Source organism: Heloderma suspectum, chromosome 5 (assembly GCF_057233095.1).
Source record: "Heloderma suspectum isolate Gila_16-S chromosome 5, 16-S_ref, whole genome shotgun sequence".
In the NCBI taxonomy this organism is placed as follows: Eukaryota; Metazoa; Chordata; class Lepidosauria; order Squamata; family Helodermatidae; genus Heloderma; species Heloderma suspectum.
Genome location: NC_139462.1, coordinates 94,711,124 through 94,964,751, shown reverse-complemented (window position 1 = coordinate 94,964,751; position 253,628 = coordinate 94,711,124). Strand labels below are relative to the sequence as shown.

Sequence of the window (253,628 nt, the reverse complement as noted above, 5' to 3'; positions counted from 1 at the left end):
TGGAGTTCAAGGTGGCCCCTGAATGGATCAACCATATTGTTTACCCTCTTTAAAATTAAACATGAAACTCAATGACAGACAGCCTGCAGCTAGAAAGAAGTTGTAGTTGTACTTGGAATGAACCTTTTTCACTCTTTCTAGCTATGTGTGCCAGTCTACCCAGGAGCATATATCAGTGTGCATGTCTCTAGCTGGTTCTGAAACTGCACACATGCAAATGTGCTCTGATTATTGTTCCTGTCATTGTGAAGCCCAAATCCCTGCAATGCACCCCTCCCCAGTTCTCCTGTAAATGGACTGATATGGAAGTGGTTCCCTGTGGGTAGGAAGTTTACACTGAACAGATAGGTTTAATTAATGAGAGGAACTGTTTTAGCCTTGGAACTCTGCCTGGACTTTAGCTGGTTGGAAATGGGTCAAAATGTATTCAGAGTTTCAGTAGTGATTTCATTTTGGTTGCTGACTACACCAGATTTCTTCCCGAGATATCCCACTTCTGCTATTTCTCTTATGTTCCCCATGTACTCCTAAGGCTAGCCATAATATGACTGCTAATATGAAGAGGCACTACCAGGTTCTATGACCCCAGAGAAATGTCACACCTATGTAATGAAAGCAAAATTGGCAAATATATTATCTTCTGCCCTAAATGCTAACAAGCTGCAGAAAAGCTAAGTATTTTACACAATGCTCATCCTTCATGAGAACGCCTCACTGCTACTGCTAGGAATATGGACAGTTGCACAGCTTAAGCTGTTTGTTAAAACATCAGAACATTATTGATACTCTGCAGTTGGTAAGAAAATTAGGTGTGTGTACAGCGGGGGGGCGGGCTTAGGTTTTTCTTTAGTGATATCTTTACAATAGACATGGGCTAGTCCGTGTATACATGCCTGTTCTTTATTTTACATTTTTGTTGTCAGTGTCACACCATAAGCCAGTGAACAGCCAGCTAGCTCCAGAAAGGTCACAAAAGCAAGAGCCTTCCAAATAATCTGGTATTCAGAAGTAATTTTCCTCTGAAGTTCCATTTAACTATCATGGCTGATAGCCATTGATGGCTATATTGTCCATTAATTTGTCTACTCATTTTGATAGCTTGCATAATCTACTTACGCTGAATCTTACCTGCCATTTTGTAACACATTCATGCAGTTTAGAGAGACAGTTTTTGAGCTCTTTAGTCTGCTTCAAAATTCTTGCAAACTAAATTTCTGATAGTTGTGTAGATCATGGGGGCTGAGACCTGTGAGACTGAAGTAGACACAAGGTATACTGGTGGAACCAGGGGCATTGTGGAGTCCAGTGGGTTTTGGCAAGTATAGGGACATGGATCTGGTGGTGGGGCCCACTGTAACCACTGATTGCCTAAAGTGTATATGGGTGGGGACTAGCTTTTGTGTCAGTTGCCTCAAATGGAGTGTCCCTGTAGTCCAGCAATTTGATCATTGTGGCTGTGAATTGGCACAGAAAATAATCTGAGAATTTAGGAAGGATGTACAGACAACAAAATTGGTGAACTTTGTGTTGTCCCCTGGCCCTGAACAATGAAAGTCAACTTGCAACCTTACAGCTTGCAAGTATGTTTTGGTTCAGCTCTGCTAGTTCTCACCAAACTGGGCTGTACCTCTTCAGATTACAGGTGGGGCCCACATGACAAAACTCTTTACTAAAAATTCCCGTCATGTGAGATCTTGGAGAAGAGCTACCTAGGCTGTCATTCTACTTTTCTATGTGCAGGGATTTGTTTCTCTTAATATGGAGGAACATTGTAATGTGAGCCCCCACCTTCAATCTGAAGTGATAAGAGTCTGCACACAGGACTGTCAGTAAGAAGACAGCCATAGTGAGTTCAGCAACATCCACTGTAATGAAAATCTGCACGACATGATTATGTACTGTTGTTCAGTCGTTAAGTCATGTCCGACTCTTTGTGACCCCATGGACCATAGCATGCCAGGCCTTCCTGTCCTCCGCTCTCTCCCAGAGCGTGCTCAAGTTCATATTCATTGCATCGGTGATGCTATCTAGCCATCTCATCCTCTGCCGTTCCCTTCTCCTTTTGCCTTCAGTCTTTCCCAGCATCAGGGTCTTTTCCAGGGAGTTTTCGCATTAGGCGGCCAAATTATTGGAGCTTCAGCTTCAGTATCTGTCCTTCCAATGAGCACTCAGGGTTGATTTCCTTTAGGATGGACTGATTTGACCTCCTTGCGGTCCAGGGGACTCGTAAGAGTCTTCTCCAGCACCACAGTTCGAAAGCATCAATTCTTCGGCGCTCAGCTTTCCTTATAGTCCAGCTCTCACAGCCATACATTACTACTGGGAAAACCATAGCTTTGATTGTGCAGACCTTTGTCAGCAAGGTGATGTCTCTGCTTACTATGCTGTCTAGGTGTGCCATAGCTTTCCTCCCAAGGAGCAAGCGTCTTTTAATTTCATGGCTACAGTCACCGTCTGCGGTGATCTTGGAGCCCAAGAAAATAAAGTCTGTCACTGCTTCCATTTCTTCCCCTTCTATATGCCAGGAAGTGATGGGGCCAGATGCCATGATCTTAGTTTTTTTAATGTTGAGCTTCAAACCAGCTTTTGCACTCTCCTCTTTCACCCTCAACAAGAGGCTCTTTAGATCCTCTTCGCTTTCTGCCATTAGGGTGGTATCATCTGCATATCTGAGGTTGTTGATAATTCTCCCACAATCTTAATTCCAACCTGTGATTCATCCAACCCGGCGTTTCTCATGATGTACTCTGCATATACGTTAAATAAGCAGGGCGACAATATGCAGCCTTGTCGTACTCCTTTCCCAATTTTGAACCACTCGGTTGTTCCATGTCCGGTTCTTACTGTTGCTTCTTGACCCTCGTACAGGTTTCTCAGGAGACAGGTAAGGTGGTCTGGTACTCCCATCTCTTTCAGAATTTGCCAGAGTTTGTTGTGATCCACACAATCAAAGGCTTTAGCGTAGTCAATGAAGCAGAAATAGACGTTTTTCTGGAATTCTCTTGCTTTCTCCATGATCCAGCGAATGTTGGCGATTTGATCTCTAGTTCCTCTGCCTCTTCGAAACCCAGCTTGTACTTCCAGTAGTTCTCGGTTCACATGCTGCTGAAGCCTAGCTTGTAGGATTTTGAGCATCACCTTGCTGGCATGTGAAATGAGCGCAATTGTACGGTAGTTTGAACACTCTTTGGCATTGCCCTTCTTTGGAATTGGAATGTAAACTGACCTTTTCCAGTCTTGTGGCCACTTGAGTGTTCCAAATTTGTCGGCATATTGAGTGCAGCACTTTAACAGCATCATCTTTTAGGATTTTAAATAGCTCAGCTGGAATACTGTCATCTCCGCTAGCTTTGTTGTTAGGAATGCTTCCTAAGGCCCACTTGACTTCACTCTCTAGGATGTCCGGCTCAAGTTCAATGAGCACACTATCATGGCTATCAGGGACATTCAGATCTTTCCCGTATAGTTCTTCTGTGTATTCTTTCCACCTCTTAATCTCATCTGCTTCTGTTAGGTCCCTGCCTTTGTCCTTGATCATGCCCGTCTTTGTACAAAATGTTCCCTTGAGATCTCCGATTTTCTTGAAAAGCTCTCTAGTCTTTCCGATTCTATTGTTTTCCTCGATTTCTTTGCATTGCTCATTTAAGAAGGCCCTCTTGTCTCTCCTTGCTATTCTCTGGAACTCTGCATTCAGTTGGATAGATCTTCCCCTTTCTCCCTTGCTTTTCGCTTCCCTTCTTTCCTCAGCTACTTGTGAAGCCTCATCAGACAGCCACTTTGCTTTCTTGCATTTCTTTTTCTTTGGGATGGATTGAGTTGCTGCCTCCTGAACAATGTTATGAACCTCCGTCCATAGTTCCTCAGGTACTCTGTCTATCAGGTCTAATCCCTGAAATCTATTCCTCACCTCCACTGTATATTCATCAGGGATATGATTTAGGGCATACCTGAATGGTTTAGTCCCTACGTTCTTCAATTTAAGCCGAAATTTTGCAAGAAGCAGCTCATGATCTGAGCCACAGTCAGCTCCAAGTCTTGTTTTGACTGACTGTATAGAGCTTCTCCATCTTTGGCTGCAAAGGACATAATCAATCTGATTTCAATATTGACCATCTGGTGATGCCCATGTGTAGAGTCGCCTCTTGTGCTGTTGGAAAAGAGTGTTTGCTATGATCAGCGTGTTCTCTTGGCAAAACTCGATTAGCCTTTGTCCTGCTTCATTCTGTACACCAAGGCCATGCTTGCCTGTTATCCCGGTGATTTCTTGACTTCCTACTTTAGCATTCCAATCCCCTATGATGAAGAGGACATCTTTTTGGGGTATTAGTACTAGAAGGTGTTGTAGGTCTTCATAGAACCAATCAACCTCAGCTCCTTTGGCCTCAGTGGTTGGGGCATAGACTTGAATTACTGTGATGTTGAATGGTTTGCCTTGGATTTGTACTGAGATCATTCTGTCGTTTTTGAGATTGTACCCCAGTACTGCTTTTCCCACCCTTTTGTTGACTGTGAGTGCTACTCCATTTCTTCGAAGGGATTCTTGCCCACAATAGTAGATATGATGGTCACCTGAATTAAATTCGCCCATGCCTGTCCATTTTAGTTCGCTGATTCCCAAGATGTCGATGTTCAATCTTGCCATCTCATGTTTGACCACCTCCAGCTTACCTTGATTCATTGATCTGACATTCCAGGTTCCTAAACAATATTGTTCTTTACAGCATCGGATTTTCTTTTCACCACCAGACCCATCCACAGCTGAGTGTCCTTTCGGCTTTGGCCCAGCCGCTTCACTCTTTCTGGCGCTACTTGGAAATACCCTCTGCTCTTCCCCAGTAGTATATTGGACACCTTCCGACCTGAGGGGCTCATCTTCCGGCGTCATCTCTTTTAGCCTTGTGATACGTTCCATGGGGTTTTCTTGGCAAAAATACTGGAGTGGGTTGCCATTTCCTTCTCCAGTGGACCACATTTTGTCAGAACTCTCCGCCATGACCTGTCCGTCTTGGGTGGCCCTGCACGGCAGAGCTTATGGCTTCCCCGAGTTACGCAAGCCCCTTCGCCACAACAAGGCAGTGATCCATTATTATGTCCTGTCCCACCCACATTTTGGTATAATCTTTCTGTGGCACTCACATATATAGCAAATGTTTGTGTTTACAGAGCAATAGTCTGATAGCAGATGGCAATTTTTCCCCAGGCATTTCTATTTACAATGCAAGGTTTCCATCTACTCCATCCAAACCAATGATGCTCAAGCTGGCTTGCTGTTACTACAAAAAAGCTTGTTTCTGGCAAGTAGTAACTCATGGTATGGATTGTAATTACGCAGTTGGTTAGTAGTTTTCTTTCATCTTGAATTCCGTTTCTAGTGACTATCTCAAAGAGACAGAGACAAGTAGTTTTTTTTTTTTATTGCATTTATATCCCACCTTTTTTCCTCTTGCGAGAAATCCAAGGTGGCACACACAATCCTCCTCCTCTCCATTTTCCCCCACAACAACAACCCTGCGAGATAGGTTGGGCTGAGAGTGACTGGCCCAAAGTCACCCAGTGAGCTTCCATGGCCAAGTGGGGACTAGAACCCAGATCTCCTGGCTACGAGTCCAACATTCAAACCACTACACCACACTGACTATTCTGTATTTTTCCCCCAACCCTCCCTCTGCATAGCTGCATTGCTTTTTCTAACCTCTAAAGCCATTTATTACAAGACTTAGTCACCATATTTTAATGAGTTGTGCAGTTGGGTGATAGTCATGATTGAAAGACAACGTATAGTTTTCTGTAGGCTTTTATCTCCCACTGCTAGCGCCACTCCAAATATGAATCAACAAAAATCTAAGGTTGTTACATGGATCGATTGCACTAAGATGTCTGGTGCGTAACAATTTCCAAAGTTAAAAAAATTAGGCGACACGTGTCAAGTTAAAACTGAATTCAGCAGAATTCGGATACTACTTTTTGATAGTGTGGTTGGTTTTGACGATCCGTATCACTCAGTTGCAGTTGGGTAGCTAGTCTGCAGGTCGACTTAGGGTTGTGCCCAGTGTTAGCCCGACTTAGAGTAGACCCATTGAAATGAATGGGAGTGGATGCTTATTTTGAGGCAGTATCATTTGGGGGGTCGGGAATGTGGGGGAGAACCAGATCCGTAACAATTTAACGATGTCCTTTATTTCACAAGACCCCTACTACCTCTGAGCTCCTTAGAAGAGGCTTTGTGGTTCCACAATAACCTCTTACACAAGCCAATCTAACAACGCTGAAGTAGCCCTCTTTCCTGTAGGATCTGCTCGGCGAGGCTTAAGGGAGGGGTTGGGGAGGATCCTGTTTGTTTTTTTTAACCCGGCAGGCTACGATCAAATTGTGCCTGGACGCAAACCGAGGCTGCTCCCTCCCTTGTCAACTTGAGGTTGTCGGGTTGCAGGGAAAGAGCGAGCATGTGATCGCCTGAATTGAATTCGCTCGCTCTTCGCTTTGCCATGGTGTGGCAGCAGCTCGGAGAGCAATGGAGGCTGCTTGAGAGACGGGGCTGGGCGGCTGCTGTTGCTTGCCGGATCCAACGCAAAAGGAAAAGCCCAGCCAAATTTCCCGTCTCCAAATCAAGGATCGGAACAAGGTAGGACCGTCGCGTTCCGAGATTTTCTTTTGTCTTTCTTCGTGGTGTTTAAAAAAAGCATCGATCAAGAGCAGAAGTTTGGGTTGCAGTCCCTCCCTTGTGTTCTGACCTTGTCAGTTTCGGGCGTTAGCACCTTCGTGCTATTTAACCCCCTGGAATACTTGTCTTGCCTTTCACGGAGGGCTCCGTTCACGTCTATTGTTATCCTGAAGGCTGGTGTCTCTTTGGGCGCTGCGTTTGCATGAAAGGCTGCCTGTGCTCACTGTCAGTCAACCTAGGGGATGTGTCAGTTTTCTGAAAAGATGGTATTTCTTGAGCAGCGAAAGGCAGCTGCTGTGATGAAGACCGGGGGTGGGGGCGGGGGGCGGTGAGCTACAGTCACATTGGCAGCTCTCCTAAAAGGATTAAATAAAACCAGCACTGTGGATGTTGGCAGTATTTCCCTGCCATATAGACTTCCAGCGTGTGTGTGCGCCAATGTATATTTTTTCTTTTTTTTTTTTCATTTGTAGCATTTTCTTTGAATCTTGCATTCATTTTCCTAGAGGCAGAGAAAGAGATGACTTTTGTTGCTTCCTATACCCCTCTCTCCACCCACCCTCCCCACCTCCAGAACTGCACTGCTTTGTCTAACCTTCTCTGAAGCCATTTATCATAGAACCCGGTCACCATATTTTAATGAGCTCTGAAATCTGCTAGTTGTCATGGTTGAAAGATAGATGGTCATGGTATAGTTTTCTGTGCACTTCCCCCTGCTTACCCCTCCCGCTTACCCCCCCCCAAGTGCACTAAAGGTTGCACTGCCAAGAATGGGAAACCAGTTTCCATCTCGGCTTGTCATTCATGATTTTAAAAAATCTACCATAGGTGGGCTTGTCATTCTTGTTTTTTAAAAACAAGTTAATTTCTTATTTTCCCCTTCCAATACTGGGATGTCTGAATGGCACAAATGGTACTGTTTCAAAAAGCAGGTTAAAAAGAGGCATGAATTCATGGAAGAGTTTTGCAAACATTCTTTGGAATTTAGAAAAGGTCCTGCTTTAGGTGATCATCTGCAACGGGTTAAAAGAAAAGTAGAAACCACAACCATACATGTTGAAATTTTAATATGGTTAACAATACTGCTGCTGAAATTGAGCTGCCAGGGGAGGGGAAGAGGTTAGTAGAGAGAAGGGAAAGTGCCCATGACAACTACAACAATGAATACTTTAAAGTATTTAAATACTTTAAATTGAATACAATTCTTAACTGGGGTTTCCCCCATGCCCTTCCTAAAAGAGGTACCTGCGTGATATCAGTAGGGGTGTATTTTAGGGATTCAGTACTAGAATTCCTAAATCAATTTCATTTAGGAAAAAAAATCTTAAGAGCAATTTTAGAACCAGCTAAAATGCTCACTATTTTATTTATTTACAGTTATTTATATTCTGCCCCTCCTTTGAGGATACATATCATTCAAGCACACAAGTAAGATTAACAAATACATTAAAAACAACACACACACACACACACACACACACACACCAGTGTGTATAACAAGTCATCAGAATTTCCCAGAGGCAGGCCAGCTGAGGTAGGCTCTGAGGTGGCCTTTGCCTTGCCTGCCTGCCTGCTTGCTTCTTTCTCCTCCCACCTCAGAGCCTGCTCCAGCTGGACTGTCCCCCTGTCTCCCATAGGGCCATTTATTACCAAATGCCCTGTGGGAAGGACTCCAGGAGAGAGAATGCAGTTGGTCCTAATGAAAAATAGTACCTCAGTGTGACAATAAAGAATGTTCATGTTACTCTTGCCAATATCAGAAAATGATGAGATATTCACTATTTGGGGGTGGGGGAGTAATCAAAACAAAGAAAATCATTATGGAATTAAGAAGCATTATATCTTTTATGTGAATCCATCTCTCCTAACATTCTGTCTGACTAGATTTGATCAGTGAGAAAGCGGGCAAGAATCTGCAGATGCAGAATTCAACCAAAACATAGAGCGGCTGAAAAATATTTCCTCTACATTAATTGCTAAGGTCAAGACACTGGAATAACATCGTGGTGGTTCCAGAAAACATGTAGGATGGGATCCAAGTAACATTTAGGTGTGCCCAATGGGATTTTTACACTTTATTTTATTTATTTATTATTAAATTTATTAATCGCCCATCTGGCTGGTCACCCAGCCACTCTGGGCGATGTACAACATACAATAAAACAGTTTAAAACAATAAAATTCAACAATAAAAACATTTTCTAAAATACCCTAACCCACCCCAAATGCCTGCCTGAACAACCACGTTTTTAATGCACGACAGAAGCTCATAAAAGAGGGGGCATGACGGAGTTCCCTAGGGAGGGAGTTCCACAGAGTGGGGGCCACCACAGAGAAGGCCCTCTCCCTCGTCCCCACCAGTCTAGCTGTCCTGGCTGATGGGACAGACAGAAGGCCATCCAAGGCTGATCTTGTTAAGCGGCCTGTCTGGTGCTGCTGGAGGCGCTCCTTAAGATAGGCTGGGCCGGAACCATATAGGGTTTTAAAGGTCAAAACCAACACCTTGAATTTGGCCCGGAAAACAACTGGTAACCAGTGCAACTCCTTCAGCACTGGAGTGATGTGATCTCGCCGGCGGCTGCCTTTAATCAGGCGAGCCGCCGCGTTCTGTACCAGTTGCAGTTTCCGAACCATCTTCAAGGGTAACCCTACGTAGAGCGCATTACAGTAGTCTAAACGAGAGGAGACCAGGGCATGTACTACCGATGGGAGCAGATGGTCGGGAAGGAAGGGGCGCAGCCGCCATATCAGATGGAGTTGATACAGCGCTGTCCGGCTCACAGCTGACACCTGAGCCTCCATGGACAGCTGGGAGTCCAAAATGACCCCCAGGCTGCAGACCTGGTCTTTCAAGGGTAGCCATACCCCATTCAACACCAGGTCAACATCCCCCAGCCTCCTCTTGTCTCCCACCAAAAGTACCTCGGTCTTGTCAGGGTTCAGCTTCAGCTTATTCCTCCCCATCCAGCCACTCACCGTCTCCAGACATTTGGACAGGGATTCTACGGCCAACCTTGGTGAAGATTTGAATGAGAGGTAGAGCTGCGTGTCATCCGCATATTGATGACACTGCACCCCAAACCTCCTGATGATAGCCCCCAGCGGCTTCACATAGATGTTAAATAGCATTGGGGAGAGGATGGAACCCTGTGGCACCCCACAAGTAAGTGGCCATGGGTCCGAAACCTCCTCTCCCAGTGCTACCCTCTGGTACCTGCCAGAGAGGAAGGACCGGAACCACCGCAATACGGTGTCCCCAGTGCCCAACCCCTCCAGGCGGTCCAGGAGGATACCATGGTCAACGGTATCAAAAGCCGCTGAGAGGTCGAGGAGAACAAGGAAGGAGCATTCACCCCTATCCAGAGCCCTCCTCATATCATCTACCAAGGCGACCAAGGCCGTTTCTGTCCCATGCCCAGGCCTGAAGCCCGACTGAAATGGGTCTAGATAATCAGTTTCTTCCAAGTGTGCCTTCAACTGCACCGTCACCACCCGCTCAATCACCTTGCCCAAAAATGGCAGATTTGAGACTGGGCGAAAGTTGTTCAGAACTTGTGGATCCAAGGAGGGCTTCTTTCAGAGCGGTCTTATCACTGCCTCCTTGAGGGCTGATGGCATCACTTCCTCCTCAAGGGAGGCGTTCACCACCGCCTTGATCCCCTCACCCAGTCTCTCTCTGCAGCCCATAATGAGCCAAGATGGGCAAGGATCAAGTAAGCAGGTGGTCGGCCTTACAGATGAAAGCACCTTGTCCACTTCATCAGGAGGAAGAAGCTGGAACCGATCCCACAAAACCGGTTTGCCACAGGCCGCCTCTTGCTCACTAACTGTATCCACAGCGTGCTGAGTAACACACCTAATCTGATCAATTTTATCTGCAAAGTGCCTTGCCAAGGCCTCACAGGAGGCCTTAGAATGCTCCAGTGGTTCCGGAGCCACAGGACCGACCAGGCTCCGGACCACTTGGAACAGCCTCCTGGGACAGCACTCTGCAGACGCGATGGAGGGAGCATAATATTCCTTTTTTGCTGCCTTCACCGCCACGTGATAGGCTGAAGATACAGCTCTAGCCCATCTCTGATGGTCTTTGGAGCGAGACTTCCGCCACCGGCGCTCTAGCCGTCTCATCTCCTGTTTCAGAGCTTGTAACCGCAGATTGAACCATGGTGCAGTCCGAGCCCTGTTCAGGGGGAGAGGGCATTTCGGAGCCACCTGATCTAATGCCCCAGTGATTGCGGCATTCCAACCACCCACCAGGGTCTCGACCGAGTGGCCGTTGGCATACCCCAGAGAATCCCCAAGCGCGTTCAGGAATCCATTTGGATCCATAAGACGCCTGGGGCGGACCATTTTAATGGGTCCTCCACCCCTGCGGAGGGGTTGTGGAACCGAGAAGTCCAACGTCACCAGATAGTGATCTGACCATGACAAGGGGGTGGTGGATATACCCCCGACTTCCAGATTACTCCCCGCTTCTCCAGAAACAAACACAAGGTCTAGTGCATGACCGGCTACATGGGTGGGCCCAGTTAGAATATGGTGCAGCTCCCAGGAGGCCATGGTCTCCATGAAGTCCCGAGGTGCTCCTGTGAGGATGGCCTCTGAATGTACGTTGAAGTCCCCCAACACCAATAAGTTAGGGGACTGCACACGCACATCAGAGACCACCTCAAGCACCTCGGCCAGGGAGTCAGTCGTGCAGCGGGGTGGACGGTACACGAGCAGAATCCCCAGACTGCCCTTCGGGCCCAACCTCCAGTACATGCACTCAGCAACCTTGGTCTCCCGGAGAGGGGGTCTGGTGAAGACCAAGGACTCTCGGTAGATAACAGCCACTCCCCCTCCCCGATCCCCAGCCCTCGGCTGCTGTGCACACGAAAATCCGGCTGGACACATGGCTACAAGGGTTGGAGCAGCAGCCTCGGCCAGCCAGGTCTCCGTAATACATGCCAGGTCTGCACCCTCATCCAGGATCATGTCATGGATGAGGGAGGTTTTCTGGGTAACAGACCTGGCATTGCAGAGCAGCAAACGAAGGCCAGAAGATGGGGTCATGCCTCCCCCAGCCATCCTTTGGCTCTGGACAGGCCTGGAGCAGGGGACAGATATTACACAACTCTCCCTTGTTCCCCTTACCTGGCATGGCCTGCCCCTAGCGCTTTGCCAGCGCCTGCCGCCCAGCCTCGGTATCTTCTGGCCCCCAACACTCCCCCCACTGCCTCCATCAGGTGGACACATGCCCCCTCGCTCCCGCCTATCAGGCAGGCTACCCACCCCTAAAAACACAACAAAATCCCCCAGAAACACACACACAAACCAAAAAAACAATTAAAATCCCCTTAAAAGTAATGCCAGGCCGGAGTCCACAGGGAAGGCCTGGTGGTGGTGGCGGTGGCGGCGGCGGCAGCAGCAGCAGGCCCAGCAGCAGCAGGCGCACCTCTTCCCTGGTGGTGGTGGTGGCTGCAGGCCCTGGCTCTCCCAGGCCACCTCAGCCAGCCAGCTTACGTAGCCCCTCCAGGGAGGGGCAGGTAGAGCAGCACAGCTGGCTCGGTACCTGGGGGCCTGGTCCTGCAGGGACTGGCAGTCTGCCAGGCAGAAGTCCACAGGGAAGGCCTGGTGGTGGTGGTGGTGGTGGCAGCAGCACTTCTTTCCCTTTTGAATAACAACTCATTATGCTATCTCATAAACTCCTCTTGAAATGCCCATAGAGCTGCCAGTGGCAGCTGGTGCCCACTGTCACTGGTGGGGCACAAGGCAGGTTCATCAAAGACGGAGCCATTTTTTAAAATTCCCAGCAGTCAATAACACAGAAAACTGAAGCACATGAGCTTTAAGATCATGAATACAAAGCATAGGAGGATCAACACAGCTACACAAAAGCATTCCTTTAGACTCACATTCTCCTTTTCCCAGCAACTACTGTCATTGTGTAGTGAATCAAGTGGCCTTAAGATCATGAGTGAAAAATAGTGGGTGGGGGGAGGAATCCACACAAAATAATTATTAAAAGTTATAATCCATTGCAAAAAGGAATACAGAGAGCATGCCTGCAAAACTGTGTGTGTAGAGGATGGGATGATGATAATGATAATATCCTCACAGCCAAACAGAAAAGCAATCTTGGAACCCAGCAGCAAATTCTGAGAGCATCCACAATCCACTGCTTTGCATGTCCACCACAAAGCATCCTCCAAATTACCCCGCTGCATATTTACTCAGAAGTAACAGTGAGAAGCAGCACAGTATGAAGATGCAGCTTGAGCATGTCTACTTAGAAGTAAGAAGGAATGGATTACTTAGGAGTAAGCACAAGATAACATACCTGCAAAGTTGAGTATGTGTGGGGAGGGTGGGATAATAATAAAGGGTTCTGAGACAGATTTAACAGAGAAAATTGCCAAAACATAAAAGAGATTTTTTTTAATGCAAAACCAAACCAAACCCCCCAAAACCAGTTTATAAAACTTTAATGTAACCCCCAAAATAATAAAAAATATTCAGAACCCTACTTTTCTCTAGTACCTAGTCTGGATTCAGTTAGCTGACCTCACACAGCCCATTCACACACCACTCACACACCCAACCAGCCCCACACGCAGAAAACACTCTCACAAACATACACACCATCACAGAAGAGCTCCCTGAATGCTGCTCTCGCCTTCCCCCATTACTTCTTCTGACATCTTCTCCTCTCTGTGCTTCCATGCTGCTACTCTCTGAGAGACACTGACTGGAGCAACACTAGGGGTGAGTCTTCTGGATTGCCTGAGGGCACCTCAGCAGCTGTGCTCCTCATAAATGAAATGTTGGGTCCTGGACGGGTACAGGAGACCCAAAACATAATGACATATGGGAAGCAAGGAGTGTGTTCCTTACCAACATTTGCCCCCTCTGCCCCCTCTGTTGCTCTCTAACTGGCTCGGCTGCACTGGGGAAACATTTTGAGCAAGCACAGCCGCTGCACCTGCTTAGTATTCCCCCAGCCAGCAGTGGAGCATGCAGTGGGGAAGCAGAAGCGGAGGAAGAAAGTGTAGTGCACTAGTGCCATGCTTTTAAAAATTTCTAATTTAGTCATCACATTAAGGTTTGGGGAGGCAAGAGGGAAGTGGGTTGTCACCCTCCTCACCCCTCATTCTGGGCTGCTTCTGAAGACTGCAATCCTATACACCAAGGGTGGGTGGTGGGTTGATGGGCTGCAACTTCCATCCTCTAGCTAAAATAGTGAATGTTGAGGGATGATGGGAACTGCAGTCCAACAACATCTGAAGGGCCACACATTGCCCACTCCTGCTATACACACTTACCTATAAGTAAATCCCATGGGGCTTCCTTCTGCACAGATGTCTATAGGATTGCATTGTTACTTTCAAAAGTGGCTGTCATGTGCATGGGAGGCTGCTATTTAAGAAACTTTATTGGAAGCATGAAATGAGTGTTGTTTTGTGTCTTCCCAGACACAACCTGGTTCCATCACTCTTCAGATCAGAAATTCCTTAGCATTTTTACTCCAGAATTTTAGCCTCTTTATCGCTAAGAAATATGACTCAGTCCTCTGGTGCACCAAGAATAGTGGCAACTAGAGACAGCTTGTTGAATTTGTGCCCAAATACTTCTCTTAGAACGATTTGATTGATGGGTTTGTCCATGCCCCTTGATTATCATATTTGGATTTAGGGAGAATAAACTGACTAGTAGTTGGCCCAGGACATGTGCTTAATTCAGTCTGTCCTATAGAAATCTATGGATCTAATGGGAATATAAGACAAGCTCTCTTGGATGACACCAAAGATCCATTTGGTTCACCAACCATGGAAACAACCTCCCTCACTGTTTGCTAAGGATCGATATTATTACTCCTAAACCAAAAGGGTAATTCCCCCCACATTCCACCACCCTATTTATGGGAAAAGAAATGGGAAGCATTTTACAGCAGTGGGGTCAAACTTACCCTACTTTCACCATGATGTAGCACTTGGAGGGGCGTTATGGGTAAAGAAATTGGGAGCCCCAGCCATTTTGGAGTGCCCATAATGCCCCTCCAAATGATCTACATCATGCAGCTCTACAACAGCCTTTTTGAGATGGAGTGACTAGAACTGTACACCGTGTTCCAAATGCAGCCATACCTTAGGTTTATAGAAAGACATTAATTTATTAGCACATCTATTTTCAGTCCATTTCTTAATAATATCTAGCATGGAATTTGCCTTTTTCACTACTGCCACCCATCAAATTGGTATTTTCACTGCAGTATTTATCCACCATAACCTCAAGATTTCTTTCCTGGTTAGTTAGTGCCAGTTTAGACACCTTGAGTATATGTGAAATTGAGGAGGGGAGAGGTTATCTCTTTACATTTATGTACCTTGAATCTCATGTGCTGTTCAGCTACTGATTCACCCAATTTGAAGAGATCTTTTTGGAGCTCTTCACAGTCTGAGTTTTAACCATTCTGAAAAATTATTCAGTATGGTGAAAAACTAAATAGCCTGCAAAGAGCTCCCTCACTGCTCCCTTGGTGGTCTTACTACCTGATTTGGGTACAATACTGCTTTCCTGACTTCAGATAATTTAAGTACCATGTCCCAATGTAGATCCCTGGAAGATCCCGCTGCTGTTCCCTTCACTGTGAGAACTATCCATTTACTCCTACCCCCTGTGTCCTATTCTTTAGCCAGTGTTCAACTGAGTCTTGACTGCATACATTTACCTTAGTATTTTAAATATTCAAGTGTATATATTGGAAAAGATTGTACTATAGTCAATGCTTCTGAATGCAGGTCTAAGGTACATTTTTCTGCTGATTTATGAAATTGAGAGGGCTATTATTCAAACGTGTCACTGCAGCACTTTAAGGTTATCTCAGCTGAGACAGAAAAGGGCACAGCAATATTTATGAAAGTAAGGTAGTTCCTATTATTTCCCATGTAGCCTGTTTTTATTTCATTTCATGTATTCTCATACTTTATGGTGTAGATCTTTCTTATTCTCACTTTATGGAAGGCAAATGAGGCTGGCAGATAAGTGATGACTTGCCCAAGCCATCCAGTGAGGTTATGGCTGAACAAGGATTTAAAGCCTTATATCCAAAGTCAACAGTAATCCCCTGGAGGATAAATAAACGAAGCTTTGAACATTGCAGAAATAGTTCTGACCAATTCACCAATTATCTCCTTCCGGGCTAAATCCCATTGTCTTTCTATATTTTTTTCTAATCTTTCCTCTGCCTTTGACACTGTTGATCACCCTTTCTTCCTCTCTTAGAGTTGGGCTTCGGGGGTTAAAACCCTTATTTAATTCATCTGTCCAATCACTCTTTTTGGAATTCCCTCATGGAATTCTTTCCTCTTCTCATCCCATGTCTGCCAGTGTTTCCCAATAATCTATTCTTGGTCACCTGCTGTTAGAATCATAGAATAGTAGGGTTGGAAGGGGCCTACAAGGCCATCGAGTCCAACCCCCTGCTCAATGCAGGAATCCAAGTCAGAGCATCCCTGACAAATGGCTGTCCAGCCTAGTCTTGAAGGTCTCCAGTGAGGGAGAGCCTACCACCTCCCCAGGTAATTGGTTCCATTGCTGTATTGCTCTTAACAGTCAGGAAGTTTTTCCTGATGTTCAGCTGGAATCTGGCTTCCTGTAACTTGAGCCCATTATTCCGTGTCCTGCAGTCTGGGATGATCAAGAAGAGATCCTGGCCTTCTTCTCTGTGACAACCTTTCAAGTACTTGAAGAGTGCTTTCATACTCCACTCAGTCTTCTCTTCTCAAGGCTAAACATGCCCAGTTCTTTCAGTCTCTCTTCATAGGGCTTTGTTTCCAGTCCCCTGATCATCTTTGTTGCCCTCCTCTGAACCCTCTCCAGTTTGTCTGCATCCTTCTTAAAGTGTGGTGCCCAGAACTGGGCACAGTACTCAAGATGAGGCCTAGCAAGTGCTGAGTAGAGGGGAACTAGTGCTTCACATGATTTGGAAGCTATGCTTCTATTAATGCAGCCCAAAATAGCATTGGCCTTTTTTGCAGCCACATCACATTGTTGGCTCATATTCAGCTTGTAATCGACAACAATTCCAAGATGCTTCTCGCTTGTAGTGTTGTTGAGCCACGTATCCTTCATCTTGTAACTGCGCATTTGGTTTCTTTTTCCTAGGTGCAGAACTTGGCATTTATCCCTATTAAATGTCATTCTGTTGTTTTCTGCCCAGCGCTCCAGTCTATCCAGATCACTTTGAATTTTGTTTCTGTCTTCCAAAGTATTAGCTATCCCGCCCAATTTTGTGTCATCTGCAAATTTGATCAGCATTCCCTGCACCTCCTCCTCCAAGTCATTAATACAAATGTTGAAGAGCACTGGGCCCAGGACTGAGCCCTGCGGTACCCCACTCGTTACCTCTCCCCAGTTTGAGAAGGTCCCATTGATAAGCACTCTTTGGGTCCGATTCTGTAGCCAACTGTGGATCCACTGGATCGTTGTTTCATCTAGCCCACTTTGAGCTAGTTTGCTCATCAGGATATCATGGGGCACTTTGTCGAAAGCTTTGCTGAAGTCGAGGTATATGATGTCTACAGCATTCCCACGGTCTACAAGGGAGGTGGCTTGATCAAAAAATGAGATCGGATTTGTCTGGCAGGACTTGTTTTTGACAAATCCATGTTGGCTTCGAGTAATCATGGCATTGTTTTCAAGGTGCTTCCTGATGGATTCCTTTATCATCTGCTCCAGAATTTTCCCAGGGATTGATGTCAGACTGACTGGTCTGTAGTTCCCAGGTTCCTCCTTTTTACCCTTTTTGAAGATAGGGACAACATTAGCCCTCCTCCAGTCATCTGGCACTTCCCCCATCCTCCATGATTTCTCAAAGAGAATAGACAGTGGTTCTGAGAGTTCTTCTGCCAGTTCCTTTATTACTCTAGGATGCAGTTCATCTGGCCCTGGAGATTTGAACTCATTCAAAGTAATTAGGTGTTCCTTGACCATATGCCTATCAATCTCAAGCTGCAATCCTGCCCCTTCAGCCTGTACTTTGCCTTTGCCAGGGGGCTCATAGACCCTCTTTTGCGAGAAGACTGAGCCAAAGTAGGAATTGAGCACCTCTGCCTTTTCTTTGTCATCTGTTATCGTTTTGCCATCCTTATTTAATAGCTGAACCGCCATTTCTTTCCTCTGCCTTTTACTATGCACGTATCTGAAGAAAGCCTTTTTGTTGCTTTTAGCATCCCTTGCTAACCTCAGCTCACTCTCAGCCCTTCCTGACGCCATCCCTGCAATTCTGTGCTATCTGCCTGTACTCTTCCTTTGTTGCTTGGCCTTCTTTCCACTTCCTATATGTGTCCTTTTTTGTTTTCAGGTCATCCCTAAGCTTTTTGTGAAGCCACATTGGCTTCTTCTGTTGTCTTCCACCCTTTCTTCTTGTTGGAATTGCTTGTAATTGTGCCTTCAGAATTTCCTTTTTTAAAAGCTCCCACCCATCTTGGACTCCTTTTCTCCTTAGACTCGCTTGCCATGGGACCTTACTGATCATTGTTCTGAGTTTATTAAAATCAGCTTTCCTAAAATCCAGGGTACGTGTTTGACTACACTCGGCTTTTGCTTCCCTTAGAACCAAGAACTCAAGTACAACATGGTCGCTTTCCTCCAGAGTTCCTGTAACTGCTACTTTATCCACTAAGTCATCTCTGTTGGTTAGGATCAAGTCAAGGATAGCCGATCCTCTAGTTCCTTCCTCTACTTTCTGTAGGAGGAAGTTATCCGCCTACAGAATCTGCCTATATTGTTCTCTATATTCTTCCTCTTGGTCCTCTTACAGCATCCTTTAGCTTCTCCTTTCACTTCTATTTTATTTATTTAGGTATTTTAAGATTTATATACCACTGGTATATAAGGCAGCTTCCAAAGCAGCTTACAAAATTTGAAAGAATATACAGGCTCAATAAAGATATCTACAGTACAAAGAACCTCTCACCAGAAGAACATTTGTTAAAAGCCAGATAAAGCTGAAATTTATAGGTTTATCTCTCTGATTCCCCTTCCACCTGTCTGTACTTGCTAAAATATTCAGTTGTCTTTTCTGATACCACAACCTGGATATTTTTTCAAACTGAATCTCAAGAAAACCACTTTCCTTCTCTTTTCTTTTATTTGCCTTTCAATATTCTTCCTTCCGCATAACCTGGGGGTGGGTGGAGTGTTAATTTTAAATATCCTTTGATTTTGACAGATTCAAGCTGTCATTAGAATTTTCCATATTCAGCTACATAACTTCAGCTAATTTTTGTGAACCGCCCAGACAGCTTCAACTATGAGGTGGTGTCAGGATTCTACTTATGACCTGGACCCCCTGAGCAACTCCTTAAGGTTCTCTTGCCTCCTTAAGAGTTGCACCTTCCTTCTTTTAATCCTCTCTTTCCCAGTAACATGGTAGACATGGGGTGATTGACATACCAGACACAGGATTTAACCATAACAGTTTATTGATCAATTTAAAGCTAGCAAATCACAGCTAAAGGTATTCACATGATAGAACTGAGTGAAACAAAAGGCATTAAAAGAAAATAAAAGTTGCAAAATGCAAGTTCCTTTACTCTAGCTGTCCTTAGACTTTTCTAGATGGCTTTGTCCAGCTCATTCTTCAGGCTCTGTTCTCACTTCAGGCTCTGGCTGCCTCTACCTTGCTATTGCTCTGGCTGCTGGCTGGTCTTTCTTCTCTTACTGGCACTCTCGCTCTTTATATACCTTCTACCCTCAAAGCCGAAAGTACTGCTTCAAACCTGAAGAAATGAAACCTATGTGGAGAAATGAAACTGACACTTAACCAGAGAAAGGAAACTACTCCTGTCAGGGTTACCCCCTCCAAACAGAAAACTCCAGGCCTCTAACTCCGACTGTTTTCCCCTTTGCCTCTGTAGGCCTCAAACCTTCACAAGTGGTAAAGAAATATAATACATGAAATGACATAACATCCAAATATCTGTGTGCTTTTTTCTCTTTTCCACTGCCATCATTGGGCAGTATCCAGTACTGCTGCTGTGCTCCTCTTGTTCCTGTTGCACCTGTGACACCCACCGCTAACGCACCGAGGAGCTAGCGCTTCCTTGAGCAACCCCAGAAATGAGCAGAAATGCCTATTCGAGAATGAGACAGGTCATCGGAGCTCCCTTCTGCAAGCTGTGCTGACCTGCCCCAGTCTGGAAACAAGTGTTTCTATTTGCTTCAGGATCTGCTAACTTCCGGTTGTGCTAGCGATGGGTCCCTTTAGTACACGGGCAGCACTGGACACTGCCCATTCTTAGTATGCCTTTTTGCCTTGTTAGTTATCTTGATTTGCAAGGATTCCTCGCACTCCATTTTGTCTGGACTGGGCTGGAACTTTTACTTATGGAATCAAACGTGTCTTTTCTTTATGTCTCCTGTCCTTTAGACTGTGAGCATGGATTGTCTTTTCTGCATCTCTGTAAAGTACCTAACTGTTTTTCAGTGCTTGAATATTGACTTCATGGACAAGTTATCTTGGACTAACAGCTCCTAAACTCACAGTGATTTGGTAATCTCCATATTAGACTAGGGCAATTCATTGTTCATGTGGTTGCTTTTGAAGACTTCTCTGAAACTTCAGTTAGTACAAAATGCAGGTGCTCAGTTACTAACTGGGGCCCAATGTAGCCATCATATCATTCTTAAAGAGCTACATTGGTTGCTAGTCTATTTCTGGGCACAAAGTGCTGATGATTACCTTTAAAGTCCTGGATGGCTGGAAATTTGGGTACCTGAAGGATTACTTTCTACTACATGAGCCTGCCCAAACTCTGCGGTCATCATCCGAGGACTTCTCCCATGTCACTCCACTACCTGAAATTAAGTGGGTGGTGACTGGGGAGAGGGCCGTTTTAGTGCCCTGTCTATCAAATGTCCTCTCCAAAGAGGCTCAGTTGGTGCCAACTTTGATATCACAGCTCTTGATATTTGGCACCAAATACCTTTTTATTTGTCTAGGCATTTCAGCATGGAATGTAAGTTAGGCTTTAAATGGTTTTATCCATTCTGCTGGATTTGGAGGAAGGGTTGTTTTCATTGCTACTTCTGCTGTCTTGTTTTTGCAGTCTTTTATGTGTTTATGTATTATATGCCACCCTTAGAGTTTTTACTGAAGGGTGACATAGAAATTTTATAAATGAATAAGATTACCAAAAGGAGGTAGTACGAGTGTGTGACCAAAATAGAGAATTCCTAATTAGGGTTCTTACAGAAGATAATCTCTAAGACAGATAATAACTGAAGTTCTATTGCAACATTTTTCTCTCTCATTTTGTTTTATTTATATCAGGGGTGGGGAATGCATGGCCCTCCAGATAGTTGGTGGACTGCAACCCCTATCAGGCCTAGCCAGCATAGCCAATAGCAAGGGATGATTTAAGTTGCAGTCCAACATCTAGAGGGCCATGTTCCCCATCCCTGATCTATGTAAACCAACTTTCCCCAACTTGGTAGCCTCCAGATGTGTTGGTCTACAACTCCCATTCTCCTCTGAACTACAGCTCTCAACATCCCTGGCCATGGTGTTTGGAGGAGGATGGGAGTTGTAGCCGAACATATCCGGAGGGCACAGTGTTGTGGGGGAGGCTGACATAAACCATTGACATTAATATCATTTCTATATCTCTTTTCCCCCAGAAGAACACACACTTCCTTTTAGTTTGATGGGAGGGGGTTGTTCCTTGATAAAATAGGCATGCTCATTTCACTTTCAATTACTTTCTGCATGTCAGCAGGTTGCTGTGTTGGTAATACTGCACCAAACAAACCTCTGTGTTGCCAGGTAGGTGTATTGTTGCAGAGCAAGGCAAAGAGAAACAATGCGGGTGAGTTTAGGGATGCTTACGCTGGACAAGACAGAGTCAAGAAGCTCTAGTTATCTCCCAGCCTGTCAACAGCTTCTTCCTGCTCCTTGTTATGGGGTCTGTTGGGAGGCTGGAGCCAATGTGAGCACGTAAATGTAAGGGATGTGAGGTGAATCTGCATTCCAAGCAGTGGCGGTTGGTGGCCAATCTGACTGCTGAGGTGGAAAACGGGTCAAGCAGAGGCAGGGCTAAGGGGTCACCGGAGCTGGGGACAAACATGAAATCTGACCACCCATGAAGCATAGAAGTTATCTAAAGTAAGGGAAATTAAAAGCAATGGCATAGGAACCGTTAAAAACATGAAATTTGGCCAGACATGCAGCATAGCAGTTCTTTAAGGTAAAAAGGAAATGAGAAACAGCAGTAGAGCAGCTGTTAAACATGACATTTGGGCACCTATCAAGCATAGCAGTTCTCAGGCATCAAGCAACAGGGAAACAATGTCATAGGAGATGTTAAAACCATGAAATATGGCCACTGAGGCACACACTTCTTAAAGACATACAATTTGGAAAGCCACAGCCAATATATTTTTTAAAAAGTTAAACCAAAAGAGCAACAAAATAATTGTGCAAGCTTTTGAGATCTCCAGATCTTTCATCAGGGAACATGTGATAAAAGGCGGAGGGGGTGGGGGAGGAAAAAAAAGACTAGATGGCGAAGCAGGGATGGCTGGCCTTTTGGGGCAGGAGATACCGAACAGCTAGTCCTCTGGCCCCCTCTGTGACCCAAACCCCCTCCAACACCACCCTCCTTCCATGTTGTTGCTTAACTTGCTCAACACCACTGCATTTCCTGGCAATATTGTCACTTGTTTCTGTTGATTTCTGTGTGGAAAAGCCTGGCAGTGGCTTCATTTTCCAAACTCAGCATGTGCTCAAATCATTCCCCTGCTTCAGAAGGCAATAGAGACTTCTGGTTGGGGGTACCTGTGTCTTCTGGTCAGGCAGGGCATTTGGAGGAAGCGATGCCCCATAGAAAGTAAAGAGGGAGGCTCTCTCCTGGCTTTGTGAAGCTGGAAGGAGGAGGTGCTGAGTCCCCATGCTATTTCTTTTGTCTGTGGGCAGCAGGCTGGGCACTTTAGAGACAATGGTAGGGGCAATGATCTCTACAAAAACACACACCTGTAAGTGACATCAAGAAGACCATCCTTTTTTTAAAACTCCCCATTTTGCGGGCCTGTTTGACTCACTCCCAGCAGAAGAGCAGGAGTGAGAGCGACTAAGCAGTGGCACCATACGAAAAACAATGGAAAAAATTAACATTCTTTGAGAAACTGAAGAGAGAGGAAGGAAGGAAGAGAGAGAATGGTGTGTGCATGTGTGTGTTTGAATTTCTTCAAAGGCACGTTTCCTTCCATTTTTTCCTGAGGAGCCACAGGCTGGTGGAAAACTGTATGTAATCTCCCCCCCCCTTACACACACACACACACACACACACACATTTTTTAAGGGGGTGGGGGCTTACTTGCTGTTAGCACCTGCATGACCTGTTTTTAAAAGTAATTATTGCTCAGGGCCCATTTCTGGAGCTTGGATCAGGTAGGGGCATTTTAATTTATTTTTAACTAAATTCCTGGGGTTGGAGTAGTTGCTATTATTTTTTTAACCAGGATCCTGGGACTTGGGGCATCTCATCTTTTTTCAACATTCAAAAATCAATATTGGTGTAATACCTATATTAACCCAACTAAAAGATCTGAAAAAAATGTGCAAGTTTTCAAGATCTACAGATCTCTTAATCAGATCTACAGATCTCTTAATCAGTCACTTTGTTTACAAGTTGAGACAAGTTCAGTCTACAAGTCTGGGGACTTTATATTCCCCCAGATGGAGGATCAAATATTCTTCCCTTCCTTCTTCCATATGTAACCTGGGGCAGCAGAACCCTCCGGTAAGCAAACCTGCTGAGTTCAGCCCACCTTGAATGCTTGCCAGCTCCTCCTCCCACACCTTACTTTGGGACTAGTCTGAACTTGTAGACTATGTGACTTCAGACAGATCAGGGATGAAGAACAGTTCCTGGCTAGCAGCCATCAACTAGGGTAGAGTCTCCAATGCAGGCAGGGATATCTCAGGATAAAAACCCTGACAGGATAGTTTAGGAATCTTAATCATTTAAATTAAGCACTCAGTCAGCATTTGGAGTAGGGGAGATAAAAACTGAAATTCTGAACTTCAACTGTATCCCTTGAGTTAATTATATCTTGCTGTTCATACCTTTTTCTAGGTGCTTGACAGAGTCATGTTTCTGTCTCTTGTGTTTCGAGATCTTAACACATCTTGTTGTACAAACAGCCTCATACCTGTATAAAACTGCTTTACTGTAAAGAAGGAAACAAAGCATGGATGTTGCTATGGGCTATTTGAGCAGTCTGAGATGTGTGTTGATTCTACTGACAATGTGGATTTTAAAGATAGCCTCAGTCCTGAATTTTTTATATTTTTTTACCTCAAACATGTTTAATAAATCCCTCTTGGTTCTTCCTTTAAAAGCCCGGTCTTCCATATTTCATCCTAAAATAACATTAGCCCACAAATGTGTGAAGGTGTACAGGCAGTTTTGTTACAATGATTTCATAGAAGTCATTTGAAGACATTGAAAGGCAGAAATACTGTGCTTTGTTGTTGTTGTTTAGTTGTTAAGTTGTGTCTGACTCTTCGTGACCCCATGGACCATAGCACGCCAGGCCTTCCTGTCCTGCGCTCTCTCCCAGAGTGTGCTCAAGTTCATATTCATTGCATCAGTAATGCTATCTAGCCATCTCATCCTCTGCCGTCCCCTTCTCCTTTTGCCTTCAATCTTTCCCAGCATCAGGGTCTTTTCCAGGGAGTTTTCTCTTCGCATTAGGTGGCCAAAATATTTGAGCTTCCCAAACTTAAAACAGAAAACTTGGTGCCCCAAGAATTCTTTTATAATCACTCTCTAATTGTGTTTGATAATCCAGGTAATTATCTGTTTGACCTACATGTAGAACATTAGAATCGAAGCCACATGAATAGTGAATATAACATCTCCTGAATTACATCTTGGGTTGAAGAAATAACTGCAGAGGGCATACATTCCAGCTCTTATTTTCAGTCAGTTATTTTAGCCATTCTCCAATTCCTTTCATAATTCTACTCTAGTTTGTTAGCCCTTTTCAAAAACAACAAAGAGATTTGTGACACCTTAAAGACTAACACATTTATTATGGCATAAGTTTCAGTAGACCAGATTCGACTTCATCTTTTGCATGACGCGTTATCCTAAATTGGCAGATATATACAGACATGGTTGGGGGGGGAGGGAAGAACAACATACATAGTTGTATACACATGGCTGTAGAAGGGACAGTGGTAAGCAGTGAAGTCAGGGGGAAAGGAAATGCCAGAACTACAGACTGTGACAATTATGTTAAAGCTTAAATGCATGTAAAATAGTTACAGGGACCATTCAAAAAGCAGTGCTGATGATAACACAAACATCCCAGCATTGGTAAGATAATTAACAGGCCTGTTACGTTTTTCTCCCCTTCTCATTATGCTAGAACCTGGGATCATCCAATGAATCTATAAAGCAACTGGTGGCTCTCTAGATGTTTGGGCCTACAACTCCCATGAACCTTCACCATTGGCTATGCTGGCTAGGCCTGATAGGCCAAAACATCTGGAGTACTGCAAGTTGCCTACCTCTGCTATAGCAAGATGTAATGGTGCCCACCAACTTGGGTGGGTTTAAAGGAGGAATATATCTATATCTATCTATCTATCTATATATATATCCTCCAGTATCAGAGGCTGTGTGCCTCTGCAGAACAATTGCTGGGATCACAAGAGGGAGGGTTCTATTGCACTTGTGTCCTGCTTATGGGCTTCCTATAGGGATATAGTTAGCTGTTGTCAGAATGAAATGCTGGACTAGACAGAACTTTGGTCTGATCCAACAGGACTCTTCTTATTGTTAATACTTTAGTGCAGCCTTCCCCAACCTGGTGCCCTCCAGATGTGTTTGACTACATCTTCATCATTCTCAGCCAGCATGACCAGATATGTATAGTTAAACACATCCAGAGGCACCAGGTTAGAGAAGGCTGCTTTAGTGAGAGAACATTCTCTTGAATTCAGGGCACAGATGATAGAACTGATCTTCTTTATGATGATGTTCAGCAAAATTTCCCTTTGAAGTTCAAAAATGGCCACCTTAAGGTTAGTAGTACTGTGCTGGAAGATTGAAATGTTCTCCTACTCTTTTCTGAATATTATCATTTCTGATTGTCCATTTATTCTTTTGCATAGAGACTGGCCTGTTCATCCAATGTAAAATGCAAAGGATATTGCTGGTAGATGATATCATATATTACATTGGAAGATGAGCAAGTGAATGAACCCCTGTGTGGCTGATGTTAAGTCCTGTGATAGCATTGCCAAGGTGCATGTGGGGACAGAGTTAGCATCTAGGTTTGTGACTCTTATGTGGCCTGTTGTTGCTGGTGAGTAGCTATTTTAGGTTAAAGGACTATCTGCAAGAAGGGGCAGACCTATCACCCAAGGCCTGTGTGATAAGCTGCTAACAATAATGCCTCTCAGAGATGTTTTGTTTCAGTTCTTCAAGAAAGCTACATATTTTTCCAGCTAGGCACTACACAAGAGATAGCTGGCTCATCATAGAGGCTAAGGTTTTCTCAAAGATATTTCCCATCTCAATAGCTGTCCCCAACAAAAAAACTTTTTTGTATGTTGTCTGGCTTCACACCCAGGACTCTCCAGTATCTCCTCCTCCCCTCCTAGGTCTTTCCTCTGTTCTTATATCTCTTGCCTGTTGTTGCTTTGGCTCATTAGCTGCACCTGGCAGCCAGCTCCCACGTCCTTTGGGAGTGCTGTAATTGTGTTCAGGTGGGGTGAGGAGGCCAGCCAAACATTCACCCCTAAATGGCTTCTCACAGCCTGTAAGAGGAAAGTCTAAGATGGGCTGTGGATTGTTGATGGTATCTTGGAATGGTTTTAGCTGACAGCTATAAGTGCAGTAAGTAGTGTTCTATCACTTTCTCTTCTGGGTCTGTTCTCTAGTGGATTATTCCTGGGTAACAGATTGCCTTGTTGATCTGCTTTTTCACTTCATTGGGTAAGTGTTGTAGTCTAATAAATCCTTAAATTGCTAGTCTCTTTCTAATGATTTGGAACAGATGTTGTTGTGTCATAGGTTTTGGCTGTGGACAATGGATTTTGTAGCATGTTCTGGGTGAAAGCTAGATGTATGGTCATATGTATAGTGGTCACTAGGTTTCTGATGCTTATGTCGATTGTGTACTTGCACAGAAGCATCCAGAACATTAACCTGATATGCAGACTAGTCTAGACTTAGGTTGATGATGGGATGGAAGCTGTCAAAGCCCTGATGGAATTTCCCATGAGTCTTCTTGCCTATGGGTCCAGATGACAAAAATGTCATCAGTATACTTGGGTAGAGGAGAGGTTTTTGGGGGAAGGAGCTGAAAGAGAGTTGTTTGATGAAACCATGAAAAGGCTGGCATACTGTGGAGCCATGCCTGTGGCAGTACTGATGGCAGTGCCATTGATCTGAAGATGTTTTACTCAGATCTCAAGTAACTGTGAGTAAATACAAAGTAGCAGTGATAAAGGGATATTGGGGTAAAGAACCTCAGCATCCACGGTAGCAAGCATGAAAGAGTGTTAATGGATTGTAGTATTCTAAGGAAGTCAGTGGTGTCCCACAAGTACTTTGGAATATACTCAGTCTGAGAATGGAGACCATATAACTAAGCACTCCTACTGTGCCAGTGCCTGAAACTATGGGCACCTGGGAATGCCTGGTTTGTTCTGGGTGGCAGATAAAAGGCCAAGGCCCCTGTTGCTGCAAATCTGTAGGAAATTCCTTGATCTGGTTATGTAGTTCCTTCTGGCATTTTCCAGTGGGATCTGAGGATAGGAGCCTGTAAAATGTGGTGCTGGAGAATTGCCTCTCTGCTTGGAGGCTAAGAATATGAGAATATGTAGTCCAGCTTGTCAATGACAATGACAGCTATTCCTGTATCAGTCTCTTTGATTATGATGTCAGGATTGTTTCCAAGGGCGTGGATGGCATCACATGCTGCACAACTGAGAGTGAAACTGTTTGCAGGTTACTTCAGCTTGGGTGTGGCAGCAGAAGCACTCAAAGTAAAAAGAAATTCCAAACCGGTGTTTCCACTATCTGGAGGGGACCATGGAGAATTCTTTTTTGCGGAGCATGGAGAAGATGTCTGCTATGTGTCACTGCGCTGTTAAGTGGTGTGCTGATAAAATGATAGCCCTGGGCTGGTGCAGTGGTGAGTGTTGTGCTGGAAGAGTCCTAGACAGTAGGGAAAAAAGCCTCTAGGTCACCACAGAACTGTATCCTATGCAGGCTTCAGCAATACCACTTGCCACGGTGAGCACAGTGCTTCTGTCTCGCTTGGCATGGTGAGTGTAGTGCTGCTCTCTGGCAAGTGTGATGAGCAGCCAGCCTTCCTCCCAGTGTGAAAGCTGCAGAGGTGGGCAGAGATTAACCTCACAGTTGTGCAGTGATCCCCATCACCTCCCAAGCACCAAAGTTGAGAGGACAGTGCTGGTGGTTTGGCAGCTATGTGGCCAAGGAGTCTTGGCTGTGCAGGGCCAAACTGGCAATGCACCACCCACTGCCAGTCTTTCCTGATCCAAAACAGGAAAGATGGGTGGGGAGGACTCCACTGCCTGAAGGCACCTTCAGCTAGCCACTCTCCATACCCACCCTTCCCGTGGGAGATGGGTAACTGTTGGACACTGCTGCCTTAAAGCACTCGGAGTGTCTTCAATCAGCGGTGCCCAACCAGCTGCTCCCCCACTGATCCTGCCCTCAGAAAAGGCCATGGGAGAGGGAGGGCTGGATGCTGCTGCTTGAAGCTGCTTTGAGCAGCAGTGCACAACCAGCTACTCTCCCCACTGGCCCTTCCCTCAGAAAAGGCTGAGAAGCTTGCTCAGGACTATAGAAGCATGCTCAGCTGGTGATTACAGTTTTTGGCTTGGCTAGTAAGGTCAGCCAAAAATTGTATTATTTATTTCTTTAGAATATTTATTGCCCACCTTTCAGGGCAGAAGCCCTCCCAAGATGGCTTACAACACATAACCATTAAGATATTAAAAGTGATAAAAACATAAACGCAGTAAAAACCAACAATAATAACAACCATAAAAAACAATGATAAAAACCAGCAACAGTAGCAATCATATCAGGAGAAGGCCAAGGTAAAATAATATGTTTTCAAGGCCTTCTTAAAAGCCTGCAATGATGGAGCATGGTGGACCTATGATGGCGACTTGTTCCAAAGGTCTAGGGCCACTGCAGAGAAGGCCCTCTCATGTGTGGTCCACCCAGCCTAACTGCTCTCACAGGTGGGCAGATGAGAAGGGCCTCTCTTTCTATCTTAAAGTGTGGGCAGGATGATATAGGTGAACATGGTCCTTCAAGTAATTTGGTCCCAAACCATTTAGGCTTTAAAGGTCAAAACCAGCACTTTAAATTGGGCTCAGAAACACACCAGTAACCAACGCAGCTGGAGCAGTAAAGGAATTATATGATCAAATCACCTTGCCTCCATCAACACTCAGGCGGCCGCATTCTGCACCAGCTGAAGGTTCTGACTGTCTTCAAAGGCAGCCCCACGTGAAATGCATTACAGTAGCGCAGCCTGGACATCACTGGATAAATGAGGCAAAGCCATCTTCTCCAGACAGGGCCGCTGGTAAAAAGCTGGTAGAAGACACTCCTGGACACTGCAGCCACCTGGGCTTCTCCAGTTAGTGCAGAGTCCAAGAGGACACCCAGACTGCGCACTTGGTCTTTTAGGGGGAGCGCAACCCAATCTAAGACTAGCTGTAAACCTCCAGTAGTTGGTTTCCCAACCCACAGTACCTCTGTCTTGTCTGGATTAAGTTTCAGTTGGTTTATGCTCATCCATGCCAAAACAGCCTTGTAGACCCCAATCATTCTTATAGATTTGGTGGGGCAAGAGAGGCCCTGTGAAAGAACTGACTCTTCTGTCTGGTTCTTCAGTTTGTGACTGGATAGATTAACAATATTGTTGGGCGAATTCACCGTGTCCCTGTTGTGATGCAGGGAGGCATGCAGTAGGCTAGATACATTGGTAGCTTTCCTTTTCTTCTGAAAAGCAAAATATGTATTACAGGTTACTTACCTTTTTTTTGGAGAAGTTTTTCTAGGTGAACAGCTTTTTGAAAGGTTGGTTCTTTACATGAGATTCCACATCAGTTCATTCTTGATCTTTTCCTGTTTGCTATGTAGGAAGTTATTGATCATATGTATCTTGGAAAGAATATAGCACAATTTTCCCCACAGTCCATGTAGTAAGTAAACTATAGTGGATTTTGCCTTGCTACCTTAGGAATGATGTCTTGCTTTTTGTATTTAGGTAGAAATCTGTCTGTGTCTGAGTGGGTTTCTTCATGAGACTGGCTTCAGGTTTGATTATGGCTGTGTGTGTGTGTGTGTGTGTGTATGTGTGACTAATATACACAGACAAAAAAGGGGAGGATTAGAATACGAGCTGATTGCCATAGCGCCATTCACAGGGGCATTTTGTCCCAGGAATGTAGTGTAGCTTGGGTGGGTTGGGTGGAGGGGGGGGGGGTTACAAAAAAAGAGAGAGAGAGAGAGAATCACCACTACCACCACTTTTGGTTACCTCATATTTAAACTTAAGACTCCCCTGAAAATTGGTATACTTCACCCACCAATTCCTGAAAGTCGCCAAATATCCTCCCCACACACACACACACCTCTCATGGGGGATGAACAATCCCACAAAAGGGTGGGGTAGATATTCGGCATAACTTTAGTCTGGGGGTAGGCAATATGTGCCCCCTGGCCTTTTTGCAGCCTTCAGTTGCCCCACCACTATGACACTGCCAAAATTCAATGGCATAGCAGTGTGGGGGGGGGAGAAACCCCTATTAAAAGGAAAATCAGAAGTTTGCCAGCAGCTAAAAGCTGTTGTAAAGCAAAATAGCCCCTTTGTGTTGCCCCTGCTGCCACTATACCACTAAACCGCTGATTTTTCTTTTAGAGGAGGGGACTTTCTCCCTCTGCTGCTGTGCCACCAAATATCAGTGACACAGCGGTGGCAGGGCAAGTGGTGGCTGGGTTTTGCCCCCCTGAGGTCTTGGAGGACAACATTGGCCACCAGCCCCTAGACATTGCCCACCCCTACTTTAGTTTATTTAACACGATGTATAGCTAAACCAAATCAACAGAGGGTAGGAAAATGACCCTGCCCTACGCATTTTTGGCAACTAGCCTGAAAAGCAAAACTTCTGGTTAGCTGGCAACTCTGGTGACATGGTAATTGGGACACTTTTCATATAAGGGTGATTTTAAACACCACAGTGTGAAAATCAAAAAGTAACGTATAATGACATTGCTGCACTGGAAATGTTTCCAATTTTTGTCTCTCTCTACCTCTCTTTCCCTCTTTCTTTGCACGTACATGCAAAAGGGTTACAGAAAATTATACAAAATGTACAAGAACGCAGAGGGAAAACAGCCAGTGGCATGCTGGGAGTGAATGTGCCTGCTTAACCAGGGGGAAAAATGGTTGTAGTACTGTTTGATTTGAGATGTCAGTACAAAGGGCCAACGTATCCTTCCTGTATAGGAAGCACTTTTTTGTCTCTGCAGATGGGGATACCATGCTTGCCATCTGCTTTGGTAATTCAATTGTGTTGGTGGCAGTTTTGGATATAACTGCTGCCGTCATGTCTTTCCAGTAACCTTGTTGTGTGTTTTTTCTCATCAGCTTTCTGAATCTCTAAAGGCTGCTTTGTCAGTCTTGTGCCTGGCAATCTTCTGTATTTCCGTAGTGCAATATAGAAGCAGCTTAATGTTGCCTCTGCACCCATTACCTCAGAACAGCACCTAAGCAGGAACAGTGGATCCACACAGCTTCGTTAATGGCATTTCTGGAATAGAAGTAGCCATCTATCTTGCAAACAAGATCTTTTGTCTGTCCATTTTGCTCACAGTCATTTCTTGTCAACCTTGCCTCACCCATTCTTCCCTTTCCTTTGTCACCATGTAGTGGCAAGCTCCTCAGGGCAGGAGCTTCCTTTTTGGTTTTGGTTTTGCTTCTGTTACCTGGTAAACTAGCTATATAAATAACAACACCCCAGCATATGGAACTGAGCATGCAACAAAATGCACATCCCGCACTATTTCACTTCAGTGTAATAATTTGTTTCCCCTTGGGGTGCAGATTTTCAGATATCTTTTCATTCTTCTTTTCCTCCTCCTCCTCCCCGCCCTCTCTAAAATAAAAAGGAATAGAATAGAGGAAAAGGAAATTGGTAGTCAGATTTGTGAAGGGGGGCTTGCCCTGTGTTAGGAAATTCGAAATCAAAGTGGATGAAATGAAGCTACAACATGTCATGTTATATATTCCCATTAAAAACAACCCTTTTCTTCATTTGTAGAAGCTCCAGCAGTTGGAGATAATTTTGATTTAGAGAGTACTGTAATACTCTTGATAATACTTCATGATGATTTTGCTGACTTGGGGCAATTGCCTCCAAGAAATGAAGACTTCTCATTTTGTGGCATACAAGCTACAAATTACTATGCCTGGTGGGTTTTAATTTTTGAAATTCTTGTTCAGTTGAGAAACAATGATTAATTCCCACACACTGACAGTGGTAATTAACGTTTCTATACCATTGCATAGAGATGTCATCGTTCTTTGATTTTATAACTGGATTTTTTTAACCCCTTCAGTACCAGTTCATATAAGCCCTAACTCCTTTTGGAAAATGAAAAATTGTGAGAAAATATAATATGCATTTCAAAAACAGACCCCACCAGCAGAAAGTCTCCTACATAGGCCCATGTGTTGTTTATGGCATTTCAGCATTTAGGATGGATTTTTAAAGGCTCTGCTGAGTTTATTTTTGTTGTTGTTCAGTTGTGTCCGACTCTTCGTGACCCCATGGACCATAGCACGCCAGGCCTTCCTGTCCTGCGCTCTCTCCCGGAGCGTCCTAAACAATATTGTTCTTTACAGCATCGGATTTTCTTTTCACCACCAGACACATCCACAGCTGAGTGTCCTTTCGGCTTTGGCCCAGCCGCTTCACTCTTTCTGGCGCTACTTGGAAATTCCCTCTGCTCTTCCCCAGTAGTATATTGGACACCTTCCGACCTGAGGGGCTCATCTTCCGGCATCATATCTTTTAGCCTTGTGATACGTTCCATGGGGTTTTCTTGGCAAAAATACTGGAGTGGGTTGCCATTTCCTTCTCCAGTGGACCACATTTTGTCAGAACTCTCCGCCATGACCTGTCCATCTTGGGTGACCCTGCACGGCATAGCTTATGGCTTTACTGAGTTACGCAAGCCCCTTCGCCACAACAAGGCAGTGAGTTTATTTAGCACATTTTAAAGCTGCAGAGAGTGAGGTGAGCCAAAGGACAGGGAAAAAATAAATATAAAGAGAGGGAAGGAAAGAACAACAAATGCTGTTGTAATGCAGCTGATAGTCAAATCCTGTCAACATGCAACCTGGTAATGGAAACTAGCTGTATTCTTCTAGGTTATTTTGATTCTTGATGTTCCTCAAGTTTGGGGGGGGTGCATGTGTGTGGAGAGAGAGAGAGAGACTCTATTTTTTTTTCATAGTTTTACATATGGGATTCAATAAGAAGGTAGATAACAGCCTGTCTGGTCCCTGAGGTCATCAGAGGTTTTGCTCCTGGTGGTTCCACACGGACCTATGGCCCGATTGGAGTCCACCAGGAGAAGAGCCTTCAGTGTGGTGGCCCCCTTTCTTCGGAATTTCCTGCCCCTGGAGGTCAGGCAGGTGCCAACACTGTGTTCTTTCCAGTGCCTTCTGAAAACAGCACTGTTCCAGGAGGCATTCCTTAATTGACCAGCCATGGTTTCTATTGGCATTGTTTGTTTGTTTTAAGCATAATTTTAATATGGTTTTAATCTTTTTATTCTTTTACTGTTTTATCTTTTGTGTTCACTGCTCCAAAATCTGTTTTAGGTATGGAGTGGTATACAAATATTGTAAATAAATAAATAAATAAATAAATAAATAAATAACAGCAAAGAATAATCTTACCAATGACAAATACTCCTAAAATGTGCAGTATCTCACCCAACAGAGTATCAGAAACCATGTGCCATGTAATCTTGAATCAAATGCCCTTTGCAGGGTTGATCCATAGCAGGCTATAGCAAATAATTGATTCCAGAAGCTACCATGGAAAAGGCTTTTTTCTGAGCACTGGTGGAGAGGTAGTGGACCCTTACATCCTGCAAAACATACATCTTGCCTAACCCCCTCCCCATTTTAGCCCCTCCTACTGGTCCTCATAAGCCCCAGCCCCGTTCCTACAGTTTGCTGTACATTTATCTAGAATACATTTCATTATGAGAAAATGGAGGCATTTCACAAAACATTGGTTTGGATCCAGACTAAGTTAGGTTCCATTGAAATCAATGGGAGAAGTTCATTATGACTAAACATTAATCCCATTGACTTCAATTGGAACTAAATTAAGCTGAGTCTAGGGGCTTCTTCACACAGAGCTTTTATCCTGCTATTGAGATTGATCACTCACGGAAGTTTGCGGGTCCTTTAGATGATGATGTCATCCTCCAGGACATCTCCCACATGTCTCCTGCACTTATTCCATTTTTTAAAAGATTGGAGATAATGAGCTATCAAATTAAAGCGCTTGAGTTCGACTTCAGTTCCCTGTGAAAAGAGGAAAAGCTGCAATAAGAGGAGTTAGGCCATGGCGCCATCTAGCGGCTGTATAATGAGACATATGGAAGACTCAGATAAGGGGGGAAAGGAGGGGGGAAAGGAAGCACATGTAAAAGGAGTACGTTGTGATCCTGCATTTAAAACAGAAGCAGAAAGCCCCATTTTAAATGTGGGATTTTAGGCTGGTGTAGAGATGCTCTAGATCTAGCCCCTTAACTTTATTTTTACAATATGAGGCAAAGCTCTGATTTTAAACAAGGGCACATTTTCAGCACTGACGTGTAATCTTATGAATGGGAGAACCAACTCTGTTTTCATGAACATTATGTTTGGTGCTTGTTACAAACACCTGCAGCAGTAACCCCTTTATCTTCATTCTCACAATGCTTATGAGAGGTTAGATCCATCAAGGCAAATACCTCCCCAATATTGGGCTCGCCCAACAGAGAATCCCCCAGGAAAGGGCATTAACTGGGATGTAGCTGGATGGCAGATTTTTAGCTGATAAGTAAGAACAGAATTGTAACATCACTTTATAGAACCTGCCAAATTTATTAAATCAGGACAGCCTTGCAGAATACATGAATTCAGGTGCAGGTGGGTAAAATGGGCCTTCCTTAATGCATGAGAGAAGGGTGTGGAATCTGCAAGGTATAATCTTTGGTGTGAGAATCAGGGTTTAGGAGTATAAAAAGGATGCAGTTATTTCCATCTGTGAAGTGCTGGAGGGCATGCTACTTATAATTCTTCTGACATGAGATTTCTCAGTCTGTGTGCAAATGATCCTGTTTCCTTCAGTTACTCCAGGGGTGGGGGGTGGGGATGATTGGCTGTCCCTTTCATTTCTCATTTTCTGCCTAGTCAACACTACATTAATTCATGCAAAGCTTCTTTCCTGGATGACAAACAGGTGAAAATCAACTTGACCACATGGCTTTAAAGTACAGAACTGTTAATTTTTGATAACAGATTTTCTCAGTCAGCCATTTAAAAACTCTCTCCTGGATAACTTGGGTTTCGTGAGAAATTATCAGGGATTCCTCACTTTGGGGCGAATCCATACTCTCTTTTTTTACCCTCCACCTTTTGCAGCTAGATACAAACTGTTAACTTTAAATTTTATGCAGCATTTTGTTTTATATTTCTTACTATTGCATTTATATCCCAAATTTCTTCCAAGGAGCTCAACATGGCACTCATGACATGATTCTCCCCCTTCTTCATTTTATCCTCACAACAATCCTGCAAGGTAAGTTAGGCTGAGAAAGAGTGACTGACCCTTGGCTACCCTTTAAGCTTCATGGCTCAATGGGGAATTGAACCTGGGTCTGCCCAGTCCTAGGCCAGCACTCTAACCACTACACCATGCTGGCTCTATCAAATTATAATGAGTTTCTTTTTTAAGCATTCAAGTATAGCAGTACTGATGCAAAATACTGATACAAAAAGCTAGGAAAACTTGCTTGGTCCATCTGTTTCTGTCCCAAGGATTTTGAACTTTTTCTCTTCTTTGAAGTAGGTGTTTGGTGATCTCTTAGGAAATTGACCCTGAACCTGTTTTTTTAAAGGTAGATTTTCCCCACTGTTCAGCTTAATGTGTCTACTCCAAGGGGCGTTTCCAGAGGTTCTCATTCCCAGGGAGCTCAGTATTGTCCAAGCTGGGGTCCTCTTAGATCCAGATGGAAGAGTGTTAGAATCTCTCAAGGCTGTCTGTGCACATTACATGGGTTGTGTTGTCTTGTATGATGATGATATGAAATGGGAACACCCATCTATATGGAATGCCAGCACCTCTCGATTGTTCTGTACAGTGTTTAAATGCCATTCTCTTTGTAACATATTCTGGAAAGAGATCCGGGGTAGGGAATTCTCCCGCATATTTAAGGTTTCCAAGTTGCCTTGCATTGCATAGTACATCTTCCTCTAGTGAAGGAAGTTTGGGGGTCAGTGGTCCTGTGGGATCTTTCAATGTCTCCAGGTCCCATTTTCAGTAGAGGAAAGATGCTTGTGAGCCAGTTTAATAGAAAGGGTTTCAACTTTTGCCCTTCTTTCAATTCTTTGACCCCAAGAATTCGCAGATGTTTGATTCCTGGTTCAAGTACTTCATCAGCCATTTTTGAGATATTGGCTAATTTTCCTGACATTTCAGAGATCGATGTCTCAAGGGGGTTGATTGTTGGTATTCATTGTTAAATCTTCCCTGAGGTGGTTGATTTGTCTGGAGATGTCTGCCATTATCTCCTAGCCTTCTTTCACTATTCTTGGGTGTTTGAGTGCCATTAGAAGGCCTTCCTCGTCATCTGACTGCCCAATACTTCTTTGGCTCTCTTGAGCACCAAAATATGTTTTCAAGCTCCATTCTCTGGGTGGTGCAGAGCTCTGTAGCATGGCCCTTCAGGAGCTTCGTAATTTATAGGTTTTTGTTGACTTTGGTGTGCTGCTTTTCATCATAATCGCTGAATCCTGCATTGGGATCAGGTGGAGCTCAGAATTAAAAGAAAGAAGCTGGCAGGGAAAGATATACAAAGTGGTTAAAGGGAGGGAGGGAGGAGAGTTGAAAGGAGAGCGTGGGGATAGGAGGTAGGTAGGCAAACATATTTGCAAAGTAGGTGAAAAGAGGGAGAAAGGGAGAAAGACTGGTTGGTGAGAGAGAGAGAAGCTGGCAGGGAAAGATATACAACATGGTTAAAAGAAGGAAGGAAGGAAGGAAGGATGGATTATTGGAAAGAGAAATTGAGGACCATCATGTAATAGACAGATATGGATACATTTCAATAATTACAACTGAATCTTAAACTCTTGAAGAACTTCTGTGGATAAATATAAGGTTATTAATATACTGAAACTCCTATGATCCCAGTTGACTGTAATTGGATTTCCTATGTAATGTTTGTGTTTTGTCAGAATGTTTTTAAAAAATAAAATAAAGTTACACACACACACACACGCGCACACTTTTCGGCAGTGATGTCGCCCCCCCTGGCTGATTGCCTGTTGCTTTTCCTCCCCTGGGTATTCCAATCCCTGCTGCTGTGCACCGTGACTTTTGGTCCTAATGTGTGTGTTCAGGTATATGTGTGTGATTAGATATGTAGAGATGAAGTCACAATATTAGAGTAGCTTCAGGTTTGGAGCTCCTTCTGACATTTTACATGGTAAAGGAACACTTTTTATTCTAATAGGCTCTTATCTAGCAATGTGGTTGCCATCAAAGAACATTTTTGGTGGAAGCCAACAGTGCTTGAACTTGCGCAGCAGGACCTTTTCCCTCTCTCTTCCACCCTGCAGTCCATTGCACCTCCTGAAAACCTGCTCTGGAGGGTCCCCCAATCCTACTGAGTAAATTTTGAGGCTGTTCAGGGGGCTGCAGCAGGGAGGAGGAAATCATCCCCCCCCCCCGGTTCTGCTGACAGAAGCTATTCCATCAGCAGAAAAACTGCAGTGAATTCACATCTAGGCTAAGTATCCCCATTGTCCAATATTTAGCAAAAATAGCTTTTTTATTGGGATGGGATTTGCTTGAGAACATAGATGGAAGGCATTTAAGTGGCAGTAGATGTGAAGTCCAACATAAAATTTGTCAAGCTAAATAATATAGAATTGGCCTCTTCTAGCAACTGGTCTGAAGCCAACACACTGGCTGGCTTACACACACACACACACACACACACACACACATGCCAGTTGGTTGGTTGGCAGATCAAGAGCTAGAGCACGTTTTCAGTTCACACAAGATGACTGGTGAAGCCCAGTGTGAACTTAGTGGGGATTGTAGAACATCCTCTGGCTCCTCAATGTGCAGGAGTCCTCCCGGCAACAAATATGGGAATCATCCCCAAAGATGGAAAGTGTGAAAACCACGACTCTCAGTGGCTGCTGGCCAACCTTTTTGGTGCATGTGCTGCAACAAGTGATGCTCAGAGTTCGTGCTGGTTTTGTATTCTGAACAACTGCACAGGCCTAAACACCGCTGTGTCGGCTGAGGAGGTGGCTTTGCCAAACCTGGCGCCAGCCCTGACTGTATGATACAACGAGGATATAGACAGGTAGATTATTAGCAAGGTAAGCTTGTGGAGTTTCAGGTAACAGCAGCTAAACTCCAAAGTCCGGGTACTGAGTAGAAGCAAAAGAAGTAAAACTGTGTGTTAGTTTTGGTGCTGAAAGGAAAGATGAGCCTTAGGGCACAATCCTATGCATGTTTACACAGGAAAAAAAACTCCCTCAACTCTCAGCAGTCCCCAGCCAGCACCCCTTTTTTCCTGTCTAAACATGTATAGGATTGCACCCTTATTTGATGTAGTCCCAGTGCTCTGGTAGATTTCAAGGTCTGAATTGCATTTGTCCTCCTCTTGGTCCTCTGGTTGTCAGCACTGCAGCTGTTGCATGAGTCTTGTGAGTAGGAGAGGTCAGTGCTTTCACTGATCTTCTCCAGATGGTGCAGCCAGGAAGATAGAATCATTTGCAAGGACACTTCCCTGCTTCTTCTTGGCTGGCTTCTTGCAGGCTGAATGGGGAGAAGAGGACTTTTGCCACAATAACAGACATGAAATAAGTTTTTAAAGTTATGGCAATGTGGAGAGAATAGACAGTGAGTGTGTGTGTGTGTGTGTGTGTGTGTGTGTTTCTCTCGCCCTTCTCATAAGAACAGGATTTGATTTTGCTATAAATTTGGGACAAACAATCGATCTATTTAATCATTAAATATATGGAATACTCTTACACTACCACATAATGTGGTGATGTCCACCAACAAATATGAATTTTTAAAAAGTATTAGACCTATCATCTAGGAAACTATCAATGGATATCACTTATAAATGCTAAATGGAATCTCCTGTTCAGAGGCAGTGTGAACAAGCCACAGTAAGTGCCAGTTGCTGGGGACAAAAACACTGGGGGTGGATATCGCCTTCATGTTCTCCCTGTGAACTCCCTAGAACATCTGGCAGGCCACTGTCAGAAATGGAACATTAAAGTGGGCCCAGTTTCAGGGGATAGCACTGTCAGATAGTTGTTGATGGCCTGAGCCCTCAGTAGAGCCACTGTCTACCCAGCTGCTGACCCAAAATGCAGCCATCTAGGTCCAACATTCTTCTCGGCACTGGAGCCCAGGTAACTCTGGTGGGCCCCTGCTGTTTTGATTTTCCCATAACGACTCTGGGGCCCTGACACAGTGTTGTTGTGGGGGATGTTTGTCAGTGGCAATGCTTGACAGCAAGACTGGCTGTTTTGTTTGTTTTTGGCTGCAGCTGCACCCACCAAGGTAAGGGGATGGGGGCTGTTGATGCTACCAAGGGGCCCACCTTGAGGAGGATGCCACCTAGGCCCCCCCGCCAAACCTAACCCCAGCCCGTGATGAAGTGAAGACAGATGTAACACAAGTTAGACCTGTAATGAAATATTGCAGTGTATCCTCAGGGTGCTTCCAGGCAGAGGGCATCTAGCCCTACCAATGAGAAGGAGTTGTGCAGCTATTCCTTCTTCACTTTCTTAGTGGAATATCTGTGGCAAGAGAAAAGAGGGAAGAAGTTGTGGGAAAATATGGGAGTTGAAAATGGCATTGTCTGGCCTCCACGTAGAATTCCTTCAATGAGGCAAGGTGAAAGTGCCATACAAGCCTCATCTGGAAGCACCCTCAGCCCCTGACAGGAATTCAGGACTCCAACCAGCCTGGAACATGATCTTTGTAGTCCCATTCAGGCCTTGAGGAGGGGAGCTTTAGGAGGGAGAAGGGGAAAACGACACCTAATTTCTTCCCCGCCCTCCTGAGGCCTTCTGCTACTGTGCTAAGAGGATCAGATGGGTGACGTGAAAGACCTGAGACTCCCGAAGCCCACTGCCAGACAAAATAGGCAGTACTGGACTGAATAACCTGAACTGGAATTTCCCAGGGACAGATGGGTTAGAGTTGTCTTTCAATGTTGATTTTCAGTTTTAAGCAAAACTGTATAATAACATTTTGACTTTGTTGTGGATTTCATTGGCAGGTCGCATACCTTGCATTCAGAAGCTCCCAGATTCAATCCTAGGCATCTCCAATTAAAAAGATCTCAAGTAGCAGGCTGGAAAGGGTCCTTGCCTCAGATCTTGGAGAACTGCTGCCCATCAGAGTAGATCAGCCTTCCCCAACCTGGTGCCCTCCAGATGTATTGGATGATACCTCCCGTAATTCCCAGCCAACAGAGCCATGGGGATTAGGGGAGTGGTACATCTGGTGGGCACCAGGTTGGGGAAGGCTGGAGTAGATAGCAGTAAGCTAGCTGGACCTCTGGTCTGACCAATATAAGGCTGATGGATTCATCCTCTTGTCTTTCCTTGCATGAGGGGGTGCTGGCAAATAGGTGATGCGATTAACTATCCGTGGTGAATGACACTTCCTAGGCTTTGTAGAACTGAAACAGAAGTCAATTATCACCCCAAAGCAGTGCAAGTTCCCAGTCTTGAAACAAAGATAAATACTTTGTTTGAGATGTGATGGCTGTACAGATTACGGAGCTGGTTCCCTGTGCGCTCAAAGGCTCCCATCGCCGCAGCCATTCCACTGGAAAAAATAAGCTCCCCTCATCATGCCGTGGATTTTGCACTAGTCTGACAACCTGCCCCGGCAGAAAGCCAGAAGCTTTGCTCTGTCCAAGTATTGTAGAATCCTTTGGCTTGATACTTTATAATGTGAAAAATAACGTAAAAGAACAACACAAGCATATTTTAGCTTAGGGCTTTTCTGCATGAGGCTTTTTACCCATCACTTTACCAAGGCTTCTGCTTCCAGATTCTTTGTGAGATTAAAATTGGCTTCTTTAGGCGTGTTCTTTTTTTTTCCGGGGTGGGTGTTGGGTGGGTCTTTCTCTGCCTTTCTATATGTTCTATTACACAACCACTACGTGGCGCTGTGGAATAGCAGAATTCCCCAAATACACCAGGGTTTCATGCTGCCATTCACAGAAATACCAGACTTTCCTTCTTAGAAAAAAACCCACCCTGCTGTAATAATTGCAAAGCATGGCTGAGGCCCTGGAGGCAGATGATGTCATGTGAAGCACCTGCAAACTACTGTGAGTGAAGAATCAGGAGTGCACAATAAATGCCTTGTGTAGTACGGCTTTCACTGCCAGTAACTAAGTTTTAGGGGAGGCATTTCAACCTTTTAGAATGGGCAAAAAACTGTACAAAAGCAGTGTGCAACCCCCCCCCCCAAACCCCTGCACAAAAAACAGGGGAAGGGGATGAGGCCTTCTGGGGAGCCTTTGAGCATCAGATTGGGACCCCAGGAGGGTCAGATTTGACCACCAGGCCTGAGGTTCTGGACCCCTGTTTTAGAAGGGCTATTTTATCAGTCATAAACTGAGCAAAGCAAGGTTGGCAAACCAGCTATGCCAGACTGGCCATCTGGCCAATTTCAACTTGGTGGCCAGGAAGTTGGACTATTCCTTATTTATACATTTCTGCCTGGCCTTGTGAACACAACAGACCCCCAAGTTGGCTCCTATTGTCCACTATTACCACCTCCAGATTTTCAACTGCAAGTGGGTAAAGACAGGGCAAGACTATACCTGACTCTACTCGGAGCATCCCTGCTTTGTCACAAAGAAATGTAGGCTGTATTCTCGACTCATAGAGGAAGTAAGAGCCTGAATTTACATGCTCCTTCCACAGTGGTGAGGTCTCCTAAGCGTAAGCTGTCACTGGCAGTGCAAATGGGAAAGTCCTTCTATGGCTGGCTGGGGGATGCTGGGAGTTATAGGTCACCAGGTTGGGGAAGGATGGTATACAGAAAGTTGGTCATTTTAGAATTGACATTTTTTGTTGTAGTAATAATTTTATGACAAAAAGAGAAGGAACGTTCAGAGCTGAGCAACAAATCTTGCTTTCCTTTTCCTGGCCACCACCACAAATAAGGAAGAACACAAGGTAACATAGTTTTCATTATCAGAGAACAGAAGGTGCACACATTCACTAGGTATAATGAAATTCTTCCTGAGCCTAAACTCACATATTTTTTGCACAGATCCTTATAAAAAGGACATTGGGTAATATAATGGACAATATCCTCAGCAACCGTTTTACAATGGAATGTTCATTCTAATCAATGTGACCTTTTCTTTTCTCTTTTGTTGGTATAAATTCTGTTCTTTGTCTCTCTTACGGAAATGTCCTTCGCTTCCCTCAGTGCTTTCGTCATTTGCAGGAAGCCCTCTTGAGCCTGGTGTGGCCCCTCTTCAGTGGGAGCACCACACCTGGCTGGCTACCCAGCTAATTTGACAGAATGGGACAAATGCTTTATAGCCATGTAGGAATGGTAATCATGCCAAATGCAGAGTTTCCCACCCCAGGGTTAGTGAGTAGTTGACTGCATTTTTTTTTTGCAAAGCCAGTCAGCCTTAATATTGCCCAAACCAGTACAAATGCCAGCTAGAGGATGCAGTAGCTACAAGCTGCTGAAATTCACTGTAGTATTGAACAAGTACAATCTCTGAATTAATACCCTCTATGTTCCTCAATTTGTAGACAAGCCCCAAAACAGAAGCCACTGCCGGAACCCACTGTGGTTTGTTGTATACAGCTCACCAAAATGATACATATATGAAAAAATACAGAGTAAAAATTGATCCCTGCTTTGAACTTTTCACCATTTTTTAAATCGAAGGTCGTGCAAGTAAAAACTAAACTAAGTGACAACAAAAGGAATGTCAGTTAAGAAGTCTGGGAGGAACTTTAGAGTCCCATATACTCCCAGCCCTTTGCCATTATTCCCTTTCTTTCCCCACTCTCCCCTCCCTCTCTTATCCTCCCCTTGACCAGTCCTTTCCCTATCAAGCCTGAAGTACAGGGCCAGTCCCTTTTCTCACACCACCCCAGACTGGCTCTTTCTATCCTCAGGGGTAGGCAATCTGGTACCATGTGGTTTTGGACTACAATCCTGACCGCGGGCCATGCTGGCCGGCGATGATGGGAGTGTAGTCAGAAACAGCTGGAGGGCACCAGGTTGTCTTCTCCTGCATTCAATAAACCATCCTCGCTCCTTCCAAGGCACATAAGCAGTTGGGAAGCTAGCTATCTGCGTTGTCTTCCAAGTAGCAAGGATCACTTTATCACACAATCACACCCAGTTAAATATCCAGCAAGCAGGGTAACGATACAGTTCTTCTCCCATACCAATCTGCCTGCCCTTTAAGATCTTCTGCTGATGCCCTTCTCCTTTGGAGATGAGCCAGATGTCAACTAGGGACAGGGTTTTTTCAGGTGTGGTGATTATGGAACGCTCTTCCCAAGAATGCTTATTTGCTTGGTACCTGTCTTCTAAGCACAAGGCAAAACCCTTTATATTTGCCGAGGCTTTGTAAGTATGCTATATCTGTAAGCATTTATCTGCTGTTTTTATCTCTGCATTTTATGGTGTTACTGGGTTGTATTTTTAATTGTATTATTGTGAACTGCCCTGGAATCAATATGTAATGATTGATGGGCTTCTGTTAATAACTAAAATAAAATATGTGGCAGGATGATACAACCGGCTTACCAAGTAGCTATATGCATGCTGTGGTAAATTTCTGCCTAGGAAATAGTTATTTGTATTTAGTTACCTAGAGAAACATAGTGCCATAGAAACAATAGTTCCTATCTGAGGAGCATCCCTAGTAATATCATGGGGTGACACTTCATTTGTTGACTTTGGATGCTTCTAGATGGATCGGTCATGGTGCCACCAATCAAAAGACATTGTACAGCTATTTCCTCTTTCCCTCCCTAATGGCTTTTCTGTGGTTAAAAAAGAAAAGAAAAAGACAGAAGAAGCAGTGGGAAAACCACAAGATGGAAAGATGACATCTGGAACCCCTGTAAAATTCTATGTTGCAGGCAGGGCAATTGCACAATAAAAGCCTAATTTGAAAACACTTGTGGTCTGCTTTTCCAGTTTCTTTCTAATTTGGGGGGGGGGAGGGTTCAGTCATTTTGTGCACTGGCATTTATTTGACCTTTCTTTGCTATGATATAACAAAGTTCTTCCATGCAGTCACAGCTTGCAAAGAAGTCCCGTCATTGTTTTTACAAGCTGGTATTTTGAGCACAAAGGGCAGTAGATAGCTGTAATTTCATGGTTCTCAAAGTGTCATGATGGGGGAGGGGGGATTTCTCACTATTAGATGGTTGTGTAAAACCAGCAGATCTGATAGAAAGTCACAGACTAGCCTTGCTTCCTGCCTATGCCTCTTCTATTTGTTGCATTTGGATCATGCTCTTCAGTGTGACATAAATAGGTTTATGTTAGTTTAGCTTTATAGAGACCCCATGCATGAGTCGAAGTGAGGGACTTCTCTTGTACAAGGGATAAGAACACGAGCCCTGCTGGTTCAGAACAAAGGTTCATCAAATCCAGCATCCTATTCCCCAGAGTAGCCAGCCAAATACTTTCTGGAAGCCCACAAGCTAGGCATGGCGGCAATCTCTCTCTCCCTTTGTTGCCCCCCAGACCTGTGCTGGGAACTGGTATTCAATAGCATTTTGCTTCTGACTATGGAGGCTCCATTTACCGATCCATTTAACTAATGTAGCTGTTGATGGACCTATTTCCATTAATTTGGCTATTCCTCGTTTGTAGCCATCTAAGCTAGAAGTCAGGGCCGGCTCAACCATTAGGCAGAGTGAGGCAGCTGCCTCAGGTGGCAGATGCTGGGGTGGTGGTGTTGAGGTGTTGGAGGACAGAGATATGTGGGCCATGCCCCCTAAAGTTTGCCTGTTTCCCTCACCAGTGTCAAAATAAGATTCAGTTGTCAGCCCAATCAGCTTCTGTACATGGAAAGGGGGAGCCATCTTGTCCTCAGGCACGAAAATCTCTTGGGCCAAACTTGCTAAGAGTCATGACCACATCAATTTAATTCCATATATTGATTCTGCATTTGGTGAAGGAGGAGTTTCTTTTGGCTGCAGTGAATCTACTACCTATTAACTCCACTGGCTGACCCAGTGATAAAAGTTCTCTCCACCTCACATCAGCTTTTCCCCACAAGCTTCTATGTGTACAGCACCCACATTGAAGACAAAGGCGGATTTCACATCATGTCTACTTTGTGCTGAGCTATGACACTCACACACCAGTGAGTAGCCACAATGGGATAGTGCAACAGGGAGCCTCCAATGTCTGACTTGGACTGGAGGCTTTTCTATACATGGAAGCAACTACTGGTGAAGAAAAATCATTGCGTACCTTGCGGCTCATGTTCTTTATAGCCAATCAACAGATTGAAATTGTAGATGAAAGCCAACATTTCCTTGTTCTCCATACAATCCAAATAATAGGAGTATCTTAGATCACCACAGGATCGCTTTGTTCTTTTCTGAAAGAGCGACTTCTGTTGCCAGTGTATTGGCTCCCACTCAGCAAGGAATCCATCCCTTTTAATGTTATGTTCCTTGAGAAAATGCCCAGTTGTGTTTACTGCAACCCGCATGATCTTTTGCAAAAACTTCTGACTGGGGGAGAAAGCAAAGCTTAAATCAATTTGCTGGAGCAAAAGATAAGACCTTTATTTTTGCATCTCTCCATACCTGCGCAAACTGGAGCTCTCAATCTATATTCTAGCCTTTCCTCAGATTTGTGGTGTTCACCTTCACCCCATAAGCAGAGCCATCTAGGGCTTGAATTGGTCTTTCCTTTACAAAGTTTTAATTGTGGTAAGTTGAAATTCTCAGAGCAGCACATTGAGTCAAATATAAGCTTTTGGTTGGGGAACCTTCACATAAGTCAGCCTTCTCCAACCCGGCACCCTCCGTATGTGCCGGACTCCAACTCCCATCATCCCTGGCCAGACTGACTCAGGATTATGGGAGTTGTAGTCTAACACATGTGGAGGGTGCTGGGTTGAGGAAGGCTGGCTTAGTCTTATGAAAGGCAACTCTGAGTGCTTCAAAGGGGAAATTGGGGAAGAAGAAAGGGGAAATTATGTGGTTTAGTGGACAGTGTGCTGACGTTGGACTTTGGAGACTTGGATTCAAAACCATAAAACTTACTGGGTGGCCTTGGCAAGTCACTATCTCTTAGTAAAACCTACCTTGCAGGGTTATTAGGACAAACTGGGATATTTTCCTGAGCTCCCAGGGAAAAGGGCTGAATACAAATGTAAGAAATGCATACAATCAAATTTCAGCATTAAGTTTTTCTTCCAATGACTTGCCTTTTCTAATCGCTGCATATTTTTCCTATGCAAACTTAATACTTTGAAAGAAAAACCATCTAACAATAAAAACCCATCATATTTATATAGTGCTCTAAATATTCAAAATGTTTCATAAGCATTAGATCTGTAATCCATGCAACTATCCTGTTGCATGGATCCTGTAACAAAATGTTGCAGAATGTGACAGGGCCATGCCCTCCTCACCGATACTTCTTCCCATTTCCTTTCCCAGTCAGTCACCATTCCATGCCCACTGAGCATGCTTAGTGTTCACTGAGCTGTTTTGGGGGTTCCTCCCTTAGGGGTTTTGTTCCTTTCTTTTGGTATCTTTGCAGACCTTGGGGTTTCTCTGTGTGTCTGCTCATAGCTTCCATGTGCGCACACCATTTTGACTACGTAAGCCACAACACACACAGCCTGAATATCAGAAATAGAAGGAATAGTTATTCTTCCTAGATTAGATTAGCCAGTGTCTTGCCTAAAGCCACCAACAAGTTCATAGTTCAGGCAAGACTTAAACAAGGGACCTTCTGATTAACAGTGTGAAGCCCAATCCTATGCATATTTACTCAGCAGCAAGTCCCCTCCAGTTCGATAGGACTTACTCTTTTAGGTTGCAATCCTATGCTCACTTACTTGGGAATAAGGCCCACTGAACTCAGTGAGACTTACCTCTGAGTAGACATGTCTAGGATTGCACTGTCCATCTTTTAAGGCCAAACTAGATGTTATAAAAGACACATGGCTGCTGCACTCCGTGTCTCTCCCCTCTTCTTGTCCTTCTGATGCCTAATACACTCATGACATTACATTATTCCATTGTGCATCTCATCACCACCGCCTCACGTCATTTGCTCTCAGTAAGCAAGTTACATTTCATATGTACATCGTTATGTAGGACATGCAGTGCTCACATAATGAGGCAGCATCCTTGCCCCCGTGCAAATAGTGCCCTTTCTGTAGCCTTCCAAAAAAAGTAGCTAAAGGGCTATCACAAAGTACAGCTGTGACACACACACCCCTCCCGTTGGTTTAGCCTTGTAGGGATGGAGTCACTTAGTGGAGAGCTAGAAGTAGAGAACGGAAGCTTGTTTTGCTGGGAAGTTGAGTAATGTTTCCAAGGCCCCATCTACAGGGAGGCCATTTCTGAGGCGATTCTGTTTACCTTTGAATTTTCATGAAAAGAAATCACGTTTGCTCCTCCCAAGGCAAATGGTATCCAGTAACGCACTATGTACATTTAAAAATAACCCACTTGCATAAAGCAAATGGCACCTGAAACTGCCTTAGTTTGGGTTGGGTGGGCAGAGTCCTGTGAGTAGAACTGAATGTCATCAACCCTCTAGGTGCAGGGCAGCAAATAAGCGAAGGCTTGCTCCTGCCCCTCTTCTCACTCGTGTGCTAAACAAAGTGCAATGGAGGAGGAGGAGTCACCTCCAAGTAGACCTGTTCAGCCAGCAGCCTCCCCTTGTGTTCACCCTTTCTCAGCAGGAAGAAGGATCCTTTGGGGGCAATCAGCTGTTAAAATTGTTGCAGTCCTTTGTACCTTCACTCTTTCGTAAGAGCAGAGGTTTAAAACAACCAGCTTGCTCCCCACCCCATTCCTCAACTTGCATGCCCAGTGACGTACAATGGCGGAGAAGGAGTTACTTCCAGGTAGACATGTTTACCCAATATTCCCCTTGTGTCCACCCTTTCTCGACAGGAAAAAGGCTCCTTTGGGGGCGATCGCCCTTTAAACTCATTGAACTAATGCGCACAACCACTGGTCCAGACATTTCAAGAAGAGCAGGCAAAGGGATTCTCCCAACCCCTCTTTCCACTCGAGGAAATGAGTTACTTCTGAGTAGACATGTTTTGCTCACTCCTCCAGTCCACACTTTCATGACGCCACTTCCCCTTCCTCCAATCAGCATTGCTCCCCCTAGCCTGCAGCAAAGGCTGTTCAGGCTACACAGACTCCCAAACCACGCTGGAGCCACCATGACGGGAAAATCCTTCAGAAAACCAGAAAAAAAAACAACACACGGGTTTTACAGCATGAAAAGTTGGGCTTGCTACGGAGAGGAGCATATGTCACGTTCAATTATTGTCTTGGGCATGCAGTAGGACTGGAGTAAATGCCTCATGTAGATGGGTCCTGCGTTTTTGATAAGGGAACGACTGAACAACAACAAAAATGTCCTTCAAGCTGAAATTTATAAGTTTGCCATTTCTCAGGGATGTCCTGTCACTTTGGGAATAATGCTGTTTGCAGAGAAGGAAGCAACTCTGCAGTGTCCAGTTTGGTGAATGAGAAAAATGTTTGGACCACAACATTTGCAAGCAAGAATTGGCTAATTTTCTCTTTGGACTCTTAGTGACTAGTGTCTCTTATTCAAACAGATTACTTACGCATTTACTTCTCTATGGACAAGTGCTGTATTATTCTGTATCACTGTGGTTCAAAGTAAAGAAGTCTTGCTCACTTTACATGTTTGCTTGTTTTAACTGCAACCAAGCCCCTTAGGACCCACACAGGCAGAGGTTATAAGACAGGTCTGGTGCCCAACTAGCATGGGGGCTTGAAAGTACATTTGCAAACATAGATTGGTGCAATGAATGTATGTAGAAGGTTGAAGTTACGCAGAGCGAGAGTTTATTTCTCTACAATTATATGGCTTGGGCAGACAATACATACTGCAGCTGCTCAACTAAAATTTTATATACATTCCTATGCGGAAAGAATAGGGAGAAAAAAAGTCACACATGAAGCAGCTCAAAGGCAATGGTGCAGTCTCAGCAATGAGTTAGAGTTTTGGATGGGTATAGCAAATAGCCTGTTATTTATCTCTAAATAAATATTAAAGGCTAAGAAGCCACTTGACCTGCTAATGGTTCTGCTTATTGATGATTTGGTTTGTATGTTGCTGAGTTTTATTTGTTTATTTTAATGCTTGATGTTGTTGAATAATATTTGTTATGAGCTGCTCTGAGGCCTCTATGTGGGTAAAAGATGCATGGTACACGTACGTTTTTATAAATAAAACCCTTGTCTCCCTATTAGGCAGCTGTGAAGTAAGGGTTTAAAAATGGGAACCTAGTTCTATTGCTGTCTCAGCCCACCTCAGTAACCAGCATTGGAACACATCCCTGGCCATTATAGCACCCATAGCAAGATTTCTCCTTTTTATAAACATGCTCCAGCCCTGCCATCTGACTGTACCAAAACCCCGTCCACATGAGACTTCTGTCGGTCAGTTGACTGAGGCATGTGAGGCTCCTATAGGTCAGCTATAGGTCAGCTCCAGGAGGTCTGTAGGTGCTTCTAGATGGAAGGCTCCTAGCAGTAGCAATCCGAAGACATTGTACAGTAGTTCTTTCTTTTTCTCCTTAACAGATTTTCTGTATTAAGGGGGAAAGATGGAATAAGCTGTAAGAAAACACAGGAGGGTCACAAGTAGAAGATGACAACGGGCTTCTTCACACGGAGGCTTTATCCTGCTATTGAGATTGATCACTCATGGAAGTTTGTGGGTCCTTTAGATGACGTTGTCAACCTCCAGGGCATCTCCTGCACTAAATTACCTTTATTGCATTTTTTAAAAGATAGGAGATAATGTGCTATCAAATTACAGCATGAGTTCCACTTGAGTTCCCTCATGAAAAGAGGAAAACCCATAATAAGAGGTGCTAGACGATGGCGCCATCTAATGGCTGTATAATAAAACATATCAAAGACTCAGATGAGGGTGGACGGGGGTGGAAAGGAAGCATGTGTAAAGGGAATCCATCATGATCCTGCATTTAAAATGGAAGCAGAAAGCCCCGTTTTAAATGGGGGATTTTAAGCTGGTATAGAGATGTTCAATATATGGAACCCATAAACAACACCAGCAAAATTAGCCTCTCCCCTAGTGTCACCTTTTTTTCACTCTTTGCAACCAGTGAATGTATTATGGTCCACCCCAGCCAGTCCTTTCTCAAACTCTGCCCCCCTCTTCCTTAGGGGATGCCTACAATTCAGCAGAAACTTGTAGGTGTGATGCCAGCTGTTGCTGATTGTTGCGCAACGATATAAATTGATCCTTTCTTCCCTTTTGTTTCCTGTTTCTCTCCTACTTTCCCCCCAAATTTTCTTCTTTCCTGTTTTTTTTAAAAGTTGCTGTCAATATTATTTTTAATTCTATGTAGTTGTACACATTGTAAGAGCGCTTCAAGCAACTGTGCCTACTTCTAGGGAATCTGAAGAAACAAAAGCGCCCAAACTGTGTTTGCAATTATTCTAGCTGAAAACATTCCTTCTGGCTCAGAATTTCATGGGTCTCTCTGATGGGCAAGTGTACATTTGTGTAACTAAGGACTGCTCCATCCATTTCAGTATCGGTGGAAGCTCTTCTGTCCTGCATGTGCACAGAGCTCTTACTACTGGCGTGAGTGGATATAATGGCGCTCCGTGTGCATTTCGGAGCTCCCACATGTGCTGAATCAGGATTATTGCACATATTTCTGAGATTACGCAGGGTGGATATACATTCTTGTACAGGTCCCTTAATTTCAGAACCTGGTTGGAATGTGCTTTTTGTTTAGTAGCTTTGTACAGTAGAGCCTGGTGGCTGAATCAGGTGGCTGAATCAGGATTATTGCACATATTTCTGAGATTACGCAGGGTGGAATACACATTCTTGTAAAGGTCCCTTAATTTCAGAACCTTGTTGCTTTTTGTTTAGTAGCTTTGCACAGTAGAGCCTGGTGGCTCCGAATTTGGTGGGGCTGCAATTCCATTCTGGGTTTTAGTCAGCACCAGCCAGTACTCTAAAGGGGCTATTGAAGGTGCTGAACCCTATCCCCCAAATGGGTTCAGCACCTTGGATAGCTCCTTTAAACTTCTGGCTGATTCTGACTGAAACCCAAAATGGAATTACAGGGCCACCAAAATCAGAGCTACCAGCCACTACTGGCCTTTGTACTAGGAAGAAGCAGGTGTCCGCTATATTTCCCCCACCCCCACTACAGAATTAGTAAAGGCACAGAGTTAGGACTTGCCAAGTGTATGTTGAACATCCTTGTATAGTTTCTGGAATTGTCTTCTCCCCAGGAAGGCTTTTTTGCTCAAGCCTGCCTCCCAACCTGTTTGGAACTTTTAGAACCACCTTCTGTAAGAGAGGCTGGCAGGGCAACTCTATGTATTTCTACTCAGAAGTGAGCCCCATGGAGTTCTATGGGGCTTACTCCCAGGTTTGGGGTTTGTTTTTAATCATCTAAGTCCTCCATGGAAACATAATACTACAAGATACCCCTGTCATCTCCCACCCCCAACCCATCTTTATCAGCAGTTTCATGTGCTACTCCATGGGATTTGTGTGCATTCCCTCATCTGTAGTCCTTTCAACAGGCACTCAGATGTGACAGTAAAGCTGTACTGGTTGATTAGCCCTTCACATCACCCCACAGGGGATAAAAGAACTCCTGTTGGTTTGTGCATTTGATACAAAACAGGAGCTAGCTGCCTGACTCAGCACAGATGGACAACTTCATTGTTACGTTTTTCACCCAGTCTCATGCAAGATAGGAAAATTAATACCCTCTTCTTGTCTCCTCTTGCTTTCTAGTTGCAAATATTTATTTAAGTCTTCAGTGTAATTCTGTAATCAGAAATCAACTTTGAAGAGATATAAGAAAAGATGGCAATTTTAGCCAGGTCTCCTCCTGTGGTTCACCTTTTTGTTGGTCATTTTGTCCAGGTACAGCTATGTTTGATCTGAGCTATCAGATGCTATTCTTAAGTGTATTGTGTCATTATTATAATTTTTTAAATCATCACTACACTGGAGAGAATATACACACACATTCAGATGATGGCTTAAGTTTTACTGAACAAAAGTGGTACCATCAGAATACGTAGTCAAATCAGGATCTTGTATGTTGAGGCAAATGAAAGGAATGCAGTAGATAAGGCATATAGCAATCATAAGGACTAGAAACTTAACCCTTTAAAAATGAAGCAGAGAATCTCAGGAAGTTGAACTCTGCACCCCATACCATTTTCTGTTCTTTTTATGTGCTTGCATGGAACCATGGCATACACACCTGCTATAATCCAGTTGAAACTTCCTAACCAAGAATATAAAATATTACTTAGTCATGAAGATATCTGAGCTTACTGATTTGTTCTCTATCCCCCACCCCCAAATCTTTCTCACTACCTGGGCTAAGAATAGAATCTGCCTTTATGATTCCCTCTAATGAATCCAGAGGGCTGAGACCTCTCTTTGTAATGAGCTTGTTCTTATGACATACCCTTCATTTTGGCTGTCGGGAAAGCTCTTTGACAAGTGCTGACAGGGGTAATCTGATAACTTGCAAATAATGATTTATATATATAGCTGCAGTCACTGGGTGTTTGAAGAAAAGGCTTTTGGTTATAATTCACCTTGTTTGATTTAATAGATAATACATCAATCCTTATGCATAACAATAAGAACTTCAGTGTTTATATTGGATCCACTATAAAATAACATTCTCATGGGAAACTTGTTCATACACAGTACGTTATTCCAATGAAGCATGCATAGGAAGGGTGTGTGTGTATGTGTCTTATGGATGCATTTGATTAATGACTGTGATGCTCACAAGAGCATAGAATACTCATGAATACTCATGAACCACTTAAAAACAACAACACAGCAGCAGCCTTCAAAGTGCACACAGAGAGATCTATTCCTTACAACCTAATCTCCAGCCCACAGACTGAATAACACCTTTGTATTTAAGTCAATAACACAAAATAAGCTTAAATCTTAGTATGACAGGATGGAACCTTATCTTAGCAAACATGTGGCCCTGAACCTGCATTTTCTGAGTTAATTGGTGGGCAGGAGAGAGGATACTGAATCTCTCCCATGGCCTCTGATTCTCCTCTTCAAATGCTCCCAGGCCATTTCCCCCCCAGTCAGCCTTGCTTCTGGCTTTGGAGGAGGCTGCGGTGGCTTAGTGGTTAAGACGCTGAACTGCAGACCGGAAGGTCGGTAGGACAGCAGTTTGAGACCCAAGTGCCGCATGACAGAGTGAGCTCCCGTCTTCAGTCCCAGCTCCTGCCAACCTAGCAGTTCGAAAGCAAGAAATTGCAAGTAGATAAATAGGTACCACTTCGGCGGGAAAGGTAACAGCGTTCCATGCACCTTGGTGTTCAGTCATGCCGGCCGCATGACCACGGAAGCGTCTTCGGACAGCGCTGGCTCTTCGGCTTAGAAATGGAGATGAGCACCACACCCTAGAGTCAGACACGACTGGTTGGGGACACCTTTACCTTTAAGGGTAAAAACGATGAAAGTGACTGCATGGATTTTTGGTGATAGACACTGAGCAAAAGGGGGCAGTGAAGCAGGTCTCCAACCCTTGCATTCATATTATAAAAAAACCCCAAGGTTGGAAACTCATGTTTCCCTCATAATGTTTAGGTTCACCAGTTCTTTTGTTGATCAGGCTGAGAATAATGAAGGCAATGGTCATTTTGTATCATGTGTATGTGTTTACATACGTATTATTATGGCTTTATTATTATACTTTTTACTATTTGAGGGTGCTTCTCTGGCAGAAAAGCAATTTATATAGATTGGAAAAAAAATAAAGCAGTTGCAGAATAATTTTCAGTGGGGAAAATGGTGAGAAGAATGGATTAAGGAGCCCCTCGCTACACAAGTCTCTCCCTTCAAATTGCAGTCTCAGTGGTTTTATTTTGTAAAAAACAACAACAGCTGCAACCAGAATCTCAGAGCTACAGATATGCATGTGTAGTTCTGCCCTAAGCTATGTCCCTTTCTCTAGAGCAGTAGGCAGTCAACAGAACATTCAGCAGAGTTTTCACTCTAGTTCCTTGGAGATCTGGAGGCAATAACAACAACTAAAAACTTTGCTACAGGCATGGACAGCTCAGCAGTAGAATTCCCATTTGGTGTCCCTTTTTTATTTTTTCTTGGAAGGAAGACATGGCCTAAGTCAAACAGCAGCCGCAATTTGCTCATATTGTTGTGAAACCTTTGAATGACTTTTAAAAAATCTTTCAATGAGATCTCTGCAAAATTGAACAGAACCAAATATTGTTTTTCAGAAAAACAAGAACACGTTCAAATATTTAACATATGGTAGGGCGGTCACGTGTCCTCTTTTACAGAGGGCAGACTTCTATTAAAGTGCTGCTAGAGGGCCATCCTCTATTTGAAGGTGTCCTCTATTTGAAGGGCTGTCCTGTCCAATTGCAGCTTACGAATAAAGAACAATAAGAACTGTTGCCCTTGACCAGTTTGCACTTGGACAGTAGACTGAACAAGCAGGCACACAGGTCACCTGATCACAGTCTTCCAAAAAATGAAGAGATGTACTATACTTCTATTTAAATTAGAATAATCATTTCTAAATTTGCATCTAAATAAATTAGCATATGCACACTTAATGCAAACATGTATGCTCTTTTCTGGCAATTCATAAGTGGCCACCTTAACGTTGCCAGTGCATTCCTCCCACCCACCCACTGTGATCATCTGGAAGATATAGATGCTGAGGATCTGTTAATCAAAAAGGATATATTCGGGGAGGGGTGTGTTAAACTTTCTGCCTGGATTGCTCTAAAATTCAGCTTATGGCATTGAAGTGCCTTCACAAAGGGGTGCCATTTCAGTGGGTTGGCCAAAGTTATTTTAGGAACAGTGGCAAAATTCACAGCAAGGTTCAAAGGCATTTCTCTTGGATATTTCCAAGATTAAATGACAAAAAACAATGCATTTTAAGAGACTTTGTTTTGGCTCATTTTTATACCTTGTAATAATTAATGACATAGGTGCTCATGCTATTACTTCTCAGGAGTAATCTGGAATACAAGAGTTTTGTTTTTGTTCACCAAATACCCCCCTCCCCCATCTCTCCTTAAATGGCACTTTTGCTTTGCTTGCTTTTTCCACCCCATCAGCTGGAGACAATGACCATCAGTCTTCAAGGGCAGAAAAAGGTTCTGCAAGGCTTTTTTCAGACTCCATGATGTCATATAACTGATATAATACCATTGGAAGCTGTAGGGACTCCCTTGGGGATGGGCAGGGTAAAAACAGAACAAAGTAGTTTCCCCTATATTCCCCTTTTCCCACTGTCGCGCCACTAAATCTATGCTGTTTACAGATTTTATAGACCCAAAGACAACAGAAAGAAACATCAGATATATGAGGAGGAAGCTAATCCATATCCAAGGCAGGAGGTTCCCCTTCAGGACTGATATAATATTACATAAAGGAATTATACTCCTTATTCATGGCACATTTATTAGAGTTGATAATGCACTTAGAACCATTCTGCATGGGTGGCAGCTAGTAAGCGAAGAAAATCTTTATGGTTGTGTTGTTTAAATAGCCGTCCTTATTCTGTAGGCTCAGGATGAATTGCATTCTTTGCCCAGAATTTGCCATCGGTCCTCAGCTGCCAGGATGTTAGCAAGTGCAGGTCGCTTGGGGCATGTCATTTTGATTTTAAAACAACTTCGTAACATTCTTTGTATTACCAGAAATGTTAGATCACCACTCTTGCATCTTATCATTTACCTAGGCTGCCACCTGTCATAAGGTGAGGGTACTTAAAGGATAACAAATGGGATTTACCAGCCAAACTGTGTGTAAGACTGTGATGGTTCTTTTTCAGTGGCATTACATTACAGATCAATTATTCATAAATATGGCAACCTTCAAATTTAGGTTCATGGCATTGTATAAAAACAAAAATCAATGAAATCCCATCAAAATGAAAATTATATGCAGTAACCTGAGCACTAAATGTATCTTTATACAATTGTATGAGAGGCTGCAAGCACTTAATTTTGATCCATAAAAGCCAATGGTGCATAGCACACCATAGGCTCGTAATACAAACAGAAATAGTGGTAAAAATGTATGCATGGTGCAAGAAATAATACATATATTTTTTTAAATCCACTCACAGGTATTAAACTTTTATTCTGCTACTCAGTGAAAGCCAGTCACCAAAATGCCCTTTTTACTTCCTCTTGATCAATTATACTTTGAAATCATAGTCTAAATATAGCACTCAATGGGGCAGGGGGAATCATCACTGAAAATCTAGGTAGCATTGTGTGGGGCAGAGTTAAAATAATGATGTAAAATCTCTAGGTGGCAACAACATGAGCTGAAGGGGGCGCCAAGCTGATCTCAGTGGCTGCGGTTTTTTTAATGTACTGTCTACAGCGAGCTAGGGTGGCAAAAAGCAAGTGTCTGCAACCTTTCCTTCAAGGTTCTACAGGTTGGTTCTATATTAACTACAAAAATCATCTTTCTTCAAGGAGCTTTAAGGTATGTTTCTTTTTCATTTTCCTCTTCAGTGTCATTTGCGCTAGGTAAAGATCTGAGGAAAGCAGCTTTACTTTGAGGTGATGTTATCAAGCACTTTGCACTTCGAATACTGTAAACACTACAAGCACTATATAAATAATAATAATAAAATAAAGCCATAAGCTGTATGAGGTCAGCTGGATACCTTTCCCATACACTTTCCTTGTATGTTTCCTTTCCTAGTACACTCCCTTCCCTTTGACAGTGGAAACATACAAGGACATTGACAAGGCAAAGCTATATATTTTTGACAGCCATAAGCGTGCACTTCATACCGCCGCAAGACTGACCCCCCCCCATAAATTACAAACACATTTGCGCAAATTCCCAGGGCAAAAAAATTTTTTAAAAATGGGGTTGGCGAACAAGTGACAGCCCCTGAAAAGTGCCGTTTTGGCATTGTTGGAGGGGCAGTCACTGGCAATGGAGGCTTGAGGCGGCATGGGCGGGTGCAGTCGGGAAGAGTGGCAGGAGTTTTTGCCACCCTTGTCGAGTGGCTCTGTACCCAATTACCACAACCCATGATGGGTTGGCTCAGCCAGGTTTCGGATGACACACCAACCTATTGTGGGTAGAACAACCCCTAGAACAAACCATGGGTTGTCAGGGTGGCTTGTTGCCCCCAATTAAGCCACCCTGAAGGAAGTGGTCTGGGTTTGGACAACACGACAACCCATCATAGCTTGTTACCCACAATGGGTAGTTGTGTCATGCAAACCCAGTCAATGGGACCTCTCCCTGGACATGATGAAGTAAAGATTTTACATAGTTGTATGAAACAGAATAGATGCTAACTTGAGGCTTAAGCTGACTGTAAAATGTATCCTTGGGAGGCTGGAAGGGAGGGGCCAGCTTATTAGCTAGGCCTTCAACCCAGCTGTAAGGCAGTCTTCATGGTAGGGTAAAATCATTCTTTATGTCTGGGCAGCAATAGAAATAGGGATGGCGGAAAAATCCGCTATGGACTCCAATGAGGCCAGATTCTTTAGAATCCAGCCCCCCGGAGTCCGTGGCGGAATGGACTGCCCCCCCGCCACCCCATGAACTAAGGTTGGGACGGACCCTACCTGGCACTGGCCGGTCCGGGTCTGTCCTCTTCGTTCCGCAGCCGTCCGCTGCCGGGCTACGGACGCAAATGGCATCTAGCGTAGCAAACGCCATTTGCGTCCCTGCCCTTTGCCGTGATTGGCTACGTAAATATTTACGTAGCCAATCACAAAAAGAGCAGGGACGCAAATGGCATCCACTACGCCATTCGCATCCCTGCTCTTTGCTGTGATAGCTATGTAAATATTTACGTAGCCAATCACAGCAAAGGGCAGGGATGCAAATGGCGTCCCCTACACCGGACGCCATTTGAGGCTGCGGCCCAGCAGCAGACGGAAGTCCAGCTGTGGACAGCCCCAGCCAGTGGCTCCGTGGACTTGCTGCGGAGCAGAGCTGGCCAGGGAAGATTCTGGGGGGAGGGAGGGATCATCTCCCCCCCCCAGCGGTCTCCAGAGCGGACTGTAAGTGGGGTTCATACACCCCTAAATAGAGATAAGATTGGTCAGGCAGGCTTATGACTAGCCCAGGCCAAGTAGCCCCAGGTACAGACTTGGCTGTAAGGAGAGAAGGAACAGGGAAGGCTTTAAGGAGACTCTGTGGCAGAGCAGGTGGCCTGTTCTTGTCACAAAAGAACTCCAGGCCCACCAGGGAAAGAGTGCAAGGAGTGAGTGAGTGAATGCCACCTAAGATTTCCAGGCAAGGTGCCACTGGAGAGTAATTTTCTGTGGCAGTTACCACAGGGAAAGGCACAGCAGTGGTTTGAGGCCAGGCCTTAAGGGAGGAATCCTTCCTGAGTGAGGAGTGGAGAAGGTCAGCAGCAGGCCACAAGCAGAAGGCCTGTGAGACTGAGCCCAGGAAGCAGAAAGAAGCTCTGTCAGAATTTGGAGGAGATGCTCAGGAGAAGCACAACCCGATCCCTATTCCTCTATCCCCATGTAAGAAAAAATGAAGCACATCTGTCATTCTGCTTGATCCCATGGCAAGGAGGAGCTGCAGGCAAGAGTTCTCAGATGTAGTCCATGCATGCAAGAATTCTCACATGTGTTCCCCAGCTTTGTATGTGTTCCCCAGCATCACACTTGCCCCAGGCCCCATAAACCATCTGAATGGCCCTGCAAAGCTGACCGGGAGGGGGGGCACCAAAGGCACTCCCTGCCCCGGGCACTATTTATCTTAGGGCTGGCCCCACCTAAAACCCTGTCCTAAAATCTGACCCTTAATTTAGACTTATTCTCATTGTCTTTGTCTGAGTCATTCTTGAGATTCTACAGATGACCCACCAGGTTTTGCTTTGGCTCCAACACCTGGCCCAACATAGGTGTTGGTATTTTAAAAATCAAGTGATTGCAACCCTAATGCCATTGCTAGTTGTCTTAATACCTACCAAAACAGCTTCTAACACTCCCCAGTTTGTCCCAATGTGTCTCTTGAACTGTTCAGGGGCCACTGCATCAGATTTTCCTATCCACTTTTAATACTTGTATTTATGTCTAAGAACCACATTACCTGGAAAACACTCTATAAAGTGTTTTTTAACACCAGTGTATTGATTAATAAGCCAGTGGTTGTCAAATAACAATCCCCAAGTAACAAATGCATTCATTTATTTGGAGGACATTAAGATTTCAAACCATGTGAAACATGTCCAGTTCATATCCACTAAATCATCTGAGTCACAGGTGCCGTTAATGAGTTCCTCATATAATTAAAATGAAAAATCACTTGCTTTACAAGATGGTAAAAAAAAAAATTAAATGGCCTTTTACTCCCTCCCTCTCTCTCTGTGGCATAACGGATGGCTCCTGAGGAAAGTGGATATGCAAATTGAAAAACGAAGCATGGCAGAGATGTTTATCATCTGCTTGGCTTTGTCTGCATCCAGAGCTATTAGATGAAGGGAGTTACAACACTGAATAACAAAAAGATGCATATTTTTGCTAGCTGGATCATAGGGTAAGGTTACAGATATCTCTAACAAGCCTGGGATACTTCCAACAGTTTGCAAAGATGTTTGGGAGCAAAGATGAGCAGTTGCAACAACTCACAGCCAGGATCATGCCTTCTTCCCATGAGTGGCTGCAAAGTCAGTGATGCTCATCACAGAGGAGCTGGAATGCAAGGCTTGCTGGATACAGGTGTGGCGCCATTGCCCAAGGGGTGTGATTATGCCTGATTATAGGGATGTACGAAACTCACTTACCTTTTCACGGAATTTTTCGTGGTGGGGGGGAGGCGCTCCGTCCCTCCCCCCGGAATCCTCGACGGTGGGGAGGCGATCCGGTCCTCCCCCCCGGAATCCTGCCCGGCCGGCTCCGCTCCGCGGCAGCATAAAAAGCTTTATGATTTCCTACCACACTGAATACAGCTCCCAAACCATGTGTCTACAAGACACTTCACAGGCAAGGAGGAAAAACAGGAGGTTTATTTCATGCTGGGGCACCATACATGACTGGTTGACTACATCAATCAATCAGATTTATATACTGCCCAACTGACAAATGTCCTTGGGTGGTTTACAATAATAAAAATGCCATTCAGCATGGTGGTTTAGAAATTGTTTTGTAATTTGTAAAGAAATTAACAGCATCATCCTGCACATGATTGATTTCAATGGGGCCTACTCCCAGGTAAATGGCAAATACATCGGGAAGATTAAACGGCAAATGCATAGAGCAAGAATTTCAGGTAATTGATATCCAAATAGTGGCTTCTTAAAAATCCAGGTCCCTTTAACCATATAATATTATTTTATTGCCTGTTTATGAATACATTAGATCTGCACAACTTGTGACCCAAGAAGTGCAATGCAGCTCACTATGCATGTATGGAAGCCCACCGAGGATTCAGTAACCTTCCTGTTTTTGATACATACACAGATAGGGGGCTTCCCAATCAGTCGTCAAGTGGCAAGCCACAGTACCTGGCTAGTGGGGTGTGTTTGTCTTGGTGGGTCCCAAGCTGAGCAACCCTGTTCTAAATTCAGTGAAACAGAATAAATGCTTCTTTTTATTTTCAGAAGACTGGTTAATCACAGACTGGTTAATTACTTTCAAGGCCGCATGCTTAGTGTGGCAGCCCAAGTCCTGTTATCTTAAAAAGGAAAATAATAAATGAATAAAAGTCAAATATTTTATTCACAACAAATAGTGTCCTGCCCCATCTTTCTCATAGCCAGGATTCATACCTCCTTAAGGGTGCAATCAGTGGTGGCTGTTGACTCCAGTTCCGGAGGGGCTCGAATTCCATTCAGAGTTTTAGTCACCACCAGCCAAAACTCTAACTGTGCTACCCAAGGTGCTGAAAGGTGCTAACCAAGGTGGAGGATAGGGTTCAGCAGTTTGGACAACACATTTCAGCACCTTGGATAGCACCCTTAGAGTTTTGGCGGATGGTAACTAAAGCATGAATGGAATTATAGCCCCTCTGGAACTGGAGTCACCAGCCACCATTGGGTGCATTCCTATGCATGTTTAGACAAAAAGATGGTCTACGACTCCCAGCATTCCCCAGTGAGCCCATGTGGAGTTGTAGGACTTTTTTTTCCGATTAAACATGCATAGGATTGTGCCCTAAGTCATTCTTCAACCATTCTTCAACCTCCAAAATAGAACTTCTGTGCATATGTAATATTTGCAATCTCTTGACCATGGTTGGGAGATTGGATGTGTGTCATGGGCTTATGCACACTACCTTTGCCTCTCTCTTTTCCTCTCCTACATTAATTCCTCTGGTAGGTAGCATTATGCCCACATCAGTACAAAACAGGATTTGTGTCCATATAAGCAGTGTTTAAAGGATTTGTTATGTGTTTGCAAATCTTGGCTCTGAGGAAATATGGTTGGCATTAGCCATGACTAGTGCTGAAATAAACACAAAACTACACCATGGTTACAGGAAATGATGGAAGACAGGGAAAATTCACACAGGTGTGGGGAGAGAACCCATTCCCCCATGGCATGCTCACATTCACCTAACCATAGTTAGGAGATGAAGAACATTATGTATGGTTTATTGATCTTAGCTGTATCGTATGTAGTACAAGAGGTTCTCTAGACTTACATAAATTTTTCATTGGGAAAAAACTTGGTCCAGGAAAAGGGAGTTTAAAAAGATTTAAAAATACTAACTCAGAATAAAATTTATTTTCCATGTGTATCTTCCTGAGGCCAGCTATGACAAACATCTGCCAAATCTCACCTGCTTATTATTAGAAGATGGATGTACTTTTGAGCAAAAGAGAAGACCATATCTACCCAGTGGGCTATTGCCTGAGCACTGATACTTTAATACAGGGAAAGGAAGGCAAATATGAATCATAGTGTGATGGCAAACAAAAGCATCTATCAAGGTGTTGTAGCTGGTCTGCCAGTTACAATCCATCAGTCATTTTGGAGAACTGCCCAACTTATGTTTACATAAAATATATGCTTTGATAGTTAGCACTGATCCAGTGTCTGATTCAGTTGGGTCATCACACTCATATCCAGCCTGTGGGTAAGAACACATGCAAGAAGCATGATCCAGCCAAATTAAGCACTAAACATGTGCTTAAGTCTCTCTCTTTGAAGTCAATAGGACATTAAAAGTGCTTAACATTAGTTGGAGTGTACCCCATAAGTCTTGTTTCAGCTCATTCATTTCCAACATGGATGTCATTTCAGTGTAGGAAAAAGCATGTAGGCTATGTATAAACCTTCTAGTGTGACAACAGAGACGTGTCTGTTATGACTTTTTCTCCACAGTAGTGATAACCATGTAGAAAAATTACCATATATAGAACTGGGTTAATTCAAATGGTTTTTAAAGGGTCAGGGGTGGGGGAGAATTCCTTCTCTAGGGGCAGTATCCAACGGTGTCATTCTGCAAACTCAAATACCACTAGCAGAACTCTGCTGAATCCATTGTACAGGTGGTTGCCCATTGCACTTGTGTAACTGGCTGGGTAAAGCAGTTGTGGAAGCAGTTGCACGACTGCTTACATAAGCAGAAAGCGCAACCAGTTGCACAACCGTGTTTGCACAAACATAACTTTAGTTGGATTCTTCTCTTACACATAGTGCAGAATCTGCCGCAACGTCATTTGCAGTAATGGAATGACACAGTTGGATACTGTCCAGTATGTCATTGGTACTGTTTCTACCTTTTCCTCTTGATATCATCCCCATGTTTCACAGCAGATGTAAATCCCTTTTATAACCCTGAAGCGTTTATTAATGGGCCAGGAGCCAAAGAAATGTGCAATTAGTTTCATGTCCCCAAGCTGGTTTTTGCAACCCCGCCCCCCAACAGCAGTCACCTATGCCACAAGGTAAACTTCTTTTGAAATTAAGGGAAGATTCAAGAGCAGTGTTTGATCTGGCATGCATATTTCAAAGAAAATATATCAAAAATTACACTGGGCTAGTGCAAGCTCCTAGTGTGAGTTTAAGCTGCTCATTAGATTCTGATTATTTTTTCCTGCTTAATCTTTGCTCCACACTTCTTACAGTTTTTATATGAACCTGTATTCTTTAAACTATAGCAGAGGTGCACAACCTATGGCCCAGGGGCCACTTTCAGCCCCCAAAGCCTTTCTCCAATGGTACTCTGACCCCCCACCATCACTAAATTCCCCACTGCCTGTACTCTCCACTCCCTCCCCCAGAGATCCTCATACAGATAACTTGTGTGTGTGTGTGTGTGCATGTGCGTGTACACACGCATGTGCCCACGCCTCCCCAAGCCAGCATCACATTTAGCCCTTGGGGCTAAAAAGGTTGTGCACTCCTAATCTATATGACAAGGAGGGGGGGATGTAAAATGGGATCCTACTTTTGGATAAGAATGCATGCATTACTGCAGTGCAGACCTCATTAGCAATCAATAAGAAAGCTTTGCAGAACTGTCCTGGACATAAGCCTGACTATGTCATAATATAACTCATTCACCTTTCTGACAATGATAGTGACAAAATGAACCCTTTACTCCCTCCATCCCCATCTCCTGCTTAATCGAATTATTGTTACTAGGTGAGTAGGTTTATTGCAATTCCTATTGAAGGTCAGATCAGGCAAATGTCATGCAATTTTTAATTACTGTATTAGGGGATCATAGTTTGTCCTCTGGAGAGTCCCCCATCCTTGCCAGCCGCAACACAGCAGAGGACTTTAGCAGCTCTCTGCTTTAATAGATCAGGAGCTGACAAGACTGAAATTAGATGTGTGTCATAAAGTATCTTCCATCTGTCTAACATAAGGGCGTGTGAGTGCGTGTGCAGGCTACGGACCATTGGTGCAGAGCACTGTCTACCAAAAGAGCGTTCTCTTCGAGTTACTCTGTGGAGAGAGTATTTCTTTCATGCTTCTCTGGTTATAAAAGGAAAGAATGAGGTCACTTGCCTGCCTCTCTTTAATGATTTATGTTAAACTACCACTTTTGTGTTCATAAGGCTCACATAGTTCCTTGCAAACTGATTTGCAAACACGTACGATAGTAAAGGTACAAATTGTTTGCCACTGATATGGAATACTGGGATGTCAACATGAGAAGTTCTGCTTTTACCTTTGCCTCTGCCATGTGCAGATGTGCTAAGTAGGCTTAGAGTCAGATGGTCACCTAAGAGAGGAGGTAGATGATAGTTTTTAAGAGAATTGAAAGTTATTTGATAAAGCCATAATTTCCCATGGTGCGCACACTCATTTCTCTATTCGATGAATGTGCTTGGTTATTTATAGCACTTAAGCAATGGAGAGACAGCATAAACTATGATAATGTTAATGCTTAAGGATAGGGCTGGTCCTACCATTAGGCAGGGTGAAGCAGTTGCCTCAAGCGGCAGATGTTGGGAAGTGGCTGCAAAATGTTGGAGGAGAGAGCTGCGTGCCTCACGGCCTGCCCTATACTCCCTAATATTGCCTGCTGCCAGGCTCAATGGAGGATGTTGTTCCATCATCAGTGTTGAAGAAACAGTCTAGTCAGCTTTTGTACATGAAATGGGAGAGGGTGCCATCTTGTTTTTCACCTCAGGCAGCAAAAAGCCTTGGGCCAGCCCTGCTTAAAGGTAGAGTATAAATCTTTTCATGAAAATCAATAAACGTGTGTGTCTGCCAAGGACAACAATGCCACTACCATAGTACCTTTAACTCTCTTGAGAAAAAAAGTGAATGTGCTACAAATATCTCTTTTTCATATTGTGTGCACTTGCCCTAATTAATCTCTTACTGGAACTCACTTGACAGCTGTACAGATAATTTTACAGACTTTCATCAAGTTTAGACTTGATTTACCTGGGAAATCTCAATGCACCACATCTTCTCTGAGAAGCACAGCTCAGATGGAATGGGAGCCAGGCTTAAAAAAACAAGGTGTCCTGCCCCTACTCCCATGTTTCCACATATCTTCTATGGCACTACTTGGTGCTCAGGATCCTGCTGTGGTAGAGATTCAGAAATTTTCTCTGGCTTCCACTCAAAATAGACACAGTGGCATAGGAATTAATTTAAACTATTTATTTGAGCATAAAACACAGTGGAGACTATGGCTGAATCTACACATAGCAGTTATACCATTATCATACCATTATCATGCCATAACTATTGGTGCCCATTGGTGTCATGTGTACCAAGAGTTATGATAACGGTATAACTACTATGTGTAGATTCAGCCTAGGGCCTCTAACTATAATCAGCCATCTTAATAGGAACAGCCAGCAACAACAAGGGGTTCCTCTTTCCCCACACCGCCTCTAGGTGCCAGATGGCCACTCCCACACATATTCACCCGAGTCTGTGTCATGCACTTTACCACAGATCCTTACAACTATCAGATCCCTGTTCAGGCATTCTCTCTCCAGGTTTAGCTAACATATGAAGAAAGGGAGTGCTCTCGTCCCGCCCTTCTCCATCGCATTCCTCATCCTCTACTTGTGAAGGATGACTGTCTGAAGAAAGGAGCCTCCTGTATTCCTGGAGGCTCTCCATGTGTCAAGTGTCCAGCCTTGGGTCTCTTTTGTGATCCATCAGAGAAGTCAAAGTGTGAAACAACTGCTTTTATTATGCAAACTACAGTTTGATCAGCAGTGCCTCAGGTTACAGCCGAAATCCACAAACAGCCACCACATACTAGGTCTCTAGCCAGCTTTGCATAATATAGGACCACTTAAGTCTACAAGCAGCTCTTTGGTTAATGCACCATGTTAGATAGTTGCAACAAAAACTGGCACAAGCTATTTCCTCAACAACCTGAGTGGCTGGTTAAGCCCCTTCCTTAGGGTGGGTCTTTCCAGAGGGACCTTCCCTGTGCAGCCAGCCTTTTGGAATGGCTTACAAGCTGACCTTGCTCCTCTCGCCTAGCCCGACGTCTCACCCTGGGATCTTGTATTTCTATCTCCTCCTCCTGCTCTGGCATTCCCACGGGTGAAGAGGGCCCAGGCTGGCTACTCTCCAACTGATTAGCTTGCACCTGGACAGCCTCCCCTCTGGGGCTGCCAGTCTCCCTCAACCTTGGTGCCTCAGCAAACCCCTCCCCCTCCTCCCCCTCAGACTCCAAATCACCCACGTCTATTGGGGGTGCCTCTGCAGAAGTGCTGGGCCCAGTCCCTAAACCACTCAACAGTGGGTGGCTGTGACTGAAATGAGAGAATGAAATGCTGGTTAATGCAGTGAGTTTTGACAGGTTCCTTGTGAGATGCACAAGCAAGGCCTCTTTTCCCCCCGTTTCCAGGTGCTTTCTTCCTTTCATGAGGCTTACAACAAACACCATTCTTATTGTTTTTCAGGTAAATCTATACACCCCCTTAGACTTTAACAACAAACTATACGTGATACTGTTCATGTCATTAGCAATTGGTTGAATGACTTTTTCAAACGTTTTCAGGCGTGGAGCCAGAATCCAAATCAGGCCCCAGTCCAGATCACGGGGGTAGCAGGGCTTGAACTTTTTGCCCTTTTGTTGGGTCCCATGCCATGCCCCTCCTATACCTGCAATTTGCAATAGACTAAAAGCTCCCGCATTGCAATTGGAGTGACTTCTTTGTGGTTCATAAGTGTGTGGCTCCCTGGTTCAAAAGTGGTGTCGCCCTTTCCCCCCATTTTACAAGCATGTCCCTGTCTTCATCTTTGAAATGTTGGAGGCTATGGTTTAGAGCATCTCTACACCAGCCTAAAATCCTACATTTAAAAGGGGGCTTTCTGCTTCTGTTTTAAATGCAGGATCACAACGACTCCCTTTTTCATGTGCTTCCTTTCTCCACCCCCTTCCCCCTCCTTCCACCCGTATCTGAGTCTTCCATATGTTTCATTATATAGCTGGCGCTGTGGTCTAGCTTGTCTTATTGCGCCTTTTCCTCTTTTCTTGGAGGGAATCAAGCGCAACTCAAGCTCTAATTTGATACCTCATTATCTCCGATCTTTTAAAGAAACGGAATAAAGGTAATTTACTGCAGGAGACAACCTGGGGGTTAACGACATCATCTAAAGGACCTGCAAACCTCTGTGAGTAACCAATCTCAACAACAGGATAAAAGCTCCGGTGAAGAAGCCTTTAGTAACCTCACTTACTCCAGTTGAATATGGGATTTAGGAGTCTTGCAGCAGAGTAATTGGCTGTAATGGGTTTATTTTAAAGCAATACATTCAAAACCATATTACCCCTACTTCTCAACAAGAAAACATTACATACTATGGTCTTTAACCCCTCCCTTCCAAATTCCATTTTTTGGTGGTGTGTTTTTTCCCCTTCTCTTTTTCTCTGGTCCTTCACACGCATGAGCCATGCCGTTCTACATTTTGTTTCATTTCATTTAGTTCTATGCTGCTCTTCATGTTGTCAACTGGATGGCCTATTTTCAGGGGATGATCCCCCTAATCCTTGAGGTCTTCAAGTATAACACCATCTAGATGGAAGAAAAAGATGGATAATTAAGTATACCAGCTGATTAAGGTAGGGGTAACTGTAGATCTCACATTCAAAATGGCATTTTTGGAGTGTTTTAGTTTTAGTCACTTATTACTGGGATCAATAAAATGGGTAGATTAACCTAATTCAGGGGATCTCCCTTCCCCAAATTGGAGGATTTAGGGAATTGCGGTCAAAAAGTACTGAATTGTTCTGGGGCAGTTAATGATATGTTTTTGCCACCCCACCCCCACCTCTCACCCCATTTTCTTTGGACCTCATGTAGCATGGGGAAGAGCTTTCTTCATGTTTCTCCTCTCCTGGCCGTGATGAGAGAGAGAGAGAGAGAGAGAGAGAGAGAGAGAGAGAGAGATTTACTAGCTACCCACTGAGCCAGAAAGGGCACTAATTTAGGGTGTAGTTTTGCCACTAAGAACACTAGTGGTCCATGCTGAGAAATCCAAAACTAAGTGATTAAAAGCAAAGTCATTCCCAAGAAAGAGGTTAAAATCCCAGTCAATAGATGAGGTTCTCGGAAAACATGGGCCCTCGTTCCACCTGGCTTGTGTACAAATCCAGGGTGCCCACCAGGAATTTGGCAGGGTTACTTTTGCTGGGAAAGAGGACTATCAAAGCTTCAGGGACCTCTTTGCACCTCTGAAGGATGAGGATCTTGAATTTCACTATCTTTGTTTCTTTGTGTTTTCCACCTAGGTAGACAATCAGACTGCATAGAGAGAACCTCTGAAGAGGAGTGGGTGTGGGCTTTTCTGCTAAAGGGTCAGCTGTCCTTTACATCCCCCAGCACCTTCACTCTTCATGGCACAGGGATAGGACCTGCGTCAAATGCTGCCATCTTCGCAGGCTCAGCCATTTCCCCTCTTGCAAAGCTAATTTAGCAGCTCACTCACCTCTTTTCGCAACACTAGACCAGATTTCCCAAGCATGACATAGACTAAGAGGATCCCAGTTGCACTTATCCTCAGCTGGGATCCATGTGCAGTGAGCAAAGCCTTGCTTGGCAGCAAAGCCAATTCCTTGAAAATATCTGGGTAAGCCTCCCTTCGCTTTGCCTTCCATTGTCATGAAGACAGGGCCCGCGTCACTGAGCCACACAGGGCTGGTGGGACACTTAGGCACTTGGAGGTGAGGTTTGTTGGATGCCAAGCCAAGTGGCCACGCATCCCCAAATCTCCCTCTAAGCTTGACTGCTAGAGAGTTTGTGGCGAGCAGCGCAGAGCAGCTGAGATGATCCTCAGCCGCCTTTGCAGCTTCAGCATTGGGAGGGAGGCTGCTAGGTATGCCCAGTGGGCTGTGTTACTCTTTTTCTTTTGAACAGCAGATGCGCCATCCCCCAATGCCATATTACGAACTGCTTTTGAACTCCCCTCAGTTTCAAAAGCATTTATCCAGTTCATACGGCATAGGGAACTGCTGTTGTAGGAGCACTTTGAACCCCCCCCCCCGAACTAGTTATATGGTTCTTTTGATACTAGCCTAATAATGACTAAACATAATTGAAGGCGTCGTTGCATATTGGAAGCACAATTGCTCCTAGGACTAGGTGTTAACTATTAGGTGAGTTAATAATTGCTCCCAAGGTACACAATATATGTGCATCTGCTTATTTTTTTTCTCCTGGGACTGGATATTGCAATGATGCATTAATTCGGATAGTTCATTTTGAAAGTTCTGGCTGTGCTTTCGAAAGTGACATTTGATGCCTTCTAGCTGATGGAATAGCATTATCAATGGGGCACTTTTCACCGCAGGAGGAACTAGAAACTATTAGATGTGTGAAGAGCTTTTGTTTCTTTACCTGCTAAGAAGAGGTCTCATGGGCGCTAGCAAGCAGTGATTAATTTACAAGCTTCCCTTTGTCTCTGCAGGGGCAGTTAAGGTTCACTCCACATTCAAGGATCCTTTTAGCTATTCCTGTATATATAACACATACTCGCCCTTCATAAATAAAGCTTGCAGTTGCCAAGGATAAATGCATACTTTCTTGGATGCTACTGTAAATTCCCACCCAATTCAAGGCTAAATCAATGTGTGAATAGGTAATGGCACTCCCTCAGCTGAATATTCTAGCCAGTGTGTACTTTTACTATATGAGGTAAATTTCAAGTCCTGCATTTTGACCGGTTTAGATGTAAAAATGTTTTCCTTTCAGACATTCAGTAATTAGAGTATCTGGACTCATGTGCCCTGTGTTTCAGCTTTCTGAGTACTGTGGATGCCTTAACTATTTTGGAATATATTCATTTTGCGGTATACACCCTGTTGAGGGAGAAATGCACAAATCTGAATGAGATTTTTCAGGGTGTCCTGAACTGTGCAGGTACGAAGTTCCACTTCCTGTAGACCAGGGGTTCTCAGACTTTCTACCTCCAGGGCCTGCTTGAGACAGCTGAAAATGACAAAGGCCCACAATCACAAAATGGTGACCGATGGAGGTGGAGTTTGGCATAATCAGCTGGCAATTGCTGATCATCATTTTATATTGATATCTAATCCTTCTTTGTTAAATTCTTTGCCACTGCTCTTTCCTTGCAGCATATCATTCCATAATTCAGTTTCCCTCAAGTGACGTATAGACATTGGCTCTGGAGGCATCATTACTCAGGTTCCCCTTTGGGAGAACAATTTCCTGATCCAGAAGCTCTAAGTCTCAGTTTCCAACATGATGCTCACGTGGGCACAATGTGGGCTCCCTGCCTTTCCTGATTTCAATTTTATTTCTTAAGATTATTTTAAATTATTATGTTTTTAACTGGGAGACTGCCATGCTGCAAAGCAAATTGTTACCCTTTATTTGAGTTCAACATCATTATTTGGGTTCAAAAGAGTAGTTTTATATTTTGGATCTCAGGGCAGTATCCAGCTGTGCCATTCAGTTAGTGCAAATGATCCTGCGCTAGCAGAAACTAGGTTCTGAACTATGTGTAAAAGAAGAATCCAACTAAAGTTACGTTTGTGCAAGGGGTTGTGCATTATTGTCAGTTGCTTGCGTAACTCTTGTGCAACCAATTGCGCAACTAGTTGCACATTCCATTTGGGCTACCTGTTGTGCAACCAGTTGCACAATTGCTTGCACAACTGGTTGCACAAGCATAATGGGCAACCGCTTGCACAATGGAGAGATTCAGCAGAGCTCCGCTAGCACTATTTGAGTTTGCAGAATGACACCATTGGATACTGCCCTGAGATCCAAAATACAAAAGTACCCCAGCTCTGCTTGTCCTTAGGTTCTTGGGCTAGTTACTTTTCTGTTAGTCTCAGCAGTTTGCCTTCTGGGAAATGAGTGTTTTGTGACTGGCTATGTCCACTGTGGCAGCCATTTTGTGAGAGTGCCCATGACACTTTCTCAAAATTCCAAATGTGCCCACCAACCCCAACAAGGTTAGGGACCCCTGCCTAAAGTAGGAAAAACAGTTTATGTTATATTGTTTTCTCCTCTCCCAACATGTTTCTCAAAGTGGGTGGTCTAGAAATATACTAAATGAATGCATGAATGAATTGTTTTCTTACTTATTTCCTGCCATTTCTTCTCCCCTTCCTTCATACTTAGCTTGTATCCTGTCCGCACCTGCCAGTTACTTTCATCCCTCCTTCCTGCTGCTTTTACCTTCACTTCTTCCTATAATAGCTTCCCTCTCTTATCCACTTCCCCTTTATTGCTAGTTTTTTTTTAATTATTATTAAAAAATATTAGCCTTGCTCTCTCTCTAAGCAATTCCCACTGCCACACTGGCCTATGCAGTGACCATAATGCGGTCATGGAACAGGGCTGTCAAGCAAAGAAGTCCTGGGCAGTCTGCAGCACTGACACCTGCAGTTTGGCTGAGACCCACTGGTGGGTCCTGACCCACAGTTTGAGAAACACTGTTATAGGCCCAACTACACATTAATTTAATAGCATGTTTAGATAATGCTCTTAGGACTGGGCATGTCTTGTTCTGAAGAAAAAAGAGCTGCAGAGGTGTCTCAATCTGAGCTGACACTGTGTCGTGGTGGGAAAGGATTTAATTTTTCCTGCTGAAAATCATACCACCACCACCCCTTGCAAGCTGCTACCTGCCCCTGAAACAGTGGAGGCTGGTGGCTCTGATTTCAGTGGGGCTGTGAATCCATTCCGGGGTTCAGTCAGAACCAGCCAGAATGCCAAAGGAGCTATCCGAGGTGCTGGACCTATTGGGGTGGGGTTCAGCACCTTGGATAGCTCCTTTTGGGCTGGTTCTGACTGAAACCCAGAATGGATTCACAGCCCCACTGAAATCAGAGCCACCAGCCTCCACTGGCCTGAAGGTGCTATTTGCTCCAATTGCCTACAAGGGCAATTTTTGGTGGAAAAATGGCACGGGCGGGTGGGTGGGTGGGGGAGTTAACAATCCAGCCCCAATTCAAACAGGTGAAAAGTGCACAGCTGCTTTTTGTAAAGGAAGTGTATTGCCAACTTAAGCATGCTATTTAAACATGCTACCAACATATAGCTTATATAGTTTGACCCTGAGTAATGTATAAATTGCAACCCTTGCAATTTTGACATGCACACACACCAGTGAGTGAGTGAGTGAGTGAGGCCCAAGAATCGTACATTGTTGTTGTTTTATAGTTTTAAAGATACTTTTAAAATTAGTTTTCTTGTTCACGTTCGTAGTATTACTTGTGGTATTTCTGGTATTTATAAAGTTAATGAACTGGCACCATGTTATTATGAAATCATCACTGTTTTTAATTTGCAGTCAACTCATTGAGAAGTCACACCGCTGCGCTGCACGCACTTCAGACTTAAAGGAATAGAAAGAAACATGATAGCCATGTGATGATGACAGCCTCCAAAAGGGTTACTTTCTCTAGAGGGAGGCATGTGAAATAATTGAATTGTCGTCTCTCAGTTATAGCAGGTTCTTTGTTGCCAGAGTGCTGCACTTTTGACACCTCTGTCAGAAATGATAGAATAGCACTAGTGCAGTTGGTGTAAGGGAAAGAGATGTTGAAAACAAACCAGGTTACTGTCCCAATACTGTTTGACTGCGGCTTGACTTTTCAGCCTCACTTTTTAGCACTGTCATTTTAGCAAGGGAAAGCAGTAGTGTTTTAAGTAACTGCATACTTGAAATGACTGCTGTCCATGTGTCGTCCAGCAGTCAACTGTATGGCTCTCTTCACATACTTGGGGCATGTTTATGCTACCCAAGCCCTATTCATGTGTTTGCCTGAACCTGTGAGGGGTTAAAGTGGGTAGCAGGTCAGGGCCAAGGTCTGAAAGGGCATTCTACTCCCTCTCTGCTTGCTTGAACACAAGTAGAGCTTGCTGCATGATCGTGGACCCTGCCTTATCAGGGTTCCCGATCTCACTATGATAAGATGTACTGTATTTATATTTAAATTATAATTGTTTCTAAATCTGCATCTGTACTTATAAGTACAAATGCAAAAGTGTGTCCCCTTTTGCCCTCTTTTTTGGTGATGCATTTCCTCTGTTTTTGGCAATTCATAAGTGGCCACCCTGGATCGGTAACAAAACATTGCAGTGTAGAGTGCTCCTGTTCAGGGTTCCAGCCAGCCATGGTCTTTTCCAGGACACTCCATGACATTCCCCCTCCCAACTGGTTACCTGGTGTGTGTGTTTTTGCCCCCAACAGTTATTCAGCATTCCATGTCAAGGGGCTTCTTCACACGGAGCTTTTATCCTGTTATTGAGATTGGTGACTCCTGGAAGTTTGCGGGTCCTTTATGATCCATTGTCAACCTCCAGGATGTCTCCTGCACTAAATGACCCTTATTCTGTTTTTTAAAAGAGCAGAGATAATGAGGTATCAAATTTCCGCGCTTGAGTTCCTCTTGAGTTCCCTCTGTGAAAAGAGGAAAAGCTGCAATAAGAGGCGCTAGACCACAGCACCATCTAGCAGCTGTATAATGAAACATATGGAAGACTCAGATAAGGGGGGAAAGGAGGGGGGAAAGAAGCGCGTGTAAAGGGAGTCGGTTGTGATCCTGCATTTAAAATGGAAGCAGAAAGCCCCCTTTTAAATGCAGGATTTTAGGCTGGTGTAGAGATGCTCTAGGACTTCAATGGACTGTTTTTAGGGGTTCCCCCCATTAGAGTACTTTCCTAAAGGTTTTTAGTACTTCTGCAAACCTTTGTGATCCCCTGAACCTGGTCTTGTGCATGGATGGTGCTGCTTTAGTTACATAAGGTGTAGCCAAAAAACCTTTTACTTTTGAACTAAACATGGGTCTCCATTATGTCTGAACTTAGGTAACTGCAGTTTGTTCTAACTACTTAAAACAAACTAGGATCAAACTGTGGCTTGCTGTCCTGGTTTGTTAACTCATTGCACTTAGAATAAACCACGGTTCTCCGAGCTTGGACTTAATGGGCAACTGTAGTTAGTTGAACAGTGGAAGCTGTTGATCTCTCTCTTCTGTGTATGGATGAGGAGGAGACAGGAGAATCCTTGAGCCAGAGAACATGGGTTTATGTTACATCTGAACTGGGTCAGTAAGGGCGCAATCCTATGGCTGATAGACAGTGCGTAGATGGCCATAGGATTTTTCAGTTTCTGGGAACCTCACTTCCCCTCCCCTCTCCCACTGCCTCGCAGGCAGTGTGGTTTGTCCCCAGCTCTGCGCTTGTAAGAGCAGTGCAGAGCAGGCGAAAGGGGGATGTTCTCGATGGCGGGGAGGGGAGGAGACTGCAGAAGCATTGCTACAACGCTTCCCCTGTGCCATCCAGCCTCCCCCTCCCCACTGTGATGTGCCCCAGCTAGACAGTTGAAATTGGCTGTCTAGCTGCAAATGCAGGGCAGCCGAAGCACGGAGGAGAGGATCCCCTCCGTACTCCACTCACTCTGCATTAGATAGTCGGCCACCTCCGACTATCCCCACAGGATTGTGCCCACAGTCTTTAATGTGCTACAGCAAGTAGTTCACTGTGACACTGAATTCCATATGCCAAAAGAAACCAGTTATTTTAAATTGCTGTCTGCTACAAGCTAACGTGGTTACTTTTTTGACATAATTATTTTATGTTTAAATGTATTATTTAAACATAAACTAATGTTTAGATTATTTTTTAGCTTTTAAAAAAAATAAACATTATATTCAGTGTACTTAAGAACAATTCAATTACTTTTCTTCGGCCATTAAATGCTCAGCAATTTTAAAATACAGTTTGCCCAACAAAAGATGAGTAACCACGGAGCGGAGGCCTTCACTTTGATTGCTGAGATTGGGTATGAGAGTGTGCCAAAACTGCACAGTCTCGACCATTTCTGTATACCACAATTTGTTTTTGAATGGCTGGTATTGAATTAGTAATTCATTTCCTGGCAGGTCTCTCTGTATCAGCTCTTTATCCTTCCAAGGTCGTTCCAATTAGTACAGGTTTATACAGAGGTAGGGAATTCCAGACAAGATAAAAGAAAATAAAAATGTTTGCTTGTATTTCATATTAGGGCAGATGGGGTTGGGAGGAACATTTGACCAGCTTGTTATGGTTTCAGAATATTATGCACTTGCTTTATCAACCTTTCCCAATCTGGTACCTTCCAGATGTTTTGAAGCATAAGGCCTAGCATTGGCCATACTGGCTGGGGCTGATGGGAAATGAAATCCAAAGCATTTGAAGAGCACCTGGCTGGGGAAGGCTGAATGTCAATTGATGGGCATCCTGAGGTAGGCATACCGTATGTGCCATGAAGGACAGGTAGTGGAAATGTATGGCACACCTTGAGAAAAGCAGGAAGGCCCAGTGCCCGGCTGTGACATGAAGGCCTACATTCCTGTCAGCCTCTCCAGGATTCCTCCCTGGCTCAGTAGACTAGAGGCAAAGCCGCTTCAAAGGCAGAGAATCTGCCAGCGTATTGTAGTGCACACTGGAGAGCTTCGGCTATTGGGCGGTATAGAAATGGAATGAATGAATAAATAAATAAAATAGAGTCTCATTGGCTTGTGGCATAATCACCAAAAACTTTGGCCACTACTGTTCTGTGTCAACTTTGTCACCAATATAGGCACTGGGTATTGTGATTGAATTATATATATGTTTCTCTAAAAAGTGTGTCAGTTACATTTAAGCATTCATGTCCGCCCCTGCTCGCCACATGCAGCAAGTTGCTGGGCCGTCCATGAGCACCCGGCAAGCAGAGCGCGGCCACCTGATCCCTCGCCAAGCTGCCATGTTGGGTAAAAACCGCGGCTCGGCGTTTTTCGTAAAGACTGATTTTATGCAAATGGTGGTTGTAAAGCAGCCATTTATGAAAGATTACAGGTGTAAATAGCCATTTACGCCTGTAATCTCGTGTAAATGGTCATTTTACGGCTGCCATTTGCGTAAAATCAGCCTTTACGAAAAAGGCTGAGGTGCCATTTTGCAGCTCAGCGAGGGATCGGGGCTCCCTGTACTTACCTGACTCAGGGAGTCAGTACGTAAGTACGGCGAGTTGGGCAAGTGCAGGGACCTGCGGACTGATGTCCAGGGAGCCGAGCTGATGATTTCTCACTGGGCCTTGAGCCCCAGCTGGATGCCCGCAACGTCCCTATAGGTGTTGTGTCTCTGGACCAAACTAGATGTGATGGCAGCAGTTATAGTTTAAACTCACATGTCTGCCATGCTCACTATACAGTGTGTGTGTGTGTTTTGTATAAAACCCTCCCCTCTTGCTACCTTATCTTCCTCTCACTACCTTACCATCCTATCCCACTTCTGAGACTGGAAGAGGCCTGGGCTGAGGAAACATGCCTAAAGCATCAGAGCAAGGGGAGGTAAGGTGTGGGAGGGGGAAGGCCTAGCTCTCATCACCTGCACGTTCCAGTTCCCTTGCTTTAGCTATAAGCAGGGCAGGGGTGAGGGAAAAGACATGACTGCTGCCATCACAAGTAGTTTGGCTGTGTGTTGGCCTTCTATTCAAGTCTGGTATCTGACGGTACATGCAATAATCAAAATGGGTTGATTCTTTCCAGAACTCTCATAATTGTATTACCTTAGGGCTGAAAGAATCTTTACAGTGCGATTTAGAGGGCCTCCTCTGTGGTGGCCCCCACTCTGTGGAACTCCCTCCCTAGGGAACTCTGCCATGCCCCCTCTTTAATGAGCTTCCGCCACACATTCAAAACTTGGTTGTTCAGGCAGGCATTCAGAGTGGGTTAGGGTATTTTTAGACAATGTTTTAATGTGTAACTTTACCGTTTTAAATTGTATTGTTGTACATTGCCCAGAGTGGCCGGGTGACCAGCCAGATGGGCGATTAAGAAATGAAATAAGTAAGTAAGTAAGTAAGTAAGTAAATAAATAAATAAATTTAGGGTGCAACCCTGTGGGGATGGCCATAAGCCTCCGAACTCGGAGGTTTATGGCCATTCAAAGTAGAGTGGGAGATCTTCGCCTCCATGCTCCTCCCGCTTTGGTATTTTTGCTAGATGGGCATTTTTGCCCATCTAGCTGAGGCATCAGGGAGGTGGAGAGAAGGAGGCTGGGGACGTCTGGGGATATAGTGTAAGCCGTCCCTTCCCCTCCCTGCCCATCGGCACACCTCCTTTCCCTTCCCTCCGAGTTCACCATTGCAACCTTGGAGAGGCAGCTGGCATAGTTCACTCTGAGCTGGCTGCAAAGGGGAGGGGCTGGGGAGCTCAGCCTCCTGAGTCCATGATCCAAGCACTGTCTCCGACCTCGGATTCAGGTATCTGAACTATCCTATGCCACCCCCCGACTCTGTCTAGGGGCCATAGGATTGCTACTGTATTGTATTGTATTGTATTGTACTGTATGTATGCACGTACTGTATGTAAGTATGTATTTATTGCTTTTCTATACTGCCCAATAGTCAAAGCTTTCTGGGCAGTTCACAGCAATTAAAATTACAACATTCAGCACAAAATGCATGATAAAAATTTAAAAGTTTAAAACTACAGTATAAAATAAAAATAAAAACCAAAATAAAACCTAGCAGCAGTGCAGAGATTTAAAATACAACAATAGATTTAAAAGAATGGAACTAAAAGACTAACATGGCTGAGAAAATAAAAAGGTCTTCATCTGGTGCCAGAAAGAGCACAATGTAGGCACCAGGTGAGCCTCTCTGGGAAGCTTATTCCACAACTGGGTTGCCACAGCAGAAAAGGCTCTCTTCCTGGTAGCCACCCATCGATTATATACTTATCTGCTCTGAAGTAACCCCCATTGAGTTCAATGAGGCTTACTCCTAGGTAAGTGGGCATAGGATTGCAGCATCAGTAACAGAACTTGTCCATCCATTTAGAATTAACCAGGATCCATTAAACTGTACCTATCTCTTAAAGATCCTTCTCTAATAATATTTTAGGAATTTCAGATGATGCAGCTCAGTCTTTCTTTGTATTTTATTTCATTTCCCATTTATTCCCATTATTTGGAAATACTCCCTGATACTGAACAGAAACACGTTCCCTTTCAGTGTACATCACTACATCATGTCCTATTCAGGGAATCCATGGAAATTATATATAGCTTGTTTAGCAAGATTTCAACAAAGTGGGAAAACTGACTGTGGATCTAGAGCTTTTCTACACGTGGCATTTATTGATTATCATTCCCTACTAACAGTTGTTTATGGGTTCTTTAGACAACATTGTGATCCTCCAGTTTTGCTTCTGTTTTTAAACAGCACTTTCTGTGAGTTTTTTTAGAGCAGGGAAAATGTATTATTTAAAGAAAACACTATTTCCCCTTGTGCATTCACACTATTCCACTATACCACAGTGCCACCTAGGGTTATGTAGCAAAAAAGCAAGAAAGGAAACACTTTTCATGTAGTGCTCGGATCTCAATTCTGCGACAAAATTGAAAATAGATACAGTGGATTAACAGCCTCGTGTAGAGAAGCTCCGAGTCTGTAAACATTCTTTAGGAGCTCAATCCTATGCATGTTTAGACAGAAAAGGGTCCTACAACTCCCAGCATCCCCCAGCCAGCTGTACTGAGAGTTGGACTTTTTTTAATCTCTAAACATGAATAGGATTTCGCTCGAAGTCATGCTAGAATTGACAACATATTTCAGTATTTTGCATCTATGATAAAGGCAAGTTCTTTTCTCCTCGTCTCTGAAGATGTGGTCATAAAATCTGAGTGCTCAGCTTTCTCTTCATAAGGCCAAGCTACATCCAGCACCTGACAGCCTCAGGCATGATGTTTTGCTCACATTCTAGTAAAAGAAGATTGCTCTCTGAGTAGTTTTACAATTAACACCAGATACAGAAGGGGCAATAGAGGGGGAGCAAGCGAGGTAGCAGTTTATATGGCTGAATCCCAATCCTAATATTTTGGTGCTTCTTAGGCCTCACACGAAGATATGAAAAGAAGATTTCATTTGTTGAATTAAACACTCATCACATTTTAATCGAGTAGCACCAGCTTTATGTTTGTTATTTATTTATTTAAAATATTTCCTGGCCACCTTTCAGGGCAGGAGCCCTCCCAAGGCAGCGCACAACAATAAAACTCACATAATAAAAACTGATACAGTAATAAAAGCAGTAAAAATAGCAACAGCAGCAAACATCCTAAAAAATCATAGAATAGTAGGGTTGGAAGGGGCCTACAAGGCCATCGAGTCCAACCCCCTGCTCAATGCAGGAATCCAGGTCAGAGCATCCCTGACAGATGGCTGTCCAGCCTCGTCTTGAATGCCTCCAGTGTGGGAGAGCCCACCACCTTCCTAGGGAATTGGTTCCATTGTCATATTTCTCTAACAGTCAGGAAGTTTTTCCTGATGTTAAGCCAGAATCTGGCTTCCTGTAACTTGAGCCCATTATTCCATGTCCTGCACTCTGGGATGATCAAGAAGAGATGCTGGCCTTCCTCTCTGGGACAACCTTTCAAGTACTTGAAGAGTTCTATCATATCTCCCCTCAGTCTTCTCTTCTCAAGGCTAAACATGCCCAGTTCTTTCAGTCTCTCTTCATAGGGCTTTTTTTCCAGTCCCCTGATCATCTTTGTTGCCCTCCTCTGAACCCTCTCCAGTTTGTCTGCATCCTTCTTAAAATGTGGTGCCCAGAACTGGAAACAGTACTCCAGATGAGGCCTAACCAGTGCTGAGTATTGGGGAACTAGTACTTCCTGGGATTTGGAAGTTATGCTTCTATTAATGCAGCCTTTTTTGCAGCCACATCACATTGTTGGCTCATATTCAGCCTGTGATCTACAACAGTTCCAAGATCCTTCTTGCTTGTCGTGTTGTTGAGCCATGGATCCCCCATCTTTTAACTGTGCATTTGGTTTCTTTTTCCTAGGTGCAGAACTTGGCATTTATCCCTATTAAATGACATTCTGTTGTTTTCTGCCCAGCGCTCCAGTCTATCAAGATCACTTTGAATTTTGTTTCTGTCTTCCAAAGTATTAGCTATCCTGCCCAATTTTGTGCCATCTGCAAATCTGATTAGCATTCCCTGCACCTCATCCTCCAAGTCACTAATAAAAATGTTGAAGAGCACTGGGCCCAGGACTGAGCCCTGCGGTACCCTACTCGTTACCTCTCCCCCATTTGAGAAGGTCCCATTGAGAAGCACTCTTTGAGTCCGATTCTGTAGCCAACTGTGGATCCACTGGATCGTTGTTTCATCTAGCCCACTTTGAGCTAGTTTGCTCATCAGGATATCAGGATATATATAAGGCCAGAGTAAAGTAGTAGGTTTACAGGGCCTTCCTAAAAGCCTGCATTGATGGGGGACTTATCATTGCCAGGGCCAGCCGACGATGTTTTGCTGCCTGTGAGCAGTGAAGCCTGGTGGCTCCAGTGTCAGTGGGGCAGCGCATCTACTCCAGCTTTCAGTCAGAACCAGTCAGAACTCCAAAGGAGCTACCCACTAGGCTCCAAAGATTAAAAACTGTAGCGTGAGACTGGGGATCTGCATGTATTTGAAGGAATGCAGAAAAGCCAACACAGCTTGTATCTCTCTATTAACGGTGTTTAGGATTACAGCCATATACTATTTGTGGGGAATATATATCCTCCATACTTACAAGTTATTTCCTTCCAGAGCCTGGTGCATTATATATGTTTTGGACTTTAACTCCCATGAAGCCTTCACTGCCCATGAGAAGTGTACATATCAGAGGAAAGACTTGGTCTAGACTTCTCTCTCACATGATTAATTTTTAATCTCAAGGCACTTTTTTAAAACGGACAAGCCCTCTGACATGGGAGGATATTTAGTCACCACAAATGGTATATGGCTGTAATCCTAAACACTGTTAATAGAGAGAAGTCCTACTGAACTCTGTGGGACTTACTTCTGAGTAAACATGCCTAAGATTGCACTGCATACATATACATACAAAATAACTGACAGAATATCACTTTTGGTCCGTTATGTTCTAAAGTAAATGAAATTACTTTGGTCTTCTCTAAAAGTTACATGAATCCACTCCAAGCCAGGGAAACCATTCCTGCATTCATTCACACTACCATCTCAGTGCAATCATCTCAATGCAATAGCAAACGTAAGATCTTGTATTTTTGTCCTGATGTATATAGCAATGTTGGAGAATTCCGCCATGGACTCCAGAATTCCGCCTGGAGTCCATGGCGGAACGGCTTCCCCACCCGCCACCCCCCGAAATCCTCCCCGGAACAGACCTACCTGGCAGCAGATGCAGCGGTGGATGCAGCGGTGGCTCCAGCTCCGGCTCATCTTCTGGCCACTGCTGGGCTGCTGCGGCAGCAAATGGCAGCCGTTGTAGCGGCTGCCATTTGTGTGCCTGCATTAGGCCATGATAGGCTACGTAAATACTTACGTAGCCTATCACAGCAAAGAGCCGTGATAGTATTTACCTAGCCGATCATGGCAAAAGGCAGGGACACAAATGGCGGCCGCTACGCCATTTGTGTCCCTGCCTTTTGACATGATAGGCTACATAAAAACTTAGGTAGCCTATTACGGCAAAGAGAATGCCGTAATAGGCTACCTAAGTGTTTATGTAGCCTATCATGTCAAAAGGCAGGGACACAAATGGCGTAGCGGCCGCCATTTGTGTCCCTGCCTTTTGCCATGATAGGCTAGGTAAATACTATCATGGCCTAATGCAAGGACGCAAATGGCAGCCGCTACGCCGGCAGCCATTTGTGGCCGCAGCAGCCCGGCAGCAGCCAGAAGTCCGGCTGTGGCCGGCCCTGGCCGGTGGCTCTGCGGCCTTGCCATGGAGCGGAGCCAGCTGGGGAGGATTCTGGGGGGAGGGACCGATCACCTCCCCCGCACCGCCGAAGCCCTGGATCGGAACCAGGTAAGGGATTCGTACATCCCTAGATATTTGCTGTAGGTGAGCCTTCCTCAACCTGGAACTGGACTGCAAATCTCAGCATTCCTGACCAGTAGTCATACTGGCTGGGCTGATGGGAGTTGAAGTCCAAAACATTTGTAACATACCAGTCTCTGGAAGGAAATAACTTCTAAGTATGGAGGATTTATAGTCCCCACAAATAGTATATGGCTGTAATCCTAAACACCATTAATAGAGAGATATGAGCTGTGTTGACTTTTCTGCATTCCTTCAAATACATGCAGATCCCCAGTCTTAACACTACAGTTTTTAATCTTTGGAGCCTAGTGGATAAACAAAACCTGCTTAGTCCATAGGAATACAAGCACTTTACTACCATACTTCTTTCATGTGAATTTTTTTTACAAAATCTGTTGTTCACTGCAATATGAAACACACCACTGAAAGATTTTGTTCTAAACAAGGGGATATTTTGCAGCTCTCTATTTACTCATTGAATGTTATGCTGCTGAAATTCATTGATGCCATTAATTTTTTCTTTCTTTCAGCTGGAGGATTTGTTTTTTGATGTTCTATTTACTGCTGTTCTCTCTCTTAAGTTATATCTGTGTTCTTTATTCTACTCTGGTCTCTCAAACTTGCTATTCTGTTTCTTCTTTTTTCTTTGCAGCTAGTTTTAAGGTGCATGTGATAGGGATGTTGGAGAATTCCACCACGGACTCCAGTGAGGCTGGATTCTTTAGAATCCGCCCCCCCCCCCGGAGTCCGTGGCGGAACGGACAACCCACCCCCCATGGAATCCCCCCGGGACAGAGCCTACCTGGTGGTGGATGGGGCGGCAGCGGCAGATGTGGTGGCAGCGGCTCGTCTTCTGGCTGCTGCCCGCAAATGGCGGCCGTTGTAGAGGCCGCCATTTGCGTGGCTGCCTTTTGCCGTGATAGGCTACATAAATACTTACGTAGCCTATCACAGCTTGGCAAGGACGCAAATGGCACCTGGCATAGCAGCCCCCATTTGCGGCCACAGCAGCCTAGCAGCAGCCGGAAGTCCGGCTGCGGCCGGCCCTGGCCGGTGGCTCCGTGGAGTCACCGCGGAGCGGAGCCGGCTGGGGAAGATTCCGGGGGGAGGGACGGAGTGCCTCCCCCCCACCGCGGATGCCCCTGAACGGAGCCAGGTAAGGGATTCGTACATCCCTATGTGTAGACAGAAAAAAGTCCTACAACTTCTAGCATTCCCCAGCCAGCTGGAAGTTGTAGGAGTTTTTTTCTGTCTGCACATGTATAGGACTGCACCCTTAGGCTGCTTTTTATTATAGCTCCATTTTTTTTCTTCCAGACATACTTGCTGATTATTATTATTATTGTTGTAGTTTTGTTGTTATTTCTTCATCTGGTGTAGAATATGAAACGCCTTCATTTCCTTCCACTCTATTAAAGTGATCAATTTTCTTTGCTCTTTCATAGCTTTTTCTCCATTAATGTCCTTTCCTCCTCCTCACATTTGTCCAAGGAGGAAAAAGAAACAGAAAGAAGAAAAGGAAGGAGGTCTGATGCATAGTGTAAATGCATTGCATTTTTTCCTCCTATATTTTTAGGACCTATTTTATTGATCATACTCTTTGTGGTCTTTTTGTTGCCTATTAGTTGTCAATGGTTTGTTTGTTTGTTTAACTTTTGCATACAAAAACTGGAGATCAGGGCATTCTTTACATGAGCGTATGTTGGTATCTCAGATAATAGGTCAAGGAATTTCACAACATTGCAGATCAATTCCTTTGGGTCATCTCCAGGCCACTGTGTTTCATTGTAGCCCTGCACACTCTTCTCCTAACAACCCTACTTTTAATTTACATGATCATTTGTCAGAACAACAAGGACTCTGGAGCTTGAATAAACTTCATAGCCTGAAGTTGGGACTTGGTCTGATGGCGTACTGTTCACTGGGTGAGTTTACCCTCAGAGCTCTCTCCAGGTGCAAAAGAGGATGGAGCATGCAACCTTTGTCCCTCCAATTAGCAGGCTTTATGAAGCCTCTGGATTGGCCAGGCCTAGTATAAATACTAGACCCTTGCTTTTGCCTACTCCACAGAGCAGTACCTCCTGTCTGCTGCACTTCAGACTCCAACTCCCAGCTTTAAGCCCACAACTCTTGCCACTAACTTCAGGGACCATGAGCAAGAGAACGCTCCATATCTTTCATGTTGTTTCTCTCCTGGTCCATTTGCTTCCCTTTCTCCTCTCTGCTAACTCCTTCATTTTTACCATCCTTGTCTTGCTCCTTTATCTGAAGTCCTTTCCGCTTTCTCATTGCGCCCAGATGCTCACACTTCCTTCCTTTCTTTTTGCAATAACAATTACCATCCCCATGCCCTCTTTCTTATTAATTCATTATGCTCTCTGTCTCCTGGCTCTGGTGTACTCTTCTCCTCTTGTGTCTTTATGTCTTGTCCCTACCATATTTCCTCTTCTCAATCCAATCACCTTCTCATCCCTGTTTCTTTTCATTCCCTTGCTCTTTTACCCCTCTCTTCTAGTGCTCTAATTTTTATCTTACTCATTCTCGCCAACCTTTACCTGGTTCAAAAGGGTTGCCCTCTTCCTTACTTGTTTTCTCCAAAAGTATGGTTTCCTACCTATGCTAATTTGGGGGATTTTCTTTTTTAGTGTAAAGATCTCAGAACATCTTAGGACTTCTCCACACCAGGCTTTTTATCCGGCAACTTACTGCGGCTTCCGCTTCCAGATTCTTTGCGGGATTAAAATCGGCTCCTTATACGGGCTGACACACGCTTTTTTCCCTGGGACTTCATTTGTCTGCAAGTTCTACATGTTTCATTATACAGCCACTAGATGGTGCTGTGTTATAGCAGAACTGCACAATTTCACATGACCATTAAAGGAGATTTACATATAAATACTGCATTATCTCCAATCTTTTAAGAAGTGGAAATAAGGTCAAAAACCATGGGAGACACCCTGGAGGTTGACAACATTGTGTAAGGGACCCGCAAATGTCTGTGAGTGACCAATTTTGAGTGCACAATAAAAGCTTAGTGTAGAAATGCTCCTAGCCTTCTTAGAGCAATATTGTTTGCTCTCCTCACTTTCCCTTGGCTTCTGGGCAGGTGAGCAACTGGTACAAACTAGTTGTTGTAAAGAAAAGCAATTATGCAATTCAACCCCATCGTTCCCAAGCTCTTTGCTTGATGGTGGTGTAAACTAGAGAAACAGCAACTTTTGTCATTGTTTATGAAAGGTAATCACAATGCTCATGTTGTGAAAATAATAATAATAATAATAATAATAATAATAATAATAATAATAATAAAAAATAGGCTGGAGCCTTTGTCTTTTGCACATTGTGTTTCTCAAAACAGCACCAAGACACGGTTCACTCCATTGTTAAGCAGACAATGCTGAAATGAGAGTGCAGTCTAATCGCAATGAACCTGAATTCCATGATTTGTCTGTGTAAACCTCTTGTGCTGTACATTTTGTTTCAGTAATATTTAGCAAAACCATGGCTACAGATGAAAGAGAGACAGAACACAATGTTCAGTCTGAGGGACTGGGTGGCGATGCTGCAGGTACTGAAGAAACTCAACTTGTGCTTTTGGGTGCAAATTAAAGAGACAGAATTTATGTCAGTATTTAAAAAAAATCAGTTATACAGTATATATTTCTTATTGCAAATGGTTTGGGAGAATAGTGTAAGTGTAGTGTAGTGTACAGATACTGTAAGTGATGTGGCTAGACTAGTAGGTTCACAGCCTACAGCTGCAAATGTAGTCTGCAACCAGTGGTTGAATTGCTCTAATCTAATGTTGCCATAGGCAGCACAGAGCACTTGCTTTGCATGCAAAAGGTCCCATCTTCAATCCCTGGCATCTCCAGGTAGGGCTGGGAAAGACTCCTGTCTGAAACTCTGGAGAGCCACTGCCAGTCACAGTTTGGACTACCCAAACTGATGGAAGTTGATGTCCATTACATCTGGAGGGCACCAGGTCAGGGAAAGCTGGTATGGTCAATACTGAGCTAAGTGGACCAATGGTCAGTTCACCTTCAACTCTTTGGAACAGTGATGGTCTGTGTCCAACCATAGTTCTAAAATAAATAATTTTAACAGAGTTTGCCATATTCCAGACATTCAGTAAGGGCCGTAGCTTGGGATACAGCACATGTTTTGCATACAGAGAGTCCCAGGTTCTGTCCTGGGCACCTCCAGGTAGGCCAGCCTGGAAAGCCGCTACCAGTTAGTGTCAACAATACTGAGCTAGATGGACCAATGGTCTGGCCAGAGGCGGCTGGTGGATCCGATTTTGGTGGGGTGGAAATTCCATCCCAGTTTTTAGTTACAATCAGCCAGAAGTCTAAAGGAGCTATCCAAGGTGCTGAGCCCTATCCTGAAAATGTGTCCAGCACCTTGGTTAGCTCCTTTAGACTTCTGGCTGGTTGTAACGAAAACCCAGAATGGAATCTCCACCCCACCGAAGTCAGATCCACCAGCCTCCCCTGGGTCTGACTCAACATAAGGCAGCTTTTTATGTTCCAATGACCCGAGAAGGCAGACGTGTCACAGCCTGAAGGCTGCCACTAGCTTACCTGAGTGCAAAGGGCCACCCAGGAGAATGTTAGAATTGAAATTAGAAGGGCAATGACCCATTTTTGTTACATAAACACATACAGGTATTGCTTGCATGTAATGTGCATTGAATCAAAGTTACACATTAGTTGAGCAGCTGCAGACAGACAACACTTCCTGTTTATGCTAGGTGATGACATCATGGTGACTTCCAACCAGGAATGCTTAGGCTGTTTCCAGGCAAGGTTTTTATCTTGCCATCACCTGTCTCAGTCACAGAGTTTTATGGGTGGTCCAGATGTCAGTGTCCTCCATCCGTAGACCTCCTGTGTTTTCCTACTGCTTCTTCCATCTTTTTTTTCCAACTGTGGAAAATTCATTAAGGAAAAAAAAGATGGAATTGCTGCACAGTGCCTTCTGACTGCTAGCGCTAGGTGCCCTCTATCCAGAAGCACCCTTAGTATAGGCAGTTATTGCCATGTCGATCCCAAAATATAAGCTACAGTGGCGGCTGGTGACTTCTGGGGGAGTGGTGATTCCATTCTGGGTTTAAGTTACCACCAGCCAAAATGCTAAAAGTGCTATCCAAGGTGCTGAATATCATCCCCCAAAGGGTCTCAGCACCTTGGATAGCACCTTTAGGGTTTTGGCTGGTGGTAACTAAAACCCTGAATGGCATCACAGCCCATCCGGAACTGGAGTCACAAGCTACCACTGATAAGCTATAAAATAATTACACAAGCAATGCAGTGGCATGAAAGCTTTGAGGTTGCTACATAGTAAATTAAGAATTCCATGTAATTCAAAAGCTTGCACACTCCTCCATCAGTACCGTCTTGGTACCATTTTAGTGAAGCTTCTATCTTCTGTGTCTTCGCATCAAGCATGGAAGTGCTCCCATTGACATCATCCAACAAGCATGTTTGAAATAGAAATATGCTTCAGTATTTTTCTGGATTCATCTATCTAATTCATAATACTGAAATTGATAGACTGGACATTTCAGAACTTGCCACACTATTCAGCTTGCATTGAGACCTGAAAACAGTTGAAAGGGGCAGGGGTAAGAAAAGATGTATTATTTCAGCTTGTCCTCCTCTGGCCTAAAGGAGAACACAACCTCTCCAAAGAAATCAACCTCACTACCTAGGAACGTGGAGACAGGAAGCACACTTAGAAAGAGAGACGTTACTATTGCTGATGTGTAAGTAAGGCACTCCCCTTCATGGATCAGTGCCTCGTTGTGGCGAAGGGGCTTGTGTAACTCAGTGAAGCCATAAGCTATGCCATGCAGGGCCACCCAAGATGGACAGGTCATGGCAGAGAGTTCTGACAAAATGTGGTCCACTGGAGAAGGAAATGGCAACCCACTCCAGTATTCCTGCCAAGAAAACCCCATGGAATGTATCACAAGGCTAAAAGATATGACGCCAGAAGATGAGCCCCTCAGGTCGGAAGGTGTCCAGTATACTACTGGGGAAGAGCAGAGGGAATTTCCAAGTAGTGCCAGAAAGAGTGAAGCGGCTGGGCCAAAGCCGAAAGGACACTCAGCTGTGGATGTGTCTGGTGGTGAAAAGAAAATCCGATGCTATAAAGAACAATATTGTTTAGGAACCTGGAATGTCAGATCAATGAATCAAGGTAAGCTGGAGGTGGTCAAACATGAGATGGCAAGATTGAACATCGACATCTTGGGAATCAGTGAACTAAAATGGACAAGCATGGGCAAATTTAATTCAGGTGGCCATCATATCTACTACTGTGGGCAAGAATCCCTCAGAAGAAATGGAGTAGCACTCATAGTCAACAAAAGGGTGGGAAAAGCAGTACTGGGGTACAATCTCCAAAATGATAGAATGATCTCAGTATGAATCCAAGGCAAACCATTCAACATCACAGTAATTCAAGTCTATGCCCCAACCACTGAGGCCGAAGAAGCTGAGACTGATCAGTTCTTTGAAGACCTACAACACCTTCTAGTACTAACACCCAAAAAAGATGTCCTCTTCATCATAGGGGATTGGAATGCCAAAGTAGGAAGTCAAGAAATCACCGGGATAACAGGCAAGCATGGCCTTGGTGTACAAAAGGAAGCAGGACAAAGGCTAATAGAGTTTTGCCAAGAGAACACGCTGATAATAGCAAACACTCTTTTCCAACAGCACAAGAGGCGACTCTACACATGGACATCACCAGATGGTCAATATCGAAATCAGATTGATTATGTCCTTTGCAGCCAAAGATGGAGAAGCTCTATACAGTCAGTAAAAATAAGACCTGGAGCTGACTGTGGCTCAGATCATGAGCTGCTTCTTGCAAAATTTCGGCTTAAATTGAAGAACATAGGGACTAAACCATTCAGGTATGACCTAAATCATATCCCTGATGAATATACAGTGGAGGTGAGAAATAGATTTCAGGGATTAGACCTGATAGACAGAGTGCCTGAGGAACTATGGACGGAGGTTCATAACATTGTTCAGGAGGCAGCAACTCAATCCATCCCAAAGAAAAAGAAATGCAAGAAAGCAAAGTGGCTGTCTGATGAGGCTTCACAAGTAGCTGAGGAAAGAAGGGAAGCGAAAAGCAAGGGAGAAAGGGGAAGATCTATCCAACTGAATGCAGAGTTCCAGAGAATAGCAAGGAGAGATAAGAAGGCTTTCTTAAATGAACAATGCAAAGAAATCGAGGAAAACAATAGAATGGGAAAGACTAGAGATCTTTTCAAGAAAATTGGTGATCTCAAGGGAACGTTTTGTGCAAAGACGGGCATGATAAAGGACAAAGAAGGCAGGGACCTAACAGGAGCAGATGAGATTAAGAAGATGTGGAAAGAATACACAGAACTATACAGGAAAGATCATAATGTCCCTGATAGCCATGATAGTGTGGTCACTGAACTTGAGCCGGACATCCTCGAGAGTGAAGTCAGGTGGGCCTTAGGAAGCATTACTAACAACAAAGCTAGCGGAGATGACACTATTCCAGCTGAGCTATTTAAAATCCTAAAAGATGATGCTGTTAAAGTGCTGCACTCAATATGCCAGCCAATTTGGAATACTCAACAATGGCCACAAGACTGGAAAAGGTCAGTTTACATTCCAATTCCAAAGAAGAGCAGTGCCAAAGAGTGTTCAAACTACCGTACAATTGCGCTCATTTCACATGCCAGCAAGGTGATGCTCAAAATCCTACAAGCTAGGCTTTAGCAGCATGTGAACTGAGAACTACTGAAAGTACAAGTGGGGTTTCAAAAAGGCAGAGGAACTAGAGATCAAATTGCCAACATTCGCTGGATCATGGAGAAAGCAAGAGAATTCCATAAAAACCTCTATTTCTGCTTCATTGCTTTCGCTAAAGTTTTTGATTGTGTGGATCACAACAAACTCTGGCAAATTCTTAAAGAGATGGGAGTACCAGACCACCTTACCTGTCTCCTGAGAAACCTGTATGAGAGTCAAGAAGCAACAGTAAGAACCAGACATGGAACAACCGATTGGTTCAAAATTGGGAAAGGAGTACGACAAGGCTGCATATTGTCGCCCTGCTTATTTAATTTATATGCAGAGTACATCATGAGAAACGCTGGGTTGGATGAATCAGAGGTCGGAATTAAGATTGCTGGGAGAATTATCAACAACCTCAGATACACAGACGATACCACCCTAATGGCAGAAAGCGAAGAGGATCTAAAGAGCCTTTTGTTGAGGGTGAAAGAGGAGAGTGCAAAAGCTGGTTTGAAACTCAATATTAAAAAAACTAAGATTATGGCATCTGGCCCCATCACTTCCTGGCATATAGAAGGGGAAGAAATGCAAGCAGTGACAGATTTTATTTTCTTGGGCTCCAAGAGCACCGCAGACAGTGACTGTAGCCATGAAATTAAAAGACGCTTGCTCCTTGGGAGGAAAGCTATGGCACACCTAGACAGCATAGTAAGAAGCAGAGACATCACCTTGCCGACAAAGGTCTGTATAATCAAAGCTATGGTTTTCCCAGTGGTAATGTATGGCTGTGAGAGCTGGACTATAAGGAAGGCTGAGCACCAAAGAATTGATGCTTTCGAACTGTGGTGCTGGAGAAGACTCTTACGAGTCCCCTGGACTGCAAGGAGGTCAAATCAGTCAATCCTAAAGGAAATCAACCCTGACTGCTCATTGGAAGGACAGATACTGAAACTGAAGCTCAAATATTTTGGCTACCTAATGCAAAAAGAAAACTCTCTTGAAAAGACCCTGATGCTGGGAAAGACTGAAGGCAAAAGGAGAAGGGGATGGCAGAGGAGGAGATGGCTAGACAGCATCACCAATGCAATGAATATGAACTTGAGCACGCTTCGGGAGAGAGCAGAGGACAGGAAGGCCTGGCGTGCTATGGTCCATGGGGTCACAAAGAGTCGGACACAACTTCATGACTGAACAACAACAAAGTAAGGCACTAGTTGTGAATTATTAATATCCTGCTTACTCCTTGCTTCATGCAAGGAGTCGGGAGAAAAGATGCAGCCTCGTATAAGATTTGTGCCAGGTCAACAACCAGTGGTATAGCCCAAAGGCAAAGGATGGGAATTCTACTGGTGCAGGTGGGGTGGGGGAGCATAAAACCCCATACTTGATCAATAACTGAAAAATGCAAAACATTTGTTGTTATGGTCAGAAATAGTTCCAATTTGGTCAGAAGCATTTTGTTTTCTCATATTGGCTTCTTAAATGGATGAGAATACAAGAAGAGCCCTTTGCCAGAACAGACCAAAAGTCCATCTAGACCAGTCTTCCCCAACCTGATGCCCATTATCCCCAGCCAGCATGGCCATGTTGCTGGGATGATGGGAGTTGTAGTCCAACACACCTGGAGGGTGCCAGACTGATGTAGTCCAGCATCCTGCTTCCCACAGTGGTCCAGCAAATGCTTCTATGAAGCCCATAAGCAGGGTTTGAAGGCAATAGACCTCTCCTGCGGCTGCTCCCCAACAACTCACATTCAGTGGGTTATGGTGTCCGAACATGAAAGTTCCAGATAGGCGTCATGATCAATAGCCATGGACAGACTGTTCTCCATACATTTGTCTAACGTCTTTTTGAAGCTGTCAAAGCCAATGCCTGTCATCACATCTTGTGGCAGAGAATTCCATAAATTAAGCGTGTAAAGAAGGACTTTATATTGCCTGTCCTGAATCTATTGACAATTTCAGTAGATGATTCTGAATTCTAGTATTATGCAGGAGGGTGGGGACAAAACCTCAGTTTTCTCCATTCCATGCATAATGGACAGTTCTTCCTACCCACCCCACAAACACAACTAACAACACCCAAATACTTTAGCTTTTTTCCCATTAGAAAAGGGATTGCATGAATGCCTACATGCAAAAACACTCTGTGGGGGGTTGTCGACATAACTTCTCCAGAGATGAACCCATAGCTGGCAGCAGAGATTAGGTTCTGGCTACTTTCAGTGCCCTTAATCATCATCTGCTTTCCCATTCCATTGGAGAGTCCTAGGACAGCCACAGTAAGCAGGGGTACCCAGTACTTGGCAGCTGGGCATTGCATCACAACCAGTGCAGATGTCCCACTGGTTCAATAGGTGGGCTGGTGCTGGAGACAGTAGAAGGCTAAAGAGAACCAACGGATCCAGCAGTAGGAGACACCATTGTGCTAGTTCTGTCTCTTTATAATTGAAAATGGTGTGGATTTTGTTTGTTTGTTTTGCTGTGATGATTGCTGCAGTGTTCTGACTTGAAATTATTCAAGTGAAGAGAATAATTTCATAGTGTGTTGAAGTGTGACGTGACCTCACTGTGCCTTTCCCTCCACCGTTTATACTTTCAATTTGCAGTTGTTATCACTCTGCTTGTATATGAAGGTTTTCATAAATGCCAAAATCATGAGACGCAACAATGGAATTTACCTGTTGGCAATCTGGCAGATATGAGAAGAGCAATAACGGAAGGACATGAAAGGATCACCTCCTTTAATTACACATGAAGAACGGCGAGGTGCCAGGCGAGGTCTTGTTTGAATAAGATATCAATATTAAGAGTTCTGTCAGTGCCAAAACACAAGGATGCACATTAAAAACAGAGACTGCTCTCTCCACTAGCAAGCTTGGACAACCACCTTCGAGTATCACTCTGTCTGATAGTTTCCATTACTACATGGGGGCTACTTTTCTGTGAGCTGAGATACTGTTTAAATGACTCACTCACATGAATGGGTACTGAGACAGAGGCCTGGTAGGGAGGTGCTGATCCTGTAGGAAAGACCTCTGTGATCATCCCCCCACCGATGTGATTCAGTCATTTTAACTATTACAAGGCTGGGCGAAAACTTTGCCTTAGACTGTGGAGAGCTGCTATCATTTATTTATTTATTTATTTATTACACTTCTACTCCACCTTTCTTCCATTGTGGAACTCAAGGTGGCTACATGTGGTTCCCAGGTGGTCTCCCCTCCAAGCACTGACCAGACCCAGACCTGCTTAGCTTCAGCTGGGTGGCTTCCTCATGTGCCTTCAGACTAAGCCCTGGAACTTAGAGGTAACAATGCCCGGCGAGTTGTGCCAGTGATCTGATTCAGTATAAAGCTGCTTCCTATGTTAGCACCTAGAAACCCTGAAATTGCACCCAGTTGAGTCATCTGGAATGATCTGTTCTAGAAAGTCCTTTGGTATGGTGTCTTTTGTTTGGTTATGTTTTTGATTAGGTTAATCCACAGCAGATTGGTGTATGGGGAAGTTTACCTATGGGGATGCCTCTATAGGAGATTCTTGTTTTGCCAGATTGATGCTTCAGAACTAATTAAGAAATGTGAACAGCAGTATCTGCAAAACTGAAAAATCATGTTGCATGTTGATTTATACAACATCCTCATGTGGTCTGTACCATCTGCACTGACCCTGCAGTTTCCCCCATCTGCTGTGTAGATTAATTGTGGGCCTTAGACATTTGTGTACCTGCAGCAAAAAATCAAAATGACACTTCTGTTTTTTAAAAGAATGAGATATAGATTGGAGGAAAACAGCACCCAGAATATGCTACCTGAAGCTTCTGCTTCAAATGTTTCATGATAAGACCGGACTTGGTGAGGCAGAAGTGAATAGTATGGGGATCTGCACTATGGCTGATTTTTCCTTTTCATTGTAATGTCTGTGTCCTGCTTTTCCTTCCAGAAAGAAGCCCAAAGCAGCTAGTAAGAACGTACCAAAACAAACAAAATAAAATCAGAACCAGCAGACCAAACAATATGAAAACTTACGTAACAACAAAAATGCTACGATCATACATCAATAAAATTTCAATTCAATAGCTAAGGAAAACATAGCCAATTACTAAAAATAAAACAAAACATCATAAATGTTAAGCCAGTATCTTCCTACACTACAAACATTTAACTAATTAACAAGGATGTAATAAATACATGCTTAGTCAGAATTATATATCCCCATTCCAGAAGTCAATATACCCCTAATGCATCCCAAAATATTGGGGTGCACCATTAAGGGTGCAGTACTATCAATTGCACCCTTGATCAACAGAAGGCCCCAAACCTGAGGGCTTCCAATCATCCAGTGCAAGGTGGGAGGAGCAGCGGAGGCGACCTTTGCCTCCCTGTCCCCCCATCCTGAATATTTCACTAGACAGGCTTTTTAGAGACAATGTTTCAGAGGAGGAGGGAGAAGGCTGGCAGAGGCTCAGGATAGCTACTATCCTGGCCTTTCCAGTCTCCTGCCCACCAGCATACCACCTTTTCCCTCTCTCAGAGGTCAATTTTCCAAACTCAGAGGGCAGCTGGCACAGTTCTTTCCGTGCCCGCAGCGAGGGGGCGGGGGGCAGATCTGCAACTCCCCCTTCTGAGGTTGGAGTGCTGTCTCCGCCCTCAAAGGGGGGAATCCTCACTATCCGATGGCCTCTCAGACAATGTCTAGGGGCTGTAGGATTGCTCCCTCCAGCATACAAATCTGCACTAAAGTCAGCAGGAGCTAAAAAAAAAGGGCCAGGATCACATAGAAGTGCAGGATACTGAGATCTACCAAACCCTTAAAAATCTTTATGTCAAAACTGCCCTTTCAGCCCAGATTAAAACAGAGGAAGAAGAATGGAGACATGCAGCCCTCCCTATTCCCCCAAGCAGGAACCCAAAGGGGAGACCCCCTTTGGAGACACCCCTGTGGGGATTGTCTCCAGTAGTGTCTATGACTTTATAGGCCTACCTGGAGTGGACTCAGAATGCCCTACTTACACACACTTCTGGGCACAACAGTCTCAGCAACTGACCAGGCTTGATGCCCCAGGTAGATTTACTAGAGAGTCAGGTCTTGTCCTCTAGGACAAGTCCTTGGACTTGGACTCTAGGAAGGAAACGAGGGGAGATGGCACATTTCCATACGCCACTTCTTTGCTACTGCTATTACACACAGGGGAGAATTCTCTTCTGTTGTGTTCTCTGGTGTATTTTCATATGTTTGAGTATATTGAACGTCTGCACCTATGTGTTATCCAGACCTCACGGAAGTACACAAGATAATTCAAAGCTAATTGGAATGAAAGTCATCTTTCAAGTACTACATTTATGAGGCTGAGGTAAAAATTGAGAACAGATCTCAAGCAGTGATTCAAACAGCTGAGCTGATCCATTTGAAGCTATTAGCAAGAAAATGTTCTTTTAGAGAAGTGGCCTATGATTTATTTATTTTGAAGTGGAAAGGGTCAGAAAATCTATAAGGCATACCTTCTTAGACCATTTGTGAAATATGAGCCTGTGGAGATGGGGTGGAGGTATATCATGTGAATTTGTGCAAGATCAAAGACAATGGCCATTAGGTCCTGTGTACCATTTATAAGCTTGCATATATTCCTTAGTGTCTTAGGCCCAAACGAAATTGTGCATAGCACAGCTCTGTGTGATTGGATTATTTACTGCAGTTTATGTACACATGACCTTGATTTGGATCAGGACCATGATCCAAACAAGATAATGAGGCTGGCTGCTGCATTTTGCGCTAGCTGAAGTTTCTAAAACCAGCTTCAGAGGCAGCCCCATGTAGAATGCATTACAGTAGTCTAATCTAGAAATCACCGAAGCACGAATGACAGTGTTCAGGCCTCTCTTTCTGTTCTATTTCACGAAAACTCTTCATTAATTTCTATGGCCAAAGCTAGCATGAGGCAAGGTTGGTCACCTACTTGGGCCCACAGATGTTTGAATGCGGGTGCCCAAACCAAACTCTGAGTGCAGTGCAATCCCTAAACCACCCTACTACTCTCCCAGAACTTGGGAAAGCTGTGAGCAAGGTAGATTAAAGATTGCAGATTAAAGAAGGTATGAAAGATGGCAGGAGTAAGTGAGGGGCAAGCTGGAACCAGCTCTTTTCATTCCAGATGGTGTTCCTTGCATAGACAACACAGTCAGTTACACTTCATGCTACTGCTGGGCATCCTGATGCTTTATGTGTTTCTAATGGAGTTAATTTTTTGCAGTCTTTTGCTAATTTTAGTTGGTTTATGTTTTGCTAACATTCATCTGCACTAAGAATGATCTGGAGCTAAGCTGGTCAGCTGTTTCTTTTCTGTTCGTTAAATGGTGTGCGCTTGCTGAACAGGCATGCTGTCTTGCGTTCAAGGTGTAACAATGATGTAGGTTCAAACTTCCTTAGTGGTCCTCAGTGCCTTCAGCCTGAATGTGATGCACATTTGAAAGAGAGTAGCACACCAGTTATTCTGCCCTGATAAAGCTACAATGAAAGATTTATATCTAGATTTCCGTTCAAGAAGCTTTTAGCGGTCCCAGAGGCTATTACTCACCTTGAATTCAAATTTGAGACGGTATGAAAAAAAAATGAAGCCAGCTTAAGCTATTGAAAGACCTTATAGAAAATGTCACATTTGTGTCAGACTCTTCCCAAGGGTCACTCTAAGAGCTACTTGCACCGTTACTTTCCCTTACTCATGTCGTAAAGGCAAGAATGGAGGGGGAAACTACCACTAATACACATTGTCATATTACCCTAACTGTCAGTATGATGTGGGACGGGGTGAGCAACCATTTTGGTCTGCAGGCCAAATTGGGATGCCAGCTGCCACATGCCAAGAATAGGCAGGGCCACTGTCCAGAGTGAGTGGAGCCACTGCTGGCAGGCACCCATGTTTTCACATACACATGCACGTATACTCCATTCTCTCTCTCTCTCTCTCCCCACACTCCCCCTTCCCAGTCCCGCCTCCTCAGCTGATCCATAGAGATCAGCTGAGTGCTGGGGCAGAGAAAAGGGCTTATCTCTAATCAGCTGTTGATTGGAGGTAAGACATTTTGCCTGAGTAGAAGGGAGGGTCCTGGGCAACAAGTTGGTGGGCCAGATAGGGAACCCCCATGGGCCAGAGGTTCCACATGCTTGATATAGGGCATCTTCTGTTGTGAAGAGGTAACCACATCCCTCTAGGCTTTTGTACAGCTTACTAGCCAATGAGGCTTGCTTAATGAGCATTGATGGGCAGTTGATATTTCTGTAACCTGCCATTTCACATCCATGTGAAGCAGCCACATAAGATTTTCCAGAGATTTTGAGTAAGGTGTCATCAATATGCTGATGACACCCAGCTCTATTTCTCTGTTCCATCAAACAGGTGAAGTTCTGGAAGTGCTGAATCATATGCAATTGATAATGGACTGGATGAGGGTGAGCAAGCTGAAGCTAAGTCAAGATAAAACGGAGGTGTTGTGGGCAGGTGAGTCATCTGACCTGGGAGGTTATGTTCTGCCTGTTCTGGTGCTCCCCTGAAAGATCAAGTTCAGAGTTTGGAAGTGCTATTGGAGCTAGCCATATCTTTGAAAGCCCCAGTGGCCTCTGGCTTAAAGCACTTTTTACTAGGGGAGGTCGCTTTGCTGTCTGCAGGGCCGGCCTGTCAAGGGCTCCTTGGAGGCCTCTCTCAGTCTAATCCAGTAGCCAAGTCCAGACACAGACAAAGGGATTCCTTTCAAAGCTTTATTCTTCTTTTACAACTTAACAACTCTACCGTTTGCAACTAGATCTGAGCAGCACAGTACCTATGCCCTAAGTTGGAACAGTTGGTCCCCGTTTGAAAGGGAATTACTGGCAGACCCCTGAACTTAAGGACTAGGGAGAGTCCCGCCCCTTTTCCCTTGGATCCTCTGGGCGCAGCCGTTGTTTGCATGCCAACCGGGCACTACGCCTCCTTTCTGCGCCCTCCATTTGGCGCCGCTCTCTGTGTTGGCGTCGCACGTCCACCAAGTCTGCTATCTGCGCTCTGTCACTCCCTGGACTGCTATCTAAGCTAGGAATGCTGGTGGGAGGAATCTCCGTCAGCTGTTGGCCCTGGGAAAGAGGAGCACGCTCCTCTCCCAGGGGCAACTGCTCTTCTTCAGAATCAGAACTACTCTGGGATTCTATGGGCTCAGTGTCCACCCTGACACAGCCTTACCATTAGACAGAGTGAAGCAATTGCCTCAGGCAGCACATGCTGGGAAATGACAGCAAGGTGTTGGAGGAGGGACCTGTGTGCAGTGGGATCTGCTCTGCACCTCCTAAGTTAGCCTGCTGCCTTCAGGTATAGCGGAGGATGCTGTCTTATCACCAGTGTTAAGACAGAGGGCCGATCTACACTTACGGGTTTTTTCGCTTCCAATGAGGTATCACCGTCCGTCTTTCACACTACGCAGTACCCACCTCGAACTGGAACTGGAATTTCCCACTTCCATGCTCCCGCTTTCAATACCCTGATATCCCGGTATTTCCCCTTAATGTGCCCTGATTTTCTGCCTTCACTACCGTATCTGGTCGTAATCCCCTCCCCTGCCTGTCCATATATGGTGGTGTTTGTATTTTCCTCCTGTCCAATCACATCTCTCGACAGCCCCATGTCGTCTTCCGGCTACTGATTGCATAGCTTCCTCAGCACTCAATGTTTCCTTGGCAACAAGCAAAGGGCTGGATGTGCATGTGCTTGTCTGAACTCGGAAGCTGAGCAGGGTCGGCCCTGGTCAGTAGTTGGATGGGCGACCGCCTGGGAATCAGGCTTCCTGCATTGAGCAGGGGGTTGTTCTATCCCTTCAAATGAGACTAAGTTTTAACCCCTTCAGCTTAAAAAAAAAGCCGTTATCTTTGAAGAATCATGCCTTCTCTGCGATTTTTTTTTTTCTAATTCAGGCATGATCTTCGAAGATTCAGATCTTAGATTTGAAGCTCCAAATATTCAAATTTTCGAATCTTTGAAGATTCAAATCGTCGAAGATCATGCCTGAATTAGGGAAAAAAAATAGTGGAGAAGGCATGATTCTTCGAAGATAACGCCTTACTTTAAAAAAAAAAAAGCTGAAGGGGGTAAAACTTAGTCTCATTTGAAGGGATAGAACAATCCCCCGCTCAGTGCAGGAAGCCTAATTCCCAGGCGGTCGCCCATCCAACTACTGACGGGGGCCAACCCTGCTTAGCTTCCAAGATCAGACAAGTGCGCGCACATCCAGCCCTTTGTTTGTTGCTGAGGAAACACTGAGTGCTGAGGAAGCTATGCGCTCGGTAGCCGGAAGATGACATGGGGCCGTCGAGAGCTGTGAGCATGGTGGGTGTGGAATCAGCAGAAACAGGAAGAGTTTCTGATCCTCCAATGAGAGCCTCCACCTTTAAGAGCAGGAAAACAGCACAGCACTCGAGTGTAAACCAAGCTCACACATTCGATGAAGCACCGCAACGGGGAAAATGGATGAGTGTGTATAATCACGTTTTAATGCGAGAGGATTAACAGGACACCGAATTCATTGCGATGATGGGCGCAATGTAGATCGGCCCAGAATCATCTGCCAGTCCAGTCAGCTTTTGTACATGGAATGGATGGGATGCCTTCTTGTCCTTTGTCTCAGGCAGCAAAATGTCTTGGGCTGGCCCTGGCTGTCTGCAATCCCTCCTGGGTAAAGACAGCCTGGCCACGGTCACCAGAACTCTGGAAGCACCTCATCAAGACTATTGCATACACTATAGGTGGCTCTGTCTATGAAGACTGCTAGGAAACAGCAGGTAGTACAAATTACAGCTGCATGACTTTTGACTGGGACTGGCCATGTGCAGTATATTATGCCCGTTTTCAAACTACTGCCCTGGCTACTAGTCCATTTCCAAGCACAATTCAAAGTGCTGCTTTTAACCTATAAAGCCCTGAATGGCTTGCAACCAGAGTACTTAAAGGACCACCTGTTCCTGCATAAATATGCCTGGCCGCTAAGATTGGCCTCAGAGGGCTAGCTTGATGTCCCACCCTCCGCTCCACCATCTGAAATTAGGTGAGTGGTAGGGCGGCTATGTAGCGTACTTGACAGAAGACAGTCCTCTATTAGAAAGTGTCCTCTATTTATCTGAAAGGCTGTCCAATCCAAGTCCAGTTTAAAAGATAAAGGGCCTGTTCAAATGTCACGCTAAGCCACCGTGGTCTGCATTTTTGAGCGAACCACGGTGGCCTAGCATGTCATGTGAGGGGTCAATATCCCAACCACGATGGCTAGGTGACCACCCCAGCTAACCACCTCTCTGCAGTAGGTTTAAGGGGACCCGGGGTGGCTCATTGTGTCGTGTGGCAGGATCTCCATTGTTAAAAATGGCTGATCCACATGAAAACGCAGCGGCCATAGAGATGGCAGCCTACAGTGTCTAGGCAGTGTGGCTGGACTCTATGGTCACTGTCACATAGTGACGGACGGAGCAGCTGGCATGCACCATTTCTCAGCATGATGGCTGCTGGGATAACCAGTGGCGGTAGGAGGACAATATGGTAACCACGGAGCGGGGATGGGTAAGTCAACCATGGTGCTCTGCACGGTTCCCAGTCGTGTGACAGGAGCATGCATTGTGGTTAGCCTAAACCTCCCTGCTCCATAGTTACCCCAACCACCCCTCCCCCTTTCGCATCTGAACAGGGCCAAAGAGACCTAAGAAGGGAGAGCTGGGCCTTGAATTTTCCCACCAACAGTTAGCACCTGAACAGCAGATGGAGCAGGCACACCGGTCAAGTGGTCACAGTCTTTAGACCCCCACTATGGTGAGATGTATTGTATTTCTAATTAAATTATAGCAATTATTTTAACATTTGCATCTAGTCATATACATTAGCATATGCGAATCCCTGTCCTGCTTTGGCCTTCCTTTTGGTGATGCAGTTCATCTTTTTTGGTGATGCAAAAATGGCCCCCTTAGTAGTGATGGGAAACAGGGCCTTCTCAGCTGGGGGCACCTCAATTGTAAAACTCTCCTCCCAAAGAGGCCCACCTGGTGCTGTCTTTATTCTCTTTTCAGCAACAGGTGGAAACTTTTTATTTTATTAATATTGGACTGTTAGGCACTGCTGTAATTCAGGGATGGGGAAGCTTTTTTTATATGAAGAGCTGGTAAGCCACAGGAAAAGTCAACTGGGGGCTGCAAATATTGGTGGGCAGCGCTGGAGCAATGAACTGTATTCATGAGCTGCATGCAGGGGACCCAATCCCCATTAAAATTTGCTGTTGTCATCTTATGGTATTTATTGTTTTTGATGTACACCACTGTAGGAGCCAAGGCTGAAGAGTCGTGAATACATTTTTAATAAATTAAGTTGACTGGGAAGGACCTGAAACCTGGTAGTGTTTGTGCTGGGCGGTGGGGGGGTGGGGCAAAGAGTTCTGCTTCAAATCTCAGAAAGAGAAGCAATTTGAAGTTTTGAAGCTGGCTAGCAGTAAGCAATCTTGGAGAGCCACATGACCTGTCTCAAGACGAGCATTGCTCGTCTCTGTGCCTTCCTCCTTCTCCCCACTCAGCAAGCATATTGTGAAATAAACAGGTATTACAAATACGGCAAGTCTCAAGTACTTTCACCTGCCATGGATACCGAGCCTATGAAAGGCAACCCCTAGAACTTCCAGCAACTTATGGAAGGAAGAGGTGCTAAACTCAAGTGTGATTTTGTTTCCTAGAAGAAAAACTGTGAGCTGGTGTGTGGCTGAGCCTGGATGGAGGGGACAGTTGCACTTCTAACAGAAACAGAGACTGAGAGGGAGGATCACAGATTTGGGAAGAGTGTTTTCACCTGGTGTTTGACAGTGGCCCAGTTAGCATGACATGCTGGGCTCATAGGAGGGTTATTTAACCCATGATGAGCCACGGGGCCTTGTTCAGATGCGCACGGGGCGAGGGCGGTTAGGGTAACTATGGGGGGGTAGCATAACTATGACACACGTGCCCATCACATGACTGGGAATCATGTGGCGCCACAGGGTTCCCATAACCACCACCCCACCGTAGTTATCATAACCACCCTCCCACTGCCACCACTGGTGATCCCAGTGGCACTTGTGCCATGAAAATGGATGTGCTGGCCACTCCATCCATTGTGATGCTCCGGAAACCATAGAGAAAGTTTGCACTGGCTACAGCATTGCTGGAAGTAGTGGACTCTCTAGGCCACCATCTCTATGGTCATGGCCTAGAAACCACCCAAAGCCTGTATTAACCACCAGAGAGCACAACAGAAGTAACCGTAAGCCACCCCAGTGCCCCTTAACCCTGCTGCAGGGGCATGGTTGCCCAGGGCGGTTCCAGAAATGCAGTTAGTTGTTTTTTCTCCCCCCACATGACATGCTAAGCCACTGTGGTTCGTGCAAATTCCCTGACCATCATGGCTTAGCATGACATCTGAACAGGCCCATGGTGTGTGCTGGGCAACATTTTTAATATGCAGTTCCCGACTGGGGGGTTGCCATGTTGTGCGAACCTAACCACCATGGATTATTTGAGGGCTAAATGACTCATGCATAACCCTACTACACACTGAGGGTTATGCGAAGGTTGTTTAACCCTCAAATAACCCACAGTAGCCAGGTTGGCATTACACGGCAAGCATCCAATTGGGGGTTGCATATTCAAAATGTTTCCTGGCATGCACCATGGCTCACCATGGTTTAGCAACCCCCCGTGAGACCAGTGTGTTGTGTGAACTAGGTCAGTGTGTTTGTTCTGTTGGTCCTTCACCTCCCAAGAAACATACTTAAGTCTGGTAGCTTGCTGGAGCACAAGCCGAAATGCCAGAGCATATGGGTTCCTTGCCTGTGGCTCTCAGCCAGGGATGAACTACCTTTCCATGGCAGAGACTGGGGAGATAAAAGCTGGCACAGTGCCCAAATCTGGTTCCAGAACATTAAGCCCTGTACCAGGAGACATCTGCAGGGCTGTCCAGGGGGTTTTATAGTCCAAGTCTTATGTATACAGCATGTTCTCAGGAATTTGGCTGGGGGGAGAGTTACTGTGGATTCTAGGAGCTGACTGGGGCCTACAGTGTGTTCCAGAGGTAACAAACGTGAGGCCGCAATAAGTACAGTGCATGGCAAAGGGTGTTTTGGAGGTGGGAGGCAACATGATGGGAGGCAACACCATTGGGGAAGGTGATAGAGACATCTATGTGCTGTTTCTCCTTCTGACTTGCCTCCCAGCTTCAGTAATGTTGGGGGTTTGCCTGTAGTCCCCTCGAGTCTGTGGGTGGTGCTCATTATCCTAGGGAAAATTAAGGGCAGAACTAAATTTTTAGAGACATGAGGCTACCACCAATATGGCAGCCTTGTGTCATCTTTCCCCATTGTCCTCAGAGGCATATACTACAATATACCTTGGATTTTGTTGAATGTTTTTCTGTCCCTCTGACATAGCATTGGCTACTACTGACAGAAATGGGGAAATGAGAAGTGTAGTGATGTTGGGATATGAGGTAGGTTGTATAACACATTGAGCCAGTTTACATGATTAAAATAAGCCACTCTTCAACATTCCGTGGGTTATTGGAGGGTTGTTTCCCCCTCCAACAAGCCATGCCATCTCGGTTGAGATGACATGACAAATGACGCCCAGGCGGTGATTATCATGCCCAGCATGAACCGCAATTTAAATAAACAATCATGGCTTAAATATGTTGGGTTAAATAAATCATGGTGGCTTATTTTGATTGTGCAAACCAGGTCAGGAAGAGGTACCTCGACATTGGGCTGCCATTCAGCTGCAACCCTGTGTTTCCTATGCAGTATCTAAGCCATCGGCCCATGTTTAACAAGGGACATATGTTTTCAGTTTGATCTGGTGAGGTTAAGGAGCTAGTCTAAATTCATCAAGCCAGTGCATGGTTAAGCCAGTGCATGGCAGACATTTTAAGAGATTCTAGGTGGCTGTGCCCCTCAATCTCATCATTAATATCAGAAATCTTACTTCAGTGCTTAAATTATGGGTGGAGGCAAAGCATCCCCAGCTGCCTTAATTTTTGTAACAGCCCCCTTAGTTACTGTTTTTAGAAGGCTATCGAGGCTCGAGGGGTGATGCTTTGACTAAACTGGGAGGCACGAGTGAGATGTTGGGACTTGTGTATTTCATGAAGGGTTCCCTATTTGCTCCTAGCCCATAATTCAAACACTCTCTTACTGACTTTTACTGAGTAGGAACAATTCCTGCTAGAGGCTTCTTTACTTTCTAAAGACGTTTGTGGGTGTTCCTTTTTTTTCTGAATCCAAATATAGTCCATGTATTTTCAGCTTGATCCACCAGGCTGTGCCCACACAAACTTCATTTGCTTTAAAATATTCCTTTAAGCAATTTTGGGGCAAAATTTTCCATCAGTGATCTCATAGATCCAGTTATTTCTTTGAAGAGGATCAAAGGAAGAAAGTCTGTCTCCCTGTTTTGTCTGCAGTCATTCAGAATGATCAATTTGCTTAAGAAACCTTGTAAGTAAAATGCCTCATTCTGTGAATTATGGAGCATACAGTGTTCTCTAATTCAAAAGTGTGTTGCTAATATTGGTGATTTGTGGCTTTGTTTTGATTTCTCTTGCAAGATGATTGATGAAGGTATAATATACTGTGTTTCATATGTGCAATCTGAGCTGCTGTTGATTTTTGCTCCGTGTTCACTAGGTTCTTTCATAAGTATACGTGCAAATCAGACTCAGATACAACAGTAATAGGATCAATTTGACTTCCATTATTCTGCTGATCGTTTTTGCTGGTAACTTCCATTATAATCAGTGGGAGTTATTTGCACACAGATAGGAAGATAGACACTTTCTTTTATTGGCTTTCAGGTTTACAACTGATATATGGCTACTATTTTTATTTCCTTTTTAATTGCTATGTTGTTGATCCCAACTGCTGTAGAACTGAGAAATGAATCTAAAATTTAACAGTATACCTGATTTACTTGGCACTGCCCTGTGGCTCATTTTCAGTAACTGCAGGTCCTATTATTGAAATGATTGCATCTGTATATTTTTTACATATGCCAGTTGTGGATTAAATGAACCTCTCTTAACTATGCTGATATTAAATTATAAGCGTGGCAACTGGAGTCTTCCAGGAATGAATTGAGAAGTGTTAATATTCCTTTGACTTCTGTAAGTACCCATGTGGCATTAAATAGACCCAAATGTTTGTATATAAGTATTGGACACCAGCATTTTGTAACAGTAAAAGTCTGGGACTAATAATCTTGATACATCTACTCAAAAGTAAGCCCCAATGAATTCAACAAACCCTACTCCCAGGTAAGTGAGTGTAGGATTGCAGCCTCAGGGTCATCGTAAATGAAGACAACATTTCTTAACAGATGTGGATGTGAGCAAGCACAGCAACACCTCTTAGCATTTATTGCATTAATTGTAACATGGGTCTATGCTTGGAAATTCACTAGCATTGACTTAATTCAGATCCCACCATTTGAAACCAAGCAGTATCTCCCACAGTGGCTGTTGGGTCAAGCTTTTCATCAGGGAAGTAAAGAAAAAAAATAAGGGAATACACTGAAATGTTGAGCACTATTTGTGTAATTTTAACCTGTTTTAATAGCATATTTTGAGGACAATAAAAATACTGTAGACTTAAGAAAGACGTTTGTGGGGGTTTTATTTTATTTGCTATGGGAATCAAAGCAGACAGAGAAATTGCTAGTCTGAAACTGGATTGACAACTGTGTTCTGTGGACTTTGGGGATGCCAAAGGGCACACAACTACTAATAAATCACAACTATATCACAGACCTGGGTTTTTTCTCTCCCTGCCACCCTTTTTCTTTCAACATAGGACAACCTCTCAGAGTAGCTTTAGATGTTACTTGAAGTATTCCCAGAAATGACATATGTATTTGACTTATGCTTTTTTATCCTAATATGTCAGTTTATCTTTGTGCTCAGATGTGACAAATTCCCCGTGATTGTGAGGAAAGAAGTGAAAATTCTTCTTGCTACACATTACAAGAAATGCTACCAACCAAATGTGGACATGGGTGTGCATTTGCAGTTGTCTTATAACGAGTCAGATCACTGGTCTAGCTAGCTCACTGTGACAATTCAAGGGCTCCCTAAGGTTTCAAACGGAGGTCTTTGTACTGTTGCCATTGTAATCTTTAAAAAAAACAACCCTGTCAGGGGGTGGAACCAGGGGAGGACTTCTGTAAGTCAGGAGTTGGAACCTGATAGTTCTTGGTGAATCAGGATCCAGGGCTGGGTGGATGAGGGTGTAAGGTCAAGAGAAACACCTGATTTATTCACAAAATACCTGATATTAAACACAAAGCAAAAACACCAAAACGAATTAACTGATCTGCCTACTAGAAAATTCGGTGCTGTGTTAGCACCTGAGTCACAGTCTGGCTTCAGTCCATATTCTAAGTGAATGTGTTTGGAGGCCTGCTGGATTCCATGACACATTTGAAACAAGTCAGAAATATGTGTAGAGCCTTTGGCTTTGACAGCCCAATGGATCAGGTGCCCATTATTATCTGGACACTGTGCCCACAATCTTCAGGAATGCTGCCAAGTTAGTGACTAAAAAAATGACATCCAAATGATTTGGAATACTTAACTACTCTCTTCTTCAGAACTGCAAATTAAATGATCATTTGTCTTCTTGCACTATAGCCCTGAATTATAAAGAAGCTTTTGCTTTGTGTATGTGTGGGAGTACAGCATGTTAGTAGAATACAAAGGAAAGGATTCACATTTGTCAAGCTGGTGAACTTTTTAAAGCTCTTGAGGTGTGTGGGGGGTGTACTGTAGTTAAGGAAATGCAGTTTTATGCACCATGGGAAGCAACACTGATTTTCCTCTTTTTTGCTTTTAAAATGTACACGATACATTACAATATTGGTGACTGCTAGAGAAGAATCCCAAATTTTCCAAACTTAAGCAGAGATGGAATAATTACAAGATTTGATTTATGCCCGGCTACTTTCAATATATCCACTCATATAGGGTGCTTCCTGTTGAGGCTTCTGTTGTAAAATTGCCCTTCCTCGTTCCTGGAATTTTTACAGGGGGTCCAGATGACATTATCTGCTGTTTGTAGCCCTCCTGCGTTTTCCCACCACTTCTTTCGTATTTTTATCAGAAAAAAAGGACATTAAAGACATAATCCTATACATGATTAGACAGAAAATGCATAGGTTTGCACCCTGAAGAGGGGAAAAATGGAATAGTTGCACAATGCCTTTTGATTCATAGTACTTGGAACCCTCCATCTGAAAGCACCCATAATGTCGTTTATTTCTTCATCTTTGTCACAGATATGGTATATCACTGTGTCACATTTCTCCAAAATTCAGCTATGTAACCAAACTCAGACTCAAATGTTTATGTAAGTATTCCCCCTTGTGATTCACTTACCAAACCCCCAATAATTTCCAGCATTCTTCTCCTAGGTTCCTCTAGTTGAGACGGAAACTGTTGTGTTTGCACTCTGAAGTGTTTTTAATTAGATAGGTGCTAAGACTAAAATTCATTGATAAAAGCTCGAGAGAAGTTGATATATCAGTTCAGTGTATACCATGGCCAGAGTGAGTTTATATAGTTAGGGCACAATCCTATGGGGATAGTTGGCTGCCTCTGAACTCGGAGGTGACTGACCATCCAATGCAGGGTGGGCAGAGTGCAGAGGGGATCTTCTCCATGCTCTGGCCGCCCTGCATTTGCAGCTAGACAGCCGATTTTGGCTGTGTAGCCAGGGCACCTCGGAGCATGGGCAGGGGGGAGAGGCCCGACGGTGCATTGGAAGCATCACAATGGCACTTCCGCCATCCCCTCCCCACCCCCAGGAATGCCCCCTTTTCAGCCACCCTGTGCTGCTCTTATGAGTGTGGAGCCAGGGACGAACCACACTGTGTAGGAGGTGGAGGGGAGGTGGCAGGGAGTCAGTTTTCTGGGAACCGACCTCAGAGCGCTGGCTCCGAGCTCAGTTCCCAGAAAATGAAAAATCCTATGGCCATCTAGACTCTGTCTAGTGGCCATAGGATTGTGCCCTTAATGTGGTTTTGCATCTGTGATTAATAACTTATGAATCCCACCTGCCCTCTTCCTACCTTTCCACCCACTTCAGTTGGGGTTCTAATTGAGGGCATGCCAAAATGGGCCCCCCTCTGTGAAACACTTCTCTTGCTTTTGCAATTTGGGGGGAGGGGCTGTTGAATGAAGTTAATATGTTTGCCCATTCAGGGTTTAAGCAGATAGCGTTGCCATCACTCATATTTGGCTTCATGATATCATCACGTAGCCAAATTGGATTGGCTGTGTGATTATATGTCATCATGTTGTGAAAGTATGTAATTCCTGATTAACTTATTCTCATGGAAATCCCAGCTAATGTGAGGGCGAGGGGGGCAGAGAATACTGCCAAAGCTGTAGAGTGTAGAAAGTACTTATAAACAGGCAATAAACCTCATGTGAAAAAGCTATGTGGGCATTCATGAAACTTTTCATACTCTCCAACTGTTCCTCTAACCCAGTTCTAAAATGTATCAGTTTGCACAATAAAGCAGGCCATGGATTATTGAGGGTTGTTTCCCCCTTAAACAAGCCCTGCCACCCGGGTTTGGACAACATGATAAGCCACACCCAGGCAGGTAATTAGGCTAATAGAGCCTGGCACATGCCACCAATTTAAACAATGGCTAGGGTGTGCCATTAAATACAATTTTGTTCAATAAGCCATGGTGGCTTGTTTTGCTCAAGCGAACTGGATCAACTCCCTTGTACAGCATTGTATTGTTTCACTAGGTGCCACTACAGTATATCAAGACAGATCTGTTGCGTTTAAGGATGTATGAGAGAACTTTGTTTCAGTTTGTTAAGCATCAGAACTTACCTGTTCGCACCCACAAATGAGAAGGCGAGCACATTTTTCAGGCAGAGCTTGCATATTCCCGATCTTGTACTCGTGTTCACAAAATGTGTTCACTGGAAAAATGAGCACTTTTAAAATGCGCATTTTGAAAAAAATATGCATTTTCATGCTTTAGTCAATGGGGGAAGTAAGCACCTGGGTGTGCATTTTTTCAAATGTGCACCCAAATGCGCACATTTCCCATTTGAACAGCAAACAACAAAAGCTCCCATTCAGGAATGAGATGGACCAAGCTTCAAGATGAAATCTGGAGAGCTGTGACAAGCTCAAGCCTTGCTAATTCTCCCCTCCTTAGTTGTTTTACAATCTATAGAACGAATCAGAAGGCAGAAGCATGGTTCCAGTGACCTTTGTTCTCAGCACTATTTCCCCCTCTGCCATTTTGGAACATTTTAGAGCAAGTGTGTACCTGCGAGAAAATTTCATGGAGGGAGAAAAGGGCGGAACGAATGGAAATAAATATGTCCTTCTTTTAACTTTTCTTCACTATCCCCCATACACATTTTTCATCTCCATGAATCTGGGTCTGGGTACATGACATCTGCTGCATTCCCTCTTGAGTGGCAGATGCAATTTGGGTTGCAGTTCCCCAAAAGCCAGATCAGCAAATATTGGGCCAAATGAAAACTGTGGTGAAAAAAAGTTCTTCTGGGTTATGAGGAAGGTTCGAACTGGAAAAGATGTTTTAAAAATTTGGGTTTGTAAAGGGGTTTTGTAAACCTGTGGTGTACTATTGACTGCCAATACTGTTAGTAGTGAGGTTAAGAAAAGTGAGTAATATGTCTGATATGAAAATAGATAAAATATTCACCCTCTATGCTTCTCTCTTACAAAAAAAAATGGAAAGAACAGGTTCTGGGTTAGGCATCTGTATGCATGATTAGTAACAAATAAAATTAAACAGCATTTGGCAGGGTCACTTTGACCTCTAGCAACTTTGGGTGCATGGAATTTCAATTATTTCAGTCATTCCTATTGGGGTATAATTGACCTCCAAAGCCATAAGAATAAAAACATTGATTTTGCACTAAATTAAGGCCCCGAAATCCCACATAGCTGTTCACATCTTGTTGCAGTTGAGAACTACCCTTTTCAGGGCTGTTAGGTTGTGTTTGACCCCCACCTGACGGTGGAGGGTTAAAGATGCATAAAATAAAATCCATGTCACCCCATCACACGTTAATATGCAGCTCTTACAAAGTTATTCCAAACTATGTTCCAGAGAGATTAATCCAACTGGCAAATTGCAGACTTCCTAGATGGTATAATGTTGCCTCATCTCTCATAAAACGAAGGGGACTTTTTCTCACATCCCCTGCAATTAGAAGAAATACGAACAGTAGTTAAAAATAGGTGCAGTGCCAGATCACTGAGACCCGATAGGTTTCCCGTGGGATGATAAAACCAGCCTTTCCCAAAATCATGCCCTCCAGATGTTGTAGACTACAACTCCCAGCATTCTTGTCCATAAGTTATGCCAGTTGGGTCTGATGGGAGCTGAAGCCCAAAACATATGGAGGGTACCAGGTTGGGGAAGCCCGATATAAACAGTACTCTGAGATTTCAGCCCCTATACTATGGGAGTCATGAGGTGGCACTGGAAACTGCAAACCTCGCTTAGTATATCACCAATATGTCACACTTCTCAAATCCAATAAAGATCCCTTGCTCTGTTCCGGCTATAAACCAATATCCTTCATAAATGTTGACATCAGTCCTGGCAAACAGATTGCAGAGGGTAATTTGCACTCTAATCCACTCAGACGAAGTGGGGTTCATCAATAAGCAATAAGGAGCAGACAGTATACGTGTGTGTGTGTGTGTGTGAGAGAGAGAGAGAGAGAGAGAGAGCGCTACATAAATGGGGGTGTAAGTGTGAATGGGGTTGAGAGAGAAGGAATGGGAAATGAACAGAGGAGGGTTATTTGTTTATTTTACAAAAAGAAAATACACCTTTGAGTTTTCACAGCTCTCTCCTTTAATTTCTGTAGTTCATTGGCCCAGTTAGATAGCAAGGAATATAGAAGATAAATATGCCTGTAGTAATGGCATATATATATTATGGTCAGACTTATCACAGTATGAAAATGTATGAATGCCCACCATATATACTATAAAAACATGTGCTAGAACTCAACTCATATTCTCCTCAACAAACTTTTATACATATTAGGAGCAATGCAGCCCATGTGTTGATACACTCTGGGGAATGTTTTCTTCCTTCATACCAAGACTACAGTATTCAGTAAACTGGGAGAAGAGAAGGAAATATTATATTTCTCTGAAGCAATATTTAGAATCCTCAATGTGTCTACAACCCCCCCCCCCCGCCCCCCAAGGAGGGTATGTCACAAGCAGCAGCAGGGAATATTCTAGACCAGGGTGGACAACCTGTGGTCCTCCAGATGTTTCGGCCAGAACTCCCATCAGCCCTAGCAAGCCTAGCCAGCAGTGAGGGATCATGTTGCCCACCCCTGAGATGCCCAAGCATAAGTCCTTTGGGACCAATTCAAACTTGTAACATGGGACCCTTTCCTCCTCCCCACTTGCAGGAAAGATCTGTTAAAAAACAACAACTGGAGGATTGATTGGTGTACTTCGCTTCTTTAGGTCCCTTCCTTACATTTCTGGCTGCCTTATTTGTATTTATAGCCAGATGTCACTGTATAGTATTTGTTTATTTATAAGATTGATGAGTTTCCTGGTGACAAGTGTTCTCTAAGCAACAAACAATAGAATGAACAATAGAATTTAGTTAAAGCCTAAAATTAAAAAATACAGTGAAGTAAACACTAGAATCCAACAATCAGAAAACCAGCACAAACAACTATAATCCTGTCAACTAATACAAAAAGGACAAGAGCAATTGCATAGGGCTAAAAATACATCCCAAGTGATATTTTACATTTTATCAATGATGTGAACTGAATTAAAATGTTAGAAACATTAAAACAATAATGGGTTATTTATTTTGGGAGAATAAAAAAAGCATTTGACTGGCACAAAAAAGATACCAATGTGGACCCAGACAGGCCGCTCGGAAAAGAGTGTTCTACAGCTGGAGGGCAACTACAGAACAGGCCCTGTCTTGTGTAGGGACCTTCCAAGCTTCAGATTGAAGTTGCACTCAGAGAAAGGCCTCCGTTGATGATCTCAAGGTGTCGGTAAGTACATATGGGAAGGGTATGTATGTACATTAATTATACGTGAGTGACAAATGCCTTTAGACCCTGCTCCTTGTTTCTGGAACCTTGCTCTTTTATGCACTCTGAAGACCAGAGACCTAACTCATTTACTCACATACATTCTGAGCGTGTACGTCCTCCTGATGGCAGCACTGGCTTCCACTGTTCCTGAGATCTCAGTGTCTCTGATCGTTACCGTGTTTCTCTCACCCTCTTATCATCGGTTGGATACTACTGCCTGTTGGCTCATCCTGTTCATGCACTAGAAATGCGAGCAGGAACCAAGGAACTCTGGGATGTAGTTCTTGAGACAGCATGTCACATAGGGGGCATACAGCTCTCTGACACTCAAGTTTTCCTGTACAAGTGTGCATGCGTGCAAGTATTACACACACACACATGCACTCTGTTCTCAAGGAGGGCCTGTGGTTGGCTGGCAGCTCCCTGATAATAATCTTGCATGTTGTGTTCTACTACTGCTCCTGATTTGGCTCCAGCTATTTTCACAAGATCTTGCAAGACCTGAAACGCCATCATAGATGCAGGGAAATATGTCTGCATATGATCTACAGCAATTCAGTCTCATTTTTCCCCCTCATGGTAATGGGCTTGCAGCCCAGAAGGGGCCCCAATGGACCTCTGGGCTCAGGTGAAGTTTCTCTCTTCCTCTGCCCATACTTAAGGGCCTGATCTTGGACAGATTTTCCCAAACAATTCTGCCTTTAAAATGCGCTTCAGATTCATTGCCTGAGGAGTCAGGCCCCAGATTCAGGTGGGGTGTGATTCTCTCTAGCTGTGAAATTACAGTTACCGAACAGATCACTAGAAAAATGTTTCACTCTGCTTTCTCTTCCCCTCCTCCCACCCCCATGCCAATGTGTATTTGCCTGACGAGACTGCCTTCCTGTGCTCACACTTCACCGTGACACGAAGAAATAGAACCCAGGTCGGGGCTATGTCAATACTGGCTGATGGGTTTCAGTAGCTCCCAATATGTTCAGTGGGACAAAGTAGATAGATTGCAGTCTGGGGCATAGCTGGGGAGGGCACCTGTCCTCTCTAGATCAGAGGTGGGCAGGAGGTAGCTCTCCAGATGTTTTTGGACTTCAACTCCCAGAAGCCCCTGCCAACAGGACCAATGGTCTAGAACGCTGGGAGTTGACCTTGAAAACATCTAGAGATCTACTTTCTGCCCATCCCTGCTCTAGATCACCAGGTAGGGATTAAGGGTATCCCGAAGCGCACCCCTTTGTGTACTCATATAAGTGAATGGCTGCTACTCCCTCCTATGGTGGAAAATAAAGCACTCTGCATATGGACATGTTGCAGTGAGGACAAAACGTAGCTGCCACCAACAGCTGCACACACACCAGGGGCTCTGCAATATACCTGTCCTCCCTCCACATATGGCTCCGACATTATTTATTATGCACATTTTTCCAGGTTTTTATAAGCAGAAATATTATAGGAATTAAGAGCACCAGTTTTCTATTTTTAATTAATATGTTATAGTTAGCTATAAGTATTCTAGTAATTCTGGCTTTTAATAACTGATAGCACAAACCTATTTCTAAATTAAATAGTACATCACCTGCTATTGCTTACATGGCTTCTTGACTATTTTTTAAAGCTTTTCTGTACAAAGTGTTATCAGGAAAAATGCAGCCATTCAGAACACAAAGGGATTTTCCCAGCATGCCTTAGAAAATCTGACAAGCTTTTTGACAGTAATCTGATGTTGTTTGATAACTACAAAAACAAAGGCATTTCAAATTGTAATTTTATTCCATACAGAATTTTGCTTTGAAAAAAGCTAACACTCTCTCTTTCCAGAAATGATAATCAAGATAGCTGTTGGTACTTGCAAAATTACATCCGTCTCTGTGATTCGTTGGTATTCAAAACTGGCATATCAGACATTTTGGTATAAACAAATGATTGTAACTGGATACATTTGAAAACTGGATCAATCATTTATCATGGACCAACCTGGCACATACTGCAGGAAATATCTCAGCCTGTGCCAACTCCCAGCTGTATTTTCCACTGAACTTTTCCAGATATGAGAAGGGGAAATTGAACTGGTTTATTAATAAGGTTTTACACAGCTTTCTGGCCAGCATAAAGACTGCTGGGTGAAGTTAATCAGGAAGCTGGATCATACTTAAGCAGATAATGTGTGTTTAGTCTGCTGTGCATGTAGAGTGGCCATTTGTGCATTGCCAAAAAAGAGGAAATGCATCACCTCAAAAGATGGTGTAGAGTTACATAAATTTGCATATGCTACTGTGTAGGCACACATTTAGGAAGGATTACTATAATTTAAAAAGAAATACAATGCTTCTCTGCCATAGAGGAGAAGAGAATGACCAGATGGCCTGTGTGCCTGCCTGCTCAGTTTACTGTCCAGGTGCTAACTTGTTGTTGTTCAGCCATTAAGTCTTGTCCGACTCTTCGTGACCCCATGGACCATAGCACGCCAGGCCTTCCTGTCCTCCGCTGTCTCCTGGAGTGTGCTCATGTTCATATTCATTGCATTGGTGATGCTATCCAGCCATCTCATCCTCTGCCGCCCCCTTCTCCTTTTGCCTTCAATCTTTCCCAGCATCAGGGTCTTTTCCAGTGACTTTTCTCTTCACATTAGACGGCCAAAATATTTGAGCTTCAGCTTCAGGATCTGTCCTTCCAATGAGCACTCAGGGTTGATTTCCTTTAGGATTGACTGATTTGACCTCCTTGCAGTCCAGGGGACTCGTAAGAGTCTTCTCCAGCACCACAGTTCGAACGCATCAATTCTTCGGCGCTCAGCCTTCCTTATAGTCCAGCTCTCACAGCCATACATTACTACTGGGAAAACCATAGCTTTGATTATACGAACCTTTGTCGGCAAGGTGTTGTCTCTGCTTCTTACTGCGCTGTCTAGGTTTGCCATAGCTTTCCTCCCAAGGAGCAGGTGTCTTTTAATTTCATGGCTACAGTCACTGTCTGCGGTGCTCTTGGAGCCCAAGAAAATAAAATCTGTCACTGCGTCCATTTCTTCCCCTTCTATATGCCAGGAAGTGATGGGGCCAGATGCCATGATCTTGGTTTTTTTAATGTTGAGTTTCAAACCAGCTTTTGCACTCTCCACTTTCACCCTCAACAAGAGGCTCTTTAGATCCTTTTCGCTTTCTGCCATTAAGGTGCTAACTTGTTGATGGGTAAATTCAAGGCCTCTGCTCTCCCTTGTTATGGTTCGTTATCTTTAAACTGGACTTAGACTGGCAGCCCTTCAAATAGAGAACTGTTCTCTGACAGCCCTTCAAAGAGAGGCCTGACTTCTGTAAAGCAGGACACATGGCCACCCTATTTGCATGAGAGTAATACACCAGCCATCTCAAGTGCTGGTGAGCTGACTGCCTAATACTACTGCCATGTGTCTATACTAGCCTGGATCATCTCGCGGCATGCCGCTCCACACACTTGCTGTTATCTTTGCCATCCACACACTGAACTATTTTTTTCACTTAACGTGAAACAAGCAGACATGTTTTCACTCGATAGAATGATGAAATACATTCCTTTTCATTGCAAAAATTGGTAACCAATGGTCCTGCAAAAAGCCCCCCGCCCCCACCAGCCATTGGTAGCTGGCTACACTATGCCTATGATTATGTTTCATTGGTATCCAGGCTTGTACAGATCAAATGCTACAAGGAAATGATGGTTTCACAAGCACGCCTGATCAGTCTTTAGACTTTGCTTTGAACTGTTGCTTTGAAATGGGATTGTCATTGCACCAACCAACCCATCGTGACCCCTTTGCTGGCCTCCATGAATGTAGTATCTTGTTCAAATGATGGCTCAATGCATCATTAGTAAAATGGCTTTTCATCACCTGCATTACTTTCTATAATAGTTAAAAGTATGCAGCTTTTTAAAGTGTTTTCAAATGTTTATATCTTGTTTTGCAATTTTTTTTAATCTTTTACTTAAACCCAGTCATCACAAGGCAAAAATAGTTTGGCATTTTTAAAAAATGGCTCGATCTACAGATGAGGGTGAAGGGTATGTTACATGCAATTATTTCAATCTCACCTCCGCATTTCTTCTTATTTCTTTCAACCCCTTTGGCAACAACAGCACAAGGGTGGACATGAAATATGGCTAGGAAAGGTAACAAGAGAGGAGGGGATTGTAATGGGTGGGAAAGGCTTTCATACTGAAAATGTAAAATCTTTGAAAATTTTAAATAATAAAAAAAAGTTTTTTTTTCTCCCAGAAGATCTTTCAAGTATTTCTTCAGGCTGACATTGCGAAAACATAATATTTCCTATTAAGCGATGCATACAATACTAAAAACAGATGCCCAGTAGTTATAAATAGGCCAGATTAGGGATGTATGAAAGTCACTTACCTTTTTGCAGATTCTGTTCATGGGGGGGGAGGCGTTCCGTCCCTCCCCCCGGAATCCTCGATGGGGGGGGAGGCGAGCCGGTCCTCCCCCACCCCGGAATCCTCGACGGCCGGCTGTGCTCCGCAGTGGCTCTGGGGAGCAGCCGGCCAGGCCCAGGCCAGGGCCGTCCGCAGCCGGATTTCTGGCTGCGGAGGGCTCTGGGTAAAAAACAAAAACAACCCGTACACAAATGGCGGCGGCTATGGCCGCCGCCATTTGTGTTCCTTATTTTTTGCCATCTTAGTCTACGTAAATATTTACGTAGACTAAGACGAAGAAAAGAAAGGGGAACGCAAATAGTGTACTGGGCACTATTTGCGTTCCCCTTTCTTGTCTTCATCTTAGTCTACGTAAATATTTACGTAGACTAAGATGGCAAAAAATAAGGAACGCAAATGGCGGCAGCTGTAGCCGCCACCATTTGAGTACTTTTTTTTTTTTTACCCAGACATGATAGGCTACGTAAGTCTTTACATAGCCTATCATGTCTGGGGGGGGGGACACAGACTGCAAATGGCGGCGGCGGCGGCCAGTCGGAAGACCAGCCGCCGCCGCTGGAGCCGCCACCGTCCGAAATATCTGCCCCAGGTAAGTCTCGTCCCGGGGGGGATCTGCGGGGGACGGGGGGTGGCAGGCCATTCCGCGATGGATTTTGAGGGGCCGAATGCACTGGCATTTGGCCTCACTGAGATCTGTCGCGGAATTCTCTGACATCCCTAGGCCAGATGTCTTGTCAAACAAATGCAAGCTAGAATGTATCAAGGTGGGGTTCTTAGAGCCATGGAATTTGCTTTTCAATGCCTTTTTGAATTTGTTGTAAATAATTTTTGCATCTTGTTTTGCAGTGACTGAACACAGCCATACTTAATCCTCAGCATTTATTCACTTAGCTCTAAAGTGGAAAACACTTAATGAAAATGATATAGATCATATATTGTTTCTGGTTAGTCAGTTTTAATCTTGGTGAAGCACTTATTTTCCTATTATGCTGGCATACGTAGTATTCATTGGTCTTAGTTTTATCAGAACAAATGCAGAGGGCCCCACGTGATTTTCAAAAGTGATATTCTATTCTATTCTATTCTATTCTATGATATCTTATGCAAAGGTGAGAAGATTAACCGCTGGTGTACTCTTCTGTTCACTTAAAGGATAACACAGATGTATTTGTGTGTGGCAGCACATAGCTAGCTGCTTTACAGCAGGGCAGGGAGGTGGAGAAACAAATTCAGATATAGACTTGGATGGGTTAAATAACTGGCCACAACTTTATTGATTCAGCTTGTAACAGAGTTGGCGGGGGCATATGGCATGGATCTGTTAATCGGACTACCCACCTGCAGTCCAATCCTGTTAACCTGGCCCGCCTGCCAGGTACCTCATTTGAGGGGAGGGGAGGAGTCAGATCACACCCCATGGTGCAGACCATTGAAGTAAGCCTCTTTCTGCCTCCCTGGAGTGTGGCCCACATTGCAGCCCCACGCTGAGTTGAGTCTTAATGCCACACACCCCACAGTCCCTTAAGAGGACCACCTCTTTAGGGGGAAAATCCCGTTCCCCTTATCAATGGATCTAGCCCAATGCCTTCCACACCTACGAAGTTGTGACTTAGGACTGAAAGTTTTATAACTAACCTTATAAACTAACATGTACATTTATACATGTCAAGCCAAAGAAATCCAAATATCACCTAGTTAATATTCTTGCAATGGGGAAGGAGGAAAACCTGCACCATGGTGCCAATCAGTGTGCGGGTAAAATTCCTTCCCAGCCCCATTACCCAGTGACTAACCGTAATCCATGGCAAGCAATCAGTTACCCTGGAGTGGGTGGGTGGGAAAGTTGGCAACAGCAATTCGGAAGCCATGTGGGAGGCCCACCTCTTAACGGCCTCTGGCAGACTGGAGGGAGGGATGTTTTTCCTCCAGTCCACCAACAAAGCCCTCTTCCCGCTGAGCCAATTTAGCCCTGACTGGCTCCCTGCCTCCCACATGAGTGCACACTTGGCGCTGCTGCCACAGCGCAGCTGCCCCCTCCCCATTGGGACCACGCGCCACCACAGCGTTGCTCCCCAGGTAAGCCAGGAGCTGCATTTCTACCTGCCCCCTGTGATATTCTCCCGATGGCAACTACCTGGGATCACCTAGACAACTTTGGACCACTTTGGACTTTAGCAGTGTAGAACTGCTGCACTTTGCATCCTTATTGCACCCCGCTGGAAATAGACATTCCAGGGCTTGTGGGAGAAGCCCCTTCCTGTGCCAGTTTTATGTAAACTCCCAAAGCTGGCAGATGAGGAACCTATATCACCTGCAACTCCCATGTGACTTGGAACCTTTCATCTCTTACTAATTAGGCTGGATTTTTAAAAATGTTATTTGGGAGCAGTGGCATCTGGAAGAAGTCAAGTCACATCCATTCTTTCCTACAATGCTATAATTTTGTAGATTAAGGCATATTGCTTAAAACAAGCATTATTTGGTGGGGAAAACAGAAGACTGATTCCCATGCACACCACTTGATTTCTCATCACTGCATTACTCATCCTTTGAAGACCCACAGCTGAATGTGTGACCTTCACACGTTACCTTTTAGGTAATACTCAAGTTATCTCGGTGACCTTTAATCCCTGATGGCTTGTTCACACAAGCTGCTCATGGAAATGCATGTGTGAACCAGCCCTTATTCGAAGGGCTCAGGTGCTTTATTCCTCCGACCTCTCTTGCCCCTGAAAGGTCCCTAGGCAGCTGTAATGTCAGGTAACATTAGGGCAAGTAATCCCTAAAGGCAAGTACCTTTAGGGCATCTCTCTCTTTGGGGGCATGCTATGGGGATGGCAGACTGCTGCGGGTGGGTTGGGACAAGAGACTACTGTGTGGTCTTCATCGAGTCCCAATTCTTCTGCAGCTGGAACATAGGCTGTTGCATTATCTTTGATAAATATAGATGACCATTTACCAGGTATTTACTGTTATCTGAATGTACCTATAGACTGCCCAAAGATGATGTGATTGTCTACAATCACATAAAAATTGGGATTCAGTAAAGATGACTAAAGTGTGATAAGGTGAACAACACAAGTGGTGAACAAAGATTCTCAGGAAGGTTTTAATGCTCAGGAGCTCTTAGATAGACTACAGATTAAACTGGGGTGGGGCGGGGGGCAGAATATTTTAAGAATATTCGTTGCAGTTACTTTTTAGACCTCAATAATCAGAGCTATAGATGCTTCTGAGGAACAATCACATATAGTTTGAAACATGTAAGGGGGCAATTCCCCTCCTCCCTTCCCTAAATGGTACCGTTGAGAGGAAATACTTTAAAATGTAAGCTACCTTAAGCAGGATTTAATAAATAACGCTCGTCTCTTCGTAAGCTCATCTTGCTTGTTTTTTTGTTCTCTGTCTGGCAATCTTTTTCATGTGTCTGCAAAAATGTTATATCAACATTTCAGTGTTATGGAATTAACTATTATTTATATGGATCCCTAAAACTGTACCTTCTAAATCCATCTCCTGTGAAAAATGAATGTATGTATACTTTTAAAATATTTCCCACCCAGTCATTTTGAATGGAAATGTGCTTTTAACTGCAGTGTCCTCATTAATTCATTCCGGATGTTTGAGTAATGCAGTATCAAAGGCACATGTATTGCAATCTGTTGTGGAACTAGACAATATATATTGCAATTTGGCTTTAGTGATGGGATTATAGGTCAGAAAGAGTAAGGGGAAATGCTATATCTAATTTCTTGCTATTTCCATTTCTAGCTTGAATTTCATTAAGTAAAGGTATTCTTATGTGACAGCATGGTAAATAATATTTGTTCTCCACCCACTCCGCACCTTTTAAATGAAACATATATCCGTGTATTTGTTTCTGCTTAATTTGATCTTTTCAAAACAAGAAAGATTTTCAGTATTCAATCCCAGTTTCAAAAAATGAAATATTGGCTGTTACACTGTTTGTTTATTTTATAATATTTGTATACCACTTTTCATCCATACTGGTTCTCAAAGCAGCGCACAAGAATAAAAACAGATTTATAAGCAGGTGATATTGCCCACACAGTGACAAGGTGTCCACATGTCCTCTTTTACAGAGGACAGTCCTCTATTTGAAGGGCTACCAGAGGACCATCCCCTATTTGATGAGCTGCCTAACTCCTGTTTAAAGAACCATAAGATCTGTTGCCTTTTACCAATTAGCTCCTGGGCAGCAGACTGAACAGGCAGGCACACAGGCTCACAGGTCTTTAGTGCTATTTAAAACATAATAATAATTTCTAGATTTGCATACACACATGCGCGCGCACACACACATGCATATGCAAATTTTATGCAAATGCATGTCCTCTTTTTTGTTGGTACGTTTCCTCTTTTTTGGTGATTCATAAGTGGCCACCTTAGATCCAGAATATCACATGTTGTCAATGATAACATTGTTTGATATCACATGGTTCCTGGCTTTGGTGTTCTGATGGTAAAGGAGAGGGGTGTACTGGGAAACAGATGTTCCTGCTCCCACTACCGCTGCCCTCTTGATAGACAGCCTATGTGTAAATTCAGATGACCATTTATCAAGTGCTACCGCACTAAGGCTGTAATCCTATACACACTTACTTGGCGTTAAGCCCCATTGAAGTAAATGGGACTTACTTCTCAGAGGGATTGCACGGCAAAGTCTTCAATGTCCTGCCAAGTGAAGAGGGCTTTACTACACATCTGCACCTGATCAGAAATTTGGCAATGCAGGAGAATATTCTCTTTCGCTCCCATTTCGCAGTTCATTAGGGACAACTAGCTTAAACTAGTGGTTAGGGATGTATGGATTTTGTAAAATCTATTCCATCTGCGTTTTGAGGATTGTCAGGCGCTTTTCATTCCATCTTCTGCTCATTGATGAAATCAGTTTTTCCCCCCATTTCTCAGATTTGCACAAATTCACACTTCTTAAACTTGCACTTGCTCAAATTCACACTTGCAAAAATGCGCAACCCCCCAAAATGTTCATTTTCATGCTTTAGCCTATAGGGGAAATGTGCATTTTTGGCCAGGGGTTTTAAATTTTATGTATTCTTCTATGACTAAATTTGCATAACATTCCATAAAGTAAAAAAACCCAGTCCACAAGTCTGCAGAATCCGTGCAACTCCGGAAAAGGTTGGATTCATAGAAATCCAAACTCATTTGGTTCCGTTGCAGATTTCCCTGACTCGTGGTACATGCACACTGTGGAAAATTACCACTCGGTCAATAGGGATGTTGGAGAAATCTGTCACGGACTCCAGTGAGGCCAGATTCTTTGGAATCCATCCCCCCCGGAGTCCGTGATGGAATGGACTACCCCCCCATTGCCACCCTCCGAAATCCCCCTGGGACGGACCCTAACTGGCAGCAGATGCTCCTTCCACAACTGGCCTGTGGAATGAAATGGTGGCCGTCGTAGCAGCTGCCATTTGAGTCCGGAGCACGGCAGCAGCAGCTGGAAGTCTGGCTGCGGCCGGAGCTGGCTTGCGGCTCTGCAGCTTTGCCGCAGGGCGGAGCTGGCCAGGGAGGATTCCTGAGGGGAGGGATGGATCGCCTCCCCCCCCCAGCGGATGCCCTGACCAGAACCAGGTAAGGGATTCGTACATCCCTACTCGGTAAACAGTCATCTCTATCAAAACAGGGAATGCTTACAATTATTGGTGTGAGATGAAGTCTTGTATTGATAGGGTTATTCTTGTTTTTTCAGGATGACAAAGCTAAAATAGCATGTATTAACAAGAATAATCGCAACAAGACCCACGCTCACTCATACAGAGCAGAAATCATAGCCTCTCTCTCTCTCTCTCACTCACGTTCGCATACAGAGGCAGGGGACCTGGGCCTGCCTCCTCTTCTGCAGGAGGCGGACCAGTCATGAGCCCGAATGATAAAACAGCAATCACCTTTGATCCTGGCAAGGAGGAGGTTTCGAGATGGTCTGATGATGCTTCTAATCCTCAGCTCTCTCTCTCACTAAAGTGGGGTGTGCGTGACTGAGTGAGCCACCGCCAGCCAGCCAGTCGCTCTTTGTGATGTGCTGGGCACGCGGGAATCCCCGCCACCTGAAAGCCTCCTCTGTGTCAGTATTGGTGGTTAATTTTCACTCAGGATAGCTCCAAAGAGTTTCCACAGGCATCCGGCCAGCCTAGTACAACACAGCATGCAGGCACTGTGCATATAAATGTATTTATTTCAAAATATTATTTTATTATTACATTTGTATCCCACCTTTTTTCCTCTTGCAAGGAACCCAGCGTAGCCAGCCAAAGAATGTTTTTAAAAGGAAAATACTTTTTACAAAATTATGGGGCAAGGCAGGGGAAAAAGGAAGGAATTTGGCAGCAATCCCGACTCCAAGTGTAGCATGGCAGTCCTGCCCCCATCGGCCATTTGGGCACGTGCTCCAGTGCCAGATAGGCCTACCTTCTACTGAAAGCTACAGGTCACTGCTCTCTTCAGCCAAAGGAGGTTTCCTAGTAGCTCCCTTTTACATATGCTGGGCAGAGGGAAGCCAAGAAAGTATATAAAGCCTGCATAGATACAGTGCATAGTGAGATAACAGTTGCTTTGGGATATGAGGCAATCACCTAGGTGCTCATAACCTGAGACATGGTATTGACACAAGAACGTAAACCCTGAATTAACGTCTATGGCAGGCCCTTTATCCTTTGCTCCACCCGTCATGTAACTAAGCCATTTGTGTGATATAAAGGATTACACACACTGACCAATAGCGCTATTTAGATAATAAGCTAACTGCAGTTTGTGCTGTCCGAATTGTGATGGCTAGCATCTGTTGCAGATGCCATACCTTCAGCAATGCTGACAAAGGAGTGTGTTGAACAAAAACCTACCTATATTAATTCCACTATCAGATTCATAACAGCATTCTGGCTGTTGCAAAGAGCACTCTTCCTTTTAAAATATGACTCTGCTCCGAAACTAGAGTGTGGATCTTTAAAACTACAGGGCAGATGTTTTAATGATTTCAATTTCGCATTTGCAATATAGGTCCTTCCTCGACAGCATGTGGCAGACACATTTAAATTCAAAGCACAGCGTTTACTTGGACTTGTGACTGCTCTCTGGCCTCATTCTTCCTTGGCAAGTGCTTAACTGAGTTGCTATTCACCAGTGTTCTCAGAGGTGCAATGTTGATAAGCTCTTGTGTGTATTTGTCTTGTTATCTGCAGACAAGAAGAAGGCAAGCAAATTTCAGCCTTTTAAGAAGTTTTTTGGTAGGAGAAAAAAACAGGAGACCACACCAGACCCTGAAGACACCAAGTTGAAGTCAAGCAGTTCCTTTGGAAATGTCTGTAATGGTGCACTGTCTTCTGATGAAGAGACGAACAATGGTCTGAGGTAATGAAATTTGCGCCTTTCCCTGTTGCTGTACCTTTTATCCTGGGCCCGCCCAGAAGAATAATTGTAGATGCAGTGAGTGTTCGTATTTGAATCAAGTACAACTTTTAGCATTTCATCACATGACTGTAAACTGGAGATTATGTGTTGTAGAGACACTTCTCATAAACATATAAATCATTAATTGAGAGGAGTTCTTTTGAAGGAAGCAGTTCCATAATTTGACCGTCAAAGTTGGTGATTTCAGGACTGCAGCTTCTGCATCCCTCTTTATTAACAACCTTGGGCCATCAGGCTAAACACTTAATTTTGTAAGGTGTTTAACAATAACATCATCACCATCATCTCAAGCACCTACAGCTACCAAGCTGCTTTACAAAAGACAGAATAGGAGGTAATCACTCTCATGGCTTCTTTCATGCAGAGATGATTGTTTAGAACATGCATAAGGAAAGATAAAATAGGTAATGACGGATGAGTTCCCCCGCCTACCTCTCGATGTGAAACGGGCTTAGGTAAAACAATGTCTTCCCCTCCCCACACAGTTGAAAAATACATTAGTGTATTTTCAAGGCCATACTGAAGTTTAGAACCATTTCCAGTGTCAGGTGCATGGCAGAATGGGCTGGTTCTGTTGCCAACCCTCTCCACCACAGGCCGCTTCTCTGTTCCATCCACACTTATTTCTCAGTGGTGGCAGTGACAATGGGCAGAACTGGTGATAGGGCATCCACTGCATCAGCCTTCCCCCATCCTGGTGCCCTCCAGAAGTTTTGGTGGGAAACTCCCATCAGCCCCAGCCAGGATGGCCAATGATCAGGGATGATGAGAGTTAAAGTCCAAAACATCTGGAGGGCACCAGGTTGGCAAAGACTGCACTAAACTCTAGCATCATTTAGGTACTAGGAACCTGAGCAAATGTAATTTACAAGGCTTCTGACATCCCTGATAAGGCTTTAAAAGCCCTGGGTGCCTGGGACATTCTAGGGCCTAACAGAGGATATTACTATACATGTAGGTTTAATATTAAACCTAATATTATAGGTCAGCCTGCCCCAACCTGGTGCCCTCCAGATGTATTGGCCATGCTGGCTGAGAATATGGGAGTTGCAGTCCAACACATCTGGGAGGCACCCGGTTGGTTGAGGAAGTCTGTTGTAGATGCCATGTGTCTAGAGTAACATGTTTCCCTTTTCTTGTCTTTTTTCTTCTCCTTGGGTCTAAACCCACAGCTGTAGCTGTTATATTATTTTACATTTTTATTTATCACATTTTGGATCCTGCCCTTTCCCCAAAGAATTCAGGATGGCATCAGCACAGTTAGACAGAGTTCAGGGATCTTCTTCTTCTTCTTCTTAAGAGTGGCTTGAGAAAAGTCACCAAGTGGGACTCAACAGCTGAATGGGGATTTGAATTCAGATCTTCCCAATCCAGATCTAACATTTGAACTGCTATACCATACAGGTTTTGGATCTCTGCCATACTCCAGGAACAGGCAAACTCCAATCCTGCATCTGAGAATGCAAAACAGATTAACCAATAGAAAAGCCTTGTATCTTTAGGCAAGAACCTTCCTCATTTTGTCAAAGCTGGCATTTCTGGAAGGTGCAGGTGTAGTGTATCAATCTGTGTATATATCATTTATGCCCCCTTCTCCAAAAGTCATGGCCTTTTTATATTATGACATAACATTCTGCTTACAGAATATTTCCAGCTGTGCAACTGTGATACATAAGCTATTCCTCATGCCGTAGTATGTTTGTAAAGGCAAAAACTGTAATAAATACTCTGCTGCTGCTTGTCCTGATTGCTGATGATTTTGTTTTAGCTATGGTGGAAAATAATTCACCAGTTAGACAAAGGCAGTCAGTTAAGAAACCAGCAGTTATAGTGGTAAATATGAAACTCAAATCCTGCAAGCCTAGAAATCAGAAAAATGAGAGGTGGCTGCTTTCAGAGATCAAATCCTAGTTTAATAAACCAGGATATGCACAAATATGTTCTATGATTTTTGTGGCTCGCAGCATTTCTAATCCTGTGTGTTACATAAAATGAGACTGACAGATATTGCCAGCCTTCATATCCAGTTTAGTTTTCTATGGGCACAATCCTATGAAGAGAGTTGGCAGCCTCCAAACTTGGAGGCCGCCAAGTATCCAATGCAGGGTGGCTGGCGTGCAGAGGCAATCTTCGTCTCCGCTCTCCAGCTGTCCTGCATTTCTGCTAGAAGGGCAGTTTCGCCCATCTGGCAGCAGCACTTTGGAGCAGGAGGGAAGGAGGCTGGGGCGGCCATAGGAAATGCCCCAGTCTCCTCCACTCCCTGCCCCTGGGAACGCCCCCCTTTCTTGTCTCCACACTCCGTTTCCAAGTGCAGAGATGTAGCCAGAACTATGCTAGCTTTGAGGGGGCAGGGAGTGTGGTTTCTGGGCTCCAAAGTTGGAGCCCTGTTTCCGACCTCAGAGCCCAGAAACCAAACAATCCTATGTCTCCTCAGACAGTGTCTAGGGGATGTATGATTGCTCCCTAAAATGCTCACCTTTCCCCCTTTAGCATCTTGTGTTGGCTCTTGTGGTGGTGAAGCCTCTTGCATCTAGTGCATGTGATAGTGCAAGAGAGAGATGAAAACTTAATCAGAGCCCAATCGTATGCATTTCTTTTTTTACCCTTCACCCTTCTTCCTCGCACACTTTTCTGGGACGAAAAACAGAAGAGGCCACCAGTTTGCCATGCCACAGTTGTGGTTATCTTTGAAAAGAAGTTGTTGTTTGTTAGTATGAATAGTTTCTCTTTCTTTTCCATCCTGAAGAGAGCACAAGGAGGAGGATAGGGCCTCTGGAAGCATTTGAGACTTGTAAAGTGCCTGTCCATAGTGATCCTTAGTGGAACCATGATGTTAAAAGAAGTCCATGCATCTTTCCTAAGTATCCTGTCCCAATGGCAACCCAGTGACTTTAATACAGTAGTAGAAACTAACTGATCTCTAATGTAATATGCAAACGTCAGTGTGCATTTATAAAGACAATGTTACCTTAATTTTGCGTTAATTGTCATCTAGGGAGCAGCCTATATGCACCTTCAGGTCTTCCAATACTTACAATCATATCATTCAGCAAATCCAATGCAGCGGTTTGTTCTCAGAATTCATCTCACAGTGCGATCCTATATTTGAGTTACTGTTACACCCAGTGAGCAGGATAGGATTGCTCCTAAACTCCCATGTGCTGGGGAGAAAAATGCTGGAGGGGAAAAATCATACCAGATTAGCAATACCCATAAGCTAGCAGAACTCTTCCAGCACAAAAGAGAAATCTGGGCAGAATTGGCAATAGGGTGGGGACGAGCAGAGTTTAGTCACAACTGTGATGATTTGAGAATTGGTCCCACTGAGGTCAGTATACTGTTATGTCTACAAAAGAGGTGATGTGATGTTAAACACTCCAAGTGAAAACAATGGAGGGCTGAAGATGACCGCAACCACCTCCTTCACTTCTGCCTCCACAGCCATAATGGAGGATAGGATTCCACATAACTTTACAAGTATCACAGCATGCCATCGGGGGTATCTAAAATCCATGACTTCTGGTTGGAGCCAGCGTTGCCCTTGCAGCATCCCGCGGAGTCTCCGCAGGATGCTATCTCAAACATCTTTTTAAAAGGTTGAAAAACCTTTTTATCTCTCCCCTGGAATGAAAAGGGGAGGCGGGAGCAGCTCTGGATGAAGTTTTGGAAAAACAACTCTCTCGGCGTAGTAGCAGGGGGGCTGAACTCTGGGGCTAGTCTGCCAGAGCTTAATCAACACTCAAAGTTGTTTGAATGTCCTAATTAATTAGGAGAAAATAGATCTGACGTGCTCCATTGTAGTTTATGGATTAAGAAATGCCAACAACATTTGACGAACGGATTAAGAAATATCAATAATATTTGAGGACCTGCAAGATTTGTTTGAAGAGAAGGATGACTACACCAAGGCGAAAAAAAGGATCTCCACTTCCCCCCGCCCCACACCTCCCTTGGCAAAGGCCCCAAGAAGCAAAAATACAGAGGAGTTACTTGCTCTGATAAAAACTTTGTCCTTGCAATTTGCGGAACAGGCTAAGAGGCTGGATACCATCCAAAATTCCATCACTGCCCTGCAAGGGGCTGTGGATTTAATTAACACTTCTTGGCAAAAAATGGAGGCAAAGGTTAATGAGCTGCAAGATCAGATGGCAGGGAATGAAACTACGTTACAAGCTTTTTTCAACAATTTTTCTGTCAGAATTTCTCAACTGGAGGTGTTAGCGCGCAGGGCAAATGTACGTATCACTGGTATTAAATATTTACCTACTGATGTAAATCTGTCTACTTTTGTAGATAAGTTCCTGCATGAGATACTCCCTGTGCCATCTGATTATTCATTTGATATCGAGCAGGCATTCCGTGTGTCAAATGCCAAAGGGACTGGTTATACGATTATAGTCCAATTTGCAAGAATCTCCACAAAAAAATTATATCCTGCATTTGGCAAGAGAGGCTGGAAACCTTTTTGGAAACAAGATAAAGTTATGCTATTTCCGGATTACATCAAAGAAATTGCTGATAAAAGAAGGCAATTTACCAAGGCGAAAAATATGGCAAAACAAATGAACTTAGAATATCACTTAAAATATCCTGCTACATTTTGCATTTTTTCTGAAGGCTAGATGAAGACGTTCCTAAATCATGAAATGGAGGCATGGCTAAATGGAAAATTGCATGAGATTTCTGTTCCAGCACCTTGAACTGGAATCTACAAACATGTTTTGCTAACTGGCTATGTTTAGTCTGGAAGATTCAGGCTAGGCCAGAGATATTTCTCTCTCTCTCTCTCTCTCTCTCTCTCTCTCTTTTTTCCCTTCTTCTCTTACTTTTACTCTCTTTTTCTCTTTTCTTTAAATCCTTTCTTTTTAAAATGGATATGATATACTGTACTTAAATTTACTGTCTGAAGGTGTATAGAAATGTGTACACTCATTTATATATCTAGTACAAAATATATTAGTGATTGTTGTGAGGTTGATTTTAAGCTTTATTATTATACAACATTATAAAATTTATTAGTGATTTGTTGTTGTTGTTGTTATTATTATTATTATGTATCCTTTTAAATCTCATTATTGTTATCACTGCTGGTTAGTAAGATTTTTGGCTGGTTAAATTGTTAAGCTTTATTATTATATGTTAGCTGAAGGGCAATATATGGTTACTGGAAATGAATTGTAGGCCTGCTTCCTTGCTATAAGACTGATGATATGATATTGAAATGTTAGGTTGATTATTTATGCTGTATTGAATTGTAATATTGCCAATGTTATAGGTATAATTTTTAAGCAGAATGGGATTTGAAGTTTCTGTGTAATGGAGTTTAAATTTAATTCCTTTAAATAATTCTTTATATTTTTTCATGCTTTTTTCTTCCTTCTCCTTCTCCTTCTTCTGTTTTCTTTTTCTTTTCCGTTATTGCTGTGTCCTCCTAAGAATACTGTATTGTTGGGAAATTGTAGTTATTGAGTAGGTGTTGGTATTGTTTATTTCATTTATAAAGTTAAAAAATAGAATAAAAAGTATTTTAAAAAGAAAAAGAAAAAGAAAATAGGAGGTATCTAAAATCTACCAAGGCCATGTTCTATATCAAGACATAGGGTTCCCTCATTTTGTCCCCATGACTAGAGTATTAGGAGCACATAAGTGGGGATATGAAAGTGATGGTGCATTTTGTACAAAGAGATTACTGTGCACAAACAGCACATGCACTACAGCCAGGGAGGACCAAAAGAAATGAAGGGGAGACGTCTTCCTAGGCTCTTATAGCTGCACCTCGGACTCCAGACACCAACATGCAGCAGGAATCTCTACTCCTGCAATGGGGGCTGCAAGGACAAGGAGACCCACACAAGTAAGCAAGGGAGAGGGGCTCACTAGAGAGGGAGGGAGAACATGCCTTAAAGCAGGATCACTGCACCTTTTCCATCCATCCCCCCAAGCAGTCCAAGAAAAGAGATGGGTGTGAAGCACCCAGGTACACAGAAAATCCCCCCTGCCCGAAAATTTAATCCTCCCTCTAATTGCTTACCCCAAGAGAAACTGTGTGTAGGCCTGTGTTAGGAGCCCTGCCAGGGAATTATGCATAACCTTGTTAATAAATCAGTTAAACTACCAAGACCTGTACTGAGCCTGAATTCAATAGTCAAGATTCAACAGACAACACAGGGATCTAGGCCAAGAGATGTGCAGAATGGAAGAACACTTCCATAATCTTAGTCACTCAAATATCTCCAGTGAGCAGTAGCTGTTGTAGCTGCTACCCACTATGCATCACCATCCCAGTGTTTCTCTTGTCTGCCCACAGGTAACCAAGGGGGGATCTCCACAACAACAGGAGGAGGAGTGAATGGAGGATTACCCAGATTTTTCTGGGAATCGGCTTTGGTCCATGCAGGGCTCCACAAACGAGTGCACCATACTATTCTAAGTCACTTCACAGTAACATACTTCCAGGTGGGGTGGGGGGCTTGGAATGAACGTCATCAAACCGGCAGGGGTTGATCAACCAATGCGAGCGGTTTCCCCCACCCTTCAATGCGAGAGGCTTCCCCCCGCACCCGGTACTTCCTTACAGCTAAGCAAACGTTAGAGAAACACAGCTGCAGCCGTCTCCCTCCCCTGAAGCTCCCAATGCTGTGAAGGCGCGAAGCTGCAAATTAATTACTTCCAAGAAGCAAGGAAGCAGACATCAAAGACACACAGCTTCGACATAGCTTTAAGACTCCTGAATGCGTTATTTCGATCCATGGGAATCTCAGTAACTTTGGGAATACGCATTTTGGGAGCAAGTCTCATTGACCACAATGAGAGTTACTTCTGAGTAGACACATATATGATTGTGCTGGGAAAGGCAGGAACAGCAAACACAGGGACAGGAAATACCCTTTGACTGGGGTCATGGTGAAAGGCACACCCCTGGGCAGGGCTAGCATACCCAAAGTAAATGTGGGGGTTGGGGCACACAGCAACTATAGTGTGGAGAACCCGACTTAAGGAAAAGAATCAAACTTTAAGCAGTGTCAGGAAATCCTTTTTTTCCGCAAAAAGCTCCGGGGTGGCTGCGGGATGGCAGCCTGGATCTGTCCCAAATGACCTCCAAACGCAGCCAGCTCGCACCAAATCGCCCATGGAGAAACCCTCCTGGTGGCCGTTTAACATGCACCAAGACAAAGATGTTTCCTACCCCAGTGCCAAGCAGACCACAAGTGAGACTATGTCAGCTGCAGTGACTACTGAAAACCAGCAGTTCCTGCATTGCGCTACTACCATTTCTTTCTAGCAGGTCTCCTGCGCCTTTCCAGAGCACATGATGGACAATTATGGAACACATGCAGCATTACCTGGGATGGGATGCAGAGCTGAGGACAGCTGCACTCTGTCTCTCTTGCCACTTTCAAAGGCAAGGAGCCCTGAGTAAACACATGGATTGGCAAGCTATTCATTTGTTTTGCTATCAGAACTTACTCTGCAACTGATGCTGTTCAATAAAAGCTGTGACCGTTTTAGTTTTGTCTTTTGTGTCTCATAATGGTTAGCAGACAGAGAACACCCCCTCCCAAGATATGTGTAAAACAGTCATCACAGGTTATTTTACACATTCAGCTGTGAGTCATCCCATCAAGACAAATCAAATGACAAAAAATCAAGTGATGAATAAGTGTGAGTGATTTGGACCAAAGTGTGTGCAAATTACCTTCAAGAAGTATGTACTGGTGTGTAGATTCTCATGAAATTAGTAGACATTGCTTCTCATGAGAAAATGCGATAATCCAGCCTTCCCCAACCTGGTGCCCTCCAGATGTGTTGGACTACAACTCCCATCACCCCCAGCCAGTAGGGCTGATGGAAGTCCAACACATAGACCAACATATCTGGAATGCACTAGATTAAGGAAGGTTGCCTATAAGCAATGGTTTCCATTGAAGTGTACGAAAGCATTTTGTCCTGAACCATCTGCATGGACACTGTCCTACAGGTTGCTGCAGGATATTTAGAAGTATGGTAGCAATTGTTTTGTAAAAATATAGAATTATCATTAGAAGGTCTTGTAAAGCCAGATCTTATGGGAGGTGTATTCCACCACAATAATTCCCATGTTAAAGTCTAATAAAATACTACTGTGGATGCAGCAATCATAATGATCTGAGGAATCACTCATATGTATCATGGCAACCGTTGTCATAGTATTACCATGCCATTTAAGTAGATGGGTTGTTAAGTACACAGCGGGAGCTTGCTCCAGGCATACACTTGCTTCCACATGCTTTGTCAATTTTCAGTTTACAACCCCCCCCCCCAAATAAACAAACAAACCCCCAAAACAGAGTACCTCAAAGATTATCTTGTTTTGGAGTGGTTGTCTCCAGAAAGGGCATACATAATAAAAAATATGGGTTTAGGAGAGTTCCATACCCAGGACATTGCCAAATGTTACTCATATTATTTTACATTTTCTTGTTTCTATTTGTGAATGCCTCACTATGGGAGTGGGAGGCAGCTTGCTACACTTCTATAAATAAGTGACAACATGAGCTTTCTGAATGATAATAACGCTCTTAGAATCATGCACGAACACAGCAAGGGCATAATACAGATCAATCACTCAATTTGGAAATCTCTTGTGTCAATGTGGATGAATAGAATAGGGCCCATGTGGCCAGAATAAAAAAGGGACAAAACCCACCGAGATATATAGCAGAGGTGGCCATAAAGAGTCCTAAACAGGAAGGATGTGGATTGAAGAAATCTGGTTTGATTTCCAATATCCATTGGCTCATTTATGTTCTATATAATTTAAGGCAGAGACTGATTGGGTTCAGACAACATTATAACCCACAATCAAGGGTTGAGTGTGGGTTGTTGTTGAACCATGGCTTGTTGTTGAACTGTGGGTTATAGTGTTGCCTAAACTCAGCCTCGCTAACAAACCATGGCTTGTTAACCACAAATAACCCACAGTTCACAACCCAACAACAAACCATAGGTTCTCTTCTGAAGATCAAGGTGTTAGGGTTTCTGGAAGTTAGTCAGTTAAGGCAGTTGTCTTCTTTACAAAATAGAGGAAGTGCCTCTATCAAGTCTATGACTGGACTTGACTGTGATCCAGAGAAGCCACATGCATGGAAATGTACACGCAGCTAGAGTATTCATTGACATCTTTGGGCATCTCTACACCAGCCTAAAATCTTGCATTTAAAACGGGGCTTTCTGCTTCTGTTTTCAATGCAGGATCACAACGACTCCCTTTTTCATGCGCTTCCTTCTCCCCCACCCCTTCGCCCCTCCTTTTCCACCGTAACTGAGACTTCCATTATCTTTCATTGATCTCGCTCCTCTTCTTGCCACTTTTCCTCTTTTCATGGAGGAAACCGAAGTGGGACATAATGGGGTAATTTGATAGTTCATTATCTGTGATCTATTTAAAAATGGAACAAAGCGCATTTAGTGCAGGAGACCCCTGGCCCCTGGGATGATCATGGCATCATGTAAAGAGCCTGCAAACTTCCGTGAAGGAGCAATCTCAATCGCAGGATAAAAGCCTGGTGTTTGCTGCTGCAACAACTCAGCCAAAGAGGCAAGCCACATTTTAAAGTGGATGGTGAGTGTGACTTGACTGTTCAGCTTTTTAAGTAACTATGATGAAAATGTCAAAGAAAGCTCCAGCTCACTCAGGCTAGTCACCTCCCTAACTTTTTGGATTACCAGTATAATATATATTAACAATCAACTTATATATAAATTACTGTCATATCCATTTCAAATTCAGATTATTTAAGTGTTGCTAAGAGTTCTAAAGCCCTTGTCTTTGCTGCCATATATCTTAGTTGAGAAACAGTGTGATCCCATTCCAAATGACCACATGTTCCCGTGCTACCTCATCACATTTCTCCTCTGTTACCTTTTTCCTAAGCACCACTAAGAAGTGCTTAATGTGGTCAGGCTTAACCTTCGTGATCAGCTATCCTTCCTGTTGATCATACAGTATGCTCACAGAATTAATTCATGACAATTAGTTCATTTCAGTACCAGTGTTATTTTTGTAAGGCACTCAGTATTTTATTTTCTTGGCATGCCTTGAACTTTTCAACAACTTCAGATTCTTCTGAACATTGGGTGAGATCAACAGATACCTTCCCACTCACAGAAAGCTTCTTCCAGTAACAGAAAAGTGTTTCTGACTTAGCAAAAGATTGTTGCATTAGAAAAATGACCTCAGATGCAGAGGGGTTCTTCCAATTGCTTTTGTGTAAGATTTTTCACAAGCTCATTCTTAAGATCTTGTATGGGCAACTAGAGTTCGAGCATCTCTACACCAGCCTAAAATCCCACATTTAAAATGAGGTTTTCTGCTTCTGTTTTAAATACAGAATCACAGTGGACTCCATTTTCATGTGCTTCCTTTCCCCCCTCCTTCTCCCACTTATCTGAGCCTTCCATATGTTTCTTTGATCTAGCTCCTCTTTTTGCGGCTTTTCCTTTTTCACAGAGGGAACTCAAGAGGAACACAAGTGCGGTAATTTGATAGCTCATTATCTCCAATCTATTTAAAAAGAGAATAAAGGTCATTTAGTGCAGGAGACGCTGCCCTGGAGGTTCACAACGTCATCTAAAGGGCCCACAAACTTCTGTGAGTGAGCAATCTCAATAGCAGGATAAAAGCTCTGTGTGAAGAAGCCATTCATGCTTGACAGCCTGCATCTTCCTTATTCACCAGTTCTTATACTGCAATAAACTGTGACGCTGCACTGGGAAGAGTCCTCTGCTACTTCTTGCTCAAGAGTTCACAGAGCGGCACTAAGGCGTTTTCTTCTGCTGCTCATGTTCTTTTGATGTAAGCCAGTGGGCACAATCCAGCTGGCATTAAGCACTTTAAAGACCCATTGATTTTAGGAGAATTAAGCATATGATTTACTCTCTTCTACTGAAATCAGTGAGACTTGAAAATATTTAACATGGATTGGATTGTGCTTAGGAATTGGGAGTTTCCAATAGCAGATGAATACAGCAGAAACTGCAAGCAGAATATGTGGGTGTCCAGTTCTTATTGAAGCTCCCTAAAATTATGGCAATAGCCTACAGACTATACTAAATCATTTCAAAGCTTATTAGCTAAATCCAACATACCTGTGTGCTTAAGCCTGTTGAAATTAGTCTCTATCTGGTGCAATTAGCTGTTTAACTTTCATTTTAAATGAAGCATAATGTCTTGCTTCTGTTATGATTTATATTTAGAGAAAAATGATCCATTAAATGCAGATTTGTTTCCAAGGCTCTTATTAACTGTTTACTAAGTTTTTATAGACGCAAGTCATTCAGATTGCCTTTATATAACATCAAGAAGCAATATTTATCTCTCATCTAACTAGAAATTAGAAAGCCTAGGAAAACTATTCATGCTACACATGACTGCTCATCTCATTTGCTTTATAATTTTATGTTAAGGAAACTGAATATTCAAATACATTTGTAAATAACAGTTCCTTGTGTATTTTTGTGCCATTATTTGGATGCAAGATATCTCTTGCGCTATTGGACTTTTCCATAGTCACCAAATGGTTCTTGCGGCAAACAAACAAGTTGTAAAGCGAATATGATTTAAATATATTACCACCCACCTTGAGCCTTCAAAACAGAATAGAAAACAGATGCATACATATGAGGGAAAGCAATGTATAAAACAGGCAAGGAGAAATGGCGTAGTGAGCCAGAGGGAGAATACTGTAGTAGTCTGTCGCATTTGAGACGGGAGACACTTATGAACTGAAATCCTATCTATACAACTTGCCTTTCAGGTCTTCCAGCTGCAGTATGGGAACACGGGCCTTTTCCCATGAAAGTATATTTATACCTGATGGGCGAGCAGAAAGTGAAGAGTCAATTCAAGCGATGTCACAAGACAACATCCTAGGCAAAGTCAAAACTCTTCAGGTAAAACTCAGCAAGCAAAGTGACCCTAGTGGTGTAACAATTCAAATGTTTATGTTTTCTTGTTTTACCGCCAACACCACCAATGGTTTCTGCTGTGCATATCGCTGTGCTAGGTGTCACGTTGTTCAGAAAGTGTGTTAATTCTAAGAGTGTGTACTTGCAGCCCATAGTGCAGCTATTCCCTATCACCCCACTAACAGCATAGAGACCATCACTGAAATTAAGTGAAGCACTGTGTTCAAATGCCATCATCCAGCTCTGAAGCATGTGCCAAATGAGGCCTGCACAGCCCACCAAGCTGAATGCAAGCCACCCAGCCATGTACAGTTAAATCTTCATTCAATCAGTTTTGGAAAACTAAAAGTTAACTGAAGCCAAGACAAAGAAAGAAACATAAAAACCCAAGACAGATTTGAAATCCACATCTTATTTCCATGGAGCATGAAGCGTGAGTTAGCGATCTGGTTCACACATGCTATGCCATGGTGTGGTTTGTTGAAATCTGGCTTGTCATTCTGTCTGAAACTATCCCTGCAAACAAACTATGGTTTCTTCATTGGCCTCAGACCACAAATAGAATCCATGCTTTTGTTGTTGGCTTATGAAGTCTGGCTTGTTTGAACTATGGCTTGTTGTGATGTCTGAACCCAGAACCATGGCTTATCCCTGGCTTGTTTGTGCTGCTGTCTACCCTGAAACAGAGGCGACCAGCAAGAGCAGCTCAAAAAATCACCTGTGTTATGCTGCCTACCTAGTTCCATTCAGTTTGGTGGGTCACAAGTTGTGCAGATTGGTGTTACTCTGAGATGGACAGAAGGAGTTTGTGGCTGCCTCATCACCATTTGTTCTTCCTGTCAGCTGACTTGGAGCCAGTTCATACAAAGGGCATAATCAAATGGAAAATCCTCTCCTGGCTGTACCACTTCATGTTCTGTATTTGTTTGCATATTTGAGTGTGCCTCCATGGGCTCCCTGACTTGCTATTTTTTATGAGGCTTTCTCTTTTTTAATGTGGAACCATTCAAACATGCAGTTCCCCACCTGCACCCTGAAGGGGTACATTTCAGGGAAAGCTTACCATTTGTATAAAATGGGCAGACGTTGCTAGGTTGGCTGAAGAAACTGAATAATATTATGCATGTGAGTACAATTATACCTTACCCCAGTTGATACCTTGTAGTGCTATATAAAGAACTCTGTGGAATAAAGAAGCAAAACAGGTCCACCAACAGACATGGTTTCTGCACATACAGGGGAACCCTAAGGTATTCAGAAGCACATTTATTTCCAAAGTATGCTCTGCCTGAGGGGGGAAATCCGCCTCCCCAAATGGCTAGGTGGGGGCTGCATATGCGTGTCACAGCTTCACTGCTTCAGCTCTATGATGGCTTGCATTCCATCTGCTCTCTGGGACATTGCACAGGGGAGGATGGTGCGTGCTGGTTTGTTTTTTTAGCCTTAAACTGCCAGTCCAACCCAGCATGCACACACAACAAGGGAAGGGGTTACCATTCACCCACCCACTTTCTCGGCATGGGTGCTTTGGTGAGGCCCCTCCAGACTGAGGGTTTGGAAAGTTGGAGGCACTAGCTCCCCTCTGCCAAAGTGGGATTTCAGTTTTCTACAGCAGAGGTGCCAAAGGGAGATTGGGCGATTAAGGGGGAGGAGGGTAATCTGGTATCAATGCCCTGATTTTGACCCATGGTCAACTAAGGATACACATAGTACAAGGACGATGTTTGTCAGGGAGTGTGTTTGGAGGTGAGTGAGGGAGTGAATGAAAGGGAGAAGGAAGGAGGGAAACAGAACCGCAACTGGAGAGTGTTGTTATCGTTCAGTCGTTCAGTCGTGTCCGACTCTTCGTGACCCCATGGACCATAGCACGCCAGGCCTTCCTGTCCTGCGCTCTCTCCCGGAGCGTGCTCAAGTTCATATTCATTGCATCCGTGATGCTATCTAGCCTTCTCATCCTCTGCCGTCCCCTTCTCCTTTTGCCTTCAGTCTTTCCCAGCATCAGGGTCTTTTCCAGAGAGTTTTCTCTTCGCATTAGGTGGCCAAAATATTTGAGCTTCAGCTTCAGCATCTGTCCTTCCAATGCACAGTCAGGGTTGATTTCCTTTAGGATGGACTGATTTGACCTCCTTGCAGTCCAGGGGACTCGTAAGAGTCTTCTCCAGCACCACAGTTCGAAAGCATCAATTCTTCGGCGCTCAGCCTTCCTTATAGTCCAGCTCTCACAGCCATACATTACTACTGGGAAAACCATAGCTTTGATTAGACGGACTTTTGTCGGCAAGGTGTTGTCTCTGCTTCTTACTATGCTATCTAGGTTTGCCATAGCTTTCCTCCCAAGGAGCAAGCGTCTTTTAATTTCATGGCTACAGTCACCATCTGCGGTGATCTTGGAGCCCAAGAAAGTAAAATCTGTCACTGCTTCCATTTCTTCCCCTTCTATATGCCAGGAAGTGATGGGGCCAGATGCCATGATCTTGGTTTTTTTAATGTTGAGTTTCAAACCAGCTTTTGCACTCTCCACTTTCACCCTCAACAAGAGGCTCTTTAGATCCTCTTCGCTTTCTGCCATTAGGGTGGTATCCTCTGCATATCGGAGGTTGTTGATAATTCTCCCAGCAATCTTAATTCCGACCTGTGATTCATCCAACCCAGCGTTTCTCATGATGTACTCTGCATATAAGTTAAATAAGCAGGGTGACAATATGCAGCCTTGTCGTACTCCTTTCCCAATTTTGAACCACTCGGTTGTTCCATGTCTAGTTCTTACTGTTGCTTCTTGACCGTCGTACAGGTTTCTCAGGAGACAGGTAAGGTGGTCTGGTACTCCCATCACTCTAAGAATTTGCCACAGTTTGTTGTGATCCACACAATCAAAGGCTTTAGCATAGTCAATGAAGCAGAAATAGACGTTTTTCTGGAATTCTCTTGCTTTCTCCATGATCCAGCGAACGTTGGCGATTTGATCTCTAGTTCCTCTGCCTCTTCGAAACCCAGCTTGTACTTCCGGTAGTTCTCGGTTCGCATACTCCTGAAGCCTAGCTTGTAGGATTTTGAGCATCACCTTGCTGGCATGTGAAATGAGCGCAATTGTGCGGTAGTTTGAACACTCTTTGGCGTTGCCCTTCTTTGGAATTGGAATGTAAACTGACCTTTTCCAGTCTTGCGGCCATTGTTGAGTGTTCCAGATTTGTTGGCATATTGAATGCAGCACTTTAACAGCATCATCTTTTAGGATTTTAAATAGCTCAGCTGGAATACTGTCATCTCCGCTAGCTTTGTTGTTACTAATGCTTCCGAAGGCCCACTTGACTTCACTCTCGAGGATGTCCGGCTAAAGTTCAGTGACCACACTATCATGGCTATCAGGGACATTCAGATCTTTCCTGTATAGTTCTTCTGTGTATTCTTGCCACCTCTTCTTAATCTCATCTGCTTCTGTTAGGTCCCTGCCTTCTTTGTCCTTTATCATGCCCGTCTTTGCACAAAACGTTCCCTTGAGATCTCCGATTTTCTTGAAGAGATCTTTAGTCTTTCCCATTCTGTTGTTTTTCTCGATTTCTTTGCATTGCTCATTTAAGAAGGCCTTCTTGTCTCTCCTTGCTATTCTCTGGAACTCTGCATTCAGTTGGATATATCTTCCCCTTTCTCCCTTGCTTTTCACTTCCCTTCTTTCCTCAGCTACTTGTAAAGCCTCATCAGACAGCCACTTGGCTTTCTTGCATTTCTTTTTCTTTGGGATGGATTGAGTTGCTGCCCCCTGAACAATGTTACGGACCTCCGTCCATAGTTCCTCAGGCACTCTGTCTATCAGGTCTAATCCCTGAAATCTATTCCTCACCTCCACTGTATATTCATAAGGGATATGATTGAGGTCATACCGGAATGGTTGAGTGGTTTTCCCTACGTTCTTCAATTTCAGCCGAAATTTTGCAACAAGAAGCTCATGATCTGAGCCACAGTCAGCTCCAGGTCTTGTTTTGACTGACTGTATAGAGCTTCTCCATCTTTGGCTGCAAAGGACATAATCAATCTGATTTCGATATTGACCATCTGGTGATGTCCATGTGTAGAGTCGCCTCTTGTGCTGTTGGAAACTGGAGAGTGACTGAGGAGCAAATGGATACACACACCCCGCCGCCCCCATGTGCATGAGCACACACACAGTGGGGTGGCTGGGCAGGCAACTGGGGAGTGAGCAAGTGGATGCAAAGGGAAGAGAGGGGAAAGAATTAAAAACCTGAACCCAGGAACACATGGTGATGTGTGTGTGCACGTGTACACATGTGGAGTGGGGATGTGGCTTGGGGAGCTTCCTGTGGAGAGCGGGGTGGAATGCTACACTCCAGAGGGCGTTTCAAAGGCAAACTCTACACGGGGACTCTACTGCAACATTTTGTTAGCATTACTTTTCACTAATTTGGGGAAAAGCTAAGGTGCCCTTCTGGGGAGGTATAAACCAAGCAAAACTGCCAACCACATGGAAGATGATTCTTTAATCATCATGGTAGCTTGCTTTATAAGGAAAGTTTCCTCTTCTTGAATATATTCTTAAACGTTTCCTTCCCTGTTGATAGAAACATTTATTCCTATTGCGGTCTGCAAGTTATCTAAATGGCAGTGGTTTCTCTCTTTGAAAATTAGAATCGGCAGTAATCAAAACACATGTCTACTCTTGTCACAAGAGACTCCAGTGAAGACAAATCTTCATTAGATCAGGTTTGAATAATTAACAGCTAAATGAAGCTAAACCAGAAAAACACCCTGAAACCTCAAAATAGCCTTGAAAAATGCATCCTATTTCCATGGAGCATGAAGAAACATAAAACCATACACATTACTGATTGATCTTTATTTTATCTATTTACTTTATAAGTATATTGCTTTGGGAAAATAAATGTATATTGGTTGAAGGAGTGGAAACTGAAGATGGAATATGCAGCCACAAGTCCTTAAAGCAGAATACAAGAAGGTTAAATACATAGAATATATACAAATATTATATATTAGAATATTGATATAATATACATATAAAAAGATTAAATACATTTAATAAAATAATATAATAAAATACATACATATAACAGAATTACAAAGCAATATGAATTACATTACCAAAATAATTTAGTAAAATTATAAAACAAATCAAAAGACTGCAGTCAGCTCAACAACCATAATCTAAAAACACAGGAAGTCATGACTAAGGCTTAAATAAAAAAACAGCAGCCAAGATAGAAGCAAAATACTCAGGGCTTCTCCACACAGAGGCTTTTTATCCCACAATTTTACTAGGGCTTCTGCTTCTGGATTCTTTGCAGGATTAAGATGGCCCTTTACATATGCTTCTCTCCACCCCTCCCCCACTCCTTTATTTGCAAGTTCTATATGTTTTGTTAGATGGCAATGTGGTATATTATTGCACGGTTTCTTCTTTTTACGGAGAAATTCAACGCGCTGTATTTTAATGGCTCATTATCTACGATCTTTTAAAAAATGGGATAAAGGTCAGAAGACACAGGAGAGGCCCTGGAGGCTGACGATGTCTTATAAAGGACCCACAAACTTCCATGAGTAACCAGTCTCAATCATAGGATAAAAGGCCCCTGTGGAGAAGTCCAAAGATTACTTACTGCAGAGCAAAGCTCTGAAAAGCCAATAGAAAAGGAGAACTGAGGTATGCTGTGTCAGGTAAGGTTTTCAGAGAAGGTGATTCAAAGTGAATCTGCAGGTTAAGCTCAAAATGGGGCTGCTGCCAAAAAATAGCATTGCTGTGTTGAGTTCTCCATGTAATCTGTGTGTTCACTATTTTGGGCTACAACTCAACATTCCTGACCACTGGCCATGTTGGCTGGGGCTAATGGGAGTTGAAGTCCAAAACAGCTGGAGGGCACCAGATTAGGAAAGGCTACTCTGTCATGATGCCATGACATTGTGAGTTCCCCTGGACCCACTTCACATCAATAGCTGTGCTGATGGGGGTGGAAAAATACATAATATTATGACATCATAACATGGAGGAGGTGATCTTCAGGGAGATGGGGAGAACTTCACATGGAGATGCCATCTTTGGAGGTGGTCCTAACATGACCGCTTATGTGCATGCCAGGAGATATTTCACTTTACTCCCATTTTGCTGGACTTGCAGGTGTTAAAGATACAAGTGTCTACTTCCAACTCTGATCGCAAGCAAAGGACTGGTTCACTTCCAAATGGGAACAAAACAATCACTTTACTTGCTCATATACATTGTTCACCAACAACTTTACTTGCTCATATAACATGTTCACCTAGCACAGTGGCTGATCTTTTAAATCAAAGCATAAAGCAGTGGAAGTATAAAGTGTGATCTAGGAATAGATTTACATATGCATGGTGGGAAGGAATCTTTTAGTTAGTGTTCATAAGCTAGATCTTCAGGAAAGTGTAAAATCTGAACAAGGTAAAGAGATTAAGAGAGCAATCCTGTGGTCCGTGGGCTAGTGTCCCAGGGACCACAGGATAGGTCAGATTCCCCCCTCCAAGGTTGGAGACAGAGCTCTGATCTTGGAAGGGGGAATCAGAGATTCAACCCCTGACCCCTCACAGCTGGTGCAGAGAGAACCTCGCTGTCTGCCTTTCTGAGGTTGGAAATGTGATGTCAGAGAGGGGGAAAGGGAGACATTCTGGTGGGCGGGGGGGGGGTACAAGTTATCCTGAGCCTCTGCCAGCCTCCTTCCCTCCCTGTTGAGTGAAAATCAAGAAAGATGGAAGACTGGGAGGCGAAGATTGGATCCGCCACTCCTTCCGCCTTGCACTGGATGATCAGATGCTTCTGAGTTCGGAGGTTTCCAATCACTAAGGGCTCAGTCGATAGGATTGTGCACCAAGGGTACAATCCTATGCATGTTTAGAAAGAAAAAAGTCCTACAATTCTGGCTGGGGCATGCTGGGAGTTGTACGACTTTTTTTCTGTCTAAACATGCATCGGATTGTACCTAAGTCTTTGTTGTTGGTAGCTGAAAGCTCCAGGCTTAATTGCACGTATCTAAATTTGAGTATACCAAATGTTGTACTTGGGACAGCAGAATCATGCCTATTGGGAAGGCAGAATCATGCTCATTTCCATCCTGACCTCTGGGTGGACCTCTCTTCCAAGTGTTGATCTATATACACATTCATTATGTGCACTGGATAAGAGCAATTTCCTGGCTCCACTCCATATTTTATGGTGCAAGGGATCAGATGTTTACTCACATTGGAATGACTGCGCATATGTAACATTTACACAGTATTTCAGTAGGTAGAGATGGGATGTGCCCGAATACTGACCTGTGAGCAGACAGGTACAATTTTACCGCCCTATTACGCATTGCTATACATACATTGATAAATGTGTCAATAGGGTGTGTGTCTTTTGGTGCACACAATCTGAAAATATTTTTTAGAATGAGCACAGACTACAAATAAACCCAATCAGGAATGTCATTGCTATTCAAAGTGAACATGAATAGACTATTGTTTTGCATTGCTATTTAGAGTGTGCTCTTGCTATTAAAGGGAAATGACATCACAAACTAATACTGGAACAAAATGACAAGGTATTAACGACTTGCTTGGAACATTGACATTTAATGCTTGGTTGGGCTTTCAGAACTATCGAAAGAAAACTGACAGTCGGGGCCAAACTAAAGCTGTGGGAAATCACGCATAGTAGAGCTATGCGTGATAGTTTTTTTACCTATGAGTAAGTGTGCACAGGCCCAGTTTGGACCATGGTGCTTGGGGTAGGGATTAACCTTCCCCCCACCCATTTTTGAAATTCCACCTACCCATCATGGGGGGGGGGGGGTTAAAAGGAAAAAACTCTTTGGAGTCAATGGATGCTTTTTTTCTTCTTTTAACCTCCTGGCGGGAGAGCATTTTGCAGGGAAAACAAGTGGGGGGATGGGTTTTGTTGCTTTATGGTTTTCAAACAGTTCCAGTTTACAATAAATTTCTTCAATGCAGATGAATGCATTCAACAGATTCCTTTGGACAGTACATACCATTCTCCACAATAGCTTCATTCATAGGCTGTTTTCAGTATTCAGAGCAGCTTATGCATGGGAAACACCATAATGTTCATGGAATAAGAAGCACACATTTATTTACATGTGTAGGTCAGCCTGCCTGAAAAGACTTAAGGTGGTAAAATAGCATTACAGTCCTAAAAAGTGACAAATGGATCCCCCATCCTGACGGCTCATAGTCTAAAGCAGCCTTCCCCAACCTGATGCCCTCCAGATGTTTTGGATTACTACTCCCAGCATTTCCCTCAATTGGCCTTGCTGGTTGGAGCTTATGGGAGTTGAAGTCCAAAACATCTGGAGGGCACCAGGTTGGGGAAGGATGGTCTAAAGTGTATGAAGGGACACTGGGAAGGGAACAGTTCTTGTAAAATATTGTAGATACAATAATTATTTATTGAATGTACTTTGAATTACCCCTCCACTCAATTAGTGTTCAAGGTGATTTACAATAAAACCATAGAAAGAACAAAATACAACAATTTCAAAAAACTAAAAACAAAACAGATAAAATACAGACATTATAATGAAACAGGGGAATCCTTTAATATTAAGGAGTGGCATTAATCACTCAAAGCTGGATTTTTCCAGCCATGTAAAGGCCAGTAATGATGGAGTCAATCTATCCTCACTGGGGAGAGGTTTCTACAGCTAGAACGCTGCTACACAAAAGGCCCTGTCTCCCATCCCCACCAACCTCACCTCTCTAGGAGCTACGACACTGAACAGCACCTCAGATGATAAATGCTCCTCCTCCAGGAGGAGGTGGACTTTCAGATACCTGTCCCCAAGTCATAATATTACAAATACAGCAGTTATAGGGCTTCTTCACATGGAGCTTTTCTCCTGCTATTGAGATTGGTCACTCATGGAAGTTTGCAGGTCCTTTAGATGATGTCGTCAACCTCCAGGGCATTTAAAGCCCCGTTTTAAATGTGGGATTTTAGGCTGGTGTAGAGATCGATGCTCCTAATGATGAAGGAATGGTAAGAGGCATGGAGCTTAAGGGGCAGCCCAGTTGTGAGAGAGAACAAAGGCATTGTCGATGGGTTGATAGATAGACAGATGTGGAGCTTTCAGAGCTTCAAAGTGCAATCATGAGGCAGGAAGATAATAGTCCTTCAGGAACACTTTTAAGGTGATGTCCATTTGAACCATAATGCCTGGCCTGCATCATGTGAAATAAGTTAGAGAAATGTCCTGTGAAATCCTCAGTAGCAATCTGTTGCAGAGTAAGTTTTGTCTGACCATACTTGAGACAGAACACAACTGCAAGCTTTAAAAAGGATCTTTACTTAATATTAGCAAACTTCTTCTTACAACCAATCAGGCAAAGTAAGTAGGCAAAAGTGAAACTGAAACCAGTGCCCCAGCTCCCTACGTGGATTAACCATTTAGGGAGCCATCCTATGGTCACTAGACACTATCTAGAGGGCCATAGGATTTTTTGGTTTCTGGGAACCAAGGTCAGAGCCAAGGCTCCAAACATGTTTCCCAGAAACTGCACTCCCCTCCCTCTTGTGGCCGGCACGGTTCCCTCTGCACTGGCTACATCTCCACAATTGGAAACCGAGCACAGAGATAGGGAAAAGGGGATGATCCTGTGGGTGGGGAGGGGAGGAGACCACAGAAGCCACATTATGCAGCTTCCTACGCACCACGCGGCCTCCTTCCCTCCTCTTCCTTGAAGCTGCAGTGTCAGGGTTGGATTGGAGCCCAGAGAGCCCCACAGCAGTTCTGATTCTGAGGAAGAGATAGAAACCACAAGAGAGGAACCCGCGCGCTGTTCAGAGGCACAGCTGGGGGGAGAGCCCCTCCTGGTACACATTCCTGAGAGTGATAGTGACCCTGGCAGGGAGAGGGAGGCGCAACAGCAGTTTCTGGATGCTAGGCACCAGCAGGAGATGGCGGGAGATGGCGGGTGCTGAGAGGAGGTGCTCAGCCCGTTTGGCGCAATGGCAACAGCGGCGCCCCGATGCTCCACGGGAAAAGGGTGGACTCTCTCCTCCTAGCCCATAAGTACAGAGGTTTCCTGCCTTCCCCTCGAAATGGAGATCAACTGATTCCTAAGGTTAGAACCCCTGAGTAGGCAGCTCTCTTAAGTCTCACTCGTGGGATCAAGCAATTAGCATCTGTAAGCGTCATTAGGTTGAATGGGAATAAAGCCTTGGAAAAGAGCCCTATTGTCTGCATGTTGATTCTGGCTACCTGAGGATTTCAGAAGGCAGCAGAGGTGACCTCCTGACATGCGGCTAGACAGCCAAAATCGCTGTCTAGCCAAAAATGCAGGGTGGCCAGAGCACGGAGGCGAGGATCGCCCCTGTGCTATGGCCACCGTGCATTAGATACTCAGCAGTCTCCGACTTTGGAGGCTGGCAACTATCTCAATAGGATTGCACCCTTGGTGGCTTTTGTTTTCAACCAGTTATTTTCCACTTCATACGGTGGGTTTTAACTTATGGCTGTTGCTTATCCAGCACAATCAACAGCAGCAAAAGGTCTGGGCCCTCTGGCAAGACCCTTCTTCTGCTGTCCAAGATTTCCTCCTACAGAGAGTCAGCTTGAATTTGAGGAATGGGAAAATGGAGGTTAGAATTCTCTGCGCTGCTAGCAGTGAGTCAGCTCCTATAATGGTGACTTTCCCACCCCTTAGACAAATTGTTTAGTACAAATTGTGTGAGGTAGGAGGACTATTGGGGATTGAATTTCCCTGACATTGGATCACAGCAATGACGTTCACTGGAGGTGAGCAAAGAAACTCACTTTGAGTTATATCCAATGTTAGTCCTACTTAGAGTAGGCCCATTGAAGTGAATGGAACTTCAGTCAGACAAATATTGGATACGACTATGTGTATTTTACTCTGACTTAACTGTGGGTGGAAAATTCACCAGCGGGCTGCAAATCCCCATGTTAAATGTAATATATAGACCAGCTCTAGCAGCCAGTCCTTTTCTGCATGGAATCAACTTCGATGTGAACAACTTCTAGCTGTGTGAATTGGTTATAGCAAAAACCACTAACAGAGCAATCCTATGCATATCTATTCAGAAGTAAATCCCACTGCATTTGGTGGGACTTCTCCTAGAAAAGTATATATACTAGGGTTGCAGTCTAAGAGTCTTGTGCCATCTTAAAAATACAGTGCAGTATCCAACGGTGTCATTCCTCAAACTCAAATAGCGTTAGTGGAGCGCCACTGAATTTTTCCATTGTGCAAAGCAGTTGCACATTACACTTGCCCAACCACTTGCACAAGTATAATGTGCAACCGCTTGCACAATGGGTTGCACAAGCTTAGAATCATAGAATAGTAGGGTTGGAAGGGGCCTACAAGGCCATTGAGTCCAACCCCCTGCTTAATCTGCAGCTGCTTGTACAACAGGTTGCACAAGTGTAATGTGTATGCGCTTGCACAAAAGGTTGTGCAACCCTGCATGCACAAATGTAACTTTAGTTGTATTCTCCTCTTGTGCATAGTACGGAGCCGAGTTTCCGATAGGATAACATCATTTGCGCTAGCAGAATGACAGATGGATACTGCCCTAAGGGTGCAATCCTATGCATGTTTAGACAGAAAGAAGACCTACAGCTCCCGGAATTCCCCATCCAGCCAGATTTATTGTGGCATAAGCTTCCATGGACTGAAGCTCACTTCATCAGATGTATTTCGTTATTCCCAGTTGGCTGGCAGACAGACAGACAGACAGAAACACACACACACATACACGCGCACGTGTGCACACGCACACATGTATAGAGAAATAATTTATAAACAGTGGAGCCAACCATAGTTGTATTTGTTTTTGTGTCTTGCACTTTGTCAGGGTGAACACTGAGCCCATAGAATCCCAGAGTAGTTCTGATTCTGAAGAAGAACAGTCGCTCCTGGGAGAGGAGCGCGCTCCTCTTTCCCAGGGCCCACAGCTGACGGAGATTCCTCCCACCAGCATTCCTAGTTTAGTTAGCAGTCCAGGGAGTGACCAAGCATAGATAGCAGACTTGGTGGATGCGCGACGCAGACGCAGAGAGCGGCGCCAGATGGAGGGCGCGGAAAGGAGGCGAAGTGCCAGGTTGGCGCGCAAACAACGGCTGCGCCCAGAGGCTCTAAGGGAAAAGGGGAGGGACTCTCCCTAGTCCTTAAGTTCAGAGGTCTGCCAGTAATTCCCTTTCAAACGGGGACCAACTGTTCCAACTTAGGGCATAGGTACTGTGCTGCTCAGATCTAGTTGCAATCGGTATAGTTGTTAAGTTGTAAAAGAAGAATAAAGCTTTGAAAGGAATTCCTTTGTCTGTGTCTGGACTTGGCTACTGGTTTAGACAGAGAGAGACCTCCAAGGAGCCCTTGACACACTTATAGCACCTCACTTCTTTATCTGAAAAACCTTTTTGAAAAGATTGAGCCTTATTTTCTGCTTGTAATATAATTTTGGAGGTTCATTTGTGTCTACCAAGAGACAATATGAAACCTTGACCTAAGCTACACTAGGGATGAGTCAGAGTCCTGTTCTAATTTCTTATAATTTTTCCATAATATACTTTATCTTTCCCCTGACTGGAAAAAAAATCTCTATATCGAAAATATCTCTGTGGATCTGACAATCTCATGTTTATAAAATATTAAGCACCTATACTTTTTTTTCAGCATTCATTTTCTGTAGCTTTTCACACATTTGATGACAGGCAGAGAGATGAGACCTTGTCGAAAATTTCCCTGTGATTTACAAAATAAAAATAATTAACAGCCTCTTCTCTCTTAGCTATGATTCATCTAGCTATTTCAAGAAAAGGGAAACTAAAATTTCCACTTGCTTGTTCAATATACTTTAAGCAAGTCTAATTCTCATATGAAATATATGTCCAATTATTCAGCCCATTTGGGCCAATCATAAGAGGTGTTATTTTTGTTGGGATCTGATTCACGTAAGTAAGTTTCATTGATGTCTTCAGCTATCTTTTTTTTTTAGCAATGTGTGAAGGCTATGAATGATCGCTTACATAACAGTGAGATGCTGAGCCCCTTCAGGAATCACCTGGACCTCACAGAAAGTGAACCTCCCCCTCTGGCCCCCACATCATAGCAAAAATGGGGAAATAAGAAATGCATGCCACTCACACGCCATCTTTCTTTGGTTCTGTGGAATCTTATAAATCAGTTCTCAGGAGCTCGAGGGACCTTTCTAGGTAGCCAGAAGCAGGGGAAGAATTACGTGGAACACCCATAGAGTCTATAAAAGCAGTAGGGAGAGAAGGAAAAGATGACCTCAGGGAGAGCAGCATATTGGCTGAGAGATTGATTGAGGGATGAGTCCTCCTTGTAATATTCCTGGAGAATATCAAGCAAAATGTTAATTCACCATGTATTCTTTGAACTGCACTTGATTCTTTTTATTCCAGCTTCTCATGGTGCTTTTATTTTAACCCTGAACTTGATGGTGCATTCTTGACCTAATAGCCACTGATATACTACTTGAGTTTGGGCCCCATCTACATCTGACTTTTACTCCAGGGTGCATGCGAGTCAAGGTCCCTCGTGACAAATGACGCATTGCCGCTTTGCAGCCATCCATGGTGCTTGCCCGGAAAATGCAGATTTCCAAGGAGTTGTTTTGCTGCGATGTTTTTCGTTTGCTACGGGTTTCCCTGCACTTCTGAGCCGTCTGTCCCTTCCCCAAGCCGACTTCGCATTTTGCAGTGGGCACGTTGTAGGCGTGCATAGTGCTTGCATCACTCTGTGATGCCCCTTTACTCCCCCCATCCCTTTGTAGCTGCGCAGTTACAGAGGCACAGAGGGGTGTTTTCATCTATTTAATCACACTTCTGCACATTTTTGCAGCTTTGTATCTTCGCAATGGTTGCTTTTGGATTCAGTGCCCAAGGGGCGAGGGGGCGGTCTTGGGGGAGGAACAACATTGCTTCAGCCACCATTTCGGAGTGATGGGTAGGCACATACTGCTCACGCTTGTGAGTGCGAACTATCGCAAGAGTCTCCGTCGGGGGAAATGACAAACTGATGGTGCGGAAATGAAGGAGCCCCAAACACCCAATTTTTACCTAAAAAGGGACGGAAAGACACAGCAGAGCCCCTCAAATACAAAACAGCCACTGAAGTGTTGCACCCCCACAGTCACGGGACTGCACAGCTGCGCATTTTAGTATAATGGCAAAAGAAAAGAGCACGGCGAGTCTGTAAGGGAAGCGCAGTACATCGCGAGTGTATCGCAGGGCGTGCTGGTTCGAAGCCGCATTGCTGCGCAGTTTAGGGATGTCAGAGAATTCTGCCATAGATCTCGGTAAGGCCGAATGCCAGTGCATTCGGCCCCCCGAAATCTGTGGTGGAACGGTCTGCCCCCCTGCCCACCCACGGATCCCCCCCGGGACGAGACTTATCTGGGGTGGATCTTCCAGGCGGCGGCGGCTCCGGCGGCGGCAGTGGCAGCGGGCGGTCTTCCGACCGGCTGCCGCCGCTGCCATTTCCAGGCTTGTGGGGAAAAAAAAAAGACATGATAAGCTATGTAAAGATTTACGTAGCCTATCATGGCTAGGTTTTAAAAAAAAGGAAAAAAAGACATGATATCATGGTTGGGGGTGGGTTAAAAAAAACAAACACGCGTACGCAAATGGTGGTGGCTACGGCCGCCGCCATTTGTGTTCCTTGTTTTTACCGACTTAATCTACATAAATATTTACGTAGACTATGACAGCGAAAATCAAGGGGAACGCAAATAGCGTAGCGGGTGCTATTTGCATCCCCTTTTGATTCGCCGTTTTAGCTTATGTAAAGATTTACATAGACTAAAACGGTGAATGAAAAAGGGACGCAAATAGCGTCCGCTACGCTATTTGCATTCCCCTTGATTTTCGCCGTCATAGTCTACGTAAATATTTATGTAGATTAAGACAGCCAAAAAGAAGGAATGCAAATGGCGGCTGTAGCCGCCGCCATTTGCGTACGTGGTTGTTTTTTTGTTTTTTGTTTTACCCAGAGCCCTCCGCAGCCGGAAATCTGGCTGCAGACGGCTTTGGCCTGGCCGGGCCGGGCCTGGCTGGCTGCTCCATGGAGCTGCCACGGAGCACAGCCGGCTGTTCGAGGATTCCAGGGGGAGGAACGGAGCGCCTCCCCCTCGGCCAGGATTCTGGGGGGAGGGACGGAACACCTCCACCCCATCAACATAATCCACAAAAGGTAAGTCACTTTCATACATCCCTAGCGCAGTCGTGACGGGTTGGGGGGTGAAAGTGGTGCCATGTAGATAGGGCCTTGGTTAGTCCTTTCAAACTGCTTTATTTTGAAGCTTTATTTTGCTTTCTGTGGAAAAATATTTTCAGCGCAGTCCAATACAGGCGTACTTGTGTGTTCGATGGGGCTTATTTCCACATGTGTGTGTAGGATTGCAGCCTATATATACTTACTTGAGAGTAAGCTCCATTGAATGTAATGGGGATAATTTCTGAGTAGACACGCATAAAATTGTTCTGTTAGGTTCTTAAAACCAGTTGAATGCTAATTTAATAAGGTACTTCCTAGATAAATTATTATGTTCCTTATTAGCTGTTTCTCAAGCATTAATGATTTTTATAGCTTTACATTTTTTGTCATCTTTATCCTTGATGGAACTCTTTCTGTTCATGAGAGATATTTTATTGTCATAGGGTATTTTCCCCTCTCTTGTCAGGCAAGGATTTGGTATAGCTGCACTTGTGCTATAAAAGCCCTAATGGCTATGAAGGAATCCTTAAATGATAGAGCTTTTAAAATGGAAATTACCTACTAAAATGAAAATAAATATATGAAGCAGAAAGAGTAATAAAAAGAAAATATGGAAGATGGTTGTATCCAGTGTTAGTCTAATTTAAGTCCCATTCATTTTGATGGGTCTATTCTAAGTAGGACTAACATTGGATACAACCCAATAGATATTGGTTGCCTTTGCATTAAAGAAAAATCCTGCAGTCCTCCCGTTGTGGAGCCTTTCCACGTTTACAGTGGGCTTCCAGACAGTGATGATGTGATTGCTGAGAGGGGAAGTTTTAATTTTCAAGGTTCCATAGAGATCAATGAAACAGCGCCATCTAGTGGCTGTTTTAATAACATAGCCATCTGACTTAAATAGTTCATTATTTCCAGATCTTTTTGAGATGCAATAACCAGGAAATACCTCTGGATGTGCCCTGGAGGTTGACGACATCATGAAAAGGACCCACCAGCTTCCATGAATGAGCAATCTCAATAGCAGGAGAAAAGCTCCATGTGAAGAAGCTCATTATATACTCTAGTTCCAGTATGCACCAGTAGCTTGTTGTTTTGGGACAAGCGTGTGTTATCACACAAGGCTGACAAAGACATTTTGGTGCCTAAGGAGGACAATGCAAATGGATCTTCTTTTTGCTAATCAATCCATGAGGACGTCCTCTTGCACGAGTTTCACTGATACGTATGGGAGCTACAAAAGAGCATTACCCATGGATTCGAGTTCATAGGTCAGATCTGTCTACTAGAGTTGTGCAAAACCTACTGAAAAATTTTGCTAGTCTTACATTTCTCAGATGTTTCTCTATGGAGAAACCACCAAATTTGCTTTGAATTTTGCTTTAGGCAAAATCCAGTGACTATCCCTAGGACCCCTCCCCCTGAGAATGTCCCCTAGTCTTAACAAAAGATATGACTATGCTCTCCATGCATCAAATGTTTCACATGAGAAGGAACCCTCTCAATCCACTTTGAATGGAGAACCTTTGAATGGAGAGCTTCAGCTATTGGGCGGTATAGAAATGAAATAAATGCATAAATAAATAATAAACCTGTGTCCCGCCAGATGTTGTTGAACTGCAGCTCCCAACATCCCTGACCATTGGCCATGGTGGCCTAGGCTTATGGGAGTTGTCATCTGGAGGGTGACCGATTCTCCAGCCCTGGCTTAGAGCATGGATTGAGAATATAGTTTGCCAATAGGTTATGTGGGTCTGTGACCTAAGCTGGATTGCTAGTGATCAAGAAGCATTGGATAAGATTTCTTCAGAATAATTCCCCCATGAAGCTTACTCATTTTTGAAGCTGAGAAGTAGGGGGCATTTGGATTTCCTGGAGGCTTCTGAAAACATTGACTTTTGGCAACAGGAGCCGCTTCTATTGGGAAGTGGGCTATCCTTTTAAGAGAGCGAGTCTAGGGTTAAAAGGAAAGAACTGGTTTCAGCCAGTGTGAACCAGCTGAGGTAGGAGATGGAGCCTTAGCATGGACTAGGTGAGCTAAGGGAAGCCTGTGATCTGCTTGTTCTAATAATATATCTAGTTGAGTTAACTGCCTTTTCTTTCATCTGCTAATGTTGAATATATATGGATCTTCACTGTTGGGCTGGCATAATCTGTATATAAGTGGGTATAAGCAGTGCTGCTTTTTCTTTCTCTCTAAGATACAGTTTTGTCTTGTTTTTCAGCAACGGTTGGTCAAGAACATTAAATTTGGCCAACCCCCACAAATGACAGTTTCAGTGAAGACAACCGGGGAGGCAAATGCTAGTTTGGAAGCAGATGTGTTACTGAGTAGCCCCATGGAGACTGAGGCTCAGCAGGACATGGCTATTCCAGAGAGCCATAATAAAGTAAGCATTTAAATCAAACATATTCACAATGTAACTGGAATGCTTGAGCTCACTGAAGCGAAGCCGTTGTGTCTACTGAAACATTAGCAAAGCTCACGGAAGCTTTTTATAGGCAGATAGAGTCAATGGCCCGTGATATCTTGCTGTCTAATGCAATTTATATGTGCTGGGGAACTTGGAAAAAATGCCTGTGTAAGTGGGAGTGTGTGCGTGGGAGTTTGTACTTTCCCGTGCTGGATGTGTAGGGTGGAGTGTAGAGGGGGAGATTTCATGACTTGCAAAAACAGCATCCAGAGTGCAGAGTGGTTTAGGTGCAGCCCTGATAACTTTGTACAGTCCTGATACAGCCATGCGTTCACCCCTTTCTCATGTTTCATGCTTATGCACGTCATGAAATCTGGCCAAGAACCTTTATTTTCAGGCAACACAGCAGACCATGGAGGCTGCAATTACATGTGTGTGTGTGTTCACATTTCACAGTCCATGATGGAGCTTGTGAATGTGCAGTTTTTATGTGTTTCACTAATGTGCGCTAGCCACCAACCCATACCTTGTGCATCTCAAGGTGAAGATCTATCCATTATCTTCCACCTCTGTCCTACACCTTGGGCTTTCTACTAATGTTGTTGCCATTGCTGCCACTGTAGCACACATGAGCTGGGAATGCTCACGCATCTTGATTCACAACCATTGGGATAAAAGCTTATGCTTGGGTCCTTGCAAATTGCACTCCCTGCTATATCAGCACTAGGAGGAGTTGTGTATATTCTTCTCTCACCCTCCACAGTTATTTGGGAGCTTGACAATGGTCTGGGAACACGACACCTTTCTTGGGCAGTTGGTGTAGGAACCTGCCGGAATCAATTTGCGGAGTTCTCAGAAGTCTTTCTGTGCTAGTCCAATTGCCAGTGCTCAGTACCAGAATGATGGATGCTTCTCCCAAATGCTTGAGGAAGAATTGGAATGGAGTCAACCTTTATTCCTCAAACCACGACATTGGGCCCCTCTGCATATTTCTTTGAGCATGTTTATGTGTGAGATAAATTGAAGAGCATCTACTCCTAAAGAATATTTTTGATGTCCTGCTGACTGTGAATTGATGCAACAAGGAGAGATGAGAACATTTTCTTACAAGCAGGAAAATGCAAATGTTCAAAAAAGGAATTAAATTGAAAAAGAAAAAATGGAGAAAACAGTGTATCATTCAATTTCAGCTTCTAGGAAGTTAAAAGCAAAGCTACAACATGGAGATCAATTTATAAAACCACGACTGTCAGCAGCCTTGAATTTAAAAGACATTTTTTTTCTTTTCAGGGACACATATGCATTGCAAGCGATACAACCCTGTTTCACGGGTCAGCTGGAAAATGTAAATGTGGATTCAGGGGTTTGCAAAACACACCCAGAAGGCTTGTGCCCAAATTGGGTTTAACACATTATGTGTGTCTCTTTAGATGGACTTGAATGTGTGCATCATCTTTAGGTCGGTAGGACAGACTTTGAAATTTTCCATATCCCATATATTTTTCTAGGTGGATCATTCAAGTTCTGTCCCTGTGTACAAGGAGCCCTAGAAAAAAGTACCAGACACTGAGGCTTTATTACATTAGAAGTCTAAGTAGACTTCAGAGGTGAATGCTTCAGGGTGGCTCCACATTTTGTGTGACAAACACAGTTGCTGTGTATACGCTGGTGTTTCCCACAGAAAATACATAAAGCAACATATGCACATCTTTAAATATCCACGTACGATATGTACCTGGGAACCCTGGCCCAATCAGACACAGCTTTTTAAAAACATGGGCATGACATTTATTTATGCATTTATTTAAAGCCTTTAAAAATAAGTACATTATTTTTATTAATTGTTAATTCTAAGTAAAATTTAAATAAGTAAAAATTAAATAATAAAGAAATAAGGAAATACATGTTTCCACATTTTATGTGTCTGCTGTTAGAAACAGCATTGTAAGACTTGTGAACACCCAGCAGTCATACAAGTACGGAGCTGCTGTTAGGTCATGTTCTGAACCAAATTCCCACGTGCAGATTGGGGAACTGTGCTGAGCGGGGGGTGGGGGTGGGTGAATCATGAGGATTTGGGTTAGATCCCTGTGCTCGGATTAGGCCAGAAGTATTTCCGGATCTGGGCCTGCTTTGTTGCAACCTGTGTGGGAAATAGCATGAGAGACTAGCATAATGTGGCCCAGAAACATCCCCAGGGTCACTTCTATCAGTGAGGCCACTGGGCCAGAAATCTGAGAACTTGCGCAGATTTAACACCCCACTAGGCAGAATGGAATGATTGCCTGCCTAGCTCCATCAAAACATTCTGAAGTGAAACAAAGAGATTCTGAAGAACTCTATGAATCATTGAAGACCACATAGGAAGTCCAAGGCTGAACTGAAACATAAAAAGATTGATTTCTGTTTGTAGCCCTGCTGTTGAGTTAATTATTAACAATGGAGAAAGACAGGCACAATGTGCATCCATCCACTGGTCCTGTAATCTAATTTTAAAATGCGGGGGGGGGGGGCTTTTATGCCTCTCAGGTTTGTGATTCTTCCAATTCTGTAATGGTATCTGCAGCTGTGATATTCGGCAAACATAATCTTCTTTTCTAGTCAGGTGGCATGCCGGATTCATTAAGCCCTGCAAGCCTGCGTGGAACAAGGCGTGAAGGGGAACAGAAGGTAATAGTCATGAATGGTTTGATTGCAAGGGTTTCAAAAGGCCTCTTCACACCTTACGTTTTAAAGTGTACAACTGAATGTGCCCGAGCATATCCCTTAAAACAATAAGATAAAATATGAATGGACGTATGGCTCAAACTACATGTAATAGTGGTAGATCCAGGTCTTTAAACTTGAATCTGTGCCAGGTATTTTAAGAGCAAAGGAGGCGCACAGGCTGGTGATGTTAAACCTTCCCCATTGTCCATGGGCTGCCTTCCCTCAGTCAGTTCTCTGACATCATGTTTCCTTCTGCCGGGAAGCAACTCTGGCTGGGACAAAAGCACATGGGGGCAGGTGCTGTGGGGAGAGACCCACATCCATGCCCCATTTGTTCTTTGGACTGGACCCCCAACCCCTACATTCTACATGAGCTGGTTTTACAGAGATTTGCCACCATCATGTTTAGTTTGAGCCTAGCAAACATATTTTAAAACACAAGTATCTTACTGATGCAGTAATCAAAAGTTGTGACCCCTCGTTGACTGTGTACTTGGTAGCAAACCCAGGTTTGTTATGTAATGTGTAAACTGCACCTTTATTCCCAGTTATTTTTGCTTCCTTCTCATTTAGTTTAATGCTATTTTCAAAAATGACCTGGTGCTTCACTGCTAATGCAGCTATTCATCCATCCCACACCTGACTGCAGGCCCGTTGCTGGGCTCTTCAAACAGCACCTCCCCCTTTGCCAATAGGACCCCTCTGCTGCTTGGCTTTCCTCCTTTGCCTCATACGTAGCATTAGTCTGTGACAGAGCACCTGCTTTGCATGCAGAAAGTCCCAGGTTGGATTCCTGGCATCTTCAGGTAGGGCTAGGGAAGAATCCTGCCTGAAACCCTGGAGAGCCATTGCTGCTGGTCAGTGTCAACCATACTGGGCCAGATGGACCCAGGGTATGACTCAGTATAAGGCAGCTTTCTGTGCTCCTATCATTCCTAGGAATGCATTTATTGTGGTTGAGTCAAGTGGCCTCCTCAAGATACTTTGGCCATACCGCTCCTTATGTCAGCACAACCTTGTTAGTTGTGGTAAGCTTATAAAGACATTTCTACCAAAGTCAGCATAGCCGTATAGAGCTGGATGGGCAGGCAGGGAAGCTGCTGTCTGGAAAGAGGTCTGAGGAGGTAGAAAAGCTAAAGTGCAGGAAGCCCTGAGGCAGGCTAGTGGAGGGAAAAGGACAGAGGAGGCAGTGGAGTAAAATGATTCCATCAGGTAAGGCTTTTCCCATCACCACATCACTGTGATGGGAAAATCTGCACTTGATGAAATTCTCCCATGCAACACTTCACATTTTTTGCTCTGAATCCTGCAACTCTAAGGAGGCAATGAGGGAAAATAAGCAGCAGGGGGTATTGGTGGGGACTGAATTAAGTTAACCAGACAAATCTTTTGGCTCTGGATCTTCAATTACATGTAATTACAGACACTTAAGTAAACAGAGCTTAAAAGGCCAGAAGCCCTGATCCCTAAAATAGTGGAAATGCTATACTCCATATAGAAATGTCCTAATGCTGTGCTTGTCGCTGTTTGTCCCATTGTTGATTATGAGCCTATTATCTTGCTGACATTTTGGCTGCTTTCTGCAAAGCAGCTAATGAGCTGATTAAACAAGGAGAAATAAATATTAGATTAAAAGGCAATTTAAATTTTGCATAAGAGTACATGATAATATGAGCTTAGTATGGTAATTAATGATGAGTCAATGAGTGTACCTTCCCGAATGTTTAAATTTCAGACATCTCTGCAGGGGAAATTGCTATTGAATCAGAAGGGAAAACACAGTTTTGTAAAGTTTTAAGGAACTATGATATATTCAGTCAGACCAGTTGGTTCATCCACATCAGTATTGTGTGCCCTTGACAGTGGCTCCCTAGGAGTGGCTCCCAGGCGTCTCCCTTATTAGCTAGACATGCTGAGGACTGGACCTCAAATTTATGAACCCAAAGCTTATGATTTCTTACTGAGCTGTGACTCCTTTTGATTTGCTGGTAAATACACTTTTCATGGTGTTGGCAGCTTCAGGAGCATAAGGGCCATGAGCATCCACTCATAGGGACAAGGGGGTGCAACTGCCCCCCCCCGAATTCTAGTCATGATGTCATTCTGAGAGCAGCAACAGGGACTGCTCATGCTGCACCAGCCCCATCTATTTCTACTTCCAGTTTCCAGCCGCATGGGCAAGGCCCAGGACAGGAGAAGAGGACAGTAAATTAAACATGGGAGTGGGGGATGCCCTCAAGTTTAACCAGTGATGCGGCGGGACCTCCTTGTAAGGCCAAGAGGCAGTAGCAGGCAGCAGCATGACCAGGCTCCTCCATGTTGAAGTAGCTCCACACTACTGTAGCACTTTTGCTTCCACACTACCACTGGGCTAGCAGGAAATCACAATTGCCCTCTCTCCCCCCGTGGGCATGTCTGCCTGTTGGCCTGGGCTGGGTAGAGGTGTACGAACCCCACTCACCTTCATCCGCTGTGAGGTCCGCACGGGGGGGGGGAGGTGATCTGGTCCTCCCCCCGGAATCCTCCCCGTCCAGCTCTGCTCCGTGATGAGTTCGCAGAGCTGTCAGCCGCTGCCGGACTTCTGGCCATGGCTGGTCTGCGGACGCAAATGGCATCCGGCATAGCAGATGCCATTTGTATGACTCCCTTTGGCTGTGATAGGCTACGTAAATCAGACGCCATTTTGCGTCCTCACAGGGGCAGCGGATGGACCCGGCCAGACCCAGACCAGGTGGTGCCAGGTAGGATCTGGCCAGGTCGGACTTCACAGGGTGGCGGGGTGGGGTGGTCCATTCCGCCACAGATTCTAAGTATCCGGCCTCATTGGAGTCCATGGTGGAATTCTCTGCCATTTCTTGGCCAGGTTAGGAGAGGTTCAAAGCAAGTGCAGAGCTGGCTGGGGGGAAGGAAGAAGAAGAAGATGGCGACCCTCCCCAGTAAACAACTGACAGCAATGAAGCTACACACACCCCATGCTGCTTGGCGCAGAGAGAGAGAGAAACTAGAATTCCTCGGTAGACCCACTGATTTACCACTCGCTCTCTACCCTGAGGCTGCAGAGAATTGCCCGTGTAAAGAGCTGACCTTTATCTCCCTTAGAATGCAGAAACAGAAGCCCCAGTAAATCGCAAAATAAAAAGCCTTGTGTGATGAGGCTCCTGGTATGGTATCTAATCCACTCTCCCTGCTGGTCTCCCAGTGCTCAGAAGACCATTGAGAAAAGTGGATTAAGGATTGTGGTGCAGAAGTAGCAGAAATGGTGCACCCTTGCTGGCAAAGGGACCTGGAAACAACAGTCCATTGTATCCTGACAGTCAGCCCCTTCCCTATGAGGCCCACAGTTGTGTTCCTGTGCAATTCCCAGATACTCCTAGGCCGTGTTTCCATGAAAACAGAAGGGTGAAGCAAAGGAAGGAATACCGGAGTTTTCATGGAGGCATGGCTCCGAGCATAGCTCCACGAAGGACTGCGCTCCACCATTATAAATTGCTAATGGAAACACAGTTCTGGGTGGGGTGGGGTGATTGGAAGTGAACGGCACCAGACCGGCAGGGGCTGCTCAACCAATAGGAGAGGCTCCCCCCTCCAGGCTCTACTCCTCTTAATGGCAATCTTGGGAACAAGCCTCATTGACCACAACGGAATTTACTGCTGAGTAGACTTCCCAGACCAGTGCCCCATTCTGCCCATTTTTTTCCTTTTCCCTCTAAATACCAGGCTACTGCAATTAGCAGGCACCCCTGAATAAATGCACAATGGCGCGATAGTGCAAATGCGTGATCGTACATTTTCGGGGACAAGCCTCATTGCCTGCAACAGGAGTCAGCAGGCATCCCTGAACTAATGTTCTATCACACGATAGCACTATCACATGATAGCGCAAGTGCATGTTAGTGCCATTTCGTGATAGAGCGATAGCGAGATACTGGCATGGAGGGTATGCATATTGATGGAAGATCTGTGCAATGGTGTTCTAATGAGACAGCACCTTAGCATTCAATATATGAAAGCTGAACTATGAAGCTTGTGAAAGGGACTGAAGCATTCAATATATGAAAGCTGAACTATGAAGCTTGTGAAGGACACAAAGAAATATTAGCCATGGATCCTTCCCACGTGTAGTTCTGGGAAAGCCACTTGAGATAAAACTTATTTTCAGGCTGTAGTGGGAGCACTTGCTTGCCCACAATAGCTCGCTTATATGCACTAGTGATCTTGTGCTTATTTTCAATGTTGTTGTTTTTAAGTTGATCCCTCGGCATCCTGCTCCAAAACGGCTTTGAAACTTCTGGAAAACAGGGAGGGAGAGGGTCACTGAGGTCACAGGCAGGTGAGCGACACCCGCCCCCAGGATATTGATGTGAGTGTGGGTGATGGAACACACCCCAACAGAGCCATAACCGAGCCAAATAAAGAGGAAAAATTGGACTATAACCACTCTAAGAAGAACCAGTTTTTCTGTGATAAACTCCGGGACACCTGCTGGATGGCCATGATGTCATGTAAACTGTGTGACCTCAACACGCAGCCAGGCTGGAATAAATCAGTGGTGGAAACACACCCCTAGATGCTGCTAGCTTAGCACTTGGGAGATCAGAGGAGACCAGAGGCTATGTCGTTCAGCAGTGAGCAAGTGGTTTGCTTTCACTGGGGGCAGAGCAAGCCTATTGTCTGGAGCCTATAAAAATCTGGGGCTGGTAGGTTTCACATGGATGGATGCCATGTTTCTTGAGGGTCTTAGGGTGCAATCCTATGCATGTTTAGACAGAAAAAAGTCCTATAACTCCTAGCATGCCCCAGCCAGTCATGCCAGTTAGGGCATGCTGGGACTTGTAAGACATTTTTCTGTCTAAAAATGCAAAGGATTGTGCCCTTAAGTACTAAGCTGGAGCCTGAGTGGAAGAGGCATTTCCTCCATTTGACTGGGAAAATGAACTGTCCCTGAGAAGCTATGTTAACCACAGAAGGCATCTTCTGAACCTTGCTTTGAGCTCATTTCTGGAGACAGTGTTGGATTTAGAATTTCTGTTGCTTTAAATTGGTGAGTTCAGCTGTTTAAATCGAGGTTATTTCTATGTGCGATTATACAGGTTACGCCAATCAAATCATCATCTCGGCCAAAAAGACACCACTCACCTTCTGGCACAATTGAAACAGTCAATCTCGACGCAATCCCCCTGGTGATCGCACATCTGGACAACAGTGCAGCAAAGCACAAGCTCTCTGTTAAGCCAAAGAATCAGAGAGTTTCCAAAAAGCACAGAAGGTTATCAAAGGTATTGAACTGATTTCTATGGTCAAATGCCAAGATGAGGTCTGAACTTACATCTGAACTGTAGTTGTTAATCATGGTGTACACAGATTGTTTAAGAATTTTATGTAACATTTGAGTCTTATCTAGCCACACTTCATTCAGTATTCATGTGTATAAATCAGCATCGCACAGCATCATGTGTTTGCCTAGATGGACCCTTTGTCTGATTTAGCAAGGCACTTATTGTATGCTCTTGTCCTTATTTAAGGGAAGTACATTACTTTGTTTCCTGTCTTTAGGCATAAGATCTTGTCATCATCTGTAATCTGAAATTTGATTAGATGAAGGGAAATGTATGTCTGGATGGATACTTTCTGAATGGTAAAATACTTGTTATACTCAGTCGCGCACGCACACGCACACAACACACACACACATGCACAACACACACACACACATCTGTACAGTCCTGTACATGTCTACGCAGGTAAGTGGATATAGGACTGTAGCCTAAATGTCTTTAAAACAAAGCCCTCTGACAGACCAGTCCACACAATCATGTTTGTGTTGTGGCTGCGTAGCCAACAACCATAAATTTACTTTGTGGGAATTTTGACATCGTAATTGTTCTTTGGAATGCTCTTGCATTTTAGAAAACTTCATGTTACAAAACACATGTTAGACATCTTTGAAACATGTATGGAACCAGAATGTGGCAAATCGCAAGACTGGTCACTATATTAAAAAAGAAAAAGAAAAGAAAGAAAGACCACTCTAATCTTCACCACATAGAAGCAGGTTATATAAATGTCCCTGCTCTCCATCATTTAACAAAAGCGTCCAAAATAGCCCTTCCATTTCTAAAATAACCCTTCCAAAATAGCCCTTCCAGCTTGGCCTTGCACTGCATAGCTGTCTCCATCTTAATGTGCTAGGTGTTGTCTGTTGATTCATGCCTTGTTCACAAATGGCTCCTCGCTCATATACAAATGGCAAGATCCGGTTGTTTGCGAATGGCTTTTAAATAAATCATTGTTTTTAAAATGCTGTAAACAAAATCTGACTTTTACGTTGTTCCTGCTACTTTATTTGCCAGTAAAAAAGAATAGGCATATGTAGAGAACATAAGGAGCTTTAAAGCAAAATTCTCCTAAAAGTTGAATAAGTTCTGAGAAACACAGAATACTTTGGTTAGTGTATGTTAATGACTATGCCTTTGTTGGCTTTATTGATGGAAGTCAGAGCTCTATTCTTGCAGCATACACTTTTTCTCATGAACTTTGATTGAAAATGGTGGTAGTGGGTTTTTTTTTGTGGTTCTTCATATCTTATGGGAAGAATGAATAGTACTTTTGCTACAGGTGGACTCATGAGAGCATCCCTGCATCTTTAGAAAAAGCAGATGCTGGGCCTTTCCTGAAAAGTGCAACTGTCCATTCTGAGCCTCCTGTCAGATAAGGCAGCCCCTAAAGATAAGGATAGCTGCTTTATATTCTTTCTACAGATTCTGTATATTCCTTAATTTTCCAAGAAGAATCTGTTGATCAGAATAAGGTTACTCTGCTTGATTATGTATATCGCAGTAAGCACTATCACATTACATAGAATTGCAGCATGCAGGGCTTGATCCACAACTGTGCTGCACTATGGAGCGTACCATTGACAGTCTCTCTGTGTGTACACCCTGGCTGTGGGCTTCCAAGATTCAGAGGTGCCGAGAAAGTGATAAGTCAGATCCAGGTTTGCTTACAAGGACATGTTTATTGAGTACTTACAGCGCACAGGCGTATCCAATGGTTGGATCAGACAAAAGCTCTGAACAAAGAGTTCTGCTACAAGAAGACTTTTATATCATATATATTATTCAGGCATAGCAGTGAGGTAATATGACAGGTGCAAGCATTAATTAGAGTTCATCTACAGCTTTTAGGGATGTCAGAGAATTCTGCCACAGACTCCAGTGAGGCCAGATTCTTTAGAATCTGGACCCCCAGAATCCGTGGCGGAATGGTCTCCCCCCCCCCGCCACCCCGCAGAATCCCCCCGGGACGGAGCGTACCTGGTGGCAGATGCGGCGGCTCCAGCAGCTCTGGCGATGGTGGCTCCAGTGGCTCTGGCGGCGGCGGCTCCGGCGGCGGCAGCTCTGGCTGGTCTCCCGGCCGTTGCCGGGCTGCTGCGGCTGCAAATGCTGACCGTCGTAGTGGCTGCCATTTGCGTGGCTGCCTTTCTTCGTGATAGGCTACGTAAATACTTACGTAGCCTAACATGGCAAAGAGCAGGGGTGCAAATGGTGGCCGCTATTTTGCACCCCTGCTCTTTGCCATGATAGACTACGTAAGTATTTACATAGCCTATCACGAAGAAAGGCAGCCACGCAAGTGGCGTAGTGGCCGCCATTTGCGTGGCTACCTTTTGTCATGATAGGCTACGTAAATACTTACATAGCCTATCACGGCTTGGCAGCCACACAAATGGCAGCCGGCATAGTGGCCACCATTTGCAGCCACAGCAGCCCAGCAGCAGCCAGAAGTCCAGCTGCCGCTGGCCCTGGCTGGCGGCTCTGCAGAGTCGCCGCAGAGCGGAGCCGGCCGGGGAGGATTCCAGGGGGAGGGACCGAGCACCTCTCCCCCACCGCGGATGCCCTGGAACAGAGCAAGGTAAGTGTTTCGTACATCCCTAACAACTTTCCCAGCATAGCCTAGCAGTGCTTGGTAACATATTTGACAGAAGCAAGACTATTAGAATTTTCTCAGCATGGACACCTGTGGCTTAGAATAAACATAGCTTTACTCTCAGGCACATCCTAGGCTCTGATAAGATCAACAGTACCAGAGCTCGTTAACTCTGGAATGTGCGGAGGGAGCACTATACCGGCCTTTGACTCATCGTATGAGCTGAGAGGCCCAACTGCAAGGAATTGCAACTAATAATGAACCAAAGCAGGGAGCGTTATGCATCTCTAAGCATCTGTAGAACTATCGTTAACTTGCTTACAGGCCCAGGGGCCTACACTGTGGCTCACTGATTTCTGGCAAAGTCAGGGAAAGGTGGCTCAGCAACAGTTTAGGCCTAGCATGGTCTAGCAATACCACTGTGTGCGATGGGAACAGTCACAAGAACGAAACAGCAACCTGGCAGCGCCCTATTCTCAAATCACAAGCTGTTGCAATTATTCCAATCAGTCACAGCAGTACCAGATTATTATTATTTTTTACATGACGACCTGGCAGGTTGTTTTGCAAGACCAGCTGTGGCTGTGATTCGCCTCGGCTTTGTGTTCTGCTTTGGTGGCGGGGAACAAATGGAAAGGGTTGCACCAGGATGATAAAGATTTTGTTGAACATGTCCTAAGGCTGTTGTGATCTTTCCTTTCCTTTCCAGAATACAATTCCCATTGAATTATGAAATATTTAGATGACTCATTACTTGGTTGCCTGAATTTTTTAATTATTATTATTATTAGTTATAATGTGTATTTATATATAGTGAAAAGTTCTAGAAAATATAATGGTTCATCAAGCTTATTTAATTAAAATGTGAACTAATTCAGTCACAACATATTAGCCTGCTACTCTGTACAACAGAGACACATAAATAAAAATATCAAGTGAATCTGTTTTTGTTTTCTGACACTAGGAGCTACAAAGTGTAATAGTGACTGAGTTTGAACAAGACTTCCTAGAATCACTAAGGTATGAAGATAAAGTCTCAAATCCCGATGGCCATCATGTTGCAGACAAGCCAATCTGGTATGGAGAAGGTCAAGAACAGAAAGCAGAAGGAAAAAGAAAACAAGAAGATATTTGGGTAAACCTTGAGACTGAAAAGGAAATACAAATGGCTGAAGCAGAAATAAAAAGTCATATGGAATACAAAAGAGTTCAAGAATTTGAGGAAAGCCCAAGGGAACAAGAAGGAAAAAAACAGAAGCTTCAGGAAGAAGAACAGTTTTTTAAATTAGAAGATAGAAAGGGTCAAGAAGAGAAGAAAAGACATGAAGAACAGAGGCATCAAGAATTTCAGGTACAGAGGCACCAAGGCCTGAAGGAACAGAGAAGGAAGGAAGAGGGAGCTGAGGAACTGGAGGAACAAATGCAACCAGAAGAAGACAAGCAACAGGAACAAGAGGAACAAAAGCAAAGGCATCATGAATTGGAGGCACAAAGGCAACAGGAAGAACAGAGACATCATGAACTGGAGGCACAAAGGCAACAGGAAGAGCAGAAATACCGTGAACTGGAGGCACAAAGGCAACAGGAAGAGCAGAAATACCGTGAACTGGAGGCACAAAGGCAACAGGAAGAGCAGAAATACCGTGAACTGGAGGCACAAAGGCAACAGGAAGAACAGAAACATCGTGAACTGGAGGCACAAAGGCAACGGGAAGAGCAGAAACATCGTGAGCTGGAGGCACAAAGGCAACTGGAAGAACAGAAATACCGTGAACTGGAAGCACAAAGGCAACAGGAAGAACAGAAATACCGTGATCTGGAGGCACAAAGGCAATGGGAAGAACAGAAATACCATGAACTGGAGGCACAGAGGCAACAGGAAGAACAGAAATATCATGAGCTGGAGGCACAAAAGCAACAGGAAGAACAAAGGCAGCAGAAACTGAAGGAACAAAAGCAACAGGAAGAACAAAGACAACATGAACTAGACACACAAAGGCAACAGGAAGAACAACAGCATCAGGAATGGGAAGAACAGAAGAGACAGGAACTGCAGTATCAAAAAGAAGAAAACAGACGAAGAAAAATAGAGGAGAAAAAAACAGATGAAAAGCTGTTACAGCAAGGGTGGAAAGACAAGAGACAAGAACAGGAGAAGCAAAAATGGTCGGAAGAAAAACAAAGGCACCAAGATATGGAAGAGCAGAGCGGACAAGAACTGAAAGAGCAAACACATGAGTCTGAAAAGCAGGATGAACTGAACCGACAAGTACTGCCAGTGCAAAAAAGACAAACAGGGCAGAGACAAAAAGAACTAGAGAAAAGCAGAAATCTAGAGGGTGAAGAGAGGTTGCAAGGGAAGGGAAGAGCCATGAACCTGAAGGAGCAAAAGAAACCAGAAGAGGAACAACAGAATCTGGAGACAGGTCAAATGAGCAAGGGTGAACAAAAGCAGCAAGAACTAGAGAAGCCTATTAGGTCAGCAGAACATGGAAAATGTGAACGAGCAGAATTAAAACAGCCATGGGGTGAAAAGAGGGTGCAACAGGAAGAGTTGATACAAAGCAAAGGGGGGCAGAAACTAGAAGAACAGAGAACACTTATTTTAGAAGGACAACAGCCACTGGAAAAGCCAAAAGAACAAGTCAAGTCTTTCCAGTTGCAAATGGACAAAAACATGGATTCAGAAGAGAAACATGTGGACACTGTAGGGAAAGAGCTTCCACTTAAAGAAGAAGCAACACAGCAAAAGATAAAGCAGCCAGACAAAGGACAGAAGGAAGAAGAAATCCTAAGACACAGTAAGAGAAGGAATGTTGAAACTCAGGAGCAGGAAAGAATCCTTGGTGAAGAGCTACGGTGGCAGGAAGTTGATGCAGGGCAAACTACACCCAGGGGATTCACTTTTCAAGTGTCCTCTGGAGAAAAACAAATTATATTTCAGAAAGTGAATCTGAGCCCAGTTACTCCTATTAAAGAGGCACTGACTCCTTCTGCTACACAAGAATTGACTCCTAAATCTAGCAAAGGTTCTCATGCTCTTCCAACCTCTTTGTGCGTCCCACATACAGCAATTTTGGTCACTGGAGCACAGCTCTGTGGCACTGCAGTAAATCTCAGTCAGATAAAAGATACAGCTTGTAAATCTTTACTTGGCTTAACAGAAGAAAGAAAAATGGTGGATGTGGCTCCACCAGAAAGTACTCAGAAAATGTCTCCTGGTGCCAAACCTAGCAGCAGTAAAGTAAAGCATGCTCAAGATCCATTGGGCAACCAGGCCATACTAGCCGAGTGGGCTTCAATTAGGTCGAAAATCTTGAAAAGTGCAGAAAATGGTAAACTTAATGAGAAAGACAGAGGAAGCCTCAGTAGACATAGTGACGATTGGACACCTAAAGGGCGAAGCACCTCCCATGGTAACTTACGGAAAACTTTGTCTGCAAATGCAAAGTTTTCCATAACTCCTGCATGGCAGAAGTTTTCAGAAATCTCAAAGACTAATACAGGTGCTGAGAGTAAAGTTGGCCCTGGAGCAGAGAACACAGCAAAACAGATGGGTCCATCCAATGCAGACCAAGAGGCAGTTCATACAGAGGCACTGGCAGACACAGTGAATATATTTGGAACCCCTACAGGGAAAACCGAAGTGTATCACGAAGTGGCAGATAACACAGAGGGCTGTAAGTTTGCCAAAGATCTCCCGTCTTTTCTTGTTCCGAACGTCACACATTCCCTAAGAAAGGAAATGGCCCAGTCAGAAACCATACCTGCTATGGAAACTCAGCATAATGTTGTTATGAGAAAACTGGACAGAGCTTCACCAAATGGAGAAGAAAGCATGTCCCCATTTGGGGTAAAATTAAGAAGGACCAACTATTCTTTGCGTTTTCACTATGATCAGCAAGCAGAGCAAAAGAAGAAGAAAAGGTACAGTGCAGGAGATAGTTTTGATGGTGTGCCAACTCCACTGGTTACACCAGACAATGAACAAGATACAAATAACATCTTTTTAAAAGAGAATAAATCTCCTAGCCGAGAGAGAAAAGATCCCATTGTTACTTCTTTAAAGGCTTCTTCAGCTAACATCAATCAGGACTATACCACAGCTGCCCTGATATCTCTACCAACTAGCAGTCATGATCCTGCACCCGGTCAAGAGAAACTTGTCTCTAAATCACCACTCCCACAAAAACCTGCATTAGCTCCAAAGCCCACCAGCCAAACACCACCATCATCTCCTCTCTCAAAAATACGTAGATCTCACTTAACTGAAGCCATGGGGCAAAGAGTAGCTAAAAGTGAACCTGACACCAGCTGGAGAAAAACTGAAGCTAAAGGGAACTCACAAACAACTGAAGAAAGCAAGAATGAAGAGGAAGAGTCTAGGGAGAAGAAGTCCTTTTTCCCATCCATCACCATGCCATGGAGAGAGAAAATTGAGAAAAAGCCAGAGCTGTTGAAAAAAGGTAGGCAAACAACTCCTAAATGTAATGTTGTGATGAGCTATAGTGTCCAAAATGTTTATCTTAAACAATGTCTACTTACTGTGTTGGTGTTGGTTTTTACTTATTTGCTTATTACTGTATTCCAGCACTGTTTTCTTGATATCTACACTAGCATTGATTTCACACATCTATGTTCTTCCTTCAATGACTCTCACAAAAATGGTTGATTTTCATACATAAAACAGCATCTTACGATTAGATATCACAGATAAGGTTTTGGTATCATGTCACATCACACACAAAGTTTTTCAATGAAACCAGTTAAGACATTTAGCTCCGAGTCATCAAGTGATGTACGTGCATGAGTAAATGTGCCCTAAGAAACTCTTATTCCAGTAAGGGCTCATTCCCTTTTCCCTATGTGCAAAATGTTCAGGGATTGTGTTTGTCCATGTTCACATTGAGGAATTAGCATGTGAACTGGAATTGTACAGAAACTTGGCTACATGAGATTGCTCTGATCACAACAGCTCTTTTTGAGGTCTACATGACTGCAAAAAAAAAGCAGCAATCACATATAACCCAGATATATATGCCAGTTCCTATAAATGATGGAGAATGTGCAGAAAAGGGCTACCAAAATGACCAAGCGGCTGGAGCAAGTTCTATATGAGGAAAAGTTATAACATCTGGGATTGTTTAGCTTAGAAAAAAGGCAGGGAGATGTGATAGAAGTGTACAAAATTATACATAGTGTGGAGAAAGTGGATAGTGGATAATACTAGAACCTGGGGTCATCTCAAGAAGGTGAATGGTGGGAGATTCAGAACAGATAAAGGGAAGGACTTCTTCACACAGCACATAAACTATGGAATTCGCTACCACAGGAAGCCGTGATAACTACCACCTTGGTTGACTTTAAAAGGGAATTAGACAAATTCATGGAGGATAAGGCTATCAGTGGCCAGTAGTCATGGTTGCTATATATTACCTCCAGCATTGGAGGCAGTGTGGTTCTGTATACCAGTTGCTGGGGAACATGAGCAGGAGGGAGCTCTTGCTCTCATGTCCTACTTGTGGGCTTCCTACAGGCAGCTGGTTCACCACTGTGGAAACAGAATGCTGGACTATATAGGCCCTTGGCCTAATTCAGCATGGCTCTTCTTTGGTTCTTAGGAAATTTGGCACCACCACAATATGTGTAAAATAGCTTTAGGATACAATATAGATCAGAGGCAGAAAGTTTCGATCAGTCATGAACAGGGTAGATGCCTATGAAAATTAGGGATTGTGTAAAATCTGTAAACAGGACCCCAGAACTATAAGTAACAGAAAGCAGTGGAGTTTTATTCAGTCCTGAGGAAATAATTGGATACTAAAAAGGCAATATAAAAGGAGCGCTAGTCATCCCCTTCATGGATCACTGCCTTGTTGTGGTGAAGGGGCTTGCATAACTCAGTGAAGCCATAAGCTATGCCGTGCAGGGCCACCCAAGACGGACAGGTCATGGCAGAGAGTTCTGACAAAATGTGGTCCACTGGAGAAGGAAATGGCAACCCACTCCAGTATTCTTGCCAAGAAAACCCCATGGAACATATCACAAGGCTAAAAGAGATGACGCCGGAAGATGAGCCCCTCAGGTCGGAGGGTGTCCAATATACTACTGGGGAAGAGCAGAGGGTATTTCCAAGTAGCGCCAGAAAGAGTGAAGCGGCTGGGCCAAACCCGAAAGGACACTCAGCTGTGGATGTGTCTGGTGGTGAAAAGAAAATCCGATGCTGTAAAGAACAATATTGCTTAGGAACCTGGAATGTCAGATCAATGAATCAAGGTAAGCTGGAGGTGGTCAAACATGAGATGGCAAGATTGAACATCGACATCTTGGGAATCAGCGAACTAAAATGGACAGGCATGGGCAAATTTAATTCAGGTGACCATCATATCTACTACTGTGGGCAAGAATCCCTTAGAAGAAATGGAGTAGCACTCATAGTCAACAAAAGGGTGGGAAAAGCAGTACTGGGGTACAATCTTAAAAATGATAGAATGGTCTCAGTACGAATCCAAGGCAAACCATTCAACATCACAGTAATTCAAGTCTATGCCCCAATCGCTGATGCCGAAGAAGCTGAGGCTGATCGGTTCTATGAAGACCTACAACACCTTCTAGAACTAACACCAAAAAAAGATGTCCTCTTCATCATAGGGGATTGGAATGCTAAAGTAGGAAGTCAAGAAATCACCGGGATAACAGGCAGGCATGGCCTTGGTGTACAAAATGAAGCAGGACAAAAGCTAATAGAGTTTTGCCAAGAGAACACGCTGATCATAGCAAACACTCTTTTCCAACAGCACAAGAGGTGACTCTACACATGGACATCACCAGATGGTGAATATCGAAATCAGATTGATTATGTCCTTTGCAGCCAAAGATGGAGAAGCTCTATACAGTCAGTAAAAACAAGACCTGGAGCTGACTGTGGCTCAGATCATGAGCTGCTTCTTGCAAAATTTCGGCTTAAATTGGTTTAGTGGTTTTCCCGATGTTCTTCATTCAGGTATGACCTAAATCATATCCCTGATGAATATACAGTGGAGGTGAGGAATAGATTTAAGATAAATACTTGATCAACAGAGTGCCTGAGGAACTATGGACAGAGGTCCGTAACATTGTTCAGGAGGCAGCAACTAAATTCATCCCAAAGAAAAAGAAATGCAAGAAAGCCAAGTGGCTTTCTGATGAGGCTTTACATGTAGCTGACGAAAGAAGGGAAGCGAAAAGCAAGGGAGAAAAGGGAAGATCTATCCAACTGAATGCAGAGTTCCAGAGAATAGCAAGGAGAGACAAGAAGGCCTTCTTAAATGAACAATGCAAAGAAATCGAGGAAAACAACAGAATGGGAAAGACTAGAGATCTCTTCAAGAAAATCGGAGATCTCAAGGGAACGTTTTGTGCAAAGATGGGCATGATAAAGGACAAAGAAGGCAGGGACCTAACAGAAGCAGAGGAGATTAAGAAGAGGTGGCAAGAATACACAGAAGAACTATACAGGAAAGAACTTAATATCCCTGATAGCCATGATAGTGTGGTCACTGAACTTGAGCCGGACATCCTCGAGAGTGAAGTGAAGTGGGCCTTAGGAAGCATTAGTAACAACAAAGCTAGCAGAGATGACAGTATTCCAGCTGAGCTATTTAAAATCCTAGAGGTGATGCTGTTAAAGTGCTGCATTCAATATGCCAACAAATCTGGAACACTCAACAATGGCCGCAAGACTGGAAAAGATCAGTTTACATTCCAATTCCAAAGAAGGGCAACGCCAAAGAGTGTTCAAACTACCGCACAATTGCGCTCATTTCACATGCCAGCAAGGTGATGCTTAAAATTCTACAAGCTAGGCTTCAGCAGTATGTGAACCGAGAACTACCGGAAGTACAAGCTGGGTTTCGAAGAGGCAGAGGAACTAGAGATCAAATCGCCAACATTCGCTGGATCATGGAGAAAGCAAGAGAATTCCAGAAAAACGTCTATTTCTGCTTCATTGACTACGCTAAAGCCTTTGATTGTGTGGATCACAACAAACTGTGGCAAATTCTTAGAGTGATGGGAGTACCAGACCACCTTACCTGTCTCCTGAGAAACCTGTACGAGGGTCAAGAAGCAACAGTAAGAACCAGACATGGAACAACCGAGTGGTTCAAAATTGGGAAAGGAGTACGACAAGGCTGCATATTGTCACCCTGCTTATTTAACTTATATGCAGAGTACATCATGAGAAACATTGGGTTGGATGAATCACAGGTCGGAATTAAGATTGCTGGGAGAATTATCAACAACCTCCGACATGCAGACGATACCACCCTAATGGCAGAAAGCGAAGAAGATCTAAAGAGCCTTTTGTTGAGGGTGAAATAGGAGAGTGCAAAAGCTGGTTTGAAACTCCACATTAAAAAAACGAAGATCATGGCATCTGGCCCCATCACTTCCTGGCATATAGAAGGGGAAGAAATGGAAGCAGTGACAGATTTTACTTTCTTGGGCTCCAAGATCACCGCAGACGGTGATTGTAGCCATAAAATTAAAAGACGCTTGCTCCTTGGGAGGAAAGCTATGGCAAACCTAGACAGCATAGTAAGAAGCAGAGACATCACCTTGCCGACAAAGGTCCATCTAATCAAAGCTATGGTTTTCCCAGTAGTAATGTATGGTTGTGAGAGCTGGACTATAAGGAAGGCTGAGTGCCGAAGAATTGATGCTTTCGAACTGTGGTGCTGGAGAAGACTCTTACGAGTCCCCTGGACTGCAAGGAGGTCAAATCAGTCCATCCTAAAGGAAGTCAACCCTGACTGCTCATTGGAAGGACAGATACTGAAGCTGAAGCTCAAATATTTTGGCCACCTAATGCGAAGAGAAAACTCTCTGGAAAAGATCCTGATGCTGGGAAAGACTGAAGGCAAAAGGAGAAGGGGACGGCAGAGGATGAGATGGCTAGATAGCATCACCGATGCAATGAATATGAACTTGACCACACTCCGGGAGAGAGCGCAGGACAGGAAGGCCTGGCGTGCTATGGTCTATGGGGTCACGATGAGTCGGACACGACTGAATGACTGAACAACAACAAGTCATATCATGATCATATCTTCAGTAGGACAAATTGATTCCAGCAAAGTCCAGCACCCAAATGAAAAGATTCTGCAGAGCTGTATGTAATGTACATAAAGAGCTTCTATGTATGCAAGTCTTCCCAATTCAATTTATTGGCAGGGGCAGATCTAACGGAGCTATCCAAGGTGCTGAACCCTATCCCCAAAATGGGCCCAGCACCTTGGATAGCTCCTTTAGACTTCCGGCTGGTTGTAACTAAAACCCAGAATGGAACCTCTGCCACACCAAAATCGGAGCCACCAGCCTCCCCCTGCTGTGCATTCATCCCTTTGGTTATGGAGAGCTACTTGCTCCATTGAAATGAATGGAGAACCCCTTCATTGCTAGTGGAGCAGTTCCATGTGACATTGGAGATCTGTGGACTCAAGGGATTGCTGCAAAGGGATGTTAGTCTTTTCTGCAGACATCCTCTGTGAACTTCTAAACTCCATGTTCTCTGGTATGTGCCATTTACAAACTAGCAAGTTTGCTCAAATATCTCAAAATAGCATATCAAATAACCCCAAAATTAAACCCCCACACTTTGCAGAAATAGATGGAAGTGTTAGTGCTCACAGATGCTTACAGACAAAACAAGTTTTGACATTTCTAGGGCAGCTTGCATTGAGATCTAAGGATGCAAAGAATTTTTAACTAAGTTTGGAAAAAGTCAGCCATGCTGAAGTCACATCCAAAAGTTTTCCAGATGTGAATAGTCAAAAACTCACAACCAAGGAGAAAGAGATAAAATAATTGAACTTTTAAGTGCTGTTTTGGAGCCACACCTGATTCGGCTGGTAGCAAATACCTTTACATTGGAGGTGAGAGAGGGGCGAATTGCTGTGCTGTGAAATAACCTGTTTGCTGCTTTTTTAAAGAACAAAGACATTCTGTTCAGTGGTGGATAGCAAGAGTATGCAGATTAGAACTCAGCTGAGAGGAAAATGTTTCATGAAACAGCAGGATGTTGCTGTGGGACAGACTTGCTTGTGTCTCCCGTTTTGTTTTTGTTGTTATTTATTTATTTATTTTTAAAGTAACCGGTACATAAGAACATAAGAAGAGCTATGCTGGGTTAGACCAAGAGTCCATCTAGTCCAGCATTCTGTTCACACAGCGAACAGTCCTGGACTAGGTGCAACCTAGGTACTGGAAAGGTACAACCACTAAAGAATACAAACAAATATTAAGGATAGAATATATGTTTAAATGGATGCATGGAATGGATGGAAGGACAGAAAGTAACAACTGTTGAAACTTGGTACACAATGTCCAAGACACCACGAATACCAGAAAAGTCTGAAAACGATACATTTTCAGACTATTCAACTGAGACTTTCAATTTGAAGTCTACATCATAACAGTAGCCAGAACACTAGGAGACATGACGCTAAGCCACACCTCTGACAGAATGCTGAGTGAGTTCACTTTTTAAAAATTCCTTGAAATATATATGTATTTATATCTTACAGTACCTATATTATTCAAATGGAACCCTTTTGCATTGTGTACTGTCTTCCAGAAAGGCCAGTTCTTCAGAGCAGGCATTCCATAGATGGCTCCAAAATGATGGAAAAAATCGAATCTGCACAGCCGCTGTGGATCACATTGGCACTGCAAAAGCAGAAAGGTTTCCGAGAGCAGCAAGCAACAAGGGAGGAAAGGAGACAAGCGAGGGAGGCAAAGCAGGCTGAGAAACTTGCTAAAGAAAATGTAAGTACATTAAACTGCAGTGAGCTTTATTTTAAAAGAAAGAAAACCAAACAAATCCAAAATAGCAAGCCCTGATGACATGAAGTATTTTGATCTTTTTTGCCCAGCTGTCTTCAGATTTTATAAGATGTTCAACCTTCTGGAAGTAAAAACAGTGGAAAATTATGGGTTAGGCTATGGTCTTCATAGTAAATAAATATAGTAAAACTGGACTGCTCAGAGACCAGAAAGCAAGGCAGAAAAAGCCAAGAGTCCTCATTTCTAAGTATGTTTTGGGGTTTGGAGAGATGAATGCATAATTTTTATGTTAGATGATAAAAATGAATGATGATATTGCTAAAGATGTTACAGAATAAGAACAAGATGTCCCACCCCACCCTGCACACACTTTTCTAACCAATTTATTTTAATTCCAGCTCTTTTTTTGTATGTGCACCCATGACCACCAACAGCATGTGGACAGTGTATTGGCCCACTCTCTCAAGCAGAAATTCTCTGCTTGTTTTCCCCATAATGATGCTGGCTACCTGTCCCCGAGGAAATGGAGGGTACATGTAAATCTCAGCTGTTTGCGACTCAGTGCCCACCAACAATATACAGCCCCTTCTGTCCTGAGGATCTGTTTGAATGTCTTCTACAAAACTTGTGGCATTAGCACAGCAGCTCAGCCAATGTCTAGGAGGGCTAAAGCCCCTCCCTCCTCTTCATTTTTCACTTCTTTCACCATTCTTCCATCCATCCCATATCTGACACAGCCCACTAATCTGTGTCTGGGGACAGTCCAAATACAGAACAGAGTAGAGCCAAACTGAAAGAATTTCTGGATAGTTATGATGGAAATGGAGAGGGGGGCCCTCCATGCCTTAGAGAACATGAGCTGGGCTCTTATAATCCTTAGAAAGCAGGCTAAGGTCTTTTGTTTTATCATAACAAAAGGCATAAAGTTCATTCATTCATTCCATTTCTATACCGCCCAATAGCCAAAGCTCTCTGGGCAGTTTACAAAGTCATATGCTGCTAAATGCCTGAGAGTAGAGGAAGGTCTACACCTGGCACTGAAAAGATAACAATGTTGGTGCCTGGCAGGCCTTGATGTGGAGATAATTCCATAATCGGGAGCCCACCACTGAGAAGGCCCTCTCCCTTGTTGCCACCTTCTGCACCTCCCTCAGAGAAGCACCTGGAGGAGGACCTTAGCTGATGAGTGTAGTATATAGGTAGGTTCATGCCTGGAGAGGCACTTCCTTAATCCACATGAGTGGATTGAGAAAGGTTGGGGTGGAGTTTGGTTTATTGCAGTGTTTTGAGTGTTGTGGGGATTGTAATGTATGTTACTGACTGGGTTCGCACGACATGACAAACCATCGTGGGTGACAAGCCACGGTGGGTTCCTGTGTCATGCGAACCCAGACCGATTCCCTCAGGGTGGCTTGTGTGTGGGTAACAAGCCATCCTAACAACCCATGGCTTGTTCTTGGGTTTGCTGAACCCATGATGGGTTGGTGTGTTGTCCAAACCTGGCACTGCCAAGCCATTGTGGGTTGCAGGCATTGACAAGTGAGCTGCTCAGCAAGAGCAGCAGAAACCCCTGCTGCTCTTGCTGAGTGATCTTGCCTGTGAATGAGTGACAGCCTCTCCAGTGTGCCTAAGTGGCACTTTGGAGGGGCTGTTACTCATTCACTAACCCCCTTTGTGTAAATGTTGCCCTCCTTGCAAATTGGAACTGAAATTGGTTGCTGTGGTTAGTGTAAAGGGCCCCCAAAAGGGGGTTGCGTGTAAGAGTGTCTACATGCAACCCCTATTTTGGCCCTCTTCACACTAGCCATGGCAGCCTTTGACAGCTGTCAAATGTAGCTGCAATTAGGGCTAAAGTGTGTGAAAAGGGGGGTGGCTTGTGTAGCTCTATGAAAATAACATGCTGGGGGCTCAGGCAAGTGGGTATTCGAAGCAGGGCATCCCCAAGGGTAGGGGCAATACTTAAAACCCTGGAGATCACTCTGCTGAGGGGGTGATCTGCACCCCTTTTTCCCCACCTGTCAACTGTCAAGGGCTGTAAAATCAGCCTATATACAGTCTCCTCTTGTCAGTTACATTGTATGTTTGACAGCTAAAACCTACAAGGTACCAGACAAGGTGAGCCTATCTATGTTGGGCAGTTGGAGTTGAGCATGTGTGCAACTCTGAAAATCTGGCCAAGAAGATTTTTTTTTAAAAATTGTGGGAACGTTTATGTACATTACCAGGGCTGAAAAATAAACAATTTTTGACCACATTTGCGCAAATATCTGGAGGACAAAACAAAAACAAAAATAGGACCCACACCCAGGGTCATGGTTCCTGTGGAGAGGGGTACTTGGCAGCAAACAAAATGGCTTCTGCCGCCAAGTCCCCTGGGATACCTGCTGAGGCTAGCGAAAGGACCAAGGGGGAAGGAGTGGGAGAACAACCGCAGTGAGCCCGATTGTCTGCCGGGCTTACCATGGGTTCTTCTGACGACAACCCACACTGTGTGGCTTATTTTAAAGGTGGGTTGTCATGATTTGCGAACCCAGCCATTCTTTTATTGTGCAGTGCTTAAATTATTTTATCTTGTTTGCTGCAGCGGGGATACCTTGAACCAAAAAAAACCAGACCCTAAGTAAGTAAGTACATGAATTAATTCACACCAGGGCTGTAATCCTATGCCCACTTGCCTGGGAATAACCCCACTGAACTCAATGGGGCTTACTTCTCAATAGACATGCATAGCAGCAGTATATTAATATATTTAGGGCACAATCCTAAGCATGTTTAGACAGGAAAAAGTACTTCAATTCCCAGCGTGGCTGGCTGGAGGGATGCTGGCAGTTGTAGAACATTTTTTTGATCTAAACCTGCATATGATTGTGCCCTAAATATATTACATATATTAATATTTTGTAATGTAATATGTCTCTGTTTTGCATTTTATATTAGACCAGCATAAACAGTCAATCAGATCATAAAAGTAGTAATACCAGCAGGACAAGTGGACCACTAAAACCCACAGCCCAGGAAGAGGAGAAGAAAGTTGAGACTGCTATGTCAAGGTTTGAACGCAGAGAACAGCTTAAAAAATCTAACACCCTTCCTACATCCGTGACAGGTATGATTTACAAGCTACTTTGCCATTTTGAAGACTTTTGAGTGGGTAGGCTTCTTTGTTTGCTCACACTGCATTTAGAGATACAAATTTCCAGAATCCTGTTTGTCTTATGAAGATGGAACTTTCAAAATGCTGTCATGGATGACTGAGGTTAGTGGTTAGGAAAACAGAAACTTTCAAAAGGATTTGAAAAGTCACTGAGGCAACTGTTTATGTTATCAGTTTGCACATGGGTCCTCCCAAGAGTTGAGGAAAATTTTACCACAGATCAGAAAGTCAGTGAATTCTCCTCACCACTTGGAAAGACATTATAGAGGACCAGCTTGCCAAGTGGTTACATACACAACTTGTCATCAGTACTCCACCCCTTTGCCCCCTGTACCAGTCAGAGTGGTTGGCTTGCAGTGAGCCAAACATTAGATAATGATCTATGCCATTGTTGTGGGTGTGAGAAGAAAGAGAGAAAGTTGGCCAGCTAGCTAGCATGGTCATTTGCACATTACAAAACACTTCATCTGTCAGACCTAAGGCGTAGCTTTGTGACAGACTGCTGCTGCGGTCTGTGAAGGTCAAATGGGACAGAGGAAGATGTGTTCATGGATGGGCTGAAGTTCAGGCACCTGGATCAGGCAAACAAGGGCCAAAGGCAGATATGTAAGAAGAAGAAAAAAGATAGGCTGGTGGTTGGCTACTGGGTTGGACAGAACGAACCGAAGGACCAGAGGAAGGAAGGAAATTAAATATAGGGCAGAGGTGAGGTACCAGGTAAGGCAGTCTGTGTTTGTTACTTCAGCTGATGAATTGCTCAGACTGAGATATGCAACAAGAGTCATCTAGAGTCAGACAGGTCCCTGTTGGTTTCTCAACTCACATAGGCCTGGCTAGATTAAAAAGCTGTAGCCACAATATAGGTGGTGTATAATAGGGATTGGACTAGTAATTCCCTCAGTTTTGAGAGCTGTCCTGGTGGTACATGGAACAACGTGACTGGACTCTGCCTCTGATGCTTGAGTCCCTGAGTCAAGTTCCCCGATGCCTTGCCGATTTCATACCAAAGCATACCGATATGGTCACACAATCACACAGAGAGGGTAGCCCTATTCAGGCATTCAATCTGTGTAGTAAGTTCCTGTGTAGAAAATAAGCGCATGAGGAGGAGAAGCACTCTAGTCCTACCCCCCTCCTTGTGCATTTCTGTCACCCTGTAATGGGGGGGATGGTCTGAAGAGGAGATCTTCCTATATCCATGGAGGCTCTCCATACAAGCCAGGATGCTGCTTTTCTAGCATTCTGGCTTGCATGCAGAGCCTCCATGATACACGAGGCTCTTCTCTTCACAAAGTTGCCCTACACAACTACAAGGCGATGGAAACACACGAGGAGAGTGGCTAGAGCACTACTTCTCCTCACACATTTTCTTTCTACACAGATTGAATGCCTGAATAGGGCTGGTGTCACAGGTTGTGTTTATGGAAATGTAATATGGAAAGCAGCTCTAACAGTGGATTTGCAGAGACAGTAAGGCTCCTTTGCTCCCATAAACAAGAGAGAGCCCCCTCCCTTCTTCTGGTTTACACAACTTGTGACCTACCAAAGGAATTGGAGGCTACCTGCTATGGCAGCCTGCCAGGACTTCAACAGCCCATTTGTTTTTGCAGGCAGAAAAACAAGCCTGTCATGGTGGGCAGTCAACTGCGTTTGGCTTGGTGGGTCACAAGATGTTTAGGCCTGACCTAGAGCATCAGATCATATTTCATAATAAGCTATGAAAATATGGGTTCTTAGCTGCCCTGGCCCTCTTGTATGGAAGGGTGGGCTAGCAATCAAATAATAAATAAATAGGGGTGAAGCAACTGCTCAGATTTTTTTTTAAGTGCCATTTCAGCAACTTTGCTGACATATTCTGAGCACTGAGGGTGCCATATAAATTTACAAAACAACTAGCCCATAAATGTATTGATTTATTACTAGCCTACCTATGTTAGTCATATGTGGCACATTGTCAATGGTCAGAACGAACTCCTTTCCTATTTACAAATGCTTACAAATGGCTTATTACCAACTGTCTTAGTGGGAATTGTTGCACCCAGGTGGAAGGGGAGAATCTGACGCTTGGTTCTCTTGGAATTTCTATGCATACCCAGGGAACTCAAGCCTATTAACCAACTGGATACATTCAATTTTTTTATCGTAAACGGTTTGAATGTGATACAGCTCATGGTTTAGGGCAAAAGGAAAAAGAATAGAGGAAATTCTGCCTTTCTCCTTTTGAAATGAGTAGCAAATACCACTTGAAATATGTTTTTTCTAAATTGGCAGGTATGCGCCTGCATACAAATGCTGGCAGATGGTTAGGAAAGCGATTACAGTAATGAATACTAATAAATACGTTGTTCCCTCTAGCACATTGAAACTATTCAGTCTCTAGATTGTGCTACCTAATTAAGATTTCTATTGTGTGACTCTTAAATTGTGCCTTTTGAAGTTCAGAGACTGATTAGCTGGTAGAAAAGCAGTAAGCTCTGGTAATAAAGGCAAGAGGGCAGCGAATTACTTTTATTTCACGGAAGAACAACACACAATAGGGGGCCTGAGTAAAATTTTATGTCATCATATTATTTACTATTGCACTGGTAATAACAGGAATAAATTTAAACGGTATACCTTATTCACATTATAGAACCATAGCATTAGGAACAATTTATCATTGTCGAGGGGATAAATTAAGCACCTTTATCTATTCTTACTTCATATATTTCAGGGCTGAGCTGTGGCATTGAAAACAGATACCGGGGCTGCTGAGTTGTGTGGTTCTGGCTGCCTCCTTTTGGAGGCCATCTCTGTTCTCGATGGGAGAGAAATTTTTAAAATCCTACAAATATATACATTTTTAACACCAGAAACTAATACGATGGGCACTCCTTTTAAATTAGTAGTGCTTAACAGGGCTGGCCCTAGGATAAAAAGCACCCTGGGTGAGGAGTGCCTTTGGCGCTCCTCCCCCGGTAGTCAGTTTTGCAAAGCCACCCAGAAGATTTATGGGGCCTGGTGCAGGTGTGATGTCCATTGAGAACGACATCGCTCAAAACCTTGATCTCTCAGCCACTGTGCTACAGTTAGCACAAGCCAAAGTTTGAAAAGGCACATTTTGAGCGGTGGCAGTGCACTATGCAACACAGAACTATCACAGGTTTTACTTACATTGTTTTGTAGCAGTTCTTATCTTTTGGTAAACATTCTTTATTTTAAAATATCCATTATTTTTATATTTAAAAACAATAAAGAGAAGTTGTAAATAAAAAGGTATCCAGCTGACCTCCTACAGCTTATGGCTTTATTTTATTAATATTTTTATAGTACTTAAGTTGTTTACTGTATTTGAAGTGCTAAGCCTCAGTGTAAAGCTGTGTTCCATTTTTACTTAGCCCAGATGACATGAAAGTAGAAATTGAAAAAGAAACATACTGTACAGCTAATTGAAGGAAGGTCATTTTTGGAGTTAGTACACAAACAACCTGTAGAACCTTGAAAGAAAGGTTACAGACCCTTGCTTTTTGCCACCCTAGCTCACTGCAGAGACTACATTAAAAAAACACCACTGAGCTCAGCTTGGCACCCCCTCAGTTCAGCTCGGTGCCCCATCTCAGCTGGGCGCCCTGGGTGACTGCCCAGCTTGCCCACCCCTAAAGCCGTCCATGATGTATAACAAACCATGTGCTCCTGTCCAAAACAGATGAGTGGTAGCAGTGGAAAGGAGGGATTTGGTGTTTTCTCCAGTAGTAAAGGCTGGAAGGACTCAATCTCCAGCTTTCCCAGGGTGCTCTGAATCCAGGGGTACTTCCAGACAGATTGCTCCCAGTCTTAGCAATTAGAAGACATTGTGCAGCTTTTTAAAGAAGCCACGAGAAAACATGGGAGGCTCACTAGCAGAAGAGGATGTCTGGAGTCCCCATAAATGTCTGTGAATGAGACAGGGCGATGGCACCATAAAAGCCTCATCAGGAAATATCCTAGGAGGAAATTGAGTGCACAGCCTGGACTGCAGGATGTATGGGATTTCCACCACCACCCCACAGCCTTCTGACAACAACTCCTTGCTGTTGAGATGGGAATGATCCAGACATGGAATTCTGGTTTCCCTTTGCTGGATTGGTGTCACTGTAGCATTGTTGTTGTTGTATTAATTTATGTGCAACATTTTTTTCTTCAAATTCCTCTTTTGGCATGAACAGAGATTGCCTCCCTTTGAAAATAAGCAAACTGTCTAATCCAGATTGCTTTCAGTGCCAGAGCTTATATGGAGTAAGGATAAAAGAATGATATGAGAAAATGCTAATTACTAATATTTTGACATTTTTTGGAATGTTGATCACTGTCAGGTCTTTAAGATTATACAGTATATTTTAAATATCATAAATATAAATGCTACAAAAATAATAGGACTAGAATGCTATAAAAATTCATAATATAAATTATTTTAGTAGATACAGTTTTACTAAGACCAAACAATATGATGAAATTTTATTTTGGCAGGCTATGATTTATAGCTGATATATAAGAGAGCTTTGGCTATTGGGTGGTATAGAAATGAAATGAAATAAATAAGTAGTTTGAGCACTTAGGTGAGAGGAAAAACTGAAGCACATTTATAAGGTAGGAATTTAATTTACCCATATTTTGTATTAACAATTTTAATCCATCAAATGGCAGATGCTTCAATTAGGATTTTAAGGAGACACTAACAGAATTGTTTTAATTTTGTGCAGCTATCATTTCTGCCTGATTCAAAGCAGAGGTTGGCATTTGTCAGATGTATCCTCCTTATTGATTATATACTAGTTATTCTTGAGCCACTAAATATTGTTTCAAAGTCAACCTATTTTGAAACGTTTGCATCTAAAGCATATCCAATTGGTACAGTGAGGAAATGGATCTTTCTTCCCTGCTGTAAAGCCTTTGAAGTCAACCCACCTTTCAAATGTTAAGAGTGTCAGCTTCTGTAGGCTTAGAGAATTCTTATTGGTAAAAAAAAAATGGGTTAGATTAATCATGGTTTCTCACAAAATCATGCTATATCCTCTATAAGCTTTAGATGGTTGTTTTTCAAGGTTACGGATGGCATTGAAGAGATGATAGGGAGAGGGGCAGGGCATTTTCACATTGGATGCCAAGGTCCAGCCTATACATTACAGGGGCCACAGAAAGGCCTCTTTAAATCACTCTGTGTGATTACTTGGACTAGTGTGTAAATTGCTTGGATTGGTTCCAGATTTATTCATACCTGGAGTACTCATAGGTTTCTGCAGTGTTGTTTTACAGTGATAGGTCTTTCCTTTTCCTTTGTTCTCAAACAGTGGAGATCTCAGATTCTGTTCAATCTTCGCCTTTGGCAAAAGAAGTCACCAAGAGATTCTCTACGCCTGATGCTAATCCTGTGTCAACAGAACCTGCCTGGCTAGCCTTAGCCAAGAGGAAAGCAAAAGCTTGGAGCGACTGTCCACAAATAATTAAGTAAATTATACTGGTTTTGCTTTTTACTCTTGTTTATTAATTGCTCTTTTTGTTAATATTTTCACATGGCAGAACCAACTGAACAAAATGTAAGTGCATATCCTGAAGGATGATGAACACTTTGAACTGTTTACCATTTTCTGTGGCTCACTGCAGATTTCATCTACATAATAGAGTCTATTACTTTTGAGAATCTAGGTACTATGGAAGAGAGGTGTAGGCACAAAGCTCAGGTTTAATCTCTCTCAAAAATATAGGGATGTTAAAATGTGTATGTGTGGTTCAGACCACTTTAAGAAGCGCTGCTCCAGTGTTCCTGAATTTTGGCTCAAATGGTTGGGATTTCTAGTTGTGTTGTTAGATATGTTACAGCAAACAAAGCAGAGATTCAAGCCACTTAAAACTTTCTAAATGAATGTAAGGTGCATGTTCTTTCCATGTTTGAATTGAGAATGTAATACCGGTTACTGGAAAATTTGAAAATCTCTACTCAGGTACAGGATTTGGGAAGACCCACTCCTGTCTTAGTAGTAATGAGAGTACACAATGATTACCTTTTATTAATGTTGCAACTAATCTAGTGATGATGACTGAAATAAAGTGTAACGTGACTGATAAAGCACCAATATGCCCAATCCTGCCAAAAGAGTTTGCAATATACGCGTTTCTCCAGCTGTTTTGAGGTTTGTGCAGGTTAGCTCTCTTGTAAATGTTTTCACAGATTCAATGATTTTTTTTAAAAAAAATAAGGACTTTGTGATAAATATTTAACTTTATCAGTACCTTCTAACAGGATTATCTAAATATATTGATATAATTAACATGCTAAAACTGGATTAGATCAAATGTGCATTTTCCTGCTATATTTCCTTGTGTGATCCTCCAAACCATGCAGAAGCACGCGTGCGCGCACACACACACACACACACACACACACAATGCATTGCAATGTTTTCGCTAGCATTGTATGGAGAAGTTATGTTACTGTGCTATGGTAATATGTTATACAACTCGCTCTTCAAGAGAGAAGTGATGGGGAGCACCACACAGAGAGAAAAATAGCAGCTACAGAGTATTAAAAACACATGTGAAGGCATGCCCTAATAATTCAAATTATACTTAATTATCATGTGAAAGCCCACCTAGTTGAGTAATTATTTCCATACTAAATAGTTGCATATTAGGAATTCAAAAGATTTACACAAGAATACAATACAGCAGATTTGTGAAAATTGGGAAGAATTTTTGAAATAGAAGGAACTAGACTGTTTATACTTCATTCTTATGGACCTTAGACTGCATATTCTCAGGAAAATAATTTTGTTTTCTGTACTTAATTAGCACCTTAGTCTTCAACACTGTGCCAGCATATATGTATGTTATGCTGGCAAAACATCACTGCAGTACTTCTGTTAATGGCATGTTTTGAAACAATGTAGCTATTGTTAGATCTTCAGTACATATGTACTGGTACAGGAAGTCTTCGATCAGACTTCTGATTGTAGAACTGGTTTAAAAAATTGAAGGGAGAAGTGTAATTTCTTTGCACTAAAGTCGAACTACCATTTAAAATCTTTATCCCTAAAGTGTGGAGGAAACAGTGACACGTTTTCATAGTCTTTTAAAATTGCTTCACATTCCAGGATTGCGAAGCAGGGCTACAATGCATTGAATTCAGATTGTTCCAGTGGGTTTAAACTGTTTTAAATAAAACTTTAGTTTCTAGATTAGACTGCAAGTGAGATTTTCTAACTATTCCATGTAATGGAAAAGCCAGGTTAAAACTAAAAGGTCTTAAGAATATCTTAAGATGTGAAGTTGCATTTTGCGAGGACTCTAAAACTAATCCAAGTAATGGTATAAGAACTGCAGTTCTCCTCTGATGTGGCAAGTCAGCAGATGCTAGTAATGAATAGGAATCATCCTACAGAAGACACAGTCAGTTGTATTTTTGTACAAGCACGAAGAGAATGCTAGGTTTGGTAGTTAAGTAGCTGCTGCAAAGAGGATTGTTTTTGTGATTGGGCTCAGTGTTACTTTTGGTTTAATATTTAAATTCAAACTATAAAAATCCCCAAAGATTCATTGGTTTGAGGAAGGTTTATTAAAAATGCAAGCAAAAGCTGCTTTTGGGACTCCATGGGAACTGACTGAATGAAGAACTGATGTGGTTGCTTGAAGAATGAAAAATGGCCTATTTTATTTACTTCCATTCCAGTAAAATGGTTAATCTTCCTGCATGTGCAACAGTTGAGTATTCTGGGCCTGTTCATTTAACCCATGGCAGCTTAGCTAACCATTGTTGGCCTTTCAGGGTTTGCAAAGTCCAGCGCTATGATTGCACAACACAAGCACAGTTTTGGCTCATTCTGGCCACCAGGGACAAAGATGGAGAAGGTGGACCTCAGTCTTTTTATGACATTCCATTATCCTAGACCATTGTAATGAGTGATACATTGACACCAGGAGGAGCTTCTATGTGGGACAAGTAGTACATAGTAGAGGATGTATGCAAACGAAGTACAGAGATTCTTTGACTGGTGCAAAAACCTGCTGGTGATATAAAATATGCTTTGGAGCATTTTTAATATACACTTCCTCTATCTATGCTTAAACCTGCAATTATGTCTTTCAATTTCCTCAATTCCATTTCCAAGATTTTTATGAAATGGGAGAGCTGAGCTGGGGAAGGGAGGGGGCAGAAGGAAACTGGAGAGGTGGCTGGAACAAAGCAAACTAAAATATATACTTTTAGGGGGAAAGTAGGTGCTATTTGCATGATGAAAGGAAAAAAGACCTACCAAAATAGTTCTAGACACAGTTAGCACAGAGCATATAGTTAGTAAATAGTTTTAAAGCTTCCAAAGCAAATTTTTTTCAAGCATGAAGGTATCTAGTGTACTGAAATTGTATTCAGAGGCTCTGAGCCAGGAAAACAGGAGAAGGCTGTGCATCCCCTGCGCTATAGCAGAGTGCATGCCTTCATCCACCCCCTGTCATCACCCTTTAGGCAGTAAGGGGCACCTGGACTATGTTGAAACCTACTTTCCCTTCACTTGGCCTAACAGGTGATCAGTACATCAGAGTTGTCAGTGTTAGCTGCACTGCATGTTGTTCGGCACATGCAGATGTACCTCAGGTGCAGGAAGTAGGTGCCCTGTGCAGCACACTTTTGTATTGACAGTAAGGTGAAACCCATTTCCACGCATGTATCAGTGTGTGGATCAGAGCTGGAGTATGTACAATATTTGTTTGGAAGCATTTCTACAAACCTATATTTTCAACCTTGTCATTTCATGTAAAGTCAACTTGAAATTTTGCACTAAATACCAACGAAGTGTTAGTTTGCTTTAGTTTTGTTGCAGCCTTTCCTAATGAACAAACTGCAGAAACTCTGTAAAAAAAATATTGAATAAATTTGAACTCTTTAACACTGATTCAACTGCTATGTAGAATATGGTCTTAATTTTTTGGGTAACTTTTACACAAAAAGCCCTGATCCAAAGGAAGTTAGTCATCCCCAAGGCCTGTTGATATTAATAGGGCTTAAAGAAGTCATGATTACATTATCCTAGATTAACAGGTGTTGGCATAACTAACTTTTTCTAGATTGGGGACAAAATATTATTTGAGGTTATGAATGATTAACCTCTATTCATATAGTGGTGTATAAAATTATAAACAAATATATAATTGTGGGGTTTGTTTTGTGTACTTTTTTAATTTTTCAAATGTTTTAAAGTGCAATTGTTTCTTAAACTAATGTCATTTTAATTCCTATTAAATTATAATCTGCTGAAAGTTATCAGAAGATGTATGTATTCATTGTCTTTTTGTTAAAAATGTCAGGTTTACCTTATAAGGAGAGCCTGAATTGCTATAGGACTCTAATTACATGTTTTTACCAACAACAAACCTAAGTAAAATAATCTATGATTAAGGGATATGTTAGTGCAATTTCTATTTTCAGTTTCTGAATGTCAGATTTTAATGTAAATGGTCCATCACTGAAAATTTGTTCTATTTCAATAAAAAGACAAGTGTTTCTGTAGCTGCTATGAAAGTACTTTTCATTTACTTATTCTTTTCTTTTTTAAAGCTAAAAGTAGTGACGTGAAGATATTAAACAACAAATCCATCTTTGTTAGTTGGCAGGATGGGAAAAACTGTAGTACAACATACTTTCACATTATAACATTTCTTTTTATAACTAGAAGAGACAAAAAATCAGGTGACTACTATGAACCAACAATCTACCTCATACCTTTAAACTGTTAGATATGTTGAGGCATATGCTTCAAAAACAAACTCCTGTAGGATATGGATGAAGTGCATTTCAAAATGTGCCGCTGTGCAAGGTGCTATAAATGATCCTTTATAGCATATTATGATGGCGTTAAGAGCATACTGAATCGAAAAGTTAATTTTGTGAAACAAAAAAAGAAAGCCAGCCAGGAACATCTAACTAGTATTAGCAACAAATGTAAACTGCAATTACAAGGTCTAATATTTATTTTTAGTACATCATTTACAGAAAAATGTTTTTCCAGTGCATTATAAAAAGACATCCATTTCCCACCTAAATATGCTGAAATGAACACACTGTTTCTTTGGTGAATCTATCTCTGCAATATCCAAGACATTTTTTTAACATTCCATAAGTGCTGCGGTTGATGCTACTCTCTGATAATAAGTACAAACAATTCTTGCAACAACCAAGATTCTGTATGAGTAAATTCATAGTCTTATAGTACTCGTAAATATTTCTTAAACAGCGATACTGCCTTTGGTTGTAAGAATTATATTCCATTTTTGAAATGGAATTAGTGGATAAGGTTTGGTTTCAAACACAGCCCATGTTCAGCATATTTCAACATGTTAGCCAGTGATCACCATGTTTACTGAAAACACATTGATATGATGTGCACCAGCAACCTGATGTCAAGAGGGCTATGTTAATTTAAATCCCAGCACCCTGGATTAATAGATATGTGAACTGGGTTATTTGTTTCAGCAACTAAGAAAATCTTGGTTTCTGTGCAAAGCTGTTTGTTTTGTTTTCTAAAGATTGGGTCAAAAGATGCATACCTATGTTTGGATGTTAGAAGTACAAACAAAATTTAAAAATAGCAAAGAGACCAGTTTTAGGCAGTTTTATTGGTTTTAGATACACATAAATCTAAGCAATAAACATAGTTATTTCTACAGCCTACAATGATCATTGTTCCCCATACCACAGGAGAAGAGAACACTTCTCCTGGAAGTTTCCCTGCACCTTCTACTAAACCAGTCTTAGTGTTCAGGATCCATATTCTGCCATCTGTAGAAACCACTGCCAGAAGTGTTTCATCCTCCAAATCATGACTATGGAAAACAAATGGAGTTGCGTACACAGCTGATGTGGCTTCAAATTTCCACAATAAATTACCTTCCATATTACAGCAGTAAGTAAAGTAGTCATGGGAACCAAAGAATATCTCTCTGGCGAAATTTGAAATGCAGGGCGATGAAAAAATTGGTCCATTGCTGGAAAACTCCCAAACCTACATGACAACATTTAGAAATTAAAGTTCAATCAGTGTAATGAAAGAGCTATTTGCATTTTACAGAATACTGAACGTAAGGCCTAACTCAACAGATCCTCACTGTTCATTAGATTTGTCATAGACACACTTAATGACTGCATGTGAAGCATGCAAGATGTAGCTGTCACAGCTCAAATACCACATAAACAGCTTTCATATCACTTCAGACACATTGCCTGGACACAATTCATATGTTCAGCTGCAAGTCATCAACTGATGAGACCTCAACTGAAGTGCCTTAAAGTACATGCATTTGTGAATTAGGATATGAATTCATTGACACAGAGGGCTTAAAGTCAAACAAACTCTGAACACTCAAAATGGGCAGGCTCCTCCATAGAGTCACTGCTGGTGGCAATACCAGGCCCCCAAACTAATTTAGAACTAGGGTATGCAAGACATGTGAAGAAGAATCAAAATGGCTTCAAAAGTAAGTCCCGTCTTATTTATTATTACATTTATATCCCACCTTTTTTCTTCTTGCAAAGAACCCAAGGTGGCTTGGAACGTATGACATTCCTGCTTGAGGTTCCACCTTTCCTTCAGCCTCCTCCTCAGAAATGCCTGTTTTCACTTTGGGACAGCTGTACCCACTGTCGCTCAAGCTTTAGCCCTTTTACTCTCAATGGGTTCCAGAGAAACTCAATATGCTCAATTGGTTCTCTCAACCCACTACAGGAGAAGTAACCAGGAAATAGATATAGATGTCATTTAACTTTTTATATACTGCTTCTCATTTGAAACAAATCCTGAAGTGTTCTATAAAAGAACAACAACAAAACAAACAATCCCCCCACCATCACCACCACCCCACCAGTATCATGAGGCTGGTACAAAGGCAGTTCATGGCTGGGGGAAAGCCAAAGCAAACAGATATGTTTTCAATAAATGCATAGAACACGCCAGTGTTGAGGCCTGTTGTATTCAGAAGGGAGATCATTTCACAGGATGGATGCCACTGCAGAGAAGACCTGTCTCCATGTTGTCTTATCAACCTTTTAGAGTTCTTCAAGAGTGTGAATGAGCACGTGGATAGTGGTGATTCAGAGGACATTGCATACTTGAACTTTTGACAAAATCCCTCAAAGATTCCTGAGTAAACTAATCAGTCATAGGATAAGAGAATGGGTCCTCTTATGGATCCATAACTGGTTAAAGAATAAGAAACAGAGAGTAGGAAAAAATGCCCAGTTATCACAATGAAGGGATGTTAACAGTGGGTATTTCTAGCATCTGTATTGGGACTGGTACTTTTCAACTTGCTCATAAATGAACTGGAGTTACAGAGAGAAGTGAAGTGGTCAAGTTTGGGGATGACACCAAATTATTCAGGATGAAAAAAAAAAAAAAGGATTGTGAAGAGCTCCTAAAGGATGGAGCTATCCAAATGCATGAATGAGCAACACATTGCCAACTGTGATTCAGTGTGAATAAGGGTAAAACGACGCACACTGGGGCAAAAATCCTAACTGCATATACACCGATGGGGCCTGAGCTGGCAGTGAGTGACTGGGAAAGGTCTTGGGGTCATGGTGGATAGCTCAAAAAGAACATCAACCCAAAGTACAACAGATGTGAAAAAGGCAAGTTCCATGCTACATGTTGTTAAGAAAGGGATCAAAAATAAAACTGCCAGTACTGTAATGCTCTATACAAATGCTCTACCACACAACCACACTTTGAATACTGTGAACAATTCTGGTTGTTGCATCTCAAAAAGGATACTATAGAGTTGGAAAAAGTGCAGAAAAGGACATCCAAAATGTTCAGGGGGCTAGAACATCTCCCCTACAAGGAAAAGTTACAATGTTTGGGGCTTTTTAGTTCAGAAAAGGACAAGTAAAGGTGAACATGACAGGAGGTTTATAAAATTATTCATTGTGTGGAAAAAGGAGAAAGAGGGTTTTCTTCCTCTCGCAACACTAGAATCAAGGATCAACCAATGAAGCAGAATGGTGGGGGATTCAGGACACACAAAAATAAGTACTTCTTCACACAGTGCCTTCCTTCCTGGACAATAGGGAGAGTTAACCCATTGATGGATGCCTCCTCACACCAAACTGAGAATATGGGATTTGCTATCCCAAGATGTGGTGACGGTATCAACTTAGATGGCTTTAAAATATACAAATTCATGGAGGATAAGGCTATCAGTGGTTACTAGACATGACAGCTATATGCTACTTCCAGGATCAGAGACAGCATGCTTCTGAATACCAGTTGTGGGCTTCCCATAAGCATCTGGTTGGCCACTGTGGGAAACAGGATGCTGGACTAGATAGGCCATTGCTCTGATCCAGCAGCGCACTTTTGCATTCCTATGCCTCATCTTCCCTTTTTGAAAAACAGGCAGATACACATATACAAACGTCATATGGCCGATACAAAAATGAATGCTAAAGTAGTGAATTAATACTCAGTTCAATCTAAGTTTTGAGAACAAATATCAGTAATAAGACAGGTTGTTACCTTTTCTCCGAAGTGGCTAAAGCAATATAAATTTCCATCTACACATCCAACACATACATAGTCCTTGTTGCAATGTGGTGATGAGAAGAGAGGCTTTCCACAACTTTTTTTCCAGATTGTATTCCCCGTAACCTGTGAATGCATGGATGACATACTGTTTTTAGGATGTTCCACGACTTAAACTAATGGTTAAATATAGCAGCCAAGCAAAGACCTGGGAATATCTGTTACTTAGAAAAAGGACATTTTCCCTTTAGAAAGCAAAACATTCCTGCAGTGAAGCTACTTTAATGATTTTTCTTCCAGACATATTTCCTAGGAATACGGACAGAAAAGTTCTAATAGATCTAAGTCCTATGTGGGAAATTAAGGTTGGGTGGAGGCTGGATGATTCCCAGCTTCCATGGGCTGAATGATGTCAAAGAGACCCTGTCATCAAAGGGGTGGGGTGTCATCATTTGGTCTCCGGTGGGTGCGCCAGGTAGATGATCCTCCTGGTGTGTCTACTCGGAACCAACTTTGCTATGTGTGGTGCTTCTTCCACTGGAAGAAGCTGCTTTGCCTGCCCTGCACCATCCCCCACTGGGGAGAGAACACAGGGCAGGCGAAGCTGCAATGTCCACTCGTCTCACGCTTGTAGGAGCTCTAAATGGGGGAGCTCTTCAGTGCTTGCAGAAGATTCAAAGTATTAACACATTTCCCACATTTTTTACTCAACTTTGCTACATTTTGTGGGACAGTGGAAGCATACGCCTTTCAATTAAGCTGCATACTTTTATGATTGCCTTATCCAATGTAATGCTGACCTTTCTGTATGCAATAAACTTTATTGGACTTGCTGCAAGACCCATCCTGTGAAGGAGGGGAGTATAATTTTTCAATAACACTATGAGGCAAAATCGAAACATATTATACTCGAGGCAAATGCCACGTAAGTTATCTATATCAGGGTTCCCGGGATTTTTCTACTTTACATTTTGATCCCAAGGCATCCTGTGTTAAAGCCCACACACACCTTAAGAAGTTGAAAAAGTTATGAGCTACACTGCTAGAACAAAACCTCTATTAGGTTTTTGATCCCTGAATATGTTCTATTTGCTTAGGGTTAGTGTCTGCTAACAAGGCATGAAAGGCTTACATCAAAACAGATGAGGTTGGGTACCTCAGGACTGTTTCTCTCACCTCACTGTCCACACAATGCTATCTCCAAAGTAGTTCTGCAGCCATTCCTATTCCTTTTTACAGAGTTCCTAATGCCTTTAGAGGATGTGGATCAGGACATGTTTTTGTACCACATACAGCAAGGAAGTTACATACGGGATTTAAAGCTAGCAGCATCCCTCCAAGTGTTGCAATATACAGGTGATATGGTAAAAGACTGACGTAAGGAGAGGAAAATACAGCTCCAGCTTCACTGTGCAACTGCCAGACACACTCTTCCTTCTGTCAATATGATAAGAGATAAATACTACAAGTTTATGCCATTGCTTAAAAGATTAAAGTTCAAAAACGTGCAATTCAGTACATTTAAAAATGTGATATTCTCCTGTGGATAAATGTTTGTGCTCAATATGGGATGTTCAGCACACATAAAGTCTATTATTATTAATTATATTCAGGAAAAAGGTATGGGGTTCAGTTCTACTTCATAAACTAACACATTCAGCAAGGGATACACAAAGATATGTACTAACAGTTCAGAGAAAAATCAGTAGTGTGGTGTAACATGCCATTTAGTTTCTGCTAGATATTAGCAAAGGTGGAAATTGTAGTGTGGTAAGAACCTTAGGCTATAATCTTATACACACTTACCTGGGAGTAAGTCCCACTGGACTCAATAGGGCTTACTTTTGAGTAGACACACAAAGGATTGTATTGTTAAATTGTTAAAGCGTTGGGATTATAAACACTTTATCATCTGACCATATTTTAAAGCTGGTCTAAGTAATTTATACCTTAATATGCTCATGACACATGGTGGTTTATGGCTCTCAATTGATTATGGAGCTTGAGCTAGATTTTATTATCAAGAGTTAAGCCATTGTTCTAAGCCCCCTTACTTCAGCGTGTTCCACTGAAATCAATGGGGCTTTACCTACACTGAACAAATACAAGATTGAGGAGGCATTTTCATTCATTTTTATATGCCCAAGATGCATGATTACTTACATAAATATCTAACGCATATACATGCTGGTCATGAGATCCAATGAAGATTAGCCCTGTAGAAGGATCCACAGCTGCAGAACTTTTCACAGCATCATCAGTGGTAAATGTCCAGTGTATTTCACCATTACTGCTTCTGAGTACATATACTAATCCATCATAAGATCCTGCATCAAATCACAGCAGGAATATATGGATAAGCATTGAAATTTCATTGTTAGAAAAAAGTAATTAATCACTGAAATCTCCAAATATTTTTCATGCATCCTAACATCTGGAGTCAGTTCATAAAATCAGCAGCATTAGTTATAAAACTGTCTCCACTGATGTGTACTGCATTCCCATGTTAAAAAAAATACCCAATGGCACTTCTCATGTTCATTTACTACCATATAATTTTAGACCAAAAAAAGAAAAGAAAAAGAATCTAAGGGCACAATCCTATGGCCACTAGACAGCGGAAGACAGCAGTAGGATTTTTGGGGTTTTGGGAACCAACTTCGGAGCCTGTGCTCTGAGGTTGGTTCCCAGAAAACTGCCTCTCCCACCGCCTCATAGGCGGTGCAGATTGTCCCAGGCTCTGTGCTTGGAAAGGGGGCATTCCTGGGCGCGGAGAGGGGACAGTGGAAGCCTATTCTGATAGGATTGCTCCCTAAATCAGTTACTTAACTATGGATGGATCTTATGAAATCACTAGCTACTAAGTAAAATTTGCTTAGAATTCCAAAAAATAAAGGAAAAGCAGTATTTTAATACATACCAACAATGATGAAGTTTCCACACTTGGATACACAAGCAGAAGACTCAATACGATCTGGAAGGTTTCTCTCCCACTTGACATCTCCTGAATGTAAGTCAATTGCCTGAATCACGTGAGAATGAGACCCAATATACACAAAGGCAGATAATTTGTCAGTAATTGATATTAGGACTAGTGGAGATGCATCTACACACTTGCCCAGGTCTGATTTCCATCTTACATGCAACGTCAACTTTTCAGCAGTTTTCCCAAGTTTTTCTTGTACAGGTGTTTTTTTAACAGAATCAACTTCCATTACATTTTCATTGCTGAAAAATGTTTTATCACACTTACTCTTCAAAATTTCACTCTCTCCTATATCATTCTGGTTCTTCAGAGGCTCAGCGATAGACAACCGGTTTCCTCGGCTTATTGCAATAAATCTAACTGCATCTGTCTCAGCTTCCAGGCATCTTTCAGATTTTGGCTCCACACACTTTTTACTGGGCTCCTCTCTGCTGTTTTCACTCACTTTTCTTTTTACAGCACTGTTACAGCTTAACTTTAGGTCATCATTTGGGAAAGCTGTTTTTAGGACTTGGTTGTAGACTTCTCCAATAGAGCTACTGAGAATAATTTCCAAGAGGCCAGGGATAGTCCTGCCTACTAGATGTTCAATTTCATCAAGGAACTGTAATGATTTTAAGGAATCTCCACCACTCTGCAGAAACAATGAATCTTTTAAAATGTTGCTGGAATCATCTGGAAGATTCAGGAGAGACTGGGGGGGGGAGAAGCAAAGCATATAAAATTTGCACACAACTGCATATCCAACAATAAAGAAGATTAGTAATCTACAAGGCAACAAGAGCCCATAACTCTCAAAGAAACCAGAATAGACTACAGACAGCCAGTTTAGAACTAAGGGTGGAATCCAATTATTTATTATTATTTTAATTTAACCTTTCGACAGCCCGCTGTGAACAATTTGCTCAGCACTTTGCAGACAAAATTGCTTGGATCCGCTCTGACTTGGATGCTATAGTTACTACAGACCCAGTGGATGTAACTGTGGCCCCTGCTTGTCCAGTGTTGTTGGATACTTTTCAATTTGTACAGCCTGAGGATGTGGACAGGATCCGGGGAGAGGTGAGAGCCACCACATGTGTTCTAGATCCTTGCCCTTCCTGGCTCATAAATCAGCCAGAGGTGGACTGGCTGAGTGGGTAAGGGGAGTGGTTAATGCCTCCCTTAGGCAAGGCAGAGTTCCAGCCTGCCTGAAGGAGGTGGTGGTGAAACCTCTGTTAAAAAAGCCCTCCCGGAACCACAACATATTGGATAATTATTGGCCAGCCTCCAATATTCCATTTCTGGGTAAGTTACTGGAGTGCGTGGTGGCCTCCCAATTCCAGGGATTCCTGGATGAGACAGATTATCTAGACCTATTTCATTCTGGCTTCAGACCCGGTTATGGGACAGAAACAGCTTTGGTCGCCTTGGTAGATGACCTATGCCAGGAACTAAACAGAGGGAGTGTGTCCCTGTTGGTTCTGCTGGACTGCTCAGTGGCTTTCGATGCCATCAACCAAGGTATCCTTCTGGGCCACCTCGCTGGGATGGGACTTGGAGGCACTGTTTTACAGTGGCTCCATTCCTTCTTGGAGGGGCGGATACAGCAGGTGGTGCTGGGGGACTCCTGTTCGACTCCCTGGCCATTGGCTTATGGAGTTCGCCAGGGTTCTGTTTTGTCCCCCATGCTATTTTACATATACATGAAACCACTGGGAGGGTTGTCCAGAGTTTTGGGGTTCGGTGTTACCAGTACGGTGATAAAATCCAACTCTACTTTTCCTTTCCATCTAATTCCAAGGAAGCTGCTGCGGTGCTGAACCGGTGTCTGTTGGCAGTAATGGACTGGATGAGGGCAAACAAATTGAGGCTTAATCCAGACAGGACGGAGTCAATTGACAGGCTCCTGGTCTATTGAAAGGTAGATCAGGGAATAGGGATCCAGCTTGTGCTGGATGGGGTTACACTCCCCCTGAAGACACAGGTTCGCAACTTGGGTGTACTTCTGGATTCAGCCCTGAGCCTGGATGCCTAGGTTTCAGCGGTGGCCAGGAGTGCATTTCCACAGTTAAAATTAGTGTGCCAGCTGCGCCCGTTCCTTGAGACATCTGACTTGGCCACAGTGACACATGCCTTAGTTACATCCCATTTGGATTACTGTAACACACTCTACGTGGTGCTGCCTCTGAAGAGTATTCGGAAACTTCAGCTGGTTCAAAGAGCTGCTGCCAGACTGTTGACCGGGGCTGGCTACAGGGAGCATACAACTCCCCAGCTAAAACAGCTTCACTGGCTCCCAGTCTCTTTCCGGGCACAATTCAAAGTGCTGGCCATGACCTATAAAGCCCTATACAGCTTGGGTCCAGGTTACTGAAAGACCGTATTCTCCCCTATGATCCTGCTCTTGCCCTGAGATCTTCAGGGGAGGCCCTTCTTGCGGTCCCACCACCATCACAGGCTCGCCTGGTGGGAACAAGGGAGAGGGCCTTCTTGGTGACTGCCCCAAGGCTCTGGAACTCCCTTCCCAGGTAGGCGAGAGTGGCACCCTCCTTGGGATGTTTCTGCAGGCCTTTGGGGATAGGTAGTCTGGACCTGTGAGAATATGATGGATTGATACTATTGTTTATATTATTGCTGTCTTTTAAAATTTTGATATTTTATACAATTTTAATATTAATTATGATTTAATTATATTTTTAACTTTTGTATATTTCCATTTATATGTTTTAACTGTAAAAGTTTTTAATGTTGTAAAGCCACCTTGAGTCCCAGTACTGGGGAAAAGGCGAGATATAATAATAATAATAATAATAATAATAATAATAATAATAATAATATAGTCATTTGATTTATATCCTGCCTTTCCACCAAAAAAATGACTATCGATATGGCTAACAATAATAATGAAGTTTTTCACTGACAGCAGAAACGCAGCCCTCATCAAAATCTGCTCCACTGGGTTGGGGGACAATCCAGAGCAGATTTGGGGACACGCAGGGGGCTATGGAAAGAGAAGGAGAAAATCCTGTCATGCAAGCAAATGTCTGCCTATGTGATGCCAGATTTCATCTCCTGTCCTGGTTCACTGAAGTTAGGTGAAGATGTCATTAATACATTTTTTTTAGGAAGGCTGCAAGGGGGCAGGGGATTGGATCTCCAACTCTCCTTTCCAAGGTCAGAGCCCCCACTATCCTATGGCCCCTCCGAAAATGTCCAGGGGCTAGAGGATTGCTCCCTTAGTTACTGATGCTTATGAAAACTCAATTGCTATGATACAGAATGATGCAGCTTAAAACATTACCTTCCATAAACACTGCAATCTCTCCCATAATTCTTCTTTCTTGCTCAGCTTACTGCCTCCCCTTCTAGAGTTCAGATGACTGTTGTAAATCTTGTTCAGTTGAGACACATCAATTTTGCCTTTGTATGAAAGAAAAAGAAAAACATGTTTTCATTATATGAAAGTTAAGCAGTTCTATATATTGGCTATGGCTTAAAGCTTCAGTGGGGACAAATAAGCATGTGCATCTATTTTATTACAACAAGCCAGGCCCAGAGAATCTATACACACCACTGCATTAAAACAATAAAATCCAATTATCCAATTTTGGAGAACATAAGAATATAAAAGATGGGTTGAGACTGAATAATCATGTACCCAGCATAGTTAATGGCTGAACACTGAGGCCCAGGTCAGAGGGCAAAGCAACGGCACACAGATCAGCCATCACAATCCAGACTAGCCCCATGTGTATAGGAAGTGTGCTTTAGATTCAGTTTCTCCCTCAGCCTTCCCACACCCTGTAGGGCAAGCCACTTCTGAGGGCATTTCAAAACAGTTTGCAGTATGGTATGACAGCCTGGTGTTCCAAGAAAAAAAAAAGATCCACCGTGCACTTGCAAGCCCAATAAAAAGTAGCTCTCTGAGCTATGGCTTTTTCTTGAGATTCATTATATGAATCAGCACATTTTGATTCTACACATCAGTTAAACACAACAGATATCTATACTGCTTGCAAAGTTATACTGCAATGATAGAATAGCCTCCCTAAGGTCATTTGCCAGGTGACGTGCCTGTAAAATTTTTGCTAGCATGTTAATTCCTTTTTCATTTTCTTAGGCTTTTAAAACTTCATATGCTTGGATGTTTGTACTGGGTCTGTGCTGTATATGTTTTTAATTAATATACTCCAATTTGAGCAACTTTTTTAATGGTAAAAGTGGTTTAAAATGTTTATAAATTAATAAAAGCAGTTATTCAAAGATAATTTCTTTTACCATGTGATGTTAACGGCAAAGTGTCAATCAGCAAAAGCTCGTCTGGGACTGCATAGCTAGGAAGACATTCCTGGAGATTCTTTAAAAGGTCTCTTCTTTTTAAAATGCCTTTGGGCACAACAAACAGAATTAATTTTTCCTCCTGATACCATATCACAGCACAGGTTTCCACTTGACTGTAGCCTTCTGCAATCTGAAAAAGAAAATAATTACTCTTACTTACTTAGACAAGAATTACAGAAAGCCACAAGCAACATATAAGGAAAGGTTCCTCCCATATGTGTATTTTCCTCAACTCTTTCTTCATTTTATAATGCAAATAAAAGTTAGTGGCCATAAAAATTATTGTATTAAAGAAAAAGCAAAATATATAACCCTAGAATCTTACTAGACATTATTGAACTGTTGGACCTAGACAGTGAGAAATATGGAAGGAGTCGGATCCAGATTTAGGCATGTACAACTGGGTTGGCGGAAGCTGACTTCCCCATCCTTCTCCCACAGAAGCCCTTCGAGCCCCATGAAAATATTACAGAGGGTTGGGGGACCCAGCTGAATGGAGTGAGCTTTGATGCGGGGAGAGAATCCCCCCAAACAAGGCACGTTCCAGGACCACAACCTTCCATTCACAGAGATGCAGCTATTTATCAGCTACTGAGCTAGGGAGATGGAGATAGATAAATAGATAGATAGATGGATGGATAGATAGATAGATAGATAGATAGATATAAATGAATGAATGAATGAATGAATGAATTCAGGAAATAAATTCAAATACTTTAATTTTGTCAGATAATTACTCGACAACAATTTTTTTAGTCATATCATAAACATCAAATGTTAAGGGGGAACGTCCAAATACCATTGGCTATGTTTACTATTTAAATTCTCAAATTTTAAGAAATAACCATCTCCTTCTGAAAAACTCCGGACTATTATGAACCAGGGAAAGATGAATTGTTATGATTTCAAAATATATGTTCTATCTGGTATTTTTTGTAGGACAACAATATCCTACACAGTGAAAATAAATTATCTATTCATTGCTGAACAAATTACTGAACCTTCAATACTATTTTAGGGAAATACACATAGGCTACAAAAATAAAATAAGATCATAAATACTGGGAGAAGAGGCATAGAGAAAAGAGGACAAGCTTCTTCCTTTTACATTTTCCCTCCACTCCCGCTCTCGCCCTGCCATGCGTCCCAGGTCCATGGTCTCAGCTGACAGGATGGTATCTGCAGTGCCTCTGCTGAAGTTGGCTTTAGCGAATCGGCTTATCCTGCAATTGAGATTGCTCCTTCATGGAGGTTTGCAGGCTCTTTACATGACACCGTGATCATTCAAGACGCCTCCTGCACTAAATGCCCTTTGTTACGTTTTTAAATAGAATCACAGAATCATAGAATAGTAGGGTTGGAAGGGGCCTACAAGGCCATCGAGTCCAACCCCCTGCTCAATGCAGGAATCCAAGTCAGAGCATCCCTGACAGATGGCTGTCCAGCCTAGTCTTGAATGCCTCCAGCGTGGGAGAGCCCATCACCTCCCTAGGGAATTAGTTCCATTGTCGTATTGCTCTAACAGTCAGGAAGTTTTTCCTGATGTTCAGCTGGAATCTGGCTTCCTGTAACTTGAGCCCATTCTTCCGTGTCCTGCACTCTGGGATGATCAAGAAGAGATCCTGGCCTTCCTCTCTGGGACAACCTTTCAAGTACTTGAAGAGTGCTATCCTATCTCCCCTCAGTCTTCTCTTCTCAAGGCTAAACATGCCCAGTTCTTTCAGTCTCTCTTCATAGGGCTTTGTTTCCAGTCCCCTGATCATCTTTGTTGCCCTCCTCTGAACCCTTTCCAGTTTGTCTGCATCCTTCTTAAAGTGTGGTGCCCAGAACTGGACACAGTACTCCAGATGAGGCCTAACCAGTGCTGAGTAGAGGGGAACTAGTACTTCCTGGGATTTGGAAGCTATGCTTCTATTAATGCAGCCCAAAATAGCATTTGCCTTTTTTGCAGCCACATTACATTGTTGGCTCATATTCAGCTTGTGATCGACAACAATTCCAAGATCTTTCTCACTTGTAGTGTTGTTGAGCCACGTATCCCCCATCTTGTAACTGCGCATTTGGTTTCTTTTTCCTAGGTGCAGAACTTGGCATTTATCCGGATTAAATGTCATTCTGTTGTTTTCTGCCCAGCGCTCCAGTCTATCCAGATCACTTTGAATGTTGTTTCTGTCTTCCAAAGTATTAGCTATCCCGCCCAATTTTGTGTCATCTGCAGATGTGATCAGCATTCCCTGCACCTCCTCCTCCAAGTCATTAATACAAATGTTGAAGAGCACTGGGCCCAGGACTGAGCCCTGCGGTACCCCACTTGTTACCTCTCCCCAGTTTGAGAAGGTCCCATTGATAAGCACTCTTTTCTACTGATTCTACCGATTCTGTAGCCAGCTGTGGATCCACCGGATCGTTGTTTCATCTAGCCCACTTTAAGCTAGTTTGCTCATCAGGATATCATGGGGCACTTTGTCGAAAGCTTTGCTGAAGTCGAGGTATATGATGTCTACAGCATTCCCACGGTCTACAAAGGAGGTTACTTGATCAAAAAATGAAATCAGATTTGTCTGGCAGAACTTGTTTTTGACAAATCCATGATGGCTTTGAGTAATCACGGCATTGTTTTCAAGGTGCTTACAGATGTATTGCTTTATCATCTGCTCCAGAATTTTCCCAGGGATTGATGTCAGACTGACTGGTCTGTAGTTCCCAGCTTCCTCCTTTTTACCCTTTTTGAAGATAGGGACATTAGCCCTCCTCCAGTCATCTGGCACTTCCCCCGTCCTCCATGATTTCTCAAAAAGAATAGACAGCGGTTCTGAGAGTTCTTCTGCCAGTTCCTTTATTACTCTAGGATGCAGTTCATCTGGCCCTGGAGATTTGAACTCATTCAAAGTAATTAGGTGTTCCTTGACCATGTGCCTATCGATCTCAAGCTGCAATCCTGCCCCTTCAGCCTGTACTTCGCCTTTGCCAGGGGGCTCATAGACCCTCTTTTGGGAGAAGACTGAGCCAAAGTAGGAATTGAGCACCTCTGCCTTTTCTTTGTCATCTGTTATTGTTTTGCCATCCTTATTTAATAGCTGAACCACCATTTCTTTCCTCTGCCTTTTACTATGCACGTAGCTGAAGAAAGCCTTTTTGTTGTTTTTAGCATCCCTCGCTAACCTCAGCTCGTTCTTAGCTTTAGCCTTCCTGACGCCATCCCTACAATTCTGTGCTACCTGCCTGTACTGTTCCTTTGTTGCTTGGCCTTCTTTCCACTTCCTATATGTGTCCTATTTTGTTTTCACCTCATCCCTAAGCTTTTTGTGAAGCCACATTGGCTTCTTCTGTTGTCTTCCACCTTTTCTTCTTGTTGGAACTGTTTGTGATTGTGCCTTGAGAATTTCCTTTTTTAAAAGCTCCCACCCATCTTGGACTCCTTTTCTCGTTAGCGTCGCTTGCCATGGGACCTTACTGATCATTGTTCTGAGTTTATTAAAATCAGCTTTCCTAAAATCCAGGGTACGCGTCTGACTACACTCGGCTTTTGCTTCCCTTAGAACCAAGAACTCAAGTACAACATGGTGGCTTTCCCCCAGAGTTCCTGTAACTGCTACTTTATCCACTAAGTCATCTCTGTTGGTTAGGATCAAGTCAAGGATAGCCAATCCTCTATTTCCTTCCTCTACTTTCTGTAGGAGGAAGTTATCCGCCACACAAGTCAGGAATTTCCTGGAGGGGCCATGTTTTGCAGAATTTGTCTCCCAACAAATATTGGGGAAATTGAAGTCCCCCATTACTACTACATCATGCTTCCTTAAAACATTGGCTATTTGCTTTTCAAAAGTTTCATCCTCGTCTTCTCCTTGGCTGGGTGGCCGGTAGTAGACTCCAACCACCAGGTTCCTTTTATTCGTTGCTCCTTTTATTTTGATCCAGATGCTCTCAATGGGGCTACCAAGCTCATCCTCCTGTATTTCTGTGCAGAGATATGTATTTTTCACATACAGTGCAACCCTACCTCCCTTTCTGTTCCTCCTGTTCTTTTTGAACAAGTTATATCCTTCAATTGCTGTATTCCAGTCATGAGAGTCATCCCACGAAGTCTCAGTTATACCTATCAAGTCATAATTTCCCTCCTGTATTAGGAGTTCAAGTTCATTCTGTTTGTTTCCCACACTCTGGGCATTAGTATATAGACATTGAAGACCATGTGCTTCATAGTCTGGCTTTCTTCCTACATGTGTCTGAAGACTATTATTGGGCGCTATCAGAGCTGTTCTCTCCATTGCAGTGCATGCGCCATTGTTACCCCCAACATTACATCTCCCTTCCCCGTAGGATTCAGTTTAAAGCCCTCCTGATTAAGTTCTTCATGCTGTGGCCAAACACATTCTTCCCATCCTTTGTGAGGTGCAACCCGTCCCTTGCCAACAGCCTATCTTCCAGGAAGTATAGCCCGTGGTCCCAGAATCCAAATCTCTCTCGTCGGCACCACCTTCATAGCCAGTCATTCACCTGGAGTATTTTTCATTCCCTTTCTATCCCTCTTCTAACTACTGGAAGGATGGATGAGAAAACTATCTGGGCTCCAAAGTTCTTGAGTTTCCTTCCCAAAGGTTCAAAGTCTGACGTGATTTCTTTGTCGCTCCGCTTGGCGGTATCATTTGTTCCCACAAGGATGAGAAGAAAGGGATACCTGTCAGTGGGCATTATGAGTGCAGGCAACCTTTAAGTCACGTCTCTAATGCATCCTCCTGGGAGACAACATACCTGGCGAGTCCACGGGTCTTCGCGACATACTTGGGTCTCGATCCCACGCAGCAAGGAGTCTCCCACTACTACCACTCTTCTCTTCTTGTTGTTGTAGGCCTGGGTTTCATCGTCTCTGTTTGACTGACCTTCAGCCTCTTGCTCACTCTCATGCAGGTTCCCCTGTGATTCTTCCTTTGCAGGCTGTCCTCCAGTCTCATCCGCAAGTACCTGGAATTGGTTCCACAGCTCCACTGCTTCCACTGGCGCAGAGTGGTGTCTAGTTCTTCTTCTCCTAACTGTCACCCTTTTCCAAGGAGTATCCTCTACTCCATTTTTCTTCACCTCAGCATTTCCCACTGCCTCATCTTGCTGTTGCTCTTCAAGCTTCTGGTCTTCCCTTTGCTGCTGTAGTTCCCCCATTCTGTCCAAGAACTCTTCCTGTTCTCTTATTCCCCGGAGGGTCGACAGTCGCTGCTCCAGTCCACTTACTTTTTCTTCCAGCAGCGTCATCAACTTGCACTTGTTGCAGGTGTAGGCCATGTTGTTCTCAGGCAAGAAAACAAACACTGCACACACCTTGCAGGTCACCACCCCTGGAGAGTCCTGTCCTTCCATTGCCTCTTTTCCCTTTTTGTGTCTAGATTGCAGATAACGAGCTATCAAATTACCCTGTTGTGTTCCACTTCAGTTTCCTCTGTGAAAAGAGTAAAAGCGGCAAGAAGAGGGGCGAGATCAATGAATGATAATGGAAGACTCAGATATGGAGAGAAGGAGGGGGAAGGGGGTGGGGGAAAAGGAAGCACGTGAAGAAGGAAGTTGTTGTGATCCTGCATTTAAAACGGAAGCAGAAAGCCATGTTTTCAATGTAGGAATTTAGGCTGGTGTAGAGATGCCCACAGACAGCCACAACAGCAGCCCTTTCTCTAGTCAAACTGGGAACCACATGGCTCAAGGAGAGTTGTAGTGCAGGGGTAGGCAATGTGGTATCCATGAGTACCAGTGCATCCCTGGGCACCTTTCTTGGTTCCTACCAACATGCCTACCCCTACCACTCTTTTTAAAAAATTAACATGGTTTCTTACGAACAACTAGAATTGCTGTTAAGTAGGTTTCTGTTGGTGCTATTGTTTATTGTACTGGGGATCAGACCCCACCTCTGCCTTGTTCTCAGTCTTTTATGCAGGTTATATGTGCTTTGCCAGGCTTCCCATGGCAGCCATTTTGTGATGGTGCTCAGGACAGTTTATCAAATTGGCAAATATGCCCATGGCCGAAGAAGGCTGCCTACCTCTCTTTTAGTGGGGGTTCCATGAAACCAGCTCTGAGGACAGGCGCCACCTTGGCCACCTTCTGCAAGCAGACTGCTTGCTTCTCTTCAGTAGGACTGGCTGAGGATCATGCCTGCATGCCACTCTCTACTGCCAACATTCAAAGGCAGAATGAAGATAGTATGCATGTGCACCCCTTGGTCACTGTCATGGGGGAATGATCACCACAAGTAACTAAAAAAATGTGGTGTGGTGCAGATGTAATGCTCCCAGTCTCTAAGAAACCTGGTTTAAAACACTGGATATGATGGATGCCCTGGCTAGTTTTATGGTTAAAATAAACTTTAACCATTGGTTGAAGGGTGGGAAAATGCACATCCAGAACAAGAGGGACTATAGGAAGGAAACACTAAATCCCACAGCTTGCTCTCAAATCTCTCAATATGTGGTTAGAGTAGAGACTGGGAAATTACATCTGTACCAGGCAAAAGAGAAAATATATTTTAAAAAGCTGAAGATCAAACTCCTCTCACTTAATTACATGTTAATGGTAAGATCAATGTAAGTGCTAAAAACACAACCTAAATCAGATAATAACTAAAGCATCTTACCAAGGAAGCATATTCCTGTGCCACTTTAGTTTATCCCTGGCACACTGACTCCAGAATCTCCATTTTGTCTTGGAAACTACACTAATCTAGTACTTGGATACATAGAATAAGAAAGCAGCACGATATTTGGGATGGCCTCTATTAACATAGGTCAGAGGAATGACCCTTGCTCATTATACAAGAGGTATGAGACCTCTGGAATATGCTGATGTCTTCTTCTCTGCCTGGTTCCTAATGTAATCCAGTCATCCAAGAAATAACCTTTAAATGAATGACTATCCTCAGCACTGATGAGGAAAGCTCCACTGCGTGAACCACATGCGATCAAATCAGCACTCATTAAGATTAAGGACTTCCACCCAAAATATGCACAGAGAAACCCCTTTTGCTCTCCACACTCCTTTGCACTCATCACCCATGGCAGGAAAATTGAGATCCCATTAGTAATCGAGATACCCTTTCCTAGCATCGTTTTAGGAAAACCATTCCCTCATGTAACCAAATCTACAAGATAAATTCCCAGATAAAACCAGTGGCTCAGTTTGTGGGTTCAGTCCAGGTTGCTGCAGCTGGGGCAAGGCTACTCCTAAGCTAGCTTTAATCCCCCTCCTATCCTTTTCTCCCAGTTCTCCTTCCCCACCACCACTGTGATGATTTTGTATTTGGTTTTAATAAGAGCTTTAAAGGATCCATAGCCTGCCAGCATCCGTGTTCCTCCTCCAAGCCTTCATCCAAAAGACCTGTGAGAACTCTGCTTGCCACCGATTCCCCTATTACAGATTTGCAAAGGCAGCCCTGGTGGCCTGGCACCAGAAGGCAGCTTCCTGATCCACAGCATCCTCCTGAAGAAGAGTCCCTTCTCCCCTTGGCTTTGGGATAGCTAACATCTGTGGTCTTTAATCTTTGTAAACTGCCCAAAGAGCTTCAGCTCTGGGGTGGTAGAGAAATGTAATAAATACATCGTCATCAGCATGTTCTTCTTTCTCTCCTTGGGGCTTCATCACACAGAGCTTTTATCCTGCGATTGAGATGGCTCCTTTGAGGAAGTTTGTGGGCTCTTTACATGAAGCAGTGACTCTGCCATGACCCTCCTGCACTCAATGACCTTTGTTCCATTTTTAAACAGATTGCAGATGATGAGCTATCAAATTACCCGGTTTTGTTCCGCTTGGGGTCCTCCGTCAAAAGAGTAAAAGCAGCAAGAAGAGGAGTGAGATCAATGAAAGATAATGGAAGACTCAGATACAGGGAGAAGGGGGGGGGGAGAAAGCACATGTAAAGGGAGTCAGTTGTGATCCTGCATTTAAAACAGAAGCAGAAAGCCCCATTTTAAATGCAGGATTTTAGGCTGGTGTAGAAATGCCCTGCCTTTCCTTTCCTTTCCTTTCCTTTCCTTTCCTTTCCTTTCCTTTCCGGTCCCTCTAACTTCTGAAGTGAGATATCCAAATTGTTTCACAGAGAGGTGTTATTTACTTCCTGTCTCCTCCCTATAATCCAGTTTGGGTTTTTGTGTAGAGTGAGAGAGAGCGAGGGAGTGCGTATCCCTGCTGTCTATTGCCCTGCCTTCTTATTTGGCATCTAATTCTTCCCTCCATCTCTCTCAGCCTTTCCATCCCTTACTTCCTGTTTAGGTTTAGCCAATTTGTTTTGTAATGAACTGCATATATGATTATTTTGGTTTCTTGTCATGTTGCTAATTCCCCCGACCCCAGGAGGAGCTTTGTTTCCATCATAATGCAATATGACTCTTAGGTAAAGACCTGTTGGTTACACACATAGATATTATGTACAAGTATAGATGAGGATAAGCAGCAACATGTGACAACTGCCTTTCAATTTCTATTCCCCTAGTTTGTTCCTACTATCTCCTCCTCCCTGGCCATATATTCCTCTAGTACACAGAGCCTTTTAAATCCTCCTTTTTGCCTCTCATCATTCCTCAGCTCCTTTGAAACAGTGTGCATGGATGTAGCACACATTAACTCCCCACTGAGTGATGTAGCACACATTAACTCACTACTGTCAACTGAGTAGTCTCTATTTTCCCATAAGGTCTGTCCCAGGGTTAGGTAACCTGGTGCCCTGTAGATGTTTTGGTTACACCTCCTATCAGCTCCAGCCAGCATGGCGGATGATCAGGGATTATAGAAGCTGTAGTCCAAAGCATCTGGAGGGCAGTGGGTCGCCTACCACTGGTCTCTCCTTTCAAAGGTAGCTTCAAGCCAACAAACAGCATCCATTTTCCAGACACTTCACACAGGCAACTTAAAAAACCTCTGATAGATTTATTACATTACCTGCTGTACATATTCAACATTGAGGCGCTTGCCATGACGCTTAATCTGACTGTCCTTCCGTCCCAAGAAAAACATCTCACAATCCTTAACTCTTACGAAGTCTCCAGTTGCTCTCATTGTGCCCACAGGCAGCGTTACTTCTTCATCAAGGAAGCAGACACGTTCTTTACCTCCTGTGCAAAATAAGATGAAGAAGTATGTTAGTCTCCCTCCCCATTAACCCACATAAAACCACAAGCAGGCAGCAGGAGTCAGAAAGGCTCTCTTCACACCTGAGTTTTTTTTAGCAGGATCGTTCTTCTTTAAACACTGGTTTTCATGGGAGCTTTAAATGACGCCACTGCTCTCCTGCTGTTATCTCACACCTTTCCTTCCCTCTTCCGGAGAACAGGGAAAACCCAGCATTTTCTGTGCTTGCGACTGCAATAATAATTTCCCCTCCGTGTATTTCCCCTTTAGTGTTTGTCCTGCTTTGTGTGGGTATGTGCTAGGGGGTGTTGCTGGGTGGTGTTGAATAACATTATCATTACAACAAATTGGTGAGAAGGGAGGGCAGGTCACCGACCGCTTCCTGTGACCATTTCTGCCTCTCTCCCATTCCACTAAGGGCTCCGAGATCCCCTTGAACACAGCAATGCTTACATCTGAGTAAATCCATTGGCTGTAAGGCTTTCCTTTCCTGGGAGTAAGTGCCACTGAAATCTGTGTGGCTTGCTTCTGAGTAGGCATGCATAGGAGTGAACTGTAAGTCTACTTAGAGTAGCAGTCTTAAGGTCTCCCATCCCCTTCAATGCATTTACTTTGAACCTCCACCTCCCATTGACTTCACTGACAGCTTCTTCTCCCTTTTGCTCACCAGATTGATGGGCTTTTTTCCTCCCAGGGCGGATGGGGGAGTCTCCCTTCTCAGCCACGCAGGGGAAAGGCTTGACAGTTAGGATTTCAACAGGTATTAAAAGTGCCTTTTCTCCTCCCCTGAATAAATTAATCATGCAGAGCTTGGAATAGTAATTTTTAATAGTTTCCTTTTGGGGTGTTTTACATAAGGCAGTAATGCTAAGGTGGTTTTCCATAGTACTCCTCCTACCTAGCCAGCCACTACCTCTTCTCCTAGCCCACCTTGCAGGGTAATTGCGAAGCCAGAATAAGGGGGAAGAGCAACAACAGCGCCGGGGGGTGGGGGGAGCAAGCCAGGTCTAATGAAGACGGTGTCCCCTGTGAAGTGGTCGTGGGGCGGGGGGGGGGATGGCTTGGTGCATTGACTGTATACATTTGTGGATTTCTTACTTCTGTAGTTGGGAACCTAGAAATTGGTATTCCCTTCAAACTCAGTAGTGCAAGCAATGTACTACTTTTCATTCCATCACACACTGACATATTTAGCAGAGGACTAGCAGCACCAGCAACCTCAGGGTAAGCCACTGGGAAGACTCTCTCTCCCTTGGAAGAAGGAGGGGACAAGCTCCCATAGCCTGCTATCCAGATCACTAGAAGGGCTTGCAACTTCTGCTGTGGAGGAGTGGAGGGATGGGGCGGAGCCATCAATCATGTTACAGGAACCAATGATCAGGGGAGGGGAGGGAGTATGGAGCTGGCAGCCCCCTTCTGTCCTGATGGTTTTGTGCAGCTCGGCCCAGCCATGAAAAGATATAATGCGCACTATGAGAGATGCCTGTATACAGGGCCAGTGTAAATCCTGGAAAGGATCTGGAATCAAAAGGACCAGTTTGTAGTGGGATAAAATGCCAGGTGTGAAGACAGCCAAAGACTAGTATGAGCAGACAGATAACAGAAAGCAACTTACAAGTCACCAAAGCTGACAGAAGGCAAATACAACTCCCAAAGGTCCCAGCCAGCATGGCTAATGGGTTTAGCCCAATGTGAACAAGCTCCTTTTGGGCTCACACATTCTCCCTCCCCCTGGTCCTTTCCTCTTCCCCACATGGCCAAGCTGGAAGAGTTTGGACGTTTCCGCTTTCAGTTAACTGCAGCTTCCTGTGTCATCCGAACCAAGGATCATGGCTTAACAATATCTATGGTTAATTTCAGCAAGCCTGCTTCATAGCCCGTGGTTTGAAGTTGGCTTCTTTTAATGGGGGGCAGGGAGCATTGAGAGCTTCAGTTGTAGGGTGACTCATAAACCAAATAAATATATAATAAATATAAGATGCCAGAAGCAGGGCATGATAGCAACAGCTTGCCCACTCATCCCCTCCAGCATACTGCCACTGAACCTGGAGGTTCCATTTAGCTATAATGGTGCTGATAGACACATCCACCATGAATGTGTCTCGTCCTCTTTTCAAGCCACTTAAGCCAACGGCCATCACAGCTTCAGGCAATGATTTCCATAATTTAAAATGTTAAATAGAAAATCACCTATGAATGCTTGACCTTCACCTTCTAGAATGGCAGAACCATTAGCATCTTTGACTTCAACTGTAGTTCCCCAAAGTGGGGTTCCCAGTGGTACAAGCGAATCACATCTAAAATCAAGGAAATAAAAAAGAGTGATGTGACGCAGGAGTGGGAGACAAGAGACATCAATAATTCCTTAAAACACAATTCAGACAACCAACCAACCCCCCATCAAAAATTCTTATGGATGCTTCCTCTCACATGAATTATTTCTTATATTAAAAAATACAACACAAGCACCATTCAAAACATGAGTGCTTCTTTCAAGGCCCTTTTATTCACAAGTCAAATGTTAAGCGTCTGGCTGTGAAATACTTCCTCATCCCAAACACCCATGATAACACACTATGGTTGTTCCATGTACAGAGGATTCGTACTACTAAGCCTTTTATCATTTATTCATCAGTTAAAGTGCACATGCTGGCAGCAAAACAGAATGACACTTCCTACCTATGATCAGTACTAAAAACCTCTTCAGGAACCTTGTAGCATGTGGCCCAGCAGGAGACTTCTGTAATACCATACATATTAAATATGTGTGTTTTATTCCCTTCTCCTTTCCAGCTTCTCAGCACGTTTAGTCCAGGGAAGGCTTCCCCGCCAAGAGCCAAGATTCGCAGCGAGGCATTGGCAGACAACACAGTTGATTTAATATGCTGAACTCCAAATCTTCTCAGAAGTGTTGGTGTAGCCTGCATGTTGTAGAAAATCAGATTTGAGATAGATTTCCATCAAACACAAAAATCTATTTCTATCTTAGTCATACAGTGGAGACAGGCAACTAGCAGCCTGTGGGTGGAATCCAGTCTGCAGCCCTGAGCAGGGTCCCTCTGCTATCACCACTTTAAATTAAGAGGTGGCCGTGACAGCACTGTAACCTTCTATCCCCTTCATACTAGCTGGACTTGGAAATAATTAACACTGGATGGAAAGGAGAAATTAGTGGAATCACCTGTGTGCTGAGCAACCGTACAAGCATCTTCTATTATTTCATGATCTGCTGACCAATCTGGTTAATTGCCCAAGAACGAATAGCGTAGGCTCTCAAATTTGGGGTTGGGACACTCAGACAGGGTCTCAAGATGCCTGCAGGAAGGTTGTAAGTGATGGGACTTTGGAAGTAATCCACTGCTATTGGAAGACAAGCTGTGGGTAAGGGGCCTCTTTGTCTCTCTGAAACAACACTGAGCAACATCTCTGTGGGCAGCTGCTGCTCAGTTCCTGTCCTTTGGCCCAAATTCAGAAAATTTGGGAACACTGACATATTGGTTACAAGCATCCTGAGTATACTTACATCTCAATTTCAAATATTTGCTTGGAAGCAAGTTGCACTATGTTTCATGCAGCCTTCTTTCTGGTAAGGATTGAAGGTCTACTTGAACACACGCTCCATTTAAATAAGCAGGACTCACTTCCAAGTAAATGTGTTGATGATGCCAGTGAAAAATATAGATAACTGCAAGCTGTGGTAGAGAAAAATAAATGGAGGTGGATTCATGTTTGTTTCCCTCAGCAAAACACGGAACATTCTTTACTTATTTCCACTATAGTGATGAGAACTTACCACTACAGTAGTGGTGAGAACTCAAAATACTGTCAGTCATGCTATATTAATTTTTGCTACTGAAGGCTATACATTCTAATGTTTTAAACAACACAACTCCAGAAAGGGAAGACCTGTTTGATCAACATTACATTCCAGTGTTATGCAGAAGCAGCATTCAGAACAAACAGTATTCAGAGGACACTCAGATGATCACTTCTCATATCTTACCTGTAATACAGATACTCTGTGGCATTGAAACAGAACCTTGGACAATTCCTGTGGTATCATTTTAATCAGTTTAGGTACTATAAGTAGAGAAGCCCCACTTGCCAGAGTAATGAACAACTCAACTACAGATGGATCAAATGTCAACGGAGAGGCCATAAACACCATATCAGCTGGAGTAATTTTAAATACATCTCTAAAGAAAAAGAAACACAAACTACTTCAACCATTACATACATTTTGGAGTCTAAAGCTGTGGCAGTTTCAGAAAGTCTCTATATTTCCTGCATACTGGAGATGCAGAATCATGCAAGCATCAAGCTGACTAATGATTCCCTCTACCCAGTAGTACATTAGAAAATGTCTTAAATATGTAATGCTTCCCCTATCCCCTCAATTGCCTCCATGACAAACTTTGAAACATTCTGTGAATGCATGTAGCTTTCTCCTTCCCCTTTCCTTTAGATCGTCTTTCCAAGCTCTGACAATATATCTGTCTTTGTTTAAATTTTTATCAAGCTTGAATAATTATTTTCTATAGCCTAGGCTTACATCATCTCTTTCTTGGGCCTTATTTTTAAATCTCAACATAAAACTGGAAGGTTCTGAACTAATCCTAATCGGTTTACCAGAAAATCCTAAAGCACTGTGAAATGTTATAAAATAGAACATAAACCTAGCACAGAATGAGGTTCATTTCCACAATGCATTTTGCTATAACTCTGTTTTATCTAAGGCCCAAACAAGACATGAAAGTGTTTTTACCCAGATCTCCTGCAATTGCATAGGAAGCAGAAGGATGTTCAAGCAAAAATAGAAGAGTAAAATGGTCAAGTGGGTGAGGGACGCCCCACCTTCCTCTCCCCACCGCACCGCTGCACATGGCTTACCTCCTTGCAGCTCTGCTCCCCAAGCCCTTAGCTGAGCTCACTTCTTGTATCAGGAACACAGGAAGCCACCTTATACTGAGTCAGATCATTGATCTATCTAACCCAGTATCGTAGACACTGACCGGCAACAGCTCTCCAAGATTTCAGGCAGAATTCCTTCCTCTAGCCCTACCTGGAGATGCTGGGGATTGAATTTTGGACTTTCTGCATCTAAAACAGGTGTCTACCACTGAGCCATGACCCCTCTCCACTCTGACTAAGAGAAAAGTGCTTGGAAGAGATGCTGCAGGGAGGTAAGCTGTGGACAGGAGAAGAGTTCTGTACTTAAAGCAATCCACCAACCCCTTCCAGCACATGCTACTTTCTCCATGATGGTGGCAGATCTGGATCTGTCACCGTCACATCTAATTTGGCCAGAAGCTACTGATGCAGGGCACAACCCAGCCAAAGTTAATCATTTTCAAGTTCCATTAATCTGAATAGCAGAAAAATCAATGAAACTTAAAAGTACTTAACACTGGATGGATTGTGTCTGAGATGTTTATAACTGTCCAAAATAAAGGCAATTCAAACATATAAGGCAGCAAAATAACTAGCATTATATGTTATATGTTCTGTGCTGAAAAACACAGAAGAACCCACAATCTAAAGCCTATCTTTAAGGGTGCCTGTGTTTTAAAAATCGTTTTTTAACAACCAACAATGGCTTGATGGCTTAACTCAGCCATAAAGAACATATGGTTTGTTCTTTCTGTTCTGAAAGCAGTGCATTTGAGCAAACATCTGGAAGTACAACAATAAAGCTCCAATAAAACGGACTGAAATTCCACTGGTGAGAAAAACCAGAACTTTTAAAGACAATTAAGATTGCCTTTAAAAGATCGTTTATGACCTAGGGCAACAGCAAGATGCCAAGGTTACTTATCTTCAGAAAGTAGATAGTTAGTTTTTGTGCACTAGTCAGTAATCCATGTTGCAGTTAGTTCACTTGATGAAATATCTCAAAGAAAGAGAAACAGATTTCTCTATTCTTGTCACAGATGCAAGCCTATCACTTGATTATTGGCAGCTGACTCCATTGAAAAGTACGGTATTGTTAGATCTTGATGAATCAAGTGACGAACATGGTGAACTAGCTTTAAAAGACACCCCTGTCTAGGGTGCATTTCCATTATTTGGGGTCTTCTGTTGACTTTCCCACCTCTCCTGTCTGCTGAAAATGGAAGTAAAGCACAACTGCACCCAGAAAGTAGAGCCAAGCATCTTCCTAACAATTTCTTCACAATTTCTTTAAAAGGCCACCATACGTGGTTGTGGGATTTAATATTTCATTTATTACCCATTTCTCTAACAGCTATGTCAAGCTGAATGAGACTGGGAAATCAACAAACAGTGGATGCAGAGCACTCCTGGGAGGCTCTGTACTCAGTGGTGCCTTCAGATATGAAACTCAACTGAATGTCTGTTGCAAATGGTAGGCAGCTGCAATAGCTTTACTGCCGCAATGTTCAAATCATACCATACCCCCACAAACAAATTCTTATTGTGATACATTTGTATATTTGCACATCTGCCAAAAAATGCCATGCTTTCAGCACCTTAAAAATGTGAAATACTAATGCAAACTTTCTACTATAATTAGAGCACAGACTACCACCAAACTAATTTAAAAAACAAAACAAAAGGACTTCCGGTTGGGACCGATGTCGCTCTGGTAGCTTCCCACGGGCCTCCGTGGGAGCTTTCTCAAACAGCTTTTTAAAAGGTTGAAAAACCTTTTCATCTCCCCCCTGGAATGGAAGGGGGGGGGCAAGGCAACAGCTCTGGACAACATCTTGGAGAAAGGTAACTCCCTCGCAATAGTGGGGGGACTGGATTCCAGGATTATCTTCCCAGAGCTTTACCAACACAAAAAGCTGTACTGAGACTCCTATTTTATAGGAGAAAACAGGGCTGATGTGTTCCATAATAATATATGCTTTAAGAAATATCAACAACCTCTGAGGGATGATTTAAGAAACGTTAACAATATCTGAGAACATCTGAGGACCTGTAAGATTCGTTTGAGAGAAACATGTCTGCGTCGAGGAGAAGAAAGGAGCTGGCATCTACTCCCCCCACATCCTCTGTGTCAAAAGTGTTGAAGACAGAAGATACAGGGGAATTATTTACGCTGATAAAGACTTTATCTTCGCAATTTACGGAGCAAGTCAAAACGCTGGATTTAATCCAAAATTCCATCACCGCCCTGCAAGGAGCTGTAGATTTAATTAATGCGTCACAGCAAAAAATGGAGACAAAAATTAATGAGCTTGAAAACCGAGTGGCGGGAAATGAAACTACGTCACAAATCTGTGTTAAAAATATCTCTGATAGAATCTCTCAACTGGAGGCCTTCACAAAAAGATCCAATGTACGGATTATTGGGATTAAAAATCTGCCTAATGATGTACAATTGCCTATTTTTGTGGATAAACTTTTGCATGAGATACTCTCTATTTCATCTGATTATTTACTTGATATTGAGCAGGCATTTCGTGTGCCAAATGCTAAAGGGACTGATTACATCATCATAGTTCAATTTGCAAAAGTCTCCACAAAGAATTATATCTTGCGCTTGGCAAGGGAGGCTGGAAGCCTTTCCTGGAAACAAGATAAAGTTATGTTATTCCCAGACTACATCAAAGAGGTGGCGAATAAAAGAAGGCAATTTGTCAAAGCAAAGAATATGGCAAAACAAATGAACTTACAATATTGCTTAAAATATCCTGCTACACTTTGTATCGTGTCTGAAGGTCAGATGAACACGTTTCTAAATCATGAAATGGCGGAGGCGTGGCTTAATGTAAAAATGCGTGAGAATTCTGATACAACCCCATGAACTGGAATCTTTAAACAAGCTTTGTTAATTGTTTGTGTTTAGTCTATATGACTCAGGCTAATTCAGAAGATAAATGATTATATTTATATTGGTTTATTCTCTTCTCTCTTTTATTTTTTCTTGCTTTTCTTTATTTTTTTATTTTAAAATAGATAATATATCTAGTATAAAATTTATTACTGATGGTTGAAGGTTTATATTAAGTTTTATTATTATATAATACTATATATATATTTCTTTATTATTATTATTACTAATAATATAGGCTTTTAGGAATGTATTGTAGACCTGTTTCTTTGATTCATTGATGATATGATATAGAAATGTAAGGTTGTTTATTAAACTGTAAGATTGTAAGATCCCTTCATGGATCACTGCCTTGTTGTGGCGAAGGGGCTTGCGTAACTCAGTGAAGCCATAAGCTATGCCGTGCAGGGCCACCCAAGACGGACAGGTCATGGCAGAGAGTTCTGACAAAATGTGGTCCACTGGAGAAGGAAATGGCAACCCACTCCAGTATTCTTGCCAAGAAAACCCCATGGAACGTATCACAAGGCTAAAAGAGATGACGCCGGAAGATGAGCCCCTCAGGTCGGAAGGTGTCCAATATGCTACTGGGGAAGAGCAGAGGGTATTTCCAAGTAGCGCCAGAAAGAGTGAAGCGGCTGGGCCAAAGCCGAAAGGACACTCAGCTGTGGATGTGTCTGGTGGTGAAAAGAAAATCCGATGCTGTAAAGAACAATATTGTTTAGGAACCTGGAATGTCAGATCAATGAATCAAGGTAAGCTGGAGGTGGTCAAACATGAGATGGCAAGATTGAACATCGACATCTTGGGAATCAGCGAACTCAAATGGACAGGCATGGGCGAATTTAATTCAGGTGACCATCGTATCTACTATTGTGGGCAAGAATCCCTTAGAAGAAATGGAGTAGCACTCATAGTCAACAAAAGGGTGGGAAAAGCAGTACTGGGGTACAATCTTAAAAATGATAGAATGATCTCAGTACGAATCCAAGGCAAACCATTCAACATCACAGTAATTCAAGTCTATGCCCCAACCACTGAGGCCGAAGAAGCTGAGGTTGATGGGTTCTATGAAGACCTACAACACCTTCTAGAACTAACACCCAAAAAAGATGTCCTCTTCATCATAGGGGATTGGAATGCTAAAGTAGGAAGTCAAGAAATCACCGGGATAACAGGCAGGCATGGCCTTGGTGTACAAAATGAAGCAGGACAAAAGCTAATAGAGTTTTGCCAAGAGAACATGCTGATCATAGCAAACACTCTTTTCCAACAGCACAAGAGGCGACTCTACACATAGACGTCACCAGATGGTCAATATCGAAATCAGATTGATTATGTCCTTTGCAGCCAAAGATGGAGAAGCTCCATACAGTCAGTAAAAACAAGACCTGGAGCTGACTGTGGCTCAGATCATGAGCTGCTTCTTGCAAAATTTCGTCTTAAATTGAAGAACGTCGGGAAAACCACTAAACCGTTCAGGTATGACCTAAATCATATCCCTCATGAATATACAGTGGAGGTGAGGAATAGATTTCAGGGATTAGACCTGATAGACAGAGTGCCTGAGGAACTATGGACGGAGGTCCGTAACATTGTTCAGGAGGCAGCAACGAAATCCATCCCAAAGAAAAAGAAATGCAAGAAAGCCAAGTGGCTGTCTGATGAGGCTTTACAAGTAGCTCACGAAAGAAGGGAAGCGAAAAGCAAGGGAGAAAGGGGAAGATATATCCAACTGAATGCAGAGTTCCAGAGAATAGCAAGGAGAGACAAGAAGGCCTTCTTAAATGAACAATGCAAAGAAATCGAGGAAAACAACAGAATGGGAAAGACTAGAGATCTCTTCAAGAAAATTGGAGATCTCAAGGGAACGTTTTGTGCAAAGACGGGCATGATAAAGGACAAAGAAGGCAGGGACCTAACAGAAGCAGATGAGATTAAGAAGAGGTGGCAAGAATACACAGAAGAACTATACAGGAAAGATCTGAATGTCCCTGATAGCCATGAGAGTGCGGTCACTGAACTTGAGCCGGACATCCTAGAGAGTGAAGTCAAGTGGGCCTTAGGAAGCATTAGTAACAACAAAGCTAGTGGAGATGACAATATTCCAGCTGAGCTATTTAAAATCCTAAAAGATGATGCTGTTAAAGTGCTGCATTCAATATGCCAACAAATCTGGAACACTCAACAGTGGCCACAAGACTGGAAAAGGTCAGTTTACATTCCAATTCCAAAGAAGGGCAACGCCAAAGAGTGTTCAAACTACCGCACAATTGCGCTCATTTCACATGCCAGCAAGGTGATGCTCAAAATCCTACAAGCTAGGCTTCAGCAGTATGCGAACCGAGAACTACCGGAAGTACAAGCTGGGTTTAGAAGAGGCAGAGGAACTAGAGAACAAATCGCCAACATTCGCTGCATCATGGAGAAAGCAAGAGAATTCCAGAAAAATGTCTATTTCTGCTTCATTGACTACGCTAAAGCCTTTGATTGTGTGGATCACAACAAACTGTGGCAAATTCTGAAAGTGATGGGAGTACCAGACCACCTTACCTGTCTCCTGAGAAACCTGTACGAGGGTCAAGAAGCAACAGTAAGAACCAGACATGGAACAACCGAGTGGTTCAAAATTGGGAAAGGAGTACGACAAGGCTGCATATTGTTGCCCTGCTTATTTAACTTATATGCAGAGTACATCATGAGAAATGCTGGGTTGGATGAATCAGAGGTCGGAATTAAGATTGCTGGGAGAATTATCAACAACCTCCGATATGCAGACGATACCACCCTAATGGCAGAAAGCGAAGAGGATCTCAAGAGCCTCTTGTTGAGGGTGAAAGAGGAGAGTGCAAAAGCTGGTTTGAAACTCAACATTAAAAAAACGAAGATCATGGCATCTGGCCCCATCACTTCCTGGCATATAGAAGGGGAAGAAATGGAAGCAGTGACAGATTTTACTTTTTTGGGCTCCAAGATCACCGCAGACGGTGACTGTAGCCATGAAATTAAAAGACGCTTGCTCCTTGGGAGGAAAGCTATGGCAAACCTAGACAGCATAGTAAGAAGCAGAGACATCACCTTGCCAACCAAGGTCCGTCTAATCAAAGCTATGGTTTTCCCAGTAGTAATGTATGGCTGTGAGAGCTGGACTATAAGGAAGGCTGAGCGCTGAAGAATTGATGCTTTCGAACTGTGGTGCTGGAGAAGACTCTTACAAGTCCCCTGGACTGCAAGGAGGTCAAATCAGTCCATCCTAAAGGAAATCAACCCTGAGTGCTCATTGGAAGGACAGATACTGAAGCTGAAGCTGAAATATTTTGGCCACCTAATGCGAAGAGAAAACTCTCTGGAAAAGACCCTGATGCTGGGAAAGACTGAAGGCAAAAGGAGAAGGGGACGGCAGAGGATGAGATGGCTAGATAGCATCACGGATGCAATGAATATGAACTTGAGCACGCTCCGGGAGAGAGTGCAGGAAAGGAAGGCCTGGCGTGCTATGGTCCATGGGGTCACGAAGAGTCGGACACGACTGAACGACTGAACAACAACAACAACAACAACAAGATTGTTAAGGTTATATAGTTTTTAAAACAGAATAGCATTGGAGGATGGGGGGTGTTGGAGTTTAAACTTAATTTTTTAAGGGGGAGGAAGGGGGGAGGGAAGGGGAGGGAATTTTTTTTTCTTTTTTTCTTCACTTCCTTTCCTCCTCTCTTTCCCCCTTTTTCTCTTTCTTTTTTCTTCTCTCTTTGTTACTGTGGTGTCCTCATCAGAATATTGTAATGTTGGGAAATTGAAGTATTGATTAGGTTGTTGGTAATTTTGGTATTGTTTATTTCATTTATAAAAATAAAATAAATAAAAATATATTCAAAAAACAAAACAAAACAAAATGTTAAATGAGGTCAGGTGAGAGAACATGGTAGTATTCCTCTAGGATATAAATTACATGGATTTCTACTGAATATTTATTACAACCAAAATTTGGCGGCAACTGTAATAGAAATTCATTCGGGTTCCAGGAAACCTTAACCTTTGAAATATTTGGATCTTGTCTCCAACTACTATTTTGTAAGATGCATCGGAAGTATCACTGAGAAGCAGGGATATTAATTTTAAACTCCTTGAGACCTGTCATTAGCTTGAACCTGACCTAGTTAAATTCCCACCCATTGTTTGGGGAAAAAGGAGAACTGACGGGACAAAGTATCAAAAAAGCTTCACCCACCTCCCACCTTGGAGACAGTGAACTGGCAGGGCTTTGCTCCTTGCCTCACCCACTAAGACTGCAGCTTAGTGTAGAGGTAAGATCATATTTTGGTTGTTTTCTGCAGTGATCATTTTATCACTTTAAAAAATAAATCTTATTAGTCAACTATCAAATACATAATATCATAGAAACATATAAATGTCACAAATACAATACCATATACTCTCAAAATCATAACACAAATTCATGAATATAATTTATTAAGCTCAATTCACTGAATCTAAAAGATTGAGGAACTCTTGAATCTATCAATATCTAAATTGCATAAAAGACTAGTGAACAGACCCACCTGCACTGTTACAATAGCCCTTCGTTTAATAGAAAGAGCCTTCAAGCAAACATACGCAGCTGTCAGTGCTGGACACATTGTGCCTGCCCCGTCTGAATGAAGGCATGCCTGCTGGCGCCCCTGGGCATAGCCCATGCCATGGTGTACCCCTACAGCCCCCTGTCTACTCCCTTCTCCTGAGGGCAGGCTGCCCCACAGTAGGGGGAAGGGGACAGGAGTATAACTATATCCCTTGGCCTACTAATCTCCCCTGACTTCCAACAGTATGGACTGCTATGTGCTGTTTAAGGAAGCCTGCCCTTAGTGGCTGAAGATGTTACTGCAAGCTTCAGCCACACTGGCACATTTAAATTAATAAAATTAATTAATGCACTTTAAAAAAATAAATAACCCTGAGGCGTACAACCTTAGTATGCATGCCAAGCCCTGAGGTGTACAATCCTTAGTATGCATGCTAAGGTTGTACGCCTCAGTCAAGGGTGCATGACTGGATCCTTCATACACCCTTCATATTTTATTATAGATATAGCAGGATCATACATTTAATCAGTAGGCATTTCACAACTTTAATCTGAGACATTAGCTTGATTTGTCCCTAGCTACATTTTCATCCCTCTGCTCCCATCCCCTTTTGTATCAATTTGATTTAGGCTGTATGGTATATGCCTATGGATAGGATTTGTACTGGATATTATCTTTGTATACCACCTTGTTGATTTCAGGTGCTTTAGATATAATAATATGGTCTCTAGCTATTCACCTTTATTTAAACACTCATCCATGAAAGAATACTGGGAAAATGCACTTACCGAAGATGAAGAATATTTGGTACTATGCATTTATGAGGTACTCTGACAATTTTGGGGACCCCTGTTGTTCCAGATGTATGCAAAACATATGCTATGGAGTGTTTCTGTCTGACATCAAACAGCTCTTTGGATGGTTTTGTCTCATGTTTGTCCAAGATATGCCCCTCCCAGCTACTAGTCGCTACAGAGCTTTCATTTTTATCGTTTACACGTTCTGTCAACAGATCCATATTACTGTGGTTCTTCTGGAAGAGAATTAGGCCAACTTTCTGTATTTCAAGGGAATTATGGCTGAACAACTGTCCATGTGTTACTATGAATTTCTGAAAGAGAGAATGAAAGTTTTTATTCTAATAAGACATGTGTGTACATCCTTTTCTCTTCAGTGCAATCCTATGACAGACAAAACAAAATATTTAAAATATAAGAAGGTATTTGGAACAGCTAATCAGATAAGATGATTTAAAGATGTCTGACTTCAAAGAGATGAGATTTTTAACCCCAAGGGTACAATCCAAGCACTACTCCACAACAAGTGAACAAATTAGGACTAATGATTGGTGGTTTGCACCCTGTTATTGGGTTTGTGAACTGCCAGTTTGTTGTTACAATCCACTGAGTTCAGTGGGATTTACTTCCAGGTATGCTGGCGTAATGCTGAAACCTTTGATTGTTGTTATTGTTTTCTATCCTGAATCAGCAACTTTCATTTTCTAAGCAGCTACACATTCCTAACTTGACAGAACCCATACTTGGATAAATCCCTGAGCAGCAGCAACCAAATACTGTGAAATACTGTAAAATATATTGCAACAATATGCAAGACATTTTGTACATGGGGCAGAGATTACAGTATGTGAAAAGTTTACACTATAGAACAAAGACACTTGCGTTGAAGACCTAATCAAATCAGTACTCAAAACAATAGCAATTTTATACATTCTTACTTGGGACTACATCCTACTGAATTCAGCAAGATTACCTAGAAGTAAAAATGCAGGATCGGCCTATATGTTCAATAGCCAAGAGGTGAAGCATGTTTCCAATTCCCATTTTAAATACCCAAATTAAAATAACTGTTGGAAGCTTTGCACTTACATCAACTTTGTCTTTTTCTACAAGGACATATTGGAAGTTACATTTCTTCATGAAATAAGCAGACAGGCTTGGTGGGGCATCTGGATCAACAGGGGAATATGCAGCTGGCACTTGGAGAATTCTGACAAAACAAGCATTTCATTTAGCGAATTATTCTCAGGAATCAAACACTGAAAAATCGACATCATAAATTATATCACAAATACTCTCTGTGTTAAGATATTTGCATTCAGAAATCCTTTATGCAATTTAATAACTCTCTTTATGGTTCAATCTCATGATGCTCTCAATGGAGTTGCAGGGTAGAGAATCCCTGCATTCCTTTCGGGTTGAAGTAGATGTAACAAAATGTGTGTAACAAACCCACACCACTTTTTTTCCCCTGGGTGGGTAATGTGAAGCAAAAGAAGGAGGGACTGTTACCTTATACTTCTTCACTCAAAACTACCCTTCCCCAACTGTTTCCCCCTTTGCAGATTCCAAACACATTTCCCTGCAAACACACATTTGCGCTCCTGCAGTGACCAAGGGGGTGGTTTGGAGCACAAAAGTATCAGGCAGGAAAAGAGTTAAGCACTCCTCCTCCTGCAACTTCACTTCACACTGTCTTCTCCTGAAGTGCTCTGTGTATGTGTGTGCGTGGTAGAGAGGGAGAAAGCAAGCAAGCAAGCAAGGAAGCAACTGTCAGGGTTTCTTACAAGCATTGGTTTGAAATGTCTAGTTTGGCCATTAGAACTGCTACATGTGTTACATTTGCCCCACATGCAGAGATAACCTGTATGTACAGAATAGCAGATGTACACACTTTTGCTAGATGTAACATATGAAGCAGCCCTTGGCATACTGTGTAGCAAGGGAAACTACTGGTCTAATCTACATGGAAATTTTCACAGGTCTTTCCTGTCAAGCAAACTGCAGATGGATTTTGTCATCATAAATGATAAACATAAGGTTCTTTAAGGTTTCTGTCAATGACAAAAAAGCAGAACTGACGCTTTGTGTTTGATATTAATAAAACATAAAAAGGTACAGGCACAGCAATGTGAAGCAGATTCAGAAACACCAAAGACATCATAATTCTGTTTTCATTCGTAAGATTAGCATATGAACTGACTGAATCAGTTCCCTAGTAACAAGACGTCAATTAGGGATATAAATATAACCTTCCATTATTATAACAAATTCTAACATACCTGTTTCTCAAAAATAACATTTCCTGAAAACTTCTGTAATTTTTTTTTTTTTAAGCTCAAGAGTCACTTCCAGACAAGTGAAGAATGACGTAACTGGATTACTTTCCGTTACATCATTTTAGCTGAGTATTTTAGCCAGGGTCAGTGTTAAGGCTAGGCATAGTCTGCCACCTGCCGAGGGCCCACACTCCAATAGGGGCCCACTGAAAGAATCCCCTGAAGCTGCTCCTCCTCTTCACCATTGCAACCTGCTTGTTCAGCTGCCTCTCACTCTGGCCCAGGTGACGCCGGCAGTGAGGAGGAGCAGTAGATGCCATGGCCTACTTGCTCACTGTCACTCTGCCTGTCAAGCAAGCAAGTGGTAGCAATGCTGAGAAAGAGGATGAGGAGCAATAGCAGCTGATGACAAAGACTCACTGAGGGAGACAGCCCACTGAGGCTGTCTTGCCCAAGGCCCCTCAAAAACCTGGAGCTAGCACTGATTTTAGCTTAAGACTGTATGGCGACCGCTGCTACCTCTCAGTTAATATGGTTGTCAATGTTAATGCTAATCACTGGCTATTTGGGTGGCAAAGAATAAAGTGGGCTGGATTCAATTTCCCTTCCCCCATCGCTGAAGATTTCTGCTGTTTTGTTTCTAGTTCAGAAATGGAAACTGTGTATGGCACTACAGAAGCTGGATGTGGCCTAGAACTGTACATGCAGAACCAATTTATGCACAGGGGATGTGCATGTAGATATCTACTTTAACACACACACACACACACACACACCTACCTTAGATGTATTGAGAAAAGCTCAAATAGTTCCTTTCACTAAAATGTGCTGTTTCTGTTACTTAAGGCGATTTCCCAAAAGATTATAATGTAAACATACTATTGCTGTGATTAGCATAAGGCAGTATCTATTGCTTCAATTTCACACTTGTATAAGTGATCATGGCCCATATACAAATGAACAAGACCTACACAACTAGGTCCAGACACTTAAAATTTGAGTTTGTGTTTCATGAACAGTATGACCACAGCACTGGCAAACTAATTTGAAATTGAAGGGAATTTAAAAATCATGGGGCTTTATTGTTCTAAAGCTGGGAAACTCAAAATTTCTACTGGGCATGCCCATGGCCTTAGCACATGTAAACTCCCTCTTTCAATCATATCCCAAATCATGTTTCAAATTCACAGCTGTTTTAAGGAAATAGGGGCTTAAATCCAATGTTGTGCTTCCATAATGGAACTCCCTCTTACTCTTCTCCCCGCTACAGCACCCTGTGCACCTTCCAAATCTACTATGGAATGACCCCGAACCCACTGGAGCAGATTTAAGGGGCATATGGAAGGTTGCAGGGGGAGGGCGAAACCATTCCACTGCAGCGTCTGTTCCACCAGCCAGCAGATGTTCAGGGTTGGGTACAACACATACTGTAGGTACCTGAAATAAAAGGCCAGTACATTAAGGACAAACTGGATTTGGTTCATCACTGTGTCATCACTCCATCTAGTGGCTTAAGTTATCAAACAAAACAAACTTAATTTTGTGGAGATGTGTTTCAGCATAAAAAGTCACCAATGCCTTTAAGTAATACAGTCATCCGGAACTATTTCAAAATCCTTAAAAAAGCACTGGAGGGAGCAATCTTATGGCTCTTGCTAGGCGAGAAAATATAAAATGGCAAGGATGTAGGGAGCTTACCAATTTTGAAAAATTAATACAGAACATTTCAGGAGAGGAAGTAGGTCTGGTTTCACAATTATATAAAATGTTAATTGAGATCGATATGGGATCTAAAATAAATTTTAAAAGAGTATGGGAAATGGAATGGAATGTAGATATTGAAGATGAACAGTGGAATAATATGTGGGATAAATTTCCTCATAAATCAATCTCAACCAAGTTTAAGGAGACAGCATTAAAAATAATACAGAGCTGGTACCTGACTCTGGTCAGGATAGCCTATATAAACAAATCATTTCCCACTAATTGTTGGAGGGGATGTGGTCAGAAAGGCACCTTTGCATATGTGGTGGAATTGTGAGGAAGTTGCAAAATTTTGGGAGATGATATTTCATGATATTTCATGAAATGTCACTTATTTTGGGAAAAGAGATTTCCAAAACAGCTTTACTCAACCTATACTATCGGGAAAATCAAAATCTATTGAATAAAAACTTGGTGGGTTTTCTGTTAGCTGTAGCAAGATTGCTAATAGCTAGGAAATGGAAAGACGCAAAAGCTTTAACTATTGTAAATTGGTGTAACATAACATGGGAAATTGCCCTCTTGGAAAAACTCACAGAAAAACCGAAAGTTATAAAGGGCATAAAAAAAGAAGGAATCATTTCATATGGCAACCTTTTATTGTACGTACAAATACATCTGAAATGAGGACTAAAGTACCCAGCGCATTTGAAATGCTTTGGTGGAGTTGAAGAAATAAGTTTATGAAATTTATGTATTAGTTATGTATCAGTTCTCATCGAGGACAATATATGTTTATACCTAAGGACTCACCTAGCTGATTAGATTAAAAATTTCCCAGCAGGTTGTTGTGGGGAGTGGGGGAGGGTTCTTTTTGTTTTTTCTTTTGTATTGTTTTTGGTAAGCAAAAATAATATCAAATCAATTTAAAAAAAAGATAGCGCCTGAGGGGCCACAGGATATTTCAGATTTCCTGAGCTGAGGTTGGAGACCCTGCTCTGACCTCGGGGGGAGGGGAATCGGAGCTCCAACCTCCCCCAGCATGGAACTTGACCTTGGAGAAGGGGGCGTTTCAGTGGGCAGGGAGTGGAGAACCGAGAGGCCAGGGTATGAGTTATCCTGAGGCCTCTCCAGCCTTGTTCCTTCCTCCTCTGATATGCCCCAGCTAGATAGGCAAAAAAAGCCATAGGATTGTGCCCTAAGACAGGTTCTCTTGAGACACAGTAATGCAATTAGCCAAACATCTAAAAATGATGTTGGCTGGAGCTTAATGAGGTGACTGTAAGGTACTCTATGCTCATAGCAACAACTTTATACAAATGTGAGCTCATAGTCATACCCTATAATCCAAGAAGGCAGATTTATCCCTGGATGGCAGTAGAGGCCTATTTCAACATTTTCAAAGAGACTACAATGTTTCCGCAGGAAATCTGTCAGTTCTGTGGCTAGGTTAATAACTGTCTTGTATGTGTAGATAACCGGAGTCTGATTGTTACATTCATCAAAGCACACTGCTCTTCTTTCAGCATATAACCTGGCTGCAGTTTGAACAATCTCCTGAAGAGTCATTGCCAATATTTACATCCATACCTAAAACAAAAGGAAGTAGTAATAAAAACCAATCCATCAATATTTAAAGACACATAGTGCATTCAAGATAAATTCAAAATTTTAAAAGAATGTGAAGGTAGGCCTTTGTTCTACAGAGACACACTATACACTTACTGTTCTGATAATTATCCCTGTAAGACTTCCAAAATTTTTGCAGCATTGTATAAACATCACAAAATGCTTCAAATATTGTACATTTCGTATAAAGAAGTTCTTCCAAGTAGGAAAAAACAAAGCCAGAAGTACATCATAATTTTAAAAGAGAGCACAAGAAGTATTAGTATTTTCACATACCTATATAACAAATTATGCTCTTAGCATCCAGCACCCTTTTAAGTATCACTAGTTTTTTCTCTTGCTGTTAAGACTGAGTCCCATGAATCAAAACGAAAGAATGAAACCTCAAATAGAGAGATTACACAAGATGACGTTTATATTTATGCACTTCATATAAACTATAAAAACCAATATATAGATAGCACATCCATAGAATGGCTTTTTTTTTTTTAACACACTTTCTAATATTTGCACCGATTTGGTTTGACAGAACTGAGTGAAGCTTAATCTGTGAAGTCCTAAGCACAATTACCAGGGAGTGTCGATGAACTCAGTGGGATTTACTTTCACTTAAACAGGCTGCACGCTACCTTGGGCTTGCCGTTATCTTGGTGAGAAACATTACCCTACTCTGAGCTCTTTAGAAGAGATACACATGGAAATTAACAACTAAGGGAGCAATCCTATGGCCCCTAGATATTGTCTGAGGGGTCACAGGATACTTCGGATTCCCAGCTCTGAGGTTGGAGACAGCGCTGACCCGCCTTCCCTGTCCCTTCACAGTTGGCGTGGAAAGAACTGTGCCAGCTAGCCTATGAGGTCAGAAAAGGGGGCGGGGATGAGATCGGAGAGCTCAGGATATGAGCTATTCTGAACTTCTTCCAGCCTCCTTCCCTCCTCCCCTGGAGTGCCATTGCTAGACAGGCAAAAAAGCCCAGATTGGAGGACATGGAGGCGAAGATCGTTCCTCTGCCGTTCCTCCTTCCCTGTCAGCTTTAGCCTGGCAGGGGATACACTGAAGCCTCTTGCGAGGGTGCAACCCATAGGATTGCACCCTAAACTAAAGAATGTGAAAATGACTGTCTCTAGCTGAATACTTTCCAGGTTTGGGCAGCATTCCCCTAAATCTCTAGGAATAAGCCCTACTGAACAGAGAGGACTTACTTCTGAGTAACTGAACTTCAGATTGCATCATCCATGTTTAAACTTAGCTGATACAAATAATTTAAAATTGCTGTTAAAAGCTACATCTATATTCAAGCTTTCCCCCCACTTTTTGACTTTTGTACACACAAGCTTACTCAGGCTTAGCAGCAACTTGGAATCAGAAGGCTGATTCTGAAACCTTCATACATAACCAGAACTATCACAGCGTAAGTCAAAAAGTTAATACAGTTCCTTAAGTAGGCTGTAACTTTTTTTTTTAAGGATACCTTTTTCCTGGTATAAAAGCTAAAAGTAAAGTATGTCCTGTGCCCACACCTGACTACTGCAAACACTGAAGTAATGCTCAAGAAGATGGGGCCAAAACTGACATTACATTAAACGGAGCCTCGCATCTATGCCTTTTCTTTTTTTACTCTAGAGTAGGCACAGGGGCGCCAATCAGGATGTTAAAAGCTACACACACACACACACACACACACACGGACTGGGACCTCACACCTATTGTAGAGTAAAAACTAAAAAAAAGACATCGCTACTAGATACACATTTAGGGTGCAATCCTGTGCATGTTTAGACAGAAACAAGTCCTACAACTCCCAGCATGCCCTAGCCAGATGGCTGGAGCACGCCGGGAGTTGTAGGACTTGTTTCTGCCCAAACAAGGATAGGATTGGGCCCTTAAAATATTGTCTGTTTTAGCCCATACGGTCAAAAAGCTTCAGGTGGCTTACAGGGCCCTATCCATGCTGGGGCCTGGCCTTAGCCAAGGAGCTTCTGGCGCCAGCCACGCGTCCCGCCTGCTTTCCGGGGATTTTCGGGGCGGAGTGGGCACTGCCGCCGGCTCACTCGCTTACAAGATGGCCCGAGGTGGCTTTTCCTTGCTTAAAATAAAAGCGCCTCATCCGACGCGGCCTCTCCCTTGAGAGGCGTAACTAGCAGCCAGGCTCTTCTGCCGCAGCCCGCCGCACTCGCAGGAAGGAAACGGCTGGGAACGGGACCCTGCGAGAGCTCTCAGCGCGCCTCTGAGTAACCGGGAGGTCACTCCGGGCGAGGCGCTTTTACTTTAAGGGCGGGGAGAGGGTCACAAACAAACCCAGGGCTCCTCGTAAGCAAGCAATCCGCCCGCTTCCCCCCCCCATATGTCAATCAAATAAATGTCTACCTAATGGCGGAAGGTGGAAGAAGGGACGATCCACCGAAGGGGAGGAGGAGTCGGGCGAGCTCAGCGCCGCGCCGCGCACATGTGACAGGGCGCAAAGCACAATTCCTGGCCGGCGGAGCTTGCGTTGTCCGCGCAAATAGCGACTTGAGGGAGGGAGGAGCAAGGACTGAGCTCTCCCTCGAGGACGCCGAGGGAGACAAGAGATAGCTCGAGAGCGCGGGAGAAAGGGAACCGGCGGGCGGGATTGTCCGTGCAGCGTCAGCTGCTTTAGGGAGGCTGGTTGCAAGCAAGCGACAGGCGCTGTCAGTGCCGCGCTGCCCGCGAGTTGAACTCTTACCTTAAAATGTCTAATTTTCTTGAAGGCTTGTGCTCCTCCATGCAGATGAGGCAGCTTTTGCTTTCTCTGCAAGCGTCCATAGCCACAGTTCCTGGGCTCCCTTTCCCGGCAGCATTCGGCTTCTGTAAGGGCTATACTTACAGTTCTTGGGCTCTCTGCAGAACTTTTGGCCTCTCTGCAGCGGCGTTGCTGGGTTCTTAAAAGATCCAGGGCACAGGCCCATAACACAAATGTGCATATATATCCGAATCTAAGCAAACCTCTAATATGTGTGTGTGGTGTGCATGTGGTACGTGTGTGTAGATTACATACATAAGAAGTGCACACCGACCTTCCCCCCACCCCACTTCAACTCAGACCCCGATTCAGCGTTATGGAAAACATCCTGCTTCTGCTCTGGCCAGTTTACAGTTTTTCCAAACCCTGAGTCAGTGTTTGGAAAAATGAGTATGCTTCCTATTGGCTACCATGGGAAATTAGAAAAAAAACCTGACTTTTTTCTCTTGGTCAGAACTGGATGATAATTTCAGGCATAGTAGCTCCCTAGAAGGAGATTACACCTGCCCAGTGTCAGAAAAATAGGTACAGGGTTTATATTTTGATTTAAAGGGAGCTGCTAATAACATTTTTATTACTTGGAAGAATTGGATAAAAATTTCAGGATTCATTGCCCTATCAGAGGAGATCATGTCTGCCAAATTTCAGAATGATAGCCGCAAGGTTTTTTGTGCAAGGCTGGCCTGACATTTTGAGTTCTACAAAACAGGACATACTTATCTCCTTATTTTCCTTGTAGACCATTGTTCTGAAATTTAGACAGCCTAGAGTTGTCCCTAAGTAAGAAACCAGCAAAGTTTCAGGTGGATGGGTGCAGCAGTTCATGTGGAAGGAGAGTTCTCTTGGCCGCTGTGTGAACAAAATGCTGGACTTGATGGACCTTGGTCTGATGCAGAATGGCTCTTATGTTCTTAAATAGAGAGTGCCTCTGAGCATATGCAGAATGCTTTTCTTTCACCACTGAGCACTTACATTCTCCCCTACCAATTCTATTCACCCCCCATGCAACCATCCCTCCTTATCCTACCATCCTCCAGCAACTCTTCATAAAAACATGTTTTGTGCAACTGTCCTCTACCTCCTTGTTATGCACAAGCTCTCATCGCATCTTCCTCCCCATAACTTCATTTGTGCCAAGACTTCACCAGGATTCAGCCAATGAATCTGTTTTCAAAACTAGGGTTAAGTTATGGAGAAACTGAGCATGTACTAAGTGCCTTTCCTTCACCACTGAAGCTAGAGTTCATGCAAAACACACACATGACAAAACATGCATAGGACTGAGCTGAAAGGGTAGTCAATTCAGTGGACGGAATTGGGTGGGCACTGTATTAAGCCTGCAGTACCATGTCACAATTCAGGGCTTATTTCTGAGTAAACATAAAGAACATCAGGGTGCAAACCTCTCTGCAAAAGTAACTTGTGCTGGAATCCTATGCACACTCTCCTGAGGGTAAGCCTCATTAAACATAATGGGGCTTCTGAGTAGGCATTAGGGATGGGTGGATTCCCTACCTGCTGCTCTTGCTGGGGAATCCACCCTTGGGGGGAGGCGATCCGTCTCTCTCCCCGGAATCCTTGTTGGCTGGCTCCGCTCCATGGCAATTCCACAGAGCCACCAGCCGGCTCTGCTGTGCCAGCGATATGGCACAGCAATGGTGGCCGTATCGCTGACGCTCCGGAGCCACTGGCGGGGAGGATCTGGCAGGGGAGGATTACGCAGGGAGGTGGAGGTAAGGGATCCTTTCTGCCACGGACTCTGGAGGTGGGATTCTTTTGAATCTGGCTTCACTGGGGTCCATGGCAGAATTTTCTGACATCCCTATTAGGCACACATAAGCTTGTATAAATGAGCAGTATTTATCTCCCCTCCACTTAAAACACAAACCTCAAACTCCTATTTTTATTAAAACTTTCTGTTCATAGGAACATAGGAAGCTGCTGCCTTATACCAAGTCAGACCCTTGGTCCATGTAGCCCAGTATTGTCAACACTGACTGGCAGCAGCGGCTTTCCAGGGTTTCAGGCCAGATTCTTTCCTAGCCCTATCCGGAGGTGCTGGGGATTGAACCTGGGACCTTCTGCGTACCAAGCATGTGCTCTGCCACTGAGCCACAGCCCTTCCCATTGCTGGATAATGGCAACTGACAAACAAAACAGCCCCATATTTGTTTCTCTGCAAACATGTGAACCCACTCTTCTCAAAGCCTGGAGTGAGAAGAAAAACCAACCCTCTTATTATCTGTTCGTATAAAGTCGAATACAGTTCAGTACTTCTCTTGCCCACCGAAGAGAATTCTCTTTAAGAATTCCCCAAGATATGCTCTGGGTGGAATAAAGAAGAGAAAGAAAGAACAGGATAGGGGAAGGAAGAAGAAAAGAAGAATGGTGATTGGAAATGTGGGGGGTGGGTGGCGTAAAAAGAATGCCCTAAGCCAAGTGGCTCCTTTCAGAGAGGTAGTACTTCAGAGGAATTTAGGAGGCTGTGGAGGGTTTATAAGGACTTCACGTACTTAAATTAACTGTATGAGGTGAGGTGGCTGAGGGCTTTTTCAAGCTTTTTTAAAACTGTAGAACCTATTTAAAAGCCTCAGCAGTTCCTCAATCATGACACCACATAGTTCTTACCCTTCTTTTGGAATAATTTGAGTCCTACAGCTATTTAGGAGAAATTGAAGTGGAGGGGAAGAAAGAAGTTTGTGGAGGCTGATTGGATCCTTTGCTGTACTGATGCTACTAAACTTCTGCAGAAGCCAAAGTTTCCAGTTTGGGGCAGTAAAATCAGATGCTGTGTGAAATAACAGTATTTCACATGGAGCTCTTTCTTCCCTTCCTTCTCCCTCTTCAAAATTTCATTGCAAGCAAGCTCCCAACATTGGGCATGACCAGAAAAGTAGGGGGAGAGAGGTTTTTTTGCACCTCAAAAAAAGACCTACACCAGAGATTAGGGATAGTGACCTCCTAATGGTCACCTTGAACACCTTCTGATTAGGATCTCTAATCCCCTGTGTGGTTTGATAGTTTTTTACTTTTTTAGTCTTTGAGAAAAGAAAACTTCATGCATAGCTAGCACAAAAGCCACTGGACTGGACTGTATGAACTTTGGCAGGCTCAGTCAGCTCCAAAGGGGCTTCCAGGTCCCCAAATTCCATGCACGTTTGTGGAAGCACACAAAAAAATAGCTCTTTATTTTGACATATTTTCTTGAAAATAGCGAAATTTACCTGTGACTAGCACAAAAGCCACTGGACCTAATTGCCTGAAATTGGATCCATGGGATCTACGAGCTCTCCAAATTGCATATATTTATCATACAAACTAAAAAAGTCATGGCTGTTTCTGTTTTCCAATGCAAGTCAATGGGAAAATGTTAAAAAAAAAAAAAAGGCAATTAGGACAGCTCAAACAGTTCTGGGGCCATGCCCAGGTGATCCCTTTTCTAATGATGCCCCTGCCTCTCTGTGAGGGGCAGAGTCACAGTTTTTGCTGAATTTTTGAAAACTGCAGCTAGTAGCTTGTTTCTACTGAGTACTGTTACTTAGGTCACATTGTATTTCATTGATCATTGGAATATTCGAACATTTCTGTTTCTCATTTGGGTTTTTGAATGGACAGACTTTGAATAAAGCCTGGTTCTCAGCCAATACCTTCATGCTCTGCTGCACAGCCTGAGGCCAGTACAGAGGTGGTGGTCATAAGAAAAATGATTCCAAAATATGGAGAGCCCCTTGATAGCAGAATTCCTGCACAACCATATCTTCTCAGCTATCAAAAATCCAAAGCTGGGGATCAAGAGGGATCCTTTAACTCTAATGGATACAGTTGGTACAGCCAGGCCCTTTCAGAGGTTGAGAGAGGCCCAGGCCATTTCCATTTTTTGATGCTCCCAGTATGTTAAAAAATGAAGAAATGCCAAAACATTACAAAAATTGTGGTATATTTTAAATGTTTACATTTAACAAATTAATGCTTTTAACACAAAGAAATGCAATGATTTGTAATAAATGTTCCTTTTTATTTAACAAGTGCTTTTCTGGCTTTTTTCTGTACAAATTTACCAATTATTCTGGAAAAAAATAGTTTTCTTGCAATGTCACAGTTTATGTTAAGCACAGCAAGGCCATCCAAACTATCTTGTCCCATAGTTGAATGGTAGAAATTCCTGACCTGCTCCAGCACATTGAAAGACTGTTCATCTGAAGCTAGTGATGTAAGTAGATGGAGAAAAATCCTCAAAGCAACAGTGACATTAGACAACACAACAGCAAGTTGGAGTATTTCTTGACACAAAAATTCCTTTGGCTTTGTTGTTCAGTCATTAAGTCGTGTCCGACTCTTCATGACCCCATGGACCATAGCACGCCAGGCCTTCCTGTCCTCTGCTCTCTCCCGGAGTGTGCTCAAGTTCATATTCATTGCATCGGTGATGCTATCTAGCCATCTCATCCTCTGCCGTCCCCTTCTCCTTTTGCCTGCAATCTTGAAATCAAAAGACGTTTGCTCCTTGGGAGGAAAGCTATGGCAAACCTAGACAGCATAGTAAGAAGCAGAGACATCACCTTGCCGACAAAGATTCGTATAATCAAAGCTATGGTTTTCCCAGTAGCAATGTATGGCTGTGAGAGCTGGACTATAAGGAAGGCTGAGCGCCGAAGAAGTGATGCTTTCGAACTGTGGTGCTGGAGAAGACTCTTACAAGTCCTCTGGACTGCAAGGAGGTCAAATCAGTCAATCCTAAAGGAAATCAGCCCTGACTGCTCATTGGAAGGACAGATGCTGAAGCTCAAATATTTTGGCCACCTAATGCGAAGAGAAGTCACTGGAAAAGACCCTGATGCTGGGAAAGATTGAAGGCAAAAGGAGAAGGGGACAGCAGAGGATGAGATGGCTAGATAGCATCACTGATGCAATGAAGATGAACTTGAGCACAGTCCGGGAGAGAGCACAGGACAGGAAGGCCTGGCGTGCTATGGGCCATGGGGTCATGAAGAGTCGGACACGACTTAACGACTGAACAACAACAATGATGTATTTGAAGAACTTTTATTGAAAATGAAGCATGGAACATAGTACAGAGATTATTTTACTGTACTCCAACATAACCATCTCTGGTGCAAGTTTCACCATTAAGTAAATTTTTTGTCAGCAGATGAGTAGGAAAAACATGATTTTCAACTGTGTGTGGAATGCTACTTGGAATGTCAAAATAACTTATTTTGAGAAATAAACTGCATTTGTTCAGCATTAATTCATAGTGCACTACAAGTGTGGCCCAGTAATGGGACACAAGTTTAAAGTTGTATGATGAACATCTTCTTTCAATTCCGTCAGTTACTGTATGTATAACCTCATTTTGAGATAACATCAAGTCTAAATTTGAGGCCCTCTGTGAATGTGAGGCCCGGGCCACATGCCCCCTCTCCCAGTGATAGGCCCTAGGTGCAGCTGGTTGAAGTTCTCTGTTTCCAGCTGGATTTTCTGCTGTCACTGCAGAATATCTACAGAGGAAGAAGACTAAAAACCATTTTTCTCTGTCAGTAGTTTTAATAACTGAAAGATTGCTCTAGAGAGCAAAAGGGTTTTCATGCATTGCTTATCCAGATCCCATGTTATGGCAACGTGTGCACGGGAAGAAGAGAAACAGAGGTCGGTGGTGCGGAAGGAAATTCCCCCCCTTCCTGTTTGTAAAGGTTGAGAACAGTATAATATATCACCAAAATAGTGGCATGCATTAAATTCCTAGCAATATATATGAACTGCCTTTGAGTGGCTGTGCTTGTCATGGCTCCCTGACAGATCTGATGGAAGTTGACGGTGGTGAAGGATTATTCATTGATTTCTCCCCCTTCGGTATGCTTATATCCAAAACACATTTTTGCTCTTGCTGTAGTAAACTTCCATACCTACTTTTTGAGGTTTTATTAGTTTTTAATACAGCAAATGAACATTCAACTACACAAACAGACCTACAAACACACACACACACGAGACAAAGGACTAGGGGGAAGTGGGGGAGGGTCAGGAGCGAAGGGAACAGGGAAGGTGACTTCCAAATAATAGATCTAGGCTAACCATCAAAAAGTTCCAAAAACATGGACCAAATACTTAGATATTTTTCGCTTGCCTCTCACCTGCTAAATGTGACTTTCTCATTTACAGCAAAGTCAAGAGATCCTCTGTCCATTGTTCTATATGTGGTGTAGTAGGAGATTTCCAGTTCTTTAGTACAATACACTTGACCACCAAGCCTGCCCGTAGAATCCAGAGTCTGTGTCCCTTTTCAGTGTCCCGCTGCAATGGTAAGTATCCCAACAACAGATTATAAGCAGAGAAATCCAATACTATATCTAGTAAAAAAAGAAAGAAAAAAGGATATGTTTAATTATCCATGACAGAACGGGGCAATAACTGGGCAGGACCACAACATGTGGGTTAGAGTCCCTCCATTTTAGAGCATCACCAGCACCTATTATGCTCCACAATGTTCAGCTGGAAAAAACTGTCAGGTGTCCAGTGTGCATGCAAGATGATCTTCTGCTGGGTTAACTGCAGCTGCAAATCTAAAGAAGAGTTTTTGATGTTTGTAAGGATATAGTTCCACTGAGAAGTATGCAGTGGCCTCTCCAGTTCAGCAGCCCATCTGATCTGCAACTCATCTAACATAGGACCCAATTCAGTTCTAAGTTAAAAGTACAGGAATCTATGCGCCTATGAAAACAATTCTGCTGTGTGCAGGAATCCAGGCACCCCAGGAATGTCTGATGCTGCAAGGGCATCTGGACCAAATATAGCCCTCAGACAATGCCTAAGTTGTTATGGTCTTCAAAAGTTTTGAAGCAATCTCTCTTGTCAATAAGCTGTGACAGTATGCTGACTCTTAGATCTATCCATATGCACCATAATACTGATTTACCTCCAATTTTTATATTGGGATCGCCTCACAGTGTGAGTTCTCCATGTGAATGAGGGTCAAAGCTCAGAGATGTTCCCAAGTCCCTCCATGCCTTCCTTGTAATCATAATGGTAGGGCTATATATATATGAGGCTTATGTAGATGGTTAGAATTTAGGGCTATCAATTGGTGCTATTTTCCGCCTTTGTAATTATGCCCATTCAAGGCCTTCTACCTCCAGCGTCCCCAATTCATTACTGTGCCTGGGCAACCATAAAAGTGTTATAGTAGATTTTGAAGTTAGGAAGACCAAATCCACCCTTATTAACTGGTAGCTATAATTTTTTATATGCAATGTGAGGCCTTTGACCAGTTGCCTGTATGAATTATCAGAACAACGCATCTATTTGGGCAAAACAAAATCCTGGGATGTATACAGGTAGACCTTGGAGGACATATATAATAGGAGGGACCACATTAATTTTAAGGACATTTCTTTTTCCCCATAGACTAAGCATTAGGGTAATGAGATGAAGTTCAGAGTTGCAATATACCCGGTATTTCTTGGGATTAGAATGTCTAGATATTTAAAGTGGGTTACTGCCCACTGGAAGGGCCAGTTCCAGTCTGTCCCCTTAACAGGAATTTGTCCCACTGTCATGGCACTGATTTGTCCCGATTTAGCTTACACCCTGAAAATTTCCAAAGTTATTTATGGAGTCTATCAGTCTTAGCATACTTCTTGTGGCCTATCCAGAAATGGCAACATGTCATCTGCATATAGTACAAGTTTTGATTCATGACCCTGAATAGGAATTCCTTTGATTTTTGAATCCTGCCATATACTGTAGCACATGCCAGTGGTTGTTACTTGTGACTTGGGATCTTTATACAAGATTTTGACCCAGTTTGCAAAATCTGTGGGCAGGCCCAGTTTCTCCAGAGCCCAGTGTAGATATCCCCAATGCTCTCTATTAAAGGCCTTCTCTGCATCTAGAGAAAGGATCATGTACAGAGAAGGCACCTCCCTACTTTCTGCCATAATTTTGACAAGAAGGGTAAATGATACGCTCCCTGTCGCTTACAGACAAAGCCCACCTGTGCTGGATGAATCACTGTAGCCAAACACCTCCAAGCATGCAGCAAAGACGGTGGAGATTATTTTTGCATCCACATTTATTAGAGACAGGTCTGTAATTGCTGCACCTTAGGCAGTCCCTGCCTGGTTTAAAAATTAAAGATATGCAGGCTTCATACATTGTGGGAGGGAGTGCCCCACTCTCAATTGCTTCTGTAACCATCCTACCTATTGCAGGCACTAGCGCCTCATCAAATGCTTTGTGCTATTCAGCGGTTTATCCATCAGGGCCTGGGACCTTTCCAGTTTTCACTTATTTTATCACTTCCTGTATTTCCAAGGCTATAAAAGGTGAAGCCATGAAGTTTTTTTTTTTTTGCTCCTCAGACAGTCTTGGGAGTTGGATAGTATCCAAGAAAGAATCTATGTCCTCCTCCTTTATATCCACTTCCTTAGAGTATAATTCTGATTAGAATTTTTAAAAGTTCACTGATTTGGTTTGCATTCTTTTGCACTGAATTTGCAGCATCTAGATGGTGTTTGTATTTTTGACCTGTTTTAATCTGAATGCCAATAGTTTCCCTGCTTTTTCCTGACTCCCAAAATGATTGTTTGACACAGGTCAAGCCTGGGCTGAATGGTGCTTATTTACCTCATACTTTAATTTAATTAAGCTGTTATAAGTTTCCAGTTTGGTTAGTGTTCCCTATGAGTTTTCTTTTTACATGAAGCATGCGCTATGGCAAGCCCTATCAGTACGCTTTCATTGTGTTCCATACCACTGTGAATTTTACATCTCCAGTATCATTGACTTTCAGGAATTGTGATATTCCTTCTCTCATGGTTAGCAAGAAGCCTGGGTCTTTTAACAGTGCTGTGCTCAGGCACTATTGTGGGGATTTAATTGGGTGGGAAAGTGGAGAAAAAGTTAGCATTACTGGGGTGTGGTCTAAGATAGCCCATGGTCCTATTTTGCACTCTGTGATTGGCTCTATCAATGCAGAACTAATTAAAAAATAATCAAGGCGAAAGCAGTTTTTGTGCACCCAAGATAAAGAAGTATAATCTCTATTCATGGGATTCATAAGGCGCCATATATCTCTTAGACCTAAGTCTTGCTGAAAAGTCTGTAGCACACTGCATACCCAGGATCTCGGAAGTACGAGATGGAGTATTCCTAGCATGTAAGAGGTCCATGATTTCATTAAAATCTCCCCCATAAATTATCTGGGACGTATCAAACCACAGTACACGTTTATGTAAAGTATGGAAGAAGTCAGGATAGTCTATGCTGGGTCTATAAACATTCATAAGGAGATATTGCTCAGAGTCAGTTTGTAAGTCTAATATGATATAGCTGCCCTTAATGTCCAGAGATGAACTGAGAACAATGGCACTTAGATTCCTATGCACAAATACAGCCACCCCCCTGGCTCTTTTGGGGTCACTTGCACTGTAGACCTCCCCCCTCCCAGCTCTTCTGAAGACAAGTTGAATCTTCTACCAGCAAGTCGGTTTCTTGTAGAAGCGCTGTATCAGTGTGGATTTTTTTGAGGTGGCAAAGCACTTATGTATGTTTGTTAGGAGAGCCTAAACCCTTAACATTCCACAAGACAAAGCGTAAGGACCCCATCAGTTTGGTTGGGAGGCAAATGGTAATACCAGTAAGCTTATTCTGGGATACCACATGAGATGAGCTGCAGTCATGTAACGCCGATGTATGAGACAGTAGCCATTTCTCATGAGGGCCTTTGTCTGACTGAGAGTTTAAGGGCTTCTTCACACTGAGCTTTTATCCTGCTATTGAGATGGGTCTGTCATGGAAGTGTGCAGGCTCTTTAGATGACACCATTACCCTTTAGAGTGTCTCCCACCATTTCCCCCAGCCTATCCCGTGTTTTCCCCAAACACACAAAAAAGTGTTTTTTCCAGCCCACGGAACAGGAGCGCCATGACCTCCCCGTGAAATTCTCTAACAGCAAATAGAAGAAACTGGCTGTGGGCATTTGTTTTCAGTTCTTGGGGCCGTGGTCAGGATGACAAAGGCATTGAGAATGGGCTGCGGGGCATATCCTGAGCGGGGTCAGAAGGAGAATGAGCAGATTTGACAGGTGCGAGGGCTTGTGCTCTCTCCTTCCTTGCAAGGAGGAGAGGGCACATGGTTTGAGGGCGACTTCTGCCTCTGCTCAAGTCTTGCTGAGGAAGAAAATATTAGCGCCTGACCCTCCCCCCTGCCAGCGATTTTCCCCTTTGCTTCAAGGCGTGCCCCCTGCCAAACTGCTCAAATCCTAGCTGCAGTGTGCCACCCGCTCGACAACAGCAGCACCAGACAGCGCCAAAGAAGTGCATTGCTCTCAAACTACATGTCTGCCATGTAAATGCTTGAGCACATTTCTTGACTGGAGAGAGGATAAAATGCCTCCCTGCAACGAAGGGAGACAGATCTGATCCCCCACCCCACCAAGCTCAGAGTCAATGTCCTCTGTTGATTCAGAACACCCCATTAAGTTCAGTGGGGCTTACTCCCAAGAAAGTGTGTTGAGGATTACAGACTTACAGCATGTCAGTCCCCATCCACCAGTAACATGAAAGGGGCAGGAACTAGGGAGGAATTATTGCTACACCCTGACGGGCATCACCACCCCCATGAGAAGGAAATAAATGAAAAATAAGGTGAAGAGGACAGTCATATAAAGAGAACAACCCAGTTCTGCAATGATACCGGATGGGGAAAGAACCGGCATTCATGTGGAATTCTGTGCCCGTGTGATGGAGCCTACAGTCACCTTCAATGACACTGGAAGAGGGGTAGGATTGGAACCTTGATACAGAAGGGAAAAAAAAGTTAAAACACATGAAGGCAAGACAGAACCACTAACAAACAAAACATTTTGCACAGGTCAGGAGGCTGCAATTCCCTTTCCCCCCCAGTCTTCCTGTACTTTTTATTAAGTCTTACAGTGGGTGGAGACATTTCGAGGTTCAAGGCTGATCGACAAGAGACGCAGAGAACATTGAAAATGTCATCACAATGAACAAATATAATGCATCAACCCCAAACATTAAACATTTAAACTGTACTTAAAGGGAGCCATCACCTATGCTCACTTGCATTTTTGACCATCACCCAATAGCCACTCTCAGTTAATACAAGCCCTGACCGGTGAAATATACTCCATGCTAGAAAGCAAATATTGCTGTGGTTATAATATATGTTTGAGCCTACAGCTCTCTAGATCTAAGCAGAAATATCCGGTCATAAAGAGGGTCAGATTTCAAGCAGTCTTCCAAGGTTCCTGAGCAAGCAGGAAGGCCACTCCAAAGCCAACACTGAACAGCCAGGGAAGTGAGATAAGGCCAAAGGAGCTGCAACAGTTTAGGCCTGCAGGAAACATAAAGCAAATATTGGTGCTCAGGCTGCCCACAAGCAGTTCTGAGCTGCCCTAGGTGTGGTAAAACAATGGACTTGGTTGCCTTGCCTAATACAGAACATTGCCGGATACTTTAAGTAGTATTCCATGTGTTTTTCTCTGCCAGCAGTTTTGCCCTTTGAAACCCCCATCTCTGATCTACAATGTCCTCGGAGAAGTCTGGACACAGGAAAAGATCCTTTTTGTTATCTTCTCCCCACTCTAAGGGGCCTATAGACTTTCTCTCCCTGCCCCATTTTTTTTTCTGTTTCCCTCCTTCGTTTTGAAATCCGCACATATCCCCTCCCCCTGATTTGTTTGCCTATGCTTGCAAATCCCATGAGCAGCAGTAGCCATGAGCCCCTCCCCCACTTCAGCCCAAGTTCTCCCTCTGCCTTGTCTCCTTTTCCCCCCACTTACCCTCGTCTCTGAGAGAATTTCTAAATGAGGCTTTTATTGCACGCTTGGTCACTCATGGAAGTTTGTGGGTCCTTTACACAATGTTGTCAATCTCCAGGGTTTTTCCTGTGCTTTCTGACCCTTATCCCAGTTTTTAAAAGACTGGGGATAATGCAGCAATAAACGTTAATCCACTTTAATGGCCGTGTGAAATTGCACAGTTCAGCTATAACACAGTGCCATCTAGTGGCTGTATAATGAAACATGTAAAACTTGCAGAAGTAAGTCCTGGGAAAAAAGCTTGTGTCAGCCTATATAAAGAGCCAATCTTAATCCCACAAAGAATCTGGAAGTAGAAGCCCCAGTAAACTGCAGGATGAAAAGCTTGGTGTGGAGAAGCCCTTAGTCCTTCCCCGCATCTCCCACAACAGACCAGCTGTTGCTAGGAGCCAATAAGCAAAAAGGAGGCATGTGTTGGGCTGTTAGCCACTGAGAAGAGACTTCTCAGTGGATGACTCACCTCCTTTCACTGTAATTGGCTCCAAAAGGACAAGGAAGCATGTTAGCTCAGTGGGTATTGGCAAACATGCACCCCACATGCTGATTGGTTAGCGATCCAGCTGGGGCCCGGCTCCAAAAAAAGTACAGAGTTGATGATCTGGTAAGAGCCCCCAGGACTACACCCCTGTACTAGTCTCACTAACCACTGCTAGCTAGAGGGTTGGAAGCTGGGCACAGAAATGTCTCTATCTATTGGAAAATGTTAGCCAAAGGCTATCATCATATGCTGAGGGACTGGATATTTGATCATGATGCTCATATATATGATGTGGTTTTAAATAATACAGGTTTCTTTAGAGAGTATGTTAATATGAGTAATTGACAAGGACCTGGATAGAGGTGGGAATGGTAAGATGTACTCAAAAAAGTAGGAAAACTGGATATCGGAAACATTATAGAGATTTAATCTCTCAGACACCTGGTGTACTAAACATCCAAGACAAAAATGCTATACCACGGCTAGCCCGAGACATTTTGTTGCCTGAGGCGAACCAGAAAATTGCCCCCCACTTAACCCGGTACAACTTGACTGTGTAATGGAACAATTACTGGTAGAGAAGTAACGGAACAAATGTCTCAGACAAAAGATGTACACAGGACTAAGATGAGCTTTTATAATGCTGCTCTCACACATCTACAAATTATACTTACCATGTGAGAAGCGATGGGAGTGGGCCTGGTCCTCAAAGTCTTCAACTAACAAAAACTTCCAAACCGCAAACTTTCAAACCATGCCCTAGGCTACTACAAAGAAGAGAGTACACACACAAGAAGAGGGATTAAGGCAACTGCATTCTTGCCCACAGGGCCAACTAGGGATGTACGAATCCCACTCACCAATCCGTTCCGGGGCATCAGCTGTGGGGGGGAGGCGCTCTGTCCCTTCCCCCAGAATCTTCCCCGGCCAGCTCCGCGGTGATTCCGCGGAGCTGCCAGCCAGGGCCGGCCGCAGCCAGAATTCTGGCCGCGGCCGGGCTGCTGCAGCTGCAAATAGTGGCTGCTACGACGGCCGCCATTTGTGGCCGCAGCAACCTGGCAGCAGCCGGGAGACCAGCTGGAGCTGCCGCCACCGGAACCACCAGGTAAGCTCCGGGGGGATTCTGCGTGGTGGTGGTGGGGGAGGCCGTTCCGCCACGGATTCCGGTGGGGGTGGATTCTAAGGAATCCGGCCTCACTGGAGTCCGTGGCGGAATTCTCTGACATCCCTAGGGCCAACCCTTTTTTCGGTGCTGTCCTCAGACATGCACAAATTACACACTCACCAGGTGAGAAGTGATGGGAACAGGCTTGGTCCTCAAAGCCTTCAAATAACTCAGAAACTTTCAAACAGCAAACTTAATTTTTCTTGTCTGCATAGAAAACAGGTTTGTATTTTCTTTTTTAAGAGTGGTCACAGTGGTGCTTTCCGTGCCTTCTTGGATGCAACGATGCAAACTGCTTCCTTAAAGTCTATGGTTTGAGCTAGCTCATGTTCTGTGGATATCATTGCAAGTCCCGCAGGCTGTTCCTGGGTCACTGTAGAGCACAGTTGTCAAGAATGATGGCCTGCTTTCCACCATGAGGCTATGTCCTGCTGTCACATCTGATGCAACCACCTGGAATGATGGTTATCCAGAAGCTCTTGGCCCTGCTGTTCAAGGCCAAGCTCAGTCCTTGCTAATTGGGAGAGAACAGCTGGGCTTGGTGGGAAGATCCTGCCTCCTTTGGGGTAAGGGTGGTACATCCATGGGCTGAGCTGGTGATTGGCTAAGGGAAATCTGCCCTGCGTTGCCAGGGCTGGGCCTTAAAAGGGGGCTGAGGTAGAACTGTGTCATCTTCCTTTGTTTGGTGGTTTTCAGACCTGCTGATGGCTGGACTCTATCTTGGGAGGCCCATACTTAGGTATGTACAAGAATAGGCTAGTCAGCTTTGTTATTTTGTGTGGGTGTGCAGTGAAAAGGCTCTCTGTGTATGTCTTTTGAAAGTATTTCAGCTTTGTAATCCTCTGTACAACCTACCACCTCCAGTTCTCCCTTTCCCTCTATCCTCTTTCCTATAAACATTTATCCTACTCCCAAGTTGGTGTGATTCCTTCTGAGTAACTTTAGTGCTAATTTCAGTGCCTCTTAGCCAGGAAGGGTTGCTACTGGGTGTTTCTTGGGGACTTGAGGCTAGGTTTGGCCTGTCCTACCTTGCAGGAGAGTTCGAATTAGTTCCAGCGCTCCTTTACAGCAGGCATGTTTTGATTAACTTCCACTTGAAGAAACTGCACTCTTTGCTTGCAGCTGTTACAGGGAGAGTTAAAAGTATGCACAGACAAGAAAGGTGTTTGGAAAGACTCCGACCATCCTGTTTGAGCAAATGGACTCCAGCCTTCGGGGATGAGTTTGCAGGTACATATCTAGAGAGAGCTTTTAGTTCATCGCACAAGTCAGTTGCATGTATGTCACACAATCGGCCGTGTGTCAATGCTTCCTCTCTAGTCTCTCACACTGCTGATGTAGTACTTCATTTGGAATTTCATTGAGTTTCTTAATACTGCAGAGCATCCCTAATATGCTGCTATGTTCTTTCAGGTGGAAGAAGTGTTCTTTGACTGACTGGATTGCGCAATCTAAGAACTTGGTTAAAAAATTCAACTTTGAAATGTTCTTCGGGGTCTTTGATGGGATCATCTCGTGCTTCATAATCAAACTGTCTTTTTTTATGGCGAGATGTACATGATTGTACAGGTGGGAAGGCAGCATCAATACCAAGTTCTTCTGCCACCTTTTCTGCACTTTTCAACACATTTTCAAATCTCTCATCTGAATGATAACCCTTGAGGAATGATTTTGCTTTGTCTACTTGTGTTATGGCTCCAGAAATATCAGTATCGATCTCTTGCAGTTTCTTGCTTGTGACATTTATTTTAAACAGTACATCATGCTAAAACATGTCAAGCCACACAGACATGTGAAATTCTGTATTTTTGCGTGAATTCTATCTGCCTCTGGCCTTAGTGTGCTCAGAGTTCCAGTTACCTTCTGTAACAGCAATAACAGCATCATCTACTTTTCCGACCTGGTACCGGATCACCTTGGCTGCTTCCACATGACTTTCCCATTGTGTAGCACTCAGTGGTTTCAATGTAAGATGGTATTTTTCCAGATGTTGCTTTAGAAGTTGCCATCAATTTATGGATGCAGCAAAAAAGGCATAAACGCTTTGAATAAAATGAAAAAAATCAGCAGCTTATTTGCAAGCCAAAGCAGCATCACAGATTACTAGGTTCAATGAATGGGAGCAACATGGCACAAGAAGAACTCTAAGATTTAACTCCCATACCTGTGTCTGTAGTCCACTGTTCTTCCTTTCATGTTGGGTCTGTTATCGTAACCCTGTCCTCTCATATGTGTAATGTCAATCCCCATTTCTTCACTCTTTTGTAAAAGGATGCTTGTCATCCCAGATCCTGTGGTGTCATCTATGGCAATGAATTCCAAGAAATGCTCTCTGACCTTCACAGTTGCAGGTGCATTGTTAGTTGGTTCTGTAGCTGTAACAAAGCACACTATTAAAGTCATCTGTTCAGTAAGACTGATGTCAGGTGTACAATCCAGAATAACAGAGTAATATTTTGCAGACTTCAGGTGAGCTGAGATTATTTGATTGACTTGCATTGCCAGTAAGTTGATGATCTCATTTTGAATTCTTTTTCCCAAGTAGTGACTATGGATTTCTTGGCTAGTGACTCTCCTTAGATGCTCCTTGAGTACTGAATCAAACTCACCCATTAACTCCATGATTTTAAGGAAGTTACCATTGTTTGGCACATACAGTTGATCCGAAGTCCCCATGCAGTACCAGATTTTGACTAGCAAGTACTCTCACAATGCCAATGAACCTTTGCAAAAGATTTTGCCAGTGATGGGCTCAGATGCAATCTTCTCTTGATGCTTGTCATCTATAGTGGTTTTTAACTTTAGTCTACACTCAGGCTCTGTCCAGCTGCAGAATGCCTTCTGGTGGTATGGTGCCTTCTGGTGGTTCACTACATTTCTGTACAAATTACTCCAGTCCTTTGTCCCCTCTCTACATAACCCAGACAAAGTGTTGTCAGGCTGGAAGAGTTTGCAGCAAAAAGAGTAGACAGCATTCTGGCTCTTTGAGTACATGAGACATCTTCTCTTCACTTTCTCCCCATTGGGTAGCTCTCACCATTAGTGGTTGCACCTGAAGCTTCTTCCTGTTTGCTTGTCTTTTGGGAACCTGAATACTTTAACGTTTAGTGGACCATTTTGAAACAGGAAGTCTCTGAGGTTGCTGCTCATGTCCTTCCAGAGCCCTGGATCATTTAGCGGAGGCAAAGTGCTCCTGCTGCTTCTCCACCACACTCTCTGCTTTGTCCTTTCCTTCTTTATCAGGTACCTTCATGGCTTCTCCATTCATTTGATATGTAGATTGGATGTAGTAGCTGAGCCTGTCAGTTCAACTGCAGTCAGCTGGAAGAAAAGTTGCCATCTCAGTGCCACCACTTCTAAACTCAAGACTCCTCAGAAGTTTCTCCTGATGTATCTAATTTTACAAATTTCAACATAGCCTCTTTTTGCTTGGACAAAGCAGCTTCCTTTGCCTCTCTCTTCCTTTTGTACTGTGCACCAGAAAGTCGTTTTCTTCCATCAAACATGGTTGTTTGTGTAGGACAGGGGTCCCCAACCTTTTTTGGCCTGTGGGCACATTTGGAATCCTGACAAAGTGCCATGGGCACCAGTGACAAAATGGCTGCCATGGAGGGGGCATTGCCACTCACAAAATGGCTGCCATGGGGTATGTGGCTACTAAAAAAATGGCCACCATGGGGGTGTGACTAATCACAAAATGGCCACAGGGGGGAGGTCAGGTCAGAAAGAACTTGGGTGGGCAAGCAAGCAGAGAAAGGTTCTGGCATCCCCCCTTGCCCATAAAAGGCCTCTGCTGCCATGCACCTCAAAAAACAAGTGAATGGGGGCTTGGTAGAGCAGCCAGTGAATCCAGGAAACTAGCACGCACATTGAACAAAAATTGCACAGGCGTGTGAGTGAGCATGTCAAAGTCAAAGCAAAATCCTTAACTTTGCATGTGCTCCCCACATGCACCAAACACAGCCAGAATACCACAGCAAACACAAGGTAGGAGGCCATGGGGGCGAATGGGAAATGCCCCTGCATCACTGCCACCCCAAACACAAAAGGTAAAGCAATGTGGGCAGATGAGTGAATGTGATGGAAAACCCACCCCCAACAAACAAATAGAATGGCACAGAGGACAAGCAGCGTGTCTCCCAACACACACAAAGAAAGGGTGGGAAACCAAGCACCATTCCCCTCCCCCCACTAATGCAGATAGGAGGGTAAGCATATAGGAAATGCCCTCCATTTGCCTGTGCTCCCCTTTCAGATGGAAAAGACCCCAGCCCACTCAGTCCCATCCCTGTACTTCCAGTTTACATTCTTGGGAACACTTACTTGTCCTTCCAACATAGCCACCCAACTCTAACGCCCACTCCTAGCAGGCACAGAATGGGAGTAAGGACACCAGTTTGTAACCTATTACTTTGGCCAATCAGAGAGCAAGGGGGCATGTCAAAACAGTAAGTTGAGGTACATAGACTCAAAATTATAGAGAAACCAGGTTAATAGACTTAAAATTTAGAGCAACCAGGAAGTTAGCAGACATGCCTTGTATACATAGAAATCACCATGCGGGTGCAATTAAAGGTCTCAATGGCACACCTGCACCTGGAAGCCCTGTTGGGGACCTCTGCAATACAGCATCTTTCAGCTGAGTTCATATATGCAGTGGGCAATAATGGTGCCAATTGATTTCCCATTGCTAAGCCACATTTCTGTGAAAAATGGGGGTTGGACTCTATGGTCTGCAGGTTGGACTCTATGGTTTTATAGGCCCCTTCCAACCCTACTATTCTATGAAACTATTCACAATTAAAGCAAAATATATTACACTGTAAATGTGCAGCTATCAGTCCATCATTGTCCTCAATACTGAACCCATACCAATTAATCAAATGTTAATTCTCCTCTAAAAGTTCTATCAAACTGGATCTTTCACTTTCATTATCCACACTGATGTACAGTGCTTCAGCGTCAAAGCTCTCCATATGAATTGTGTCCACAAACGCCATCTGATGTAACTCATCTAATAATTGCTTGGTGTTTTGCAAATGAGCTGGGACACAATTTAACAGTGGGATTAACATAGTTGTAACCAGCCAACTAACTCAGTCTGCTGGCCTGTCACAGCCAGAGAGAATAGGTCTTACTTTAAATGTCTTTGCATCTATGCTGTTTATCATGGATTCCTCAGTGTTATATTTTTTTAAACAGGAAGCAGATAACAAGGCAACAACGATTGTTATTGTCTACTGATTGTTTTAAGTTGTTATTAACCTTCTGGCTTTCACAAATGCTTTTCCAAACCGTACTTATATTTTCCCCACTCACTAAAAACTAAAATCACCAGTGCAGGAGTATATGTTGAGATTTTTGTGAACCGCCCAGAGAGCTTCAGCTATTGGGCGGTATAGAAATGAAATGAAATGAAGAAAAAAAAAAAAAAGTTGTGCGGTCAGATAGATGTAACAAAGGTTTGGCCTGTTCCTGATTGGTTCTGGCTTAGCTTGTAAGTGGTATTGTAGCATGCTATTATTTGTGATTGAAGCTAATGTTTTATACCGAAACGTTTTTTAAAAAATTTGTTTGTTTGTTTATATATATATATATATATATATATATATAATGTTTGAATTTATAAATTGGATGCACTACTGGTGGTCATTTGTTTTGGAGTGCTGTATCATGTGTATCGCATTGCCTGTATAGTGCTTGACCATACGGCAGTACCAATATCTTACAGCTTTCATTCCAAGGTGCAAAAAAGGAAGGGGGAAGCCATTTTAGGAACAATTTTTTTAATGTAAGTATTGAAAACAGATTATATACAACCCTGTTTTACTTCTCAATTGATATGAGCACCTTGTAAGCCAATTTTAACCTTCATTAGTATTGTCTTGGTGCAATGTCTGAAAGAGCGAGATCAGTCTTCTGTCACTATTAGTTGTGGCCAATTTACATCACAGCCGCTTTCTATTCACCAAATCAATGGCAGATGAGAAGTCAATAAAAACTGCGAATACATACTTATTTGGGTCCTTTCTATATTTAGATGTCATACATGCACCTGGTCTACTGTGCTTCTGCCCTTCCTAAAGCTGGCCTGCTCATCGTGAATGATGGAATTATTTATCTGTTTTGCAACTTAAAAAGAAGATACCGAGAATAAAGTTTGGAGGCCACATCTAGAAGACCAATAGGCCTGCAATTACTGGGATTGGATGGATCACCTTTAAAAAAAAAAAATTGGCATGACAATACTGGATGACCAGCCAAGGTGAAGATTGCCAGATAAACTGGTGTATGTGAATGACTTGGCTCAAACTGGAGCCCACTACTCAATATCTAAGACAAAAACTTCAGAGGGGATCATATCTTTTCTGGGTGCCTTATCTGTCATAATAGACATCCTTGATGTCTGTAAGAAGAGACTGGTGGTTACTCAGGGACATTAGGTGGATTCACCTTCTCCAAATAGGTTAGTGGACTCTAACAGCCTCCAAATAATACTGCTGAAGTGGGAAATCCATTTTCCAGGCATAATTGGGGCTGCAAAAAAAGGTTCCCATCCTCAAACCCACCTTGACTCAATTTCCAGAATTTGGGCTCATTTCACTCAGTAATGACCAGTCCCAATTTTTTCTAGTTATTAACATGGAAGGCCTTTTTGTTGTTGTTTAAGCATGTACTTGTATTCTTTTTGATGTTGGATCAAGAAGGAAGTAACCTCACTGCTTCAAGTATTCCTAGCATGTCTTATTAGCCAACTCCTTTTTCTTCTTACATCCCTGGGGAAAACCTGACCAGATGAATACCCTCTACTACATTTCTCGCTGCCACTCATAGGAGTTGTCTCCTATTGCCTAAGCATTCCCCACATCATTAGCATCTGGCCTGAAATTTGGGGAGCCTGAGCTAAAAGATGGCTGTTGCTTGGCTGCCAGTTGTAGCTTTTAGGAATGCCACAGATCTTGTCAGGAGAAACTGCCAAGGCTCCTCCAAGCTGATGCTGGCAGATTCCCAGGACATAGGCAAGCATAAGCAATAAATGAATACCATGTGATGGCAAAGGTGTTGTTTGTCTGTTCCCTTTATTCCCTTCATTTATGAGTTAATTTTTCAGTCAATGCAAAATCCATTGTTTGCTTACCTCTTGATCTTGAAAAAAACAAGTCAGTTGTTCTAGTGGGAATCTGAGGCTAAGAGGCAGAGAAGAAATTCATGGCTGGGCTAAGATTTAAATTACATTATCTGTACTCCTGAAACAGTGACATTTCATCTTCAAGCCTGAATAAACTCCAATAATCTCAGGAATCATCTTCCCCTGTGCTCTGTTTCTCAAGATCAGGAGGTAAGCAAGCAAGATTCCTATTCTTTACTGATAAGGAGAGGCCTTAAATACAAATGAAATCCTATGCAGGATTAGAAACAAGTATAGAGGAACCATAGCTCTGTGGCAGACACACTTTGCATTAAAACATGCTAGATTCAATCCCGGCATCTCCAGTTTAAAATAAGGGTCATATCGGTATGGTGAAAGACGTGTTGCTGGAGATCCTGGAGAGCGGTTTGCTAGGCAGAAAACAAACTCCCGTTCCCCAAATCCTTTACATCTTTACTCAGTTAGTTTGGAATAACTTCTATAACATATACTGCTGCTTAATGAATTGAGGTTCTTTTCTGACTACAAGTGTGTTTTGCTAGAGCAATAAAATAGCAAGAGGGAACCATGAAGATGTAGTGTTATCTGTTGCTGTCCTCCCCTTTGGATTGCATTTAGATACAGATCTTTCCAATGTTCTATGAAAATGCAGATGTCAAATGGTCGTGTTTTTCAAATATAACATAATTCAGTGTGAGGCTGGACGTCTCAGAAGCCTGCAAGAAACAGGCCAAGATGGCAGAATCTGCCTTATCTCTACCTACATGTCTTTCTCCACTACTAGTGAAGCAGGAAGAAGCACCTAGGGCAAGCCTATTACAAACTGCTAAAACATTTGTGTTTTTGTTTGCTTTAGGGAATTTTAATTTTTTGTAATTTTTCAGACACATATACTAGGTATGTGAGGCAGAAAAGATAATCTGAATAAATAAAATATATGGTGCTGATAGGCAATTTGGGCATGAATCAATTTTATTTTATTTTTTGCCAAAAATGTAATTAAATCTAATGGTGTGTCTGCACGAGCCATTTTTCAGGATTTAGGGTGGTTACACCCATGAAGTAGACATTGGTTTTTACAAACAATTTAAGGCAAAAAGCTTAAATCAGAGAGTTTGTTTAGCGCAGCGGAGTGGGAAGACTTGGGCTCAAATCCCTGCTTTGGTCAGTAATTCTCTGTATGACCCTGGACCTAGGGCCTCAACCTAATCTACTGTACAAGGTTCATGTGAAGTTTAAACAAGAAAGCAAAACAGAAACCCTTGATTTTTCTGATTGTATAATTTAGCCCTCAACTGTATAGAGGCAAGGGGAAAAACAAACACACCAATATGAACTGACTGTTAAAACAATGGATACGATTTATATTCCAGCTTTATATTATAAAAGGAGGGACAAGTAACTATGACAAAATATTTAATCCCCCCAAATATACACATTAACAAATCCAAGGTGAGTAAATACATTTCATTATGTATTTTAAAAATCATACTATATGACTGAGTCTACAACTCTTGTTCATTCCTTTGTAAGACTGAAAAAAACAAATTCTGTACATTTGTAATTTCTTAAGGCGCTATGAGCCCTGTCTTGGGAGGGTAAGAATTGCGAAAACTGAACACGGTTATTCTGTGGCTGTTATAACAAAATTTAACATAATCTGCACAATATATGGAATGGAAAAACAGATTGGTTTAACTCCAGGTATTTGTGAGTCATAAAGAACACTTGCTTAAAAACCAGAAGCAGTTATGTTACAAGATTTTGTTTTATTCATTTATTTTAAAGATAGTGGCCAGTTTTGCTAGGCAGTGTTCCTAGCACACTGCCCTTTTCTCGTTATCTTAGCTGTGCCACTTGCAACCTTACACAAGGCCAAGTAGACTTGTTTTAAAGTGTAATAGGATCTGGGTACTTGAGATAGAAGTCTTCTCAGCTTTATAGTTTAATTTTCTTCCTGGCCATTCACATTTTCTTCACATTTTCAATCTTTCCCACCTTCATGAGTGTTTGAAAGACAAATGAAAAATGAAAGCAAAACTTCCAATTCTGAGACGCTATTATTGCACAAGTTGCTAGTGCTAGCAATGAAAGTCCTCTCCCACTTCAGTTGAACTAATTTAAAAAGAAAATGTATTCTAATATTCTTAACCAGATTTTTAACTGAGGGCCAGTTCACATAGTGAAAAAAATGGCTTGTATACAGGATCTCATGGAGAAGAAATGTACTGCTAAAGCACACCATGTGCTTTCACTCCACCATGCAGCACTGGTGCATCCAATGTGTTTCTCTGTGAAATTCTCTACAGAGGAGTGAAATTTTGTAGAAAATACACCCATTCTGGTTATGTGAGCCAGTCCCCAGTCAAGAATATTTGACCACAGGTTGCACAACAGTAGTACACACTTGATTAAGAAAGTTGTATTCATTCATTTCCAGTCCATGTTTTTTTGCTTTTAGTTTTTATGTTAAGAAGAAAGCATAATAAATATTTTCCAAATGCATCCCTCCAGATTCCAGAGGGGGAAGTGAAATCACCATGCCAACTGTAAATTTATGTCCGTTGATGGCACAGTGTTTTTACACTGACTTCTAGGTGCTAAAAATTATTCCATAGCAAACCTCTTATGATGATATATTCCCATTTTCCCCACAGTGGCTGGCACAGGTACCTTCTTTATAGGAGGGAAAAGGCAAGATGACTTCACTATGGGATCAAGAATCTTTGCTGGCCACAGACTGCTTGGAACCTTAACAAACTCTTCAGAAACTTCTAGGAGGAGACCTGGTATGTAAAGTGGGGAACAAATCCTCCATGTTGGTTCCCAAGCCTGCAATCCCCACCCTCCCTGATCCTAATTCTATAAAAATCCTGCTGAGGAATTGTTGCTGGAACACAGGGCAATCATATTGATTCCTCTGACCTGGGTTTATTGGTGTCTGTTTTATTGACCTTACCTAAAGCCTCATGGCAGACCATAAACATTCTGCCTCATTGCTCACTGACATGTTAGCTTTCAACTTGTCACAGGGATATTTTGATGTAGGGACTCTTTCAAATAAGTGATCTCCCATGTGCCTTCTACAGTGGGGTACAGTGGAACAAGAAGTAATATATGTACTGCTTGTCTGAATTTGCTCTTATTTTAACCGACATACATTATCTGCAAAACGCACAAATTTACAGTGTTTGGGAAAGGTGATTGTTCCTTCTTCAGCCTCATGCAGGTTTATTCAGAAATTATTGCTCTCAAATTAAATCAATATGTGGGCAAGCTAGCCCCACCCCTGCTGCATGGTCCACCTGCCATCATTGCGCTGATATGGAAATGAAAGATAGCAAAACAGAAGGGGGTGGAGAAAAGGAAGAAGAGAAAATAAGGCCTAACAACCTCTGATATGCAGACTATAC

The 253,628-nt window shown here is 43.4% G+C and overlaps 2 protein-coding genes across 10 annotated transcripts; one reads left to right on the top strand and one right to left on the bottom strand.

The window, feature by feature from the left end:
- Positions 1–26,197: 26,197 nt before the first annotated feature.
- CRACD (capping protein inhibiting regulator of actin dynamics) lies at positions 26,198–187,616 on the top strand. Its single transcript, XM_084856710.1, has 10 exons — positions 26,198–26,556; positions 123,650–123,818; positions 135,674–135,809; positions 153,302–153,466; positions 156,092–156,160; positions 161,290–161,475; positions 165,090–168,591; positions 174,741–174,931; positions 177,887–178,055; positions 183,410–187,616. Exons 1-10 carry the CDS (start codon positions 26,529–26,531, stop codon positions 183,568–183,570), a joined length of 4,776 nt encoding a protein of 1,591 aa, XP_084712836.1. The 5' UTR covers positions 26,198–26,528; the 3' UTR covers positions 183,571–187,616.
- A 3-nt stretch (positions 187,617–187,619) lies between these two features.
- On the bottom strand, positions 187,620–229,387 carry AASDH (aminoadipate-semialdehyde dehydrogenase). 9 transcript variants are annotated; one of them, XR_014792156.1, is made up of 17 exons: positions 229,190–229,300; positions 226,532–226,782; positions 224,806–224,925; positions 222,299–222,419; positions 221,201–221,523; positions 212,038–212,230; positions 210,714–210,955; positions 210,225–210,331; positions 207,846–208,018; positions 198,873–199,065; positions 197,896–198,014; positions 194,547–195,306; positions 193,790–193,953; positions 192,938–193,063; positions 191,621–191,752; positions 189,621–189,823; positions 188,063–189,109 (listed from the first exon to the last, which is right to left on the bottom strand). XR_014792156.1 is itself a non-coding variant. In XM_084856718.1 (16 exons), the coding sequence occupies exons 2-16, from the start codon at positions 226,759–226,761 to the stop codon at positions 188,711–188,713; spliced, it is 3,402 nt and encodes a 1,133-aa protein (XP_084712844.1). In that variant the 5' UTR covers positions 226,762–226,782; positions 229,190–229,300; the 3' UTR covers positions 187,620–188,710. The 9 variants fall into 9 exon arrangements, 6 of the variants coding, with proteins under 6 accessions (XP_084712844.1, XP_084712850.1, XP_084712846.1 ...); XM_084856718.1 differs by lacking the exon at positions 189,621–189,823 and having other exon boundaries at positions 187,620–189,109; XM_084856724.1 differs by lacking the exons at positions 189,621–189,823; positions 224,806–224,925; positions 229,190–229,300 and adding exons at positions 227,098–227,204; positions 228,759–229,059 and having other exon boundaries at positions 187,620–189,109.
- Positions 229,388–253,628: the final 24,241 nt, after the last annotated feature.

Bases quoted from the DNA above. Each gene is read 5' to 3' on its own strand.
- CRACD (XM_084856710.1), top strand. From the start codon at position 26,529: ATGGTTTTAGCTGACAGCTATAAGTGCA. The intron at 156,161-161,289 runs GTAATAGTCATG...GCGATTATACAG, and splicing joins GGCGTGAAGGGGAACAGAAG to GTTACGCCAATCAAATCATC. The intron at 178,056-183,409 runs GTATGATTTACA...GTTCTCAAACAG, and splicing joins CCTTCCTACATCCGTGACAG to TGGAGATCTCAGATTCTGTT.
- AASDH (XM_084856718.1), bottom strand. From the start codon at position 226,761: ATGACTCTTCAGGAGATTGTTCAAACTGCAGCCAGGTTATATGCTGAA. The intron at 212,231-221,200 runs GTAAGTGCATTT...CTTTTTCTTTAG, and splicing joins CCAAATATTCTTCATCTTCG to AGATGTATTTAAAATTACTC. The intron at 198,015-198,872 runs GTAAAAGAAATT...TTTCATACAAAG, and splicing joins TTTGCCGTTAACATCACATG to GCAAAATTGATGTGTCTCAA.